This window comes from Lepidochelys kempii, chromosome 10, assembly GCF_965140285.1.
Source record: "Lepidochelys kempii isolate rLepKem1 chromosome 10, rLepKem1.hap1, whole genome shotgun sequence".
NCBI lineage: Eukaryota > Metazoa > Chordata > Testudines > Cheloniidae > Lepidochelys > Lepidochelys kempii.
The window spans coordinates 1,961,651-2,214,575 of record NC_136389.1 but is presented as its reverse complement, the minus strand read 5'-3'; the positions used below and the strand labels follow the sequence as shown (position 1 = coordinate 2,214,575).

Genomic DNA, 252,925 nt, shown 5'->3' with positions numbered 1-252,925 from the left:
CACCATGCCCCATGTGGCCCATGGGGCTGCAGCAGTCCCCTGTGCTTGGCTCCTGGCTGCCAGGGCTGATCAGCATCTCTGCTTGCACTATGAGCTGCGGGTTTGAATCCCTGCCCTACTCAAACCTAGCTCATGGCAACCCATCTGCCTCACTGCTAGCCTGAGAGATGGCAGGCCCTAGACACCAGGAGGAGAAACGCTCCAAGGTTGCTGCGAGTCCCTCACTGACCCGGCCCAGCCCCGCTGCCATCTCCCCTGAAGTGCAGCATCCCAGCCCAGTTTCACCAGCAGAGCCGTCGCCTGCCGGACGGTCAGCCCGCCAGGGTCTGGGCGGGGGTCTCTGCTGCGTGTTTGTGCAGCACCAGCATAACCGGGCACTCACGCCTGCCGGGGGGCCTCCAGGAGCTACCACAGAACAAATAAATAAGAACATGAGCCACCAGGTCCGGCCATTAGGAAGCCCCTTGCTGCCCTCCTGGTTAAGGCTGAGGTATCTGGAGCAGGCTGCCAAATGGTCCCTCCTGCTCACTATGAGCACCCAGTGCCCAGCGGGGAAATGCTGCCACGGTCACAGGGAAACACATTCCACAAGAGCAAGGGAGCAGCCGAACCAGAACTGGCCGTGGCCCGCCAGCCTAGTCCCCTCCTGTCCCTGTGACAGCCCGTGCCACGTGCTCACCACGGAGAGGCACCCGGCGCACCTGACTGCAGAGAGCTCGGCCCCCGGGGCCGGAGGCCAGGCCTTGCCCTCCATCCCCCAGGAAGCCAGAGGCTGGAGGAGTCACGGCAGAGCAGGAAGGGAAGCCAGGGCCCCAGGCATGTCTCCAACGAGCTCCGTGCAGGATGGCCCCAGGGCTCCGCGATGGCACAGTTCGTACGACCAGCTGGTCACGCCGGCCTGAGGCACAGGACGAAGGATGCTGTGGAGAAGCTCAGGGCTCTGTGGCTTTGTGACTGGCTGGGCCTGTTGCACCATACACCGCGTTACGAGGGACTGTGCCAAGGGGGCGGGGAGTGGGGACTGGACAGGAGAATGCTGGCGTTGTGCCCGTTTCCTAGAGGTTTTGTGGCCATTTACCTCGAAACAAGAGCCCTCTTTCCACCACTTCTCTCTTTCGCTCACCCCCCCCCCCAGCTTCTTCCCCCCATTTCTGGCTTCCTTCCTCTGACCTGCGCTAAAGTCATGAGCCTCCTGTGAGCCTGTCACCTTGGAAACACGGAGTGGTCTCTGATGGTGGGAGCAGGTGCCTTTCCCACCCCACCCCCAGACAGGCCTCACGTCCAGCAGGGGCCCAAAACTCGCCCCTCTTGGGCTGGACTTTGTTCAACACATGAACAACACGACGACAGGCCAGCCTGAGCCCGGCCCACCCAGGCAGGGCTGCTCCCACAGTTCCCTGCTCTGCCCCAGACCCACGTCTGTTTCTCCTTCCTTACTCCCTCCAGGCTTAACACGGCCGGCAGGTGCTGGGGAACGGGGCCAGCCTCAGCCCATCTCCAGCACAGACCATGAACCCCTTCCTGTCCTGGTCCGACCCGTCACAGATGCAGCATTACAGACGTCACATCAAGGGCCAGTGAGCTCTGGTGATGAGGGCTAGTACCGGGGAGGGGGGTGAGGTGGGACAAAATATCTCAGTGTGAGAGAGTCCCTGTACAAAGGGCTGAACACAGCTGGGAGTGGGCCAGGTCTGAGCCCCCCAGAACGACAAACTCGTGATGCCCACACACAGGAGGAACATTAAAGCGAAGCAGCCCTCACCTGGATCACAACTGAGTGGGCTGCGAATGTTCCCAGTGACACACTGCAACTGACGAGCTCAGCAGGGCTCGGGTCACTGCTGGAGCCTGTCCTGAGACACCCAGGTTCTGGCCTGCAGCAGGGCCCCGTCCCTCCCCTCTGCTGTCCCCCTGGGCCCGGCAGCATTTCTACTCTGCCACCCCTGGAAACTGAGTCACAACGCACAAGGATGCCAGGCGGCCAGTTCCTACCTGACACTCGTCTAACACAACCCTCCGTTTCCTTGGCCACAGAGGGAGGAGGCAGGCGAGGTTGCAGTCAGCTCTGGAGGCAGGGAGCCCAGATCGCTCTTCCTGGAAGAGCAGAAATAACTGACTGAATGTGAGACATTTCTGCTGAGAACAATGCTTTTGCCAGATGCACAGGTCAGTCTGCCCCAGAGACACTCCAGTGCCTGCTGTGCCCTGCACTGGAGCCGGCTGGCTGCCTTATCGCTATGTACATGGGCTCCCTGGTGCAGAAAGCTTTCCATTACATCTCAGCTGCTGTCAGTGGGCCCAGCACCTCCCCCTGAACCACAGCAGCTGCCTGGGCCCAAGAGAAGAGCCTGGAGCAGGGGCAGGGGAATGCTCCAGAAGGGCTTTGGCGTTCAGGGCCTGGAGTCCGGGACTAGCCTGTCAGGTTCTCCCCCGTGGACTATCACATTGTCACACGGTGACACCAGGAAATCCCTCAGCAGCTAATAACGACAACACCTGGCTCTTAGCCGGTGCTGCATGGCATTCATGAATGACTTTTGAATTTCTGAGACCCATCTCAGAAACCTGCATGACCCACGTTAACCCAAATGGGCCTACCCCCTCCAGGGGCTAGACCACGTAGAAGGCTGATGGGTCCGCTCATGCCTGCAGAGTAATACACCGACGCTGTAGTGAACCAGTGTTCATTATTACTGGTGTTACAGCAGCACCGGGAACCCCAGTGGAGACTGGGCCCCACTGAGCCGGGTGCTGCAGGGGCCCAGGGCGAGAGACAGGACTGCCCCAAAGAGCTGCCAGTCCAATGGGACAAGAGGCTCCTGCTCAAGATGCAGGGATGCAGAGTCCACTGTCCAACCGGCACGAGGAGTCCTCACACCTCTACTCTCCTGCGGTACCGTGCTTGGGGAGCAGGGAGGCTGGCAACGCTCGGCTGCCTCTCATCTTCCACCGAAGGAACTCCATGCACTTCCCAAACACACAGCCAAGGGAAGGGGGCCGGTGCAGTAAAAACGACCCTGTGTCCCTACTGTGCACACTACCGCTGCTGACAGGGTCAAAGGCCAGGCCTGTTCTGTGAGTGCAGGGCGCAAGATTCAGGCATGATTCAGGGATCTGACTAGGGAACCGTCAGCTGCTTCCTGCCCCCAGGCCCCACAAGAGGGGAACGTGGCCTGTATCGGTCACTCAGCTCAGGATGATAAGGCACCTGCCAGTCACAATGCAACCAGGGCAAACCGATATCTCACCTCCAACACGGGTGACGTCAACTAACTGTTTTCTTTTCTCCCACTTGAAAAGACTGAGCAGAGATCACACAGCAAACAGAACCAGCACCTCCCTGGTCATTCCATCCACAGGGCACTAAAGCGAAGCAGGCCAGACGGCGGGCAGCCTGCTCCCAGGGCACTGCCATTTCCTGGGCACTGTCACTGGAAAGGCAGGAGAAGCAGAGGTGTGAAATGCAGATTTCAGACTCTGCCACAACCCAGCCTCCCCTGGGGTCAGCATCCTCTTAGCAGACAGTAACCCTGGCACTGCCATGCAGGGTGAACAGCGAGGGGGGGTGGCACCAGGCCCCTCCCCTAGGGAAGCGCAAGTCGCTGTGACAGCCCAGGATTCGTACTTGATTTCACCATAACAGCAAATCACAGCTGCTAACAGCCCTGCATCTTGAGAAGGGGGTGAGCTGGTGGGGCGGTCCCTCCAACCTAGACAATGAACCTAGATCCCTTGGGGGCAGCACAGAAGGTAGAGACAGCCTTGGAGGGGCAGGGGCCAAGACGCACAGGTGGAAGAGGTAACTAGAGAGAAACTGGCTACCCCTGCACTGAACAGACTCCAGAATGGACTCAGAGACAGGCTCCAGGGATGCCCCCGTTGTGGGGCAGGGGGCAGTATCCAGGCACACCCAGAGGAATCATAACAGCCTGGCAGGTCTGAGCCAGGTAACGGGGAGCCCAACGGGGAGGTGTCTGACAGGTGGCGTGGGCACGAGGGGGAAGGGGAAAGTGCTCTCTAGCAGTAAGGCTGTTCCCTTCCTGGTCGTGCACAAGGGACCTGCCCAGCTCTGTGGCAGATCAGATCCATTTCTCTCCCTAGCCCGACCAGGCCTGTTTTTTCTCGGGCCACCAGGGCCTCAGCTAGGGTTGAGGTAACGTCCCTGGAGGGAAGATGACCTCTTGTAAGCAGCAGTTGCAGAGAAACCGGGAGTTACCCTGGAGCTGTGCCTAAGAAGTGAAACCCAGATATTGGATGTGGTTGGCAGGGGCACCCCAGACCTCCTTCTCCTCCCCTCTCCCCAGGAGGAGGTTTGTAATCGGAGCCCCTTTGAAGTCACAGGCTCACCCTGCTCCCAAGGTCCACCCCTAGGGATGGGAAGGGCGTAGTCAGTTGTATCTATTCAGTGGGAGCCTGCCCTTTGTTTGCCAACGTCCCCTTCATTCCTAGATGGCTGCTGGCTTAGCAGTAACACACTGACTAGCCAGCGCCTCCTCGGGGGCTGCCCTCTGCCCATGCCAGAGACCTGACTGGAGGGTTTAATTTACTTACAACTGTTAGGATATAGATATTCAGGCCTGCCTGAAAGGCCTATACTCTAAGAATGGAGGTCTATGTTTATCATTTAGCTAGTAATAGAGGTACACAAGAAAGAATCTGTGTAAGGGCCTTCTCTCCCTGTGACAGTCTGGGGCCCTGTTCTTAGGCCAAGGCCTTTGGCTAAGCAGCAGAGGCAGCCATAAGTTGGGAAGTGACCGGTCACCTCCTCACATCCCAAACTAGTCAATCTGGGGCTGTTAGGAAGGTGATCCGATCTCTCACCTCCAGAGAAAGGGAAGAGCCTAGAAGATGTAAAAGGAAATTTAGGTTGATAGTTTTCTGTCTGGTAAGAACTCACTTATCTATAGACACAGCTGGGAAACCCTTATGTCTTTATAGAGGTAGTTGTGAAATCCTCACTTCTGTATTGTTCTGTCATTATAGTTCCCACTTTGCTATTGTTTATTTGCATGGTCTCTGTCTGGTTCTGTGATTGTTTCTGTCTGCTGTATAATTAATTTTGCTGGGTGTAAACTAATTAAGGTGGTGGGATATAATTGGTTAGCTAATCACGTTACAATATGTTAGGATTGGTTAGGTAAATTTCAGTAGAATGATTCGTTAAGGTATAGCTAAGAATATTACTATATAAATTAGGGGCAAACAGGAAGTAAGTTGGGATTCAAAAATAAGGAAAAAGGAACTTGGATTTAAGCTTGCTGGAAGTTCTCCCCCATAAACAACTAATTGTTTGCACCTTTGGACTTCGGGTATTGTTGCTCTCTGTTCATGCGAGAAGGACCAGGGAAGTGGGAGAGTGAAGGAATAAGCTCTTTAACAACAACTGGCAAATATCAACCTTTTAAAAAATGGCTCTGTGTGCATCCCTGCCAAAGGCACAAACCCAGGAGACAAGTCTAATTAGTAATCAATGGGGACCCGCCACTTCAGGCCTTTCCCATGAATTGACTTGGGTGGCCAATTACAAACTGATTTAATTGGCACTGCTGATGCTTTTGATCCAGGATACCACTTATCATACATGCCCTTTCAAAGGGGGAGCCAGAGGTAGGAAGACAGAGATATGTGGAAAAAGAAAAGGAGTACTTGTGGCACCTTAGAGACTAACCAATTTATTTGAGCATGAGCTTTCGTGAGCTACAGCTCACTTCATCAGATGCATGCCGTGGAAACTGAGATATGTGGGTCACTTCTGACCTTGACCATGTCTAGTCCAGTGACTTTGAGGTTAAAGAACTCATAACTCAGTCACCTGGGGCATCCAGTGTCTGGCTCTGGGCAGGACTCGACCTTTTGAACTCAACATGAAAGATTACACACCCTATTCCCAATCCCGGAGCTGTCCGGTCCCCAGAATTTGTGGCTGGATTGGAACTAGTGCTCTGGGGTACCCATCTTTACATCACACTACCTCTAAACTGTTTTTCCAGTTCACAAAACCCTGTGTGATCTCCAATCCGTGGCTCCCTGCTTCACCTGCAAACCCCCCATCCTCTGAGCCTGCACAGACAAACACCCCTAACTGGGGTCACTGGGCTCGCAGTATCAGCATTCACACACCCTCCCTTGCAGCACCAGCGCTCTGTGACCTGAGCAGCATGGGCCTGGGAGCCAGGCATTTCCAAGACGTCTGCCACGAACCAAGTGTGTGGCCAGGGGCAAGTCCTTCCACCAGCCTGCATCACTTTCCCCATCGGCACAAGGGGATGCCTTCTGCTCTAGTCTGCAAGGCTGATGGGAGGATTCCTTGGCCTGTTATTAGCCCGGCCCTCCCACAGGAGACAGAAGCACTCCCCTGGGCTCGCTTTCCAAATTGACGTTCTTTCAAGGGGTTTCTCTGCCCTGCTCATCCTCTCTGGACAGATGGTGCCTCCTCTCCCCGAGTCAGCCCAAGCCATCGGGCTGCAAGGACAGTGTAGTGGCTGCTGGCAAGCAGCATTAGCCTCACTTAGCACAACCCCAATGGTCACTGGAAACTCGCTTAGGTAAGATGCCCAGCTCTTGGGGTCAGTTTCCGCTGCCAGAATATGGAGTTTCTGTGTGATCCAGGTTTCAGAGTAACAGCCGTGTTAGTCTGTATTCGCAAAAAGAAAAGGAGGACTTGTGGCACCTTAGAGACTAACCAATTTATTAGAGCATAAGCTTTCGTGATCCAGTAATGACTGTGCTGCCTGCAGAGCTTGTACCTGCTTGGAGAGAACCATTTATTTCTAACTTCCATAAAAGGCTTGATAAGATACCTAAAAATACCCAGCACAATAACCTCTGCCCCAATTATTCAGTGTGTCAACACTGGCTAGATAGTAAATGCTTAAATAAAACCCTGTCTGACTCGTGTATTTGCTTTACTCACTCTTTTATGGATTTTTTTGTGAAAAGGCAGAAAGGGAGATTGTTTGCAGCAAAATCAAGTTGTGTTTCCAATCAGAACAGGTTAGATTTCTGGGCCTGGGAACATTATGCCTTCCTGCAGTCCACATATGGAGCACAGCCATTTGGGAGGACAATCTACTACTGTGAGGGGAATTAATTTAGCTCATCTGTAGTGGTTTGTGGTTTTATAGCTGAAAGCACTGGGTTCACACCCCACGGACACCCCCCCCCCAGCATCTCCCCCCGACATTATACCACTATTGAAATGCAGCATTTGGTGCAGTTTAACCTCCTGGGGATGGGCAATCTGCTGTCCGCTGGGGTATTCTGCCCACTCTGGGTTCCGCTAAGACGACATTTGCTGGGCAGTTAGTATTTACTAGCCGGTATGTCCCAGCCTGGGTTGGCAGAGGTTTGCTCCATTTCCTCCTGGCTGCCTTGAACTTCCCCCAGTCTGTGAAATGCCCTGGGAAGATCCTCTCCCAGTTCTGGACCAGGACTGTGATGCTAGGAGTTGTGGCTAGTGCTGGGCAGCTGCCCAGCCCCAGGGAGAGGCTCAATGAAAGGTCCTAGTGAGCAGAGTCACAAGAAGGCAGCTCCACCTCTTTGTGCAAAGCTGGAAGCTCTCCAAGGGCAATCCCCCCAACATACACACAGCTCAGGCGTGCCCTGGCATTCACAGGCCCTGGTATAAATGCTTAGAGAGATAAAGACATGGTGGCAGGTTACACACCACCCAGGGCTCTGAAAGAGTTAAATCTTTGCACAGTGAGTCTCTGTCACCAGGGGACCTCAAAGTCCTTCCTTAAGGAAAGGGCATGTGGCCCAGGTGTGGTCTCCCTGCACTGCCATGCTCTCCTCTCCTGCAGGAGAGGTCAGATGGGTCCTCGCTCCCTGGTTTCACACTGCCGGGGAGCAGCTCGCTTCCCAGTAGCACGCTGTTAAACGCTGCCCGGAAAGCCAAAGCCAAGAGGTCTCCTCAGGGCAGGCAAGCTGTTCCAGAGCAGATGAGACCTCCCTGCCACAACGAATGAGCGGAGGAGAGATATTAACATGCATCTGTAGCCTTTACCAGCATCCACCCACAAGCGCTGGAAGCAACATGCAAACGTGCCAGCCAGCAGCCCAGAGCAACTCAGCCAGGCAGGCGGTTTGAGCCCGTGGGTCCCAGCACCCTCCCCCCGGGGCTGCAGTCAGGGGGCTTTGGCTAAGTAAAGAGGGAATTTTTCCAGGTGCATAGGGCATTCAGGCACCCATTTCCCATGGAGCGGAGATGGGAGCAGGTGCCTAGTACCCACCTGGGCCGTAGAATGGTCCTCCCTAAAATCTGATTTTTAACTGGCAGCTCTCCCATGTCTTTTAAACCCAAGCCAAAGTCTGGGCCCTCTCCTTGGAGCGCACAGGAGCAAGGCGCTGCAGAGTGAGCTCTCCCCAGGAGGGGGCTGGCCCCATTACAGGCCCCAAGCTTTGCGGTGCTTGGTGTTCACAGCCGTGGCTGAATGAACGGCAGCTGCGAGTGCTCAGAACTTCTGAAAACCAGGCGGTTGGGGCTGCAGGGAGCAGGGGCTGTGGCAATCTGGGTACAGGAGGTGAAGGCAAGTGGGTGCCTATGGAGGGGCTGGGGAAGGGGGGGCAAGGGCACAATAGGCCCTGCATGCTGCATGTAGCAAAGGCTGCACCATCACAGTCACCACCTCCCAAGCCTCGGGCTCTACAACCGTCTCTCCAACTCCACGGAGGGAGAAGGGACCCGCCGTGAGAGGCGAAACCTGAGCCCTCGTTCCCGGCCGAGGGGAATCAATATGGATAGGTGCCGCCAGCAACCCCACGTACAGGGGATTATCTGTACCTGCAGGATCCGCCAGAACAGCCCTCTGCACATTCCACAGGCCCTAGGCTCAGACACCCTAGTGGCCTAGGGTGCGTTACAGGGCTGGGAGCCTGACTCACCCCATGCCTCGGTTTCCCATCTGTACACAGTGGATAGTGACACTTGACCCCTTTAGATGCTTTGAGCTGGATGGGGAGCGCTAGGCAAGAGTTCAGCTCTTCTCTACTCCGAACACACACCGCAGTGTGTGTGATAGCTCCCACCCTGTGCCCCAGCCACACAGGACACGACTCTGGGACTCTCCCCACCCAGGGACTCGGTGTGTTAACTAGCCTAGGGCTGTACCGCCTTTAGCTCTGCAGGCCCTGGCCTCTGTCTCTGGCAGCGCCCGAGAGGACAGCAGCAGAGAGTTCAGGCAGGGATGTCTGGCAGATTCCCCTCCGTGGGAAAGGGGTATAATGGCTACAAAAAGAGTTGGATCATTTTCCTTCTTCCCCCGTGAGATGGGAACAGGGCTGGGGATAGAGCCAGACTGAGCAGGCATCTCTCGTAAAAGGAGCAACTGGAAAACCTACGGAGATGCCAGTGTGCATGCCAGGCATTCGAAGAGACTGAGTCCCCTCCGTCATCCATAGAGGGAGCAAGACTCTATGGCCCCCTTCTGCCAGACCTGGCAGAAATCAGGGATCTGACCTAGTTAGGTAGCATGGCACAGTGCAGCTGGAAGAAGGCAAACTGATGCGCGCGTGAATGCGTGAATGCGGGGGGATACTGCTGCTTGGGAGAAGACTCCCTGCAATGAAGACAGCATGAAATGGGCCCTAAAGGCCCTAGGAGAACTTTTTAATTATCCTCTAATTAAAAACAACCCCAGACTTTCCTGTCACAATGTTTTGCCCAACCCACAGCCCTGATTTGCCCTGGCAAAGTCCAGCCTGTTTGTTACTGTTTCATTCTCCAGTAATTAAAGCAGGCCCAGATGCTGCTCCCCCGACTGTCAACACCCAAAGGTAACTACAGGGCGGGGGAAATTGAAAAACCAACAAACCCCTGCTCACAACAGCCGGACTCTTGCTCTTGCTCTTGCTCTTGCTCTCTAAACACCAGCCAGGCTGGGGGTTGGGGCCCAGCAGTCAGGCCCTGCCAGGGGTCATAAAAGGGACAATAAAGCTGAGCTGAGGAGGAAATAAAGCCTCAGGTCTTTTCTCTCCTCTCCCCATGGGCAGAGATAATGATTTACTGAGACTTGAAAACAGCCAGGGACCTGGAAAACAACATGACTGGCTCAGGGGGACCCAGGGATCAGGCTGCTTAGGGCTTGGATGCCCAAACCCTGGAAACAAACAGCGCCGTCAGCTGCCACTCTGCCTGGTGATCTCTGCCGAGAGGCCAAGGAACCTGGGGGCACCTCTAAGTCAGCGCTGAGGCACCCTGGTGTGTGGGTGTCACTTGCAAGGTCACTGTCCATGCTGCTGTTGTTTTGTGTATCATAAGATGTCAGGCCCCAGAGCTGCCAATCCGGCCCCTTCCACTGTGGTGTATTGGTAAGATTATGGTAGTGCTCAACGTGCCTTGGATCGAGTGCGCCAGCCCTGGACTCCCTTTCCCCCCCGCCTCCAGGAGACTTGTTCTAACAGTGTCACTCAGCATCCCTGAGCCACTCTTGTCCTTCTCTGGCCCCATCACAGCAGTGTCGGCAGCTCGCAGGCATTCATGGACTGATCGCCAGCAAGGCAGTGACCGGCCCACACATGAAGTCTGTGGATCCCAATCCAGCGCCTGAACCCCAGGGCTGTTCTGCCTCCTGTGTGAGTGAACCTCTCCCCTGTGCTGATCACTGGGGATTAGCCACAAGCATTTTGATAGCACCCCCGATCACAGGCAGTAACGCTCCCCTCGCTGTGCGGCCGCCGCAGGGCTGAGCCGGACCCGTGGCAGCACGCCACAGGCCTGAGTCATGCTTAAGTGCCATGGGTCTGGCTGGTGCCCAGCTCACTGTAGGGGTTTCTCTGTAACGTACGCACCGTGCTCCAGATCTTCTAAGTGCTTTGCAGACATTCTGCCTGAGACACATACTCCTGCCCCAAGCAGCTTGCAAGCTAAAGGGAGCTCTGACTAGTGAAGGCAGGGAGGGAGAAGGTGGTCTAGGCTGCAGGGGTCTTGGCTGCCCGTGACATGGGGTTTCTACACCTTCTCAGGTATTACTGCAAACAGGTCCAGCTTGCCAGGGAGATCACAGAGCCTGGAGCATGTAGCTGAGCTGAGCTCTCCAGCCAGGGCTTTGTCTTGGGGCTATCCTGCCTTGCTTGGGGTTATCCCTGCCACTGTGTTTTTGACATACGCATGTACAGAACGAGCTCTGGAAAGTGCTGAGCTGTAGAACCGGCTCTGCACAAATATTATTGTCGAGAAGAGTGTGCTGCGGGGGGGCTGGGCCTTCTGGGGCTGCTCCCACTGCCACAGGCCAGCCAGAAGAAGGTTTGGAAGGGCTGAAATGTCTCATTTGCTGTTTGCTGCGGGGATCCTGACAGGGAAGGATATGGCTGAGCAGCTGAGCCCCAAGCCTGAGGTAAGGCACCCACCTTTCAATATCCTGGGACAGTAGGTAGCTGTTATATGGATCAGCTCTATACATAAACCCAGCCCTCCCCTACTGTGATCAGAACACTCCCTGCACATTCACCAATCTATCAAGGACAGTGGAATATAAACCAGAGCTTCCCCACTTGCTCTCATTTGTGGGAATGTCCGGACTTTGCTGGAGTGACCTTGTGTTCTGCAGCGGGACCAGGTCTCAGGACAGCATGCAGGACCAATAAAGTATCCCCACTTGTAATGCTACAGTGAAAAGTGATGCTGTTGGGCCAGAATGGGGAACGGTGCAATAAAATCCTGATGCAACAGCCTGAGGTCAGTGACGCAGCATCTGGGTGCACGGGCTCATTCCCTGTAGCTCCCCTTGTCCCACCGGATCCTGGGAAGCCCTAGGGCTCAGCTGGAGGCAACCCAACCATTTCCACCTCCACAGAGGCCCCTGGCTGGGAGGGAGACCCAGATGCAGCAGCAAAAGCCAATCCATTCATAGAATCCTAGAATATCAGGGTTAGAAGGGACCTTAGGAGGTCATCTAGTCCAACCCCTTGCTCAAAGCAGGACCAGTCCCCAACTAAATCATCCCAGCCAGGGCTTTGTCAAGCCTGACCTTAAAAACCTCTAAGGATGGGGATTCCACCACCTCACTAGGGAACCCATTCCAGTGCTTCACCACCTTCCTAGTGAAATAGTTTTTCCTAATATCCAACCTAGACCTCCCCCCACTGCAATCTGAGACCATTGCTCCTTGTTCTGTCATCTGCCACCACTGAGAACAGCCAAGCTCCAGCCCTCTTTGGAACCCCCTTTCAGGTAGTTGAAGGCTGCTCGCAAATCCCCCCTCACTCTTCTCTTCCGCAGACTAAACAATCCCAGTTCCCTCAGCCTCTCCTCATAAGTCATGTGCCCCAGCCCCCTAATCATTTTCGTTGCCCTCTGCTGGACTCTCTCCAATTTGTCCACATCCCTTCTGTAGTGGGGGAACCAAAACTGGATGCAATACTCCAGGTGTGGCCTCACCAACCAGTGCCAAATAGAGGGGAATAATCACTTCCCTTGATCTGCTGGCAACGCTCTTACTAATGCAGCCATTAGCCATCTTGGCAACAAGAGTACACTGTTGACTCATCCAGCTTCTCATCCACTGTAACCCCCAGGTTCTTTTCTGCAGAACTGCTGCTTAGCCAGTCAGTCCCTAGTCTGTAGCGGTGCATGGGATTCTTCCGTCCTAAGTGCAGGACTCTGCACTTGTCCTTGTTGAACCTCATCAGATTTCTTTTGGCCCAATCCTCCAATTTGTCTAGGTCACTCTGGATCCTATCCCTATTCTGCAGCGTAGCTACCTCTCCCCCCAGCTTAGTGTGATCTGCAAACTTACTGAGGGTGCAATCCACACCATCCTCCACATCATTAATGAAGATGTTGAACAAAACCGGTCCCTGGGGCACTCTGCTTGATACCGGCTGCCAACTAGACATCGAGCCATTGATCACTACCTGTTGAGCCCGACAATCTAGCCAGCTATCGGTGTGCCTTATAGTCCATTCATTCATCCATACTTCTTTAACTTGCCAGCAAGAATACTGTGGGTGACCGTGTCAAAAGCTTTGCTAAAGTCAAGGTATATCACGTCCACTGCTTTCCCCTCATCCACAGAGCCAGTTATCTCATCATGGAAGGCAATCAGGTTGGTCAGGCATGACTTGCCCTTGGTGAATCCATGCTGACTGTTCCTGATCACTTTCTTCTCCTCTAAGTGCTTCAAAATGGATTCCTTGAGGACCTGCTCCATGATTTTTCCAGAGACTGAGGTGAGGCTGACTGGGCTGTAGTTCCCCGGATCATCCTTCTTCCCTTTTTTAAAGATGGGCACTACATTAGCCTTTTTCCAGTCACCCAGGACCTCCCCCATCTCGACAATCTCATGGTCACTGCTGGCCAGGTTGCCACCCACTTCTACTTCCCCTGCCAATTCTTCCTTGTTTGTGAGCAGTAGGCCAAGAGGAGAATGGCCCCTGGTTGGTTCCTCCAGCACTTGTGCCAGGAAGTTGTCCCCAAAACTCTCCAAAAACTTCCTGGATTGTCTGTGCATTGCTGTATTGCTCTCCCAGCAGATGTCAGGGTGATTGAAGTCCCCCATGAGAACCAGGGCCTGTGATCTGGAAACTTCTGCTAGTTGTCTGAAGAAAGCCTTGTCTACCTCATCCTCCTGGTCTGGTGGTCTATAGCACATGCCCACCACGACATCACCCTTGTTGCTCTTGCCTTTAAACTTAATCCAAAGACACTCAACAGGCTTTTCTCCAGTTTCATACCGGAGCTCTGAGCAGTCATACTGCTCCCTTACATACAGTGCAACTCCCCTACCTTTCCTCCCCAGCCTGTCCTTCCTGAACAGTTTATACCCATCCATGACAGTACTCCAGTCATGTGAGTTACCCCACCAAGTCTCTGTTATTCCAATCACATCATAGTTCCTTGACTTGTACCAGGACTTCCAATTCTTCCTGCTTGTTTCCCAGGCTTCTTGCGTTCGTGTACATGAACCTAAGATAACTAGCCGATTGTCCTGCTTTCTCAGTATGAAGCAGGAGGCCTCCCCTGTAACACCCTCCTCCTTGTGTTTCCTCCTGGTATCCCACTTCCCCACCTACCTCTGGGCTTAGGTCTCCATCCCTAGGCGAACCTAGTTTAAAGCCCTCCTCACTAGGTTAGCAGCTTGCCTGTGAAGATGCTCTTCCCTCTCTTCGTTAGGTGGATCCCATCTCTTCCTAGCACTCCTTCTTCCCAGAACAACATCCCAGGGTTGAAGAATCCAAAGCCCTCTCTCCAACACCACCTCCGCAACCATGCATTTACCTCCACAGTTTGATGGTCCTACCCTGACACGGGCCTGACATGGGTGAACCCCTGGCTTGGGGAGGCTAGTTTCCCCAGCCCCGCCCCTTCTGCCTGAGGCCCCACCCCTTCTGCACCCACTGGAGCCCAGCCCCCACTGTGGCCGCTGGCCCCTGCCCAGTGCCCCCAGGCCTCCCCCCCGCCCACTGTGGCCGCTGGCCTCTGCCCCAGGCTAGTGCCCCCGGCCCTGGAGCGCCAGGCAGCACGGCCTGGGCTGCACCACCTGGCCCGACCCCCCGCCTCTGAAGGCACTCCCTGGTCAAGCTGCCAGCCCCAGCGCTGGGCGGGTGGCAGGCAGCGCAGCTGGTGTGAACCCAGCCCCAGCGCTGGGCAGGCAGCGCAGCCAGAGCACTGGGCGGGCAGCACAGCCCCAGCGCTCGGAGGACAGGTGGCGTGGCACGGCCCCGGGGCATGCCGCAGCCCTCAGCCTGCCTGCCCGCCCCAGCCTCTGGCACCAAGGGAACAGCAGGGTGGGCCCTGGGGGTGGAGCATGGGCAGGGGGCCGTCAGGCTGTTCGGGAAGGCAAAGCCTTCCCGTGCCTATGATACCTGACACCCACACACCTGGGCCTTTTCCTTCCACAGGGAGGATGGGCGAGAACACGACTTGTGCCCCAAACTCCTGTATCCTTCTTCCCAGAGCCACGTAGTCCGCAGTGACCCGCTCAAGGTCATTCTTGGCAGTATCATTGGTGCCCAGGTGGGAAAGAAGGAAGGGGTAGCGGTCCGAGGGCTGGATCAGTCTCGGCAGATGCTCCGTCACATCCTGAATTCTAGCTCCAGGCAAGCAGCACGCGTCTCGAGTCTCCCAGTCAAACAGCCTCCCGTAGAAACCCCCCTCTGCAAGCGTGTAAAGGGCACAGGCCTGGCAGGGAGCGTGCACAGAGGCCCCAGCAAATCAAGGGTCAACCTGTGGGAGGGAAGTAGTGGCACCCTCCTCAAGCTCTGCTCACAACCCCAGAGCAGCTGGGTGTTTCTGCTAAAGGTCAGCAGGGAAATAATCAACAATGTCAACATTTCAGAGTATAAGATTTTCAAAGGCCCCGACGGCAGACAGGCACCCCTACCTCCCAATCAAATTCCAGGGCAGCTAGGTGCCTGACAGCCATTTGTGTCTTGGGAAAAATCTTCCCTTGAATGGTCATCTTTAGGGCTCAGAGTTAACAGTTCACTGAGATGGCCATGGCAGTTCACATCACCTCAGCTCCAAATGCTGAACTGCTGGTGTGTAGCCTTAGCAACTGGCTTAGGAAATTGTGATGGAAAAGCAATCCTTCCCTCAAATGTGATACCTGAGTACAGGACAGCTTGCGTTGCTTTCCATGGCCACTGCTGCAGCCAGTGGGCGTACAAGCTCAGAGCCCCATCCGCCTCCTTTGCCAGGAGTTAGGCCTGGAGACCCACAAAGCGGCAGGTCTGAACACTGGCCATTACAGGGCCCTGCCCCCATCACCAAACTCCTTCACGTACAGTCCCCCCTCCATCACTGTCCCCCAGTGCAGCAGCCTCCCTGTGCTCTTAACACCTTCCATCCCGATAGGTCCATCTGTAGGCTCAGGCCCCAGTTCTCCTCTCACTCGCACCTGTGTGAACCAGCATGAGAGAGAGAGAGAGAGAAGAAGGCTCGCAGCCTGGATCCAGGTCACATTTGGGATGGATCTTCCCAACCAGGGAGGCTAAAATAGAAACCATCGCTGTGACATTTAGATTCTGAGGAAGCTGATGGACCCACTGGAGTTGGGCTGGGGCCGTGCGCCTCCAGAGATGACTCAATGTGAGCCTTGGCACAGAGGGCATCATCTGAAGTCTCCCTGGAGCAGTGGCAGGATCCAGTTGGGGTTCATTGGGCTCCATCTGCTGAGGCTGATGGATGGATACACAACTTGACCCACAGTTTGACACCTCCTTCCCTCCTGCCATTAATCAGTTAATCTCCTGCTGTGTGGGCAGCCCTGGCATTCACCTCCACTTGCTGACTAACGAAAACTGTTTCTCATTAATTCTGCAGGTAAATATTTGAGCAGGAACAGAGAGTGCTGGGAGCCTGCAGAGTGAGTTTCCTTCCAGTGAAAACCCCACAGCAAACAGCAGCTGTGAGAGAGTGTGGGGCATCTAAAGGAACCCCTGCCAGCAGAATCATCCCGAGAGCAGGGGACTCAGCAGGTCCACAGGGGAACGAGCAACAGGGACTCTCCAAACAGAGCTAGATGGGGCTTTAGAACAAGAAATACCTGCTAGGGAAACTATCAAACTCAGAGCCCCAGTGCAATGGCGACGCCCAAGGGGACCAAAACGAAACATCCCACTCTCTACAGGACAAGCATAAACATGAGGGGTAGGTTAGAAAATAAACAGTGGTGTTGTAGCTGTCTTGGTCCCAAGACATTAGAGAGACAAAGTGGATGAGGAATATCTTTCAGTGGACCTCAGAGCTCTTAATTTATGGGCAACGAGGCAAGGCCCAGAAGGAGTTTGTAAAAAAATAAATAATCATTCTGTTTGGTTTTTACATGAGAAATCCAAGTCTCCTCTGCCCTGGAAGCTCAAAGCCTGGAAGCCAAACTACCGAGAAGGAGAGAGCGTTTCAGCCAGACATATTTTTGTTTACACATCTTTACCTGCAATGCCTAGTACACTCTTGGGAGAAAGGGTGTCTTTAATCGAAGGGATGAGGTGTTAACTCTTTACAGGCATGGGAGAGCTCCCAATATACATGTTAGACTTCCACCAAGTCCTTCACCAGAACCCAGGGAGGCCAGACTTGACATTCTGGACATCCCAACTGAAAAATGAGCAGAAAAATACCTGGAGGAAGGGGTCTTTTCCAGCTTTCACCCCATTAAAAAAAACCCCCACAAACAACTAAAAAGGGCAAACACCTAATCCTTAAGTTAATTTCCTTTGCAAGTCACCTTTAAAGCATCCCCATTCTCTAAGTCGTGGCTGAGAGAGCTTTTCTCCTAATGTCAAACTAAATGAGAAATGAAATATTTTAAAAAAACTCATTTCAAATGAAGGAGGCGAGATGAGCTCAAAGGACTGGAAATGGGCTACAGAGTCTCTCCTGTCTAGGTCACCTGTCCCAACCCGTCTGGCTCAGGGGACCGGAAAGCCAAGACAGAGTTCTTCACCTCTAGGTCACCAGCTCTGACCTAGATGAAGATCACTGCCCCCTGTACACGATAGCAACACTCACGCTCCATGGCCAGTCAACTCCAACTAATCTGCGGGAAGGATGTGACCGGCTGGCATGTCATCTTCCATGGAAGCAATAAGAGCCATCAGGGTGTTAACATCTGATTGCTTTACACGCACAACACTTTATGCAAAGCAAAAAACTATCCCAAGAGGACCACACCCAGCAAGGCCAGTCAATACACACCTCAGCCAAGCCACTGGCCATGCCCTCAGATACGTTATCTGGCAAACTCACTGCAGTAGGACATCATGTTTCACTCTCAGGGAGAACAATATACAGTATACGATGAACAATAGACAAAGGGAGGAACACACAATCCATTCAGTAGTGTCTTTTCTTGGGAAGATGAATAATATTCCCGGTAAGTGTGAGATAAAATAGCCCAAGCCACCTGCAAGTTGCACACTTCTCTCAGCCTCAAAGTTCTGGGGAAGGAAAGCAATGTGGTATCAGAATGGCTGACAGCCTGTGTGCATTTACAGATCTGTATGTGACCCACACGAGGGGCTCAGCTAAAAACTGCTCATTTGTGGTGTCAGCTGGGCCATGCTGTAGGACCAGGCAGGGCCACACTCCCGAGCAGTGGTGCTCTGCCGGCGATGGTGGGGACCCATCCGGAGTCTGGGGGCAGCACCTTCCCCCTGAACATGTTCTCACAGGGCACTGTGCCCAACAGCTGGTCACGCTGGCTGTCCACAATCAGTGCAGTTACTTTTCTTCAAGGTCAGGTTTGCTTCAGCCTCCCCTTGTTTACTCTGCCCCTCAGCAATTTTCTCCCCCGCCCTTCTGTTCTGCTCTTTTCTTTCCCATCATCCTCTCTTCTCCTAAGCCCCTCACTCTTCCTTCCAAAGCTCATCCCTATTCCCTAATGGAGCACCAAGGCCACCCCTGTTTCCCCAGCTCCCTGTAGCCCAGGTGGAAAGGGGAAAGACCAACTGGATTCATTCCTCTGCCCCTTGTTCATGCCCACCATGATGTGGGAGGTGGGCGTGTTAAACCGTAACACAGCACTGGAGGTAGCTGATAACTTCATGGAAAACCTTTTCACTGGAAAATTCCCTGAATACACCAGAGGGCTCGAATGGTGCCCTGGTACACACGGGGTTGTGCACACTCGAGACCATTAGGGTGTTTGTTATATTAACATAAATTATCAGGGCCTCTGTTCTAAAAGATCTGCTCTCCTAGAAGGCACAGAGGGTATCAGACAAGTAGTCCCCTAAATCCTCCATGTTCTGTCCCATATATTACATCGTGATGTTGCATCGTTACGGGGGATGATATTTAGATTGTCACAATAAGGTCGTGTTGCAGAAACACATGTGCAAAACCAACATCAATACTGCAACCTCCCCTCGCCACAACGTGCAGAGAGCCCTCCAGCATATGCCCAAAGCACTGACGGGAGAGTCCCAGCTTGGGTCAGGGCAGAGACGCTTCCCACAGCCTTGAGGCTATTTGAGCTTATGGAGGTTCCCGCTAACCACCCCCAGACACACAAAACCACCCCAGCCCCCAACACACCCCGCTTCCCCTACCTGCTGTTGCCTTCTGGGGAGACTGGGAGACTCAGAGGCACCACAACCCCGGTGTCTTCAGGGCCAGCTGTTAAGACCTGCTGCCTACCCCCCCCCCCCCCAGCATCTGACATAGTGGATAAGAGGCCTGTTCTGCCCTGTGGCATGGGACCCCCATTTCTCTCTCTTCCCCTTAGGCTCAGACTCCCCTAGCATCACCTCCCCACAGGCGTGGAGCGTTGGGGTGCTTTGACACCCAGCTATGGCCTAGCTCTCCTGGAGAACGGGCAGCAAAGGGCAGCTCCCCTCCCTGTACCCACCCACCCAGGCTGCGGACTTCCCTACCCAGCATGGGGGTCTCACAGGTAGCCCCTGGGGGCTTCTCGCAGCCAGCCGTCTGGCAGAAGAGCACCCGGGCTCGGTCCTGTGGCTCGTGAACCGGCTACACATGGCTCCCCAAGGCATTGCCCCAGCGACCCTCCCAGCAGCCCTGCTCCCCCTTGGCTGAGGGCCGCAGTTCTCTCCAGTGCAGTTTCCCTTAGCGCCAGCCCAGGGGGCATGTGTGATGGTGGGCAGGCAGATGGGGGGCTGGCCGGTGGGACACCCCCCCGCCCCCCGCGGGCAGCGACACTCCAGGCCTTGGGATCCAATGAATCAAACTGTATATGATGGAAACCGCTTCAAGCCAGGGGGTGCGGCAGCCCCCCCAGCCCCCTTCCCCGGGACATTGACCGAAGGACCCCACCCAGTGTCCCGCAGGAAACGTCCAGCCCAGCTCCCCATGCTGGGCCCGGCTCCGTTACAACGGGGCTGGACGCGGCTTGGCTCTGGGCTCAGGCCGGCGCCACGGGAAGGGGCAGCCCCGTGTTTGCAAAGATGCCCAGGCCCGGCCCGAGCCTGCCCGGTGCAAGGGGCCCCGGGGCCCTGCAGCCCGGCCCGGGAGCGCCCCCTAGCGGCTCTGAGGGGACGCAGCCCGAGGGAACTTGGTGCTGTTCGGGGGCTGAAAGGAAACTCCCGCAAACTCCGAGGGGTGCACGGCGGAGCCCCGCTCCAGGGGCTTGGGGAAGCACCTGCGCCCCCCGTCCCATGCCCCCTACCCCGCGTCACTCCCGTCCCCCGTCCCGTGCCCCCCGTCCCCCGTCCCATGCCCCCCGCCCCGCGTCACTCCCGCCCCCCGTCCCGTGCCCCCCGTCCCCCGTCCCATGCCCCCCACCCCGCGTCACTCCCGCCCCCCGTCCCGTGCCCCCCGCCCCGCGTCACTCCCGCCCCGCGTCCCGTGCCCCCCGTCCCCCGTCCCGTGCCCCCCACCCCGCGTCACTCCCGCCCCCCGTCCCGTGCCCCCCGTCCCCCGTCACTCCCGCCCCCCGTCCCATGCCCCCCACCCCGCGTCACTCCCGCCCCCCGTCCCGTGCCCCCCGTCCCCCGTCACTCCCGCCCCATGCCCCCCACCCCGCGTCACTCCCGCCCCCCGTCCCGTGCCCCCCGTCCCCCGTCACTCCCGCCCCCCGTCCCGTGCCCCCCGTCCCCCGTCACTCCCGCCCCCCGTCCCATGCCCCCCACCCCGCGTCACTCCCGCCGCCCGGCAGCCGCTCACATTCGCCCTCGGGCGGGGCCCACAGGTGACTGTCCCCGGCCGAGTCCGGCCCGAGCGCCTCCCCTGCGGGCGGATTGGCTGCCGGCGGGAGCCCCGGGCGGGCGGCTATAAAGGGCGGGCGCGGGCGGCTCCTCGCAGGTGCCAAGCAGGGTCTGGCGGCGAGAGGGTCCCAGCGCGCTGCCCCCGGGAGGAGTCGGACGCTGCCCGGACGCCCCGCATGGCCCTGTGCCCGGCGCCCGAGGCCCGGGTGCGCCTGGTGCTCTTCGGGGCGGCGGGCGTGGGCAAGACGGCGCTGATCCGCCGCTTCCTGCAGGACACGTTCGAGGCGCGGCACCGGCGCACGGTGGAGGAGCTGCACCAGCTGGAGCTGGAGGCGGGCTCCGGGCTGCGCCTCCGCCTGGAGATCCTGGACACGAGCGGCAGCTACAGCTTCCCGGCCATGCGGCGCCTCTGCATCGGCCGCGCCGACGCCTTCGCCCTGGTCTACTCGCTGCAGGAGCCCGACTCCTTCGCCGAGGTGCAGCGGCTGCGGGACGAGATCCTGGAGGCCAAGCGGGGCGCGGTGCCCTTCGTGGTGGTGGGGAACAAGAGCGACCTGGCGCCGGGCGAGCCCGACCCGCGCATCGCCGCCGCGCAGCGGGACTGGGGCTGCCCCTGCCTGGAGGCGTCGGCCAAGCAGGGGCGCAACGTGGTCGGCCTCTTCCAGGAGCTGCTGAGCCAGGTCAACCTGCCCGGGCGGCTCAGCCCGGCCCTGCAGCGCCGCCGGCCCCAGACCTTCTCCAAGGAGCCGCCCCGCCGGAGCGGCAAGAGCCACAGCTGCGCGGTCTGCTAGGGCCCGGCGGGGCTGAGAGCGGACCCCGGGGTGCCGCGGCCGGCGGGCCCCAGAGCCGGGCGGGAGGGGGTCCCCCGGCAGCTGGAGGGAGCGGACCGGAGCTGCCTGCAGGGCGCTCCCGCTCCGCCCGCTGAGAGTGACCCGATTGGGATTGTTCCCCGCCTGCCAGCGGGGGGAGGAGCGGGCTCTGCTCCCCATGTACCCCGCCTCCAGGCGCCGGCTAGAAGAGGGGGGGTCCCCGCCGGCAGCAGCAGGCTCGGGGTGTTCCTGTGCCCCGCGTGCGCCCACGGGCGGCTCTCCAGGGCTGTGCGCTCCGGGCAGGGGGAACCCCAGCCTGGCCGAGCCGGAGAGTTTCGGGAGCAAGGTGTCGGAGCCGAGCAACGAGCCCGGCGACAGTGAGGAGGCTGTGGCTTTCTCTCTCCCTTTTGCTGGGTTCGGAGGGCAAGGGAAGCCTCAAAGGCAGCTCCCTGCCTCCTGTTAGCTTGTCCCGGACCTCTGGGGATGCCGCTCTGGGTCTCCCAATCTCGGCAGCGGTAGGATGAGCGCTCACACCTCCTCTGCCAAAGCCTGCCTTTCTCCATAACCTTCTCGGTCACTGAGGTTACAGGGCTCCTAAAGCCAGAGCTGTAAACGGGCGGGCTCAAAATCCCTTCCCTGCCCCGGCTGCAGCTGCCAGGGGCCTGACCTTGTTCCATGGGGTTTGCTGAGGGCAGCTGAGTTTCTAATATCCGAATAAAGCTGCCCAGCTGCTCCCACTCTTGTCCTGCAGTGAGTCCCACCACCCGCCTCCCTGCATAGGGACAAAGGCACCGCGTCCCCCCTTCCTTGGAGGGGCCTGCTCAGCAGCCCTGTGCTACCAGCTAGGGCGGGGCAGGGCTTCCCGTGTAGCGAAGGAGCTGCTGGGGCTCCTGCGATTTGTTTACACTCACACCTGGTGCTGCAAGCCCGGAGCGGCCGGCCGGGGCTCAAGCCTGGCACAAACTAAGCGCTGCAGCGGGCGGCCCTGGGCGGGAAGCTGCTCCGGCCGCGCGGCCAAAGGACCCCAGGCGATGTGTGACCCTGCGCCGCAGCTCCCCGGGCGCAAGGACGGAACGAAGCCCCCGCGGCCCCTGGCACCTCTTTCTCCAGGGGAGCAGCCAGAGCCGCCTAGAAATGGAGCCAGCTGGGGGTGTGTGTGAAAAGGTGAAGGGGGGCAGGGGGTGTATTGCAGAGCGCGGCCCCCGCCAAAACACGGCTCCAGGAATGACGCTGTCAGGGGACCCAGACATGTGTTAAGCTACTTGTTTCTTTGCGTTCCGTGACCACTCTAGCTGCCTGTAATAAATCACTGTGTGGACAAGTCCCTGTCTCTAAGTGCCTTGGCCCTGACCGCTGTGTCGCCGGCTGCCGTGGGCAGAGCCCTGTCCGCACGGGCCGCGGAGCGCGGTTCTCTAGCTCCCTGCTTCCCGGCCTCTTCGTGCGCAGTAGCCGCTGCTCCCTCCCCTGGGAATATGGAGCCTGAGCAAGCGAATTTACGGTCACCTCAGTCTTACTGGAAAGAATGTTTGCGGGCTTTAACTTGCACAGCTGAAGACTTAGACTTGCCCCTTTTAATGAATTTACTGGAGTTATTTAAATGTGAATTCAATCCATTTGAATAACATTTGGGTCTTGGGCGCTAACTTGTCAAATAACAAACAGGCAATTAATAGACGTTGCTGCACCATGTCAGACTATTTCATCCTTCAACAGCAGCCAATACCTCATACTTTAAAGAACGGGGGTTGGGGGACTCTGCATGCCAAGTTCCTCTGTGAATAATTTGTTGAAGTCACATCTACTAAGACTCTGCAATAAGGCCAGTTTCACAGGGGCCAGCTCAAAATCCCTTCCCTGCCCAGGCCGCAGCTGTGGCTGTGCGGACAGCTAAACACCCGACTGCAGCTTGAGGTGCCTAGAGAAGGGGTTGCTCGCCCTGCAAGATTCCTCCTGTGTTTGTTTCAAAGCCTTACCATAGGCTGTGGGGCGGTGGTAAACAGATGATGATGATCAACAAAAGTACCCAACCTCAATCTACTTGAAGCCAGGGCTGAGCTGTGGAACAGTCAATTTCCAGCAGGCCCTAGGCCACATTAGTTAAATGGCTATTTACCAAGGTAGCATTTCATTAGGGGGTGTGTTTTTTTTTTTTATCCACAGTTAGAATCTCCCTTTGAATTGTCCTCACTCTTAGAATTTCCTCCCGTGTAGGGGGCTTTTCGAGGGTCCCTAAGTAGCAAGGTATTGATAAGCTCAGTAGGCAAAGGGAAATAATAAAAGTTAAGAAAACTATTGGCTGAGAGATGTCTGTTCCCCAGTAAGGCCTGAAATGCTGGAGGAGCCTATGACAAAAAAGAGAAACCAAGTCCTGTAGCTCAGGAAAGCTCATGCTCAAATAAATGGGTCAGTCTCTAAGGTGCCCCAAGTCCTCCTTTTCTTTTTGCAAGTCCTCCTAGTGAGGTGTGTGCCGCAAGAGTGGCTCACTGAGAGGGCTCCTACTCTGCAGGAAGCACATCCTCAGTGAGCCCACAGCCTGTGACTGGCTCCTGTAACCCACCAGAAGGAAGCTGAGAAAGTTCAACGGGGGAAGGGAAGGCTGATCTCATAGCTTTGCATGTGGGAGGGGGTGCCTGGGGCTAGAGCTGCACATGGGGGGTGGCTGGATCACATGTGGGAGGGGGTGTCTGGGGCTAGAGCTGCGGGTGGGGGGGTGGCTGGATCACGTGGGGGGGGTGGGGGGGGTGGCTGGATCACATGTGGGAGGGGGTGTCTGGGGCTAGAGCTGCGGGTGGGGGGGTGGCTGGATCACGTGGGGGGGGTGGGGGGGTGGCTGGATCACATGTGGGAGGGGGTGCCTGGGGCTAGAGCTGCACATGGGGGGTGGCTGGATCACATGTGGGAGGGGGTGTCTGGGGCTAGAGCTGCGGGTGGGGGGGTGGCTGGATCACGTGGGGGGGGGTGGGGGGGTGGCTGGATCACGTGGGGGGGTGGGGGGGTGGCTGGATCACATGTGGGAGGGGGTGCCTGGGGCTAGAGCTGCACGTGGGGGGGGGCGGCTGGATCACGTGGGGGGGGTGGGGGGGTGGCTGGATCACGTGGGGGGGTGGGGGGGGTGGCTGGAGCACATGTGGGAGGGGGTGTCTGGGGCTAGAGCTGCATATTGGGGGGGGGCGGCTGGATCACATGTCGGGGGAGAGCGGCTGGGCCTAGAGCTGCACGTCTGGGGGGCGGTGGCTGGAGCACGGCTGGGGGGCAGGAGAGCTGCTTCCCGCGGGGGCGACGCCGCGGGGCGAGACCCTGCGTCCTGGAAGCGGCTCGCGGCGCCCGGGCGCGCCTGTCCCTTTAAACCGGGCGGGAGGGGGCGTTCCCATGGTGCCTAGCGGCGGGCGGCTTGGATTTTAAATCCTAGCAGCCAATGGGGAGCGCGCTGGGGGCTGGTAACGCTCCGGCTGGAGGTTTGAAATTGTTACAGTGTCGGGGCGGCGGCGGCGGCGAGAGCGGGGCCCGGAGCCGGCGGGGCGCGGAGCGGGGCGAGGTCGGCGCAGGGCCGGGCCGGGCAGCAGCCGCGCGGGGAGCCGGGCAGGGTTCGGGGAGCCGCGGGCAGGGGCAGGATCATGAGCGCGGTGGCCGGGAAGGGGGCGAAGCCGCCGGGCGCGGCGGAGCCCGGGAAGGCGGCCGGGGCCGGGGCGGCGGCCAAGGAGATCCCCAAGGTGCTGGTGGATCCCCGCACCCGCCGGAGCTACATGCGCGGCCGCTTCCTGGGCAAGGGCGGCTTCGCCAAGTGCTACGAGATCACGGAGCTGCAGAGCCAGGAGGTGTTCGCGGGCAAGATCGTGCCCAAGTCGCTGCTGGTGAAGCCGCACCAGAAGGAGAAGATGTCCATGGAGATCTCCATCCACCGCAGCCTGGCGCACCGCCACGTGGTCGGCTTCCAGGGCTTCTTCGAGGACGGCGACTTCGTCTTCGTGGTGCTGGAGCTCTGCCGCCGGAGGGTGAGGGGGCGGCGGGGGGCGCGCTCCGGGGGGCGAGCCCCGACTCCGCCAGCGCGCCGCCGGGTCCGGCCCGCGCCCGGGGCGGAGAGAGACGGCGGCTCTCGGGGCCGCTGCAGGTCCCTGGGCCCCGGCTGGCCCGGATGCCCGCTGTTCCCATGGGCCGGGGCCGAGGGGCTGGGGAAGGGGGCGGGCGGCCGGGCCGGGGCTGGGGAAGGGGGCGGGCGGCCGGGCCGGGGCTGGGGAAGGGGGCGGGCGGCCGGGGCTGGGGAAGGGGGCGGGGCGGCCGGGCCGAGGGGCCGGGGCCGGGGCCCGGTTCCACGCGGGATGCGGGCGGCGCCCGGCCGGAACTCTGAACCTGTCTCCGCGTTCCACCCTGTCTGAGCGTTCCAAGCCCTTAAAGGGCCAGTAGCCCTGAGCAGCAAGGCGCGGGGACCCTCCTAAACCTTCCCATGGCACCTCTCCCCTCAGTGGCGCGAGGGCGGGGTGATGCCCGCGGGGGCAGAGTCCCCAGCCCAGGCACCGGGGGAGAAGGGTGAGGGAGGCAGGATGGGTTGGGCCTGCCCCGGGGGCTGGATAAGCGGCTGGGAGGATACCTGGTTTTCAGGAGGGTGGGTTGGGATCTCTCACCTGGGACACAAATGGGATGGAATTGGGGGGGGGGGGGAGAGAACAACTGGCTCTCGGCTGGGGGGTGCTCATGATCCTGCCTCTCTCCTGGCCCCCAGTCCCTGTTGGAGCTGCATAAGCGGAGGAAAGCATTGACAGAGCCCGAAGCTCGGTACTATCTGCGGCAAACAATCCTGGGCTGCCAGTATCTGCATGGCAACCGGGTCATCCACAGGGACCTCAAGCTGGGCAACCTCTTCCTCAACGATGACATGGAGGTGAAAATAGGTATGGACACCTGCAGGGCACTTCCCTATCCATTTGTCTGCGCAGGGGAGAAGCATGTCCAGGAATCTGTCAGCCCAGGGAGCCTTTCTCTTCCTCTCTTGCTGCAAAGAGCCCTTGGGACATTCTCCCTTGAGCGCTGGCTCGTTTGTAGAAAGGACAGCGGAGAGAGCAGTAGCTTCTGCTGCCACAAAACCATAGGATAGCTTCTTAACTCCCCTGTCAGAATTCTTCCCCCTTTCTGAGCGGGCTACCCTGAAACCAGCCTCTCAGGCCGTTTAAGACTCAGTATTTGGAGGATGTTGCCTATAATTCTGCCAGTTGTGGCTCAGCAGCAAGGTCTGTGATCACTGAATGTCCACAAGGTACCACCTGAGAACTGCTGGTCTTCCTGGTGCATAACCCCGACTGACACCAACATTCTTTCAAGGTGACTTTGGCTTGGCAACCAAAGTAGAATATGATGGTGAGCGTAAGAAGACCCTGTGTGGGACGCCAAACTATATAGCTCCTGAAGTGCTGGGCAAGAAGGGACACAGCTTTGAAGTGGACATTTGGTCCATCGGCTGCATTATGTAAGTTTTTTATGACGCATCTTGAGTTTTTGTTTGTGTGCCCTTAAACTTGGGCCTTCAGCATGTAATGGGCTTAAGGCTGCTGAGATGAGCCAGCTCAGTCAACTAGACCGTGATCGGTTCCTGGTTTCAAGTTACTCTTAGATTGTAAGGAGCCTTTTTCTTAAAGGAGACGCTATGAAACAAACATGACCAATTCCAAGCCAGGACCTGCTTAAGTGCAGACTAAGGGCCTGTCAATGCACCAATGGCCCTGCTATGGCATTGCAGCTGAGCCACTGTGGTGTTACAGGGCAGATGCTTTCTACATTGGCTGAAGGGTTTTTCCGTCAATGGAGTTAATCCACCTCTCGGAGGAGAGGTGAATTAGCTACATCTGTGGAAGAAGTCTTCCATTGACCTAGCTGTGTCTAAACCACAGCACTGGGGCATGACAGTTTTCACAGCCCTGAGCGACGTAGCTAGGTTGATCAGATTTTTACCCGTAGACCGGGCCTGAGACACTAACTGGCCTGAGACCCAGCTGTGTGCTGTTCTCTAGCTATAATGCTGCTAACACGGTTCAAATCTCTGTCCGGACTGGGTCTTAAATGTTACAGTTTAAATTAATGGTTTGAAAATTAGGCTGCCCTAGTAGGACTACTCCCATAAAGGCAGTAATCAAGGGGTGGAGATGGTAATGATTCTCTGCTTCCTTCATGGCTCGTTTGCTTTGTGACGGGGGCTTGACTCCCTCCAGAAAATTCCTCAGATCAGACTATCACTGTGATTTTTCTGCTTAACTTGACCTGCCAGCTGTTGTGTGCGCACCCGGCCCTATGTGCACCCACTGGCATTTGCAGGCTAACTTCCTGTTATAGGGCAGGTTATTTTGAAGCTTCTCTCTTTAAAGTCCCAAGTGCCACCTACTAGCTGGAACTCCCTCCAGAGGGTGCCAAGTTCCAATCTCCTCCCTTAGGGAGCAGGGAACTGGAAACTGAACTGGCATTTCAGTTACAATTATCTGCTGCCCTTCATCTCCTGGGTGTGTGGTGATTCTCCCCCACTGCGAAAGACACCTCATGGGGGAAATCTTGCAGTCTCCTCCTTGTGACGGGCTTTTATATATCTTAAATATGCAGGTACACTCTCCTGGTAGGGAAGCCACCCTTTGAAACCTCTTGTCTAAAAGAAACATACATCCGAATTAAGAAGAATGAGTATAACATCCCCAAGGTACGGAGCCTGCTGCAGAGGGGAGGGTTCGTCCTCCTGGTCGATCTTTGTCACCTTTGTGAAAGAGCTGATATCCTGTGCAGAAGCCAAATTGCTTCTCTGGTGCCTGCTCATAACCATGGAAATGGCTTCCAGCATCCTGAGTACAGATGAGGAGACACCAAACAAAGATCTACATTTGTGTTAAGCCTTTCTAGGCTTAATGCAGGGAGTGTTAACTTGAAAGGCCAACTCCCAGGGGAAGGGAGGGGGGAGCTAGCCCCCCAAACTGGCACAGAGATGCATTACAATATTCTGTTGGGTGATATCATGGGCACATAAGGGATTCCAACTCCCTTCCTACCATTGGACTCCTTCTCCTTTGTGGCTGGACTCAGAATTTGAACTGGTCTGGGTATCAAACCCATCCCTGCTGCTGCCTGTCAGAACCTTCCGCAATCACCAATTGTACTTGCACTGTAAGCTTTCACCCTGAAATAGCCATCTAGAACTCTAATCCTCCGCAGCTCCTCCAGACTTAAGTCCTGATCTCCCAACCATGCATGACCTCTGCTTGGAGCAGGAAAGCCTCACTAGTTGTGGGGCTGACCTATCCATTGTGCACACCAGTGCTAGGTCGTGCTTATCTCCTGGCCTTCACTCATGAACCCTGCCTATCCCCTCTTTCAGCACATCAACCCCGTAGCTGCTAATCTCATCCAGAAGATGCTGAGATCTGACCCTGCCACCCGCCCTACTATTGACGAACTGTTGAATGATGAGTTCTTCACATCAGGTTACATCCCCACCCGGTTGCCCACCACCTGTCTAACCATCCCGCCTAGGTTTTCAATTGCCCCCAGTGGATTTGACCCGAGTGGACGGAAACCTCTTACCACTCTCAACAAAGGTAAGATGTGGGGAGGGGGCGGGATGTAGGTTTTAACAGTGTCTGGCAATTACAAGAGAGCCCTGGGTTATAGTGGGGAGGGGGAGAAGGCTGCTGTTGAGAGTAAATTACAGATGAAAACCCTGCTTGGCCCTTGAATCATAGAATATCAGGGTTGGAAGGGACCTCAGGAGGTCATCTAGTCCAACCCCCTGCTCAAAGCAGGACCAATCCCCAATTAAATCATCCCAGCCATGGCTTTGTCAAGCCTGACCTTAAAAACTTCTAAGGAAGGAGATTCTACCACCTCCCTAGGTAACGCATTCCAGTGTTTCACCACCCTCTTAGTGAAAAAGTTTTTCCTAATATCCAACCTAAACCTCCCCCACTGCAACTTGAGACCATTACTCCTTGTCCTGTCCTCTTCTACCACTGAGAATAGTCTAGAACCATCCTCTCTGGAACCACCTCTCAGGTAGTTGAAAGCAGCTATCAAATCCCCCCTCATTCTTCTCTTCTGCAGACTAAACAATCCCAGTTCCCTCAGTCTCTCCTCATAAGTCATGTGTTCCAGACCCCTAATCATTTTTCTTGCCCTTCACTGGACTCTCTCCAATTTATCCACATCCTTCTTGTAGTGTGGGGCCCAAAACTGGACACAGTACTCCAGATGAGGCCTCACCAATGTCGAATAGAGGGGAAAGATCACGTCCCTCGATCTGCTCGCTGTGCCCCTACTTATACATCCCAAAATGCCATTGGCCTTCTTGGCAACAAGGGCACACTGCTGACTCATATCCAGCTTCTCGTCCACTGTCACCCCTAGGTCCTTTTCCGCAGAACTGCTGCCTAGCCATTCGGTCCCTAGTCTGTAGCTGTGCATTGGGTTCTTCCGTCCTAAGTGCAGGGTCCTGCACTTATCCTTATTGTACCTCATCAGATTTCTTTTGGCCCAATCTTCCAATTTGTCTAGGTCCCTCTGTATCCTATCCCTGCCCTCCAGCGTATCTACCACTCCTCCCAGTTTAGTATCATCCGCAAATTTGCTGAGAGTGCAATCCACACCATCCTCCAGATCATTTATGAAGATATTGAACAAAACCGGCCCCAGGACCGACCCCTGGGGCACTCCACTTGATACCGGCTACCAACTAGACATGGAGCCATTGATCACTACCCGTTGAGCCCGACAATCTAGCCAACTTTCTACCCACCTTATAGTGCATTCATCCAGCCCGTACTTTAACTTGCTGACAAGAATCCTGTGGGAGACCATATCAAAAGCTTTGCTAAAGTCAAGAAACAATACATCCACTGCTTTCCCTTCATCCACAGAACCAGTAATCTCATCATAGAAGGCGATTAGATTAGTCAGGCATGACCTTCCCTTGGTGAATCCATGCTGGCTGTTCCTGATCACTGTCCTCTCATGTAAGTGCTTCAGGATTGATTCTTTGAGGACCTGCTCCATGATTTTTCCGGGGACTGAGGTGAGGCTGACTGGCCTGTAGTTCCCAGGATCCTCCTTCTTCCCTTTTTTAAAGATGGGCACTACATTAGCCTTTTTCCAGTCATCCGGGACTTCCCCCATTCGCCACGAATTTTCAAAGATAATGGCCAATGGCTCTGCAATCACAGCCGCCAATTCCTTCAGCACTCTCGGATGCAACTCGTCCGGCCCCATGGACTTGTGCACGTCCAGCTTTTCTAAATAGTCCCTAAGCACCTCTTTCTCCACAGAGGGCTGGCCATCTTCTCCCCGTGTTGTGATGTCCAGCGCAGCAGTCTGGGAGCTGACCTTGTTAGTGAAGACAGAGGCAAAAAAAGCATGGAGTACATTAGCTTTTTCCACATCCTCTGTCAGTAGGTTGCCTCCCTCATTCAGTAAGGGGCCCACGCTTTCCTTGGCTTTCTTCTTGTTGCCAACCCTTCTTGTTACTCTTGACATCTCTTGCTAGCTGCAGCTCCAGGTGTGATTTGGCCCTCCTGATTTCATTCCTACATGCCCGAGCAATATTTTTATACTCTTCCCTGGTCATATGTCCAACCTTCCACTTCTTGTGAGCTTCTTTTTTATGTTTAAGATCCGCTAGGATTTCACCATTAAGCCAAGCTGGTTGCCTGCCATATTTACTATTCTTTCGACTCATCGGGATGGTTTGTCCCTATAACCTCAACAGGGATTCCTTGAAATACAGCCAGCTCTCCTGGACTCCTTTCCCCTTCATGTTAGTCCCCCAGGGGATCCTACCCATCCGTTCCCTGAGGGAGTCGAAGTCTGCTTTCCTGAAGTCCAGGGTCCATATCCTGCTGCTTACCCTTGGTGACATACGGTTATGCCTAGTGAGCTCATGTGGGGATGTTTGTCCTGGAAATCCAGCACTGTCCCTTGCAGGAGCAGTCACTGCTTTTCTGACAGATCCCCCCACAGCATGGAGAGAGGGTTATCTTAAACATACTGCGAATGGAGCATCCTGGTCCCAGGACACGTCAGGCCTCATGTTCCTCGCCCTCCCTGCTTCTCTGTAGTGCTCTGGCTCTGGGCAGGGCCATGCTTGAGTGAGGATGGGAGCTCGCTGCTCTTCTAGCCTCACTGGGGCAGCCACTGCAGAACTGGATCCTCTTCCTCCCATTTGGCAATAACTTGGGAATGCCCGATCCAAGCTCAGGCCTTAGGCCAGTTTAATTTGCCAGGTGTCCTGCTACCACACAGGAGGCTCATGGCCTAAGGGAAGATGGTGTCCCCTGGCAGCACTTAACTCCATTCTCTTCCTTCCTGCCCCTGCCCATTAGAGGGAGTGACTAGTATCCCAAGCAGGGTAAGACCATCTCCCATGAGGCATGGACGCTGACAAGGTCGTCAGCGTTAATTGCAGTAATCCTGCTCTAATGGAGCAGGCGGCTCATCAACAGGATGAGGCTGGCAGAACTTCTGCTCATTGCAGAGATGGGTGTCTCTGCTTCCAGCCCTATGGGCCGAGTCATGCAAACTGCTGCAGCTTGGTGTGAAGGTAAATCTAACTTCTCCTGAAACTCTGCCAGCTTTAGCCTTCATGCTACTAATACAGCTGTCGCCCTGCTCTTCTCCTCCGGCTCAGGCCTGGACAGCCCTGCCTTGGATAAAACCCATGAAAAGGAAGACGAAGCAGCACTGCGGGAGCTGGGAGAGCCTGTCGACTGCCACCTAGCGGACATGTTACAGCAGCTGAGCGTGGCCAACGCAGCAAAACCCTCTGAGAGGGCAGTCGTGAGACAAGGTGAGCCACGGGGACGGGCTGCCACACACCAGGATCCCTGCACAGGATCGGATGTGCTGCTTTTTGACCTCCGAGCCTCCATGTGCTACGAGGTGCTTGGATTAAAAACTTCAAAGCAGAGGGTTGGCGGAGGAGCTCCTCGCCCTGCCCCTGGCTCCCCCTTACACCCAGCAAGTCAGCTGAGGGTTTCACATGTTGCTTTACAAATGCTATTTAACAAACCCCATTTCTGTTGCAGAGGAGGCTGAAGATCCTGCCTGCATACCCATCTTCTGGGTTAGCAAATGGGTGGACTACTCGGACAAGTACGGATTAGGTAGGGAGCGTCTTGGCATTGTCAGCTGCCGAGTTCACTTCAGCCGCTTCCCCCAGCTTCCCAGGGGAGGGTGAGATCCAAGGGCCCAGGCTGCAAATCGTCCATCTGATGTAGCTGGTTCTTTAACTGACTAACAGGGTGTATGTGCAGTGCCTCAGATGTCACCGTCCGTGAGAGCAGCACAAAATACTCAGCTGATCAAAGGAATCATTAACATCCTGCGCCAACCCCTTACAGTCTAAAGAGCATAGGATTTCAGATCCGCATCCGGGCAGGCACTGAACACTGTATGCCCCAGCGAACACCTGGTGGGGTGGGGTGCGGGGCCTGGTGTGAAGGTGCTGACCAGTGAGGCCAGCTGAGAGAGCACTGGCATTCTGAGGTGGGCAGTACAATGGAGAGGGAAGCTCACTGTGCATTCATTTGTTACACGACTAACCCTGCAGGGGACGTTTCCCCACATAGTCCTTCGAAAACAGGAGCTCTGGACCAGTGGTTCTCAATCAGGGGTACGCAAAGGTTTTCCAAGGGGTACATCAACTCCTCTAAATATGTAGCCTGTTGTAAAACTAGGCAAATAAAAAGCACTAGCAAAGTCAGGACAAACTAATGTCATACGGCCTTGTTTCTACTATTCTATATGCTAGACACAGACACGCAAGTTACAATATTGATATTCCAATTGATTGATAATTGTATGGTAAAACTGAGTCCACAAGGTTTCCGTAACACGGTGCTGAGACACTTTCCTATTCTTATGTCTGATTTTTGTAAGCAATTAGTTTTAAAGTGAGATGAAACTTGGGGTACACAAGACCAATCAGACTCCTGAAAGGGGTGCAGTCTGGAAAGGTTGAGAGGCACTGCTCAAGACACTTAGTGGCACCATGGTCAGCCAGAGTGGGAGCCTTCTGCGAAGGCGCTCTTGCAGCTTATAGTATCCCAAGCCTGGAGACCTTCAGTGTTCGGAGATCTAATGCATTCCCTTCTCTAACCAGGCTACCAGCTGTGCGATAACAGCGTTGGGGTTCTCTTCAATGACTCCACCCGTCTCATTATGTACAACGATGGGGACAGCCTACAGTACATTGAGCAAAACAGCACGGAGTCCTACTTCACTGTGAGATCCTACCCCTCTACGTTGACTAAGAAGGTCAGTCACTCTGGAGATGCAAATTTAACAGCAGCTAGGAGCTACTGTCTATTAACTGTGTCCTCCTCCTTTCCCTGTTCCCCGGCCAAACTGGGTCTGAACTGGAAACCTACCTGGGCTGTGAAGGGCTAGCTAAGCAGACCAAGCACAATCCACATATCTAGGGTCTGGCTAAAGAGGCTAAGTCTTTGCTTCCCCCCCAAAAAAGAGCGCTGGCAGCAGTTCAGGTTCAGTTTCCACTTTGTAAAAAAACCCAGTGCGAATGCAGTTTCACCGAAATATTAACAATAGTTCTCTGCAATGCCGAGAACAACCTGGACTAAAAAATAAACCCATGAAGTGAGGCCAGGTAGAACAACCAATCTAGGTTCCTTGTCCAAGTACACTGTTCTGGTTTGTTCACATCTTACAATAACCTGGCAATCTTACAATAACCAGTTGGGCCATGCAGCTATGGAAGCAGACACTGCCTTAGAAGTATGATCTTCCCCACACAGCCCAGCTCATCCTGCTAACCCATGTAGCTGTCTCTGTAGATAACACTACTGAAATACTTCCGGAATTACATGAGTGAGCACCTGCTAAAGGCTGGAGCCAACATCACGCCCCGGGAGGGGGATGAGCTGGCACGCCTCCCCTACCTCCGCACCTGGTTCCGGACTCGCAGTGCCATCATCCTGCACCTGAGCAACGGCACTGTGCAGATCAACTTCTTCCAGGTGAGACAGCTGCTTGTGTGGTAGCAGGAGCAAAACCTCCAGTGTCAGCAGCTCACCAACCACTTTGGGGGCCATCGTAACACGCAGAAAGATGGTGCTATAAGATGGTCACAATTTAGGCCAGATTTCAGAGCAGCTGACCCAGGACAGGAAGGCCTCTTAGTCCATTTTCCCAGTATCTGAGCCAGCCAGACTCCCTGGCATTGCTCACTAATCAAGGCTATTGTGCCTTATTAATCCTTAGTGCTGCTGTTTGCCCTGTAGCCTGTGCAGATCTGGCTGGCCATGTGGTGCTGGCTACCTTTGTTGTCACTTGCTGAAATCCTTTTAAAAGAACGAAATGCAGTCGGTGCTTTCCTGGTCCTGCTTCTCCACGGCAGCAGAGACAGGCGAGGTGATTCCAGCTGGGGTGCACGTGGGATGCTCACCTAGGATAGTCTGAGGACCCCTGTGGCTAGCTGTGAACCAGTGGGCTCAGCCTGCCAAGGGACCTCTCAAGCTCTATGCATTCTCTCTGCAGGACCACACTAAAATCATCCTATGCCCCTTGATGGCGGCAGTCACGTACATCGATGAGAAACGGGACTTCCGCACGTACAAGCTGAGCCTGATAGAGGAGCATGGCTGCTGCAAGGAGTTGGCCAGCCGGCTACGCTACGCCCGCACCATGGTGGAGAAGCTGCTCAGCTCCAAGTCTGGCTCTGCCCGTGTGAAGCCCTCTGCTTAGAACCCGGCTGTAATGGACTCAGTGTCTGTGCCAAACTGTTACAGCCTCGGACAGAGGGGCCTCTGCAACACCCTCCTGTCAAACTGTTACCTCCCACCAGCTGGGCCACCTCTCTGCTGCCACGTGCTGTCAGCTGCATGGGGGCCACAGAAGGGGCCACTGCTGAGGAACTAGTGCATCTTTATGCCATGGCCAGACTGGCCCCTCAGCACCCTTTAGGAAGTTGATTTTATTGAATATCTAGTTTTTCTAACTGTCAAATCCCCTCCCCCAGCCCCTGAGTTGTTTCCACAGCCTTGACACAGCCTCCTGTGGAGATCAGAGCATGGGCGGGGCAGCGTTCTGTAAGTTATTTGTATGTTTGTGATGCTCTGGGGCTCCCTTCCTCCTCCTGTAGTGCCTGTAATATATTTAATGTGCTCACATGCTGAGTCTGAGCAATCAGCCTTTTAATATTGAAACTAATCTGCACCAAATTAAACTCTTGTATATTACATAACTTGATTAAAGATTGGTCTCTGCAGTCCCCTCCCTCCCGGCATCTCTCTGGGTCCCACCTAGTCTGCAGGGGCCCCACTCTGGGTGAAGGGCTTTGCCTGGCCCATGGTGGAGACCCTATTAAGTATGAGGCAGAAGGAAGTCTTCCCACTCTGCTGTGTTCCCTCTCTAACATGAGAGGTAGGGCGGACTCGCCTGCACATGGTCTGTTCATGCTGCCCCTAAGGAATCCCCTGTTCTTCCAGCTGGCTGCTGTATAATTCTGTGATGTGCTCTCCCTACAGCTCCTGGAGCCTTCTAGCCTGCAGTGCCCAGCCAGCCTGCACGCACGCCTGCCTGCTCAGAGCAAAGCTATTAAAGGGCTGTCTGCCTTCCTTCCCCCTTCAGGGGGACTACCCCAGCATGCTGCAGCAATTCTGGGGGGTTAATACAAGCACCCTGCAGTATGTGAAAGTAGGACCAAGAAGGCCAATGGCCTTTTGGGCTGTATAAGTAGGGGCATTGCCAGCAGATGGAGGGACGTGATCGTTCCCCTCTATTCTACATTGGTGAGGCCTCAGCTGGAGTACCGTGTCCCGTTTTGGGCCCCATGCTACAAGAAGGATGTGGAAAAATTTGAGAGTCCAGCGGAGGGCAACAAAAATGATGAGGGGACTGGAACACATGAGTTATGAGGAGAGGCTGAGGGAACTGGGGATGTTTAGTCTATAGAAGAGAAGAATGAGGGGGGATTTGATAGCTGCTTTCAACTACCTGAAAGGGGGTTCCAAAGAGGATGGTTCTAGACTATTCTCAGTGGTAGAAGAGGACAGGACAAGGAGTAATGGTCTCAAGTTGCAGTGGGGGAGGTTTAGGTTGGATATTAGGAAAAACTTTTTCACTAGGAGGTGGTGAAACACTGGAATGCGTTACCTAGGGAAGTGGTGGAATCTCCTTTCTTAGGGGTTTTTAAGGTCAGGCTTGACAAAGCCCTGGCTGGGATGATTTAGTTGGGGATTGGTCCAAGTTTGAGCAGGGGGTTGGACTAGATGACCTCCTGAGGTCCCTTCCAACCCTGATATTCTATGACCAGGCTGCACAGTTTGTTTGTGAGCAGGCCTATAAGTGAGGTAGTTCTCACCCTCTATAGCCACCATGGTGGCCATTGTGTTGCTGGTGTCCCCAGGAAGAACAGGAAAAGGCCACCTCACCTCTTGTGGCTGCTTTGCAGGGTGAGTGTCCCAGTGTAAGAGACTATGATCTGTCCCCTCCTCCCTCAGTGGGTTTCAGGGAAGGAACTGAGGTGATGGGGCTCTCCCAGCCTTGCATCCCCTTGGCTTGGACTCATGCTGTGGGCTACAGGTACAGCAAAGCTTCCAGAAGCTCCACAACTCAGCTGTAGGACTAGGCCCTGATACCTCTCAAAGAACTAACCATTCCCTGCCGGTCACAGGTCCCCCAGAAACACTGCCCAGCTGGGTGCTCTGAGTCGGTAACAACTGCAGGGAGGGTTTTGATCTTCCCCCATTAAGATGCAGTATTGGGCTCTGTGGGGGGGAAAGGGCTGCACCTCAGCAGGGAGCCCCTCTGCCCATTTGGGGCCAACCTGAGTAATAGTTCCCCTGCATATGGGGGGAGAGGGGAAGAGAATGACAAGTTTTGTCTCTTTCTTACCTAACTCTGCTGTTCAGGGGTGAGGTCTGTACCCTGCTTTAGGATGAAGGCTCAGCCCTGAAGAGCCTGTGTAGGACAGTGTCCTCACTAGGAGGTCCCCCCCCCTGCTATCTCCACAGAAGAGATGGGGGAGTTCTGCCCAGAGGGAATCTGAGCTTGCCCAGAGGGAATCTGAGCTTGCCCTGAAAACAGGAGCAGTCAGGCTGCCTTGTCCCAGGGAGAATGTTTTGAGGGGCTGAGCAGAAGCCCCCTTATCTAGTCCCAAACCTCTTACCACCAGTGCTACTGCTTCCTTGCTATCAACACCTAGAGCTGGTCAAAGGATGTCCTGTCACAACAGGTTTTGATGGCAAACAGAGCATTCAATTCAATGCCAAGATAGTGGTGACAAGTGGCTGTTTTCTCTGGGAAGTTTTGGATTTCTCAGAAAAGAGAGAGATCTGAAAAAGGACATTTCAATTTGGAAATGGTGCCTTGTTCCTCTGTATGGGCTGAGCTCCCTGGCCTGACTACATCACCCATGATGCACTGCCTCCCCCTCCCAGAACAGAGACCGTGGTGGATTTTGAGAGATGCAGTCCAACCAGGCAGACATCTCCAAAGGAGAATAGGAACCTGATGCACCATAGTGATGCTTCCAAGGCTGCAGCTTTTGCCCAAAATTGTTCAATATTCAAACTTTCTGCCAAAACTATCACAATTTCCAGAGCAGACTCTTCCCCCCCCCCCCCACACACACACTTTTGATCATCTGGTCAATCACTCAAGAGGACAATAGCTACTTGGTTCAGACCCTGGTCTCAAATACCCTTACAAGGCAGTCCTAAGCAGTGTTGTGGGTGTCCCTGAGGATCCAAAAGGACTCAACTCTGGCAGGCCTGAACATGTACATTTTGGGGCCTCACTATCCCTCCCTGGCCCTTTAGTTTGGAGATGCAGCTCCTAAGCAGGGCTTTCAGCCTGCATGAATTGCTGAGTTTATTTCCAATGTTAACAAGTCCAAACTTTCAAGACAATTTTTATTTACAATATTTTGTATAAAACATTCTCTGCCCTATAAAATGTTCTGAATATACACCAGGTACAAACTGATTGTGACCAAAGGAACAGACCCCCAGCACCCACATACAAAGCTAAATCAAAACATACAAAACCCACACCCCTAGAGAGGAAAGCACTGCCCAGAGGAGAAGAGCTAGCAGGAGACATTCAGGCATGGGGCCTCCAGACCCAGCAGCAACAGTGGCATGAGTTATCTATAGGCTGCTGAATGCAGAAGGGGCTTAGAGACCCATTATCAATTCTTCCTCCCATAGGGGCTCCAGCTGGGATCAGTGGAAACTGTATGCGAGTTGAAGTCTGGCCAGGGCCATATCCCAGCAGAGTGAAAACCTGCTCCCCAGCTCTGGGGATAGAAGGTCAGACCTCAGGGACACCCCCATCCCACCTCTGCTGAAGGAGGATTTTTCTGTCCTTGCTGGGCTGGAGCATTCCTTGTTAGTGGGAAGGCTCCAGCAGTCTCCCCTCCCCCATTTCTCAACTCAGGCCCTTGAGAAGGAGTTAAAAACATCTAGTTTGTAATTCATCACTTGAGACCCCTGTCCTGCAGAGAATTCTGCTTCCACTGACTGGGTCCCAGGAGGAGGAAAAACAGGAAATGCTACCACCACCTCCGTGGCAATGTTCTCTTGGGCAAGGGTAGGATTCTGCCTCCATGGTGAAGAGATTCCAGATCAGACACTGCCAGCAGACACAAAAGGATCCTCACAACCAAGGAATTTGGAAGCGGTGGCCATTTCTCTAGATTCTTGGAGGCCCTGGGAGTGGGGGAGGCCCGGTACACCGTACGCTCCAAGAGACAGGCTCTCTGCATGGATGAGGAAGCCCCCTCTATACAGAGGGCTCCTCATGAACAGCAGCATCCTCCACAAAATAGGGGAAACAATCCCTTGGGGTTCCATAGTCTCGTGCCTCATGCAGATGTGGCATCAGGCATCTGCCCGAGATCTTCAAGCCTGCGAGCTGGGATGAAGATGAGCTGCTACAGACGGAGAAAGCTTTTTACTCAGCCAAACCGAGATACGGGGATTCTGTTGGGATGTTCCCTAGAGCAGCCTTCCCTACCTGCCTCCAGAGCTGGGCAACCCCGGCTGGGCTTGCCAGGTGGGGCAGAAAAGAGGCCACAGGAGGTGCTCCTGCACCCAGGCCCTGAGCTTGCATCCTGTAAACTGAGCTTCTGCAAATCCACTTGATCCAGCCCCAGTGACTTCTACCTGGCCACAAAACAGTGGGGAAGGGCTATGGTGAGAGACGGAGACCTCTCATTTTAGCACTGCCGGTGGCCTACATCTTCTGTAGATAGTGGACAAAAAACCCAGCCCAAATGTCAGGCAGGTATGTTGTCCAGCCAGGGCATAAGACCATATCCAGTGTCAAGACCACATCAGTCCTGCCGTTCACATTCAAGTTTTAAATAGACAAACACCCCAGCTTCCAACAGCTCAGCACGGAAAGGAATCAATGAGAGAGAAGTTTGCTGCATCAGCCTCTGCTCTAGCAGAGGCATACAGGCAACAGAGGACCTTGCTGTTTCCCAGTCTGATGCTTAAGGGCTGGCACTGGAAAGATAGGGTCTTGGAAGCAAAATATAAATAGCCTAAAACATTTTCAATTAAAAATGGTAAAGCAACTCGCTGCAGCTGTTGATGAGATGGTTGCCACACTACAGCCCTACAGGAGAAGTCTCTTCCATTCTAATGCCCCCGCTCCAATTATCTTCTGAGCTGAAATGTCTCGATGGAGCATAAACCGAACATTTATGTTTGGATAAAATCCATTCAGAGAGTCCCAAGAAAAAAGAGAGACTCTGTCTACAGGCATGCGTGTGCATGCACTTACCTACCTCTCCAGGGGTGGCTTTGCACAGCAGCCCAGGTTGGATTTAACGCTTTACATTTAGTGACCAGGCCTCAGTCAGGGCCAGGCACATGCCATGGTTGAAGGAGCAGCCCCGAAGAGACAAGCCACCGAGGAACCACCGAGAAAACTCTCTTGGGTTCCCACCACAGGCCTCTCCCTGGAAAGGTAGGCAGTGACATCCCTAGACTGCGAGTGCCAGGGAGCGTCCAGAGATGCCATCCTGTTGCTCTCCAGGGGAAGTGGAGCTCCAGAACCAGTTTAGGGTGGCAGGTGGCGTTGTGAAGCTGTGCTAGGTCCTGGTAGCTTTGCCGGGGAGATAAAATCCTTCAGAAATCTCTGCATTAAAAAAAGATAAAATTGAGGCACATGTCGGCTGAGCCCCACCTGCTGGGATCCCTGTTCCAGCAGGATTCACCGTGGCAGCACCAGAGAGCAGGCCCTCACTCTAAGTTCCCTCCCAGGTGTGGCTTCTCCACTTGTTTCCAAGGTCTCCTGGCTGCTGCTGCTGATAATAGGGGTGGAAGAGCCGCTCTGTGGCACAGATCTGCATGGCTGTGTGTGTGTGAAGCAGCAACTCGGGGAAGCGAGAAGTAAAGTACTGAACAAACTCATCAGGAACAGCCCCAAGAGTCTCCTGGACGTCTGTTGGCAGCTCATGGTAGTGATGCTTCTACATGGGAAACAGATTAAACACGATTACCAGGGTCACTGCACAGGGCAAACTGGACCCCACGCTGCTGGGGGAGTAACAGTACCTTGTTCCTCATGGCCCGCAGAAGGTCACGTACTGAACTGCCCTTGTATGTTCGGAACTTCCTCAAGTCTGGAAACAGCAAGAGACCCAAATAAGCATCAGCAATGTTGGGCCTCTGCAGTAATGTGCTAACAGGGCATCAGGGCTGGGAACATTTCCCCATGGGGGATGCAGTGGGACAATCTTCCGAGGGAGATCTGCTTGGGGCATTTAAGACTGGGCAGAACAAAGCCCTGTCGAGGGGAAGGGCTAGCTGGATTAGTCATCCATTCTGGGTCCATGGGTTTCAGTCCATTTGACTTCCAGCTGCCAGGAAGTGACTGCATGAGAACATGACACTAGCACTGGTGAGCTCCATGCAAACGCTCCACATGGCTCAGCATGAAACGGCTCCGTGAGGTTACTGCCAAGCAGTAAGCCTGGCACCTGAGCTTCACCTGTCTGCAGCGGGACAGAGATGTGAGCTCTCCAATTCAATCTCACGACCGAGCACCCCCCAGACTCCAAGGCAGTAAGAATGGGTCCCTCGGCAGGCTCCTTCTCAATACGGTCGCTTACGTCCTGAAATCCAGAGAGGGGTGGGGGGAGTCAATGGAAACTTCACTTTGTACTGGGGGAGTCCCAGTGCTGACATTTTCCAAAGGCTTATGGACACCAAGGTGACGTAGGGCTACTTCTGCTCAAACACTGGGTGCCAACGGAACTGAGCAGCACGGTCCACCTACAGGAGAGTCTGTAACCGAAGGTACGGCCTATGGGCTGGGACCTGGAGCATTCTGGGAAAGGAACCCACAGTTGGCTGCAATGAGGTCTAGCAGAAACCTGACCCCCTGACAGACCCCAGCCTCCATCACGGTGAGATGAGGTATTTGAAACTGTTTCTTCTAGTGGAGAGATGGCTCCATGCCAAGGTACTTCCCTCCGCAGGGTCACTGCCCCCAAACCCAAGAGAAAGCTTTTCACTCTCCTTGTATGAAAGTCAATGGCTCACAATTAACTCAGAGAGCCCTGCACTCTGCAGACAGCTAGTCCTACATTCTATAGCAAGGACCCTGAATTCTTTTAACTTAAAAGGGTGTGTGTGTGTGTGTTTTATTGATATAAACACACACGTGCATGATCCAATCAGCACCGCAGTCTGTGTTTATTTTTGCATTCAATTCCATCTATTTGATCCTCTCCACATTGTCAGTTTTCAGAGCGCTGTTGAGTTCTGCACTGACAATGAAGGTATTGGTGGGATGCTGGAGATTTGACAACTGGCTAGGAGACAGCTGGGGCTTTTGGCACCTTGAATTGCACAGGGAGCACCTTGGGACTGTGGGATCACTATATTAGCTGGATGTTTCTGAAAAATTGATCAGCAGCGAAATAAACTGTCATCTTTAGGTTTCAGAGCCAATACTTCACTGAGCTAAAGGGGGAAGTTCACACCTCTCAGAGCTTTTGTTTCAGGCTCGCTGCAGACTCAGGAAAACAGCACTGTTAGGTTATGCTCAGATCATCTTTTTAAGATGTTTGTAAGCAAAAGGGCTAGCAATCATGTTGGTTGCTTGTTTTAAATGAAAACTCAGAATCTGCAGCATGGAGCGGATCCCACAGCCAAAGAATCCCGGAACAGAAGAAGCCCTGCTCACAAAAAGGCAGATTCATTGCAGGGGGTGAATTTTATAACCACAGAGCACCAAACCAGCTGAGGCCAGCTGAGAATCCCAGGCTTCAGGAAAAACACCAGCTTGTTTTCTGATGTCACAGAATAGAGCTTTCATTGCTGAATTTGGAAATGGGGACAGAAGGACTGGGATGCACCCTGCTCAACCAAAGGGTTCTCACCTGGAAGAACTGCAGCTGCTTCTCACGACTCCAGAAGAAGGGATGCATGAGGACCTGCGGGGCCGATGGGCGTTCCTGGGGCTCGTTGCTGATCATCACCGAAATCAATTCCCTTGCAACAATGTTGTCTTGGATGTGAGCATGAAAGAGAGCAGGTTACTAACACCCTTGGGGTTGAAGGGAGCTGTCCACACCTCGAGCCCAGAGCTTTCGCTACAAATCACAGCTCCAATCATATTACTGACTCTCTTAGTCCTGCATACTCCCAGTAGGATTCCCAGAAAGGGAACGTGCATGTGCAGGACTGAACCCCAGATCATTGGAAGACCATGAAATACAACAAAATATGTCTGGCTCCTTCTATGCACCAGACTCACCAATATCTCCCCATAGGCAAGCTATGGGGCAAAGGAACATTTCAGACAAGTAGCTGGAAATACTAGCGAAGTCTAGTAGGCTGTGGAGTCATCTGCCAAGGAGGAACCCCACTGCTCGAGACATTTACAACTCAACTAGCTACAGCACCGCTGGGGATAATCCGCCGCTGGCCATTGGAATGGACTAGTCATGACCTAAGAGGCCTCTCCCATTGTTCTAGGGTTCCAGATCTGCTGCTGGGGACATGCAGTCTCTATCCTCTGGGCACCTAAGTGCTGGTCCTGTGGCTGCAGCATGGGACAGCGAATCAGGAAAACGGGCTCTGTCATGACTTCCTGGGTGACTTCGGGCTGGTCATTTCGTCTCTCTGTGCCTCAGGTTCCCTAGCTGTAAAACAGGGTTAGCAGTACTGACCTGCCTGCCTGCCTCACAGGGGCTAGCGAGGCTAGAATAAAGCAACATCTGCCAAGTGATTTGAAATCCTCAGATGGAAGGTGCTGCAGAGGAGCCGGGCCAGAGCAGCACTGCAGCATCCAGATTGTACAGGGCTGGGAGCTCTGTAAACATTCAGACAGCCTCAGAGAAGGGTCCTTACCATGAGTGTCTTCCAAGAGACATGCCAGCTGGTAAGAGCCCAACAATATATGAGCCTGTCGCCGTAAGCTGTCCCCGAAGGGGTGCTCCCCGCCTGACACCACGTAGTAAAACACGCAGCCAGCTGAGAAGATGTCCACTGCACACGTCTGCAAAACACAACCGGGGCCATGGGAGTGCTCAGCTTTGGTGGGAGGGCCTTTGTCTCTCTTTCTGAACACGAACACTTGATTGGCTAAAGGTTTAGCCAGGAAACCCCTTAGTTTGAGCTCCAAGAATGACCACCTAGTGGTCTCTCTTCTGATAGGCGTGAGCTGCTTGCTGGGACCAGACTCTTCTCTGCAGAAGGGAGTTTAGCAGAACTCCTGGATGTACGCAAATAGTTCTCTCTGGAAGCTCTTTGGAGCAGGGACTGTCTCTTTCTACGGTCTGTGCAGCCCCTAGCGCAACGGGAACCTGGTCCTGACTGCAGCCTTTGGCTGACACTGCAGTAGAAATACTGAGAGGAGATTTTCAAAGGCTCAGATGGGAGCTGGGCCCCTAGCTGACATTTGTGACTTTTGTGGGGCTTTTTACGTTAACAACAGCAGGTGCAGGGTTTTATGAACCATGCTTCCAGCCCGCAGAGGCACCTGTGGAATGAGAGACACCCGCATGGACCAGCAGCACGGGGGCCAACACAAGCACTTCCCAATCCCTATTGCCAAACTATCTGATTCTCTAGCAGTGACTGAGGCACCAGCTCTGAGGGCAGCTGCCTCCCTCCAGGATGCCCAGCATGGTCACTGCCTTCCGGCAAAGCAGAGAATTAGAGCCTTCGACGTGGGCAGAACGAATAATCCTCTGCAGGTGCAAGGGAGGAAGCTGCAAGGACAGAAAATGTGCACAGCAAGCAGGGCTGAGGGGACATGACAACAGCACACTCACAGGGTTCTCCTTTGGGTTCTCCCGCAGCACCTCCGGTGCGATCCAGCCCTCAGTGCCTGGGATTCCAGAGCGGAGGCTGAAGCTGTGCCGTCCCCCCTGCAGCTTCTTGCACAGGCCGAAGTCCGAGATGACAGCCCGGATCTGCCCGTGACTGTTTGGGACAGAGATGAGGATGTTGCAGGGTTTCAGGTCACGATGAACTGAAAGAAATATCCTCCGAAGTGAGCTGGAGTTACCTGCAGAAGAGGCCGTGCAGCCGGAGGCAAAGCTGGGGGCAAAGCGCTCCCTCACCTATGTTCAAGGAGTGCAGGTGTGCCAGGCTAGAGCATCACCACGGGGTAACCTGCATGCCACCAATGCTGCCACACAGCGCGGGTCAGCGAGCAGCAGTCCTGCCTCTGCAGGCTGCGGATTCAAGTTCTGCACCAGGATTTTGGGCTGGAGAATTTCCCTTCCACAGACAATTCACTAGAACTGAACCTATTGCTTTAAGGCAACAGGCATCCCAACCAAAACTGGGGGCAAAGCGCTCCCTCACCTATGTTCAAGGAGTGCAGGTGTGCCAGGCCGGATGTGGTCTGATACAGCAGGGACACTGGATCCAGGTTCCGACGATCAAAGCTGGGGCTTTCCACATACTAACAACAGATGAGAGAAAAACCAAAGAGGAAGTTCACCCAGGTCTGCATTTACCAGAGTCAGAGATTTATAAGGACTTTTCCTTCTGCGACAATAAACCACGTCTTTTCCCAGCTTAAATCCTGGGAAATAGAAGAAAAGAACCAAGCTAGAGTCCGAGGTCTGCATTCCCCAGGCAGAACCTCTCCGTTCATACGGCAGCTCCACACTTCACTGCAGGCCTTACAGAAGGGAACAGGCGCGTGCCAGATTAGCTGCCCCGGGTGCGCAGGAAGCACGATGAAGCACTAGCTGCACCTAGTGCAGAGGGGATCGAATAAGCAAGTGAATGAGGACGGGTGCCTTGCCACACGCCCGTGAGCGATGCTAGCATTATCCCATCATCAGTTCTCTCTCGTTCTGCAGGTGGGGGAACGGGTGTAAAGAGATGGAACAACCTGCCCTACGCCACACAGGAAGTTAGGAATTCCTAGGTCCCATCCCCACACGCACACCTTTGGAACCTGCTATCTCCCGTGAGAGTATGGCAGACCAGGCCATTGGTAGCCGATGACAAACCAGCGATGAAATAGTTCCACGAGGGCCCCTGGACCTGGACTGCATAGCGAACACCCAGCAGGAGCGACAGAGCTAACAGCCACCTTGCAGCAGCAGCCCAGTGGCTCACCTCCTGCAGTGTGGCAGAGCAGAGCTCAATGGCAATGTAACGGAACTGCTTGTCCTTCTCCGTACAGAAGCAGCGCACAACATTGGGGTGCTCATCTGACTCCCGAAGCAGCTGGACCTCCCGGTCGATGAGGTGAAAGCACTCGGGCAGAAGGCGCTTAACAGCCACATTCCGGCCATCAAACTGACCCCTGGGATCAGAAGAGAGCCACCATCACACCCTGCCCACAGGCCAGCCAGCCCAGACACACAGGAGACTCTCAAAGAGATCCACCCAGGTTCTGGCCTAGCCCAAGAACTAGTCCCCAAGGGCTCCCCAGTGTGACATCAGGAGACGCACCCCAAACACAAGGGCAACTGGGCCTAGGCTGAAATCTCTGCAGCCACTGGGAAAGGTCAGGTTTGGTGGAGCCTTTTCTCAGAGAAATAAAGTCCCCTCGGCCTTCAGAGTGAGTTCGGTCCTGGGGAAAGGTGCTGTAGCCACAGCCTGAGGGATTCCGCTCAGCGTCAGGCAGACCAACCAACAGAACCCTTCTGTGCACCGGAGCAGACGCAGCCCGGGCAGGGCAGGGCAGGGCAGCGCAGGCTTCCCCAGTGTGTCTACATGCCAGCCATGAGGGGAGTTCAGTCCTTGGCTGTGCTTGCCAGCTGGGGGGCCTGCTGTGCCAAGTGCAAGGGGGGCAGGACTGGTAACTTCCCGCCTTGTTTTCTACAGAGGCCACTGAATTCCAGTCCAACAGGAATCATCTGATTTGATTTAGGTGGGTGAGACAGGAAAGCTCGATACCCCATTACCAGATGGCCCCAGCCAGATCCACCCTGCAAGGGCCTTCCAAGTTACTGCCAGGCCAAGCCCCCACGGCTCCCAGCTCTGAGGAGGAAAGAAGTCGTGGCTTCTCCAAACCAGACCTCGCATTAGCAAAAAGCAGGGCATTCGGTGGGGGGATGGGACGACTACTCACCTGAATACAAAGGTTCCCCTGGCTCCATGGCCCAGCACTTCCTTGGGGTTAAAGGAAATCTTCCCAACTACAGTCAAATCAGGCTCTGCAGCTGCAGAGAGTGCAGATCGGATTAACATCACTAGCCATCCCCTCACTCACTGCCCACCTGCCCCTCTCAGGCCCCATCTCTACTTTCCTTTCCTTCCTATTTCCTATGCTTGTCCAGCACCAGCTTCCTCTGTCTCCCCACTGATGTTAGAGCCTTCCCCTCTGCATCTCTGTGCCTCCTGATCCTACTGCGGATGGCACCCTCTCTCCTGAATGCCCCGCTCTGGAAAGCCCTGGGGAAGACGTCATCCTGACCTGAGCTCTAGAACTTAGTGCTGCCTCCGAGCCTTGGCTTTTCCCTCCTAACACGGCCCCCTCTGCTCTCTGAGGAAGGGGACATGGGCAACCTGCCTCCCACAAGCTGGACCGCAGGACAGAAGGTTCCTCCCCATTCCCCACCAGCACAGACCTTCAGCAGCTCCAGGCACAGCCAGATCCTGGCCGGCCGTTCCATTAGGCAGGTCCTTCTGTGAGGAGGGCGAGCCTGAGCTCCGTGATGGCTGCGAAGATGTCCGCTGGCTCCCACTCAGCGATTCCTCAGAGCTTGGCGGGAGAATCTCCCCAGAGATCCGGCCTGGGGAAAGCAGTCCCTGCTGCGGCAGTCGCTGCTCCAGCAGTTTCTGGGGCACAAACAGCGTGGATGTCTCAGTTTCTTGGAAAAGCAGGTGATGCAGATGAACCTACCGAGGTGGCATTACCACCCTGAGGGCAGCAACGTGACAATTATCCCTCCCCCATTACAGTGAAGGAAACCAGCAAACCCCCTCCTGGGGTCAAACAGCTCCAGTGGGGGTGGGCTCTGTGTAGTAATGGGGCAACTGAGCTCGCCTCTCCTGGGCCCTTGAACCAGCAGAGTTGGGTGGGGCAGGAAGAGTCAGGGCTAAGGCAGCAGGGAGCGCTGGAGGCCATGACTCAGGACACTGGCAGAGCTGTGACACAGAAGGTTCTTAGAGGTACTTAATATGACCCTGGAGAGGCCTGCAGGGTTAATTGATGGCTGCCAATTCCTCTGGGGCAACAAGGGGAGGGCCTGGTAACAGGAACATCACAGCACCCTGTATGGCCATGCTAACCAGGACGCCGTGTGTACCAAGGAATAGGGCAAGCAGGGATCAGAGGAAACTTTTAGCCCCCATACCAGGGGGACTGCTGCGGCAATCAGTTCCTGCAGCTGCCAGCAAGGGGCACCACAGAGAGAAGAAAGACTCACCCTGAGACCGAAACTCAGGAGCAGAATGCCTCCGCCCAGTAGCACTGCAGTGACCACAAGATCCCAGCTGCCTGACTCTGGGTAGATTTCCGTTTGCTCTGCCTGGGTGGAGTCCCAACGGAACCGCCCATCGCCGCCCGTGCTGGCCTGATCCTCCAAGCCGTTTGGGGTCAGAAACTGCAACACAGAGCCAGGGTAATGGGTTACACCAATAGGGCCCCCCAGGCATCCCTTGCTGTAGACTCCATCCCCCACAGCTTCCCCCCACATGCAGGAATGCACATGGAGCATGCCTCCAATTCCTCGCTCTCCCTGCCAGACCCCACATGCCAGGACACACCAGCTTGCTTTGCACACAAGACATCTCTCCTTGTCCCTCTGGGTGCCCCCCACGTGCCACAGACCTTTGGGCAGCCCCCCAGACAGTCACACCACTCACATCATCAAACAGAGTCCTGGGAGGGGAGCTCTTGGGGATGATGGTTTCGGTAGTCTTCCGCAGGGTCTCTGGAAAGGCTCTTAGCATCGTGGTATGGACCACAGGAGGCAGCTCATGGTGCCCTGTGGGACAGAGAAAGCGCTCACCTGACCACACAGTCACACCTCAGTCTGCTCACAGCTCCAAACTGAGCCCAGCAGGGGCCCCAGCCAGACACACAGCATGGGGGGGGGGGTCTGCCAGGATGGGAAACATCTGGGCCTCACGCATTAAGAGAATCAGAGCAACATCCTGCTGGCTCAATCCCTGGGCGTGGGCAAGGATCCCTGGAAGGCCATGGCCTCAGATCCTGGAGGAGGTGTGTCCCACACCAGATCTCCTTTAGTGACAGCTTAGGCAGTGACCTCTTTAGAAACTCCTCAGCCCAAGACCTGACCCCACTCGCTCGGTGTGACCGCTTGCAGTTACCCTGCTGCAGTTTTACAACATGGGCCAAATTTTCAAACATGCCGATGCAGACCTGTTCACTTGACATCACGACTGTGCTCACAGTATTGGGGTGAGTACACGCACCTCCTGTTTGCAGCTGCTATTCCCCAGGCACAATATCTGTGCGCACACATTGGGTGCAACGATCTATTCACTTGCATGTAGGTTTGTGAGCCTCACTTTGCAGATTTTCTGCCCCCCATGCCTGCACAGGAAGCTGTCCCTGGCAAGGAGCCAGGGATGCAGTGAAACTAGCTCCCGGGAAAGTAAATCCCAGCCCTCAGTCATTGCAGCGTCTTGTGGGTGCAGATCACAGCACAGGTTTCATTTAAAGTACCAGGCAAAGCAGGTTACTCTGCCACAGTAAAGAACATCCCCATGCCTGGCTCCCCCTCACTGGGACAGTCTCCAGGAGCAACGGGACAGGGAATGCCCTGTCCAGCCCTGGAGCCCTCACCTATGAGGAGCCACTCGTTGTGCAGGGAGCTCATGCTGCCCTGCGGATACTTGACATCTGTGCTTGGTGTGATCTCACACTCGCCGGACGCTCTCACTGTCACATCATCTGTGGTGGGGCCATCGATCCTGGCCAGCGTGATCCCCTGGGGCTGGAGGAGTCAGACAGATCAGTAAGTATCAGGCAGGGCAGACGTGGCACTCACACCGACTTGCCTTGCCAGTCAAGGGCATGTAGGGGGCAGGAGGAGATATGGGACACTTACCACAAGTGCCATGCTCTCGTGGACCAAGGAGGTCAGGGCGTAGAAGCTGGCTGCATGCTTCCCCACGTAGAGTGTCGGCCTGTGGTGTAGAGACAGAGTCAGTCCCAGCCTGTGCCACCGCATGGGACAAACAGAGCAACATGAATGCAGTGAGACCTCCCAGAGAAACAGGCTTGGGGGACTCCCAGCCACACCCCCGGTTCTGAGACACAGCCAGCTCCTTCCAAGGTGGAGAGGGGCAGGAAAAGCATTTCATTTACCTTAGCTTAAATTCCAACCCTAGCATGTTCCTGGGGAGCCACTGTCCTCTCACCCAAGAGAGCATCAACTCCATCTCCAGAGCGCTCCTCAGTGCGTTGCCACCCTCATCCCCACCCCGTAGGTACCAAGGTTCACCCCCCAGCATGCTTCTGCCCTCCTGCCCCGACCTGGAAGGCCCCTGAAACACCTACAGCAGCTGGGTCTTGGTGGTGGAGAAGTCCTTCATGGACTGGTAGTTCCACTTGATGAGGCGGATGTCCTGTGAGTGGAAGGTCAGGTAGCGCAGCGTCTCCATGGCCACGTTGAGGTGGGGGGCCCGGCGCAGACTGTCTTGGTGCCACGCATACAGCCCCACCACAGGGGAGCCATAGTTCTGCATCCACAGGACATTACCACTCTCCTTGTCCACAGTCACCAGCAGGCCGTCCCCACTCGACGCAAAGTGAGCCATCTCTAGCCACAGACACAAGGCAGCTAATGCCATAGCATTTCCTGGGGAAGGTTGTCTCTCCCCCACCCCCTCTCACAGACCATTTAGTCTCCCCAGTTACAGACAGGTTGGGGATGCTGCCCACTGATGCTACTGGGGCATGTGCCATTTGCTGGGTCACTGCAAGGAGCAAACCTCCCCAGTCCTCGCCCCACGTGACTCCTCAATCCAAACCAAAGGCAGCCCAGAGGATCCTATTGCCCCAGCTCCCCCGGATCCACAGGGGCTGGGGGTGAGGGATGTCTTCCCAGACACGTGTGCCCTTTAGTCTGCCCTTCGGAAGCGTCAGTGACTCTCCCCCAGCCCAGGAGGGCTGCACACAGCTGGAGCACTGATCAGCTGGCACAGCGCTTGTGACAGACATATGCCACCTGCCCGGTCACAGCATCCGACTCTCTCCAGTCAGGCAAGTTGTAGTCCTGAAGGCTGCCCACAGCCCCGCTGCTCTCCCCCTCCCCCGCTGCCGTGCGGGAAAACGACTCTCCAATGCAGCACTGATTTCAGATCAGTCCTTCTGGAAACGGAGAGCCTCCCATGCACGGACAGCATTGCTTCAAGGCTCCATGTGCAAGCAAAGCTGGACAGGAGCTAATAACCATGGAGGTGAGGGGGACCATTCTCCCCTTGGGAAGCTGGGACTGCCTCATTGCAGCTGAGAACAGGACCCGCCTCCACACACACGCTGCAGTGCCCAGGGACTCACTGTAATCGTACGCCTCGTCGTAGAGCTCTGCTGAGTAGTCATGGTAGGTGGCATTCCAACGCAGCTCCCGGGACTTGGTGTCGTACATGGTGATGACGTATTCTGGGGATCAGAGAGGAACAGCTACGACCACTGTGCTGGAACTCAGGTGGCTACTCTACCCAGAACGAGGGGCTTTCCAACGGGACAGGCCAGAGGAACAGGATGCTGATCATTCTGTTAACTACTTCAGAAGAGAACCACACCACAATGCTGCTAGGCAACACTGAACTAATGACATAGTCAGGAGAGCCTCCCTCAGGAGAAGCCCTGCGAGGAGGTCAAGGAGCATCAGAAGAGCTATAGGGATTGTCCCTTTTCATTGGATAACCAAAGGTCTCCACTCCCCATTTGTAATGGGAAAGCAGGGCCTTTTGCTCCAGCACACCAGAGCTGGGAACCTCCTCCAACAGTAAGAATGGATGGCAGCCTGACTAGACACAGGGAACAGCCCCTCAGCCTTATGGCTCTGCGCCTGCAACCAGCAGAAAGGGGACTTGGCTTACGGGTGCGGCCGATGTAGAGGAGAGGAGTTGAAGGACACAGGCCATCCCAGGCCTCTGTCGACAGCGTCGTCTGCTTCTCTCCCGACTTGGGGTCCACGACGAACCATGTGTCCTGTTTCTTCCCTGGAAAGTCAGTAATGCCTCTCAATCTCCCATGTGCCTGGTACCCCTCTTTCAGAAGCCACCGCTTCTCCAGGTTCCTTAGGTCCTCTCCCATGCAACACCAACCCGTCTTCCCCTCAGGCCAATCTCCAGTCACTCCCACCTGCCCCCAGACTTGCTCCCACACAGGATCACCCCTACCCCCTTCCATCAAGCTCCCCTGTCCCAGAGGGTTGGCACGTTCATACTCAAATTCAGATCTTCCATAAGTCTGGCTTGGCTCCAACAGGGAGCTGGCTATGGGTCCTGCACACAGATCTGCACCCTACTAATTTAAACCCCTGCAGTGCCAGGCTGTCCCAGTGTCATCTCCATGGCAGTCTGGAGGAGGGAGCGGGAGTGGCTGCCTTATGCACAGAGAAAGCCCCTTCTCTCTCCCACAGCAGGGGGTTGCTCATACCCGTGTAGAGGACACCATCTGAACTGCGACACGGTGAGGACTGGACCAGCTCTGGGATGGTGAATGGGAGTTTCTGTAGTGAACAGAGACAGTGAAGCAGCCTGTGAGTGACAAAGAGCCAGGGGAGACAGCCACATGCACCACGGCCCGTCCCTCAAGAAGGGGGTCCTCCTCGGGTGACGCAGACACACAGGCCAGCCACAGGAGTAGTCAGGGAGGAGACCCACATAGCTTTGCTGTCTCTCCCAGAGGCCATTCCTAAGGTGGCAGGGGTTAGCGCGAAGAGCATGAGGCCCTTGCACCTTCCAGCAGAGCTGCCATCTCATGCCCTGTTTGCATGCACCACCGCCAGGAAGGATGGAGGACAGCACTCTTGAGCCACCCCTCCGCCCCAGGTACTGACCATCAGGCCTTCTTTGTTCTTGCCTCCCAGGATGTACAGGCTGCCATCATTGGGGTCCGGGAGAAATGCCGGCCTGAAAGGAAGGAGAATGAAATGCCAGCCATGTCCTGCTTCAGGGCACAAGCCAGCTACTCACAGGGGTTAGGGGAAGGATCCCCCTCCGTAGGTTATTCCATGATTGTTCGCTATGGGGGGGGGGCGGGTATGCCTTCCGGTGAATCTCCTGGCATGGGATACCAAACCAGTTGAACTACTGGTCTGTCCAATATGGCAATTCCTACACAGCCACTCCACATCTACCCCATTCTGATGTCCTGGCATATCCCAGCTGGAGTCATTCCATTTGCCTCCATTAATTCCCCCTGCAGTTTCAAATGGATGCAGAATTTTTCCTCATTTCTCATCCTAAACGTGTGTGGTGTGTTACTGTGCGCTGTTAGACAGCTGTCGTGTCCACCCTAGAGGTGGCTGCACATTCAGCAGTGGGGGAAGAAAGACCTACATTGCTGGTATTTGTAGCAGTTCAGGGCTCCTTGGGGAGGAAAGTCAAACAGGAATCATAACTGAGAATGAATGAAGCCCTGAATATCAGCTTGGGAGATTTCAGAGTAGCAGCCGTGTTAGTCTGTATTCGCAAAAAGAAAAGGAGGACTTGTGGCACCTTAGAGACTAACCAATTTCCTCAGGAGACACAAGCAGCCCAGACCAGTACTAGAGAGCCAGTGAGTGATCCATTAACAACAGGCCCCTCAGATAAACATCCCCTCCCAGAGGAGGTAAGCTCTGGCTTTGATGGCAAGCTTCTGGAGACCCTGCAGAGAATCTGCCCAGCAAATGCCTGCCTTTGCACTCACACAGGGTTTGGCTGCATTAGGGTATCTCAGTAAGTTTACGACTGTTGCTCCCACTGGTAGAAGCACAAGTTTAGACAGGGCTCAGGGGCTGCCAGCATGTTGTTTAGTGTGGTTGTGAGCAAGGTTAGATGACACAGCGGCCGGGCCTTGTCTTGCAGTGGCCAAGTGGCACCAGTGCTAGTAAAAGGGGAAAGATTTTAAGAAAAAGCTGTGGCATTGGGCAGGGTGCTCAACCTCTCTGAGCCTCCATTTCCTCATTCTGCACCTCCCTGGGGAGCAGCTCCCCAGTCAGTGTCTGCAAAGGCCTGGCAGGATGAGAAGTGGTAAGCTTTCTTGCAAAGAGAAAAGGAGGACTTGTGGCACCTTAGAGACTAACCAATTTATTTGAGCATAAGCTTTCGTGAGCTACAGCTCACTTCATCGGATGCATATGCTTATGGTCAAATAAATTGGTTAGTCTCTAAGGTGCCACAAGTACTCCTTTTCTTTTTGCGAATACGGACTAACACGGCTGTTACTCTGAAACCTTTCTTGCAAAGGACACCCTGGGGAGGGGAGGGGAGGGGAGGGGACACTTACTCTGCCACATAAACAGGCACCTGAAGAATGGGATCTGAAAGAGAGAGTGAAAGAAACACATCAGTTGTCTCCTCTAATGTCCCTGCCACAGGGGGCCACGTGGCAGCATTCACAGCAGGATTTGCAATCACATGGTTACAAGCTCAGATCATTTACCTATTTGCATTTCAGACCCAGCCGGGAGCCCCGAGCAGTCACAGCTGCTTGTATGAAGCTGCCCAATGGTGCGTGTACTCCCCTTAAAACAGCAAGACCCCTGGGACTGGGCCATGCACAAGGTGTCATTCTCCAGTGTCCCCTGCTCAGAGCAGCACAGGCAGGATCTGAACGGGAGGCAATGCCTCCAGCCCTTCTCAGGCAGGAGGAGAGCCTGACCACAGGCAATCCCTGGGGACCTGACCCCCAAATAAATACCCTCCAGAGTCATTGCTCACCATCCTTCAGGGTCCACTTGATGTCGCCTGTCTTCTTACTCACAGCATGAAGGTTCCCATCGAGGGTGGACACAAACAGCAGTGTTTCTGGGACAGTCACTGTGCTGCCAGCAAGACACTGAGGGCAGAAACATGGCAAAGATAATACAGCGCCTGACCAGGACAACCAGATCCATTTAATGGGCCTGCCAACTGCATCCCCCAGTACACCAGCTAACCACTCCACTGGGTCACTGAGGAAGTGCCCAATGGGTCAAGCAATGGGGGGAGGGAGGGTTCCCCCCTAAATTGATACCACCTTGTACTGTAATCCCATCAAGTCTCATAAGTGAAGCAGCGTCAGGATGGATCACCCCTTGGGAGGGAGACATGGAAAGAAACCCTAAATACAGGAATTGGTGCTATAGAGGGTGTTCTCCCTACGGAGTCTGTGCTGCCTTATGATAGGGTGTCTGCTGCTTTACCAGCCAGGGGCTTGGGGCCAGCCAGCTCTGTGTGGAAACAGAGCCATTTGAAGAACAGAGGGGATGATCAGACCCAGCTGAAAGGGGTCAGGGCTGAAAGAGCTCATTTGAAAACAGAGCTGCAGGAAGCAGGTTGGCTCCTATGGCAAGCCCGACAGCAGGGGGAGAGAGGCATGGGCCCCCTGCAGCCTCCTTTGGTCAGGGGAATAGGTTTGTGTTACTTTGTGAGTGTCACGTTTGACAAATAAACTGTGCCCTGAAGACAAGGTCTGAACAGACTCTAGGTGTAGCATTAGTCCTTCCTGTGCAGGGAAGGCAGGCCAGCAGCAGACTACACGTCCCCAGTAGCCCCATCCCAGTGTGACAAGGCACTGTGCGGCTGGACTATTTAACAGGGAGGCCAGCAGCAGAAGCCAAAGCTCCTGTCTCCCAGTCCCCTGCTCTGACAGCCAGCCTACCCTCCCATTCCAGAGCTGGGAACTGAACCTAGGGGTCCTGACTCTCAGTCCACTACTTCTTTAGATTTGTTGAAAATACCTATCGATAGAGCTCGGCGTGTTTACATATTTATACAGCACAAGAATCAAACACAAACTGCCCTCTCCCTTAATTCCTTAATCTGAATTTATTGGAAATCTTTTCGTTTCCCCAAGAGTCAGGATGTAGACCCGGATTTTTTTAGCCAAATTCCAGTTTGGGTATTTACATTTCAATTCCAAAATTCCCCATGCCGTTGCATTTGGATATAGGATTCCTCTCAATTTCCTTTCCTCAACTGTTGTGTAGCGTTGTGGCGCTCTGGCAATAGCTACCCCAGAGGTGGCTGCGTTTCCGCAGTGGGTGAAGCGTTTCCTGCAGACTGCCTGCTGAATTTGTAAAATGCTTTCTATTTACTCAGCCTACAAATAGTACTAATAAAAACACACAGTAGTCTGAACCAAGAGCCCCCTATTTTCTGCCCTTCCGAACAGAACATAATTTAACATGGGGCCAAGGGGCAATCGACACCAGCAGGCTCCTCCTCCTGCTGGAGATGAGCTATAGAACAGAGTGGCTGTTTCCTAAATCAGATTTCCTGGATGCTTTGCTAAAGGGTGACACGAGCTGACCCAGCCACTAGCCTCTCCCAGAAGCAAACTGGCTAGGCTGCTTTTCCTGCCAGAAATGCCAGTGTTGCTGGCTCAGGACTTTAATGCCATGGATTGTAGTGACCCTGATGTTGAGACGGTATCTTCAAATCCCCCACAGAAACAATGCTCTGTGTGCATTACTCGCAGGGCCACTGCCAGCCCACACTGCACCTTCCCAACACAAGCCAGCCACACCCATCGGCAAACAGGACCAAGGCTGAGCAAACAGCCCCAGGGCATGGTGGGGCGGGGCAGAAGGCACTCTAGGCTGAGGAGGGAAGGGAACCACCTGCTCTTTTCCTGCTCAGGAATCTGAATTAGGATTTGAATTGCTGCCAATGAGCCCACCTGCTCAGAGCACCAGACCCACATGGCTTCCAGTTCCCATACAGGCTGTAGTTAATAAGCCATTTGGCGGTCCGCTCTGCCTCCGTTGACTAAGGCAGGAACAACATCCGTACTCAGCACCACATTACAGGAAAAAGGGTGACAGTGGCCTGGGGTCTAGACGTGACCCCTGCTTGGCTCCTGGGCACTGCCAGGAGTTTACACTGGTGATGATAAAGTAGGCAGCCTTTTACCTAGTGGCTCACTAGCCCAGAGGGCTCAATGGGCCATGTATTTGCCTTGGATTCTGGATGCTGTCACTTGGTGGCCCAGCTCTCACCTCTCACTCCCTAGGGTCTGCTAAATACAACTAGATGCCAGGGTATAGCCCAGACAGGGCAGAGAAACCCAGACTGAAAAGAAACTCCAGCTCTGGGCAGGGTGAAGAGAAGAAGAGCAGGAACGAGTCCTCTGTGGGGACGGCTGTGCAGGCTATCAGTCAGGGAACCAAACCAGAGAGGGACTTGGGGGGGGGGGCACACAAAGACACACATTCTTCCCTGCAGCCATTGTTTGCTGAAACTCATGCAGCTGTAACTACATAAATAAAAGCCATCATCACCCAGCACACCTCAAAAGTAATTCGGTCACCCCACTGGTTCTCTCCCTCCTGTCCGCATTGATTACTCTCATCCAACCCACCTAGCAGAGATGCTCACCTGCTCACTCCCCTGCCAGCCATCTCTCTCTCTCTCCCACTTCTATCATTCCTTCTTGTTTAACCTTAAGTATATTTAGTGCTGGCTCGGCAGCTCTCACTTTATCAACAGGACAGAAGCAGGCATACCAGCAGGCAGAAGCAGGGCAAGCTCCCCCTCACTGCACCTCAACAATAGGCCTCCGCCGCCCCACACACTATGCTATGGGTGCCAGGGGGCAGTGGTCAGTCTTCATGGCCTGTTCAGTCCTTGCTCTCCGCTGAGACTGCAGATGAGAGCACAAAAAGGGCTAATGGAGATGGTGGCTTTTGTGGTGAAGCCACCTGTCTGATGGAAACTGGGCTGAGTCACCAAACTCATTTCACAAAGGCCCCTGAGCAGGCATCAGTCACATTCTCTGCCCCTTTCTTTCCTCCCTAGGCTCTCTGGAGTTTGTGATGTCTCCTCCAAAGCCCTTCTCTTTTCTTCTGTGAAGGATGCCCAAACTAAGGGGCTGCCCAACCCCAGCACACAGCCCCAAGCTCCTGCACAAGACTTAGAGACAGGCTCATACACCTGCAGAATCATCCAACTTGCCTGTCAGTCCAGGTAGCTGCTAAGCCCTTTAATTTCATTGTTAAATAGGGTGGTTTTCTCTTTACATTCAGCAATTCTCAGGCTGCCATACATGACTGGGAGATGTTCTGGCCAATCTTATACCAGGCACTGAAAGGCTAGACTGCCCACCAGTTACTGAACCAGATTTTATTCAGGCTCCTATTTACCCTCGGGTATAAAAGGGTTGGAGGTTTCTACCAAAGCCCTGGAGATCTATTTGTAATAGACTTTACCTTACAGCCACTACTACAGCTGAACCACAGCTTCTCAGGGAATGGGAGGAGCGAAGGCTGCACCAGGACACGTCTCTCCAGACTCTAAGGCCGGGGTGGCCAACCTGGGGCTCCGGGGCCCCACGCTGCTCTTCAGAAGTTAATCAGCGGCTCCTTGTCTAGGCACCAAGACCGGGGCTGGGGCTACAGGCGCCAACTTTCCAATGTGCCAGGGGATGCTCACTGCTCAACCCCTGGCTCTGCCCCCACTCCACCCCTTCCCACCCCCTCCCCTGAGCCTGCCATGCCCTTGCTCCTCTCCCTCCCACCCAGAGCCTCCTGCATGCCAAGAAAGAGCTGACTGGGAGGTGTAGGGGCGGAAGGGGAGGGGAAGGGAGAGGGGGAGGTGCTGATCAGTGGTGGGTGGGAGGCGCTGGGTGGGAGAGGCTGCTGACGTATTACTGTGGCTCTTTGGCAACATACATTGGTAAATTCTGGCTCCTTCTCAGGCCCAGGTTGGCCACCCCTGCTCTAAGGGTACATCTACACTGCAATAAAACACTTGCCACTGGCCCATGTCAGCTGACTGCGGCTCGCAGGACCCTCCCACCTTGCAGGGAATGAGTCTCCACATCTACACAAGCAATTTTATAGCCCCACAGCCCGAGTTCCATGAGCCTGAGGCAGGTGACCCAGGCCAGCCCCTGGTGTTTCACTGCAGTGTAGACATACCCTAACAGACCTATGGCATCAGCCCGACAGGTACCACAGGCTGGTTTCCTCTTCTTGGCAGACAGCCGATCAATGATCCATTCAAAAAGCCATCATGGCACGCAGCCCTGGAGTCTGTGGACGTGGCCATATCACTAGTGGTGGTGACAAGCTGCGAGCCTGAGTACGCTGGCAATACCTTGATCCAGTCGCCCAATCCAATCGGACAGAAAGAGGCAGCAGGTTGTGGGTTCTAATCCTGTCCCAGGGCATGGGGCCACAGTCATTGCTGAGCAGGACTCGGTGGAGAAAGGACGACAGTGTTACAGATTCCACCCACAGGGGCCAAGCTCTCTTCAGCCTGCCCCTGGCAGTAAAGGGTCATGAACAAACGGTGTTTGTCAAAACTAACTGGGGACAACTTGTATCCTGGCCATTGTGCCCCCGCAGTCAGCTTTACCACTGGAAGCTGGGTGAGCTGCCCCTGAGTGCAGAGTAGCTGTTCCTGCCCAACCAGGACTGGATCTAACACCTGAGCTTGGCAAAAGGCAAATAATCCCATTTTGACTACAGGCTATCCCCCAGCAGACAGCACTCCAGGGCACTTTGCCACCCGCCCCCCTTCCATCCACCAAGATCGTGGGATTCTATGGTGGAATATCCAGGCTGGTGCAGATTCTCCTATCGTTCACTGGGGATCAGCATCGCCCACCTGCCCTCCCTCCTGGGGGTGAAACACTAGACAGCAAACCAGGCTGCTCAAGAACATCAACCAAGAAGCTTGGTAACAATGTGTGTGCAGTGTGGGGAAACCCACAGCTTCAGCCTCCCTCAGTATGGGGCCCTAATGAGGGGCTCGGCCCCCTAGCAGGCTCAGTAGTCTCCTCACAGATGCAACGAAAAAAGAAAAGGAGTCCTTGTGGCACCTTAGAGACGAACCAATTTATTTGAGCGTGAGCTTTCGTGAGCTACAGCTCACTTCATCGGATGCATCTGCTGTAGCTCAGGAAAGCTCATGCTCAAATAAATTGGTTCGTCACTAAGGTGCCATAACTCCTCCTGTTCTTTTTGGGAACACAGACTAACACGGCTGCTCCTCTGAAACAGACACAACGATTACAGGTACCTTTACCCTGAAGCTTCCCCCCTCTCTGACCCCTCATTGACAGCCCCCTCCTGCTGGGGGTGACCCCAGAGCTCTCCCAGACCCCCAACGTTGACAGGGACCCCTCGCCTGCCGGGGGGGGGTGACCCCAGAGCCCGCCCCGCGCCCGCCGACGGGGCCCCCCGCCTGCCGGGGGGGGGTGACCCCAGAGCCCGCCCCGCGCCCGCCGACGGGGCCCCCCTTTACCTGCGCCAGGTGAGCCGCCAGTGCCCAGAGACCCAGCAGGAGCCGCCCGGGCCGGGCCGGCCGCGCTCCCCCGCCGCCCATCGCGCTGCCCGAGCTCGGCGGGGGCAGGGGCGGACATGCCGCTCGCCCGCCCCATGCCCCGGGGCCGCTAGCGCCGCCGGCCGCCCCGCATCCCGCCCGGGCGCTGCGCGGGCTCCGGCGGGCGCCGTCCGCGGGGCGGGTCTGGGCCCGGCCGCCGAGCGGCGCCTCCCCGCGGCCGCCCCGGCGGGCAGCGGCCTGCGCCAGCCCCGGGCGCGGTGCTCGGGCCGCCCGGCTGCTCGCCCGAGGCTCCGGCCGCTGGACCCGCGCCCCGCGCCCCGGCCGGTTAATGATTCACCGCGGGCCGGGCGGAACCAGGATGCGGGTTTCCTGCCCCGCCACCACGTCAGCCCCCGCCGGGCAGGAGCGGCCCGGCCCGGCCCAGCCCAGGAGCTCCCCGCCGCGGGGCCGGGCGGGGGCCGCCCCGTGGGTGCTGGGGCGGGGGCTGCCGCGGCCGCTGGCTTCAAGCCGTTTCCATGGGATCCGGCGTTCGCAGTTCGGATCAGTGGCGCTCAGCGCCCCCGGGCCGGCCGGGAGATGGGGGCCGGGACCCCTCAGCTCTCTTCGCCCCGGCTCCTGCCGACGGGGGAGGGGGCACGGGCGGCCCCCCAGGCGACTCCGGGGGGAATGCCGCGCCGCCCTGCAGCGTGCCTGTCCCCCGCAGCGTTCTTTGCTCCCCCGCAGAAAAATGACGGTGACAGGGAAGCCACAAGAGCGAGCATGGGCGCCTGCCCAGCAGCGTGGTTCAAGTGCCCAGGGCAGCGGGCTCCTACCCTGCTGGGCTGGGCAGGACAGGACTTTGTCTTCCCCTGCACAGCATCCAGGGCCAGGTCAGACACACCCCCAGGTTTCCCTCTCAGCTGCAGGAAGCTCTGCAAACTCCCCCGCCCCACTTCCTGCACCCATTGCTCCTCAGCTGCAGGGGGAAGGGCTCCTGAAAAGGGAGTTGCTCCCCCATCTGCCCAACCCCCGTGCATCCAGACCCCCTCATACCCAGACCCTCCCACGGAGCCTTACTCCCCCACCCTCAGAACCTCCCCCCCAATGTGCCTCGCTGCACCTGGACCACCCTGATGAGCCACATGAACCCAGATCCCCACCCCACTGAGCCCCAACCAGCTACCCCTGAATCCCCACCCCCCCAGCATCTGAACCCCCCCCGAACTCCCCACACACAGACCCTCCTGCCAAGCTCGATCCCCCACACACTCAACCCCCCCTGCCACTGAGCCCCAACCACCTTCACCTGGACCCCCAGCAGAGTCCCGTTATCGTTGCACCCAGAACCCTCCAACAAGCCCCTGTGCATTCAGATTCCCCCTCATCTGGGATCTCCCCATGGAGCCACCCACAGCCAGATTCCCGCACACATGGATCCCCCCCACATTAAGCCCTTCCACACTCAGAGCCTGCCAGCCCACACAGAGGGGCAGGGTCATAAGGTGTTTCTGGGGCAGGCCAGGTCCTTGCACTGTGTCAGGATTGGATGCAGCCTCATTGCTGAGTCTGTGTCCTGTGGGGGGGGGAGCTGCACAGTGATCTCCCACCTCTGTGCAGCCCAGGGGCCTGTGCTCCCCAATGCCATGCTGGAGCCTCCACATTTATTTGACAAATAAAATTTGCAGAAATTTAAAATATTGTGCACAGAATTTTAAATTTTTTGGTGCAGAATGCCCTCAGGAGTACCATGCGTCCGTCCACCTCCACGGCCCTACAGTCCAGACACGTATAAATTTCCAGCACGCTACCTTCCTATAGACTTTAACATCTTCAGAAAGTAGAGATCCCTTCCTGCATCAACCCTATTTAAATAAACTTTAGCCTCCTAAAAATAACCCCACATGGATATCCATAAACATATCTGGTAAAAAGCAACCAAGCTCAAAGCGATTTTAATGAGGTCTAGCTCACACCCAAACAATTAAACTTTTTTTTCCCAACAATTATACTTAAAAAAAAAAAAAAGCCTGCCGCTATTAGAAAGTCTGGAAATGAACGCTTAATTTGCTGGGTGGAGGTAGAGTGCACTGACCCACTGAGTTAAGGTGCAATCTAACAAAGTTTTTACTTACTGCACACAGACAGCACTTTTCAACCACAGATCTCAGAGGCCATAATCGTCTCCATTTTGCAAATGGGGAAAACTGAACTGTAGAAAAGTTATGTGACTAGCAAGTGGCACACTAGGACCCCAGAGTGTTAGAGACTGTACAAACCCAGACTGTGCAAGTCCTGTCTATTAAGTCAAACTTTTCCTCAGGGTCTCACTTCCTGTGGATTGGGAAGTTAAAGTGGGACTTTTGACTGTATTTTAGATTATACTTGTATGTGTTTACATTTTTAGGATGTGCGCACTCAACAGGCACATTCCAGCATTTAAAACAAAACCTAACCTGATTTTTAAGCATCAGTGTAGATATTCGTGTCTCATAATTCACAGCTTTTTTTTTTTTTTTTTTAAAATAATACAAGGAACAAACTACATAGCTAATTCATCCACATTTGGAAGTCAGCATCCAACACAGACACTCTAGTCTATAGAAATGCCAACAGGTAACACTGGAATCCTGACTTCCTGGGCATTAGATAAAGGAACACGGGAGCACTGGAGCAGAAACGAAACTGTGAAATGACCAGTATGCTGTGGACCACAGGCATGCCTTTGGCATCTATAAATTACCTACACCTTGATTCTTGGTACCAGGATAATTTCTCCTTCTTTGATCAACTCGGACGGGTTATGAATTTATCAGTGATTGGTAAGAATACAGTTTTATTGGTTCATTTTAATTAAATTAAAAGGGTGAGGATAGGATAAGAGAAAAAATGAAAAACAGACTGCAAGCACAAAAACCTGAACAGGGAAAACACTTAAAAGGAGAGCGCAGTAAGCAAGAGAGGGGGAAAAAGAAAAAGCACCCACACCCCAAACTACAAGGAAGGGGGAGTTCTATAGCCTGTGTTATACAGGAGGTTGGACTAGATGATAACTGTGGCCCCCTTCTGTCCTTAGTACATATGAAGTCATTCTCTAACAGGGATGATTTTTGAATTCTGTTTTCTATAGGAAATAGGGTGTGTAGAATGTAAATCACTCAAACACAGAATGCTTAATTATCAAACTTTAATAGATAAGACTAATTTTACAGAATAAAACAATAGGATAACCAGTCAAGGTTATGCTTAAAAAAATCCAGCAGTGCAAATCTAAGACTAAATATTTGTCATCTCCCCCTCCTCCAAAATAGGTAATAGATTTTAAAATACCATAAATATGGTACTTACATATTCCATTTTATAATAATTCTGCAGTGAAAACTTAAACATGGTCTTTTTTTTTTAAACATATAGAACTAAAGAATGAATTGCCTAGAATATGGGTAAGACATAGTAAACTTCATTGAGCCACACAAAGGAAATCTTTTGCTGGAAGGTAAAATGACCATGTGTTCTACATATGACTTGCTACAGCGATCTTGCCCTCCCTCAAGTATAATAAAAGTGACCCTGACAATAAACATAATAATGAATCAACTCTTATCAGACAGTGAAAGTCTAGAGTATGAATCTCCAAATGAAACAGGTGCCTTGGGAAAGCATACTGAGAGAGAGAGAGAGAGGAGTAAACAGTAAACTTGTACCACTGAGTTGGCACACCAACCAATGGGATCACAGAGTACAGAGCCTGTGCTCTGAGGAGAACATGCCAGTGCCCTGATAGCTCCATCAGCAATTATTCTGAGGGAAGCTGGAGTCTGGTAAAAGAGAAAAAGGAAGAAAACCCCACCAAAATATGGCACCTTTGATATAAATGGCATTGCAAATGAACTGTTTATCTTTGGCCCTTATCGTATGAAATGGTGGATACAATGTGTGGAAACATCTATATAATTTATCAGGCTGTGTGCATGTGCGGCAAGTTAGAGTATTGCATGTTACCGGTTTCTTAACTAATTCTTCCCCTGAACCACTTTTTCTTTTTCTCTTGTCACTTTGCCCAACTAACCACCCCAAGAGCATCCTTATCCAAGCTAGGAATACATTATCCTTGAGATGTACTTACTGGTGCTAAGAAAACCGCATGATTTATTTTAAGGTTGAACTATGGGAAACTTACAGGTATTAAAAATTCTTCATACAAAAATGACTGAGCAGAAGAGTTGGTGCAGCTGATGTTTGTGCCCAGCAAAAATTTAAAAACATTTATTGTACTGATTTGCAAATATGATAGGAAGGTGTTTACGCTTGGGATGCAGAGTGTTATGGAGTGAATACTACATTCAAAACAAGCAGAGATAAATGAGAAATGCAGGCAAGCAAAGATCAAAAGTAATACAGCGAAAGGCTTGCTACTACATCGGTAGCGGTAGCACCGGCTCCAGCACCGTGAGATGTTCGACTTCACTGAGGCTCCTCACTTACATGGGTTGGTACTACTGTACTTCAGAGAAGAAGAACTGATGCCTAGAATAGCTAAAATGGATACTTTGGCCAGACAACATACGAAAAGCATCTAGGATCTGTGTGCATGGAAATACTTTCCTCATTCCCACCAAAAATATCCTCACTTGCATTCCAAATACTTTCTTTGCTTGCCAGTAACCATAGAAGTGGGGCAAAGCACCTTCACTACTACTTAATTATGGGGTGCTACATCCCATTTAATTGGGAATTACATTCTTTTAGAATAGGGAACAGAACCCCCCATTAAAGGGTTTAATGTGAAAATAACTGAAGGTACTCAACTTCTGTATTGTTTATAAGCATAATTAAGAACTCCCCCTGGAAGGATTATATGAATGATCTTTAATCTTATTCAGCCAATTTAGAAATATTTATTTTATTAGTACTTTACTTCTAACACTTATTTTGTAATAAATGATTCTATTACTTAAGGAGATACCAATGTACTCTTTACTCCATCACTGCCCATGTGCTCCTTGGGCTCTTAGGACCAATGGATACCCTGGATCCAACAAGGAATTTCCCATGGTTACAGAAGGAGAATTCAGTGTCATGACACAGAGTAGCAAATGGCACTTGGACTCAGCAGACTATAGAACATATGCTGAAGTCACTGTGTATTCCTAGCTTTTTATGAACAAAGTGAATTAAGGCTCTTTCTACACTGAAGAACTTAGAGCGGCACTGTTGTACTGATGTACCTGCACTGCTGTAAGGACTCCCGTGTAGCTGCTTTATGCCAACCAGAGAGAACTCTCCTGTCGGCATAATTAAACCACCCCCAACGAGCGGCTGTAGCTATGCCAGCAGGAGAGCGTCTCCCGCTGATATAGCGCTGTGCACACGAGCACGTCTGTCGGTGTAACTTATGTCCGCCAGGGGCGTGTTTTTTCAGGCCCCTGACCGACAAAAGTTTTACATACAAAAGCGCCAGTGTAGACATAGCCTAAGTTACTTTTTTAGGGAATACCAGAAGACACAAAGCTTCATGTCACTCCAAATAGAGCTGAGATAACTTAAAGGGGCACTGTCAACTTTAAAATGAAATAGTTCAGGTTGAATTTAAGAATAAACTTTCATGAAACCCTAAACCAATAAACATAACCAAAAAACCCAAAGCCAACAATGAAAACGGGTTAGACACATCTCTCCTTGCTGTGTTGTAACCCAGACAACTGCCCTTAGAATCTGAAAGTGAAATTGGGTGAACAAAAATTAAACGGATTTCATGTTCTAAATCAAATGAAGGTAAAAAGGAAACAAGGTACATAAACAGGGACAAGTACATTTGAATTTAATATTTTTCTTCATTTGTAATAATATAAGATGTTTGTAACACAAGTAAAGATCTAGAATTTTTTAACTGACAGTGTCCTTTTAAATACCAGTGATCTATTTTACCAGGCACAGGATGTAGAATCAAGAAAATCCTCAGGGAAGGAGCAAACAGGAACATTAAAGGTGACACTGGATTCCGTGTCCTAGGTGCCCTTGCTCTCTTGGAAGTGGTGAGGTCACATGTACACCACTACCACAGAACTACAAGCACTGGTGGTAGAGTGTGCTCAGCCACATTATTGAGTGTGAACCCTGAATTCACTGGAGAGTTTAGAAGGGGTTGCAAAACAGAATGCAGTGGGGCCTTTCAAATGAGAAGCCAATGAAAGCGCAGGAGAGGGAACACAAGTGGATTTACGGACAAGTTCAGGGGTACGTGAGGCAATGAGTGGAAGCTGATAGTCGCTGAATCAGCAAGGTTGGGTGAAGGTGTAGGTGAATGAGTATGAGGAACAGAAAATGCTTCGTGCGTCACTGCCTCTCGCTATGCACTGACGTAGAGTGCGGTAGTGTCTGGTGTAGGTACAGTACATACACTTTCCTTCATATACTGCAGTTTTAGTCTTAATACTAAAATTGGACATTAGAAAATAAAAAGCACGATATCTGCATTTAAGTTTTACATATTGCTCAAAGGTAATGGAACTGACAGCAACTCTATTACCAGAATGAATGCACTTGCTAAGAGCTTTCAGAGGTTGTCCTAGGAAACTGACATTGTACTACTTCAAAACTACCCCTGTTACAATGTATATATTATATGGCAAGACACAATAGTACCGGTTTTCATATGAAAAGGAAGTATCTAAAGCTACAGATGTAACAAGTATGTGAAGAATTTATAAACAAGGGGAGAAGAACACCTTTAACACCGATTTATATTACAGGGATGTTCAAACTGGAAAGACAAACCAGAACCAAAATTATTTTGCCACCAATAGTCTACAGGCAGATAGAGAACCTTAATCCAAATTGACTTGCAACCACCATATTTGGGGAAGAAAAAAAAAAAAAAAAGCCCACACCATAACTGACCTCCTCCCCATCTATCTTTATAAAAATACTTATTCAGGAATTTGTATCTGCTGAGTTTCAACATGGTTATTTCAAATAAAATAAAATATAGACAAGGAATATGTTAAATTTAGCCTTTGCTAAAGAGGGATGTTTCCCTACCAATTTCACAAAATTTTGAGCTACACGTATCAAACAATACTAAGAAGTGTACAGTGTTTTTTAAAAAAAAAAAAACACAGGAGATAAAAATCAGAACAGTGATCTGTTATATGCAGGTTAAACCGATAGCAGGACTGATTCAGCCTGGCTGTGCAATACAATCCGTTAAGGGTGTGAACTTTTCCGGGACTGAAAGGGTCCACTCAGAAAACCTGAGATAAATGGCACTTTAACTTAACTGCTAAATGGACAGGCAAAATGTCATGAGCCACAGATGAGGAACATCAGAAAGAACTAGGGTAAAGAACTAGAATAATTTGTTGGAAACTTGAGGAAAGAAAAGCTGAAATGTAGCCTTACCATCTTTACCCTTTAAAGATAAAGCTCAGTGGTTGGGTGCATGTACAAAACTTTGTAAGACTCACTGACCTTATTACTAGGACTTTTCAAACCCAGATCACATAGGACTGACTATTCTACCCTATCTATGCAGTATCCAAATAAAGTGGCATCTTGGCCAGCTTATCCCAACAATTAATAGGAAGGTCTCTTTGGTTCACTTCCTTTAGCATCATCTTTGTTACAATTGCAGTGCACTGACTCCAGGAGTCCTTTGCAGAGTGCAAAAATCAATACTAACTCAGCCAACTAGGTCAGCGTTAGGACTTCGCTGCAATATGATTTTGGACCCCAACATAAAAGGTAAAGAAGATGCTCATAAAAACAGAATTCCCCTGAAAGAGACAAAGGGGCAGAGCTATGCAAGCAACAAAGAATGACTGAAATTGCATGAAATGGGATATAAGCAGCACCAAGCCATCTTGGCTACAGAAAGTCTACAGTGGTATCTTCCTGCTCCCAATATGCAACATTGCAAGCATCATCCCAGAGCTGCTGGTACAAAAAACAGAGAAACTGGGCATCTTTGGGTTTAAACAAAAAAAAAAAAAAAAAAAAAAGCTAAAATGTTGCTACTAAAAGAAGTCAAACCTGAAATAAAAGGGCCAGCGTAATATGGCTTACTAAACCCCAATTTTGCATACTGTTCAAAAATTTTTAAAAAACTGTTTTCAAACTCTCAGTCACAACCAAATAACTAAATTAAGTCTGTTTGTAACTGAAGAATTATGAAAATATTTGTCTTTTGTTCAAATCAAGTAAAAAATCCTCAGTACATTGTAATATTTTCTTCTGAAAACTAAATTGGAAGATCTACTCTCAGAAGATTTAAGTGTATTACACACAATGGTTTATGAATTAAGATTTATTGATTTCCATTGTATTTACTTTAAATATGATTGAAGCTGACTGCAGAAAAGGGATGCTGAAATTTTTAAGTTAAAAGTAAACTAATGGTGAAAGAACATCACCTCTGGCTTCCGTCAATGCCTCGTTATATCATATTTTATTAATAAAGTTCCAGGACTGTCACATCCAGGGATGTCAGAGGCCTCTCCCAGCAGTGTCCTTTGTTTTGTGTCAGCCTCCTGTGCCAGAGGTGAGTGTGCTTTCAAAAATACTGCCATTTGCCCAGTACTGTGTCTTTGATTGCATCAACATATTGAGTAGGTACCCAGTAGACCCAGTAGTAAGATGCTTCTGTAGGGCCCAGTTGAAATGCCTGCAAAATTAAAAGGACAACAGGTAGCATTTACAGATTGGAAACAAACAGAACAGGTGGTGTCAGACAATCTGGATGGTCAATTGATATTCGGAGCAGAATCTGCAGCACAACGCCTAGAAAAAAAATCTAAACCAGTTAATTCAGTGCACAGGGCTGAGACGCCAACCAAGGGCTGAGGCAGATGGCTGCATTGTAGCAGCTGAAGTTTCAGCAAGTATTCTGTATTTAAATGGTAAATACCATTGTCAAAATAAATAGACTGATGTAAACAGGAGGGAGAACTACGAAGTGGCAACAGTCTCTATCCTTGTGGTTTGAGCAATAGTTTATGCCCTAATCTGAAGAGGCTGCTCTTCCATCTGAGTGATTACAAATGGAACGTTTGGAAAAGGCATGGAACAGCTTCCTCTTGCAGATAATTTTTTCTCAGGGTATTTCCCCCTTTCCTCCCACAAAGAAAGAAGTGGAATTTCTGTCTAAGAAACTTATCTCAACATTACGAAGTTTAGTTACAGTGATATTCTTTAAAAGACAGGCCTGACTGGAAAAAAAGCAACTCTTGGACTTTAAAAAGTCCCATAGCAGAATCAACATTACCCTTGCCTGATATGTATCACTTTCCTAAACACAATACCAACCTTTCAGAGATTCAATACATTAAAATGGAGGGTGGGAAAATTCTTTACCTCCACTGAGGCAGGTAGAGAAGATGAATGGAATAGGAATTAACCTACCAAGAGCTAACCTCTTTTCTGACAAAGGATCACCACCACAAAGTGTTTATTTTGAGAAAATGATCAGATGGAAGTTCACTCTAGGACGACTAACTTTCTCCTACTGTAACTGTCAGTTAAGTTTTTACTGAGCTAAAGATTGTTCTGGCAGAGTTCTTTAGTGGAAAGTAATGCTGAAGATGTGGAATTCATATTGGCCCCAATGTTAGGGACATAAGTGTTACAAAGGAAGAAACTGAAAAGACAAATGTTAAATATGCATAAAATCAGATAGGATTATGGCCAGGTTTTCAGAAGAGTTCAGCACCCAATCTGCACCCGAAAAGTTGAGCTCTTCTGAAAGTCTGTCCCTAAGTAAAATGATACACCATTTTAGGAAATACTCCAAATTTAAACATCTGACAGTGGCTGTGCCGTCATTTCAAGCCATAGGATTTTAAATGGCTTTAAAGCTTGGGTAGAAACAGTTCAATATCCCAAAGTCATGGCAACCATTCAGCTCATATTGCTCAGAATATTTACTCTGTAATAGCAGACAATACTGAAGGGTCAACCTTTTAGAAGCATTTAAAACAAGGCTGTCAGCCTTGGCCTTATTCTAACTTAAACTTCTTGTTCAATGTATTAGCGTCAAGTTATTAGTCCATTATTACTTACCATCATGTGATAATCCTCATGTCCTTCAATAGGTTCACTCACCACATTTTTAATGGACCCCATGGGTATTTTTTCTGTTCTCTCTACATTGAAATGGATAAAAATAACATGGGATATGTCAGCAGTGCTTTGCTACAGTGCTTCATATTGACTTCAAACACCATCTCTCACACTTCTGCTGGGGGAGGGACAGGGGATAGCAGCATGCAAACAATTCCAAGTAATCCCAGTCCCTGCTACCTAAACTCTGATGACTCACTGTGCCAGGTAGCCCCTCTAAATACCAGAAAACCTAATCTTCTTCACCAACCAATATAGGATCCTGATCCTGCAAACACTTATGCATGTGCTTAGCTTTACTACTGTGATCAGTCCCATTAAAATTGATAGGACTCACAACTGTAAAGTGAAGCACTTACATATATGTATGTGGGATCAGGGTTTAAGTGTGTAAAACAATTAACTCTTTTCATCCTTCCAATTTCTGCAGAATTGAGCTATGAAAAAAGTGTACAACTCTCTATCAAGATCTACTCCTGTCTCCAGCACAAGACTGCATTTAGTGGTTATTATAAAGGTATTAAAAAAATAGGAAGGCAAATATTAATAAGAGTATAGAAGGGAGAGAAAATACAAGAGATATTGAAAAAATGACTATAACAACATTACAAAATAATGGATTTGGTAGTCAGCTGTGACCAAGAGGAATTACTAACGCATAGGACTCACGATGGATGTCTTTCATTTCTTATCTATGACTTATGTCGTCACTTCTTCCTTTAGACTTTTAACTAAAATCTTTCCTTTTAACTCCTACTTCCATCACCCACGTCAGTCTGACACTCTAAGTTCATCTTTTTGAGAACAAGAGACAGACAAAAACAAGCTCTAATTATAGAAGATAAGCCAAGCAATGCACACCTTAAATGAGGAGCACCCTTTGAAGCGCAATGCAGAAAGCAGCAACTGCTCGGAAAAGACACATAAGGAAATGCAGCTGCACAGAGGCACTTTGTTGTTACACCATAGAGAAGACAAAAATGTAAAAATGTAAACCAATATTCTCCATTTTAATGCAATAATTACCCTGACCCTATAGCTGTCACAGATCAATTCCAATCAAATTGATGGAAGGATGATCATTTACTGAGCAAATTACTTGGCACTTATTCTGCATCCTCCAAACATTAACTGATTACTTCTCAAAACATCTCTGAAATGGACAGGTCAGCGTTACTTTACGGATAAGGAAAGTGAGGCACAGCCAGGGGAAGTTGCTTGCCCTAGGATCAAAAGGTGCTTTAGAAATATTAATCCTCAAAATCTGTAGCAGAGGGAAAGGTAAGCAATTATTCAAACACTAATTAGCCAATAGAACACACCTATCAATAATGAAATGGAGAGCAACTCTGACTTGACTGCACCAACACTCAACACCATGCTGTAAAAGGACTAGTTCTCCATCAGTCATTTACCCCAACACAAATGAAGTCGCCGTATTGGGTGTTGCCACAGGATTGGCGCCAAAAATTCATAGATTTTAAGTCCATAAGGGACCATTATGGTAATCTAGTCTGACCTCCTGGACATCACAGGCCCACAGAACCCAGCCAGTGATTTCTGCTGGGCTTTGGAAGAAGACCTACGCTGTATGGGAGTTAATGTTTGCAAAGCTCAATATAAGTGTCTATTATTATTATTTTGCAACAGGAAATTGTTATCCAAGCTAACATAACAGTACAGTTAAGCTCTATTACTCAGACAACAAGTCCCTCCCATTCCTCTCCCCATTTTTGCAGCATCATCCCGTTCTGGCCAAAGAGCAAGGCATGGGTTCCTTTAGTTATCTGGAAGCAAGGGATTATTTGAGAGTGATGTCCTCCGCACACTGTGCTATCTCCACAGCACTTTCAGCTCCTGCTAGCCTGTCTTCAAGATTGTAAATTGAATTCCCTGCAGCTGCACATGCTGTCATCTCTAAACTAGATTCAGGGCTGTGCAATTGCAAACAAGTCACCCAACTCATTTCAGTTCCTAGAACAGATAATGAAAGCAGTGCCAGTGTTCCTAGCAGTATTCCAGCTCTAAGAGAGACCCTCTGTGGCTTTAGACAAGTCACTTAGCCTCCCTGTGCTGTGGGGATTAAATTGCTTATGCAGTGCTCTGAAAATAAGAAATGTTATGAATGCTAAGTATCATAATCCACAATTGAGAGTTATGGCTAAGAATAAGATTATGTCACAGAGGTTGTGGATCTCCCAGGTGCCAGCCCTGGAGTACCAAGCTGCTGCGGGTGGCCCTGGAGCTCCGAACCCCCGTGGGTGCTGCCCCCCCGGCAACTTTTACTAAAAATAACCATGACAAAATCTTAACCTTATTTATGGCATAGTAACACAAATAAATTCAAGCTTTTCAAGTACAAATACGTAAAATATTTTGTAATATTCAGCTGCCTGAAGAAAGCCTATCTGGGAAAGAAACAGAGTGAACATTTGATTTTGACAGGTTTCAGAGTAACAGCCGTGTTAGTCTGTATTCGCAAAAAGAAAAGCAGTACTTGTGGCACCTTAGAGACTAACCAATTTATTTGAGCATGAGCTTTCGTGAGCTACAGCTTACTTCGAAGTGGTTAGTCTCTAAGGTGCCACAAGTACTCCTTTTCTATTTGATTTTGAATGATTAATATACAAAGAGCTGGAGCTATTCCTTTAATAAAGTTTATTCTGGACTGAAACTGATCTTTATGATGGGACTGCCAACAATGCCATGTACCTGATCTGTGATTGCTAGCAGCAAATATCTCCAACAGACGGAGATGTGATGCTAGATGAGGAAGGCTCTGAGTTACAACAGAGAATTCTTTCCCAGGTGTCTGGCTGGTGGGCCTTGCGCACATGCTCAGGGACTAACTAATCGCCATATTTGGGGTCAGGAAGGAATTTTCCCCCAGGTCAAATTGGCAGAGACCCTGGGGTTTTTTCTCCTTCCTCCGCAGCATGGGGGACGGATCACTTGCAGATTTGAACAAGTGTAAATGGTGGCTTCTCCATAACTTGAAGTCTTTAAATCATGATATGAGGACTTTCGTAACTCAGCCAGAGTGATGGGTCTATTACAGCAGTGGACGGGCGAGGTTCTGTGACCAGCAATGTGCAGGAGGTCAGACTAGATAATCATGATAGACTTTAAGGTCAGAAGGGACTACAAGTCTAGTCTGTACATACTCCAGGTATTGACTAGCTGTGTAATAGTCTTAGTCACTTACCTTTAGTGCCTATCCACAGCTGATCTTGCTCTAGTTTAAAAGTCAGCCTCACTTTCCCCCCTGTTTTGTTGTACATGCCGGATAAGGGCACTGTTGGCAGGCGTTCCTAAAAATACACAATACGAAGAGTGAAAATGCAAGACTTAAAATGCACAAGAAAAAGCTGTAGAGTACAAGGGATATCTATGTTATTCTACTAAGATAGCAGGAGGAAACAAATCTGGAAAAAGTCTCAGGGAGCATGAACAATGGGCTGGTAGTGTATTTCCTGATCAGGACAGTGGTCCAAGTGGTTATTTAACTTACCTGAACACCCTTAACAGAAGGCATCACGTCTTCAGGTTTTCCTTTATCCAATACTTTTCTGTGTTGCTATAACAAAAACCAGAAGTTAGACTACTGAAACGTGACACAAAGCTTTTAATTTACTCCTGACCACTTCCTGAAATACCGTGCAATAGGTCTATGTAACATTTTTTTAAAAATATGGTAAAAGTCATTTATCATACAGAAACTGGTTAGTTTTAAAAGTTAGTTAACCAAAGGGATTTTTTTTATGACTGACTAAAGAATACTGTGAGAATCAAAACCCAAAGAAGATGCAAAAAAGGAAAACGTCTTCTATTGTGTGCAAAAGCCAGGGATCAGTTTAATATCACAGAGGAGTTATCCCTTAGTAAGACAATTGTAATAATCAGGCGTTATATTCAATGATTGTCAGAAATACAATCCCTAGATTTAATAAAGTAACACAGCAACAAAACCAGAATAGATTAGAGCACTACTAATAAGGAAAAACATGCTTGCAACTGACAAGTTTGCTGAGTACCTTTGAACAATGATGAAATTTACAGTAAATGCGAACTATGATAGATTATAAAAAGACAAAAGGACATTTCATAAAAGAGTTGCAGACCAACAGGGGATCTTAACTTTTAATGGAATTTGTTGCTGATGAAAGATATGCGGCTGAAAACAACTAGAATTAAAAGCCCTTTATTTAGCCCTACCACAGATGCAGCACAGCCATGAGAGCATGCTTTCTCACACTGTAGCTGAACTTTCTTTGGGGGGGGGACGGACGACACTTTTAGATGTGAGAGAGTTCAGTGTTCTCTGTGCTGATGAAGCTGCCAAAAAAGAGACCACTAGGTACCAACTATGAAGATGGTTTTGGAGACATAGAAACTAGACTGCTAGAAATGGGACTAAGATCATTAAGTTGTTTCACATTGGTGACTGAACAGCCACCAATTTTTGCTCACCTGACCTAAAAGAGGAGACTAAAAATGGAATATGAAGCCTGTCTCTTGTGAATCCTTGCTGCTAACATTTGTCTTACTGAGTTGCTGAGCTCCATCAGCCAGCAGTGCAGCACTGAACTTGCGAATCTATGGCTTCCACTGGACTAGACACCAATATTTCCGGTTAGAACTCATCTATGGTGGTCCCTTCTTGTAATACTGATTGTAAGTAAGAAATAGTCTACTTCATAGTGGAATGGAACCCAAGGGTTAGAACACAACGTTACACAAGAACTGTACTAGCCCCGCTTTCCTTGTCCTATGCCAACAGTTATTGAGACATCACTTACCTTTTGTCTACAAAGCGGCTCTTTTTTATTTTCTTCAGCTTTCACCTCTTGTTGACCAGCTTCTTTGGGAGTATTTACTGCTAGCACATCATTGATAGTGGAACCAACCACCATTATTTTTGCACCATTTGTTACTTTGATTTCCCGTAACGTTTTCTCCTCTGGTAGAAGTCCCTTAAACATGACTTTCTGCATAGTGGGTGGAAGGCCTACCAGGCAAGAATTAAAGAGCATTTTAAACCCCCATGAGTATATTTTTGGTCAGAAGAGAAACAAGCTTATATGGCAAGTAGTTACCTCCGCATGCTCAACATTTTACCTGTGAGTGAGTGGATTTTCTCTTTCAGATCAGCCCCTGTGCTGTCAAGCAAGAACTTCACATCGTATTTGTTTTTGTTCCAAATGATTTTTAATTCTACGAGATCCTTCCCAGTCTCGGAATCGCCGCCGTTGCTGACTGAGGCCTGTGAAATGGCTGAATCCTCTTGCAGCGGGTCCATTTCCAGGGCTTTTCCAGCAGCAGAGGCATGGCTTTCCCCAGCATCTCCACAGCTAAGCTGCAGGTCCTGAGCTTCTGTGTCCATGCCGGGCTCATCAGCGTCTGAGGGAACAAACAGACCCGGAAAGCCCCGGGAGAGGCAGGTCGGGCGATTAACGCCGCGGAGGTCCCCCGCCGGCGGCTCCGCTCGCCCCCGGCCCCGCGCTCCCCCGGGCGGGAGGCCCCGGCACCAGGGCAGCCGCTTCGCTCCGCAGCCGGGCCCCGGCTGCCGGGGGAGGGACACGCCACCCGCCGGCTGCCGCGAGACTCGGGCACCCCCCCCCCCACGGCGCGGGGCAGCTGCTAGGGCCCGCCCGGGGCCCTGTCCTCCCAGGGCAGCTCCGGGGCAGCCCTCCGACCCCGGCGCCAGGCCCCGCCCCCGCACGGTCCCTGCCCCGGCGGCCACCCGCTCTCACCGTCAGGGGAGGCAGAGGCCGCGGCCATGATGATTGTGTACAATCCGCCCGCGGGGGGTGCTGGGAAACGCCGCGCGCCGGGATTGGCCCCCACGGCGCCCCGTACCCCGCCCCCGCCGGCCCCGGATTGGCCCCTACTGGCCCCCGTAGCCCGCCTCCCCCACCAGAGGAGGCGAGGCTGGAGCCCTCCCGCCGCGCTCGCTGCGCCCCAGCCCGGTCCCGCCACGTCCCCTCGCCCGGCTGGGCCCGCTCCCCTCGGCCTGGTGCGGCGCCCCGAGACGAGCCGGGCGCCTGACAGGCCCCGCGCCCATCCCAGCTCGCCGCCCCGGGCCCCCGCCGGTCCCCGGCCCCGCGCGGAGCTGCCCGTGGCGCGGGGACCCCCTGCCGGGATCCCCCCGGGTGTCGCTGGCGCTGCGGGGAAGATGCCACCTCTCCCGCGCCGCCCCGGAGAGGACCCAGGAGGAGTTGTTGTTCGGGGTGTGGGGATAGGCTTGGCCAATGCGGAGTGACTTATAGCTCGCCCCCCCCCCCCCGTTTAGACACAGCGAAGCGCCCGGCAACCGTGCCCGGACCGGAGGCGTGAGATAAAGGGGACGTGGCTCCTTTAAGGGACGCCCCGCCCTGTGGTGTGGGGGCGAAGTTGATTGGCTGGCTGTGCAAAGCCGGAAGCCGTTCGGCGCACCCACGTGCGCGGGGAGCTCCGTGCCGGAACGGGCGCTTCCATGGCGCCTGCGCTGCGCGGGGCCGGGCCCCTTCTGCGCGGGGCGCCGTCTCGGGCGGGGGTCGTGCCCTGCGGAGCCGGAGCCGGGGCGAGGGTGCGGTTCGCGCCCAGCCCCACAGGTAAAGGGTCCCCAGTCCCAGCCGCACAGGGCCGCGGCAGCAGCTGGGGTTCGAGTTCCTGTCCTCGCCCGCACCTGAAGTTACCCACGCTGGGGCAAAGAACGGGGGGGGACCAGGTTATCTGAGCGTGAGCTTCCCGGAGCTACAGCCCGCTGCATCGGGCGCAGCTGCTGCAGCCCACGGAAGCTCACGCTCAAATAAACTGGTTCGTCTCTAAGGTGCCACGAGTCCCCCTGTTCTTTTTGCGGATACAGACTGACCCGGCTGCTCCTCTGAAACCATACTGGGATGGCACGCTACTGGCCGGGGGGGGGGGTGGTTCTGCCCTACTGGAAGGGACACCGGAGGGGGGGGGTGGTGGTGGTGTGTGGGGGGGTAATTTGCATGAGAATTGTAAATGTGTCCTTGAAACACCCATGGAGACTTTAAAAAAGTGCCTGAAAACTAAACCAAAACTACCGAAATGTAGCTAATATCCGAGAGGATAAACTTGGTGTGAGTTAAAAATGAGCCCAATTTGTTGTGATTCAGGAGTGGGGATGTAAATGGAATGGTGAAACTCCTTTAGAATCTAAACGTCGACTTAAAATATAAAAATCATTCATCTAGTACAGGGCCAGAAATAATAATAATAATAATAAAAAAAAAAGTGGCTGTTTAATAACCCTTCCCCACCCGGTTTTTGTATTTTTTTCATAATTTGCACTTTTGGAGAAACTTTCATTTAAAAGTTTTCAAAGCACGTCACAATGTCCCTGTGAGAGCGATGTGTATTATATCACTCTTCTGAGTTTAAAGGCTCAGGGTCACACGCAAAGGCTCTGTATACATACTAAAGTTGCATCAGTTGAGCTAGAATAAATGTCTTAAATCGATTTGGATAAACTCATGCAAATGGCTCTATGGGCTCTTTTAAATCTGTTTACACCTGGGTTGTGTCAATATAGTTTTAAGCTGATTCCTTCTCAATTTAAGTTATAATACATATAAGCAACAGAAAATTGATTTAAGAGTATCCACACAGAGGTTTGCAGTGGTTTAAGTAAATAGATATGTTTTAAAAAATTAAACTGATACAAGTTTTGTATCTAAACAAGGCCTGTGCCTGTGACGGATCTGAGAATGGAACTCCATCTATCAGCTGGCACTTCCGTGTCACAGGAATAGGTGCCTTAAAAATAATGGACACAATCTGACAAATTTGGGCCCCTCAGCCTGTACAGAGCCCCATGAACTTCAGTGTGTCAATGCGGAGTGGTTTGTAATAATGGAACCTAAAATGGCTAGTTCTGTATGCTCAGAACTAGCATTCTCTCCCAGTGAAAATATACTGGTCTGTTTTTAGTCCTTTTTGTTTTCAGGTTCTCTTTTGTAGCTTGCTACAAGGGTCTGTTTAATGTGGGTTGCAGGGGAAACCCTCTCAACTGAAACTGAACATTCATAAAAACACTTCTGTTATAGGTGATACCTGACATTTACATCCTTTCATCTGTGAAGGCTCCCAAAACATTTTAAATACCTCTTTTAAAAAAGTACGTTTTACACCAAACTGTGACATTGTCCCTTAATAGATCTGTCTTGTCACACTTTGAAATTAGTTGCATTAGTGATCAGTTAAACTGCATATGGGTATGTTGTATGCCAAGTCAGGAGCAGATCTTGCAGTGTTCTGCTCCAGCCGTACAGGTCTCCCAGATAAATAAGATAAAGGGCAATTTCCTCTGCTGCAATGAGAAGCACTGATTAATGGCCTCAGCTCCGAGAGGGTAGGATCATTACAAACTGGCAAATGCTTGGGCCGAGTTGGCAATCTGTGCAGGCTCTTGTGATCACACAGTCCATCCTGCCTTTACTAGGCCATTGCTGTTGACCCTCAGGTTGCATATTTACTCTTTAAAGACTTGTCTAGTAGGACATTGAACAGCTGCTGCTAATTTTCAATATTAGATCCCCTAACCAGTACTGAAACCTGTGTAAGTGAGAGTGCAGACCACACAAAACTCTTCAGTGTTTTGGAGAGGAAGACAGAAGCTAATCGTGCCATCTGAAAGAGTTTTGAGAATGGCTTTCTCCAGTGGATACTGTCATTTAAATCATATTCTGCACCAGCTCAAGGAAGCCATTTCTGAAAACCAGTCATCGGTGCTTCAGTTTCCTAGTGTAGACAGAGCTTTAATGGTCTGCATAGCCGTTTGGTGTTTCTCTGTGCTGTTCAGGTGTAATAATGTGTGAAATGCCATCATAAACAATAGTTTACAGCTCCTGTTGAAAAACTTCTTTTGTCGATTGTATCTAATTTGACCTGACTTGCTCTGCTTTTGCTCTTATAACCCAGGCTTTCTGCACTTGGGCGGCCTTCGCACTGCTTTGTACAATTACATTTTTGCTAGAAAAAACCAAGGGGCTTTTATCTTGAGACTGGAAGATACGGATCAAAGTCGCATTGTGCCTGGGGCTGCGGAAGGAATAGAGGATATGCTGGATTGGGCAGGTAACTTCCAAGTCTATACACTTCACTTCTTAACTACTGAAACAATCTACACCATGAAGAGTTTTACTACTAAAAAGAACCTCACTAAAATTCAAAATCCCGTCAGCACTCTTCCTTGCTATTCAATATATTGAGTGGTTATCACAAAGGGCTAGGAGCCAGAAGGGTCCTATTGTAGTAAGACTTTAGCTAATGATTAGGTGAGTGTCCTTTGGTTATCCTGTGCAGAAGGACCATGGATGTTTATCTGGAAAGAGATGCATCCCTACCAAAGAGGTGTGTAGGAGGTTGGCAAAAAGACCAGGAGTTGGAACTGAGAGAACTCAGCATGAGTTAATAAATTGTGTGCGTGCATGTAATTTGCAAAAAAGGGTTCTGTGACATGTCTTATAAGATTCAGAGATGGTTGTTCATCTGTGTACACACCAGTCTCCGGGCTGCATCCTTTGCCTCTTTTTGTGCTTGGATGAGTGTTAAAGATATTGCATTGATGGTGAACGTTTGAGAAGACGGTGTTACTGTTAATTCTGTTTCGCATGTTTAGAATTCCGAGTACTCTGGTAATTGAATCACTTTACAGTAGAGAAAATAATGGGTCCTAAAATCTCAGCTGCATTTCTGTGAAGATAGTGTAACTTACCAGAGGAAGGTGAGTGCGGGCAGCCACACTTACATACTTCACACTCGGCTACTTGAAATGGATTGGACCTGCTCAAGTATTTGCCAGTTTGTCATGGTCTGACCTACCAGAGGCTGGAAACCTGAAAGAGACCATAAACCACGGGTGGCCAAACTTACTGACCTTCCGAGCCGAATCTGACAATCTTCAGAAGTTCAAGAGCCAGGGTGGGTCTGCCGGGGCTCAGGGCTTCTGCCCTGCGGGAGGCACCGGCCAGGGCTCAGGGCATCAGTCCCGCTACTGCTGAAGCCCTGAGCCCCAGAAGGCATGCTTCGCAGGACTGAATTCCTGAGACCCCCTTCCCCACTGGGCAGAAGCCGCTACTCCACCACCTTCCTGCAAGACAGAGGTCCCAAGCTCTCTCATCCACCCCAAGTCCAGTAGGTGGAGAATGGGGTGGGACTCCGCGATCTGCATTTTAACTGTAAAAGAGCTTTATGTGGCTTGCGAGCCACAGTTTGGCCACCCCTGCTATAAACGCTAACACTGTTGATGGCTCTGGAAGATTCCTCTACAGTTCACCAGGTAGAGTCCCAGGCTGTGAGTGAGCAGTGTGCTCTGTGGACACACTACAAACTCCTGCCTTCTGATCCCTGTTGAATGCTCTATCATCAGACTTTACCTTGGACTGAGAGCTTGTTAAATCCCATAAATCTGGCATTCCAGGTATCCCACCTGATGAAAGCCCTCGCAAAGGAGGCCCGGTCGGGCCCTACCAGCAGTCTCTCAGACTTGAGCTGTATAAGAAAGCCAGCAAGTTTCTTCTGGAGAATGGAGCTGCCTACCGCTGCTTTTGCACCCCTCAGCGCCTGGAACTGCTGAAGAAGGATGCGCTACGCAATCGTCAGACACCACGGTAGGGGGGCTTCCTGTGGAGTGTGTGCATGCAGAACCAGTGAAGAAGTCTCTGGCATTGGGATCCAAGACACCAGCTGCCCAGCTACAGGGGCACTGAAGGCATTAACAGCTCAGAATAATCAGAGCTCTTACTTGTCACTTTGGCTTTAGCTCCAAATGTATCTTGTTGTTGAAGGGAAAGTCCCAGTCTCTAGCCTAAATGACCATGTTTAACATTTATATATCACCTACTGTCTCTAAAGAGCATTACACACATTAACTGATCAAGCTTCTCAATCCCCCACCCTCCTAGTGAGGCGTGTAAGTAGATAAACATTATCCCCACCTTACAGAACGAGGGGCTGAGGCATAGAGGTGAGACTTGACCCAGCCCTGAGTGAATTGTTGCCAGAGCTGAGATTAGAACTCAGGATCCAGACTAGAATAGAAAAAGCTGACCTTTTGCCAGTGGTACTGAACCAAGACCATTGCTCTCCTGTCCCAAAAGGTATGACAACAGGTGCCGACACTTGAGCTCAGAGCGAGTGGCTGAGAAGTTGTCGCAGCGTTCTGACTACGTGGTCCGCTTCCGTTTGAAGGAAGGTGTGGAGCCCTTTCATGATCTGGTCTATGGATGGAGCAAGCATGAAGTGGCTACGGTGGAAGGTGACCCGGTGATCTTAAAAGGGGATGGCTTCCCCACATACCACCTGGCAAATGTGGTGGATGACCATCACATGGGAATTAGCCACGTTCTCCGTGGAACTGAGTGGCTTACTTCAACATCCAAGCACCTTCTTATCTACAGAGCCTTTGGCTGGGACCCTCCTCGGTTTGGCCACCTTCCGTTGCTCTTGAACAAAGATGGCAGTAAACTGTCCAAAAGGCAGGGAGACATTTTTCTAGAACATTTTGTTCAAGATGGCTGCTTGCCGGAAGCTCTACTGGACATCGTCACCAACTGCGGCTCTGGATTTGCAGGTACTTGGGGACAGGCGTGATTCACTGGGAGCTGCCCCAAGGTCTGGTTACTTGACACGTTTACTGCTTGTGGAAAGATTTGGTGTATTAATGTTTCAGCACTCTCTGAGCTCTCTTTGGAGGGGGTCAAAAAGGAAGGTCTCAGAAGGGGTCTCTACAATCAAAATGCTGCCAGCTCCTCTAAAGTTCCCCCAAGAGTGACGAGGGTCAGGATACCTCTGGGGAGCTGTTTAAAATTCAGTCCAGTTCCTAGTGGGCAGAGGTCCAGATCTTAACGGCCACCTGGTGACAGTCTCAGCAGAGAGGGAATGGGTTATGGAGGTGGTCCCTCCAAAGCATGGGTGGGGTGGATTGGGGAAAGCTTGCCCTTCTGCTCCCCACACTAGAGGATTTCAGTCCCCAAGACTGTCCATTCAGCACCAGCTTCATTGTAAAATGAAAAGAGCTGGAGGTGGGGTGTCAGGAGAGCAGCAGCTGCTCTGGGGACTGTTGGGGACACTTCTGCTCTCTGATTAGTAGTTAAGACACTACATTAAAGATTTTTCCCTGCCTGTTTAACCTGAAAGTCCATGGGAAGCTGGGCCAGTCACTCCCTTTCAGATTCTCATTTTGCAGGAGTCACAAACAGTCTCATGTCTCAGCAAGACAGCGCTTCCTATGTGTGGCTTAGGAACCCCACTGCAAATTAACCCCTTCCCAGGGGATGAAACTTTCTGCCTCTGAACACTTTTGCTGCTGGGTTGAGCAACGTGAGGATGATTTCTCTTTAAGAACTGAATCAGAGCAGCAAAAAGCCAGAGGGAAAAGTCCCTGGTTCCAACCGCTCACAGGGCCTCTCCAGGCTGTCTGGTGCATGTGGGATGCAGTATTGTTCTATGAAGCTCCGCAGTAATGCTCTGAATCAGTGTTCCCCGCACCCTCCCCCCCACCTTCGTAACAATTCAGTGCTGCTGTTAAATGGCCCGGGTACCCTGCACTGTCACTTCCAGGCCGACTGCTGCATGGGCAGGTGTTAGAGATACAGGGGAAATTATTAGTCAGGTAATGGCACGTCTACTGAAATACTTCATTCAGTGTCACCCCTTTAAAACAGCAGGAACTCCCTGGGCACTGCCTGTAGCTGGGACTTGGTAGAAAAGTTGGCAGAGTCTGTTCTCAGGACGAGACGGGCATCGCGCAAAATCTTGCCGTGAGGGCTCTGCCTTTCTCTTAAGAAAGTTCCCTGCTCTGTGTTGGCACTGAGCCGGTGCAGCGAGACCCTCCAGTGTCACTGTTTCCTTGGTTACGATGAGCAGCAGTGATACTAGCTGTCCATGGGAGTGAATGCATGATGCCATTGTTGCGTTATTTTGCAGGCAATCAGATGGGCAGGACGCTGGAGGAGCTGATCTTGGAGTTTGATGTGGGCAGAATTACCACCCACTCAGCCCTGCTGGATCTTGACAAACTCCTAGAATTCAACAGGTATGACAATTGGGTGTAGCACCTTATTCATTTCCAACCAACTCTAAAAATTGCCCTCCATGGACTTAGCTTCACCTAATGACTCTGTCCACCTGCTCCCCTGGCCTGCTGTTCCAGTCATGACCTCTTCTCTGTATTCTCCACTGTTGGGGTTCCTTTCTCCCTTGAGCCCCACTCCATCTACTGTAAAGCAAATAGTTTTTCAGCAGCTCCATATAAGCGTCCTGCCCATTGCACCCACTGGAAGGTTCAGTGCAGTGGCTCCCTTCCTCTTTAACCTGATGGCGCAAGGCTCTGAAATCCGCCATTCTGCAAATAGATACCAAATGGGGGGAATTGAGCCAACCTCCTAAATAACACTAGCATTCATGTGCCAGGAGCTTGTATACTTTGGTGGTGGTCATGGTAGGAAGGCCTAGCTAGATGGGCCATGTTGTGAGAGGAATGCAAGGACTTAAGTCTGGGTGAGAAACTACTTTTTAAAAATCATCATTATTAATGGTGTACCTCTGTGAAGTGCCCCACCTTCTCCCAGAGCCATGTGTTAAGGATTGTTGAATATTTACACTCACTGTAATGTTGATTTTTCTAAATGATTCTATGGGTTTATTTTGTAAACACTGTATAATGACGTTCATAAGTCTGAGTCTAAGCCAAAGAGGTCTGTAACCATTCGGATGGTTCTGTCTTCTGTGCAGGATTCACCTGGTCCAGCAGATTGGAGATGAGAGGCTACGACGAAAGCTGGTGACGGAGCTGCAGATGAAGGTGGAGCAGGTCTATGGTGATCGGCTTGTGGACAGAGAGGTTTTAGAGAAGGATTATGTGGAGCGAGTCCTCCTACTGAGAAAAGTATGACCAGCATTAAAGCTATGGTGCCCTTTGGGAGGGGAGTAGAGAGTTGGGAGGGCAGAAGCTCTGCAGGTGACCCAGTTGGGTTCTGGGCAATGCTAGAACTTGAGAGCTAAAGCTCCAAGGCCTCACAAACAGTGAGAGGTCCCATCCTGCCAGGCACCTGCATCCCTGCTTAATACCAAAATATGGAGCTGTGGAGTCAGTCCAAGTTGCAGGTATGACACTCCAAGCATCTCCACTATCTTTGCAGACCTGCGTGTCTATCCAAAATGACCTTGCTGGGTAGTGAGCAGCCATTTCTATCACCAAGCCCCCGTCACAGATGGTGGTCTCAGCAGAGAGACCAAGGACTGAATGGGCCTTCTCTTGCCCCAGGAGATTGGTTATCTTCAGGGCTCGTTGGCTAGGCAGTTGGGGAAGCTTGCCTACCTTCTGCCTGTTCTGGGGCTAAATGGAGAGAGCACGTCTCCAGCTATGTCAGTGTGGGACTTTGTGGTTAAATCAAGAGCGTTCCTTAATCCAGAGCCCTGGTCTAAAAGGAGGTGGCAAAGCAAGGCTTGAGGTGGGAGCAGAGGAGATGATGGCCCTGCCTATTGCTACATGAGCAAGGCCGCATGGTTCCTACACTCCAGCCCCATGAGATCACTGCAGGTTTGGGGGTCACTGCACACTCTTGCTTTAATAAAGGCAGGAAATACTGTGGCTCTTGAAAATGTGGTTTCACTATGGCAGCAAATATAAAATTACTCATGTGACTTCCTGCTTCTGCCCTCAGTGAATCAGCGAGTTAATGTCAGGGGGAGTCATTTGCAGAGTGCTGCTCTGACTCAGCCTGCTTGCTCCACCGCTGGCCTGTTACGGAGGCTTGTTGTCCCTGACTCATTGTTGCCCAGCACTTGCATCGTCATTTATGCCAGTGGCAAGTGGGTGTAAAATGCTACACAAGCCAAGTGTCAGCATTCCGCCCTCTGAACTGGTGAGAGTGCAGAACAGTGGTGAATGACCCCTTTGTCACCCTGACATCTAGCTGGAAATAGACTTCATCTTTTCTCTTCCTGAGCTGCCCGATCTTGACAGACCTTCTTTCCATCCCGCAGGGTCACATAAGCCGCCTGAAGAACTTGGTGGCGCCTGAGTATTCTTACTTATGGGTCAGGCCCTCAGTGTCCCGAGAGCAGCTGCAAACCATTTCAGCAGAAGTAGATGAGATAGGAAAGCTAGTCATAGGGTAAGTGTCTCTTCCCTGCTCTCTTCTCTCCCGCCTGCCCCCTCCAGCTGGTCTTGCTGCTCATTCTGCACTGGCATCAGACACAAACTCTTGAAAACATGCTGTAGTTAGTGTGCATCAAGAGGCTAAACGCATTCACATTCAGTCCTCACCCTCCCTATCCTCTCTCGGCCGCACTTGATGCTCACCTCCAGTCAGCCCATGAAACCAGCCTCTATCACCCACTTGTTACATTTTCAAACAAGCACCTTTGTGCTTTCTCCCACGCTGCCCCAGGTGCATGGGGGGCACTCTCTGTAAACATCCACAAAGCTACCTCCATGCCACTTTCCAGTCTCCTTAAAACTCTCCTCTGCCGAGATGCCAACAAACCCTGTTAGGCAGCTGGTGTTCAGAGATCACTGCCTCTCATGCTGACTGGTAGGGTCTCATTGTTTACTCGTCCCCCTGCAGCAGTCTGTCTGTCTGTCCATCTCTTCTCTTGTACGGAGGGTTTATGTATATGAACAGTTAGCGCACAGCAAGCTGGGGTGTAAGTCTACCTCACAGTAGCCTGTGCACACTAGCTGTCCATGTGGACCCTGCTTCTGCGCTCTAAAAGTTCCCTAGTGCACTCTGATTTACTCCAGTTTCACAGTGGGGTGTATCAAAGCGTGTTGCAATTACCTGTGGTGCAATTCACCAACTGTAGTCTCTAACTTTCAAGAATCCAGGAAGGTTTGGCTCAAACTTTCACGTGCAGGAGGATGTTCAAAACAATTCTGATTATTAACAAAATGACCAGGGTGTTTGTCTGGAATTAATCTGGGATCTTGTGGCCTGCAGAATGCAAGAGACCAGTGTGATAAACTGTAAACTTCTACATGAATTCTCAGCTAATCTGAATAATTGTCACCTCTGGAGTTCCTGGAGGGGACCTCTGCTGTTTCCATGTCTGCATTTCCGCCTAGTGCGCCACAGTCCTCTGTTCAGAAACAGTGCTGCGATGGAGGACAGGCCATACCGCTTCTGCTGTGCACTATCTCCTTTACTTTATGCCTCTGGCCTTCACACAGCTCTGCCAGTGCATTTCAGCCCTGACCTGTACCACCCTCTCTTCCACTCCTAAATCTCCTTCTCCCAGCTCTGCTAAGCCATCATAATATGGACCTGCACAGTCATCTGCAATTCGGATCCTAGATTCCCCAGAACTCAGTTCCAACCTTCAGCAAACCCTGCTACTCTGGACCAAGGGCCTCTTCTGAGCTGAGACTAGCAGTTGTGCTGAAAGCTAAATTTTGACCGGTTTCAGAGTAGCAGGACCATAACTGATGCAGTGATTTTGACCGTAACTGATGCAGTGATGTCTGCAGACCCTTGACAGACAGCTGGAAACAGGACCTCTGAGAGGTGCAAGCTGCCTGTTCATTGTAGTGGGACAGTAACTGAACCTTAACAATGGCAATGCAAATGTCAGGAGAAACATCCAGCTAACATGCAGAGCACACTGGGCCTGCTCTTATAGTTGGGGTAACATTAGTAACAGGTCCTGTCCCTGACTCCTCGAGAGATCATGTCCGTGTAAAAAATGTCTGATCAGCCATGTGGTTTTCCAGATCTCTGGCATCATTTTATAATCCGTTGCCTATCTGAGCTAACTGTTTTCCTGGTGCTGCTGAGGTAGTGCTTAGCTTCCTAAAAGCAATAGTTTGCTTGTGTGCAAAAGGGTCATTTGTGGCAGCTCCTACTGTCAGCGGGAATTCCTCACTTCCACGTGTCACTGGACTGAGAGGGCTTCTTCTCTCCCAAAGGCTGATGGAAGGGCAGACTGCTGCCCTGACTACAGAAGGGTTGAATGAAGACCTGAGAGGCCTACAGGAGCAAACAAGAGGGACCAAATACAGCAGCATGATGAAACTCCTCCGCTTGGCCCTCAGTGGACAGCAGGTAAAAGCCATTTGAAGTTGAGACCTTCCCATCCAGTAATAACAGCCTGCTCTCTGGTCACAAGACAGGCTTTTGGGTGCTAAACCTTGTGTGTGTTTTCCTCAGTTTCTGTAATAAGTGAATGTGCTAATGTGAAAAAGCTCCTTGGCAGAGAGGGATGCTAAGAGAGGCAAGAAGTACCAAGCCATCCCCCCAGAGCTGCAAACCTGTGGTTGGAAAGGCAGCTGGCTTGTTCGTAAGGGGCATTGTCAGCTTTTGGGTGTGTCATGGTTCATAATGTAACCAAGAATAAATTCCTCATTTGGTCCAAAATGATGGTTAAAAAGCAGGGCGAGTTCTCTCATGGCATAACTCCTTTGAGTTTGATGGCGCTACCCCAGCAGAGAAGTTGGCCTGATGTTGGGGACTTTTCTTCCAAGATGACAGAACCAGAGTCTTGTATTAGAAATTTCAGCATATTTTAATCGCAGGTGACTAACAACTCATCATTCAGTCATCTCCAGTATAGAGTGATACAGACTTGTACCCACTGGATGTTACCAAGGGAAAAATATAAAAAACTCCAAGTTCTGATAGTGTTGTGATGAGCGCAGTGTGGGAATGGGAGTAGAACAACAGAGTGTTTGCTTTCACTTGTGCAGTGTCTTTTGTGTGTGTTTTCAGCATGGACCAAGCGTGGCTGAGATGATGGTTTCCTTGGGACCTAGAGAAGTGTGTGAACGGATAAAGAAGGTGCTTTCCAACTAGCAAGAAGCTTCCTAGAAGGAATGGCTCCAGCAGACAGCACTCCCCTTCCGAGCCCTATGTGTTCTTCAGTACTGCAGCCTAAATTCTGAGGCCACAGTATTTCACAGGAACTGGGCCTTATACCATGCTGAATTTGTGAGAGTGCTATCAGCACACTTGAAGATCTCTGTGTCTTCATGAGGCATAACCTAGTTCATATAAGGGGTGCAACTGAATTCTGATTCAGATCTGCTTCATTGTCTTCGTCTTGTGGGACCAGGCTGACATTCAGATTGGGATATGGAGTACTTCATCTTAACTGTATGTTCAAGTCCAGCCTAGCTTGGCAGTGACTGAAAGTGGTTACTTCTGATGGCTGTTTGATTTCCCATAAGCCACAGCATGGTGATCTCTTTTTGAAGCTGTGTCCACATGATCCAGAAACCATCACAACTGATGCTAATTAGCCCCCAGTTGGCAATCTGAGCAGAGAGGTCACATGTAAATGGGCAATGTAGATTTGATCCCTTCAGCCATACAAAGTGCCCTTCCAGGTCTGGCTTGGTGCATGTTGGTGGGGACTGTTGTGTGAGAGAAGTGTACACTTTTCACTGTCTCTGTTCTGTGGGTGATGCAAGGACTTTTCTTTCCAGCACTGTAACCCACATTTTTCATGAATACTTAATTCTACTTTTTAAAAAGTCCCTGATATTTTTGTTTTTGAACTGGACCCAGGAAAAGATAACAAACAGCAGTTTCTGTGCTAGAGTATTACAGTGCACATCGTCATGTCCAGTTAGCAATTTGGTTTTTAAAGCCCCTTTTTTGGATAAAAGCACTTTCATCCTGACATGAAATTGGGGATGCTGGATCCTTTCCTTGCAGGTCATCCTACCTGCCTTCCCACCCCATTAACGCAGCAGAGAAAACATGTACATTTGTACAGCTGTGTCTAAATGTGACGTGAGTGTGTAACTCTTTCCTATCATAAAAATCTGTAACTGTTTTACTGTGGCCTTCTTTCAGCAGTGTCTTTCAGTGCATCTAAGGTGGGGAAGTGTCTAGGTCTTTCAAGAACTGTACATTGGGAACATTAAGTTACTGTGTGCTCCCCCTCGATGGCCAAATGTTGCATTTTAAACATATGCGAGTCTACTCCTTGTGGATAAATAATGATGGGCCCCATTTTGTTCTGAAGTCAACACAAGTGTAAGTGCGACAAATTGAATATAGGTTTCAGAGGAGCAGCCGTGTTAGTCTGTATCCGTAAAAAGAAAAGGAGGACTTGTGGCACCTTAGAGACTAACAAATTTATTAGAGCATAAGCTTTCATGAGCTACAGCTCACTTCCTCAGATGCAACTTCGTGAGCTGTCGCTCACGAATGCTTACGCTCTCATAAATTTGTCAGTGTCTAAGGTGCCACAAGTCCTCCTTTTCTTTTTAAATTGAATGTAGTTACTCTGAAAAGCCTGGAACTAAGTTGAGTGTATCTCACAGATTTAATACTTGCTCCTTAGAGCAGGGACGGCCACTCAAACATGTTCCAAAAATATGCTGAGATCTGAGCTGTATGTTCAGGGTTAAGCCTTGGGAGAAGTGCACTTTTAGCCCGTCAGGAAAGGGGGCTCATGGAGTCGAGCGGGTTGGGAATGTTCCATGTTCAAAGTGTGGGGCTCTCGGCTGGGGGAGGCCTGCTGTGTGTGCTGTCACTGACAGATGTTGTGGTTTGCGAATCATTAGAGCGGGGTGGGGGGTGTTGCAAATTTCCTTGTGCCCTCCCTGCTGTGATGCGGGGGTGACTGAAGCGCAGACCCAAGCTGAGGTGCGGCTGGAGCCTTCCTTGCGGAGCCCGCGGGTCCCAGCCCAGGCCGGCCAGCAGCGGGCCCGAGGACCGAGGTCAAGCCCTGCCGTGGGGGGCTGTACTTCACGGACTGCCCCTGTCGGCCGGAGCCCGCGGGTCCCAGCCCAGGCCGGCCAGCAGCGGGCCCGAGGACCGAGGTCAAGCCCTGCCGTGGGGGGCTGTACTTCACGGACTGCCCCTGTCGGCCGGAGCCCGCGGGCGACGGAGGCTCCTCCAGTGTGTACGCGGCGGCCGCTGGCGGGTCGCTAGCAGGGGCTGTGCGGGGCTGGACGTGCGGGGCGCCCGCATTGCCGCGGGCAGGTGCCAGTCTCCGCCCCGCAGCAGGGCCTGGCACCTCCGGCCGGCCGCGTCCTGGACCCCGCAGCGTGCCCCGCCCCAGCGGCGGCTGCAGGTGGGGCGCGGACCCCGCGGCTCTGGGCGGGGCAGGGGGCCGGGCCCGTCGGGCGCCGCCTCCCTGCGCGGCGGCTGCGTCGGGGGCCGGGGCCGGGGCCGGGCGAGTCTCCATGGCTGGGGCGGCGCTGGGGGCGCTGGAGCTCTGGCTCCGTGAGTAGCGGGCCGGGGCGGGTCGGACAGACGGCCTGGGGGCCCCGCGTGGGGGGGGTCGGACAGACGGCCTGGGGGCCCCGCGTGGGGGGGGGTCGGACAGACGGCCTGGGGGCCCCGCGTGGGGGGGGGTCGGACAGACGGCCTGGGGGCCCCGCGTGGGGGGGGGGTCGGACAGACGGCCTGGGGGCCCCGCGTGGGGGGGGTCGGACAGACGGCCTGGGGGCCCCGCGTGGGGGGGGGTCGGACAGACGGCCTGGGGGCCCCGCGTGGGGGGGGTCGGACAGACGGCCTGGGGGCCCCGCGGGCAGGGGCGGGTCGGACAGACGGCCTGGGGGCCCCGCGGGGAGGGGGGGGGGCGGGTCGGACAGACGGCCTGGGGGCCCCGCGTGGGGGGGGGTCGGACAGACGGCCTGGGGGCCCCGCGTGGGGGGGGTCGGACAGACGGCCTGGGGGCCCCGGGGGCGGGGCGGGTCGGACAGACGGCCTGGGGGCCCCGCGTGGGGGGGGGTCGGACAGACGGCCTGGGGGCCCCGCGTGGGGGGGGGGTCGGACAGACGGCCTGGGGGCCCCGGGGGCGGGGCGGGTCGGACAGACGGCCTGGGGGCCCCGCGGGCAGGGGCGGGTCGGACAGACGGCCTGGGGGCCCCGCGGGCAGGGCGGGGCGGGTCGGACAGACGGCCTGGGGGCCCCGGGGGCGGGGCGGGGCGGGTCGGACAGACGGCCTGGGGGCCCCGCGGGGAGGGGGGGGGCGGGTCGGACAGACGGCCTGGGGGCCCCGCGGGGAGGGGGGGGGGGGCGGGTCGGACAGACGGCCTGGGGGCCCCGCGGGGAGGGGGGGGGGCGGGTCGGACAGACGGCCTGGGGGCCCCGCGGGGAGGGGGGGGGGCGGGTCGGACAGACGGCCTGGGGGCCCCGCGGGGAGGGGGGGGGGCGGGTCGGACAGACGGCCTGGGGGCCCCGCAGGGGGGGGTCGGACAGACGGCCTGGGGGCCCCGGGGTCGGGGCAGGGCGGGTCGGACAGACGGCCTGGGGGCCCCGTGGGGAGGGGGGGGTCGGACAGACGGCCTGGGGGCCCCGCGGGGAGGGGGGGGGCGGGTCGGACAGACGGCCTGGGGGCCCCGCGGGGAGGGGGGGGTCGGACAGATGGCCTGGGGGCCCCGGGGTCGGGGCGGGTCGGACAGAAGGCCTGGGTGCCCCGCAGGGGGGGGTCGGACAGACAGACTGGGTGCCCCCGGGGAGTGGGCGGGGTGGGTCGGACAGACGGACTGGGTGCCCTGGGGAGTGGGCAGGTCGGACAGACGGACAATGGATGTCCCAGGGTTGCAGGTTCCCTACGGAATTGGTTGCTTGCCTGGTTTTCCATTGCCCCCTAGGTCCCTTGCTGCAGGCCCGGAGCAGGAGACAGGGAGGCCTGGGTAAAACGGGCTTGGCAAAGGGGTTCACAGTCGCTGCCCTGCAGGGGGTAGAGCTCCAAGTATGTCTCACCGAGAAGGGGCTGGGCAGAGCCGCCTCCTGAGGAGCAGGCCCTGAGGGTCCCTCCTGGGCAAACCCTTCTGGCTTCACTGGAGTTATGGTAGGATAAAGTTAGCCTAGTTCGCACCCCCTTTGCTCAACCCCCTAGCAGGAGACAAAAAGCAGCATTCTCTCTTTTGTGTCGGTCTGGGAGAGCGGGCACAGTCTCGGGCTTGTCTACATTACCGCTTACGTCGATGTAACTTACGTCGCGCAGGGGTGGGAAAAAGACACCCCCTGAGCGACACAAGTTACAGCGACCTAAGTGCCGCCCACATTGGCACTATGTTGCTGGGAGACGCGCTCCGCTGACATAGCTTCCACCTCTGTCATCTCGCACCAGTGCAGCTGCCCTGAGCAGCAGGCCGTGTAGCCTAGCTCTCAGCTAGGCGCTGAGTGCAGTGCTCCCTGGAAGGGTCACCATTTCCAAACAAGTAACTGCTCAGGCAAAGACCATCTGAGCAGGCCGCCCAGAGCAGAATGAGGAAGTAGCACCTCATCTTGGTGACAGGGGAACAGCTCAGTAATGGGAAAGGAGTTCTTAGACTTTCCACCCTAGGGCCAGGAATTAAATACTAGGACAGGGGAGAGAAGGGGGAGAAATAGTGAGCTAATGATGTATCAATTTTGGGCTTTTTGAATAGCTTAGAATGAGGTGGAAGCTGCTGCACAGCCCACGACACAGCGGACCGTCAAACAGCAGCTACCTGAATATTTGATTTTAAAATTCCATTTAGTTGTTTGTGGGGCTAGTTTTCAAAGCTGTCTAAGTTTTCCTGTAACACCTATCACAGACCTTGGAGGTGCAAGGCCAGCATTTTAAACTACTGCTAGAGCGAGACCTATGGGTATAAGTTTTGTTCAAGCAATTCCTGATCAAAGTGTAGTCACAGTGGTGTTATCCAAAGGCTGTGGCATTCGGCATATATTGCCTGTCTCACTAAGTGTCAGGTTGTAAAATGCAGCCTTGTGCTAAGGCATTTAGCGACAATGGCCATTCTGCAAATACCTGGCTCCCTGGGACTGGGGCTGTAATGAAGGGGCAACATGTGTTTGCTTGATCATCTTAAGCCGTTTCGTTTTCACATACATCCCCCGGAAACCTGAGGCAACCCCACAGTTATTGTAAATCTGAGTCACCCATGAGCCCTGCAAAGTGTAGCTGTGAACAGTCTGCACTGGAAACAATTGTGAGGAGACGTAACAAATGAAAAGGCCTCACACCTGGTTGTTTATGTAGGCTGAGCTGTATGCCTGTTTTGGCCCCAGGGGGCGGTCAGACCGGAGTGCGGGGAAAGGGCTCGCCGGAGGGGGCTGCCTGGTTAGGGTGACCAGATGTCCTGATTTTATAGGGACAGTCCCAATTTTTGGGTCTTTTTCTTATATAGGTTCCTATTAGCCCTACCCCCGTCCCGATTTTTCACACTTGCTGACTGGTCACCATATGCCTGGTGGAGGGATGCAAGAGGCTTTCAGCAGCCTGCTGTCCACTAGAATCAGGCTCATAGAATACCTGTGTTTTGCTGCAGGCCGAGGAGTCTGGTGCCCTAGCCCTAAACCTAACCCTGAGGTCACTGCTTCACGCCCGGATCCAGGCGAAATCAAAACAGTTTGATTAGTGGAAATCAGGCTTTTCTGGCTTTCAGATTTTCACCAGAATTTATAGGGTTCTGACCATTGATACTTTGAGTATTCTCTGAAATGTTTTAATACATCAGATGTGGTTTTCAAAAGTTGCTGCATTACAGACAGAGAAGGGCCATTGAGTTGAGTGTACAGTCCGGCTTTTCTGGGCCAAATGCAAAGGATGGCATCATGATTAGCCAGGGAATGTTCCTCAGCGTAGGGATCTATCCTCTGTCTTTGGTTTACATCTGTTGCACTGAAGGGGAGAGATAGCTCAGTGGTTTGAGCATTGGCCTGCTAAACCCAGGGTTGTGAAGTCAATCCTTGAGGGGGCCATTTAGGGATCTGGGGAAAAAATTGGGGATTGGCCCTGCTTTGAGCAGGGGGTGGGACTAGAGGACCTGATCTTCTATGATTTTGGAACTTTAATTAAAGCAAACTTCATCTCCCAGAAATGTGGTACTGCTGGAATCCAGCTGCTGTCACATTCCCCTAAACGATGGGGGCCAAATTAATCACTGGTTTAAGTAGGTGTGACCTGGTTGACATCTCTGGGTGGCACCCACTCACGCCAGAAGGAAATCAGGCAGTGAGAGAAAGGAGAACAGTCTGGATGAGCTTGGAAGGTGCCTAGACTGCCCTGAGGGCACATAGCTGAATGTAATGTAACTGTCCATAGATGGGCCCTAGGTAGGGGGCAGAAGCCTGTCCAACACCTCTGGGAGTTTAATAGCCCCCACCTCTTTCTGCAAAGGGTAATATCACGACTTTAACATCTGCCTCATAGTTAATGATCGTCTGAGACTTGTATGTGTTAGTCCCAGTGATGCTGTGAGTCCAGCCCTGTATTAACCAGCAGTTCTGCCTGTTTGATAACAGTCCTGGAGCAGCTGGTCCAGTGGGAGTGAGTATGGAGCCTGGAGGAATTGCAGTGGGGAAGAATGTATTTTGAACTGTCTCATCAGTCAGTCACTTGTATTCATCTCACACTGAGATGATCTTTTGTTCTGTTCCCTGTAAGATAAAGCCACGGACCCAAGCATCTCTGAAGAAAACTGGGAATGTATCCAGCGGTTCTGTGACCAGGTGAATGCAGACCCGGAAGGGTAAGCTGGACAGAAAGGCTCTTTGTATTCTCTCTGCACTGTGCATCTGGCTCTGAGCTTTTCTGATCTCAGAGGTGAAAGGATAATCTGTAAATTGCAGTTTTGTAAAACCTTAGGAGGAATGGCAGGGAGTGGCTAATTTTGGTGACTCCTGGAGATGCCTGTGCAAGAAGTGGGTAGATAAAGAGTGGCCAGATTATTGCGACATTGTGGTAACATGGCAGATCTAGAGGAAAGGACTTTTCGTTTAGCACGAGCCTGCACCTTCTCCCCCTCACGGTCTCAGAGGTGGTCAGATCCCATCCCTGTGCCATGAGTGGGATGCTGAATTCTTCTGGGCTGTGTTTCAGAGAAGACCTGAGCGTCCGTAGCTATTGATGTGGCTTTAGCTGCTGTTCTCTGGGAGGTGAGGTCTCCACCCGGGCTTTCCCCACCCCTGCAGCTCATGGGATTGTCTCCAATACGCAGCAAAGCGTACGCACTGGTAAAGTGAAAGCAGGGCCGCCCTTTCCTATAAAAAGGATGCAGCTGCGTAGGGCACCAGGAAATTGGGGGCACCAAATTTCCTGGTGCCCTGCGCAGCTGCGTGCTGCTCCAGCCCCTGCTCTGGCTCTTCACCAGGGCCCCTGCTCTGCCCCGCCCCTACTCCCCTGAGCTCTGCAGTGGGGCTGGGCCCACAGCCCTCCCGCTCTCCCCCCCACCCGCCGGCGGAGGCTGTGTAGGGCCCCAGAATAGCCAGGGACGGCCCTGAGTAAAAGGGCTGATAAAGGTCCCTGAGCTAGCATTTCTGTCGAGCAGATGCTCACAATTTCTGTCTGTAGAACTTGCACTTGTTGTCTAATGAACATTCCTGCTGTGGGAGACTTTGAGCCAAAGGGCCAGCCGTGATGAACAGCAAAGTGGAGCACTTCTGCTAAATGCTGAGTGACCCAGTTGGTGTGATGCTTCTGCAATGAATACACCGCTCCCTCTCTCCCTCCCCCCCTTTTCCATTGCAGGGGACAGCTGCTAGAGCAGCAGTAATCAGCACTTGCGGGACACTTCTGGCTTCCTGGCCTGCATTAATCTCTTCCTTACTTCTTGGGTGTATAATCCCAGCATTGTGCCAAGGGGAGGGTTGCTGTGATGCAGTCATAGAATCCTAGGATATCAGGGTTGGAAGGGACCTCAGGAGGTCACCTAGTCCAACCCCCGATTTGTGTGTCTGTGAACATGGTAACTGCCCTTTTCTTTGCATGAAAAGTTGCCGTGTTTGCTTTTCCTGAGACTTCCTGCCTGGTCTGACTTGCTGCTTCTTCTCCCTAGCCCGTCCATTGCACCCAGACTGCTAGCGCATAAGATACAGTCGCCTCAGGAGATGGAAGCTCTTCATGCCTTAACAGTGAGTGCTTTCATCAGCACACAGACATGGGCTGGGATAAGCTGGAAATGTATCTCTTGTGGTAGATTTTTGTGTCTACCGCTTTTTAAAAAAATTAGTGTTTCTCGCTTTTAACCCTTCACTGCGTTCAAATTTGTAACGCTGTTCCTGTCACTCATCTTGGTCACCGGGATTCCTTGTGCATTCACAGCCGTAAGGTTCCCGTCACCCATCCCAGTGATTCCCTATGCCTCGATAATCCCCTTCATATCTAATGACAGGTTTCAGAGTAACAGCCTTGTTAGTCTGTATTTGCAAAAAGAAAAGGAGTACTTGTGGCACCTTAGAGACTAACCAATTTATTTGAGCATAAGCTTTCGTGAGCTACAGCTCATGAAAACTTATGCTCAAATAAATTGGTTAGTCTCTAAGGTGCCACAAGTACTCCTTTTCTTTTTTCATATCTAATATAATTTCCCAAATTACTATCTGATCTGTCCCAGCTCCTCCCACCCCTCGTTCCTGACTTACAGCACCCCTTGCTATTCCAGTCCTAGGCCCCTCTTGAGCGGAGATTTCTGGTTCTGCCAGAATGTCTTTTGCTTTTCCTCATGTGAACAAATGTTTGACAGGGACTAGACTGAGGCTCTGCCCTCCTTTCCTACCGGTGGCCAAGCACAGATTTGGAGCCTTGCTCCTGGAAGTTAGAAGCCATCACACATCAGCTCCCTTTGCCACTCAGTCCCTGAAGCTTACAGCCTGAATGTTGTGTGTGGTGATTATGACAGGGAATGTCTTAGCCATTGTCAATGTCTGTATTTATACCTATGAAGCTCTGCCAGTTCACTCTTGCTCATTTGTTTTAAACGGGTGAAAATGAATGATGGATGTGGGTAAAAATGACACGTGTTGCCTAATTAGCAGTTTCACCTAGGGTACTATCCGTTATCTGTGTCCATGCCGCTAACAGGTTCTTAGATCTTTGTCTTGATGGAAGAGGTTTTAAAATTGCCTGGAAAGTTTGTTTTATGTCTCATGCTTTCCCACCTCGTCCCAGGTGCTGGAGACATGTGTGAATAACTGTGGAGAAAGGTTTCACAATGAAGTGGCAAAATTCAGATTTCTGAATGAACTGATTAAAGTGCTGTCCCCGAAGGTAAGTGCCCAGCCACCCCGATCTAGCAGGCAGATGAGAAAATGCAAACTTCATACCAATTCCACATAGGAACTGAGTGTGACTGTTTTGCTGTGGTTCCCTGGGACAATGAATGGCGGGGACAGGCTATGAATTTCCCAGCAACAAGGATAATAATTGAAACGTCTCTTTAGAATTCAAAGGGGGAAGGGAGATGGGTACAGAGTAGGGGTGAAAGCATTGAACAACTTGGCAGACTTCACCAGAAGGCCAGTGTGAGGAAGGTGTTTGGTGTGCTAGGGCCCAGGTCCTGTGTTGGTAAATACAGAAGGTTTTATTCCTAGTTGCCTCTTTCTGGGGGACCTTTCCTCCTTTTTACTGCTCTGAACTCCACCACAATGTGGCAGTGACCCTCGAAGAGCCAATCTGCTCTTGTCATTCACCAGCTTGCGCTTCGCTGGGTTGGACCCTTTGCCCCGCACAGTAAGAGGGAGGAGTGGCTCATGGGCCACATTTTGGCCTTGTATCATAGGCCCTTCCCCCACCTTCCTGCTCTCGCTTCAAATTCCAGCCTTTGGAACTGTTCTTCTTAGGCTTTTGTCGTCAGTGCCTACACACAGCACAAGCCCATGAGAGCCCCACAGGTACCTCTCCCTGGGAACATCCCAAAAGCCCAGATAGGGAACTGTGAACTCTCAGGAGGCACCTGGGGAAGAATGTGGCACTGGAGACTCTGCCCTGACTTGCTTCAAGTGAGAGATTGGGGGGACCTAATTTGAGTTCTGCAGTATGCTATCTCTGCTGCTCATCTCTCTTTTTGGGGTGTGCGCTACACCCTGCTCCCACTCAGCTTCCTGGGGTTCGTCTCCTTGGAAAAGTAACCGATAGGAATAGGAATTTTAGCTTGAAATGCTAAACAAGCTCAATATGCAGAGAGAATAACCTCTCCAGTGCACTGACACCTGGTGCAATAGTGGGAAATAGAGAGCAATTTACATCACTTACTGTGCATGATTGCCACATTTCTCTCCGTCCTTTGGATCAACTAGTAAAACTGGGACCTTTTTCTCAGCCTGATGATTTATTTAATAATTACAGGGACACAGCCAGGTTAAATATCATGGGCTTGGTTTGCTCTGCATCACCCCAACTCTGTGGCAGAGGATGACCTCCATTGGTTTCATGGGAATGTTTAAATCTAATGAAGCTGTTTTCATTGTAGTTAAAAACCAAATAGGTTAAAGCAAATGCTTTTGTTGAGTTTGGATTTAGGAAAGCCTGGCTTTAGTGGTGCTATCCCAGTTCACAGCTGGGGTAAAGTCATGAAGAATCAAGCCTCGTATTTTAAACACCAGGTGTCTGTCTCTGGGTTCATAGTAATGTCCAAGATTATTAAAACTAAAAGAATTTTAAAACTCACATTTACCTTTCACCATTCATCCTGGTTGGTTTTGCATTTTATTCAGCAAGATGTTCAGATACTATGGTGATCGGGACCTACAAGTGTGTAGAAAGATAAAACTTGAGCGCTGAAAACATACTATGTAGTTTCACTTTTCTATATGGTCAGTTTTCAGTTTGTTTCGCTCTGGTTCTGGCTAGGTTGTAATGGAGAAGGGGGATGTTTAAATCCAAGCAGGAAACTATTTTCAGTGTAATTAAAAACAAATTAGAAAGAATACTTTATATTGATCCTGGATTTAGTAAAACCTGACCAAAGCAGCACTGAATGGGCCATTATTTTTGTAGTGACAGATTATTTATATGAAATTCTACACATTTAATAATGTAGCACTTACAATTCCACATAAATTATAGTGCTATATATGTATCTTCTGTAAGGTGTACAGTTGACAGCACTCTGAATAATGCATTGAGAACCCATTTTCACCCCAGTCTTTCAGCATGAACGTTCTGGGCAGAATCCCTGACTCCTAACTGACAGTAACTTGCTGGTTGTAATCACTTTTTTTTTCCCCAGTATCTTGGAACCTGGTCTGCAGAAAAGGTCAAATCGAGAGTCATAGAAATAATGTTCAGTTGGACCGTTTGGTTTCCTCAGGAAGTTAAAATCCGGGACGCTTATCAGATGCTGAAGAAACAAGGTTTAGTTCTGTTATTTCAGTTTCCTTTTGTCACATCAAAGTCATGTGGATTCAAACCACGAATAGCTGAGTAGTTGTTTTAAAGTTCATTCCATGTGATTTGACTTTTCCAAAAATGATTATTTGTACAAGATGAAGGTTTAAAGGTCAGATTTACAGAGGGATGTAGGCACCTAAAGATGACAATAAACGACAATAAAAGCACCTCAGGAGGTTAAATCCTATTAGATGCCTACCTGCAAACTTATAATAATAATAATTAATAAATCTGTAGCTCTTACATAGTGACTTTTCATCAGTTGATCTTAAAGCACATCAAAGCCTTTTAATGTATTTATCTTCACAACACCCCTGGGAGGCAGTGCAGGGCTGTTATGCCCATTGTACAGATGGGAAACTGAGGCACAGAGAGGCTCAATGACTTGCCCAAGGGCACACAGGAAGTCTGTGGCAGAGCAGGAAATCAAAGTGAAGTTCTCATCTCCCAAATATTAGCCTAGTATCATATCCATGCCCATCCTTCCTCCGTGTCTGAATACCATCCTAAATAAATAGCTTCCTAAAGACCATTGTGCCTACACAGGTCTGTAAATCTGGCCCTGACTCCTGCTACAAGAAGCTTCTGCTTTAGTTGTAAATATTTGGCTACTGGTTGGCCCTGTGCTCTGGCAACAAACATCTTTTGTATGCTTGACAGGAACATTAAAATGCTTTCCTGTTGTGAAGTCATTTGTGTGATTTTGTCATGTGCTAGATACCCTTGCTCTCTTTCAGTGAACGGCACACTACAACGCTGTCAGAGGAAAGCATGTATATTAATGAGATGAGGAGGGTGTGGAAATGTCCAGGGATTGGATGGCTGGAATAGGAGAACCCACCACTGTTAGCTATTTGGTAGGGGTAGAGAGAAGTAGGTTAGTATAGAACGTGCTGCAAGACTAGGTGGGGGTAAAAAAAGTGCTACCTTATTGGATGGATGGGAAGCATAGGACAGACAAGGTGTCTGTCCACAGAGCTTCAGTGGGGAGATCAGAGGAACTGCACCCAGCCCTGAGAATAAGAATAACCCAGACCTGCCAGTGGCAACCAAAGCCTCTTTCAGATGGGGACGTGCGCAGCCAGGAGCTTGGGTTTGTCTGTCCCAGTGCAGGGCTAGCACTGATGGATATGGCAGCTGCCCAGACGGGCTGGTTATACCAAGCTGGCATGGACCACTTTGTCGAATCCTGACTTGTTCGGAGGCCAGGGCTAGTGTTTGATGGGGAAGGTTTAGATTTGTTAGGAAGCCAGCCCCCTGGGCAGGGCCTGGAGGTACCAGACTGGGTGCCCCGCAGAGGTCAGGTGGGCAGTAAATCAGACAGTTGGCTGGACAGCACAGATCTTCACAAAACCAGTCAGCAGCCTTGTGTGTGACTGGCTGCAGTCTCTCCTGCACGCAGCAGTGGTAAGAGGAGGCCCTGAAACGTAAGCGCTTGTATCAGAGGCCTGGTGTGAGGCCTAAGGCCTGAACTAAAGGAATGGTCAAGATTTTGCTAACGTAAAGCAAAGTTAAGCTGTGAGCCAGAGGCAGGCCCTGCTCACAGGAGCTGGCAAGAAGAAGGCTGATGTTGCAAAAATACACCTTCCTAACAGGTACTAAGCACTGGTAATATAAACACATGCCAGGATGGTACCAGAACATTCCGGTACTAGCACGTTCCACATAGATAACAAGGAACAGGCTGACCCATCCTAAAGACAGGGCAGGAGGGTAATATGATGGGTAGAGTTGTTTTGTTCAAACCAACATGTACAAGGTGAGAGGCGGCACCCTAATACGTAGAGGGGTTGTACCTCTGTACGTCAGGAGTGATGTGTAACTTGTTTGTACCTGTGTATAGAAGTGTACCTCTGAGGGGTTGTCTTTGTGTGGCCTGTGGGCAGTGGAGAATCCTGCCACTTACTGACCTGGTCCATTGTCAGGGGCACATATTCGTAGTATGTCCTGTAGAGTCTGCAGGAAACTATTACTGTGCTTCATTTGACAATAAACCTGGCCAGGTGCCTTCGTACCTTATCGGAGCCTGTGGTCATTGGGCGTTCTCTCGGGGTCTGCTGTGTCAGCGATCTGCAGAGCCAGGGCAGTACACAGAGGAAACATATGCACGCAGCCGACTGTTATCAACATTGAACAGAGCAGACCACCACTCTGGTGACATCTGAAGACGACAGCCTGTCACGCATGCAGAGGCAGTGTGTCTAGGAAGGAGCGAAGGAGAATTTCACAGAAGCTCTGAGGCTGCCTCTGCTGTGTGTTCATGTTAGTGAGCTGCCTGTGTTTTATGGCTCTGGGCACTGGCAGATGACCCTGCAGGGCTAAGCAGCCTCAGAAAGGATTTCTGACCTGCCTAACTATGAACTAATGGAGAACAGAGTCCTTTCTGGGAGATGGTGCCACAAATTCCCCTCTAGGGAAACTGCCAGGCTTTTATTCCTCATCTTCCTGTCCTGAAAACCTCCCCCACCCTTTTGCTTGATCTCAGACAGCCAGTTGAGTCGTGTATTTCTCATCTTAGCATGTACCTGCTTTTGGGGTACATGCTAAGCCCACTGGTTCCTTCTTCCCCTCATTCCTTAAAATTGTGTTGGGGGTACTCAATTGCCAGCAGACGTGGTAGAGGTCAGCAGGGTTCGGTACCCGGCTGAGCATTGTGCAAAGCTGCATGGGGGCTGGTAGAATCTCTCTCTCTCTGTTACTCATTTCAGGAGTCATAAAACAAGACCCCAAACTCCTAGAAGACAAAATTTTACCACCTCCTTCTCCGAGACCTAAGAATTCTATTTTTGATGTTGATGAAGAGAAATCCAAGGTAAATCTCATGTTTTCAAATCTGTGTCCTCCTCTGATTAGGTTGTATTGTCAGGAGAGTGTGTGTGGTCGTATTTTGGGCCTTTATGGTTCCAGGGAGAAGATCTCCTTAGAATAATGCTAATACTTATCACATTCCATGCTGCACAAAGGCTAGCTAATAAGTAACCCTATCGCCTCCTAGTCAGACAGGTGAGTATCATTATCTCTGTTTGGAGATGGGGAAACAGAGGCACCGAGGATAATGTAACTTGCCCTATGCCACAGAGAGAGTCTGTTTCAGAACCAGGATTCATTTTTCTAACATCTGGCTTGTATTTGTCACCTATTTTCCTTCCGCACTGTTGACTACAGTTTCCTTCTGTCCTCTTGCTGACACATGCAGGCAGCATTACAAGCTCAGTGAGGCTGGCAGCCTGTGTGGCAGCAGTGTGACCCTGATCAGATTGTGAGACGTGAGTCCACATGTCCATAGAGCTATAGCCCAGCTATGGCAGTAGGGCCCTGGACACATCTGCATTTATTGGGTGAGTGGCTGCATTATGGTGCCTGGGGCTGTTGCTCATGCTGTCTGTCTTCTAATGGTCTCCACTCAACAGCTCTTAGCAAGACTTCTAAAGAGCAACCACCCTGAGGACCTGCAGGCAGCCAACAGGCTGATCAAGAGCATGATTAAAGAGGTAGGCATCATGAGAAGCTCACAGCTCTGAGTGTCAAAGAAGCTGCTGCTGGCAGTTGGCGGGAGAGGCGGGAGGGGAGTGGGGCAGGGGAGGCAGTTTCACAGTTTGGTTTCAACAGTGATCCTCTGAAGCACGGAATGCATAATGTCTGCCACTGCTCAGAGCGAGGCAGAGCTTGGCTGGACTTGCCGTTGGCAGCTCACGGGTTTGCAACTTGTTTAGCTGTAACGGAGATGAGAGTTTGGAGACTCTGCAGCACAAGCTGGTGCAGCTGGGGTGAAATTCGCCCCGTGCAGGGGACCAGCGCAAGGCCCATGCGTTCTGGGGAGTCTGGCTCAGTCCTTGGCACTTCAGGAAGGCGCGAGCCTTGTGCTGCACTCCGATGGGGTGAATTTCACCCCAGCTTCTAGCACTGAGGTGCATTGTGTGTCCTTTCTAGCATTGTTTTCTGTTTTATGGAATACAAGTAGAAATTACTGGCCAGGCAGTGGGATATTGCAGAAGTCCAAGCTATCAGCATAATGTGTGATGAGGTTATTGGCTAAATCAGGGATTTCATCCCCTTCGCCCTTTGTTTTATTTTGTCTCAAAGGAACAAGAAAAATCTGCCAAGGTGTCCAAAAGACTGAATGCAATTGATGAGGTTCACAACAGCGTTAAGCTTCTGGGTGAAATGCTGACCAGCTACAAGAGGCAGGAGTTACCCAAATCTGACCTACAGATTCTGCAGGTGAATGACACCTCCTGCCTTGAGACTCATTGATTTGGTATCACTGATGGCGTCTAGCAGTGACGGGATGTGAAAACTGGGGGCAGAGCTGCCTATTAATCTGTATATGTGAGTGTTGTGACTGGTGGGGGGGATCCCCCCCGCTCAGGGGGTGGATCTCCCCTCCCCCCCAACCTGGCAGCAGCTGCGGGGCCCCAGGCCACCCCCCTTCAGCAGCAGCAGCGACCCCTGGAAAACACCCCTCCCTCCCCCCCAGAGCAGCAGCATCCATGGGAACGCCTGCCCCACCCCAGCACCTAAGATTTAGTGAGGGATATTTTTAGTAAATGTCTCAGACAGGTCACAGGCCGTGGCTTTTTGGTTATTGCCCGTGACCTGTCCATGACTTTTACTAAAAATACCTGTGACTAAATCCAGGTTTCAGAGTAACAGCCATGTTAGCCTGTATTCGCAAAAAGAAAAGGAGGACTTGTGGCACCTTAGAGACTAACCAATTTATTTGAGCATAAGCTTTCGTGAGCTACAGCTTACTTCATCGGATGCATATTCCGATGAAGTGAGCTGTAGCTCACGAAAGCTTATGCTCAAATAAATTGGTTAGTCTCTAAGGTGCCACAAGTACTCATTTTCTTTTTGTGACTAAATCATGGCCTTACTTATTGCACATTTGAAAGGGGAAGTAACGCGCTGAACTGTCTTCTCTGGCTTTGACAAAGCCAGCGTCTGGAACTGAGCAGAAAGCGTGGCTGCATTTTACCAGGGCTGCCTGTATAGCTAACTTCCTTTCCTCTCTGGGTTTTATGGCCCCAGAGGCTGGGCCGGGGTTCTGAGGACCTGTGATCTAACAAGCAAATAGCCTGACTCTCTTGTTCTCTTCTCCAGAGCCTGTTTGAACGCTGTGAGAAGCTCAGGCCGCTGCTCTTCCGCCTTGCCAGCGAGACTACTGAAGATGACGAGGCTTTGGGTATCTAACAAAATATGCTGTTGCTGCTCTTTCCTCACCTCTCTCACTCCCCGTCCTACTGTCTGAACTCCTGGGTTTTAGTGCAAGCAGGGACTGTGGGACTCTCCTGATGTTACTGGAGTGGCCCACCCGTTCCTAACCAGCAGCATCCCTGCTGTTACGCTTCAGAGCCCACCAGCTTTGGAAATGTACCTCCTTCCTCACCTGCCGCACCAGCCCCTGCTGTTCAGCCCCCTGAGCCTGGGAGCAAACATATCAAAGGCTGCGATTTGGGTGAAGTGTAAACTAATCCCCCCAGCAACTAGATCAAGAGCCCCAAACTCCCTGGGCTTTTGAGGACAGGATCTAACCAAGAGCCATCTCTATCCTGAGGGGTTCCATTTAATGTCTCTCATCTTCGTTTTGGGTCGTGGGGATGGCACTGCTGGAGTCGGGAGGAGAGTAGGCCCTTTGCTCCGTCCATCAGGACTCTACCTTCCCACCTAAGGATATCTGACTCCCTGCCCCCATGTCTCAGACAGGCGCTGTATCCCTGTGTCCCACGCACCCAGCACTTCAGTCAGGCTCAGATCTAAGCAAACCAGATAGTAACAAAGAAAGTGGCAGTTTAAGGGAACATGCAACAAAATACAGTGTCTAGAGCCCACTAAATCCCCATTCAGATACATAAGTCAAAGCCATTTTCTTATTGTCCACTTTGCTGTCCCAGTCCCTAGGCCTGAGATAACACTACTTTGCATCTCTCTAGCACTTCCCTCTGAGGTAACAGACTGAATGTCACTTCATGCTCTTCCTGGGAGATAGGCTGCTATTGGTATCCCTGTTTTACAAGTGACAGGCCTAAACATAAGAACGTCCACACTGGGTCAGACCAAAGGTCCATCCAGACCAGTATCCTGTGTTCTGACAGTGGCCAATGCCAGGTGCCCCAGAGGGAATGAACAGAACAGTAATCAGCAAGTGATGTATCCCCTGTCACCCATTCCCAGCTTCTGGCAAACAGAGGCCAGGGACACCACCCCTGCCCATCCTGGCTAATAGCCATTGATGGACCTATCCTTCATGAACTTAGCTCATTCTTTTTTGAACCCTGTTATAGTCTTGGCCTTCACAACTTCCTCTGGCAAGGAGTTTCACAGATTGACTGTGCGTTGTCCCTTTTGTTTGTTTTAAACAGTGGCAAAGCTGAGAGTCCCAGCTCCAGGCTGCAGCCTCTAGGCAGGGCTCACGAGGCATGTGTGTGACATCACAGCATCTCAGCTGTGTGTGTGACATCACAGCATCTCAGCTAGATACACATGGGTCAGTCTGAGAAGGAAGCTGGTATTCAATGGACCTATCCTCAACCCCTGCAACAAAAGCCGAGTGGCCAGCTGGGCTTGGACCGGCGTGTGGCGGGTTCCCAGACACAGACTGGCTCTGTCGTGACCAGCACGGAGTGTGGCCCTCCATTGCCCTCCTGTTGGAGTATAATTAATTTGTTTGTCTTCCTCTTTCTCCAGCAGAGATTCTCCAGGCCAATGACAAACTCACCCAGGCGCTCGACTTGTACAGGCAGGTTGGAGTGGGCTGTGACCAGGGCAGGAGGAGTTCGGTGACCATCTCCACGGATGCCTCAGGTAGAAAGGGTCCTCCACAGCCGCAAAGGAACCTGCTTCCTTGCTGGTTTACGGTGTCTGAATGGGGCTTGGAAGGAAGGCGGGGTGGGGCCTGGAGACCAAACGTGGGGAAGGCCCTGAAATGCCCAGAACAGCACACGGGATTCCCACTGCCAGGCCTTTCAGTGAGTTCGCTGGGGGCCAGGGAGGGTACTGGAGTGTGGCTGTATTAGGCCTCCCCCTTGCCTCAGACTAAGCAGTTATGTGGGAAGGTGGCTACTCGAGCTCTTTGTGTATTTACAAGGAGACCTGCAAAGGAAAACAAAAATGGGTTTGTGCCTCCTTCTGCTTCTTTCTGCTGTATCCAAGTGGCCTGAAGCGTTATGTGTGTTACAGTAGAAATTCCAGGCTGGCAGACTCCGTGGTGGCTGGAGACATAGTCAGATGGTGACATCACCATTGCCCAGAGAGTGAAGACTGTGCCCTTGAGAGGGGAAAGGGTCGCTAGTTAGACTCGAACAGAGTTTGGTTTGCTAATATCTCTTTAACGTCAAAGACTAACCCAGGAGAAAGGAAGTGTTTGTTAAAGAGCTATCCTTCTATTAAGGTGAGAGTACACAAGTAACCTGCTCTGCGTCCTCCAGCAAAACCAGGGGGAACTCGACTTGATATTCCCGATATTTCTAAGGTATAAAACAATCAGGAAACCCTTTTAGGTTTCTTTCTACGCCAGAAAGAAGCAGAAAAGGGCCCAATCCCAATTCTTACAAAATCTTTTGCAGGACGCTGCCCTTAAACAGCTACGCCCGACCTGGGAAACGACCCCTGACACTGTAGAGAAGTGGCACCATGTGGCCCCCCATTCTCTCTGACTTGTTATGGTGCTGCACAGGTCACTTATGTCCGTTCTCGACCATGAGGCGGGCTGCACGTAGCTGGAGCGGTGTTAAGACAGCTGGTTAACGGCACTCAGGAGTGTCACTGGCTCATGCCTGGCTCTTGTGAAGAGTTTGAAATAGGTTTGCTCCATCGACCCTGGTCAGCCCAGTCCCTTGTGAAAGCATGCTAACCTGAGCCATGTTTTAACCATGTTCAAATCCTGCTTTCAGATACGATTCAAAGCCCAGTATTGATGGAGCCTAAGAGCTGAAAGAGGCCTTGTGCTCCTAGGAAAATGCTGGTCCAGTTAAGATTTTCTAGGGTTTTTCCAGCTGTAGGATTTTCAATAAATGTGTTTAAAAAAATGTTCAGGAAAGCCCTCCCCTCTCACTGTGGATCAGCTCACAGGGGTTCTCAAACGGGGGGTTGTGATCCCTCAGGGGGTCACAAGGTGGTTACGTGGGGGTCGTGAGTGGTCAGCTCCATGGGACTGACAGCCCCAAGCCCCCATTAAATTAAATTAACCCCCTTGTTTTTGATTTATAAGGGGGGAATCGCACTCAGAGGCTTGCTGTGTGAAAGGGGTCACTAAACCAAAAAGTCCGAACACCACTGAGCTAGTGGCTGGGTCAGAGCGGCCGGGGCGTAGCACACGAGATGGCAGCTCTTTAACGCTTTCTCTCACTCCCAAAGCACCTCGGTCCCCGCTGGGCAGTACGAAGAGTTACACACTGATCGACTTCTCCAAGCTGGGTTCCACGTTCGAGTCTCTCTCGGAGCAGAGCGTGAACGCGACAGCTGCCGCTCAGCACAGCAGCACCTCCGCCTGCCTGCTCGACGAGGAACTAATGTCATTAGGTCTGTCCTTGGGGCGCAGGGATGGGGCTGTCCTTGATCCTTAGGGATGACTGTGTATATTGCAGGTTCGGTAGCTTTCTTTTTAACCAGAGCCCTCTGAGCCAGGGCAAATGCTGGGAGTTTTCAGGGAGTCCAATCACAGTCCAGCTCTGCTATTAGACCTCATAGGTACTTGGCAAATGGGAGTGCCCAACCTGCTCTGATTGGTCTGTACTTTGGTTCCCTACCGCAGGTCTCAATGATTCCCCTGTTGGACAGAGGCCGTCACCTGATTTCAGCTCAGTACAGGTGAGTGGTCCCCTGGTAGCGTAGTCCTCCATATACCATTTACAGTTTTCTGCTGACCTAGCCTGCCCCAACGTGCATTAGCTGCAGGTTCCATTGCTCCCCCACATGCACATTTTTGGGGGGCTTAGAATTACAAATACTAATGGCTGCCCCCCATTCCCCCAATGGCTCTAGACTGTTCTCAATGGTAGCAGATGACAGAACGAGGAGTAATGGTCTCAAGTTGCAGTGGGGGAGGTTTAGGTTGGATATTAGGAAAAACTTTTTCACTAAGAGGGTGGTGAAACACTGGAATGCGTTACCTAGGGAGGTGGTAGAATCTCCTTCCTTAGAGGTTTTTAAGGTCAGGCTTGACAAAGCCCTGGCTGGGATGATTTAACTGGGAATTGGTCCTGCTTCGAGCAGGGGGTTGGACTAGATGACCTTCTGGGGTCCCTTCCAACCCTGATATTCTATGATTCAATGAGAGGTTGGCAATAATGTGTTGATCAATATTTGTGGAAGTCCATCCACTGGGAGAGTTGATTGGTGCGTGCACCACTGACCCCTATTGGAAAGAATCAGATCTGCAAGTGCTCTGATCTTCCTGCAAGGGTTGGAGAGATTAGAAGATGCTCTGAGCCCTAATACTGTAGGCAGCTATGGGAGATTCTCCTTCAGCTTAGGTAGTAAAGGCCTCTGTTTCTGTAGCAGAAGGCTGTGCAATGTGGTCCCTGTGCCTTGTAACACAGGAGGTCAGGGGACACTCCTGGGGTTTGTAGGTATCTGCGGATGCAGAGCCACCAGGATGCAGGCTGGGGAGGCAGGAGCACTCATTTTTGTCCCAGCCCTAGTCTGAGAGTGGCAGTGTTGTTGGGGTGGGACTTGCCACTAGGTTGTCTATAATCGTCCCATTTCAGCCTGTGTTTAAAAACAGGTTGTTTCAGCAGGATGTGTGTGGCTTCTGCGGGTGTTCTGTAGCTGCTTGGTGAATCAGAACCTCTTTATTTGGCAGAGTGCTGGGCACAATGGATATAATCAAACCGGAAATGCCGATACCCATCAAACCATGGTGCTGGGGGATAGATGGCAGGGTGGCTCACCAGAGAGGAGTGCGCTTCAGGATTTGGCAGGGCAGCTGTCTCCACCTCCTGTGACCAGGCCATTTCCAATGTAAGCAGACTGTACAGCACACTGGTTTGGAAAAGGGGAGTCCTCTGCTCTGGCACTGAAGTACGGAAAACCCCTTATCATCTGTTAAACTGCAACCTGCCAGTAAAGGGCAAGCTGCTCGATGGCTCACTGTAACTTCTTATAGTTGGTTACAACAGTCATTTCTAGCTTTGCTGAATGGCAAGCCAGGGTCTTCAGATACAGCCAGCACTACGTTTTCAAGGAGTTCTTAACTTGAAGGACAATCCCAAGAGTTGGTAGCAAGCAATTAAAAAGAGACGGGGGACGGTTCAACTTAGAAAAGAGACAACTCGGGGGAGATGATTAAAGTCTGTAAAATCATGAGGGGTGTGGAGAGCATGAATCAGGAAGTGTCATTTACCCCTTCACACAACACAGGAACCAGGGGTCACCCAATGAAATCAATGGGCAGCCAGTTTAGAACAAACAAAAGGAAGTGCTTCTTCACACAGCTCACCGTCAACCCGTGGCGAGTAGCCAAGATGGTCAGGGATGTAACTTTGTGCTCTGGGCGTCCCTAAACCTCCAGCTGCCAGAAGCTGGGACTGGATGACTGGGGATGGATCACTCAAAATTGCCCTGTTCTGTTCATTCCCTTTGAAGCATTGGGCACTGTCTGCTGTTGGAAGACAGAATACTGGACTAGATGGACCAGTGGTGGTTCGGTCGGTCCCACACACGCACACAATTTATAAATTGGGTCTTTTTATAACACTGTAACTCAAATAACACTTGGAGCAGTTTTCTTCAAATTTTGCCAACATGTTCTCCAAGGCCTTTGGAGAAAATGTCACAATTGTTGGGCTAAATTAATCTTCCATCGATTTTAAGCCCCAAAGGGCCCATTGTAATGATCTAGCCTGACCCCTGGCCAAGGGATTTCACACAGTGATTCCTGCCTCAACTCCTTACTTTGTGGCTGAGCGGGAGCGTACTTTAATCTTGCTCCAGCATTACAGGGAGACTGAGAGCAGGGTTTGTATTAGAGCCTGGCTGCAGCTGTCATGGAGAGCAACTGCCAGCACCTTGTAACAAAATCTACTCACTGCAACAGAGACAAAAGTTCAGCCTAAAGAACACAGAAGCAGCAGCATCTTCAGTGTAACATAGAGCCTGCCTCCAAACTTGATAACTCCCTTAAGTCTTCGGACAGTAGGTTCTTTGTACCCTAAAGGGGGTGGATGATTCTGAGGGCAGGGCAGATGCTGGAGAGGACGGGATGAGATCCCATATGTGATCTCTTCAGTTAATGTCAGTTATCTGAATGTTTTTCCTTCCAGGAACTTACCACCAGTGCAACTGTCCCCGGCAGGCCTTCCGAGCAGCTTAGCTGCAGACGCTTTGTTCTCTGACCCAGCCTATGAGTTGAAACCTGCTGCTCCTTCGCAGCCAGCTGCCCACGATGCTGCTTTGGCAAACCTTTTTGTCCCACTCACTTCAATTACACCGAGTAAGTGCACTGATCTCTGTGTTCCAGCTCTGCTCAGTGCAGCTTCTTTATGGCATTGAAGGCTGGGATTTTTCATGGGGCGGGGAAGCTGGACAGATTTTAGGGTAACTCTGCCTAGTACTTACTATGTCTGAACTCCGGGAGCCCGGCCATGGAGATGTACTTAGCCCTCCCTACCCATGGCCAGGTTGCCTCCCACTCTCATGATACATATATGTGAACTGTACAGTGGGCTTCGAAACCTACAGGTAGTATCATCCCCCGCATAGCTCTGAGCAGCTCTGCCGGGCCTGGGCACCAGCTATGCCAGAGTCTGCCTTAACTGGTCATCGGCAGGTTATCTCTCTTCCCTAAACAGAACTGTGCTCCTTTCCCTCTGCCTTTTCCCTGTGTTACTGGGCCCAGCAAAGCAAGGTACGGCTGAAGCATGTCAATGTTGTGTTAAAGTCCCAGCCTGTTACTGCTCCTTGAGCTATAAAGATAGACTCAAAGACTTCATTACCTCCTTGTCTGCCTTCCCTCTTTTACGTGAGGGACTTCAGCAGACTTCGGAGGGCCTGGACAGAGCTGTCCCAGCTGGATGGTAAAATTGGAGCTGCTGCTCTCCCAGCCCTAACTTTAGGCAGGCTCAGGTTCCCTGTGCTCTGTCACAAAGGAGCAGGACAGGTGCACACAGACACCTTTGGGCTTTGCACTGACCTCTGATGTTACTGAGGAAGACGACAGTTTGTGAGAGCGTTTCCCTTTCTTTGTTCCTCATTCTGTCTCTCTCCTGTTCTCTCTCAGAAGGAAGGGGCGGTTCCTGTTCCCAGGTGGCCTTTGCATCCTCTCCTGACTCTGTTTTGTCTCTGACAGGCCATATCCCTCCAGTTACAGTGTATGATCAAGATGGTTTCAAGGTCATGATCCATTTCTCCAGAGACCTAGCCCCTGGGCGACCAGATGTACTGGTGATGGTGCTCTCCATGCTGAGCACATCCACTCAGCCAATTAAGGACATTGTGTTCCAGGCTGCGGTCCCAAAGGTGAGAACGTGGGAGTGGGACCTGGGAAAATTATCCTGAATGAAAGCACTGCTGTTTCTGGCTTAGGGGTTTCCTCGAATACTTGAAATAACAAAGTAACCAAGCTGCTCGTTTCTAGTAATGTATTCACTGGCTGCTTAATATACAGCCCTGCCCCCTGCTTCGCAGGAGACCTGGCCTGAGGGCTAGCCTGGGTGCATTACTTAACTGGAGGATAATAACTTCACGAGGAAGCCACATGTCCTGTCTTTGTACCTGTGCTCAATTAAAAGCCTTTCATTAAAATCCTACTGAAGGGGCATGCATTTGCTTAGAGCCTCTGCATGCCCCCCTCACTGGACTAGGCTTTGGGGAAAGCCCAGGCATGTTATACACCTGTGTGAACAGAGCAGTGTAACCGAGAATCCAGGGGTTTGACACACTGGGTCTGTGCTCAGTTACACCCGGTTTATGCATGTACCAAACCCCAACTACCTTTGTCCCCTGGAGCTCTCTGCATCATGGTGCCCTCCCAGTATCACCGGGATGTCCCTGTCCTTGAACTCCTGTAGCTTTTTGCTCACACGTACAGCCAGCCCCTTGCACTGACCACGCCCTCCAGAGACCATGAGCAAGCCTCTGTCCTGAGCCTGTGTGCCAGCATCAGGCACCCAGGCACAGAACCAGGACTCCCCTGCCCCCTGGGTTTTATGGCGATAGTAGCAGCTTTCCTTCCTCCGGACACAGAAGGTGGTTTGCATTGTAAGGATCCATTGCATGCTCCTCTCAGCACTTACTCTTCGCTCGTGGTGCACTAGTCTTGTGGATGACAAGGCGTGGCTGGCATATATATACCCAGGACTGGCTCTGGGGCTCTGAGTGCTCCCAGCCCATCTCCAGTGGTGATTAGAACATGTGTCTTGTGATCTCTCTCTCATGGCAGGTTATGAGAGTAAAGTTGCAGCCGGCGAGTGGTTCTGAGCTTCCTGCCTTCAGCCCTTTGCTCCCTCCAGCTGTGATATCCCAGGTTCTGCTGCTCACCAACCCACACAAAGTACGTGGCAGTGACCCTGCTAAGCGCTCGCCTTTGACGTGTGTATGGGGAGCTGATGCTAGGAGAGGCAGGGCCATCTGGGTTCTGCCAGCAAGGCAGCAGCATTGGGGAGCTCTCCTGGCAGGGCAGAGCTCTGAATCCTGTGGGAAATCCGCGATAGCTGAAGCTGCAGTAAGGGTGGAGCTTTCGGGCGGGCGGGGGGGGGGGGTGAGCCAGAGGAGAGAGACTCCAGCTGATGGGCTTGGTGATCTTGAGGTGTGCGTGGCCGTTGCGGGCTGCAGCTTTAACCCCTTCACTGCCTTACCCCACCGCAGCCTGTATGCAGTGGTGGGACCTGGAGGGCTCTCTGGTGCTGACATGCCATGGGAACACTGATGGCTATTCCTGCTGGAACATGAGGCACCCTAGATGTGTTCTTCAAGCTGGCCAGGCCCTGGAGGGTGACTCTGCGGTTAATGGTTATGGGGTAGACTGTGGGTTCCTCAGAGAGGGAATGTGGCCAGGCACAGCTGTCTGGGAACTCCCTTGGGTGGCCTGTGGGACAGCTCCCCCGCTTCCCAACCCCCATAGCGTTACAACTGCTGTGTCCATTGCTTCAGGGTGTTGCCCTCCCCTTGCAGGACCCATCAGCCCCTCGGCATTAGCAGAGGTGGGGTGGAGGGGAGCAGGCCACGTAACCTGCCTGTGTAACGTTCCTCTCGCCCCTGTCCAGGACCCCATCCGATTACGGTACAAGCTCATGTTCACGCAGGGCGAGCGGCCCTTCAGCGAAGTGGGGGAGGTGACTGGCTTCCCGGAGGCCGAGCTGTGGGGCCAGAGCTGAACTGCTGCTTTGATGGAACGTGGACATTGCCGCATCGCCTTAGCACCGCTCTGTGGGGAGTCGCCTGTGAAGGGCAGCGAGAGCCTCTGCCCTGTGTGTGTGGCTGGGGGAGGCGCCCAGCACCCAGAAAGCCAGGGTGGGCTCCAGGCTGGCTGCTCTCCCCGGGGCCCAGTCTTCCACTCCTGCTCGGGTTTTCCTTGTGGGCACCTGGTAGGAGGGAGTGCAAACCAGCTGCTCCTGCTCTTTGCCTTACTTCAGCGTTCATCCCTCCAGTGGCTGGATGCTCCTTTCCTACCAGCATTTCTGCTTTCTCCTGCTTGTTGAGCCATTTCACCCTCTGACCTCTTTGAAAACAATTCCCTAATTCAGGCCCGGTTTGCTCCCAGGGCGGAGCAGCTCTTGATGCTGGTGTCCGCAGTATCTGGGGATCAATGCTCTGACCTCGCAGTGATGGGCGTGGTGTGAACCACTGGGTATAGAACGGAACGACTGTGGCTTGAAAGGGGGTGGATCCATAAGCCAAACCTCTTGGGTGTTACCACAGCCTCTGCACTGCAAGGCGCTGTGTCCTCGCTCCTTCCCTGGGACCCTTAGTGTCTTCTCAGCCTCACCGTGATTCCTGAGGCAGCCTCCATGCTGGGGAGCATCCTGTGGGGAGCTCTCATGGGCAGGGCCCACTGCAGCATGTGGGTTTGTGTCTATGCAAAGCTTACGTTTCCTTCCTGGTCACTCAAAACTTAAGGGGGGAAATGTATAAAGAATTTCACTGCTGCACAAGTGGAAATGTGGATCAAGTCCTAAGGCACCTGAGCTGCTCCACGGGGAGAGCGTGTCTGGAGAAATCACTTTGTACATCCATGTCTAGACAAACCTCTGCTTAGGCCAGCTCTCCCCTTGTTCCCCCTGTGCTGGGAAGCAGAGGAGAAAGGACCCCCTGCGCTGTTATTAGTGGAATGTGCCCAGCCAGCCAGCAAACCCAGCGTCCTGAGCGTCAGGTTTTATATGATGCTGGACTTGCGCATTTTTAAATCAAAGTATTTTTGACTCCTGGTTGTCATTGTTGCTACTGGTGCCTGAAATGCCAGAGCGTTATTCATCCCCAGCTCGGTGGAGTCTGGCCACGTAGGGCGCTCGCTTTCTGAGCTTTTTTTTCCTGTACAGAGCACTGGGTTCCCAGGCACAACCCGAATAAACAGCGTTTGCTTTGACTGGGGCTGCTTGCTGGTGGTTCCTGGGTGTGCATGCAAGGTCCCTCTGCTGCTCAGGAGAATGGCTGAGGGAGGGGGATGAGGGGCACTTGGGCTTTAGCCTCCGCATTTTATTCAAACCTGTTCAATGGCACTTCACAGCCAGAAGTGAAGGCAAGGCTCCTGCTGCAAGGATCGTCTGCCGTAGCTAGGAACGGGCGGAGGAGAGAGAGCTGGAAGCAGACAGCAGATGTCTGGTTCATGACAGGATCTGTGTCTGCACGGTGGTTGTCAGGTACGGAGCTTGTTAGCCATCCCCAGGGGCTGGAAGAGGGACAGACTCTCCCCTGCTCTGTGTGGCATATCCCTCCTGTCCTCTGTCTTGCCATCTCCCTCATGGCCCTGTGCCTCTTTCACACCCTTGCTCTTCACCAAAGTAGCCTGGGATCTGTCTCAGGTCTCACCCAGACCATCCCTGGGGCATCCAAGCTCCTCCCTCTGTGCCACTCCCCTGCCCCACCTTGCAAGGCCCTTCCTTTTCAGAGGTCAGTGTTAGCGAGCTGTAGCTCATGAAAGCTTATGCTTAAATAAATGTGTTAGTCTCTAAGGTGCCGCAAGTCCTCCTGTTCTTTTTGCGGATACAGACTAACACGGCTGCTCCTCTGAGACCAGTGTCAATATTGTCACTGAAGCGCCCATCAAACCTCCGTGGAAGGTGCGGTTGTCCCAGAGCACTGGGTCAGGCCCTGCCCAGCCAACCTCTGGCCTGGCCAACAGCTTCAGGCTTCAGCCACCACCTGTAGGGGTCTAGAAGAGGTTCCTCCCCCTGTTTTGGGTTGGTTGTGGGGTTTTGTCATCACCTTCCTCTGATGGCTCTAGCTGGAGATGGGAGGTTGGACAGGGCCAGGGCTCCGAGGTGGCTCTGAGCAAGCTCTCTCTCAGGTGCTGGGCTGCCTGGTTCTTGCTCCCATGCTCAGGGTCTAACTGATCACCATGTGTAGGGGCAGGAAGGAATTGGGGGTGACCTTGGGGGGTTTTGCTTTCCTGTGCAGCGTTGGGGTGTGGATCACTTGTCAGGATTATCTGGGTCTATCTCAATCACTTCCCTGCCATTTGCAGGGACCCGGTGCCCAGGGGTACCTGGGCCCCTCCTGCTCTCTGCTTGTGGCACATCATAGTCTCATTCCTTGTGGGCTGTCATAGTTTGGTGTGACTTTGGTTGTTGGGTTGCAGGTGGTGGGTGCTGCTGGTGGCCTGGGCTATGCAGGAGGTCTGACTGGATGATCTGGTTCCTTCTGGCCTGAAACGCTATGCTCCTCCCCTGACTTACTAGCATGTTTTTCCACCTGACTCTTCCTCTGTCCCCAAATTCTTTAAGGCACAAACACTTCACAACTCAACACTGTCTTTGCCTTTCGTTTCCGGCCTGTAGATGTTACTGCTCTTTACAGAGCAAATAACTCTGGGCAGGCGCCCAGCTAGGAAGAGAGGTCCCAGAACTTGGCGCTTGTGCCAGTTACTGGGCATGGACTTGCAGGTGCCGTTTTTTCTTTTGGTGCCATGATGCGGGGAGGGGAAGCTGAGTCACTGGAATTCAGAGCAGAACTGTGCGGCTGGGCAGCCAGGGTTCAGGAATTGCTCTCATTGTCGCTGTTGAAGAGCAGTAAACGGGCATCTTTATGAAAACCTGACGCCCGCTTCTAAGTTCACCCTGACTGGAACTGTCTTACACACGGCTTTTAGAACTGGCATCAGTTACACTCCTTGGCAGCACGTGGCTCCAGAAGATAGAAGACGATGCAAAAAAGGGGGGATGTCCTGTCCATATGTTTGTAGTTGTTTATATTACGGTGGCACCTGGGAATCCCAATCAAGGATCAGGGCCCTGCTAAGCCAGGTGCTGCACAGAGAAGTAACAGCTAAGGCAGTCCTGCCTCAGCATCCTCATAGTCTTGGGCATCAGGGTGCAACAGGTGGATGAAAAAGACAATAAATTGGGGTGGTTTGGAAGAATAAAATGACCAGAGGTAGGAGAAGACCAGACTTCCTGGCTAGTCTCTTGGCTGGCCACTGGCAGGCAGGAGGGAATGGCGGGGATCACAGCACGGGTAGGTTTTAAGGTGGGGTTCTGTAGAGGGTAAAGGAGAATGGAAATCATCACGGTGAATATCCTCTCGATGCGAGTTTTGTACCAATACATTCCATGGCCAACTCCAGCGAAACAGAAGGCAATCGCTGATCAGTGTCATCACTGGGTTCACACAGAACTGGAGTAAACCAAGAGTAGCAGAGAAATCATTACAGCCCTTGGAAGAAACGGAGATTGAGCTTTGCCAGCTGGATGGGTGTTGCCCTGTGCAGGCTGGTCAGAAGGTATGTTGGGCTGGTCCGCAGCTCAAGATTAAACAGTTTCATAGTGAGAAATGTGCTACCTAATGCCCTGAAAGGAGCTATTGTCACAGACTAGTCCCAGGAGCTAGTCCAAGGACTCCCACGGTGCTGAAAATGTGGGAAGGGATAACACCCACCACTGCCCCGCCCTCAGCTCTTGAGCTGCTGCAGGGACCCCTGAAATAGGATCCACTGCAGGTTATTTCAATAAGGCATAAATAGAGCCCCTGGCTGGGATTCAGGAGACCAAGGGCCTGTTCCCAGCTGTGCAATTCTGCCTCTCCAGTGCCCAGGAATGAGGGAGAGCAGCTCAGAGCTGGGTGGGGCTGCTGCCTGTGGGCTTAGGAACCATCATAAAGTTAATGTATAGCGAGGCCAGGAGGCCGCGCCTGGCCACTGGGTAGGAAGGGCTAAGTCCATCTCTCTCTCTCTCTCACACACACAATTTAAAATTGGGTCTTTTTCTAACAACATAACTCAAATAACACTTAGAGTAGCTTTCTTCAAATTCTACCAACATGTTCTCCAAGGCTGTTGGAGAAAATGTAACAATTGTCGGGCTAAATTAATCTTCCATTGATTTTAAGACCCAAAGGGCCCATTGTAATGATCTAGCCTGACCCCAGACTCTTACCATTTATCCAGCTACGTTTTAAGTGTGAGTGTACAGCACAGACCCTTCCTACTCCACTGTCCAATAGACAAGTGTGAGAAAGGTATTTCCTCCACTCAGGGCCAGATTAACTCTTCTGCGGGCCTAGGGCTATTAGATTTTGTGGGGCCCCTGTATCCAAGTCTTTTTCCTAATTTAAAACAAAATGATCACAATTATGGCATCGAGGCTATTAACACTATACTAAACTTGCCTCTTATTTAACATAAAGCCATTCTGTGGTTACATTTGAGTTTTAAAACATGTAGAATATAGTTAATTCAAAATAGCCTACTACTTACTTGAGAACAGCTGTTATATTAGTTTCTTTCTGGGAGGGAGTTTGGGTGCAGGAGGGGGCTCCAGGCTGGGATTCAGGAGACCAAGAACCTCCTCCCCACCCTACTTGCCAGAGGCCGCAGAGACGTGCCAGCAGCTGGCCCCTTCTGGGAGCGGCGTGGGGCCACCGCATGCGGACAGCCTACCTGAGCCCCGCTGCACCAGGGCCACCAGAGCCCGAGGCCGTGGCCTGCCACCCCTAAAGCCCTGGCATTAATCCAGATTGGCCTCCAGTTACCAGGGCTCAGGAAAACAAGCTACGAGGGACAATAGGGCCTGCCCAGGCCAGAGGAAAGAGATGGCATGGTGCTGTGGAGCCACCAGATTGGGAATGGGCCGGGGGGACCAACCCCCAGACATGCTGCAGCCCTCGCCTGGACGGGCCGGGGGGACCAGCCCCCAGATACGCTGCAGCCCTCGCCTGGACGGGCCGGGGGGACCAGCCCCCAGATACGCTGCAGCCCTCGCCTGGACGGGCCGGGGGGACCAGCCCCCAGACACGCTGCAGCCCTCGCCTGGACGGGCCGGGGGGACCAGCCCCCAGATACGCTGCAGCCCTCGCCTGGACGGGCCGGGGGGACCAGCCCCCAGATACGCTGCAGCCCTCGCCTGGACGGGCCGGGGGGACCAGCCCCCAGACATGCTGCAGCCCTCGCCTGGACGGGCCGGGGGGACCAGCCCCCAGACATGCTGCAGCCCTCGCCTGGACGGGCCGGGGGGACCAGCCCCCAGACAGGCTGCAGCCCTCGCCTGGACGGGCCGGGGGGACCAGCCCCCAGAGACGCTGCAGCCCTCGCCTGGACGGGCCGGGGGGACCAGCCCCCAGACAGGCTGCAGCCCTCGCCTGGACGGGCCGGGGGGACCAGCCCCCAGACAGGCTGTAGCCCTCGCCTGGACGGGCCGGGGGGACCAGCCCCCAGACCTCACAGGCCTGCCTCTTTCTTTCATTTTAGCAACCCTGCTCTGGTAGCTTGTCAGGCCAATACACTCAATTGAATTAAACTGAATGGAATCCTCCCCATTTCATCGCCTGACGGCATATCGGAAACACCAGGCTGAGCTTGCTGCGTGCTGGGTTTAGGAGCCAGGCGTTTGCTGCTCTTATGTTACCTGAAGGAGCAGCAATGCTTAACAGAGCAGCCACTCCCGCCCTGCAGCCGCTCTGCCGTGCACACAGCTCACAGCCCTACCTGTGCTGTACAACAGGTGAACTATATTGACCATAAAACCCTGGCCCCAAACAGCTTGTACCGCGCAGCCAGGTGCAGGACACTGAAGCACAGAGTCAGCAGCCAGAGTGGGGTGGACGAGGATCCTGGGATTTTCATCCAAAAGTGAGAGAGAGAGACTAACCCCCACCTTCCCTCGCCCCAAGTCAGCAGCGGCCTGACGCCAGCTGGGAGGCCTGACGTGAGTACCAGTGTCTCATGGCACTGAAGGGTGCAATGCTCAGGCTTTCGAGAGGATGGCTAGAAGGTACTCAAGGCTCATGGGCACCAAGAGCAGTGCTGGCATCTGACTTCCAGGAACATGCAGACAGGTTTGGGGTAGGTGGGTGGGGTAGCTGGAGCTCTGGGATGCAGTGAGACTTGCGGGGGGTGGGGGGGAGTGCTGGAGCCCTGGGATGCAGTGAGAGGGGTGGGGGGTGGCTGGGGATCTGTGACACAGTGAGAGGTTTGGGGCAGGTGTGTGGGGTGGCCAGGGCTCTGTGATGCAGTGCGGTTTGGGGCTGGGGCCCTGGGATGCAGTGAGAGGGCTGGGGTGGAGGTGTATGGGAGGGTGTCAAGGGCTCTGAGACAGAGTGAGAGGTTCGGGGGAAGCAGGCATGACCGGGGCTCTCGGATCACAGTGAGAGGTTTGGTGGCCAGGGCTCTGGGATCACAGTGAGAGGTTTTGGGGGCCAGGGCTCTGGGATCACAGTGAGAGGTTTTGGGGGCCAGGGCTCTGGGGTCACAGAGGTTTTGGGGGCAGGGTTCTGGGATCACAGTGAGAGGTTTGGGGGGGCAGGCTCTGGGATCACAGTGAGAGGTTTGGGGGGGGCAGGGCTCTAGAATCACAGTGACAGTGAGAGGTTTGGTGGAGCCCTGAGTTATTTTCTGTGTTCTTCCCCATGTTTAGTCTCCTAGCTCCATCCACAACTCCCCACTCCCCAGTTAGACACACAATAAACAAGCCATTTTCACAGGAAGCAGGTCCCTTTGCAGCTGGCAGGCCCCCAGAGGATTCTCCCGAGCTGGGATGCATTTAGGAGGTGCCTGACATTATGGGATCCAAACCTTTGTGAGTTGCCCAGGTCAAGGTCCACGCACTCACCTTGTCTGGGAACTGCCTCACCCATTGTGCGTGCTACCGGTGTAAATCCCAGCAAACAAAGGAGGTTCCAATGTCCCACCAGTATGTCCCATTCACCCACCCAAGCTCAGGGAGGGGAGCTCCGTTCTCGAGGAAGAGTCCTCTTGGGGATGTTGTGAAATCACGTTTACACTAAAATGTCAGTAATGTTCCATGTGTCCTGTAGCTCATCTGTCCAGTGGAACTGAAGCTTGAGGGCCAGAAGTTTCAAAGGCACCTGTTAGGTGCCCAGCTCCCTCTGAATTTCAGGGGGAGTTGGGAACCTTGTTCCTTTTGTCTCTCTGGAAAATCCCATCCTGGCTGCCCGGGATGCTCCTGCTCTGAATTGTTTCCTGTCTCTTTAGCAGGCAGTGCAATGCCCTTGAAGCAGTATTTCATTGGTGTGCTGCACCGTCTCCAGAAGGGGCCGGGATACACATACAAAGAGCTGCTGGTCTGGTACTGCGATAACACCAACACGCATGGACCCAAGCGCATCATCCGAGAGGGGCCGAAGAAAAGAGTGTTCTGGTTCTTCCTGGTGCTGCTCTCAGTGTCGCTGCTTATTCTGCACTGGGGGACAGTTGTGCAGGGATATTTCTCCTATGGTGTCACTCCATCGCTCTCGGTGGGATTTAAAGCCATGGCATTCCCAGCGGTCACAGTCTGCAATGCCAGCCCCTTCAAGTGAGCTCCTTAGGGCCTCTGCACTCGACAAGTCCGGGGGAGTGGCTGCTGCCCCTTTGGGACTCTGCCACCGGGCCTAGTTATAACAAATATGTTTGCATTTTGTCCATGCAGCAGATTTTGTCACAGTGCAACCGGGTGTCCATAGGTGCTGGAGCTCGGGGTGCTGAGGGGGCAGTTGCACCCCCTGGTGTGAAGTGGTTTCCATCTTATCCAGGGTTTGCACCCCCACTGTACAAAGTGTTCCAGCCCCCTCGTTGGGTCACCCAAGTTGACGCAAAGGGGCTGCCTAGTTTTGTTTGTATGAGAAAATCTTGGGAAAATCTGCACAACTCTATCCTGCCAATAACTCAGCAGGGAACATAGTGCCCAGCAGCCCCACACACAGAGCAGCCGCGGGCCGTGCCTGACGGGAGTCTGCTATACGGGCACGCTCAGTGCGCCCTGTTCACGCCGCAAAACAACTGGGGTATGAATCATGTACAGGAAGAAAACTATAGGCTCCCATTTAGGCCACTGGCGGGGGTGAAACACTGCCAGCAGTAACACTGTTCCTAAGCATGGGTTTGGGTACGCACGGCATGTTAGGAGCCAGCCATGCCAGCTGCTGCTGATAAATGCAGGTAAAGTTACGAGGGAGATGGGCCCTTCTTACGCTGACAAAGCTGGCTGTTCAAACCTATGTTGGGTGCCAGTTTCCCCCCAGGCTGTTCTGGCACCTGTGGCTTGCCATGGCCCACTAGGCACGCCCTCTTTCTCCAGGAAAGTTCTCTGGATCAGGGCAGAGAAAGAAGTGGGGTAGTACCAGGGGTGCTGACCGATTTTGGTGCATCTCTTCCTTCCACAGCAGCTCCTATGTATTGAGCAGGATCCCAGAAAATCACCTGAAAGACAGTGGCCATAACTGAGAGCACATTCATCAGTAGAACACAGCTGGCTTCGTTCTCTGAATCCTGGCACCTTGTGAAGTTATTTACACCAGCACAAAGATCATGTAAACTGCTGATTAAACCAGAGTGGGACCATTTTATGCCCACTGTGCAATGGTGAAAATGACTGCCCAGGTACAGGGCTCCTGGCTAATTTTATATCTGGTTCTTGCTCCAGGATACACATTCTAGCCTAGATCACACTTTGTACATGGACTGCATTCATTTTTCAGTAACTCTTTATGAAGCTACCTAAGGCCCGTGTTCCCTATAGACATTCAATCTACTGCAAGCCACTGCCACCTTCCCAGCACCTGCTAACTGCTCTTTGTCCTTCAGATACTCCAAGGTGAGGCATCTATTGAAAGAGTTGGATGCGCTCACCGAGGCAGCCCTGGAAAGGATCCTGCAGTCCAAGCATGGGGACGCAATCTCAGCTCCCCCACTAAGCTCCAGTGAGACTGTTTCTCAGAGGTTAGACCTCAAGCTCTGGAACCAAATCCCCTTGGTTCTGATGGACGAGAGTGACCCAGACCATCCCATCATTATCGATCTCTTTGAGACCGACCAAAGCGGCTCAGGAACCCGACCCAACAGTTCCTCTCCCACCCTGTCCAACGTGACATCAGAAGCAAAGAAACACAAAGTGGCAGTGAAGCTGGTAAGTGTAGGTTTATGGCTCCATGCAGACGTGCTCTGCACTTCGTTCAAGGACACAAATGGGAGTTACACAAACATTTGGGGAGGAGAGTTAAGCCGTGGGAGTAAGGCAGATAGGGCTGTATCCATTGACATAGCCTCTGCTAGAACATAAAGCACAAATGGGGCCTCTGGATTTTGTTTCTCCACCAGGTTTCTCTCTTGAAAAGCTGTATCGTGTGGTCCATGCTGGCTCATAAAGGGGCCCTGGCACAGCTCTGTGCATCATTTCCAGTCATTTTCTCTCAGTTTAGAGCTGGTTGGAACTGAGCATGGATCCCATGTCAAATGATTTCCCGCACAGTGACACACTGGGTGTATGGCTGGGGGCTGCTCCATCAGGCTGGTGCATCTCTGGAGGGTTGTTCCATAGGACTTGCCGGTAACACTGGTGTAGTGGGGGGCTGCTGGGTTTGAGATTTTCTAATCACACCAACACAGAAAGTTCATTTAACAGAAACACTTCCAATCCTTTTGGCCTGATCCTGCCCTGGGTGACACACCTGGGGCTCTGGCTGCAGTCATGAGGGATTCTCAGTGCCCACACCAGGATCAGGCCCACATTGCAATTCCCGGAGAGGAGCCAGGCTGAGTTATTCCCTCCAGAACCCAGCTAGCTGCAATGAAGACGGAGCGTTTCCCCTGGTGTCAGCAGTCCCAGGACAGTGTCCTGTGTTTGTGTAGGGTAGTGCGGCCTGTATGCGTCTGTGCTGGGCCTGCTCCCCCAGCGAGGGCTATTGGGAGCACTCCGGCGAGAGGCGGTTCAGCTCCTGGCAGGGGGAGACCCTCGGAGTGCTCTGCAGGGATGCACGGTAACTGAATGAGGTGACGTGTACAGCAGGGGGGTTTCCAGGTGACATTCACCTGTGCTCAGAGGCCAGTGTCAGATGCCCCACTCCACTGAAGCCCTGTCCTGCGGCTGTACTGGGAGCCATGGGCGAAGCTGCACTTACAGGCATCCTTGCTCTGCAGAAAGTGTCTCTGTGTGCAGGCTGTTGTGGGCAGTGGTGAGGAGGGTGGGCTAGGACGGACCACAGGATTCAGGTTCATAGATGCCAAGCCAGAAGGGCCCACTGTCGTCATCTCATCTGCTCTCCTGTATAATTCAGACCAGAGAACGGCCCCACAATCATTCCTACAGCAAAGCTTCTAGAAAAACACCCACATTTGATTTAAAAATTGCCGATGACAGAGAATCCACCACAACCCTTGGTAAATTGCTCCCGTAGTTAATTACCCTCTCTGTTAAAAATCTCCACCTGATCTTGTGGCCCCAGTCCCTTCCGAATACAGCAGCTACCCAGCCCTTAGGCTGCCAGAGCAGCTGTCGTGGAGCTTCTGAGCAGTCTTTGGCCCCGTGCTGCAGTACAGGTTTCCCTTCCCTACCCAGCCACACTTCACCCACAACCAGCCCAGTGATGGGGTTTTACTGGCTGATGTGAATTGCTCCTTGAAGAAATTCCCCCCAGGGTGCCTTGGTCCAGGCAGACTGAGGCATGGCAGGATCCTGGGTGGGGGGTTGTGACGAAGTGGGACTGTTCTTAATGTTTCCTCTGAATAGTGTGGGGGTGCCTCAGTTTCCCCTAGGCAGTTCTTAAGTCTCTAGGGGGTGGGGTAAGGGTGTATGATCATTGCAGAGCCCTAGAGGGCCGGTGTGTGCAGGGGTCTGGACACAGAGAATGGCCGACACCCTGTTTCCTGGCAACTGATGCCCTGGGCCCTTCCCCCCTGCCAGGTGAGAGCTGAAGGGCTGGAGAACAAAGGAATCAGGTGACCACCTGGCCCGGGGAAAGGAACAAAGCCCAGAGGAGGAGGGGCTGGAGGGAGTTTCAGTTTGGGGCTGGCTGGGACATGGAGTGAAGTGCAGACGTGGTTGTCTGGCTCACTGCCCCGCAAAATGGACCCAGCTGAGGGGTCCCGTTCTCTGCACCTGCAAGCTCTGTGTTAGACCATGTTCCTGTCGTCTAATAAACCTTCTGTTTTACTGGCTGGCTGAGAGTCCCGTCTGACTGCGAAGTTGGGGTGCAAGACCCTCTGGCTTCCCCAGGAGCCCCGCCTGAGCGGACTCGCTGGGGGGAAGCGCACGGAGGGGCAGAGGATGCTGAATGCTCTGAGGTCAGACCCAGGAAGGTGGAAGTTGTGTGAGCTGTGTGTCCTGAAGACAGGCTGCTCACAGAAAGGCGACTGCCCCAGAGTCCTGACTGGCTTCATGGGGAGCAGTTCCAGAGCATCGCCCAGGGACTCCGTGACAGGGGTATACAGGAATAGGGAATGAACATTCCATAGGCATCTTGGGCCATCCCACAGGATGAACAGAGAATTCTGTCCTTATTACAGAAGTCATTAGGATGCTTCAAAATCCCAGTAGAAAGGGGATCATTCTCTATTAAATTCTTTAGGATTTTAGAGTCATGAGAACATAAGAACGGCCATACTGGGTCAGACCAAAGGTCAATCTAGCCCAGTATCTTGTCTTCCAACAGTGGCCAATGCCAAGTGCCCCGCGGGGGATGAACAGAACAGGGAATCATCAAGTGATCTATCCCCTGTCACCCATTCCCAGCTTCTGGGAAACAGGGGCTAGAGACACCATTCCTGCTCATCCTAGCTAATAGCCATCGATGGACCTATCCTCCATGTATTTACCTAGTTCTTTTTTGAACCCTGTTATTGTCTTGGCCTTCACAACATCCTCTGGCAAAGAGTTCCACAGGTTGACTGTGCGTTGCATGAAGAAATACTTCCTTTGTTTGTTTTAAACCTGCTACCTGTTAATTTCATTTGCTGACCCCTAGTTTTTGTGTTATGAGAAGTAAATAACACTTCCTTGTTTACTTTCTCCACACCAGTCATGATTTTATAGACCTCTATCATCTCCTGCCTTAGTCGTCTCTTTTCCAAGCTGAAAAGTCCCAGTCTTATTAATCTCTCCTCATATGGAAGCTGTTCTATACCCCTAATCATTTTTGTTACCCTTTTCTGAACCTTTTCCAATTCTAATATCTTTTTTGAAATGGGGCGATCACATTTGCATGCAGTATTCAAGATGGGGGCGTACCATGGATTTATATAGAGGCATTATGATATTTTCTGTCTCATTATCTATCCCTTTCTTATTGATTCCCAACATTCTGTTAGCCTTTTTGTCTGCTGCTGCACATTGAGGGGATGTTTTCAGAGAACTATCCACAGTGATGCCAAGATCTCTTTCCTGAGTGCTAACAGCCAATTTACACCCCATCATTTTGCTTGTATAGTTGAGATTATGTTTTCCAATGTGCATTACTTTGCATTTATCAACACTGAATTTCATCTGCCATTTTGTTGCCCAGTTACGTAGTTTTGAGAGATCCTTTTGTAGCTCTTCGCAGTCAGCCTGGGACTTAACTATCTTGAGTAGTTTTGTATCATCTGCAAATTTTGCCACCTCACTGTTTACCCCTTTTTCCAGATCATTCATTTCTACAGGCCACTCCTGGCTTTATCTCTGTTCACCTTTATAGGAATAAGCAGAGAGGGCTGGCATCGGATCAGAGGGAGAAGAGAAAAGAAGATGACCCTCTGTGTGTTCACTGAAGGGAACAGATCATTCTCCCCACACCCTCACCATCAGGATGGCCTAGTCTCAGGTTGTCTGTTAGTTACACATTAATATCTAACTCCATGTGTCTTCAGTGCAGCCACAAGGACACCCCCCAGTGCATCTACAGGAACTTCACCAGCGCAGCCCAAGCAGTGACAGAATGGTACGTTCTACAGTCCACTAGCATCCTCTCGAAAGTCCCGCTGCAAGAGAGGATCAGGATGGGCTACCAGCCAGAGGACATGATCCTAGCATGTCTGTATGGGGCAGAGCCCTGCAGCTACAGGTATGTGGAACCCACTGAACTTCTACTTATTCTCAGTGTCACTTGAAACTATATTGGCACAGAGGGCTTCGCAGTGCCACATGGTCCCCACGTTATTGTGTATGAGACATGCTGTGATCCTGCATTGTCACCTGCCAGTTTTGTCCTTCTAATTGACTGCTAAAGAAAAGCATTTGTAGGGATCTATAATAGTGTCATGTGAATGTACTTTTTGGGGTTTTTTACTAAATAAAATAGGCAGGTAAGTGTGTAGCCAATGGGAACCTAAGAATTGCCAATTTGGCTCAGACCCGAGGTCCATCTAGCTCAGTATCCTGCCTCTGACAGTGTACGGCACCAGATGCTTCAAACGAAGCTGTCAGAACCCCCAACTAGCAGATGTGGAATAATCTGCCCCCATGTTAGGACTTATCCTGCTATCTAATAGTCAGAGATTGGCTTACACCATGAAGCAGGAGGACCAAGTATTAACTGCAGGATAACAAAACATATGATCAATTAGCCTACCACCCTTTAGCTCTCCCTGGAGGGTCACGGCTTGTACGTGATTCTTTCAGAAATTTCACCCAGATCTATCATCCTGACCATGGCAACTGCTACATCTTTAACTGGGGCATGGATGAGGAAGCCCTGATTTCTTCCAAGCCTCGAGCAAAGTTTGGTAAGTACTAAAACCCCTCCTAAAAGAGACAGAACAAAGGAACTGGGAAGGCTGGGAAATGTTCCTTCTGCAGACAGCAAGTTCTACTGCACATCATACAGAGACTGTTGATTTATGTTCCTCTGTAGGGCTATGATTGAGTTCTTAGAGGTGCAGGATTAGAAAGGGGGGTAAACCCCCAAAAGGGACATGGATTACATATGCAATGGCAAAGGGTATAACACAGAATAATGGGATGACTTTAAGAAAAGTGCATCTCATCTGAATACCTGGGAAAACACCCACAGAATCAGGTTTTTCCTTTCCACACATTGGCTGAGTGTAAGAGTCCTTTTCAAAGCATTAACAGGTGTAACAATGGTCAATCTAAGGATGAAGGGTCTGTTCTCCTCTCTCAGTGGAGAGGGATTTCCCTGCAGAGTAAGAGAGTTCATCTAAACATTGCATCTGAAGAAGTGAGTTTTTTACCCATTAAAGCTTATGCCAAAATAAATCTGTTAGTCTTTAAGGTGCCACCGGACTCCCTGTTGTTCCTCTAAACACTCACGTTTATATATAAACCCTGCACTTCATGTTGTGGGTTTTTGAATATTGTGTTTGGTGCCCACAGGGCTGCAGTTAATTCTGGACATTGGCCAACAAGACTACATTCCCTACCTCACATCTACTGCTGGGGCAAGGCTTATGCTGCATAAGCAGAAGAGTTTCCCGTTTCTTAAAGACCAGGGCATCTATGCCATGTCTGGGACAGAAACCTCTATCAGCGTATTAGTGGTATGTGTGACATCTCATCAGAACAAATCATTGGAAAGTAAGACCCTCTGATGGGACAGCAGCCAAGTTTGTCTTGGCCAATCTGAATGAACTGAGTTACACACTTCATAGAATCCTAGAATCATAGAATATCAGGGTTGGAAGGGACCTCAGGAGGTCATCTAGTCCAACCCCCTGCTCAAAGCAGGACCAATCCCCAACTAAAACAGCCCAGCCAGGGCTTTGTCAAGCCTGACCTTAAAAACCCCTAAGGAAGGAGATTCCACCACCTCACTAGGTAACGCATTCCAGTGCTTCACCACCCTCCTAGTGAAAAAGTTTTTCCTAATATCCAACCTAAACCTCCCCCACTTCAACTTGAGACCATTACTCCTTGTTCTGTCATCTGCTACCACTGAGAACAGACTAGATCCATCCTCTTTGGAACCCTCTTTCAGGTAGTTGAAAGCAGCTATCAAATCCCCCCTCATTCTTCTCTTCTGCAGGCTAAACAATCCCAGCTCCCTCAGCCTCTCCTCATAAGTCATATGTTCCAGTCCCCTCATCATTTTTGTTGCCCTCTGCTGGACTCTCTCCAATTTGTCCACATCCTTCTTGTAGTGTGGGGCCCAAAACTGGACACAGTACTCCAGCTGAGGCCTCACCAATGTCGAATAGAGGGGGACGATCACGTCCCTCGATCTGCTCGCTATGCCCCTACTTATACATCCCAAAATGCCATTGGCCTTCTTGGCAACAAGGGCACACTGCTGACTCATATCCAGCTTCTCGTCCACTGTCACCCCTAGGTCCTTTTCCGCAGAACTGCTGCCTAGCCATTCGGACCCTAGTCTGTAGCTGTGCATTGGGTTCTTCAGTCCTAAGTGCAGGACCCTTCACTTATCCTTATTGAACCTCATCAGATTTCTTTTGGCCCAATCCTCCAATTTGTCTAGGGCCCTCTGTATCCTATCCCTGCCCTCCAGCGTATCTACCACTCCTCCCAGTTTAGTATCATCTGCAAATTTGCTGAGAGTGCAATCCACACCATCCTCCAGATCATTTATGAAGATATTGAACAAAACCGGCCCCAGGACCGACCCCTGGGGCACTCCACTTGACACCGGCTGCCAATTAGACATGGAGCCATTGATCACTACCTGTTGAGCCCGACAATCTAGCCAACTTTCTACCCATCTTATAGTGCATTCATCCAGCCCATACTTCTTTAACTTGCTGACAAGAATACTGTGGGAAACCGTGTCAAAAGTTTTGCTAAAGTCAAGAAACAATACATCCACTGCTTTCCCTTCATCCACAGAACCAGTAATCTCATCATAGAAGGCGATTAGATTAGTCAGGCATGACCTTCCCTTGGTGAATCCATGCTCGCTGTTCCTGATCACTTTCCTCTCATGCAAGTGCTTCAGGATTGATTCTTTGAGGACCTGCTCCATGATTTTTCCGGGGACTGAGGTGAGGCTGACTGGCCAGTAGTTCCCAGGATCCTCCTTCTTCCTTTTTTTAAAGATGGGCACTACATTAGCCTTTTTCCAGTTATCCGGGACTTCCCCCGTTCGCCACGAGTTTTCAAAGATAACGGCCAATGGCTCTGCAATCACAGCCGCCAATTCCTTTAGCACTCTCGGATGCAACTCGTCTGGCCCCATGGACTTGTGCACGTCCAGCTTTTCTAAATAGTCCCTAAGCACCTCTTTCTCCACAGAGGGCTGGCCATCTATTCCCCATGTTGTGATGCCCAGGGCAGCAGTCTGGGAGCTGACCTTGTTAGTGAAGACAGAGGCAAAAAAAGCATTGAGTACATTAGCTTTTTCCACATCCTCTGTCACTAGGTTGCCTCCCTCATTCATTAAGGGGCCCACACTTTCCTTGGCTTTCTTCTTGTTGCCAACATACCTGAAGTAACCCTTCTTGTTACTCTTGACATCTCTTGCTAGCTGCAGCTCCAGGTGCGATTTGGCCCTCCTGATTTCATTCCTACATGCCCGAGCAATATTTTTATACTCTTCCCTGGTCATATGTCCAACCTTCCACTTCTTGTAAGCTTCTTTTTTATGTTTAAGATCCGCTAGGATTTCACCGTTAAGCCAAGCTGGTCGCCTGCCATATTTACTATTCTTTCGACTCATCGGGATGGTTTGTCCCTGTAACCTCAACAGGGATTCCTTGAAATACAGCCAGCTCTCCTGGACTCCTTTCCCCTTCATGTTAGTCCCCCAGGGGATCCTACCCATCCGTTCCCTGAGGGAGTCGAAGTCTGCTTTCCTGAAGTCCAGGGTCCGTATCCTGCTGCTTACCTTTCTTCCCTGTGTCAGGATCCTGAAATCAACCAACTCATGGTCACTGCCTCCCAGATTCCCATCCACTTTTGCTTCCCCTACTAATTCTTCCTGGTTTGTGAGCAGCAGGTCAAGAAAAGCTCCCCCCCCAGTTGGCTCCTCTAGCACTTGCACCAGGAAATTGTCCCCTACGCTTTCCAAAAACTTCCGCCAACTCCTTTAGCACTCTCGGATGTAGCGCATCCAGCCCCATGGACTTGTGCTCGTCCAGCTTTTCTAAATAGTCCTGAACCACTTCTTTCTCCACAGAGGGTTGGTCACCTCCTCCCCATGGTGTGCTGCCCAGTGCCGCAGTCTGGGAGCTGACCTTGTTCGTGAAGACAGAGGCGAAAAAAGTACATTAGCTTTTTCCACATCCTCTGACACTAGGTTAAAAGAAAAGGAGTACTAGTGGCACCTTAGAGACTAACCAATTTATTTGAGCATAAGCTTTCGTGAGCTACAGCTCACTTCATCGGATGTCACTAGGTTGCCTCCCTCATTCAGTAAGGGGCCCACACTTTCCTTGACTTTCTTCTTGTTGATAACATACCTGAAGAAACCCTTCTGGTTACTCTTACCATCTCTTGCTAGCTGCAACTCCAGGTGTGATTTGGCCTTCCTGATTTCACTCCTGAATGCCTGAGCAATATTTTTATACTCCTCCCTGGTCATTTGTCCAATCTTCCACTTCTTGTAAGCTTCTTTTTTGTGTTTAAGATCAGCAAGGATTTCACTGTTAAGCCAAGCTGGTCGCTTGCCATATTTACTATTCTTTCTACACATCGGAATGGTTTGCCCCTGTAATCTCAATAAGGATTCTTTAAAATACAGCCAGCTCTCCTGGACTCCTTTCCCCGTCATGTTGTTCTCCCAGGGAATCCTGCCCATCAGTTCCCTGAGGGAGTCAAAGTCTGCTTTTCTGAAGTCCAGGGTCCGTATTCTGCTGCTCTCCTTTCTTCCTTGTGTCAGGATCCTGAACTCGACCATCTCATGGTCACTGTCTCCCAGGTTCCCATCCACTTTTGCTTCCCCATTTGTGAGCAGCAGGTCAAGAAGAGCTCTGCCCCTAGTTGGTTCCTCCAGCACTTGCACCAGGAAATTGTCCCCTACATTTTCCAAAAACTTCCTGGATTGTCTGTGCACCGCTGTATTGCTCTCCCAGCAGATATCAGGGTGATTGAAGTCTCCCATGAGAACCAGGGCCTGCGATCTAGTAACTTCTGTGAGTTGCCGGAAGAAAGCCTCGTCCACCTCATCCCCCCAGTCCGGTGGTCTATAGCAGACTCCCACCACGACATCACCCTTGTTGCTCACACTTCCAAACTTAATCTAGAGACACTCAGGTTTTTCTGCAGTTTCATACTTGAGCTCTGAGCAGTCATACTGCTCCCTTACATACAATGCAACTCCCCCACCTTTTCTGCCCTGCCTGTCCTTCCTGAACCATTTATATCCACCCATGACAGTACTCCAGTCATGTGAGTTATCCCACCAAGTCTCTGTTATTCCAATCACATCATAATTCCTTGACTGTGCCAGGACTTCCAGTTCTCCCTGCTTGTTTCCCAGGCTTCTTGCAGTTGTGTCTAGGCACTTAAGATATCTCACTGATTGTCCTGCTTTCTTAGTATGAGGCAGGAGCCCTCCCCTCGCGCGCTCTCCTGCTTGTGCTTCCTCCCGGTATCCCACTTCCCGACTTACGTCAGGGCTTTTGTCTCCTTCCCCCTGTGAACCTAGTTTAAAGCCCTCCTCACAAGGTTAGCCAGCCTGCTTGCGAAGATGCTCTTCCCTCTCTTCATTAGGTGGAGCCCGTCTCCGCCTAGCACTCCTCCTTCTTGGAACACCATCCCATGGTCAAAGAATCCAAAGCCTTCTCTCCGACACCACATGTGTAGCCATTCGTTGACTTCCACCATTCGACGGTCCCTACCCAGGCCTTTTCCTTCCACGGGGAGGATGGACGAGAACGCCACTTGCGCCTCAAACTCCTTTATCCTTCTTCCCAGAGCCACGTAGTCCGCAGTGATCCACTCAAGGTCATTCTTGGCAGTATCATTGGTGCCCACGTGGAGAAGCAGGAAGGGGTAGCGATCCGAGGGCTTGATGAGTCTCGGCAGTCTCTCCGTCACATCGTGAATCCTAGCTCCTGGCAAGCAGCAGACTTCTAGGTTTTCCCGGTTGGGGCGGCAGATAGATGACTCAGTCCTCTTGAGGAGGGAATCCCCGACCACCACCACCTGCCTCCTTCACTTGGGAGCGGTGGTCGTGGAACCACATCCCTAGGACAGGGCATCTCATGCCTTCCAATCGGCGGAGTCTCCTTCTGCTCCCTTCCCTCAGATGTATCATCTAGTCCACTCTCTGCATTAGTACCTGTGGAGAGAACATGAAAATGGTTGCTTACCTGTATCTGCATTGCTGGTACATAGACGCTCCCCTTTCTTCTTCTGGAGGCCACATGCTGCCAAATTTCTTCACCATCCTCCTGTCCCCGCTGCGCAGCCTGCTCTGAATCTTCAGACCGTTGTGCCCGTAGAAGCATATCCTGACGTCTGTCTAGGAAATTTTCAGTTTCTCTTGTGCAATGCAGGGTTGATACCTGTTTCTCCAGACCTTGAACCTTCTCTTCCAATGTGGAGACCAGCTTGCACTTTGTACAGACAAAGTTGCTTTTGTCCTGTGGAAGAAAAACAACATGGCACATGCTGTGCAGGTAACAACAGCTGAACACCCCCCATCCATATCACCTTCCTTCTACGAGCTTCCTCAGGAGCTGTAGGTTTCAGAGTAGCAGCCATGTTAGTCTGTATTCGCAAAAAGAAAAGGAGTACTTGTGGCACCTTAGAGACTAACCGATTTATTTGAACATAAGCTTTCGTGAGCTACAGCTCACTTCATCGGATGCATTCCACTGAATGCATCCGATGAAGTGAGCTGTAGCTCACGAAAGCTTATGCTCAAATAAATCGGTTAGTCTCTAAGGTGCCAATAGTACTCCTTTTCTTTTCAGGAGCTGTAGTAATTACTCAGAGAAGCCGGCAAGATGAAAGCCTCAGTGGGTTGTCCCCAGGCGAACTCCCACTGTTAGCCTCTCCGCTGTTTGCTGTTCACTTTCCGTCTTAGCTGAGCTAACTCTTCACAAGATTTGCTTTAATAAAATAACAGAACTTGCGTTGGCTGCATGCATGCGTGCTCATTTGGGTACACCTTCTGCATGTACACTGGCCAATCTTGGCAGGAGTGCTTGCACACACTAAGACCTTTATGTGGCACTTAGGGACTATTAATAGAAAGCAAATTGTGCACTTCCAACATAAGCATTCACATAGCAACTCTGATTTTAAGTTAAATTGCTTTATTAAATCCAAATAACTCCCTCTGCATGGGCAAGTGTTGCCTCTGCACTCCAGGTGCCAGAGCTGCAGTGAGAAGGGATTCCATTTATATATAAACTAGAAGCCAAGATACATGTGGATTCTTACTGCAACATACAAGTGTTGGATTTTTCAGGATGAATTGGTGCAGCTGGGTTACCCTTACAACAACTGCACGACAGATGGCTCTGATGTCCCTGTGAAAAATCTATATAACAAGTACAACACTTCCTATTCCATACAGGTAATTTAAAAAATCGAATGTTTTTTTTTAAAAATCCTCCATTTGGATTCTTTTTCTGCACTCTTTCTGGACAGTCTGAATATTGGTGTGTGACAGACCAGGGGCTTAGCACTAATTATCATGCAATAAATACTTCTTCTTCGAGTGATTGCTCATGTGCATTCCAATAGGTGTGTGCACATGTCACGTGCACGATCGCTGGAAGCTTTTCCCTAGCGGTACCCATCGGGTCGGCTGTGGAGACCCCTAGAGTGGCGCCTTCATGGTGGCATATGTATGTCCCTGCCAACCCGCCGCCTGCTCGGTTCCTTCTTACCTGTTGGAACAGCTTAGTCTCTTGCTTTGCAAGTGCCTTATCGAGTGGTTCTAGTGTACAGAGTTGTTAGTTAGTTGTTAATAGTTGTAGATTAGGTTAGTTTAGCGTACTTTGGGGGGGTTTCCCCTGTTTTACTCTCCCCAGCACTGGGGCATGCCTCGGTCGCGTGTGAGAGGTGTGCAAAACCTATGCCAACAAGTGATCTGCACGCCGCCTGTCTCAAGTGCCTTGGGGAGGGCCATCAGACAGATAAGTGCCCTATTTGCACGAGCTTCAGACCCAGGATTTAGAGGGAGTGGGACTATCTCCTGAAGCTCCTCTTGATGGAGTCGGCCCTTCAGCCACAGCCTGAGCCGATGCCGGCACCCTCGGTGCACAGCACACCAGCCTCAGGGTGGGATGTCCCGGCACCGAGGAAAGACTCCACCAGGGAGCACCGGTACCTCTCCCTGGCCCTCAAGGCCAGTGCCTCACGGCGGCACTGTTCACAGCCTCCAGTGCCGCATGAGAAAAAGAAACCAGACAGGGGTCGTTCCCCTGTCAGGAAGCTGAGGGGGTTTCCAGTGGGCTGCATCCTCTGGTGGGACACCCTCGGTCTGGCCCCCAAGAACCGGCGCTCTTGACTCCGGCAAGAACGGACTCTCCTACCCGCGATGATTTGGAGGAAGAGCTTGATCTCCCCTCCACTCCAGACACACATGAGGCGGCTCGAGACCTCATTGATATGGCGGCGCAGTACCCGGCCTCGCAAACTCAGGCACGGCCAGTAGTACCGGCGATGGCACCGACTGCCGCGTCACGCCTGGCACCGCGGGTGATTACAGCCCCGGTCGTGACACCGATGGCCGCACCGGCACTGATGGCGGCACCGCCGTTGACTCATCATTGGGGAAGGCCCATGATGCTGCGGCACCAATCGCCGTCTCCCCGGCACCACTCCCCAGCACCATCGGGCTCCGCTCCCCCATGGTCCGGTACAGAATACTCGTCAGAGTCCGACACGGAATCGTCTGTGTCCCGATGCATCCACTACTGCTCCCGGTCCTGGCCCCGATCCCGGCACTGAAGGTCGGCGGAACAACCAGCACCAGTCGCCACTTGGCCACCCCAGTGGCAGGTCCAATGCAATGGCCTTTTTGGACCCCCTGGGCCTACCACCAGGCTCAAGGTCAGGGATCTAGGCTGGTGTCGGTGGTATCGGCCCCCCATGCCCCTCCATCAGCGATGTCGATGGCACGCTATACCCCTAGGGACCCGGAGGATCCCTTATGGGACAGGGCTGTTGAGCGGCCACGGACAAGCACGGCCCCTCCTCCACCGACGTCGGTGGCACCTGAACCTCCAGTCGCGGGGTGCTCCGAGGTAGCTGACCCAGCGTCCAGAGAACCCGAGGGTCAGGAAGACCCTGTCCCAGGAACCTCTTCCTCCTCTTTGCCGGATGAGGCAGTGGTGGGCACCTCCACCACTCTACCACCAATGGATACCAAAGGGCACCAGGACCTGCTTAGGAGGGTAGCAGTTAACCTCAACCTCCAGGCAGAGGAGGTTATGGAGGACTCAGATCCGATGGTGGATGTCCTCACCCCCGAGGGTCCTTCCAGAGTAGCTTTGCCCCTCATAAGGACAATTCAGAACACCACGAAGGTGCTTTGGCAAACCCCGGCCTCCAAACCACCAACGGCGAAAGGGGTCGAGAGACGTTACTTTGTGCCGCAAAAGGGCTATAAGCACCTGTTTACGCACCCCCAACCGGGGACTCTGGTGGTTGACGAGGCAAACCACAAGGAGTGGCAGGGTCAACCCGGCCCCACGCTTAAGTCACATGACGCCAAGAAGCTGGATCTCTTTGGCCATAAAGTCGGGTAGAGAATCAGCAGGCGGTGCTTAGCCGATACGCTTTCAATTCCTGGAGCTCGTTGGCTAAGTTCCAGGAGTTAATCCCAGCTGATTCTTGCAGGGAGTTCAGTGCGCTCCTTGAGGAGCGTAGAGTGGTCTCTAAGACTGACCTCCAAGCAGCCCTGGATGCAGCGGACTCTGCGGCTGGAACCATGGCCACCACCATCGCTATGAGGTGCAGTGCATGGCTTCAGGTTTCGGGGATCCCACCTGAGGTCCAAAATACAATTCAGGACCTCCCCTTTGACTGTGAGGGCCTGTTTGCTCAAAATATGGACACACATCTACATATCCTGAAGGACTGGCGGGCGACTCAGAAGTCTCTGGGGCTACACACCCCAGCGCCTCAGAGAAAGGCCTTTAGACCTCAGCCCCCAACCCGTTTCTACTCGGGGACCCCAAGGTGGGATCCACCTAGGAGGAGGGGCAGAAATAACAGGAGGCACCCACCGCAATCCTCCTCAGGCCAAGGCCAGGGTTCGACCAAACAGCCCCCCGGCCCCAAGCCAAACTTTTGAAGATGCACACGAGGACAGCGCACCAGTCGCCTTCTTGGATCCTTCCCCCACTCTGTGAATCGACTCTTCTGCTTCTACCGTGCTTGGTCTCAGATCGCATCAGACCGCTGGGCCCTCAGCACGGTGGGGGTGGGATATTCAATCCAATTCTGTTCCCTCCCGCCCTCCCACGCCCCTTCCCCGTCCCTCTTCAGGGACCCCTCTCACGAGCAACTCCTTGTACAACAGGTACAATCACTCCTAGCTCTAGGGGCAATAGAGGAGGTTCCTCAGGAATTCAGGGGCAAGGGGTCCTACTCCCACTATTTCCTCATCCCCAAGGCCAGGGGCGGGCTTCGGCCTATGCTGGACCTACGAGAGCTCAACACATACATAAAAAAGGTGAAGTTCCGCATGGTCTCTCTGGCCGCCATCATTCCCGCCCTGGATCCGGGAGACTGGTACACTGTCTTCGACTTGAAGGACGTGTACTGTCACATTGCTATTATTCCATTGCTATACACCTATTGGAGTGCACATGAGCAACCACTCGAAGAAGAAAAAACGGTTACTTACCCCTCGTAACTTGTTCTTCGAGATGTGTTACTCACGTCCATTCCAAATCCCTCCCGCCGCCCCACTGTCGGCGTGTCCAGCAAGAAGGAACCGAGCAGGCGGCGGGTCGGCAGGGACATACATACCCCGCCATGAAGGCGCCACTCTAGGGGTCTCCACAGCCGACCCGACGGGTTCCGCTAGGGCACGCGCACAGACCTATTGGAATGGACGTGAGCAACACATCTCGAAGAACAACAGTTACGAGAGGTAAGTAACCGTTTTTTTCTCAGACTAAGGAACCAAGTGACCCCTCTGTTCCTGAAAGCGGAGGACGATGGATCCCAGTGCAGGGTGTGGAAGTGGGGAGGAGCTGACTGTGCTGCATGCTCCTCCCTGACCTTAGAAGAGCCCCTTGAGGGGGCTCCGCAGCTGCTAGGTCTGTAGGTTGGAAGGGGGTCAGGTGATGCAGGTTGGGCTCTGACAGATTCTCTTCCCCATAGAAACAAATTGGTGGGCCAGAGCCCAGCACCTTGTTACAAACAAGCCAGGTGAAGTTGCCTGTCTTCCGCTCTTCACCACGAACCACCCTAGGTTCCTGGGCCATCAAACAGTGAGAGGGGAGCCCTGGGCAAGTAGATGGGAGATGCTAAGTCCTGGTTCTCCTTGTCCCCACCCCCACATTGATTTCAGGGGAGAATCTGGCCCTGACTGAGCACTTAGTATCATGTCATTAATCCTGCGCCATGCAGATGCACCCAGGTAAGAACTCACTGGCCAGAAGAAAACCAAACAAATGTGTTTTAAGAACCAGAGAGCTGGAGAAAAAACAGGGAGGGCCTCGGAAAGCAGAGAACCACAAGGGACAAGTGATTCTGCAGAAATCCAGAGGCCAAAGCTCCATCCAGGCAGCACTTGTGAACTTTGTCTGGTTTTGGTTATTGCTCTGCATGCTGTTACCCTCTCTCTGCTTCAGAGCTGAGCATCCCCCTTCGGCCTGGTCTACGCTTGGCTTTTTGTCTGACATCTTTCCCGTTGTTGCTAAGCCCAGGGCAGCTCTGCTGTGGGCAGCGGGTGGGAATGCTAGTGGAGAGAAAGTACTGGCTGTTGGTGGCATTTTTACCATTGTGACATGAACACCTGTTCTCAGCTGGGTGAGGTTACAGTGTAAAACACCAGCAACCAGTGTTGAAGGAGTCGGCCCTTTGGGAGCCTGGTAGGAAGGCATCTGGGAGCAGTCTCTGCACTCTTTGATGCACTGATCAGCGTGAGAGCATGTCCCAGTTCTAAATGGCTCCTTGTCCCCTTTTTGCAGGCTTGTCTGCGCTCCTGTTTCCAAGCTCAGATGTTCGAAAATTGTGGGTGTGGTCACTATCTGTTTCCTTTACCTGAAGGGGTAAATTATTGCAACAGTGAAGATGATCCAGACTGGGGTAAGAACACGAACAGAGTGTGAAATAGCAAGGCCCCATAATACGTATGGGAAGGGGTTGGAAACATAAGGGCTTTGTCAGGGGCACTTTAAGTAGCTGGGAGTTAAACGTTTTTGCAGCAGGGGCTCTGTTTGCTAACAAGGTGGAGAGTGAGGAGGGAGGCAGAGCTCTCAGCTCTGGCCTAAGGCTAAGGAATATCAGCTGCCATAACAGCTTAGCTGAATGAAGGCTTCTCACAGAGGAATGGCCAGCTGGTAACACCAACACCATATGGGATGACAAGGTTTTCTACTCTGGGTTATGGAGTAAACAGAAACCACCAGCCTCAGCATTTCAGGTGTCCTAGCACGGAAAGGTCAGCACTTCTCCACAGGTTTGTACAGATCCCCAGATAAATTCCCCCCCTTCAGTACAAGGTGGCACAGACCTGATGCAATCCTCAGCACACTTATGTCTGCTCTGAACGTTTCTGAGTGCTGCAGTTCTCTTGCAACAAATGTTTTAGAAGTCACCCTGTATTCATCGGCGGGTGCATCACTGACAAGATTCTGCACTGCTCAAGCATCCAGCTGAATGTTTCCTGCAGAAGGGACTGCAGTAAGTGAGGTGTAGGACCATCGACAGCCCACCACACGTGTCAGTGTTGATGAAAGCCAGTCCACTAGGCCCTGCAAAAGGTGTTACATCGTCTAAGAGTTTGATTGTTTTTATCAATGGATTGTCAAAGCTTCAGAAGGTTATGGGGGAAGCAAATCTGCAGCAGTAAAGTTCTCATCTGACTGGATTGTTTGCTTTTTGTTTTCACCAAACAGCATATTGCTATTCTTCACTGAGGTCAAGTATAGGACACAGGCAGTCTTGTATTGACTCTTGTAAGGACACATGCAAGTAAGTAAATAAACTCTCTCTGGCAGCTCTCAAGGTGGAGGGAATCCTGCGTTTTATCCCTCACTGAACACTGATCTTAAAATCTGAACAGACCTTTATGGGGGGTTGAAATTGAGCTAAAGTTCTGGTGATTTAAGAGCAGTGGAAAGCTCCATGAATTAATGTTCTTGTGTCTTCTTTCCAGCAACACTCAGTTCAAAACGACCATCTCTGTGGCAGGCTGGCCATCTGAGGCGTCAGAGGTAAAATCAGTTCCTGTCTGTCTAGGGAAGATTCCCTGCTTATCGCTATTGTATGCACTTTTGTTGTAGCCATGTTTGTCCCAAGATATTAGAGAGACAAGGGGTGGTGGTGAGGTAATATCTTTTATTGGACCAACTTCTGTTGGTGAGAGAGAGCAGCTTTTGAGTTTACATTTTCCAACAGAAGTTGGTCTGATAACATATTACCACACCTTACCATTACATTACCTTGTTACCATTACATTACCTTGTTTCTGCTTCTCACTGGTATTTAAGTGCCTTACAGATGTTAAAAATAAACACTATAAATGGCCATTCTCTCTCCAGCCCCTATTCAGTACAGGCTGTTGGTTTTTTGTGACCTGTACAGCCACAGTAACAGGGTTTCAATTTTGATCTGAAAGTGCTGGGTGATGATTCCAGTGTCTTCCAGTCTGAGATACTCAGTCATGGGACAGTATTGAGGAAGTTCTGTCTCCTGTACACATAATTCTCACTCTGAAAGCTGACTCACTGTTTCTATGGAATGTCACTCTCACAGGAGTCAGAAACTTGGAGTGGGACATGGTCCCTTGCATGATATGGGCTATTCCACAGGGGCCCTTTGAGGAGAATAACTGAAATACTGAACTTCTCTTTAAAAACCAAGTAAAGAGCACAGAGCAGAGAAGGTGGTATGCTCGTAGTGGTCTATGTGGCTCAGTAAGCAGGCTGCTGCATTTTTAACCAAATGAAGCATTTTTAAGCCTGGTAGCAGAGCTGGATGGAGGCCAACTTTTGGGACAACTTTTGAGGTTTCATCATTTATTTTTGTTCCACATTGGAATGAACTCTGCTTCCGGTCTGATTCCATTTTCCCAAACTCTCCCTAAGTCATCTCACCACATTCTCTCATCATCAGTTGAGAACAGTGAAGCTAAAACATCAGGGCCTGTAATATGGATTGATAGAAAATTGGAAGCTCTGTAAAATTACCCCTTTTACCATTTCAGCAGGAATTTTCCTGTTGATTTGCTTCTCTGGGCCCTGGTTCTATGGCCTGGAGGAAAGTCACCTGTCTGCAAGTGCTATTGACCGAATCACAAATTCCTTTATGTAGTGTAACATCAACTGTTATTTAGCATGGGCAGGTGCCAGAGATTCCAGCTTTCTGTGTACAGTTTGTGGACCTTGTAGGTGGTATTTTACCTCCCCCATAGCATACGTGGCTCAGAGAGAACATTTCCCATTTCAGTTATGAATCAATTTTCTTTTACTAGGACTGGATTTTCCATATTTTGTCCTATGAAAGAAATCTGTCGACAAATGTGACTCTGGACAGGTGAGTAAAAGAATAGACCATTTTCTCTCTGATCCAAGGGGCCTGTTAATGTTAGATTAGCACAAAACCTGACCATCATCCCAAACGTGTGCCTGTGGGACAGAACAAATCTACTGATGCCGGGGTGCTTGTCTATCAAGCTAGTTGATCACAAAAGCAGCTTATACAGATACCACTTTCTTAAGTAAATGCACAGGGTATACAGGGCTAGAAATGAGTTTTAACTGATCCTTGTGTCCTACAGCAATGGGATCGTCAAGCTAAATATTTACTTTGAAGAGTATAACTACAGAACCACCTCGGAATCTGCGGCTACAACTGTAAGTGCAGTATCAGGCTCCTGCTTCTAACACACGTGCCAGAGCATATTTCCATAGCCTTTTCCAGAAGCCAAATACCTGCAGACTCTGTCACTCAGTCTCTGAGCAGCGTCCATGCTGCTCCCAAGAGGTTAATCTGAAGTATTTAGACCTACCCCCATCACCCGGAGAATGTTAAATGTATCTGTAGTCTGGGACAGAACTCCTACTTCTTGTCAGCACCAGCCTTTACTGGCTGCCTCTCCCTTCCAGCCTCCAAAGCCTGCCACTGCTGCTTGTGGCTCAATGGGAGGGTGGCTGGGTTGTTCAAGGAGGAGGGTGCCTGGGTTGTTCAAGAGCAGCACACAACCTCTCCTTACTCCAGGGGTTGGGGGGTGACATTCTATGCTGCAGCTCTAAGGGTATGTCTACACTACGGAATAAGGTCGAATTTATAGAAGTCGGTTTTTTAGAAATCGGTTTTATATATTCGAGTGTGTGTGTCCCCACAGAAAATGCTCTAAGTGCATTAAGTGCATTAACTCGGCGGAGCACTTCCACAGTACCGAGGCTAGAGTCGACTTCCGGAGCGTTGCACTGTGGGTAGCTATCCCACAGTTCCCGCAGTCTCCGCTGCCCATTGGAATTCTGGGTTGAGATCCCAATGCCTGATGGGGCTAAAACATTGTCGTGGGTGGTTCTGGGTACATATCGTCAGGCCCCCGTTCCCTCCCTCCCTCCGTGAAAGCAAGGGCAGACAATCATTTCGCGCCTTTTTTCCTGAGTTACCTGTGCAGAAGCCATACCACGGCAAGCATGGAGCCCGCTCAGGTAACTGTCACCCTATGTCTCCTGGGTGCTGGCAGACGCGGTACGGCATTACTACACAGTAGCAGCAACCCCTTGCCTTGTGGCAGCAGACGGTACAGTACGACTGGTAGCCGTCATCGTCATGTCCGAGGTGCTCCTGGCCATGTCGGCTGGGAGCGCCTGGGCAGACATGGGCGCAGGGACTAAATTTGGAGTGACTTGACCAGGTCATTCTCTTTAGTCCTGCAGTCAGTCCTATTGAACCGTCTTATAGTGAGCGGGCAGGCGATATGGACTGCTAGCAGTCGTACTGTACCATCTTCTGCCAAGCAGCCATGAGATGTGGATGGCATGCAGTCCTTCTGCACCGTCTGCTGCCAGCCAAAGATGTAAAAGATAGATGGAGTGTATCAAAACAAGAAATAGACCAGATTTGTTTTGTACTCATTTGCTTCCCCCTCTCCCCTGTCTAGGGGACTCATTCTTCTAGATCACACTGCAGTCACTCACAGAGAAGGTGCAGCGAGGTAAATCTAGCCATGTATCAATCAGAGGCCAGGCTAACCTTCTTGTTCCAATAAGGACAATAACTTAGGTGCACCATTTCTTATTGGAACCCTCCGTGAAGTCCTGCCTGAAATACTCCTTGATGTACAGGCACCCCCTTTGTTGATTTTAGCTCCCTGAAGCCAACCCTGTAAGCCGTGTCGTCAGTCGCCCCTCCCTCCGTCAGAGCAACGGCAGACAATCGTTCCGCGCCTTTTTTCTGTGCGGACGCCATACCAAGGCAAGCATGGAGGCCGCTGAGCTCATTTTGGGAATTAGGAGCACATCAACCACCACACGCATTATCCAGCAGTATATGCAACACCAGAACCTGGCAACGCGATACCGGGTGAGGAGGCGACATCAGCGCGGTCCCGTGAGTGATCAGGACATGGACACAGATTTCTCTGAAAGCATGGGCCCTGCCAATGCATGCATCATGGTGCTAATGGGGCAGGTTCATGCTGTGGAACGCCGATTCTGGGCTCGGGAAACAAGCACAGACTGGTGGGACCGCATAGTGTTGCGGGTCTGGGACGATTCCCAGTGGCTGCAAAACTTTCGCATGCGTAAGGGCACTTTCATGGAACTTTGTGACTTGCTTTCCCCTGCCCTGAAGCGCATGAATACCAGGATGAGAGCAGCCCTCACAGTTGAGAAGCGAGTGGCGATAGCCCTGTGGAAGCTTGCAACGCCAGACAGCTACCGGTCAGTTGGGAATCAATTTGGAGTGGGCAAATCTACTGTGGGGGCTGCTGTGATGCAAGTAGCCCACGCAATCAAAGATCTGCTGATATCAAGGGTAGTGACCCTGGGAAATGTGCAGGTCATAGTGGATGGCTTTGCTGCAATGGGATTCCCTAACTGTGGTGGGGCTATAGACGGAACCCATATCCCTATCTTGGCACCGGAGCACCAAGCTGCCGAGTACATAAACCGCAAGGGGTACTTTTCGATAGTGCTGCAAGCTCTGGTGGATCACAAGGGACGTTTCACCAACATCAACGTGGGATGGCCGGGAAAGGTGCATGATGCTCGCATCTTCAGGAACTCTGGTCTGTTTCAAAAGCTGCAGGAAGGGACTTTCTTCCCAGACCAGAAAATAACTGTTGGGGATGTTGAAATGCCTATATGTATCCTTGGGGACCCAGCCTACCCCTTAATCCCATGGCTCATGAAGCCGTACACAGGCAGCCTGGACAGTAGTCAGGAGCTGTTCAACTACAGGCTGAGCAAGTGCAGAATGGTGGTAGAATGTGCATTTGGACGTTTAAAGGCGCGCTGGCGCAGTTTACTGACTCGCTTAGACCTCAGCGAAACCAATATTCCCACTGTTATTACTGCTTGCTGTGTGCTCCACAATATCTGTGAGAGTAAGGGGGAGACGTTTATGGCGGGGTGGGAGGTTGAGGCAAATCGCCTGGCTGCTGGTTACGCGCAGCCAGACACCAGGGTGGTTAGAAGAGCACAGGAGGGCGCGGTACGCATCAGAGAAGCTTTGAAAACCAGTTTCATGACTGGGCAGGCTACAGTGTGAAAGTTCTGTTTGTTTCTCCTTGTTGAAACCCCCCGCCCCTTGGTTCACTCTACTTCCCTGTAAGCTAACCACCCGCCCCTCCTCCCTTCAATCACCGCTTGCAGAGGCAATAAAGTCATTGTTGCTTCACATTCATGCATTCTTTATTCATTCATCACACAAATAGGGGGATGACTACCAAGGTAGCCCAGGAGGGGTGGTGGAGGAGGGAAGGAAAATGCCGCACAGCACTTTAAAAGTTTACAACTTTAAAATTTATTGAATGATAGCCTTCTTTTTTTTGGGCAATCCTCTGTGGTGGAGTGGCTGGTTGGCCGGAGGCCCCCCCACCGCGTTCTTGGGCGTCTGGGTGTGGAGGCTATGGAACTTGGGGAGGAGGGCGGTTGGTTACAGAGGGGCTGCAGTGGCAGTCTGTGCTCCAGCTGCCTTTGCTGCAGCTCAACCATACACTGGAGCATACTGGTTTGGTCCTGCAGCAGCCTCAGCATTGAATCCTGCCTCCTCTCATCACGCTGCCGCCACATTTGAGCTTCAGCCCTGTCTTCAGCCCGCCACTTACTCTCTTCAGCCCGCCACTTACTCTCTTCAGCCCTCCACCTCTCCTCCCGGTCATTTTGTGCTTTCCTGCACTCTGACATTATTTGCCTCCACGCATTCGTCTGTGCTCTGTCAGTGTGGGAGGACAGCATGAGCTCGGAGAACATTTCATCGCGAGTGCGTTTTTTTTTCTTTCTAAGCTTCACTAGCCTCTGGGAAGGAGAAGATCCTGTGATCATTGAAACACATGCAGCTGGTGGAGAAAAAAAAAGGGACAGCGGTATTTAAAAAGACACATTTTATAAAACAGTGGCTACACTCTTTCAGGGTAAACCTTGCTGTTAACATTACATACATAGCACATGTGCTTTCGTTACAAGGTCGCATTTTGCCTCCTCCCACTGCGTGACTAACCCCTCAACCTTCCCCCCTCCCTGTGGCTAACAGCAGGGAACATTTCTGTTTAGCCACAGGCAAACAGCCCAGCAGGAATGGGCTCCTCTGAGTGTCCCCTGAAGAAAAGCCCTCTATTTCAACCAGGTGACCATGAATTATATCTCACTCTCCTGAGGATAACACAGAGAGATAAAGAACGGATTTTGGTTGAATGCCAGCAAACATACACTGCAATGCTTTGTTCTACAGTGATTCCCGAGTACGTGTTACTGGCCTGGAGTGGTAAAGTGTCCTACCATGAAGGACGCAATAAGGCTGCCCTCCCCAGAAACCTTTTGCAAAGGCTTTAGGACTACATCTAGGAGAACCGCAAATGCCAGGGCAAAGTAATCCTTTCACATGCTTGCTTTTAAACCATGTATAGCATTTTAAAAGGTACACTCACCAGAGGTCCCTTCTCCGCCTGCTGGGTCTAGGAGGCAGCCTTGGGTGGGTTCGGGGGGTACTGGCTCCAGGTCTAGGGTGAGAAACAGTTCCTGGCTGTCGGGAAAACCGGTTTCTCCGCTTGCTTGCTGTGAGCTATCATCTTCTTCGTCCCCAAAACCTGCTTCCGTATTGCCTCCATCTCCATTGAAGGAGTCAAACAACACGGCTGGGGTAGTGGTGGCTGAACCCCCTAAAATGGCATGCAGCTCATCATAGAAGCGGCATGTTTGCAGCTCTGACTCAGAGCGGCTGTTCGCCTCTCTGGTTTTCTGGTAGGCTTGCATCAGCTCCTTCAGTTTCACGCGGCACTGCTTCGGGTCCCTGTTATGGCCTCTGTCCTTCATGCCCTGGGAGATTTTCACAAAGGTTTTGGCATTTCGAAAACTGGAACGGAGTTCTGATAGCACGGATTCCTCTCCCCAAACAGCGATCAGATCCCGTACCTCCCGTTCGGTCCATGCTGGAGCTCTTTTGCGATTCTGGGACTCCATCACCGTCACCTGTGCTGATGAGCTCTGCATGGTCACCTGCAGCTTGCCACGCTGGCCAAACAGGAAATGAGATTCAAAAGTTTGCGGTTGTTTTCCTGTCTACCTGGCCAGTGCATCTGAGTTGAGAGTGCTGTCCAGAGCGGTCAGAATGGAGCACTCTGGGATAGCTCCCGGAGGCCAATACCATCGAATTGTGTCCACAGTACCCCAAATTCGAGCCGGCAACATCGATTTAAGTGCTAATCCACCTGTCAGGGGTGGAGTAAGGAAATCGATTTTAAGAGCCCTTTAAGTCGAAATAAAGGGCTTCACTGTGTGGACGGGTGCAGGTTTACATCGATTTAACGCTGCTAAATTCGACCTAAAGTCCTAGTGTAGACCAGGGCTATGACTTTAGGTCGAATTTAGCAGCGTTAAATCGATTTAAACCTGCACCCGTCCACACAGTGAAGCCCTTTATTTCGACTTAAAGGGCTCTTAAAATCGATTTCCTTACTCCACCCCTGACAAGTGGATTAGCGCTTAAATCGACGTTCCCGGCTCGAATTTGGGGTACTGTGGACACAATTCGATGGTATTGGCCTCCGGGAGCTATCCCAGAGTGCTCCATTCTGACCGCTCTGGACAGCACTCTCAACTCAGATGCACTGGCCAGGTAGACAGGAAAACAACCGCAAACTTTTGAATCTCATTTCCTGTTTGGCCAGCGTGGCAAGCTGCAGGTGACCATGCAGAGCTCATCAGCACAGGTGACCGTGATGGAGTCCCAGAATCGCAAAAGAGCTCCAGCATGGACCGAATGGGAGGTACGGGATCTGATCGCTGTTTGGGGAGAGGAATCCGTGCTATCAGAACTCCGTTCCAGTTTTCGAAATGCCAAAACCTTTGTGAAAATCTCCCAGGGCATGAAGGACAGAGGCCATAACAGGGACCCGAAGCAGTGCCGCGTGAAACTGAAGGAGCTGATGCAAGCCTACCGGAAAACCAGAGAGGCGAACAGCCGCTCTGGGTCAGAGCCCCAAACATGCCGCTTCTATGATGAGCTGCATGCCATTTTAGGGGGTTCAGCCACCACTACCCCAGCCGTGTTGTTTGACTCCTTCAATGGAGATGGAGGCAATACGGAAGCAGGTTTTGGGGACGAAGAAGATGATAGCTCACAGCAAGCAAGCGGAGAAACCGGTTTTCCCGACAGCCAGGAACTGTTTCTCACCCTAGACCTGGAGCCAGTACCCCCCGAGCCCACCCAAGGCTGCCTCCTAGACCCAGCAGGCGGAGAAGGGACCTCTGGTGAGTGTACCTTTTAAAATGCTATACATGGTTTAAAAGCAAGCATGTGAAAGGATTACTTTGCCCTGGCATTTGCGGTTCTCCTAGATGTAGTCCTAAAGCCTTTGCAAAAGGTTTCTGGGGAGGGCAGCCTTATTGCATCCTTCATGGTAGGACACTTTACCACTCCAGGCCAGTAACACGTACTCGGGAATCACTGTAGAACAAAGCATTGCAGTGTATGTTTGCTGGCATTCAACCAAAATCCGTTCTTTATCTCTCTGTGTTATCCTCAGGAGAGTGAGATATAATTCATGGTCACCTGGTTGAAATAGAGGGCTTTTCTTCAGGGACACTCAGAGGTGCCCGTTCCTGCTGGGCTGTTTGCCTGTGGCTAAACAGAAATGTTCCCCGCTGTTAGCCACAGGGAGGGGGGAAGGTTGAGGGGGTAGTCACGCGGTGGGAGGAGGCAAAATGCGACCTTGTAACGAAAGCACATGTGCTATGTATGTAATGTTAACAGCAAGGTTTACCCTGAAAGAGTGTAGCCACTGTTTTATAAAATGTGTCTTTTTAAATACCGCTGTCCCTTTTTTTTTCTCCACCAGCTGCATGTGTTTCAATGATCACAGGATCTTCTCCTTCCCAGAGGCTAGTGAAGCTTAGAAAGAAAAAAAAACGCACTCGCGATGAAATGTTCTCCGAGCTCATGCTGTCCTCCCACACTGACAGAGCACAGACGAATGCGTGGAGGCAAATAATGTCAGAGTGCAGGAAAGCACAAAATGACCGGGAGGAGAGGTGGCGGGCTGAAGAGAGTAAGTGGCGGGCTGAAGAGAGTAAGTGGCGGGCTGAAGACAGGGCTGAAGCTCAAATGTGGCGGCAGCGTGATGAGAGGAGGCAGGATTCAATGCTGAGGCTGCTGCAGGACCAAACCAGTATGCTCCAGTGTATGGTTGAGCTGCAGCAAAGGCAGCTGGAGCACAGACTGCCACTGCTGCCCCTCTGTAACCAACCGCCCTCCTCCCCAAGTTCCATAGCCTCCACACCCAGACGCCCAAGAACGCGGTGGGGGGGCCTCTGGCCAACCAGCCACTCCACCACAGAGGATTGCCCAAAAAGAAAGAAGGCTGTCATTCAATAAATTTTAAAGTTGTAAACTTTTAAAGTGCTGTGCTTAAAGTGCTGTGTGGCATTTTCCTTCCCTCCTCCATCACCCCTCCTGGGATACCTTGGTAGTCATCTCCCTACTTGTGTGATGAATGAATAACGAATGCATGACTGTGAAGCAGCAATGACTTTATTGCCTCTGCAAGCGTGATTGAAGGGAGGAGGGGCGGGTGGTTAGCTTACAGGGAAGTAGAGTGAACCAAGGGGTGGGGGGTTTCATCAAGGAGAAACAAACAGAACTTTCACACCGTAGCCTGCCCAGTCATGAAACTGGTTTTCAAAGCTTCTCTGATGCGTACCGCGCCCTCCTGTGCTCTTCTAACCACCCTGGTGTCTGGCTGCGCGTAACCAGCAGCTAGGCGATTTGCCTCAGCCTCCCACCCCGCCATAAACGTCTCCCCCTTACTCTCACAGATATTGTGGAGCACACAGCAAGCAGTAATAATAGTGGGAATATTGGTTTCGCTGAGGTCTAAGCGAGCCAGTAAACTGCGCCAGCGCGCCTTTAAACGTCCAAATGCACATTCTACCAACATTCTGCACTTGCTCAGCCTGTAGTTGAACAGCTCCTGACTACTGTCCAGGCTGCCTGTGTACGGCTTCATGAGCCATGACATTAAGGGGTAGACTGGGTCCCCAAGGATACATATAGGCATTTCAACATCCCCAACAGTTATTTTCTGGTCTGGGAATAAAGTCCCTTCCTGTAGCTTTTGAAACAGACCAGAGTTCCTGAAGATGCGAGCATCATGCACCTTTCCCGGCCATCCCACGTTGATGTTGGTGAAACGTCCCTTGTGATCCACCAGAGCTTGCAGCACTATTGAAAAGTACCCCTTGCGGTTTATGTACTCGGCGGCTTGGTGCTCCGGTGCCAAGATAGGGATATGGGTTCCGTCTATAGCCCCACCACAGTTAGGGAATCCCATTGCAGCAAAGCCATCCACTATGACCTGCACATTTCCCAGGGTCACTACCCTTGATATCAGCAGATCTTTGATTGCGTGAGCTACTTGCATAACAGCAGCCCCCACAGTAGATTTGCCCACTCCAAATTGATTCCCAACTGACCGGTAGCTGTCTGGTGTTGCAAGCTTCCACAGGGCTATCGCCACTCGCTTCTCAACTGTGAGGGCTGCTCTCATCCTGGTATTCATGCGCTTCAGGGCAGGGGAAAGCAAGTCACAAAGTTCCATGAAAGTGCCCTTACGCATGCGAAAGTTTCGCAGCCACTGGGAATCGTCCCAGACCTGCAACACTGTGCGGTCCCACCAGTCTGTGCTTGTTTCCCGAGCCCAGAATCGGCGTTCCACAGCATGAACCTGCCCCATTAGCACCATGATGCATGCATTGGCAGGGCCCATGCTTTCAGAGAAATCTGTGTCCATGTCCTGATCACTCACGGGACCGCGCTGACGTCGCCTCCTCGCCCGGTATCGCGTTGCCATGTTCTGGTGTTGCATATACTGCTGGATAATGCGTGTGGTGGTTGATGTGCTCCTAATTCCCAAAATGAGCTCAGCGGCCTCCATGCTTGCCTTGGTATGGCGTCCGCACAGAAAAAAGGCGCGGAACGATTGTCTGCCGTTGCTCTGACGGAGGGAGGGGCGACTGACGACACGGCTTACAGGGTTGGCTTCAGGGAGCTAAAATCAACAAAGGGGGTGCCTGTACATCAAGGAGTATTTCAGGCAGGACTGCACGGAGGGTTCCAATAAGAAATGGTGCACCTAAGTTATCGTTGTTATTGGAACAAGGAGGTTAGCCTGGCCTCTGATTGATACATGGCTAGATTTACCTCGCTGCACCTTCTCTGTGAGTGACTGCAGTGTGATCTAGACAGGGGAGGAGGAAAATGAGTACAAAACAAATCTGGTCTATTTCTTGTTTTGATACACTCCATCTATCTTTTACATCTTTGGCTGGCAGCAGACGGTGCAGAAGGACTGCATGCCATCCACATCTCATGGCTGCTTGGCAGAAGATGGTACAGTACGACTGCTAGCCATCTTCATCTCTTGCCTGCCTGGCATAAGATGGTACAATACGACTGCTAGCAATCCTCATCTCTTGCCTGCCTGGCAGAAGATGGTACAGTACGACTGCTAGCAGTCCGTATCGCCTGCCCGCTCACCATAAGACGGTTCAATAGGACTGCAGGACTAAAGAGAATGACCTGGTCAAGTCACTCCAAATTTAGTCCCTGCGCCCATGTCTGCCCAGGCGCTCCTGATCGACCTCACAGAGGCGACCAGGAGCACCTCAGACATGACTATGACGGCTACCAGTCGTACTGTTCCGTCTGCTGCCACAAGGCAAGGGGTTGCTGCTACTGTGTAGCAATGCCGTACCGCGTCTGCCAGCACCCAGGAGACATAGGGTGACGGTTACCTGAGCGGGCTCCATGCTTGCCGTGGTATGGCGTCTGCACAGGTAACTCAGGAAAAAAGGCGCGAAATGATTGTCTGCCCTTGCTTTCACGGGGGGAGGGAGGGAACGGGGGCCTGACGATATGTACCCAGAACCACCCGCGACAATGTTTTAGCCCCATCAGGCATTGGGATATCAACCCAGAATTCCAATGGGCAGCGGAGACTGCGGGAACTGTGGGATAGCTACCCACAGTGCAACGCTCCGGAAGTCGACGCTTGCCTCGGTACTGTGGAAGCGCTCCGCCGAGTTAATGCACTTAATGCACTTAGAGCATTTTCTGTGGGGACGCACACACTCGAATATATAAAACCGATTTCTAAAAAAACGACTTCTATAAATTCGACCTAATTTCGTAGTGTAGACATACCCCTAGTGTAGACCAGGGCTAAGAGGTGCAGCAGGAACTCACAGGCAGGGGAGGCATTATGCCACATTTGTACCCTCCCCAGCCTGGGCTATTTCAGGGCCTAGACTAGGCTCCTGTTATAACATAGAGTCGTGGGGGCCCTAAGTTATGGCAGCTGCCATGTGGCCCACAGAATTTTCTGGAACCTCCACAGTGCTGCATCCCTGGGCTCCATCCCTGACTTGATCCTCAGAACCCCAGCCCTAGGGCTTGTGAGGGGGCACTCTAGAGGCAAATTTACAGCTGCCTTCTGCCGTTCCTGCAATGGGTTAACCCTGCCCCAATCAGATATGGGCCTTTATGCCATTCCAGCACTTCTTCGTAGTGTAAAGAGGTGTGGGTGGGGGGCGATCATCTCACTCTCTACCTTAACTGCACTCCTTGGCAGCAAATTGAGGGGCTGAGCTAAATGTTGCCGGTGTTAGGCTCTGACCACTTATAGTCACCTGCTTAAATATTTTAAGAAATCCTCAGTGAACAGCTGCTCAATGGCATCTTGGGCTGACTGCAGACTAGGATCCTGCCCGGAACTCCCCTCACTTTCCTGATTTCCTGTTACAGCTCTTTCTGCTTGTGAGGGAATTGGAAGGCCTGTTCTCATTCTGGATGGGCGGCTCGGTGCTGTGCCTCATTGAATTTGGAGAAATCATCATTGACTTTCTGTGGGTCACCATAATTAATATCATCAGTTGGTGCAAAGGCCTGAAGCAGAAGCGAGCCCTGGCCCAGTACCCAGATACACCTCCGACAGTGTCAGAGCTGTCACAGGCTCATGTCAATTTTGGGTTCCAACATGAAAAATCCCATTTCAACCCCAATAATGAAACTTATCCCAATGAAGAAATCCCACCAGAACCCGGCACTCCGCCCCCGCACTACGATTCACTGCGCATTCAGCCCCTGGATTTCACAGAATCAGACAGCGATGGAGGGGGCCAGATCAACACTGAATGCAATTTATCACCTTAATCTAACTGTCCCAACGAAGAGCCTGGTCTGCCGGGGCTCTGCGATTCACTCTGAACACTTTGTTCTTAAAACTCCAAAATATAAACCCACTGAAGAAGCCCAGTCTTGCAAGGTGAACTCTTGGAGAAATTCTGCACCAAAAAATTAAATATTCTGCAACAAAAAAATATAAAATTCTGTGCACAATATTTTAAAATTCTTCAAAATTCAGCATATTTTGTCAAAATAACACAATATAATCACACGGGTTTCAATTATTTGTGGTCATTTATTTCAAAATAACTGTCAGCAAGTATGTAACAATTCAGACAACAAAAAAGAACCAGGAAATGTTTTCTGACAAATAGATTCCTTACTAGGCATATTAATACAGAACTCTGAGATTCATTTAAACTACACTACAGAACTGCATTTCCTGCACCCCTCAGAAGCAGTGCAAAGGTTTGGGGGAGTCAGGGGTAACGGAGGAGCTGAGGGAGAGGGAAGTGAATTGCTGGAAAGGAGCCCGGGTGTGAACTTGGAAGGTTGTTGGGTATAAGTGGGAAAAGTATGGAACAGGGTTTTTTGGGGGGTGAGGAGGGGTTGTTAGGGAGCTTCCCCCATGCAGAGCCTGGCTCCTAGCCTCTCCCCTTCAGTCAGGCACATCCGCCCCCTCCCACGTATTCCTGCACCCCCATGTGTCCCTCCACCCCCACTCAGACACCCACTCCCCCATCCCCATGTGTCTCTGTGCCCTCACCCAGCCACTCCCTGTCCCTATGTAGCTCTGCACCCCTCCCCCATCACTATGTGGCCCTATGCCTCCACTCTCATTTAGCCCCGTCCTCCACCACTGGCCCTTATGAGTCCCTGTCTGACCCCACCCAGCACTGCGTGCTGTCTGTCTCCCAATAGCACCTGTCTCTTGACCTGGCCTGACAGGCTCTTTCTCTTCCCTTGCTGGCCAGGAGCTGCTGCTGTGTTCTAGCGCCAGGCTGCCCTCTGGTGCGCAAAAGGCGGAACTCAGAAGTTAGTTTCTGCTCAGCGCCGCAGCTGTTCTTGTGCCACAGCACTGTCTGGTGGGAAAATGGCAGAACTGCAGCAGCATTTTGGCAGAAACTTGTGATAATACGCACAGCTCATTGATTACGCGCGCCTGCAGCAGTGCAGAATTCCCCCGGGGTAAAAGTGCAAGTGTCTGGCCCCAGCCCAGCTTGTCGGCACACGGGTAAATGAGCCCCCAGAAAGGCAAAGTGCCAGCAAATACATTCAGCTTCCCCCCTATTTCTCAGCCAGTGGTCTCTGGCAGTGCGAATTACCTAGTGTCTTTGCGAGCCAGCATTGGGCGGATTCAGTCAAAGCCTTTGCCCACCACGGGCCAAGCGCGCAGCCCGCCGAGACAAGGAGGGCGAGGGACTCGCTTTGCTGGGACCAGGGCGGCCAACGTCCTTCTCGCACAGAACCGGACACCCGGGTCCTGCCCCTCCCCCGAGGCCCCCGGCATGCTGGGCGGGCTGGGGGCTCTGGGGTGGGGAGGGGGCGCTGGGGGGCAGGGGCTCCGGGAGGGGAGTTTGGGGGGTGGGGGGCGCTGGGGGCGGGGGCTCCAGGAGGGGAGTTTAGGGGTGGGGGGGACGGCAGGGGCTCCGGGAGGGGAGTTTGGCGGTGCGGGAGGTGGTTGCACTCTGGGTGGGGAGGGGGTGCTGGGGGCGGGGGCTCTGGGAGGGGAGTTTGGGGGTGGGTGGGTGGGTGCTGGGGGGCAGGGGCTCTGGGAGGGGAGTTGGGGGTGCGGGGGGTGGTTGCACTCTGGGTGGGGAGGGGGTGCTGGGGGCAGGGGCTCCAGGAGGGAAGTTTAGGGGTGGGGGGGATAGTGGGGGCGGGGGCTCCGGGAGGGGAGATTGGGGGTGCGGGGGGTGGTGGCACTCTGGGTGGGGAGGGGGTGCTGGGGGCAGGGGTGGGGGCTCCGGGAGGGGAGTTTGGGGGTGGGTGGGGGGGACGATGGGGGCGGGGGCTCTGGGAGGGGAGTTTGGGGGTGCGGGGGGTGGTTGCACTCTGGGTGGGGAGGGGGTGCTGGGGGCAGGGGCTCCGGGAGGGGAGTTTGGGGGTAGGGGGGCGCTGGGGGCAGGGGCTCCAGGAGGGGAGCTTAGGGGTGGGGGGGACGGCAGGGGCTCCGGGAGGGGAGTTTGGGGGTGCGGGAGGTGGTTGCACTCTGGGTGGGGAGGGGGTGCTGGGGGCGGGGGCTCCGGGAGGGGAGTTTAGGGGTGGGGGGGACGGCGGGGGCTCCGGGAGGGGAGTTTGGGGGTGGGGGGGCGCTGGGGGCGGGGGCTCCAGGAGGGGAGTTTAGGGGTGGGGGGGACGGCGGGGGCTCCGGGAGGGGAGTTTGGGGGTGGGGGGGCGCTGGGGGCGGGGGCTCCAGGAGGGGAGTTTAGGGGTTCGGGGGGTGGTGGCACTCTGGGTGTGGGGGGGTGCTGGGGGCAGGGGCGGGGGCTCCGGGAGGGGAGTTTAGGGGTGGGGGGGACGGCGGGGGCTCCGGGAGGGGAGTTTGGGGGTGGGGGTGGGGCGCTGGGGGCGGGGGCTCCGGGAGGGGAGTTTAGGGGTGGGGGGGGACGGCGGGGGCTCCGGGAGGGGAGTTTGGGGGTGGGGGGGCGCTGGGGGCGGGGGCTCCAGGAGGGGAGTTTAGGGGTGGGGGGGACGGCGGGGGCTCCAGGAGGGGAGTTTGGGGGTGGGGGTGGGGCGCTGGGGGCGGGGGCTCCAGGAGGGGAGTTTAGGGGTTCGGGGGGTGGTGGCACTCTGGGTGTGGGGGGGTGCTGGGGGCAGGGGCGGGGGCTCCGGGAGGGGAGTTTAGGGGTGGGGGGGACGGCGGGGGCTCCGGGAGGGGAGTTTGGGGGTGGGGGTGGGGCGCTGGGGGCGGGGGCTCCGGGAGGGGAGTTTGGGGGTGGGGGTGGGGCGCTGGGGACGGGGGCTCCGGGAGGGGAGTTTAGGGGTGGGGGGGCGGGGGCTCCAGGAGGGGAGTTTAGGGGTGGGGGACGGCGGGGGGTGCGGGAGGGGGTGCTGGGGGCAGGGGCGGGGGCTCCGGGAGGGGAGTTTGGGGGGGGCGCTGGGGGCGGGGGCTCCAGGAGGGGAGTTTGGGGGGGGCGCTGGGGGCGGGGGCTCCAGGAGGGGAGTTTAGGGGTTCGGGGGGTGGTGGGGGCAGGGGCAGGGGCTCCAGGAGGGGAGTTTAGGGGTGGGGGGGATAGTGGGGGCGGGGGCTCCGGGAGGGGAGTTTAGGGGTGGGGGGGATAGTGGGGGCGGGGGCTCCGGGAGGGGAGTTTAGGGGTGGGGGACGGCGGGGGGTGCGGGAGGGGGTGCTGGGGGCAGGGGCGGGGGCTCCGGGAGGGGAGTTTGGGGGGGGGCGCTGGGGGCGGGGGCTCCAGGAGGGGAGTTTGGGGGGGGCGCTGGGGGCAGGGGCTCCAGGAGGGGAGTTTAGGGGTTCGGGGGGTGGTGGGGGCAGGGGCGGGGGCTCCAGGAGGGGAGTTTAGGGGTGGGGGGGATAGTGGGGGCGGGGGCTCCGGGAGGGGAGTTTAGGGGTGGGGGGGATAGTGGGGGCGGGGGCTCCGGGAGGGGAGTTTAGGGGTGGGGGACGGCGGGGGGTGCGGGAGGGGGTGCTGGGGGCAGGGGCGGGGGCTCCGGGAGGGGAGTTTGGGGGGGGGCGCTGGGGCTCCAGGAGGGGAGTTTGGGGGGGGCGCTGGGGGCGGGGGCTCCAGGAGGGGAGTTTAGGGGTTCGGGGGGTGGTGGGGGCAGGGGCGGGGGCTCCAGGAGGGGAGTTTAGGGGTGGGGGGGATAGTGGGGGCGGGGGCTCCAGGAGGGGAGTTTAGGGGTGGGGGACGGCGGGGGGTGCGGGAGGGGGTGCTGGGGGCAGGGGCGGGGGCTCCGGGAGGGGAGTTTGGGGGGGGGCGCTGGCTCCAGGAGGGGAGTTTGGGGGGGGCGCTGGGGGCGGGGGCTCCAGGAGGGGAGTTTAGGGGTTCGGGGGGTGGTGGGGGCAGGGGCGGGGGCTCCAGGAGGGGAGTTTAGGGGTGGGGGGGATAGTGGGGGCGGGGGCTCCGGGAGGGGAGTTTAGGGGTGGGGGGGATAGTGGGGGCGGGGGCTCCGGGAGGGGAGATTGGGGGTGCGGGGGGTGGTGGCACTCTGGGTGGGGAGGGGGTGCTGGGGGCAGGGGTGGGGGCTCCGGGAGGGGAGTTTGGGGGTGGGTGGGGGGGACGATGGGGGCGGGGGCTCTGGGAGGGGAGTTTGGGGGTGCGGGGGGTGGTTGCACTCTGGGTGGGGAGGGGGTGCTGGGGGCAGGGGCTCCGGGAGGGGAGTTTGGGGGTAGGGGGGCGCTGGGGGCAGGGGCTCCAGGAGGGGAGCTTAGGGGTGGGGGGGACGGCAGGGGCTCCGGGAGGGGAGTTTGGGGGTGCGGGAGGTGGTTGCACTCTGGGTGGGGAGGGGGTGCTGGGGGCGGGGGCTCCGGGAGGGGAGTTTAGGGGTGGGGGGGACGGCGGGGGCTCCGGGAGGGGAGTTTGGGGGTGGGGGGGCGCTGGGGGCGGGGGCTCCAGGAGGGGAGTTTAGGGGTGGGGGGGACGGCGGGGGCTCCGGGAGGGGAGTTTGGGGGTGGGGGGGCGCTGGGGGCGGGGGCTCCAGGAGGGGAGTTTAGGGGTTCGGGGGGTGGTGGCACTCTGGGTGTGGGGGGGTGCTGGGGGCAGGGGCGGGGGCTCCGGGAGGGGAGTTTAGGGGTGGGGGGGACGGCGGGGGCTCCGGGAGGGGAGTTTGGGGGTGGGGGTGGGGCGCTGGGGGCGGGGGCTCCGGGAGGGGAGTTTAGGGGTGGGGGGGACGGCGGGGGCTCCGGGAGGGGAGTTTGGGGGTGGGGGGGCGCTGGGGGCGGGGGCTCCAGGAGGGGAGTTTAGGGGTGGGGGGGACGGCGGGGGCTCCAGGAGGGGAGTTTGGGGGTGGGGGTGGGGCGCTGGGGGCGGGGGCTCCAGGAGGGGAGTTTAGGGGTTCGGGGGGTGGTGGCACTCTGGGTGTGGGGGGGTGCTGGGGGCAGGGGCGGGGGCTCCGGGAGGGGAGTTTAGGGGTGGGGGGGACGGCGGGGGCTCCGGGAGGGGAGTTTGGGGGTGGGGGTGGGGCGCTGGGGGCGGGGGCTCCGGGAGGGGAGTTTGGGGGTGGGGGTGGGGCGCTGGGGACGGGGGCTCCGGGAGGGGAGTTTGGGGGTGGGGGGGCGGGGGCTCCGGGAGGGGAGTTTAGGGGTGGGGGACGGCGGGGGGTGCGGGAGGGGGTGCTGGGGGCAGGGGCGGGGGCTCCGGGAGGGGAGTTTGGGGGGGGCGCTGGGGGTGGGGGCTCCAGGAGGGGAGTTTGGGGGGGGCGCTGGGGGCGGGGGCTCCAGGAGGGGAGTTTAGGGGTTCGGGGGGTGGTGGGGGCAGGGGCAGGGGCTCCAGGAGGGGAGTTTAGGGGTGGGGGGGATAGTGGGGGCGGGGGCTCCGGGAGGGGAGTTTAGGGGTGGGGGGGATAGTGGGGGCGGGGGCTCCGGGAGGGGAGTTTAGGGGTGGGGGACGGCGGGGGGTGCGGGAGGGGGTGCTGGGGGCAGGGGCGGGGGCTCCGGGAGGGGAGTTTGGGGGGGGGCGCTGGGGGCGGGGGCTCCAGGAGGGGAGTTTAGGGGTTCGGGGGGTGGTGGGGGCAGGGGCGGGGGCTCCAGGAGGGGAGTTTAGGGGTGGGGGGGATAGTGGGGGCGGGGGCTCCGGGAGGGGAGTTTAGGGGTGGGGGGGATAGTGGGGGCGGGGGCTCCGGGAGGGGAGTTTAGGGGTGGGGGACGGCGGGGGGTGCGGGAGGGGGTGCTGGGGGCAGGGGCGGGGGCTCCGGGAGGGGAGTTTGGGGGGGGGCGCTGGGGCTCCAGGAGGGGAGTTTGGGGGGGGCGCTGGGGGCGGGGGCTCCAGGAGGGGAGTTTAGGGGTTCGGGGGGTGGTGGGGGCAGGGGCGGGGGCTCCAGGAGGGGAGTTTAGGGGTGGGGGGGATAGTGGGGGCGGGGGCTCCAGGAGGGGAGTTTAGGGGTGGGGGACGGCGGGGGGTGCGGGAGGGGGTGCTGGGGGCAGGGGCGGGGGCTCCGGGAGGGGAGTTTGGGGGGGGGCGCTGGCTCCAGGAGGGGAGTTTGGGGGGGGCGCTGGGGGCGGGGGCTCCAGGAGGGGAGTTTAGGGGTTCGGGGGGTGGTGGGGGCAGGGGCGGGGGCTCCAGGAGGGGAGTTTAGGGGTGGGGGGGATAGTGGGGGCGGGGGCTCCGGGAGGGGAGTTTAGGGGTGGGGGGGATAGTGGGGGCGGGGGCTCCGGGAGGGGAGTTTAGGGGTGGGGGACGGCGGGGGGTGCGGGAGGGGGTGCTGGGGGCAGGGGCGGGGGCTCCGGGAGGGGAGTTTGGGGGGGGGCGCTGGGGGCGGGGGCTCCAGGAGGGGAGTTTGGGGGGGGCGCTGGGGGCGGGGGCTCCAGGAGGGGAGTTTGGGGGGGGCGCTGGGGGCGGGGGCTCCAGGAGGGGAGTTTAGGGGTTCGGGGGGTGGTGGGGGCAGGGGCGGGGGCTCCAGGAGGGGAGTTTAGGGGTGGGGGGGATAGTGGGGGCGGGGGCTCCAGGAGGGGAGTTTAGGGGTGGGGGACGGCGGGGGGTGCGGGAGGGGGTGCTGGGGGCAGGGGCGGGGGCTCCGGGAGGGGAGTTTGGGGGGGGGCGCTGGGGGCGGGGGCTCCAGGAGGGGAGTTTGGGGGGGGCGCTGGGGGCGGGGGCTCCAGGAGGGGAGTTTAGGGGTTCGGGGGGTGGTGGGGGCAGGGGCGGGGGCTCCGGGAGGGGAGTTTAGGGGTGGGGGACGGCGGGGGGTGCGGGAGGGGGTGCTGGGGGCAGGGGCGGGGGCTCCGGGAGGGGAGTTTGGGGGTGGGGGGGATAGTGGGGGCGGGGGCTCTGGGAGGGGAGTTTAGGGGTGGGGGACGGCGGGGGGTGCGGGAGGGGAGTTTGGGGGGGGCGCTGGGGGCGGGGGCTCCAGGAGGGGAGTTTGGGGGGGGCGCTGGGGGCGGGGGCTCCAGGAGGGGAGTTTGGGGGTGGGGGACGGCGGGGGGTGCGGGAGGGGGTGCTGGGGGCAGGGGCGGGGGCTCCGGGAGGGGAGTTTGGGGGGGGGCGCTGGGGGCGGGGGCTCCAGGAGGGGAGTTTAGGGGTGGGGGGGATAGTGGGGGCGGGGGCTCCGGGAGGGGAGTTTGGGGGGGGGCGCTGGGGGCGGGGGCTCCGGGAGGGGAGTTTGGGGGGGGCGCTGGGGGCGGGGGCTCCGGGAGGGGAGTTGGGGGGGGCGGTTGCCATGGCTCCCAGGAAGCAGCCCCCAGGTCCCTGCAGCCCCGCGGCGCCCGGCCCGCCAGGGAGGCTCCTCGCGCCGCACCCGGCGCCCGCTGGCTCCGCCCCTACAGCTCCCATTGGTCCTGGCCCCTGGCCAATGGGCGCGGCGGAGCCGGAGCCGGAGCCGCCCCGGCCCCGGCCCCGGCCCCGGCCGCGCCGCCAGCGCTGGTTGCTGAGCCGGGGGCGGGCCCCGGCGCTGGGCCGCGACGGTGGCCGGGCGGGGCCGATCGCAGGGCCGCTGGGTACGGTGGCCGGCGGGGACCGGCACCTGGCGTTTCCCGGCAACCTCTGCGCCCTGCGTTGTTCATGACCCAACCAAGATGGCCGCCGCCGCCGCCGCCGCCTGGGGAGACGGTGAGTCTGGGGCGTCCCCTCCCCCAGAGCCGGCCTCCTGCCCCTCGGGGCCTTGCGTGGGCCGGGGGCGTCTGTCCCGGGTGGGGCCGCGCCGCGCCGCCGTGACTCCAGCGCCCCCTCCCAGTTAGCCGGCCCAGGCGGGGCAGCGCGGGGCTCGGGAGGGGGGCGGCGAGACCAGGGGGCCGCTGGGGGAGGGGCGGCGAGAGCGGGGGGCTGTTGGGGGAGTGGGGGGGCAACGAGACCAGGGGGTCGCGGGGCTCGGGCCGGGGGCGGCGAGACCAGGGGGCCGCTGGGGGAGGGGCGGGGGGGTGGCGAGACCACGGGGCCGTTGGGGGAGGGGGGCAACGAGACCAGGGGGTCGCGGGGCTCGGGCCGGGGGCGGGGGGGCGGTGAGACCAAGGGGCCGCTGGGGGAGGGGCGGGGGGGTGGCGAGACCAGGGGGCCGTTGGGGGAGGGGGGCAACGAGACCAGGGGGTCGCGGGGCTCGGGCCGGGGGCGGGGGGGCGGTGAGACCAAGGGGCCGCTGGGGGAGGGGCGGGGGGGCGGCGAGAGCGGGGGGCTGTTGGGGGAGGGGCGGGGGGCGGTGAGACCAAGGGGCCGCTGGGGGAGGGGCGGGGGGGTGGCGAGACCAGGGGGCCGTTGGGGGAGGGGGGCAACGAGACCAGGGGGTTGCGGGGCTCGGGCCGGGGGCGGGGGGGGCGGTGAGACCAAGGGGCCGCTGGGGGAGGGGCGGGGGGGTGGCGAGATCAGGGGGCCACGGGGGGGGGGCAGCGTGTTGTGCGGCGCTGGCCCCGGACGGAGCGGGGGCTGGCGAGAAGAGGGGGCCCCCGAGGTTGCGACCAGCCCCGCTGAGCGCTGCCCCCGTCCCGCCCGCCCGTGGGTAGGAGCCCGGCTCTGAGCTTGGTGGCGGAGCGGCCCCGGCGCCCGGGATGGATTTCTCCAAGTTCCTGGCTGATGACTTCGAGGTGAAGCGCTGGGTGAACGGAGCCTTCCGGGCCGTGCAGCAGCAGGATGCCCCTGGCAAAGTGGACGCCCACGCAGCGACCTTGGTGATGAAGTTACAGCTCTTCATCCAGGAGGTCAACAATGCCGTGGAAGGTGCCGCCTTGTGTCTCCTTGCGCTTGGGAGCGGATGTCGTGACCGTGTGGGCAGGGGATGGCGCTCGCTGCAGCCAGGGCTGGTCCCGGTGTAGTGCAGCAAAGTGCTCTCCGTGGTAATGTGCTACTTGCAGTGTACGGAGCATGCAAAAAACCAGAACATCACGCTGGGATGTCCGCTCTGCGCTGCGCTGACATTGCTACGCGTGGAATTGCACGTATACTGTGGTGCAAGTAACTGCTACCCGTAGGCATTTGCTACATCAGGTAGCAGCTTACTACAATAGCAGTTTCCTACAATCCATCACGTATCAGTAACTGCTACCAGTAGCACATTCCTGCGGAGCAGTTTAATACAGTACACCGGCACCTGCTTTGCAAGCTTCCTCCTGGAGCGCTGCCAGCAGGCACCCAGTGCTGAGTCGAACTGGTTGCCAATTTTCCCACCATTTTTCTCTCTCAAAAAACATTGATTCATGGAACCCACAATTGCTTGTGAGACGGGGTCGGTTTTGACAAATCTCCCAATTTGAAAAATTGTAAATTATCTTTTGAAATTGTTGAAACATTCCATTTTGATATTTTTGAAACCAAAAAGTTTTGTTTTTAAATTTGAAACAACTTTTCATTTTAAAATGTTAATTTATACTAAAAAGAAGTTTTTCTTAAAAAAAAAAAAAAAGTCAATATTGAAATGAAATGTTTTGATTGACCTGACCCATTTTTGTGTGTGTTGGGTTTTTTTTAGATTATTAGTTTGAGGATTTTGACTTTTTGTGCTTGATTTGGAGAAGGAAAAAAAATTGAAGTTTTGAAAACTCTTGCAGAATGAGAGAACTTTTTCCCGCTCATTTCTGTCCTGACCTGCAGCATCTTCTGGTATTCCAGCCCAGTTGTTCTTCTCTCTTCTGCTCTCCTACCAATCCCCCCACCAGCATTGCTTTACATGCTTTGTCCTTAGTATTATTTCATAGAATATCAGGGTTGGAAGGGACCTCAGGAGGTCATCTAGTCCAACCCCCTGCTCAAAGCAGGACCAATCCCCAATTAAATCATCCCAGCCAGGGCTTTGTCAAGCCTGATCTTAAAAACTTCTAAGGAAGGAGATTCCACCACCTCCCTAGGTAACCCATTCCAGTGTTTCACCACCCTCCTAGTGAAAAAGTTTTTCCTAATATCCAACCTAAACCTCCCCCACTTCAACTTGAGACCATTACTCCTTGTCCTGTCCTCTTCTACCACTGAGAATAGTCTAGAACCATCCTCTCTGGAACCACCTCTCAGGTAGTTGAAAACAGCTATCAAATCCCCCCTCATTCTTCTCTTCTGCAGACTAAACAATCCCAGTTCCCTCAGCCTCTCCTCATAAGTTACGTGTTCCAGACCCCTAATCATTTTTGTTGCCCTTCGCTGGACTCTCTCCAATTTCTCCACATCCTTCTTGTAGTGTGGGACCCAAAACTGGACACAGTACTCCAGATGAGGCCTCACCAATGTTGAATAGAGGGGAATGATCAAGTCCCTCGATCTGCTCGTTATGCCCCTACTTATACATCCCAAAATGCCATTGGCCTTCTTGGCAACAAGGGCACACTGCTGACTCATATCCTGCTTCTCGTCCACTGTCACCCCTAGGTCCTTTTCCGCAGAACTGCTGCCTAGCCATTCGGTCCCTAGTCTGTAGCTGTGCATTGGGTTCTTCCATCCTAAGTGCAGGACCCTTCACTTATCCTTATTGAACCTCATCAGATTTCTTTTGGCCCAATCCTCCAATTTGTCTAGGTCCCTCTGTATCCTATCCCTGCCCTCCAGCGCATCTACCACTCCTCCTAGTTTAGTATCATCCGCAAATTTGCTGAGAGTGCAATCCACACCATCCTCCAGATCATTTATGAAGATATTGAACAAAACCGGCCCCAGGACTGACCCCTGGGGCACTCCACTTGACACCAGCTGCCAACTAGACATGGAGCCATTGATCACTACCCGTTGAGCCCGACAATCTAGCCAGCTTTCTACCCACCTTATAGTGCATTCATCCAGCCCATACTTCTTTAACTTGCTGACAAGAATATTGTGGGAGACCGTGTCAAAAGTTTTGCTAAAGTCAAGAAACAATACGTCCACTGCTTTCCCTTCATCCACAGAACCAGTAATCTCATCATAGAAGGCGATTAGATTAGTCAGGCATGACCTTCCCTTGGTGAATCCATGCTGACTGTTCCTGATCACTTTCCTCTCATGTAAGTGCTTCAGGATTGATTCTTTGAGGACCTGCTCCATGATTTTTCCGGGGACTGAGGTGAGGCTGACTGGCCAGTAGTTCCCAGGATCCTCCTTCTTCCTTTTTTTAAAGATGGGCACTACATTAGACTTTTTCCAGTTATCCGGGACTTCCCCCGTTCGCCACGAGTTTTCAAAGATAATGGCCAATGGCTCTGCAATCACAGCCGCCAATTCCTTTAGCACTCTCGGATGCAACTCGTCCGGCCCCATGCCTTGTGCATGTCCAGCTTTTCTAGATAGTCCCTAACCACCTCTTTCTCCACAGAGGGCTGGCCATCTATTCCCCATGTTGTGATGCCTAGCACAGCAGTCTGGGAGCTGACCTTGTTAGTGAAGACAGAGGCAAAAAAAGCATGGAGTACATTAGCTTTTTCCACATCCTCTGTCACTAGGTTGCCTCCCTCATTCATTAAGGGGCCCACACTTTCCTTGGCTTTCTTCTTGTTGCCAACATACCTGAAGAAACCCTTCTTGTTACTCTTGACATCTCTTGCTAGCTGCAGCTCCAGGTGCGATTTGGCCCTCTTGATTTCATTCCTACATGCCCGAGCAATATTTTTATACTCTTCCCTGGTCATATGTCCAACCTTCCACTTCTTGTAAGCTTCTTTTTTATGTTTAAGATCCGCTAGGATTTCACCGTTAAGCCAAGCTGGTCGCCTGCCATATTTACTATTCTTTCGACTCATCGGGATGGTTTGTCCCTGTAACCTCAACAGGGATTCCTTGAAATACAGCCAGCTCTCCTGGACTCCTTTCCCCTTCATGTTAGTCCCCCAGGGGATCCTACCCATCCGTTCCCTGAGGGAGTCGAAGTCTGCTTTCCTGAAGTCCAGGGTCCGTATCCTGCTGCTTACTTTACTTCCCTGTGTCAGGATCCTGAACTCAACCAACTCATGGTCACTGCCTCCCAGATTCCCATCCAGTTTTGCTTCCCCCACTAATTCTTCCCGGTTTGTGAGCAGCAGGTCAAGAAAAGCTCCCCCCCAGTTGGCTCCTCTAGCACTTGCACCAGGAAATTGTCCCCTACGCTTTCCAACAACTTCCTGGATTGTCTATGCACTGCTGTATTGCTCTCCCAGCAGATATCAGGAAAATTAAAGTCACCCATGAGAACCAGGACGTGCGATCTAGTAGCTTCTGCGAGTTGCCGGAAGAAAGCCTCATCCACCTCATCCCCTTGGTCCGGTGGTCTATAGCAGACTCCCACCACTACATCACTCTTGTTGCTCACACTTCTAAACTTAATCCAGAGACACTCAGGTTTTTCTGCAGTTTCGTACCGGAGATCTAAGCAGTCATACTACTCCCTTACATACAGTGCTACTCCCCCACCTTTCCTGCCCTGCCTGTCCTTCCTGAACAGTTTATAACCATGCATGACAGTACTCCAGTCATGTGAGTTATCCCACCAAGTCTCTGTTATTCCAATCATGTCCTAATTCCTTGACATCACCAGGACCTCCAGTTCTCTCACATTTATATGTGGTGATAGGCACTTGCCAAACTCTTGGAGGATTGTCCCTAATATGCAGCATGCCCTGCTATTTCAGATCTGGAAGATCTTATTAAATATACAGTAGAACCTCAGAGTTATGAACTGACCAGTCCACCACAAACTTCATTTGGAACCAGAAGTATGCAATCAGGCAGCAGCAGAGACACCCCCCCACCATCCCCCCCCCAAAAAAACCCCAACCAAAAGCCAGTACAGTGCTGTGTTAAATGTAAACTTGTAAAAAACAAAAAAGGAAAGCAGCTTTTTTCTTCTGCATAGGAAAGTTTGAAAGCTGTATTAAGTCAATGTTCAGTTGTAAACTTTTGAAAGAACAACCCTAACGCTTTGTTCTGAGTTCTGAACATTTCAGAGTTACGAAGAGCCTCCATTCCCGAGGTTTTTGTAACTCTGAGGTTCTGCTGTAGCTTGAATGCAGCAATGAAGACTTGTTGGACACCATGCTCCTTGCCAAGTTTCTTCTTCTGTGTGAGGGTTGAGTCCCTTGTCGTTCCATTGCTCTGCAGAATTCCATTGCTCTGTCGTTCTGCAGAAACAAGCCACCAGGCGCTTCAGAACATGCCCAGAGTCCTGCGGGATGTGGAAGCCTTGAAACAGGAGGCAACTTTCCTGAAGGAACAAATGGTCCTTGTTAAGGAGGACATTAAGAAATTTGAAGAGGACACAGCTCAGTCAATGCAGGTAACTTCTCTCATCACTAAATATTTGACTCTGATTTCCAGATTTGCTGTAGTTGCCAAAGTTACTGATGTTGAGTGAACTTGAAGACTGTTTCGGTTTGTGCAATTCCAGGGCGGCTCTGTTAGCTCTCTGCAGCAGCTTGAGCTCTGGTAGATGCTGACAGGTAAGGGAGCCTGATTTCCTGCTCTGATGTTGTGTCCTTTTAAAATTGCTACTGTGATCCTGTTACACTTCAGCAAGTTCTGAGGCTATGAGATCCTAGATGCAAGGAATCTCTATGCTTTTTTCAAGCAGAACAGTCACTGAAAACTCCTACAGTCTGGTAGCTTCTCTGAACTACAGTCTGATTGTACTAGGGTTCAGCAATTTGATACCCTGTGGGCTGCTTCAGATTTCTGGTACTTTTGTGAGTAAGTAAAAAGTTCTGGAGATGCTGACTTTCCTTATTGTGAATGAATGATCGCACTTATTGAATTGAAGAACTAATAGAAGTGTCTAGAGCAGGACGTAGCAAGAGCAGGCACAATGCAAACTTCCCTACAGATTGTACCGTGGTTCTGGGCTGCAGCACCCCTGATATTAGAGTCCAAAGCCTCTTTTAAGCAGAGAATGATGCTGTATGGTGGTTTTGTGTGTGGACAGATGGGAGACTAGGTTGACATCCCCAAAAGCATTTTCCTTGTTAACTCAGCCATGCATTGTGTGCTCAGAAGTGAAAAGCTTGTGCAGTACCCCCACCTCACCACCAAGGCATAGATGTTCACAACCCAGACTAGAGCTAGCTCTGATCAGACCTGTCAAGAGCTGATAACTCTCCTCATGTGAGTGATCCAGTTTTCATGACAGGCAGCAAGATGCAAAAGCCTTGATTGTGTGAGCTTATTGGTGGTGGTGTTGTGTTAATACCATGCTATAGAGTTGCTTTGCATTTTCCAGACAAAATAGACGCTGATTATATTGAATCCCGAATCCAAACCAGTTTATAGGTGTGTTTGTTTTCTTGTGAAATTTCAGGAGTGAGCTGCTCAAGCAGAGGGGTTGATGGTTTACCCACATTACTGCAGATCTTTGGTGAACTGTTTTGCAAGTTGTTCCTGCAGCTTTGGCTGTCATCAGAGCCCAGCCCCCTTCCCCTCGGATCACATAGCCATATTATTGTTTAGAGTTGGGTGTTGACCCTGAATAAAAGCAACATTCCTCATTATGTACTCAAATTTCTACTGATGATGCTCATCAGCTGGTTCAACTTTAAAATTGATTTAAATTTCTTCAGCTCTTTGGAGAGATTATCCACTTCTGTGTAAACCCCTAAAATTGATTTTAGCCAACTTCCTCCTGAAATTGTTATCACCCAGTTTCTTAAATGCAAATATAACAGAAATAACCCTCTCCTCCCCATCCCACCTTACTCCCCACCAAGTGAAGCAACTTGCACATTTGTCCCCAATTCTGATGGGCAGCAGTTTCATCTCTCTTTCAGGTTCTGGTGGAACTTGATCGAGTGAAATCCAGAATGCAGCTGGCTGCTGAGTCCCTCCAGGAAGCAGACAAGTGGAGCACACTGAGTGCAGATATTGAGGAAACTTTTAAAACACAAGTAGGTACCTGCTTGAAAAAGACAAAGGCATGAAAAACTGTCAATTATAAAGAAACCAAATTTAAATAAGAGTCCTTTCAGATCACTTTTCAAAAGGAAATATGCCTGTGCTTCCCAGATGTCACTGTGGAGCTTAGGACTTGGCATTTTTGATATTGTGTTAACAAACCCCTAACTTCCTTTGGTGGCAGGATGTGTCTGTGATCTCTGCCAAGTTAACAGGTATGCAGAACAGCCTGGCGATGCTTGTGGACACTCCGGACTACTCTGAGAAATGTGTGCACCTAGAGGCTCTGAAGAACCGGCTAGAGGCCATGGCCAGCCCCCAGATTGTGGCCACCTTCAATGCTCAGTCCGTAGGTCAGTACGGCTCTGTTTCCCTTGTCTTCAGCATAGATGTATTTATATGTTGGTGCTGCCTTCATCAGGAGCGTGAGGCATGGTGCTCTGAATAGCATGCTTTCAGCCTCCTAGCTGTTGTTGGAGCCGCCTTTGCAGTGAACTGGCAGGTGGGGCAAGGTAGGGAGCAGGAGCACCATTCTGCCAAGCCTTGTACACCTACCACCATCTCTCCTATTTAATTTGTCCTTTCTTCATTTCTGTCTCTGTTCTTTTTTTCTTTCTTGTCTTTTGCCCTCTGTTTCTGTTTGTGTTTTGGGGTTTGCTCACCAGAAAGCTAAATGCTGCCTGAGGTTGGGTGTGTATCCATTGGGTCTCTCTGGGGCTGGGTTACGTGCCCTTTCTTGGCAGAACCAAACAAAAAGAGATGGATGGGACAGCAGCCTGCAGCCCAGTATGTGTTGGGTGCTCCGAAAGCCTGCAACCCTACTTTCCACCCCTGGATTTTTGGGTTTTTGGTCTGACCTTGCTCCCTTTCCCTACCATTACACAGTTTATTAGTATTTCAGTAGCACCTAGAGGCAGTCCATGCCCCAACGAGCTTATTTTCTAATTTAAGACAAGATGCAGTGAGTGAGACAAGCAGAGGGAGGAAGGAAAAGGTTAATATGAACGATTTATGTTTGTGTTCTCTTTCACACTCTTCCTCCTTTACTCCTCTCTTTGCTTTTCTCTTCTCATTTCCCTTCACTCTCTTTCTGGTCTTCCAGTCTATCATACTGACTCTGCACCCATCTGTCTCAGTATGTGTGTCTATCTTGTTGCTGCTCTTGGGCTGTATGGCCCTTTTGCAGGCAGATGCAGGGGACACAGTGATGTTTGAGAATGTTTTCTCCCACCTACCAGGAGAGAGCCTCGTGGAAGTTGCAGGATACTGTGATGAGTTCTTTAGGAATGCCATGTAGCTGTGGTAGGAAACTGACAGCAGGTGGCGCTTCTGTACTGGACATGGGTCCATTGCTTCGCTTAGTTATTCAAGATGTTCTGGCTCACTTTGCGATAAATGCAGCCCTGAGTCTATTCTCCTTTTAATATTTCCTCCGGAGCAGCTGTCAAACACACTTTTTCTTTCTGTTGATAGTATGTCACATGTTCTTCTGAGTTCTTGCTTAGATCTGACCCTGTAGATAGGAACACAGGACAACAAACTTCAGAGTAGCAGCCGTGTTAGTCTGTATTCGCAAAAAGAAAAGGAGGACTTGTGGCACCTTAGAGACTAACCAATTTATCTGAGCATAAACTTTCGTGAGCTACAGCTCACTTCATCGGATGCATCCTTCATTTCATCCGATGAAGTGAGCTGTAGCTCATGAAAGCTTATGCTCAAATAAATTTGTTAGTCTCTAAGGTGCCACAAGTCCTCCTTTTATTTTTTTAGGACAACAAATGTGTCCCTGGGGTGGGGTGGTGGTGGTGGGAGGCACTGTTCTCTCCCTTGTACTGCTCTAGAGCAACCCTAGTTAATTGCTGTGTGTCAGATTTACAGGAAGCCACTTGTGCCCTGCCAGCAAACCAGAAACAAGTTCCTAAATACGTCATTACTAACATCTCTGAACCCAGGTGTGTTTTGTAGACAAAGCCTTCCCCACTGCTCCAGTAATGCAAAGGGAGCAGGGAGACTTTCAGGTTGTGAGTAAGCGGTAGCTGGGTCATTTAGTCAAGGTGAAGAAACAGCTGGTTGTGGTCCTAGCACCTGGGGGTGAGGAAGGCAAAACTGAGGAGTGCAGTTTGGATCTACTGACACGTTCTCTGGTCTGGAGGGCACTAGCTCTGTCTGAAAAAAGCATCATGTCCTTAGGGGACTCAGTACTGTTACAGGGGGTCTGGAGTTAGAAATGTTTTCCCAAGGGAAGTTAAAAACTCTTCCATCATCACTTTACTCTACCCACTCTGGAATTTCTGTGGCCATGGATTCAGGGGCACCTGCCCTCCTAAGTGAAGGGAAAGGAACACAGGGAGGTCTTGTCACTTTCTTGACATATTGTGGTTCTACATCCCATACACACTGTATCCAGGCTCTTCTCCAAACTGAAGAGGATGGATTTTCCTGCTTAGTCCAGAAGACTTGTTTTGCTCAGGGCAGTACCTCTGTCACACAAGTTAGGAGGGTGACCTGTTAACTAATGTTCTGTGTTGTTGTATTTAGACCAGGCAAAAGTGTTTGTGAAAGTCTTCACTGAAATTGATCGGATGCCCCAGCTCCTGGCTTATTACTACAAATGTCACAAGGTATCTAGTCTCTGTCATGGTCACATTTTAATTTGGGGGAGAGAAATGTGGAGTAGTTCCTTGGTTTAGCCTGTAGGGGGGGCTGCCACTCTGGTCATCTCACTTGTCCAATTTAAACTGAGGATGGCGCTTGTTCTCTTCCACATTTCATCCGCTTGAATCTTTTCCTGGCTGTGATTACTCCGCACATGGGGGTTTGGGGAATAACTCTCCACAGGAGTCTTCCTGTGCCTTCCTACAGCAGCTAGTAGGCCAAATGAAAAATGTAGTTGTGCATCCCAAAGGGTTTCCCTCTGTGCCCTGAGAAGGTGTTCGGTTGTTGCTTTTTCCTTCCTTTATGATCTCTGGTTGTTATTAAACTTTATTATATCTTGCTGCTGCTGAATTATGGAAACTCTCTTCAGATGGGATTGGAATTCTGGATGGTTCATTGACCTTAACCTGATCCTCCAAAGCCCTATTAGTAGTGGGCCTTGTGAGGATTAGCTTCAGAGCTGGGGCCTGCCAAATATTTCAACTGTTATGGGGTGGTATTGGTTTCAGTCTCATTTATGAGCAAAATACCAAGGTTAATTAAATCTTTGTATAAGCCAAGAAGCCTTTAGCTTAACGTTTTAAAGTCTGAGTCCTCTTGGGTGCTGAATGATTGCATGGTGGTACATTCAAATCTGAGGGGTGCTGCCTTTGTGTAGAAGCAGTTTCCCTAGGACATGTCTCTGAGTTAACAAGGCCCAATTCTGTAGCATGAGTGACTTTTATTACCCCTGCAGGTGCAGCTGGTGACAGTCTGGCAGGATCTTTGTCAAAGTGACTTAAGTTTAAATCGGCAGCTGACTGAACTGTATGATACTCTGCTTGGAACATGGCACTCGCAACTCCAGTGGCTCATGCAGGTACTGTTACTGTCAGTTAACAACATCAGTGCAATGCATGGGAACAAAGACTGCAAATTCCCATAAGGCTCAGAATAATTGATCAGCTCATGGTCTCATTTTGTGCCTCTTCACTAACGTCTTGGAGCTTGCTTTAGGGATCTAGCTCATCTGCTGCCACAGAAAGATTAAATGTTTGACTCAAGACCAATGGCAGTATCGCTGCATCGCTGCTGTTCAAACTGCTCTCTCTTTCATCTGTATCATACATGAAATCTAATTTGTCAGTGTTGCATTTTGTTCTGTTGTAAAACATTTGAAATACCTGAATTTCATTACCGCCTGACCTAGAGGAGGCCCTGGAGGGATTGCTTGACTGATTTGTGTGTGAATTCTTGGGGAACTTCTGCTGGAACCCCTCAGGACTGTGCAGTACCAAGAAAAGCATTTGAATTTGTAAATGCAGAGCTTACCATACTTATACCTGATCCCAAAAGGAGTTAACCTCTCTTCATTTAGCTTAACAAATTGTGTTGGACATTGTTGAGCCTGTCAGAGTTTTCACCCGTGAAGGGTAAGGGAGATTGTTATCTCATGGGTATGAAGCTTGTAACAAGGGCTGAGTCCTTTTCTGCAAGGATACCCAGCCTTACCTTGAAATAATAGCTTTGGGTTTTTTTCCTGCATAACAATTAGTTGTGAATCACAGTTCAGATGCTGGCTTATTCACTAACATGTGCTCTAGGACCTGGTTATTGTGAGGGGCCTTGCCATGTGGACCAAAGCTCATGTCATCCAGGGCTTTTCTCCCTAGTCCTCCTGCACTGCTTGTGTTAGGAAAACCATTTTTTCCCCCCCTGTTCTACTTGCTGTTCATGGTCTTACTGCTGCGAGTTGGATACTGGGGGTGTATGTTCTGGTACTGCAGTGGTGGGGGCTGTATAAATACCTAGAGAGAATAGCTGACCAGTCAGTCAAAAGTGGTGATGATAAAAGCTACTGCAAACCAAGATGAGGGTGATGGATATGAATGTGAAGCTGGTGTTATGCTGATCTAAGGATAGCATTTGCCGGCTGGTTATATTCTCGTTGGCGCTAGAATGTAGTACTTCCCAACTCTCTCCTCAGTCCATCCTGACCCCATCACCTAGCTGCTTATTCGTGGGATTCTTTATCCCTTTCCTCGTGTCTTTCAAAGGTACCTGTTTAAATTCTGTTTGAAGACACAGCAGGCTCTCTACCTTGTTGTTACTCTACTCCGTTGCCCACTATTTGCCTGTCCTCCTTCGGATCCAGCCTCTGCTCAACCTCATAAATTCTCTGCTGCCTTAGATAAAGTGCGCTCCTCGGCTGGGCTCTTAAAGTGACAATGATTAACTCTGCTTTCATATCCTGAGTCAGCCTTTCCTGCATGCTCAGTCAGCAAGGTTCCAGAAATCTTACCTGGCTCTGCTTTTAGTCTGGTAACATTTGTGAGTTTTCAAATGCTGGGCTCCTGTTCGTGTTAGTTGGGATTGCACATGCCCAGAGAGGATCCAGCGATCTGGCAGTTCCCTGAGTACAGTGTTCTCGATGTGCATACAATTGCCTCTTAATGAACATAATTTAAATTTCATCTTTGAGGCAGTTTAGTCTCTTCTTCTTTATGCATTGCTTCTGGGGGCTTCTATATGGCTTCTGTTGACTAGGTCATTGTGCTGATTCCCTTGCTAAAGTGGTGGAGTGGGGGGCTCAGTTTATGCAGAAGCAGTGGCCTGCTCCTGCTCACATGCTCCTGCTAACAGCTTCCTTGTTCGTGCAGGTTTTTAAGAACCCCCATGAAATTGTGACTGTGCTGCTGATCCAAACACTCGGTGCCTTGGTGCCTTCAATCCCAGTCTGCCTCAGCACTGCAATGGAGAGGGCCAGCCAGGAAACCAGACTGAATAAGTTGCTGGAGCTGCATGACACCACAGCCCACTTTGCAAGAGGCTTGGAAGTAGCAATGCTGTCTAACTTAAGTAGGGACTGTTGTTTCAAATATTCCCAGACTTTATGGTATATTTTGGTGTAACTCTCTGTACAGCCTTTGGGTTCTGTGGTTTGCGTTTTGTTTTTCATGGAAACTGCTACAACAATGTAAGGGATCTGGATTTCATCCGCAGTATTTGCTGTTTACATAATGTTTGTACTAAAATGTATGTTTAACTTATCCCAAATATATTGACACAGTCCTGGCTGTGTTTACTGAAGCAGAGCTATGTTGATGCTACCTTGTGTAGAGAATACTTAGCACTTTCCTTTTACAACATTTGGGTGGGTGAATTGCAACATCCCTGTAAGGTGGATCAGTTTTATTCCTGTCTCATAAATGGGGAAATGGAGTCAGAGGATACTTGACTTGTCTGAGATCGCATGGCAATAAAAGCTCAGGAGTTCTTGATTTAGACCGCGCCTCTCTTAACAAGTTCTCCTGATCGTTTGCTTTCTCAAACATTGCAAGGGAAAGTTTGCCAAAATGGTTTTCACTGGAATGTAAAAAAAATTGTGGAAACCGTTCTGTTGGTCTTAGGTTTTATGAAAACCATGTTTTAACCAAATTAAATTGGTGGGTCAAATTTTATTATTTAAGTATGCTTTTGTTTAGTGCCTAAAGTGTGCTGTTCAGAACAAAGTAAAGACCTCTCCCTTCCCTAAAGCATTTGCAGTTCAATTTTAGACAGAAATCCATGAGCAGTTGATGTGAACCGTTGGAGGTAAGGGAGGGAGGAAGGTGAGTTAACAGTAATGAGACCATCTGATTATATAGGCTCAGCAGTTTTAATTTATGAACCTTATAGGTTTATCTTAATTTGTCACCGTGTCCCTTCAAAGAGAGCGTTCAGGAAAATCACACCTTAAGGTTGATGGGTTATCTTTAACGCTGCATTTCCTGCCTGTGTTTGCTTTGCGTCATACCCCTCAGTTATTTAAACCCAGTTTTAGTAGATTACATTTAATGACTGTGCCATTCTAGGAAGCATGGCTATTGTCCTGTGCTTGTGTTCTGCTTTTCATTGGAAGTCCTCGTGCACTCTTAGCAAACACTTGCCACATACTGGTCTGGCTTAATTGGGGTAGGTAATAAATACCATAGACCCTGTATAGAAGGAACTTGGAGAGAAGAGGCCGAAGTTTGTAAGATGAGAGAATAGGAAACCAGTTACTGAACAGTTGGGAATAAAAGTTGCATTCTTTATTTGCATATTACCCTGCAACAAGGTGGCGTGCTCTAAAAGCAACATGCAAAAGCAGAAGCATCCCAGGAATGCGGGAGCTGGGTGACTAAGCAGATTGTCAGTGGGGCATTAGGTCAACTGGTTCACTTTCAGGCCAGGTTGGGAGTGACTGTGGCTGTGTAGTAGTCTACATGAAATGAGTTGGCATCATTTATTTTAGGTATGGATGAAGACTGTGTAATTTCCTTTTAGAATCTTTGATGGGACATAAAATGAGACTATACTCTCTTTAGGCAGGCACAGTTCAGACAGATTCCTTACTTCGTCTTTGATTGTGCAGGCTGGGGATGGGTGATAGATAGCTGGCTGGAAGACTTGTGGCCCCAGATTGTTCTCGAGCAGCCAGGAATATTCTTAATAATTTCCTGCTGTGCTTGTTGAAATAGAATACCTGGGTATTAAGGAGCCAATAGTGATGATGTTCCCATTTGTTTAAAAAGTCTGCAGCTCAGCTTTAAAGGTGCTAGGCAAAGTCCCAAGGTATATGCGCACGTGATAGTGGCTGTCAATAGGCACAACTCTTTGAAAGAGCCTAACATGCTGCTTTAAGGCCACCTTTTAGCAGTTCATTTATTTCTTTGTACACTCACTTCTGATTCCTTATAGATGAGCATAACCTGGTAAAAGTGATGGAACTGGTGGAAGTAGTGTATGGTCCATATAAGCCCTACCAGCTGCGGTATGGAGACCTGGAAGAAGAAAACCTCCTCATCCAGATCAGTGCAGTGCCCTTGGTAATGTCATGTATTCTGCTCCATCTGTACAGTAGTAGTCAGCAGGTGATTGGAGGCTGATATTTACGAGTAGTTTAAAGCATCTTTGTCAGGGTGGTTGGAGCCTAGATTTTGGCTCGCATTTTCCATTTGCCTTTGATTTTTCTTTTTAATTAAATATTGCTTTTTTCACTTAAGTTGCTGGAATTAATTTTATAACTTTGCCTGCTCCTGGGCAATCAGTAACTGGTGCTTCATGCATCTAATGTAGGGGAAAACCTTTGGGATAAGCAGACAACCTCTTGGACGCTTAAGCAGACTGTTAGAAGCAAGGAAGAAAACCTCTGAGTTTGCCTTGTGTCTTTTAACCTTTTGCAAATGTGTCCTTCAGTCAGAATGAGTGGAGGTGGAGTATTGTGCTAGGCACTGTACAGACTAGAAGACAGTCCCTGCCCCAGATTCTTGTGCTGCAAGTGGCTATACCAAACCACTGCAGGGAGGATGGCGTAACAATGACAAATGGTTACATAGACTAGCTATGTGCGTTCCTGCCTCCTCTGTTGTTTTCTTACCATAGACTGAGTGGGTGGGGGAGGGAATTTCCTGTAGAAGAATCTCCTATAGCAGTGTTTCTCAACCTGGGGGTTGCAAGTGCTGGGCCGGCGTTAGGAGGTGGCAAGTAGGGCGGTTGCCTGGAGCCCTATGCCACAGAGGGCTCTGCAAAGCCAAGTTACGTGCTTCAGCCCAGGGTAGTGGGGTTCGGACTCCAGCTTAGTAGGGGGCTCAGCGTTTTTTTTTTTTTTTTTTTAAAGTCCAAAGGGGGTCGCCAGCAAAAAAAAAAAAAGGTCGAGGAACACTGTCCTATAGGAAGGTTAGGTCAGTGTATCTTGTCTAGAGGCAGTGATGAGATAGGAGAGGGAAATCTGAATTTTATGTGCTATCACTGTGTAGGACAGAGGTGGGCAAACTACGGCACGTGGGCCACATCCGGCCCACGGGACCATCCTGCCCGGCCCCTGAGCTCCCGGCTGGGGAGGCTAGTCCCTGGCCCCTCTCCCAGCAGAGACGCCACTGCGCTGCCAGCACTCTGGCCCGTCGCTCCTGCTGGGCAGGGCGGGCGGCGTGGCTGGCTCTGGCGGGGCTGCAAGCTCCGGCTGCTCTGAGCAGCATGGTAAGGGGGCAGGGGGTCCCGGAGGGCAGTCAGGGGACAGGGAGCAGGGGGTGGTTGGATGGGGCGGAGGTTCTGGAGGGGGCTGTCAGGGGATGGGGAGCAGGGGGGTTGGATAGGGGATGGGGTCTCGGGGGACCTGTCAGGGGGTGGGGGGTGGATAGGGGTCCGGGGGCACTCGGGGGATGGGGAGCAGGGGGCGTTGGATGCGGGTGAGGTCTCGGAGGGGTGGTTAGGGGGGGCCCAGGAGGGGGCGGTCAGGGGACAAGGAGCAGGGGGGGTTGGATGGGTTGGAGGTTCTGAGGGGGGCAGTCAGGGTGCGGGAAGTGGGAGGGGGTGGATGGGGGTGGGGGCCAGGCTGTTTCGGGAGGCACAGTCTTCCCTACCTGGCCCTTCATACAGTTTGGCAACCCCGATGTGGCCCTCGGGCCAAAAAGTTTTCCCACCCCTGGTGTAGGAGGATGAAAACAAAGGAGACTGTTAGCCCTCAGTGCACTCCACAAGACAATTAGATGTTGACGGGAAGGTATGCCTGTTGGGTTAAACATCCTCCTTCCCCATCTGAGCGTTACAGCAACTACAGTGTTAGCTACAGAAAGACCTGGTACAATGTGGTTACTGCAGGGACACTTGCTGAAGGAGGATTGGGATCAACCAGTGTATTTTTTGTTCTCCAGGAGCATTGGGAAGTAATTGACTGTGTCCAGGAGCTGAACCACTCAGTGAACAAACTCTTCAGTCTGGCTGCTGGAGCCATTGACAACTGCGTTAAACTCACCGATGGGCTGGGGGTGTGCGGGCTGCTCAAGGCACTGAAAGCTCTGTTCAAAAAGTAAAGCATTTTCTGTCTTTCTAATACACTTATCCCAGGCGAGTGAGCAAGTGTCCAATAGGTGGCTCTGAATGCAGTGCGGGGGGAGACCTGAGGACATTGTGGTTTGTGATATTGTCACGTTTCTATAGACACAGCTAGTGTTTAGCATAATCCCTTCCCTTGTGATCTGCCACTCAGCTCATCTATAAAGATCCCTCAACTTGTGGCTTTTCATGAAAAGTGGAAGTTAAACATGATTGGAGGTAAAGCTCCTCATAGTCACAGTATGCCTGAATTTTCATTGATAAAGTGCCTAAAAGCACTTCTGGGAAAGAACCACTTCTGAGAGGGCCTAATAGAAGAGAGGCATGGTAGGCTGGTGAACATAACCCTCAGTGGGAAACATGTACGGTGCACAAGTGACCTCCCCCTTACAGTATTTGCTGCATAGCTTCCCTGTAGAATAACGAGGGACACTAATCAGAGGCAATGTATTTTTTCCCCTATTAAATCTATCACATACTCCCATTTAAGACAGCATTCCAGTACTGATTTCCCCTACTTATCCTTTTTTCCCTGGGCCAAGGCAGCTGCTAACCCTGCATAAACGAAGTCTTAGCATCAGTGCACTATTGGCTCTGTGGGGAGAGGCCTGTTCCGTGAGTAGGTGGAAGCAGAGCACTGCTCTTTGGTGAGGGAACAAGAGGTGTGAGAGGAGCAGTAGCCTCTGACTTTGGCTCGTCTGCTCGAGGAGAGAGCAGTGATGCTAGTGACAACAAAGTGCTCTGCTCCTACCTGCGTGATGACGGTGGGTTCCAGTCACTCAGCTACTCCTTCAGGCTACTGTGACTGGTGCTCTGGGCACCACCCAAACCCCTCATCCTCCAGGGTGGGTCTGGACCTGCCACTGCTGACCACCTCTAGCCTGCAAATGTCAGGGCTTGGGCTGGAGCCAGGAATACTTCCTTTGTGCTCCTCTTCTTGTTCAGGTGCTTCTGGCTCTTTGCCTGAGATGAAGTGAACTGCTCATAGCAAGTGCCATTGCTGTAGTCTGAGGTCTTATTCCGTTGCCTGTCTTTGCTCCGTCTCTTTACACAGGTATGTGTCTGACTTCACTACTACTTTGCAGTCCATAAGAAAGAAGTGCAAACTGGATGATATCCCCTCGGATTCCCTCTTCCAGGAAGACTGGACTGCATTCCAAAACTCTATCCGGTAACTTGATAGCATGAGCCAGGCTTCCGGTGCAGCAAACACTGGAAACAGGGCTCTTGAGAAATGGCACATGGTATTTGGTCCTGAGGTCAAGCTGGTTTTTACGTGAGAACGGAAGGGGGAGAAGGTCTTTATTATTTTTTTCAGCCTGGGTATTTTAGCTCCCTTTTTCTCTATTGCTTGAGACTCCCTTCTGGAAGTATGAAGAGTCCCCACTCCCATTTGCCATTTTTAGAACTTGTTCTTTTTGTACCTTTGGCTAATTCTGAGTCTCTTTGCTCACCCATACTCTGTCAGTTTTGAGCAGAGGTGAAATTAACTAGTGGATTTCTTTGTGGCAACAATTTAGTAAAAGCTCTCTGACCATGCGAACAAGCCTGTGTCGTAGTGTGGTCACTACTGTGGGAAACTGTTTCTAATTTGACTGCTGCTTCAGAGCCAGGCTGCTTGGGAAGAGGGGGAAGGCAGGACACTCTGTGGTGGTAGTGGCTGCAAAACTAGAGGAATTTTTGTTTGTAATTTTTATAAACATCTGCTTAGTGGGATGGAGAAGCAATGATTTCTGAAAACCCTAACAAACCCCAAGACAGTTGGAACCCTGGAGCCTGTGTCTCTCAGGCCATAACCATCTGAATGCTCAAGAAAGGGACACTCCATAATCTAGGCCTCCAGTATGATCTACTTTAAAGTTGGTTTGATATCAAACAAATGTGGCTCTGATGAGGCCCTGCTAGTTCAGATTCACATAGGGCAGAAGTGGGCAAACTACGGCCCGTGGTCCACATCCAGCCCGCAGAACCCTCCTGTCCGGCTCCTGAGCTCCTGGCCCAGGGGGCTCGCCCCCAGCCCCTCCCCCGCTGTCTCCCCTCCCCTGCAGCCTCAGCGTGCTGCACCCCCGTACACTGCTCGTGGTGGGGGCTGCGGGCTCCTGGGGCAGCGCCGCGGCAGAGCCCCCCCACCCGGTGCCCTGTGCTGCGCAGCCCGGCCGTAGTGCTGCCAGCCACCAGTACTCCAGGCAGCGTGGTAAGGGGGCAGGGAGCAGGGGCGGCTGGATAGAGGGCAAGGGAGTTCGGGGGGGCGGGAGGGGGGTCAGGGGTCTGGGGTGTGGATAGGGGTTGGGGCAGTCAGAGGGCAGGGATCAGGGGGGTTGAATGGGGGCAGGGGTCCCGGGAGGGCAGTCAGGAAGGAGAGGAGGGGTTGGATGGGGCGGCGGGGGGCAGTCAAGGGACCGGGAGAAAGGGTGGTTGGATGGGGCAGGGGTCCCGGGGGGGCACTCAGGAAGGAGAGGGGGGAGTTGGATGGGGCAGCGGGGGCAGTCAGAGCAGGGGGTCTGGGGGCGGACAGGGAACGAGGGGGTTGGATGGTATAGGAGTCCCGGGGGCCGGGGGGGGCATCAGGGGGCAAGAAGCGGGGGGGGTCGGTTGGGGGCCGGGCCACATCTGGCTGTTTGGGGAGGCACAGCCTCCCGTAACTGGCCCGCCATACAATTTTGGAAACCCGATGTGGCCCTCAGGCCAAAAAGTTTGCCCTCCCCTGACATAGGGCTATGTCTACATGGCATCTAAATTAGTGGAAGCGTTAGTGGAGATTGAGCATTAGGTGGCTGTTGGCATTTTAAGCAGTATGTTTACTGATTCTGCTCAGAGCAGGATACATCACTTAAAATAGCTACTGGAGCTGAGCTGGTGTTAGCCATGGTGGGAAGTATTTCAGAGATGTGTAGTGCAGACCTGGCTACGGTGTGACATCAGCAGGAGAGAGTGAGGATATGAGCATCATGTTAACTGCCAAGCTGAAAAAGTGATTCCTACCATGGGGAGAGCTCCCTCTAATCATCCAGTGATGAACTTTATTCCCAGAGACTTGCATACTAAGGCTAGATGGCGTGAGGGAGAGTCTGGGAACCTGTGTGCTGACTCCCCCAGGTTCACAGCATGGTGTGTTTTGTTCTGTTCCCTCCCAGGATAATAGCTACCTGTGGTGAACTCCTTCAGCAGTGCGGGGACTTTGAGCAGCAGCTAGCAAACAGGTAGGAAATGCTGGGGTTAGCATGCAATCTGTATACGGGTCTATGCAGTTAAAAGGAACCAAACCCCAAGGTGCTCCGTCTGTATGGAGGCTGCAGAAGGAACGCAAGAGCCAATGAACTTTGCTAACGGCAGTGGAAAAGTAGTGACTTTGTGTACACCGCCAATCCACCTAGGTCTCCCTGGTCAAGACCCAAATGTGTAACAATGGCCTATAAAATTGCGGGGGCGGGAATAAGGGAGGCAATAGCTTCAGACATTATGGTGTCACAAAATGAAGCTGGGCTTTCTAATGAGGGATGGTTAGAGATAGAGAGAAGAGCATGCACTGGCAGAGTGAAACAATTTAGATGCTTTGCTGTGTGGAACTGAGGTACTCGCATCTGTTCCTGGGAAGGCAGGAAATGCAGCCAGTAAAGTTTCCACTTGCTGCTGCTGTTGGGAAGCTCTGATGAGCAGCTTATTGACAAAGCCCACGTGCAGCATCTCTCTTATCAGGAGCCATCTTAGTGACTTCCAGGAGATTCAGGAGCTAGGTAAATAACCAGGCCAGACAAAAGGAGCATGTCCTGTGCTGCTGAGGCTTCTGCTTATCCTTTGAGGGTTCTGTAAATCACCAGCTAATGGGAACTTCATTTGCAGTGTACAAAGAGTGGCTTTTGGGGGTGACTGGGAGAGCAGGTAAGGGGACAGTTTACAGAAGATGCCCCAACTCTTAACCCCTTCAACCTAGGACTGGTTTTGTGGTTGGGTTGTCTCCCATCCTGATTTTGGGGGTGAGATTCTGGCATGCTGCAAGCTTGTTAGAGTCCCTACAGATATCTGAAGCTGCAGTGCCGCTCTCACATTGCCACATGGGAGCAAGTTTCTGCTGCCGATAGATCTGTGGAATGGCTACCTTATGTCTTAGCCCTGGTCTACACTGGGGATGCGGGGGGGATCGATCTAAGTTACGCAACTTCAGCTACATGAATAACGTAGCTGAAGTCGCCGTACTTAGATCGACTTACCGTGATGTCTCCACCGCAGTGAGTCCACTCTGCCTGCGCCACTTGCGGCGCTGGAGTACAGGAGTCGAGGGGACAGCGCTCGGGGGTCGATTTATCGTGTCTAGATGCGATAAATCGATCCCCGCCAATTCGGCGGGTAGTGAAGACATACCCTTAGAGACGTTCATTTGGCCCTGGAGGGCTCCCTCTGGGACTTATGCGCCAAGATTGGCTGCTGGGGTGAGGTGGAGGTCACCACAGAGCAACACATGGCACGATTTCTGCCAACTGTGGTAGGGAGGGTGTGAAACATGATAGGGCAGAGTGGACTAACCTCAGGGCCCGGTAGAGGCTGCTTAACTTGTTTGTCAAAGTTTAAAAAAACATGTGGAGGGCAGGGGCACATTAGCTCTGTTCTTTGCTTTATTTCTCAAGCTGGAGCCTTGTGTGTCAGTAAAGCTGGTGATGCTGAGATGGGGCCTCCCAGAAGGACCATGGGGGAAACTCCATGCAGGGCTGGGGCAGGGGCCGTGGGAGAAACTCAGGAATTCTCTTGGAGCAACCCAGTGCCAACTTCAGTGGAGTTTGCTTGTAACTTTGTTAGTTGTGTTGGTTGGTTTCAGGGTTTTATCCACTGCTGGGAAGTACCTGTTGGACTCCTACAGCCCTTGTAGTCTGTCTGGCTTTCAGGATGCCAGCTCTGCAGAGAAGAAGAGCTTAGTTAAGAACCCCTGGCAGGAATACAATTCCCTCCTGAAGGAGACTCCGTCTGAGTATGCCAGCCTCATGGAAACACTCCATACCCTAAAGGTAGGACTGCTGTGCTGCTTGGGACACATCTGGCAGTTGGGGCCACTCCCTGGTCACATGCCTCCATAACAGCAGCCTGTTGATTGGGAGGGGCATTCCAAAATCTCCAGACACCCCAGTCCCAAAAGAACGAAATGTCCAGAGCTGTGAGGCTCTGGGCTCACTCCCTCTCTCTGAAGTACAGAGCTCTGGGTGTGTGCAGTTCAGATGAGATATCCCAAGGCAAGAGGCAAGGGATAGTTTGTATTTGAGGGCCACCTTGAGCTCCAAGTCTGGTCATTGTCTTTCCAAGATTTTCTCAGCAAGTTACACTCTGCTGGTGTACCCATCCTGAACTGTGTGTAATTCTGCCTGTGCATTCATGTGTGCATCTGCGAACAGGGTAAAGCAACTCCAGTTATCTTCAGGACTGATCTAATTTATGTTTGTTTGTCTTCCTTAGATCGTTTGTAATAATAAAGCTAAGTTATTTGTTCTGTCTTCCTTATTTTCCCAGGGTGTTGAATTTTTTGGTACTTAAATTACACATAACTCATGCATCAGTACCCTCAATATTACACATTTGATTTGTGTAGAAATAACATAGTCATATTTCTGTATTCAGCCTTCTCTGTACCAACTTTTTGTGCAAAGCTATTCCTTGATTCCACACAGCAGGCCAGTTGCTTGTGCCCTCTGTCCATGGTCATCTAAAGGTCATGTTTGTATTCCTCCTCCTCATTTCTGTAACTTCATAATAGCTTTAGTGAGCAAATGGATTATATTATCTAAGGTTTCTTTTAGTGATTGCTTGGCAGAGTGCAATAAAATCTCTGTGCTGTTGCCAGCCCCTCCTGCAACTGGCCAAAGGAGTTATACGGAACCAGGGAAAATCTTTCGGTTGGATTGTGACTGTTAAGCCCTGGTTTGTACTGGATGGGGTGTGGAGAGGGCGTGCTGCTGTGTGGGGAGTGCATACTGCAGTGGCATCTCTTCCACTTCCACCCTTTCAGCAGCTACAGGTGTGCTCCCCTCTGTGCCTGACCAGGTCTGCTGGCTGGTGTGGAGGGGATGTGGTGGTGGAGGGTGCCACCCTTTCCTGCCTCCTTTCAGGGACCTCGCTCCCTAGGGGCCTTGAGTAGGAAGGAGAGGTAGTGCTCTCCATTGGTAATGTGTGTGGCCCTTGCGGGACGAGGATCCTTTGTGCTGAGCCCAATCAAAACCTTTCTTTCTGATATTTTAACCTAGGCCTCCTATGATCAGCTTAGTGGCATCTGTATGTAACTGTTCCTTTCTGTGTTAGGAGAAAGGGACGAGTAACCACAACCTGTTGTCTGCATCTCGATCTGCCCTTACCCACCTCAACCAGCTAGCTCACCAGCTGGCATTTGACTCTGTTTTTCTTCGCATCAAACAGCAGCTCTTACTGATTTCCAGGATGGAGGTAAGTTCCCTGGATGGTTCCACTGATCCAGTATAGCTAGTGGGAAAACCTAGCATGGATCTCTCCCCACGCTTTTTGGGAGCTTGAGACTAGTAAACCCTCATTGCCTCTCATATTGGATGCCCTCACAGCTACCAGGATTTCTGTTTTCTCGGGTGTAAACTCCCTTCTTGGAACTGTGCTCTTGCTTCAAAGGAGAGCCCCACAGGCCCCCACCACTGCATCGTCCGCTGGGATTTGTGGCTCCAGCGTTCCGACATTTCTGTGAAAATAATTAATTTCAACCTATGTACAAGGTTTTAGAGAAGTGTTTTAGAGGAGGGGTTTTTCCACAGTCCTTGGTTTCTTTAGGAGTCCACTGGCAATCCCGATCCTTGTTAGCATATGACCCCACTCCCTTTCTTGGGGGCTGCTACTCATGCTGGCTGAAGAGAGTGTTGACTGGTTCTCTGCTTTACTCCTTCCTAGGGCTGGAGCTCAGGTGGCATTGGGGAGACACTAACAGATGACCTGCCAAACTTCAGTCTGACTCCTCTTGAGTACATCAGCAACGTAAGAGCACATGGGGATAGTTTCTAGAAATGGCCAAATCTCGGGGGACTCTGTAATTTGGCTGTCAGAGTATTTTTGTTCATTGTATAAGGGCAGGAGTTGCTGTTTTGTTGGTCCAGGTTCCTACCCCTAGGATTTCTGAACACCACTCTATGAGGATTTTAGGCAGTTGTTGGAGAGGGACCTCTTGTAAAGGGTGCCAGGAAAGCACCAAGGTTTCTGGAGAGCCCAGGAAAGGTGGTGGAAAATTACTTCTCTATTGAGTTGTGTTAACACTTGTACTGGGGTGGGTTACTCTGCTGCAGTCCTTGGCACCCCCTGCTTCCTAGTTGTAACTATGGAAAAGTGGCGTCTTTCAGTATCTCTTCAGTCACGCAGCTCTTGGAGAGGCTAGCTCAGCAGAGTAATCACACTGAGCACATAGGGCTGGAGTCCCTGCCGTTTGCTGGGATGACTTAGTGTCATTATTGGCTTGAAAAGAGCTTGATCTCTTTTCCCCTCAATACATGGGAGCCTCTCCCATCTCCCTTTCTGCTGCAGCGATAATCTTCTGGTGCTGGGATGCCAAGAGTGAACAGGGGCCATCAGTCTCACTGGTTGGTCTTGCTGGCTATATACTGTTTAATCCTTACTCACCAGCAGAGGCTTGAGGACTGCTCCTGAACTTCTTCCACGTGCTGCTTCTCATTATCGTCTCTCTCTCTAAATGGGCCAAGGGCAGTAATTCTGAAGCCTGTGCCAGTGAGCAAAGATCAGTCCGATACTCAAGAGAATTGTACTGACCTGCTGGATGCTCACTCCACCCCCCAGTGTAATTTGACAAACAGGAGGATGTCTGCTCTTCACTGTGATGTGCCCCGGGCAGCACTGCTCTCATTCTGCATGTCTCATTCTCAGACATGCACAAGGAAGAGACCCTGAGGGGGTATGCCCCAGCTGAGCAGCTGAAGGGAGGACCTGAGGCCGTAGGATGCGGTCAGTTCATTTCTGGTGTTGGCATTCTGAAACTTGCCTCTTCCCATCGCATGCAGATACCAAGAGTTGGTCACCTGCTGAGGTGTGGGGTAATTTCCCCACTTATTTCTAACTTCAGCCACCTGGGAGGGTTCTGTTACAACACAAGGTTCGTGGGCAGTGTCGCAGGAAGAAAAGAGAGGGGACACCCCGCCACCAAATTCGTGTAACCAAGCTGCTGATGCAGACTGCCTGAGAGAGGCCCTGGTGGGATTGGTGAGACTGATGGATACATTTGGCAGCAGTTGAGTGCAATTTTAAACCAAGCACGTCATGGCATCAGTTAGGGTCTCGTTCTGTAAGGATTCAAAGGGAATTTGAGCCTTTCTGGGCCCAGGAGGGGCTTCTGGGACTTGTTCAGATGTAGAAAGTCTGCTTTCTTTCCCAAGCCACTCTTTAACCTGTGATTGAGATGGGAGCGTGATTTATGGATTGAGACCAAGTGAGACTCTCCTTGGGTGGCCCCAAAACCAAGCTGCTGCATGGCCAAAAAGCTACAAGTGCCGTTTAAACTCAAATCCACAAAACTGGACTTTCTATGTAGAAGAGAGAGCGCAACGTGAGCTCAGTAAAAGAGATGTTAATGAGACTCGATCTGCTCTCCAGAGCACCAGTGGATGAAGGCAGAGTGCTCTGAGCTATGCCCCTGCCCAGAGTACAATGCAATTATAGCTGGGAATCTGTGTATCAGTCTTTCTTGCCATGGTTGCTCCTGTAACTGGGCCTTGACCTCTTGGAAAATAAACTTGTGTTTGTACAAAGGGAATTAATGGTCAGCGAGAGATGGACGTCACTTCCTGGCGTAGTGTGGGTTGGTGAGCTGCTGTCACGCTCTGTGTTCAGACCTTGTAGGTGGGGGGTCCTCTCTCATTGGCGTCTCATTCAGTGAAGTGCCCACTTAATGCACAAACCTTAATAATTCAGTGTCACGCTTACGGTTTTCATTTTTTTTAATCCTAGATTGGACAATATATTATGTCCCTCCCACTTCATCTCGAGCCATTTGTTACTCAGGAAGATTCTGCTCTGGAACTAGCTTTACATGCTGGTAAACTGCCGTATCCACCAGAGCAAGGTAGGACAAGACCGATTCACTGAGGTGTCTGGAGGAAAGCGTGTATTTTTAGCATTGCAGAGATATGAGTTGTGGGGATGAGGTTGATTTCCCTGCTGATGTGGTACCTTACTGTATAACCATATAGTGCCTTCCGGTTGTCCCTCCCTAATACTCACAATGAGACCCTAGTTAATGAGGAAAACTTCAGCACCTTCACTGAAACTAGAAGCTTTAGGTCGAGCTGTGTTGATGTCTGTATTGAGGGAAGTTGCCCTGAAGAGGGGATGAGCCCACATGGGGGCTATGTGTGAGAGTGAAGAGATGAGTTCGTTAACGTGCCAATGCCAGGGCATTATTTGGTTCGCTAGGATCTGTCTCACGGTCAGTGTGAGTTCCTGGGAAATGCTGTGTGGTTCCCTTTGGGTGTCGAGTTGAATCACAATTGTAGCCGCACTTGATGCGTTCACTTATTTCTAGCTCTAAATCTTCGTTATTTGTGACAATGCCCCGGAAACCCCTCTGAGCTGTCCGTGTTGAAATGTCCATCATGAGCACTGCTCTTTGGCTGGCACCAAACCGCTGATGTTTGAGAGAAACACTGTCCACAGAGAAGCTGTTTGGATAATTTGTCTAGCTAATAAAAGATCACATGATCTGAGCACTATAACAAGCCCTACCTAGGTAGCACAAAGCGACACACAAGCGGAGAGAGAGTGCTGAGGGAAGCAGGAGATCTGTGTTCCATTCCTGGCTCAGCCACTAACTCATTGTACACCCTGGGCAAATCGCTTCACGTCTGTCTGTTTCAGTCACTGCATCTGTAAAATGGGGAAAACACTACTTCCTCCTCAGCTTTGTGAAGTGCTCTGAGCTGCCTGGGTGAACAGCACTACACGAGTGCCAAGCCTGAGGATTAATTAAAGTATTAAATGAGGGAGGGTCACACTTAAGCAAATTCACCACTTTGGTGGAGTCTCTTCTGAATAACATCAATGCATAGCCTGGCAGAGACCATCCCTGTTTCTTGCCCTCTGGCCCCATAACCCTGCTCTGGGGCTGACTGTTAAATAAGCTTGTGGCATCCTGTCAAATCCTAGGCTCCCCTTCTCCCTACTGTCCTCCCTTCTCCTGTTCCTGAGACTCCCTGTGCTCCCCTGGCTTTTGTGCATCAACACAGCCATAAGCTGTTGGTATGTGACTGGCTGAAGCAGATGGGCACTGCCCTGAGTGTGATGAAGGTGGGTGGTGGTTTCAAGGAAAACACTTCAGTCACTACAGCATCAGTAGTCCTCTTCAAACTCTTGTAGCTGGCAGGAGTGAGGCTCCTGTGAGCTCTACATTTTGGCCCGCCTTCGTGTTTCTCAAAGACCTCTCAAATGAGGCTTTTGGCTTCAATGCTCCCCACTGACCTGTCCCTCAATTCTGTTACCTCTGTGCTTGTATCCTGACATGGCATGGAAAGCTGGCCTGAATAGCTGCTCATCTGACATAGATGCCTGTGCAGATATGTGCATTCCCACCTGTGATACACGGGGTGGCGGGGAGGGAATATTGTGGGGGTGAGCTGGGTCCTGAGCAGTTTACTAGACATACTATAAAGAACAATAATTATACACAATGTTCATGTTTCCAACCTGCCATTTTACCCAGATTGGCGTAAATAAGGATTATCAAGGGCTCTTCCTTCTGCTGTTGCTGATCAGATCACCCAGACCTCCGTGAGAGCTGAAGGAAAGCACCTGTAACTTGAATTCCTCATTCCATCCCCTTAGTGTTAAATTGTAAAGTGGCTTGGTCTGCGGTGTTTAATCTCTTATGGACATTTGTTTTCACTGCCAGTTGAAGCAGTGTATGGCTTGATGCTTTGCGTTCTTCATAAGAACGGCCATACTGGATCAGACCCATGGTCTGTCTAGCCCAGTATCCTGTCTTCCGACAGTGGCCAATGCCAGGTGCCCCAGAGGAAGTGAACAGAACAGAGCAATCGTCAAGTGATCCATCTCCCGTCGTCCACTCTTAGTTTCTGGCAGTCAGAGGTTTAGGGACCCCAGCGCATGGGATTACATCCCTGCCCATCCTGGCTAATAGCCATGGATGGACTTATGCTTCATGGATTTATCTAATTCTTTTTTGAACCCTGTTATAGTCTTGGCAATGAGTTCCACAGCTTGTCTGTGCATTATGTGAAGAAGTACTTCCTTTTGTTTGTTTTAAACCTGCTGCCTATTGATTTCATTGGGTGACCCCTGGTTGTCTGAAGGGGTAAATGACACGCCCCTGTTCACCGTCTCCACCCCAGTCATGATTTTATAAAGTCTGTCAGATCCCCCTTAGTCGCCTCTTTTCCAAGATGAACAGCCCCAGTCTTTTTAGTCTCTCCTCACGTGGAACCTGGTCCATCCCCCTGTTCATTTTGTTGCCCATCTCTGGACCTTTTCCATTTCTAATAGATCTTTTTTGAAATGGGGCAACCAGAGCTGCATGTAGTATTCAGGGTGTTGGTGTACCATGGATTTATATAGTGGCGTTATCTCTCCCTTTCCTAATGGTTCCTAATGTTCTTTGCTTTCTTGACTGCCGCTGCACATTGAGCGGGAGTTTTCAGAGAACTATCCACTGTGACTCCAAGATCTTCCTTGAGTGGTAACAACCAATTTAGACCCCATCATTTTGTATGTATAGTTGGGATTATGTTTTCCAATGTGCATTACTTTACATTTATCAGTACTGAATTTCATCTGCCATTTTGTTACCCAGTCACCCAGTTTGTGAGAGCCCTTTGTAACTTTTCACAATCTGCTTTAGACTTAACTATCTTGAGTAATTTTGTATAATCTGCAAACTTTGCCACCTCACTGTTTACCCCTTTTTCCCGATAATTTATGTACACAATGAACAGCCCTGGTCCTATACAGATCTCTGGGGGACAGTTATTTATCTCTCTCCACTGTGAAAAGTGACCATTTATTCCTACCCTTTATTGCCTGTCTTTTTAACTAGTTACTGATCCATGAGATGACCTTCCCTTTATCCTATGACTGCTCACTTTGCTTAAGAGCCTTTGATGGTGGACCTTATTAAAGTCTTCCTGAAAGTCCAATTACACTATATCCACTGGATCGCCTTGTCCACGTGTTTGTTGACCCTCCTCAAAGAATTCTAGTAGATTGGTGAGGCGTGATGTCCCTTTACAAAAGTAATGTTGACTCTTCCCCAACAAATCATGTTCATCTCTGTCTGATAATTCTGTTCTTTACCTTTTTCCTCCTGTAGCTTGCTAAAAATACGATGTGTGGTTTAGCTTGTGGTGTGCATGATTTTCTTTCGTTAAAGTATTTTCATATTTAAAAGGGTTTCATTAGCTTTCGAAACACCTCGCATGTCGCCGTGAACAGAGGACGCCTTGCATGTATCCGTTCTGCAGGGACCTTTGTTGCTTACTGGAGGGCTTCTCCATGTCTGAATTAGAGAAGAAGTGCTAGCCGGAACCCAGCCCACTGCTGTGCATGGTTGCCTCATATCTCTGTGGAAATGACTTAATGAGGATGAGTAACATGAAGAAAGAGTGTTGTGTATTTAGCTACCTTTTAATGTGAGATAGCAGCTGATAACAACTAAAAGAGCTAGCACCAGTCACCACCCCCACTCTCCATAGACCAGTCTGAGAACCGCTTTCTGTCTAAGTTCCAGTACCTTAAAGTTTTTCAGATTAAACTGACTTTTTCTTTTACCTAGCACAGAATTCACCCCCAGCTACAGACTGAGTAAGCGCAGGCGAGTAGGGGTTCTGATGGCTAATGAGAACTTTCTGTTCAGGTGACGAGTTACCTGAGCTGGACAACATGGCTGACTACTGGCTAGGTTCCGTCGCCAGAGCTACAATGCAAACCTACTGTGAAGTTATCCTGCAGATTCCAGAGCTCACCCTTCACTCAGCGAAGCAGCTAGCCACAGACATTGGTGAGCGCAGAACATACATTGTCTAGTGAGCTGCTTCTCTCTAGCAGGCCTTACTCTCCTAGACCCCAATCCTGTAGTGTGCCAGTAAGCTCCCAAGCAGTGCGGTTTGCTGTCCTTTCCTAGTGGGCTCTTTGGGGGATAAGAGCTCCTAAAGGAGCTGCTCGATATCTTGCATCTCAAGGCTTTTGATGATGTTGCAGCTAACAGCTGAGATGGCCGGTTAGTGGTTCAATTTCAGAGCCCATTGTTCCCCACTGTTGGTACTAAGGGCATGTGCCAGACTGCAGCCCAAGTCACTCTCTGAGTGACATGTCAACTAGTAAAGCTGTAGAAATAAACCAAGTGGTCAGAGTTGAAACCCGACAGCTTTGTTTTTGGCAAGACTTGTCTCCTGGACACTTGGAGAAGCTGGGCCTTTCCAACAGGTGTTGAGAGGATAGGGAGAGAAGAAGTGATTGAATCCTCTCCTGTTAGTTTGTGCAGTTATTGAAATGTACCCCATTCCTCTGACCAAAACCACGGATCACGTAAAGCAGTAACCGAAGATCCAAAATGTAAGATGGGAGCGTAACTAAATTCCAGCCGCTTTTCAGGTGCTGTGAGTTAGTCTGAACTAGTGCTGATGGACAGAGGACATCTGGTGTAGTGCTTTGGGGGCAGAATTGCCATGGAGGCTTCTCTATTACATGGCTCTACTTTGGGGAGTGTTTGACATAGTAACCATTGCCTGTTTAAATACATTTTGTCCTTCAATCTTGTAGATTATCTGATAAATGTGATGGATGCCCTCGGACTTCAGCCTTCAAAGACACTACAAAACATTGTAACACTGTTGAAGACCAAACCAGAAGACTACAGGCAAACAGCCAAAAGCTTGCCCCGCAGGTTAGCAAGCAACATCGCCACCATGAGAAGTGTGGACTATTAACTCCAGGCCCTCGAGAAACACCAGCAGGGGAGCTCTTGGCTAAAGGCTAAATTTCCTAAATTGAATTTTTTCTCCAGTAAACTTTCCAAGGATGATGGGAATGTCGTTGGGGAAAAGAGGAATTTATTTGTGACTCATTTAATACATTTCTTCATTTGGAAATGTTGAGAGAGCTCTCTAGGTGTTTTGAACTATGAAATGGAAAAGAAAAATATCTTAATGACCACATTTCCCTATGGCCATCTGGGTGACCTGGGTGAGTTAGAGCTGTCTTGTGACAAGTGTGACACTAGCTGGAGAGTACATGCCGCATGACAATGAAATGACTGGCTTTTTTAGTGCAGTCTAACCAATGCTGACTGAAATTACAGGGTATGTGCAGCGTGGATCAACTGAAATGAGGACTCTACTACCTGCAGGCAATGCCCATTGCTCAAGTCGTTCATTATCCACAATCTCATGAAGGTAGCGTCTCAGCAATTTGCAGAAAAGGCAGGACCAAACTAAGCCCTGACAACAAAACCAGTTTAGCAGGTTGTCTCTCAGGAGACTTTCTTCCTTCTGAAGCTCTTGGGAAGCTTCTAAGGAATTGGATGTAGCAGTGTTGTAGTCTTCTTGTGAAATGGATGGAAGTGGTGTGTGGGTTTTTGCGAAAAGGCTTCTCTAATCTAGGAACGCTTCCCAGGGTATAGGCTTGGGGAAAGTATAAACTGATCCCACTGTTCGGATTTTGGCTGTGTGGAATCATGGTTGATACAAATGCAGTTGGGGGAAATTCTGCAAGGCTCAGCTTATGGGAACCTTTTTTGGGTGAATCAAGTCTTAGAAATTTTAAAATGTCTGATTTTGGGGGTGGGGGTGGGGGGGCACTAGAAGAATTTCCCTGGAACATCTGCTCCATGTAGTGTCAGTCTGAACTGTTTTTCCAAGCTACCTATAGAATTTGACACTTCATCTGCAACATTACTGTAACCAGTTTTTTTGGCAAGAGAGGAATCCTGATCTGGAATGCAAACCAACACAAATATTCAGGTGTGTCTTGATTCTAAGCACAGGCTGTACCTGAAAGGGATTACGACTCTCTTGGTTGCTGGCAGCAGTAGCCCTGAGGTTTTATTGCTCTCCTATCAGAATGGAATAGTCTATTTAACAGTGAACTGCCCTCCTCTGAATTGCAGAGTGAACTCTTTATCTGGTGTGTACTTAAGAAACGTGCAGTTACAGCCCATTTAACCAAATAAAAATAAAACCTTTCTACTGCAGAGTTGATTTTCTTCTCTTTTGCTCCAGCACTTTGTCCTTTCTCCCTCTTCTTCCAGCTAGAACAGAGGCATTTTCCTGATCTCAGCCGATCCTCTCTGGATTTGCTGACATGCTCTGCCAAAGAGGCACCCATTCATCATGGATCATCTTCACAGATATCTCCTTGTCTTGAGTTTTGGAGGTTCTGTGCCAAACTCCTTCATGCAGATGAGGACATTTGCTTAATCCCCATTGGACTATGTGTATGCAGCAGTGACCTGATCTTCAGCCATGTGTCTGTTGTTCCTCTGCACCAGTCATTCCCCATGCAGTTTTCAGTAGCAGTAAAGAGTATGCAGCAGACCTATAAACCTCTCTCAAGATGGGGGGAAATCAGAAGACACATAAAGGAGTCAAGTGGCTTTCAAGGATATTGGTCTCTAAACAATATTTCACACTGCTTCCTTTTTGCGGCTACGTGGCTCCTGTCACTGTAGTTCGGGGGGGTGTGGTGGGGGGGTGCTGTGTCCTTCCAGAGGAGATGCCAGTTCTCAAGGTGAGTTGCACAGGGAAGGGTGCTCTAGGTCAGAAGTGCTCGGTTTCAGCAGCCCCCAGCTGCTGAGACTCTAATAATGTAATTTATACACCCGGCGCTGACTTTCTCTGAGCACCTCAACAAAAACACCCCATTAGTTTATGTAATAAGGCAACACATTCAGGGGTGTCACAGAGCAGAAACAAAACCTCAGCATGCTCCCGCAACTGTGCAAGGGGAAACAAGTCTTGAAGCGCTTTGGTGTATGGGGGGAGGAGGGAATTCTAGTGTTGCAAACCTTGGTTGACCCTATCTCGTACTTTGAGGTTCTCGTCAGGCAGATCGGCCCTTCATTATTCACTTAAGGCCCATCTAATGGGTAAGGCCTCAAAGCATAGTTGCTCCTGGGCCTGTATGTTGTAAATGGCCGAAGGCCTTGCTGATTGGCAACATCTGCAGAAGGGTGAAGATGACTTGAGTAGCACAGTAGGAATTGGGCATCAGGCATGTGTATGGGACTTGTTTTATGGTGCAGCCTCTCCTTTGAGCTGGAAGAAAGAAGCTGTTTGTGGAGCGCACTGGAGAATCTCCAGTCTCTGGGGAGCTTTGAACTCGTTTGTTCTTCGTAGCCTGCCCAAGAGCAGGGATGTGCAAATTTTTGTTCTAAACTCTCTGAGGCCATTGAGCTGCTAGTAATGACCTCCTGGTCGGTTCATTCTCTTTTGGAGGATCACGTTGGTTTTCCTACCTGTAGCATGTGCACATCAGGGTTTGACCTCCAGACTCCTTGGGGCAGTTGTCCATCCCCCTTGCCTCCATCTTCTCTATTCCTGTTCTATTGTTAACTCACTTCCATCTGGTTTCTGCCCTCTCTAGTCACAACTGGATATCTAGGCAAGTCAGCATATTGTTCCATTCTCTTTAGCTCACAGACCATCCTCGTCTCAGGTTTCGCTGCCTCCTGGGCTTCCCTGATGTTCCTTTCTTACTGCCCCTGAACTGTTGCGTTTTGTGACTCCTCTTCTTCCCCTCTCAGGGCTCTGTCCTCTGCCACTTTCTCTCTTCCCTCTGCACTCCTTGGCGACCGTACATGTTTCCAGTGTTTTGGTCTCTATCTCTAAGCTGGTGACTGTCAAATCACCCTCTGATCTCTCTCCTCCTCTGCAGTCCCACATCTGCCTTTCTCCCCAGCACCATCTCCTGCAGGTCCTGCTGCTTTCATAAAATGTAAATATGTCTTTGTTTCCACACGCTATATGCTTTTTGTGGTAGGGTAGAGGCTTGTTCCTCCACCCCTCCTAGCTGCTGGCAGTATGTGACTGTCTGTTGTCAGCTTATATCCTTCCATGGGGCCCAGACTCTTCCGCTCACTGAGCCAGCAGAGCACCCCATTAGCAAGGGGCAGTCACACCTACGTGTTCGGCGTTCTCATTGATCACTTTGGGAGAAATAACCAAGTAAGTAAACACCCTGACTCAAGTACCTAAGGCACATTTTTCATTTTATTAGTTTGTCAAACACCCTCTATAAACCAGCAATGCCTAGAATAGTAAATTTTCCACCTGCTGCCAGAGAACATGCTGTTCCAATTGATTGTGTGAGGGGCTGAAACTCTCACGATTTGAGCCTCTCCTATCCTTTCTCTGCTTTGTAACTCAAAATTGAGGAGTGTGGTGGCTCCTTTATGTCTTTTGTTTCCAGGCTGTAGCTGCTGTCGCAGTTCACAGAGTGAATAACCCTTGCAGGTACCCAGCTAGGAATAAAGGTCTGAGAATGTGGCAGATGCTTACTCCTCGGCAGGATCTTAGACATAATGGTGCATTTTCTTTTATTTCTGTTGTAGTAGTGCCCAGAGGCCCCCCTTCTGGGCCAGGCCTTGTTGAGCTAGAGGATGCTATATTGGAGGGGACCGATTCATCAACAGTTTTGGTGAGGGCTGGATTGGGAACAGACTCTGTCTCCTCTCTTTGCAGCTGGCCTCCCAGGGTTAAGCACTCTGGCTTGCTGCCGTGTAAAGCATGGGCTTGGGACAATAGTGAGGCCAAATGAGATTTCTACACATGCTTCTAAATCCGCCCTGGCTCTGGGCTGGAACAGCTGTTGTGCTCTAATGAAATAGGAGCTGTTACAAGTGATTAAGACGGCATTGTCCAGGGGCTAGGACACCAGATTTGGAATCAGGAGACCGGGATTTATTCTCAGCTCCCTGTTGTGTTGCTCGGTGCCTTAAGCAAATAGCTTCTCTGTGGCTAGACGAACTCCTCTGTGAAATGGGGAGAGCAATGCGTGCCCACTGCTGCATGCAGCTGCGGAGGTCTGTGGCTGAGAAGCTCCTGAGTGTTACTACCAGCGTGCTAGAATGCACTGACCCAAAACCAGAGGTTAGTTCCTTTACCCAGTCCTCATGCAGTGGCCACATGGGCTGCACAGTGAAGGGCTCTAGGATAGAGGTGGACAAACTACAGCCCGCGGGACCCTCCTGCCCGGCCCCTCAGCTCCTGGCCCGGGAGGCTCGCCCCTGGCCCCTCCCCCGCTGATCCCCCTGCCCCGCAGCCTCACCTTGCTCTGGGCAGGGCGAGGGCTGCAAGCTTCTGGGGCAGTGCAGCGACAGAGCCTGGCTGACCCGGTCTCTGTGGTGCGTGGCTGGCTCCAGCCGGGCGCCGTGGCTGCCTGTCCTGGTGCAGCCGTGCCACCAGTGTTCCAGGCAGCGCAGTCAGGGGGCAGGGGAGTTCAAGGGGGTGGTCGGGGCCAGGGTGTGGATAGGGGTCAGGATGGTCAGAGTGGGAAATGGGGGTTGAATGGGGGCAGGGGTCCTGGGGTGGGCAGTCAGGAAGGAGGGGGGGTTGGATGGGGCGGCAAGGGGCAGTCAGGGGCAGGGGTTCTGGGGGCGGTCAGGGGACAGGGAGCAGGGGGTGGTGGATGAGGCAGGAGTCCTGGGGGGGCTGTCGGGGCAGGAGTCCTGGGGGGGCTGTCAGGGGCTGGGTCATGCCTGGCTGTTTGGGGAGGCATAGCCTCCCCTAACTGGCCCTCCATACAATTTTGGAAGCCCAATGTGGCCCTCAGCCCAAAAAGTTTGCCCGCCCCTGCTCTAGGGAAACTATTTGTGAAGGCAGGTGCAATATAGAGTCATCCTCTGCTTTATGAAGGAAGTTACCCATTTATTGGGTAGGAGGGTAATGAAGAGTTGAACAGTAAAGGGCTAGGATAGGTCTTGTAAGAACTGGATCTTGCTGTCCTGAGCAGGTTTCCTAACTGCATTTCATCTGCCCTGTCACCAGTTCTGGTTATTTTTACTTGTTCATGGTTTTGCTTTTGATGCACCCAGGGCCAGGCGATCTCTTCCTCACAACACCATCTGTGCAGATAACATAATTGGCTGTCTGGAATAGGCTGGTCTCCATCTGCTGTTAGCTTCTGTCTTCTACAAACACTAAACAACCTGGTGAATAAGAAGCATGAGAACTGGAAACAGCAACAGAACTTAAATGAGAAGCTGGTTCACAAGTGTGTCTGTTCATTGCACAGGACAACAGACTCCCCTTTTATTAACCCTAAAAGCATCTGCTGCAGATACTGGGGACCTAAAGTGCCTCAATCCCTCTTGAGTGCTGGGGTAGGTGTGTTCCCTCACTGACTGCTGTGAGCTCATCCCTGCATGGTGAGAGTTTTGGGGTATGGTCCTGTCTGGTGTTGAGTTGGCTCAGCAGTAAGTGTTCACACACGATAAGAAAAGGAGTACTTGTGGCACCTTAGAGACTAACAAATGTATTTGAGCAGAAGCTTTCGTGAGCTACAGCTCACTTCATCGGATGCAGCTTGCAGATGTAGCTCACAGCTTATGCACAAGTACATTCGTTAGTCTCTAAAGTGCCACAAGTCCTCCTTTTTGCGGATACAGACTAACACGGCTGTTACTCTGAAACACACAATAAGGAATCTGATCCTTGGAAGTGTGGTGTAGTCTCACTCCTTTACTCAGGGCTTGGCTACACTTGTGAGTTACAGTGCAGTAAAGGAGCCCAGGGTGCACTAACGCACGACGTGTCCACGCTGGCCAGGCACGTAGAGCGCTCTGATCGGCCTCCTGACGTGTCCCACAATGCCTGTGCTAGCCACTCTGGTCATCACTTTGAACTCTACTGCCCTGCCCTCAGGTGACCAACCGTCAGACCCGCCCGTTAAATCATCTGGGAATTCTGAAAATCCCCTTCCTGTTTGCTCAGCCAGGCGTGGAGTGCTCTCTGCAAATCTTTCCAGATGACCATGCCTCCACGCACCAGGCGATCCCCAGTATGGAGCAATGGCGCAGTGCTGGACCTCATCAGTGTTAGGGGGGAGGAAACTGACCAGTCCCAGCTGCGCTCCAGCCCTAGGAATTACAGTATCTTCGGGCAGATATCAAGGGCCATGATGGAAAGGAGCCATGGCCGAGATGCCCTGCAGTGCAGGGTTAAAGTGAAGGAGCTGCGGAATGCCTATCGCAAAGCCCGCGAGGCAAACAGCCGCCCTGGTGCTACCCCTGCGACCTGCCGTATTTACAAAGAGCTGGACAGAATACTTGGGGGCAACCCCACCACCACTCCGGGGGCTACCCTGGATACTTCAGAGCCCAGTCCAACAAGACAGGAGGAGGAGGAGCAAAGCGGGAGCGAGGGTGCTCCGGAAGAGGAAGATGCCCCGGCATCCCTAGATGCATGCAGCCAGGAGCTGTTCTCAAGCCAGGAGGAAGGTAGCCAGTTATGGTGGCCGGTGCTTGGGGAAGGATAAACATCAGAGGAGGTTCCCAGTAAGCGGCTTTTATTTTGGGAAGGAAGTTATTCGGTGCAGGCTGTTGGGGCGAGGAGGGTTAGGGCCGCATGCATGCCTCGATGTGGAATAGGGCTTTGATGTGCTCTCACATCGTGGTAATCGGCCTCAGTGATCTCTTCAAAGGTCTCATCCAGCACTTGGGCAATGCGCTCGCACAAGTTTCATGGGAGAGCCACTGTGGTCCTTGTCCCAGTCAGGCTAACATGTCCCCGCCACTATGCTGTGAGGGGCGGGGGGACCATTGCTGCACACAGGCAAGCTGCATATGGGCCAGGGCAGAAGCCACATTGCAGTAGAAGACCCTCCGTTGCTTCCCAGGTCACCCTCAACAGTGAAATATCTTTCAGGATGAACTCCTGTGGAAAATGTGGGGACAGTGTTCAGTACAGGGGCCCCCTGCCGCTGTTGGCTTTCCCCAAGGCACAGAAACCCAGAGGACAGTACAGCCATGAAAGAATCAGTCCCCCTTGACCCTGTGTTTACTCACCATTTTGGGGCTCCTGGGGGTTATGTGCACTCGCTTTGGGACGGGCAAATTATGCTATTGTGTAGACTATGCTTGCCCTTAATAAAAACCACATAATTGCTCTGTCTGGTGTGAACAATGCTGCCTCTGTCAAGTGTTGCATTTTGCCTTTACAGATGCAACTTTGAGATCTCAGCCATCCATGTTATCACCAGCCAAGAGGCTGCAAAGAATCAGGAAGAGGCCACGTAGAAGCAAAGAGGACATGCTGAATGAAGTCATGCAGCACTCCCTTAATAAAAATCAAAAAGTGCAGGAGTGGTGGGAAAATGAAAGGAGGGTCCACCAGCAGAATGCGGATCACCAGCACCAAAGCACAGAGTTGCTACTAAGCATTGTGGAGCGCCTGGATCGAGTCTGCTTGGCGCTCATAGCCATGCAGATGGAGCACTACTACGCCCGCCCCCCCCGCCCGCAGCCCTTGTCCCTTGTCCCAAAACTCTTTCCCTTGTGCCCCCATGTCACCTCCAACCCACTTTCCCTAACATCCGGGTTCTTATCGCCAGCCACCAGCTGCCTCCAACACCTGTAGCTTCACCACCCAGCCCTGAAAACTACGACTCTGACACACCGCACTCAACCCCCATCACCATGCAGTATAGCCATCCTGAAGAGCAGCACTCATTGCACAGCACTCCAGACAGAAAGGCTGCGTATGAGAATAGGACATACACAAACCTGTGATTGTACCGTTCCCCACCCCACCCCCTTGCCCTTTCTGTTTCCCAAGCAGTTATTTCTTTTCAATACATGGATATTTTTGCTTTGAAAACATTCTTTATTATTGCATAAAGTAAAAGATACCTTAGCCCAGGAAAGCAACAGGCACCGCAAGTCAGTATATCATACGTAGCAAACACAGATTCCTACTAATATTGGAACCACTGCACGCCCGTGCAGGGCACCAGACGTTACTGGTGGCTTTCAGCCTCAAGTTGCTCTCTCAAGGCATCCCTAATCCTTGCAGCCCCGTGCTGGGCCCCTCTAATAGCTCTGCTCTCTGGCTGTTCAAATTCAGCCTCCAGGTGTTAAACCTCCAAGTTCCATGCCTGAGTAAATCGTTCATCCTTCCCTTCACAAATGTTATGGAGGGTACAGCTCGCGGATATAACCGCGGGGATGCTGATATCAGCCAGGTCCAGCTTCCCATACAGAGAGCGCCAACGGCCCTTTAAACGGCCAAAAGCACACTCCACAGTCATTCTGCACTGGCTCAGCCTGTTGTTGAACTGCTCCTTGCTACTGTCAAGGCTCCCTGTGTAGGGTTTCATGAGCCATGGCATTAAAGGGTAAGCGGGGTCTCCAAGGATCACAATGGGCATTTCGACTTCCCCAATGGTGATCTTCTGGTCTAGGGAAAAAGTCCTGGCTTGCAGCTTCCTGAACAGGCCAGTGTTCCAAAAGATGCGTATGTCATGCACCTTTCCGGGCCAGCCTGCGTTAATGTCAGTGAAACACTCACGGTGATCCACAAGTGCCTGGAGAACCATAGAGAAATAGCCCTTCCGATTAACATACTTGGAGGCTGGTGTCAGAATTGGAATGTGCGTGCCATCTAACGCCCCTCTGCAGTTAGAGAAACCTATTTGTGCAAAGCCAGCCACAATGTCATGCATGTTACCCAGAGTCACGGTTCTTCTGAGCAGGATGTGATTAATGGCTCTGCAAACTTGCATCAACACGATTCCAACGGTTAACTTCCCCTCTCCAAACTGGTTAGTGACCGATAGGTAGCTGTCTGGAGTTGCCAGCTTCCAGATTGAAATAGCCACCCGCTTCTCCACCAGCAGGGCAGCTCTCAATCTTGTGCCGCAGGGTGGGGGCGAGCTCCTCACACAGTCCCATGAAAGTGGCTTTTCTCATCCCAAAGTTCTGCAGCCACTGCTCGTCATCGCAGACGTGCATGACAATGTGATCCCACCACTCAGTGCTTGTTTCCCGAGCCCAAAAGTGCCGTTCCACGGTGGTGAGCATATCCGTGAAAGCCACAAGCAATGTCATGTCGTATGCATTACTCGCATCTATCATCATCGGAGTCCTCACTGTCACTTTGGATCATAAGGAATAACTTGACTGCCAAACACAATGTGCTGGCGTGAATCGTCTGCATATTCCTCAGCACTTCGGGATCTATTCCTGCAGACCGAAAGGGAAGACAGAGCGCGCCATACAAAAACTGTTGAAAGATGGTGCCAATTGTGGACAGAAGCAGAGGGATTGCTGGGATGTGAACCAATGCATCACAGGGCATTGGGACAGGACCCGGAATTCCCCGAGTGCTCCCCCCACTTTCCACAAGCCACAGCGCCAGATTAGAAAGAGGTGCTCTGTGGGATAGCTGCCCACAATGCACCACTCCCAGTGCAGCTGCAAATGTGGACATGCCAGTGCGCTTGCAGCTTGCAGTGTGGACAGACTGCAGCGCTTTCCCTACTGCGCTGTCCGAAGGCGGGTTTAACTGAAAGCGCTCTACATCTGCCAAGTGTAGCCACGCCCTCAGTAAAGTGTAGTCGGTAGCTGTGCTCATCCCCTTGTGTATGGAAAGCGAAAATACCACATTTTCAAGGCAAACGTTTGACAGAATGGCTCCATTTACTGACCTAAAGAAGCTTCCTTTTGAAATGTAGTGATTAGATGAGAGACACAAATAGAAGTTACAGGAATGCTAGACCAGTATTTGGAAAATTAGAGTCTACTACTTAATCTAGTTATCTTCCGGTTTTAAAACTGTTAGAAGGTTATAATGGATACATCTTAGATCCTGCCCTTTTTTCCTAGACCTGAAAAATGAACGCTGTCTCCCTGAGTGAGCTTCCAGTGTTTTGAACAAGATTAAAATATTGATTAGGTGGCATTAGTGGCAACATGCAGGTTTTGTATTGTTTGCAGATCTGCTGGTAATATGTGGCACTGGTTATTTATTTGTTTCTGTGTATTTGTAGAAATCTCTCTAGTGCCCAGAGTATAGGATCAGCCTAGCTCACAAATGAAAACACAATACGAAGGACTGCCAGTAATATCTGCCCAACTCCCCCAGCCCGCTCCTCCTCAGTAGCCCAAGAAACAGTCTTTCACCAATAATTAAAATTATTTGAAGATGTCAAAACCATAAGTATTCCTAGTATAGAAGGAAAGGGTGGTAATGGGGAAGGATAACAGAGATGGTTTGTTCTGCATATTTAATGAATGGGCGGTACAAGGGTTGTTCTTGTAAATAAAAGCTTCCTTTGGAGTAAATGGAACAAATCAAAATATGGGTTGATAGAATAAGGGAATTTGGTTTCACTCCTATGATGCTGGGAACTGCAGCTATAGGACTGTAGTAAATGTTCATTTATGTAGGGAAAAAGATATAAAAATTCTTAAGAACCTAGTTCATGATGTTGCTTTGTTTGCTATAGATAATCTCTGCAGATTTTAGAGCATTTGCTTAAATAAACACATTGTGTGGCTAATTTAGATAACTTTCTTTAACAAAAGGAGGGAAAGGGCACTGTAAATGGTAAGACCAGGAAAGGATGATAAAGTGTAGCTCACATTCATTTTTAGGAGACTTCTCCCTGCAGTCTGTGAAATTAGAGATTTCTGTCTATCCAGCTCTCTAGTAATGGTTTAATAGAGGGATGTAATAGAGATTTGGTCGTAATGCGAATTCTCAAATATTTAACAAATTGAGATTATGGATACAGTAAAAGGCTTTTGGTGGAGGTGGTTTTGAAACTAGAAATCTGCCCAAAATTATTATGTGAATTAATCAAAATCAGGGCTGGTATGTCCTAATGAGGGGAAGGTGTTATCAATGTTCTGGGCTATGTTGTTGTATTCTTCCCCTCTCAGTGAGCGCACTCAGAAAGTTTCTACTTCTCTGAAAACTGTTGTTGGTTTTTACCCATGTTCCCCATTGTAGGTGCAGGAAATAAAATTTTTAAAATGTAGACTGCAAGTGGCTCCATCGAGAAACAGGAATGGGGAGAGACCCCACAGCTGCCTATTTCCCAGCTGTGGAAAGAGAGCCATTCACTTTTATCTTAGAATCCCATCCTGTAATCAGTTCTGAGGGCGTGATGCTTGCACTGAGCCCCTGGGGCTCCGTGTGGGGACAGGGGTCTGCCCAGCTGGAGTTCACGGCAGGTTTGGGGCTTTAGCGAATGAGTCACTTATCCCTAACTTTATCCCACTTACAGGTTTCAGAGTAACAGCCGTGTTAGTCTGTATTCGCAAAAAGAAAAGGAGTACTTGTGGCACCTTAGAGACTAACCAATTTATTTGAGCATAAGCTTTCATGAGCTACAGCTCACTTCATCGGATGCATACTGTGGAAAGTGTAGAAGACGCTTTCCACAGTATGCATCTGATGAAGTGAGCTGTAGCTCACGAAAGCTTATGCTCAGATAAATTGGTTAGTCTCTAAGGTGCCACAAGTATTCCTTTTCTTTATCCCACTTACAGTAATTCACACTGAATCCTGTTTCATACTGAAAGGAAAACCAATTCAGTGTATGCTCTCAGGAGCCGTGCCCTCGGCTAATGACAAAGCTGTACTGGGCTCCCCTGCCTGGGGCAGAATGGCAGGCATTCAGTGGTTTTTGTGACTTGTCAGTCCTGGTTTACGCTGTGGAGCCTATGGCCTAATACTTTATCCAAAAGGGTTCCTGTGACTGGGAGGAGACAGGCCTGTGCAGAATGCAGCTCCTTATCGTTGTGTGTGAGTGGTATTGCGTGATCGTCAAAGCGTGCAAGGGTTGGTACTTTGAACATCACGGGAAGTATCCAAAATTCCCAGCCAAGGCCGCCTTACAATAAAATCCCACTGCAGAGCCATCGGCGTAATATGGGGACCCACAAATGTGCTGGGCACTGCAGCCACCAGGGCCTGCTGCGCTAGCAAGTGATTGTGTGATTGTCAGTGTGTGTCTTGCTAGAATTTTGTTACATCAGTTGTGCTGCTATGTGTGAGGCTGATCACTTCTGTGGCTGTGTGAAGGAGGAACGGAGAGACTCCAGCCAGCCTGGGCTGTGAGAATTGTGTGTGTAATTAATAGCACTGCACTTTGATAGCAGTTTTCAGCTGTGGATCTCAAGAGGATTTATAAAAACTAGCATGGAGCCTCACCACCCCTTTGATGTGTGAGAATGTATTAGCCCCGTTCTACAGGTCGGGGGCTGGGAGATGATAACTCACCCATGGCCACACAGCTGGGAACTGCTGAGCTGGGGCTAAGCCCCAGGACTCCATGTTCCCACTCTTGTGACTTGACCACACAATCTTGTTTCTTCCTGAAGTTCTGAAAACTATTTCTATAAACTAGATCTGCAGCGTGGTGGAGAGGTAGTGGGACAGCAGCCTTGGCACGGAGCTGCTCCCTCCTCACAAAGACATGGTTCATGTTGGCCATAAGAGCAAGGTGCTACGCTCCCTTGCCAAGTGCCCGGTGGAGATTTGACTATATAACAGCAACCCCAGCTCCCCAAGGCAGCCTGCAAGATGGAATTGCAGGGCTAGTGCTGTTGCATTAGGAGAGCTGGCTGCCTAGGGAAGCTTGACCCAAATCTGCACCATACCTAGTCCTGTCCTGGACTAGCAGCGTCTCTTTTTATAAGCACTAAACTTCACCTGCTCTGCCACCAGGAAACTCAGCCATGATAGCTGGTGGTTTTTTTGCCAAGAATGATACTGTTAGGTGACCTGCCACTCCACCCATGGTAGGTGTGCTTGTATCTTTATTGGAATCTGAACTGTTTACCTCTAACATATATTAACAAATGTGCCCATCTGCAGGAAACTAATTACAAAAATCAGAGCAGTGAGCATAGGAACACAAACAAAAAGCATAAGGGCTCCAGCAAGCAGCCGACACACCTTGTCTGGAGTAGGTCACTGTTTATACTCCTGGTTATTTGGAGGCAGAAATATTGGGAGTTGAAGACCTTAGAACAAGATAAAAAGGGTGGGTCACTTCAATTCTGTGACTTGCCGGCTAGCTGTACAGGAACAGAAGTGTGTAGAACAGGCTCTAGTTTCTACTTTTCAGTTTCTAAAACTCTACCTTGAGCTGTAGCTCACAAAAGCTCATGCTCAAATAAATTGGTTAGTCTCTAAGGTACCACTAGTACTCCTTTTCTTATCAAAGCCACTATCAGATTCTCATGCCATGGACATCCCAGTCTCTCCCTACCACAAGCCAGCCTCAGTCTTTCCTTTGTGACTTTTCTCCCATTTTAATAAATTTCCTGTTGTCATTGTGACAGCCTTTATTCTGCTATCATGCTTGTATACCTAGTAGTATGATTAGTTTATCACAATCATTCTGTGAGAAGCTACTGATCACAGAAACTGTGTGCAAAGATAATGACAGGTTTCAGAGTAACAGCTGTGTTAGTCTGTATTCGCAAAAAGAAAAGGAGTACTTGTGGCACCTTAGAGACTAACCAATGTATTTGAGCATAAGCATTTGTGAGCTACAGCTCACTTCATCGGATGCATACTGTGGAAAATACAGCAGATGTTTGTTTTTATACACACAAACCATGAAAAAATGGGTGTTTACCACTACAAAAGGTTTTCTCTCCCCCACAGGAGAGTGGGATGGGGGGAGAGAAAACCTTTTGCAGTGATAAACACCCATTTTTTTATGGTTTGTGTGTATAAAAAGATCTTCTATGCTTTCCACAGTATGCATCCGATGAAGTGAGCTGTAGCTCACGAAAGCTCACGCTCAAATAAATTGGTTAGTCTCTAAGGTGCCACAAGTACTCCTTTTCTTTTTGCGAATACAGACTAACACGGCTGTTACTCTGAAACCTCTCCTTTACAATGTGTATGATAATCAAGGTGGGCCATTTCCAGCACAAATCCAGGGTTTAACAAGAACGTCTGAGGAAGAGGGGGCGGGGGTTAGGAAAACAAGGGGAAATAGGTTACCTTGCATAATGACTTAGCCACTCCCAGTCTCTATTCAAGCCTAAGTTAATTGTATCCAATTTGCAAATGAATTCCAATTCAGCAGTCTCTTGCTGGAGTCTGGATTTGAAGTTTTTCTGTTGTAATATCGCAACTTTCATGTCTGTAATCGCGTGACCAGAGATTGAAGTGTTCTCGGACTGGTTTATGAATGTTATAATTCTTGACATCTGATTTGTGTCCATTTATTCTTTTACGTAGAGACTGTCCAGTTTGACCAATGTACATGGCAGAGTATCCCCTGCAGCTTTCCTAAAGAGCAGAGCATGGTGCAGAGTGAATTACAGGGTCATGTCAAGCCAGAGCAGGCCCCTCCTCAGAGGCCAAGTGCAGTGCGATATTCTGTGCTGCTTAACTGGCCTCTGCATCACTGTCCGAGTCAATGACAGCAAGTGGGTTTACACGCAGTGAGTCGTAGTTGGGTGGTGGGGTGCCTGGCTCTGGTGGGAGTGCTCCAGGGGGAGGAACTTCATCATGGGAGTGGGTGATGATGTCCTCATGTTGGAACCCAAGATTGGTGTGAGCCTCCACCAGCTCTGACACGGTTGGAGGTGCGTCTGGGTACTGGGCCCAGGCTCGTTTCTGCTTCAGGCCTTTGCCCCAGCTGATGATGTTAATTATGGTGATCCACAGAAAGTCAATGATGATTTCTCCAAATTCAATGAGGCACAGCACCGAGCCCCCCATCCAGAACCCAAACTGGCCTCCCAGGCTTGACAGGAGCCACACAATCTGAAATAGGAAAATGAAGTCAGGACCCACCTACCCTCAGCCCCAGGAGCAATTGGGCAGCTGTGTACTCGGGGTGTGTGTGTGTTAAGTTTAACTAGGTGACTATCCACACCTAGATCACACCTGTAACGTTTCGCTGAGTCCCTCATGTCGCAGGCACAGAGGCATGTGAAGGCAGCGGCTCACCCCAAAGGAGATTTCACAGCACTCCTTAGCATCACTTTCCCCCGCCCCAACCAAGGATAAAGGAAGAAATGGGGCAGCGGCAGGAATGTAGACGGGATTGTGAACCAGCCTGTGGAGAGTGGTTCTGACCCACCAGGAGTGTCTGAACTCCACAGGAGTTCAATCCCACGGAGCAGAACAGCAGGTGCATTTACCACCCAGTCCAGGGGATGGGGACACCTCTAAATACTTCAGATTAATCTCTATGGGGAGCTGCAGGGACGCTGCTCAGAGGCCGAGATTGGCAGAGTCATTTCAGTGGGAACTCTGCAGGTATTTGGCTTCTGGAAAAGGCTATGGAAATATGCTCTGGCACGGGTTTAGAAGCAGGAGCCTGATACTGCACTTACGGTTGTAGCCGCAGATTCCGAGATGGTTCTGTAGTTATACTCTTGAAAGTAAATATTTAGCTTGATGATCCCATTTCTGTAGGACACAAGAATTAGTTCAGACTAAATTCTAGCCCTGTACACCCTGTGCATTTACTCAGGTGTGGTTCCAGCTCGTCTCTTTTGCTCCCTGGGAGGGGCTGGGCTTGCATTTGGGATCAGGCTTCCCAAAGCAGTGCTAAGGGTGACATTTATAATATTCTTTCTGTTAACCACACAGTCTGGAATGTAGAGGAGGTAGAAATGGTAAGACTGGTTGCTGGGGGAGAGATCTTGTTCTCAGGCACCTTATAAACTGAATCCCTTAAGGGGTCAAAGGTGCATTAAAAACACAGAGCAGCCTAGTGACTGTATTGGAAGTGCTTTGAGACTCTTGGGGGAACTTGCCAGGAGCAAATTTCTGGGAGCCAATTAGCAACCTTTCATCTGACTGACTCATCTGAATAACCCATGAGGTCTGTTCTGGAGGCAGCCAAGGGATGGGCATAAACTGTGTGCTAGGGAGGCATTTGGTTTTGCCTGTGTTAGCATTTTCTGATGGTTTTTAGAGCTGTTCACGAGGAAAGTACTGGAGCTTAGTTTTGTAGCCATTTGACCCCATTTAAAAAGAGACGTGGTAAAGTTAGGCTTCTAAATTCATAATCAAGCACCTAAATAGGAGCTGACTTTTCAGAGAGGCAAAGCAGCCTCTCTCCCACTGAAGCCAATGGAGGCTCTCGCCACTTCTAGAAGTGCCTAACATTGAAGTATGAAAATTTTGGCCGCCATCTTTACTTACTCGTTTCTGCCAACTCTCTGTCATGGTGGTGTTGGGAACACTGGGGCATGGTCACTAGGTAACTCGAGGGGATGGTCAGCAGTAAAAACATTAAATAAAGAGGTACAGCAGCTCAGGACGTTTTCCCTCCAAAACAGGCTGGCTTTGGACTATCTCTTGGCATCCCAAGGAGGGGTTTGTGCCCTTATCGGGCCCCGATGTTGTGTATATGTAAATGATAGCAGTTATGAAATCTATGAAAAGGTGGTACAGGCTGAGGCCCATGCCCGAGCCGGAGCACAGGTTGCCTATACTGCCCCAGAGAACGATTGGTTGCAAACCTTGTTTTCAGGCTGGGGTTTGTCGTCTTGGCTTGGTGGTTTATTTAGCCTGCTATTAAAATTTCTCTTTCCTGTATTGCTTGTATTATTGGTATTATGCTGTGCGGTATCATGTGTCAGGGCCCTTTTGCAAAAGTTAATAAGTCATTCTCTTCAGGGCTATCACAAAGTGCTTATGCAAAGTCATATTGTAAAGAAATAAGTAGCCCAAGTGAGAAAACTCAGAGCCAAGGCTGTTGAGTGTTCTCAAAGGGGGGAGTTGTTGGGAACACTGGGGCATGGCCACTAGGTAACTCGAGGGGATGGAAGACCACGAGTGTCGATGAAGCCCCCTTGCACTAGGCCCCGGTGTCCTTGGCCCCCCCCCCCCTGCCTGGAGGCACTCGCAGCAGCTCTGTGTGCTAGGCCCAAGTGTCCTTGGCCCCCCCGCCTGGAGGCACATACAGCAGTTATGCTGAGAATCTGCAACAGTATGTTGCAGAGTCAGACTGCCTGAAACTAAGCAAGGCCAAACAGGGGAGATATGGAAGAACAATGCTGAATAAAGCAGCTTTATGTGTAGTTTAACAAATGATACAGAGAATCAGGAAACTAGCTGGGAACTGGATTGGCTGGCTATATGAATACTTGGAGCAGCTTGCTATTGGATAAGTATGCTGGGAAAAAGGATGTATAAAAGCCTGTGTAACTTCCTGCTCTGTTGTGCAGGATTTGAGATTTTATTCTCCCTGTACCTTTTTGCAGCTGCAAATAAACTTTTCTGCTTCTCCACCCCGTTGTGATTATTGGGTGTAGCACACCGGGTAACGAACCACTCAAGCTGTTGTTCAGCCTCTCGGCACTAGGTGCCGGCAACAGTGGCACTTCCTGTTTTCTTCTGCCTCAGTCTCTTAAATCTATTTTATGACTGTAATATTATTATAGAATTAGGGTAACTCCAGTGAAGGCCTTGTTAATGTTCCTCTGCTTTTTGCCACAGAACTTGGTCTCTCGCACATCACCAAACCTCCTGGTAGCTAGCTGGTTTTACTTTCATGTTCCGCCAAGCATTATTATTATGCTACTTCTGTCCATTTTTGCCAGACCTTTTATGGCCAGCCTTGCATTCATTCTCTAATTCAGCACAGGACCTGCAACTTTATCTGTATTCATCCCTTGGGCAAATGGACTTCAGTTGCAGCAAACCTCCCTGTCCTGCCTCAGTTTAAAACACCCAAGTCTGCAAATAACCCCAGGGTAACAGCACCTAATACTCTGACTCCACAGGGGAAGAGTCAGGGTCACAGATCTGCTCCAGGTGGTTGCCTCTAGTTAATTTCTCCCTCAGAACCTAATCACATGGTCTCACTCTGCACAATGACATGATTTCAGGTCCACTGTAATCTGGACATAGCAGCATCCTCCACATTATGCAGACTGGATGGGAATATGGAACCAGTTTCTCTATTTAACATTGTTAGTTCGGGATCCTTTACGCTGCTTAGGAGTTGGAGCTGGAATTCTGTATAAACAAGGAATGCAACTGCTACCCCTAGGACAGGGTCTCAGGACAAATGTTTTGGTGGCCTCAGAGTGCGGCCACCAACTCTTGCTGAAAGAAAAGGAGTAATACAGACTAACACGGCTGCTACTCTGAAACGACTCTTGCTGGTGGCCACTCTCACACTTTTCCTAAGATACTTAATTAGCTGTAGGAAAACCAAATAAATATGCATGTAGACACGGCCAAATTATTGTAATTTATTTATTGCTAGCTAGCAAGTCTGTTGTGAAAAGTGGTATTAACAAACATACAAGTATCACTTTTCACAGTAGACTTCATCAGCCCTGGCAAGCCTGGGGACAAATTAAGCCCTAGATGGAGGGTTGGGGGAGGCAGTGGGGGTCTGGAGCCTGAAGCCAGGATGAAGCTTGAAGCCGTGTGGCCAGAGCCTGGGGCCTGCCACGGTGCAGCCAGAGCCCAGGGCTGGAGCCCACAGCTGGAGCCTGAGCCCCACAGCCCTGGGAAGGTGGGGAACTCATCGGCTGCCTGCTCCACCAGCGTTGTGCCCCAGGTGACTCTAAGGGGGGCAGGGCCCAACCCCCTGCTGGTAGCCCCAGCAACCAACACCAGGGCGGTGCATCCAGGAGCAACAGGGAGGGAGAGGAGGCTCTACTTTGCCCTCTCCCCCACATCACACTCAGGAGGCTGTGGCCACAAGAAAAGCTGCTGGTTGCCGCATATGGCCATGGTGGCCGCCTTTGAGAAACGCTGCACTAGAAACAACGACGACAAGTGTCAGGCACATGGAAATCCATGGGTCAGCATCGCACGTGCTCTACACCCCGGTAAAATGGTGATGCCAGAGTAGCCTGGGTGTGGCTATGAAATCCAAGGCATTGGTTTTCTGCATGAGGAGAAGTGACTGTTCCCGAGCACAGACTTAAAACCAGTTTCCTTGTGCCTTCCTGTGAGGGTAGAACTAGTTGCATTGAGGTCTGTTTCACCTGGGTTTAGGGCTTGATATGCAAGACACAGGGCTGATACAATACCAGTGTCAGTCCTATTTTAGGGAGCTTAATGTTCACACAGTTTGGTTGCAATGTGACCTGTTTCTATCTGATTTTTTTTAAGCCCACCTCTAGCACTGCATTCGGGGCTCTGCCTTTATGTCCAGCCTCCGCTTTCACGTGACTTGTTTGCTGCATGTGTGCACGCATCCAAAAAAGTCAGGAATTTTCAAAACAAAGCTATAGTTTGGGTTTGGAGTCAGATTATTTCTGCACCACAAAGGCAGAGTTCAGATTTCCCACTTGTCCGAGGCCTCAGTTCAGATTATCAAATAGTAACAGCCATCTCCATCCAACCTGGTGCACTGGATTGGCTCCTTCTGGGGGCAGGCGCCAATCCAGTGTTTTCAGGTGGGAAACCCTGCCTCCCACACACGAGAGTAGGGGGTGGGGGGTGTTTGTTTGTGTGTGTGTGTGCTCTCACATGCACATACAGGTGCTGAACTTTGGAAACCTGTGGCATTTTTAGCCCTGGTCTCTGTTAAAACTTATTTGGAGCTGAAAAGAACCTGCTGTGTTCAATATGCTTTTTAGCTTAAACTCTGGTTGCAGGTTTTTGATTTGCCTAGTTTGGAGCTATGAAGAGCATGGTATCTGCATGTGCTTCTTCTGTGATTGTCTGCCTACATGGACAGACAAGCACCATGTCCAAGAATTTGCTCTCCTCCCACATGCTTGGGTTGATCGTCAAGGTCTGAGCTAACCTAATGTCAACAGGCACCTCTGTTTTTACTCACCTGTCCAGAGTCACATTTGTCGACAGATCTCTTTCATAGGACAAAATATGGAAAATCCAGTCCTAGAAAAAGAAAAATTGATTCATAACTGAAAAGGGAAATATTCTCTCTGAGCCACGTGTGCTCTGGGGGAGGTAAAATACCACCTACACGGTCCACAAGAAAGCTGGAACCTCTGGCACCTGCCTATGCTAAATAACGATTGATATTACACTACATAAAGGAATTTGTGATTCAGTCAATAGCAGTTGCAGACAGGTGACTTTCCTCCAGGCCAGAGAACCAGGGTCCAGAGAAGCAAATCAACAGGAAAATTCCTGTTGAAATGGTAAAAGGGGTAATTTTACAGAGCTTCCAATTTTCTATCAGTCCATGTTACAGGCCCTGATATTTTAGCTTCACTGTTCTCAACTGATGATGAGAGAATGTGGTGAGGTGACTTCGGGAGAGTTTGGGAAAATGGGATCAGACCAGAAACAGAGTCAAATTTCCATCATTGGAAGGATTTGGGATCTGAACTCAAGTAAATGAAACCTTCCAAAAGGCCAGTTTGATGAAGTGAGTTGCCTATTATGGGATAGGGAGTGGCAGTGTTTCTTAGCAAGTGGAGTGGTAGATGAGACCTGTCTAGAGTTTGAAGAGGTGGAGGACTTAGCCCAGGGGAAGCATATCCCTTCACAGAACCCTCAACCTAAAACTTTATACCCAGTGGGGATGAGTGACAAGTTAACTGCAAATAAAACTAGAGCTCTAAAAATACATGGAGGATAATCTGCATCAGTGTTAGAGAAGAGCATTTAAAGAGAAAATAAAGTCCAAATACAGTAGGGAAGAAGAAACAACAGGAGTATCTTTAAGTATGCTGGAAGTCAGCAAAATTAGAGAACAGGAGGCAGGGGTGTTCTGAAGAGTAGAACTGGGTAATTATAAATACTGTTCCCATGTCTGATTAGAAAGATGTCATAGAACCTGTATCTGTTCTGAATAAATCACTTTTATTACCCAGATGTTCTATCTAGAAAAATGGAGAAAAGTGTTGAATAATGTATTCAACAACTATTATCTTCACAGCTCTAGTAGATCTGCTGTCAATCTGGCTCCTGCCTTTTTAGTCTCCAGGTAATTCCCTGGTTGCTCGGAGCACTGTTCATTGTTGCAACATCGGCTCTGTACTGTGCCGATCCAGAGTGAGCCGACATAGTTAGTGGCTCTTACCAGTGATAACACCAAGACAAGTGTCGCTTCTACAGAAGCATTCACCAACTATGGAATGAGTCCCTGAGTCGTTCTCTCAGGTTTGCATAATTGTTCTAACCTGTTCTTAGATAAGCAGAAGCTGTTAACATGGGTTTGTACCAGAGGAGGTGACATTTCCCCATGTTTATTCCCCCCCCCCCCATGTTCCTCAGACGTTCTTGTCAACTGCTGGAAATGGCCCACCTTGATTATCTCTACAAAAGTTTTTGCCCCGCCCTCCTGCTGGTATTAGCTCATCTTAAGTGATCGCTCTCCTTACAGTGTGTATGATAACACCCATTGTTTCCTGTTCTCTGTGTATATAAATCTCCCCACTGTATTTTCCACTGAATGCATCCGATGAAGCGAGCGGTAGCTCACGAAAGCTCATGCTCAGATAAATGGGTTCGTCTCTCAGGTGCCACAAGTCCTCCTGTTCTTTTTGGGAATACAGACTGACACGGCTGCTCCTCTGAAACCAGAGGATGTGACTCCCATCTAAAATCTTGTTGAAAATATTGTATGATGATGTATTAAACATATAGAATGTGGTCATACAATTAAAGACTTGTCATGTATATGTAGAGCCCTGCACGGATGCAAAATTTGTATCCGCATCTGATCTGCGATCAGCAAACATAGTCCACAGATTTGCAGATCTATATATATACATAAAGAGGCAGAGTTAAGGCTTTGTGTGCAACCTTAATTTTGACATTTCCTGACCTTTGGCTGCTTAAGTATGCAACCTGAACATTTAATGAATATATTTATGGAATGTTGAACTTTCACACTGGCTATTCTATGAGATCTTATCACACTTTTCTACTTCAGACAACACTTTCATCTAGTACAAAGGTGGATGGTTTTTGTTGTTCTCTGCTATTGAGAGAGGGTAAAATCCAACAGGATTTTAGAGTTGCTTCTCTAGCAGGCTCTAGCTGTTCTTGGGTAAGTGAAATATGCAGATCATAGTGAGGTGTGTAAGCTAGACAGGAAGTTTATGGTGAAATGGCCAAGCCCAAACACAGTAGCCTTCTGTTATGCCTGAGAGTCCTGTACCATGTTTCTATTGTATAGCTTTGGATGGGCAGCTGTCCGTGGCGCAGTGAGTTACAAAGGCGAGTGCGGTATTTATTTGAAAGAGGAGGCCATTGTTCTCATTATAGTTAAAGAACATCTAAAATAATGAATAATTAAGGGCCGGATTCTGCTCTCACTGACACCAATTTTACATGGTTCTAACTATCAGCTATTCCTGATTTTCATCTAAGTGAAAGAACGGAGGCCTTATCTGCTTTTTAAAACCAGATACAATATTCCTGGCTCCAATTCTGTTAAATAAAAAGCTCTCCTTCCCTGTTTGTATTTCACAGCCTGGAGAGTCTGTCCTCTGCTGTATGCTGACAAAAGTGTCAATTAGCAGAGAGGGAGGTTGCCTCGCTGAACACGTTAACCTCACACATGGAGGGAGTCACTTGGGTAAAAACATTTCATTATCAATCTACATTTTAAAAGTTAGAAATTGGCTTTACCTCGGAAGCCTCAGACGGCCAGTCTGCCATTGATATGGTCATCTTGTACTGAGTGTCACTGGAAAGAAGACATAAGAACATTAATACACAGAATTTCTCACTTTTCTTAAATTATCAGAACTTTAGTTTGATTTCAAACACCCCAAAAAGGATTTTAGATTTTAAGATCATCACTGTTCAGTGAGGAATGAAACGCAGGATTCCCTCCACCTTGAGAACTGCCAGAGAGAGTTTATTTACTTACTTGCATGTTTCCTTACAAGAGTCAATACAAAACTGCCTGTGTCCTATACTTGCTCTCAGTGAAGAATAGCAATATGCTGTTTGGTGAAAACAAAAAGCAAACAATCCTTTCAGATGAGAACTTTGCTGCTGCACAAATTTGCATCCCCTTTAACCTTCTGGTTTTTTGGAAAACCATTTAAGCAAAAACAGTTAAACTCTTAGACGACGTAACACTTTTTGCAGATAGCTATTATTAAGGGCTTAGCAGATTGATTATGCAGCACTGTACTACATAAGATAGATCTTCATCACTCCAGTAGGTATCATGGGCTGTCACTTGAAATAGAAACTCATTGAATGTAGTAATGCACCTTGTTTTACTACAATCCCTTTTCTGTGAATGTCTGTCACAAGAGAACTGCAGCACTCAGAAACATTCAGAGCAGACACAGTTGTGTGCTGAGGATTACATCTATTCTGTGTCACCTTGTATTGAAGGGGCAAATTCATCTGGGGTCTGTACAAACCTGTGGAGAAGTGCTGACCTTTCTGTGCTAAGAGACCTGAAATGCAACAAGGCCGGTGCGGTGCTTTCTGTTCACTTCATAGCAGAAATCCCTGTTGTCTCATACCATGTTGGTGTTACCAGCTGGTCATCTCTGTGTGAGCAGCCTTCAGCTAAACTGCTATGGAACTTGAGGTTTCTTAATCTGATGCCAGAGCTAAGAACTCTGCCACGCTACTCACTATCCATCTGGTTAGCAAACAGCGCCACTGCTGAACTCATACAAGGAAAGTGTTTAATTCAGTTACTTAAAATGTTCCTGACGGAGCCCTGTATGTTTCTGATCCCTTTCCTGATGCATTATGGGGCCTTGTTACTTCATGTTCTTACCCCAGTCTGGATCAACTTCACTGTTGCAATAATTTACCCCTTCAGGTAAAGGAAACAGATAGTGACCACACCCACAGTTTTCGAACATCTGAGCTTGGAAACAGGAGCGCAGACAAGCCTGCAAAAAGGGGACAAGGAGCCATTTAGAACTGGGACATGCTCTCACGCTGATCAGTGCATCAAAGAGTGCAGAGACCGCTCCCAGATGCCTTCCTACCAGGGCCTATTCCTCCCACAATGAATGGAAGATTTTGGAGACTTATGTTAGGAAAAGCTAATTTTGCACAGGGAGCCAGTTTTGCTGGTTTAACAAGCTGAACTGCATGGTGTGACTTGAGGCTGATGGTTCTTACAGGTGGAGTGATAAGCATGTACAAATCAGAATGCACTGGCAGACTATGGAACTCAGTAGTAGCGAATGGTTTGGTTTACAATTCCCAGCTGTTAAATCTTTGCTTTAGAACTCCAGCTGGCTTTGCTTTGCACTTTTACTGCTTTGATATCTAGTGATCTCAAAGCTCTTTACCATGGTGAGTAAATGGTAGTAACCCCATTTAACAGATGGAATAATGGAGTCTCAGAGAGCTTAAGCAGCTTACCTCTAGTCACACACAAAACTGATTATTTAGGGTTGCTGGGGAGTTATATGAGGTTTCCAAACTGAAATAAAAAGTAAGTTAAACTAAACCTATGGACCTTGACATTATTTCTTGGCCTTATATGGCATATTCTTTATTTTCCTTTGATTTATGAACATTGATGGATAGTATCCCTGACTAGGTGGTGGACTCCATTTTTCAAAATCCTTCTAACTTCTATTAAAATGTGAAACATTGGAAAGTTCTTATTACAGAGAGCAGCTCTCTGAAAGCTGAATTTTCTTCTCCACCCATCCACATCCTTCCCATGAGACAGTCATGGCTGCAGCTTACCCTATGATCGAGGCTGCACGTTCTGATTAGCCTTTCAGTCTCGGGCCATTGTGAAGCAGGATGATACCCCTAAGACATTGGACTGGGATATTTGATGAAGGAGTGAGAGAAGAAATTGGAGACTAAGAAAAGAGAAAAACCCAACACCTCCAGCTGAATGAAGGGAAATGTCTAAGTATTTTACTATAATTAGTCATAGAGCAATGAAAAAGTTCCATTTTGATGACAAGTCTTTAAATGTCCCTTGGGAGATATGCATTACATATGGACTGAGGCAAAATTTAGAAACCGTTAAGCTAAGTATTATTTATTAAGTACTGATAGTGTCATTTCAAGTGTCCGCTTCATTAAATATTTTAAAATTAATGTAAAGGGGTCTAATGAAAACATGTATATTGTTAGATATGTGAAATACCTACTACTCCATAGAGCCCATCCCCAGGCTTGGGAGGGGTGTGTTAATCTCCAAGCCAGCTGTAAATGACTCAAGCAAAAGGGCTTCTGCTGTTCCACAGCAGTCTGACATTTGTCATGATTAGGAAATATGTTCTGCTTAAATATCCCTCAGTTCTCTTGTATTCCATTAGGCCTAGTTACAGCCTTGTGAGTTTAGAAACAAACGCTATGAAAAGCGCAATATAAATGCTAAGCAAACATATCTGGTTTCTCTCCCGTCTTTGATTCTGAAGAAGAAGAAAGGCCTGGGGTGAATTTGCATTTCCATCTAGTGAAAACCAAACTTCTGTTTTCAGTCTCAAGTGAAATAAATTCTTTAAGGAAAACAAGATAATGAAAGAACAAAAGTGAAGTCTCCATGAGAGAGCCACGTTTGTGTGCTTAGTTCCTGTCACAGGCATCAGCCTTTGTGCCTGCCTGTCTCTGCAGAAGGCAGAGTTGTTAGCAGTTTAAAGTTGTAGCACACCTAAGTCAAAAGATAATATTTATACAGCTACGTAGACCAGAGATACCTTTAACTTCCCAATGCCTATGAAACAGCAGTAATCATGCTGTTTCCCAAAATAACTGAATATTACAGTCTGAAGGAAAAGTAGATAATCTTGAATGGCTTCCTATCCAGAATTGTGGTAGCTGTTTATGTTGCAATCCACCCAAGACTGTAGTAGTTATTCTAGACTGATTTTACCCTCCAATATTCTAACCGAAGTAGCCTGGGAAGTATACACTGATTGTTCAATAATCCCTTCTGAGTCCAAAGCACATCCCTAGTGCACAGGTGTAACGATTACATTACAACTCCAGGCCCATTGGCTAGTTAACTCACTGTTCTATAATAAAAGGATTGCAGTCAATCATCAGACACACACAAATCAAACATTATCCTCTCACGACCAACAATGAAATTCTTTCCTTATTGACACTGTGTAAATATCACAGTACTTCTTTACAGGAGACCTGCAAAGGCAAAAATTGGTTTGTGCCTTTTGCTGCTTTATGATGACAAAGGGTCAGTAAGGTGTGAGATTAACAAGCTATATATTGTCCTGTTGGTGATTTAGCTGAGAAATATCAGGAATGTAGAGGCTTGTCAGCGCTTTTTCTGCTGGCGGACTCTAGAGAGGCCCCAGCTGTGGACTGGGAGCCTTCTCAGCCCTTGCTTAAGTTGTGGAAGAAACAGATGTTATCCAACAAAAGTAGAAATTTCAAACTGTCCAAATAAAAATTCTCTTCTCACCCCCTCAGGCAGATACCTTCTGGGTATCTGTGGGGCCATAATGCTTGTCAATAGTGTCTTGTAAGAAGAACAGAGCAGAGAAGACCTGAATGTGGGATGTGCTCAAGCTGGATAATTTCTCTTTAAGAAGTGTTTCAAGCCCCCTTTATCCTTCATAAAGAAGCAAAAAAGGGGGTCACACCCATTTTCCCCCTTTGTGAGTCACCTTTAACACACTAGCCATACCCCATGGCAATTCGCACCGTGCCCCGCCTCCAAAGGGATAGCCCCCAGACAATCTGCTAAAGCAGGTGCAGGCCCAATCCTCCTCAGCTGCTCCCTGCCCGCTGAGTCTTTACTGTTGGCTCCTTTCTATTGTCTGACAAGGACGTTTGCAACACAGGAGGCAGAACGGTCATTCAGCAGCTCATCCTCTAGCAAACCCGTTTGTTGTCCTGTGCACTGCTCTGCCAGGAGGGGTGTCCCCTAATTAAGTCTGACTTTGGGATCACTGGACGACAAGCCCCTTTCACTCTCTCTCTGTAGATAAGGCACAAGGACTTTCAGTTCCTTGAAAGAATCATCAGTTTTCCTATAGGCAGTAGGAGCCCCGGCTAGGATGCCTCCATTCCTCCCCCTCTCCTCCCCGCCAACAGCTCCATTTCATGGGAGAGGTCTGATTTCACAGTCTGTGACCTGTTTTTCACAGCTGTGAATTGGGTAGGGTCATATGGTAGCTTCAGGGGTAATTTATAGCTACAGAGATTCTGGGCCATTTCTGCTCGGCTTTTGTTATGCCCTGCTAGAGTCCTGCTAAGTGCCGCAGGCGGTGGAAACCCAAGTGGCCTTAGAGGTGGGTGAATTGCAGACACAGCATTTAGGACGGGAACAGGAGGGGACATTTTGAACATTGTGGTTGGAGTCACCCTATTGCTGCCTTTGCTCTGATTTCAGGATGGATGGGGGCCTCCAGCCATGGGGCTTCAGAGGGAACTCTATTCTGGGACGCTCAGCCCCGAGACAGAAACTGGGCAGCAGTGTAGAGGCAATGAACAAAACCAGACAAAGCTCACAAGTGCTGCCCGGCTGGACCAAGGAGGTAAATCACCCTGCTCTCCACCAGCACTATTGTCCTGAGTTTGTTCTCTGATGTTTTGCAGGGACACTTGTCCCTTAGGGCTCCCAGCCTTTCTAAAGCCCTAGGACATCCTTCAAACAAAACAGCTCTCTGGTACTTTCACCACATTCATTTTGGTTTTGTTCTGGCCAACAAGTTCTCACTGGGTGAGAACATCTCACTTGGAGTCCTTGTCCATCTTGGCATTTCTCTGGGCCCCATGTGCAGGCTCCACCTTTGCTTTATTCATTGTTGAGTTTTCCCATTACTTTACTGCTAATGCACTTATTTTGGTACATCACATTTTGTTGCACCCTGCAATTTATGTGGGAACTTTTGTCATTTCCCCTTTATGGTCTGACCCTTTAATCCATTCAAGTTTGCCCAACAGTTTGCCTGTTCTTCTAAAATACACTCTACTGGAAATCAATTTACGTTCTGTACTCCTTTTCTGTTCTCTCCAATCTTCTTAACAGTTTTTATCTGGCAGAGACAGACAAGCAAGCCTTTGGATGCTTGTCTGAAGGTAAGTAAAAGGGAGGAAAATTGGGAGGGATCCAATGAGAATGTATAATATATTGGAGGATGCACAGATATTCTAGATTCTGACTGCTTTGACTTGTGTATAATAATCATCCATGTCACCTGAGCTCCCACAGTCTCTTCCAGGGACCAAAAGCACAACAAAAACATTTTGCTTTTTCGGTTTACAAATAGCTGTTTTGCTTGTAAGTTGCACTTATTGGAATTCTGTGCAACCATAGGGAATGTTGCAAGGCAAACTTGCTAGGCTACCGCTTTGCAGAAAGCTACAGAACAGCAAAAAAATAAAGCTTCCAACTGGACAGAGTGAAAAGAACTATTTTCCACCATGTCTTCACTCTGCTCAGCAATCTGTGTAGTAAGATTGAGAGACAGAGAATTACATTGAACTGGATTCTCTGTCTAAGCAATTTAAAAATTCCTAGTGGCTTAATATAACTTGGAATAGATAAATTGTTAAGCTTTGATCCTGCAAACATGCACACCAATTTTCCAACTGAACTCATTGGGAACATTCATATGTATGAAGTTATGGACATGCATAATCGTTTGCAAGATTAGGGCTCTCATTTGTGTTTGTTTCTTGTGCTTCATGCTTAATGGTTATTTTAGAGATTCTGATCTATTACGTTTAACTTATTCTCTAGAATCGTTCATATAAATTAAGAATTTAAATTGCTTAAAAGATTTATTTTTAAATTGTTTTAATTAATAATGCTTTTTACCTGTATGGAGTAGGAGGTGTTATATTCATTATAAAGATTTTTTACGGGGACATCTGACCCATTCATAGTGCAGTCGCTGTAGGGATAACCCATCCGCTCAAGTTCATCCTGAAAGAAAACCAAACCCACCAAATATCTGTATGTTGTAGTCATAGTTCCTTTCTGTCACATTTCAGAGTAGCAGCTGTGTTAGTCTGTATTCGCAAAAAGAAAAGGAGTACTTGTGGCACCTTAGAGACTAACCCATTTATTTGAGCATAAGCTTTCGTGAGCTACAGCTCACTTCATCGGATGCAGTGAGCTGTAGCTCATGAAAGCTTATGCTCAAATAAATGGGTTAGTCTCTAAGGTGCCACAAGTACTCCTTTTCTTTCTGTCACATTTGTTTGGTGCGAGACCATTTCAGACACGCAGATCCTGCAGTTTCCCTGAAATGTACAGTCCTGGAGAGGCTATAACATCCACAGGTTGCAATATTCAAGGAACATCATCTTTGGGAAATGCATGGCGCTGAACTGGAATTCTTTGGTGCTCAGGAGGAGCATGGGGCTTCCTGGATTACACAGCGAGGACCTCCTCAGACCCCACTGCTCTGTGACCCCATCTGATTGTCTCTGGGGGAGGATTAATGGCAGATCCATGGGTTCCACCCTGTCCCAAACCCCAGGTTATACGTTCCAGTGACAACTGCATTATAGCCCATAGAAGGGAAGGGGAGGATTGAGTGAGAAGCTGGGATCTATGATGAGGGGGTTGTCTTAGCCACATTCAATGCATGGTAAAGGCTGACAGAGGCACAGCCAGCAAGACCAGTAGTAACCAAGCAAAACACCTAGTACCTTATTCACTGAACGTACAGAAAGAAACATGACACCTGTTGTCTGTAGAATTCTAGGAAGATTATGATGTTAATGACAATTATAAGTATGCTCTGAAGACTAACGACAAGGTCAGTCAGGGAGTGTAACATTCAGGTAACTGCACCTTAGTGAGAAGCAGGGGGCAAGGAAGAGGTGCCCTGCCCCGAAGACTCCATCCAGTTACTTTAGCTGCAGTGTTAAATGTAACTGGACTCGCTTAGCACTGCAGCTCCTGACACATGGAGTGAAGAGGCAACAATTACCTAGGCTGCGGCTTTTGGCTTCAATAAATCAGTTTACCAGATAAGTTGCATTCAATCTTTCATAAACAATGTTCCAAGCCGTAGCTCGAATATAACTTGGCTGTTTTGGACTGAGCCAGTTCAGTTAAGATTGAAAACAAACTTGGCTGCTGCCCCATCAGAGAGTCTTACTTTCTCCGACAATTTGTTCTGATGAAATGTCACACATACCACTAATATGCCAATAGAAGTTTCTGTCCCAGACATGGCATAGATGCCCTGGTCTTTAAGAAACGGGAAACTCTTCTGCTCATGCAGCATAAGCCTGGCCCCAGCAGTAGATGTGAGGTAGGGAATGTAGTCTTGTTGGCTGATGTCCAGAATTAACTTCAGTCCTGTGGGCACCAAACACAACATTCAAAAACCCACAACATGAAGTGCAGCATTTATATATAAACATGACTGTTTAGAGGAACTCTCTTACTATGCAGGGAAATCCCTCTCCCACTAAGAGAGGAGAACAGACCCTTCATCCTTAGATTGACCATTGTTACACTTGTTAATGCTTTGAAAAGGACTCTTTCCTTCCCACACATTGGCTGAGTGTAACACCTGATTCTGTCAGTGTTTTCCCAGGTATTCAGCTGAGATGCACTTTTCTTAAAGTCATCCCATTATTCTGTGTTATACCCTTTGCCATTCCATATATAATCCATGTCCTTCTTTGGGATTTAGCCCCTTTCTAATCCTGGCAGACAGTTATCGTTTTCCTATCCATTCCCTGTAGCTCCAAGAACTCATTCAAAAGAACATAACGGCCATACAGGGTCAGACAAAAAGGTCCATCTCGTCCAGTATTCTGTCTGCTGACAGTGGCCAATGCCAGGTGCTTCAGAGGGAATGAACAGAATAGACAATCGTCAAATGATCTATCCCCTGTCGTAGCCCTATATGATACCATAAATCGGCCTCTTCAAAACATGTAACATCTTGCTTTCTGCAGATGAAACATTTCCCAGCTGTCCTGTTTCCTTTGTTCCTTGGGGGTTTAGTACTTACCAAACTCTGCTCCTGGGTTGGAAGAAATCAGGGCTTCCTCATCCATGCCCCAGTTAAAGATGTAGCAGTTGCCATGGTCAGGATGATAGATCTGGGTGAAATTTCTGTAAGAATCATGCATAGTAAGGTGTGACCCTCTAAGGTGGTAAAAGAATGGGACTAATTGATCCTATGTTTTGATATCTTGTAGTTGTGCCTGGGATGTACAGGTAGCTTGTTTATTTGCTGCACACACAAATACAACAGTTTATTCTGGTAGACGATGCTCAGTTCCTAAGTGGTGTAGTTTCAACCAAATTGCTCTACTGAAAAATAGCAGCAGCAGCTCTTTGTGGGACTTCAGAGAGACTCGTTTGAAGTTTTTCTTTTATTAATTTCCGTGGCAAGATTTCATTTTTTCCTATTGAATTTGACAGTGTCGCGGGCTCGTTGTCCCATAGAAATCCTTCCTGCTTCTGAGACAAGCATGGTGCTGGTTGGCAAAGGGAGCAATACACTAGGAGCTAGATCAGAGCTTCAGGTCGGTGGAGGTGCAGTGCTAACAAGTGTCTTTAATGGTGTGAATTATTTCAGGGCTCCTCACTTACAGGACCCTAAAGCACTGGGAGGAGGCTTAAATTGTGCCATCGATATGTTGTACTTAGCCAAAAACCCAAACAGAATTTAGAATATGGTATTTAAGGACCTTGTAAATAAAGTATTTTCCAGTATCAGTGGAGGCAGACTGGGGGAAGGGGATGTTCCACATTTAAACACAGAACTAACACGCAAGCGTTCCTTCTGGGAATGGAACAAAGTGCACAGGAGACGCTGTGACTTGAGCCTCAGTTGTGCCTACGGTGCGTCCTAGAACGGAGAAGTGCAGAGCTTCCCTGCCCCACAGTTGCTCTGGAAAGCCTCATGCCTCACGCAGGCCCAGTACCTCTAGAAGCACAGCCATTGTGATACCCACAGCACGGGGCTAGCCAGGGCTCATCTCCTCGGGGAGGTCACTGGCACTGCTTGGCTCAGGGGAGCACCAGGCCTGACCTTGCGCCGAGAGAGGGAAAAAGGTTCCTTGTAGCACCTACCCCTCGGCCCTCTTGCTCACCTGTGCAGGGTATAGACACAGTCTTGCCCACAGAGCCAGCATCTCAGAGGTACGTGCCGTCCCGTGACAGAAAGGAGCCTGCCTGGGATTTTCTATTGAATGCTACAGTGTGACATAAGTGTGGCACACCCAAATAAGTGCCTGGCTTAGGGCTGTGATAACTGACTTGCCCTAGGGCTGTAATAATTGACTTGCCAAGTTTAGATAACTACCCAACTATTTGTTTGTTGATAATTCTTGTAATATCCTGTACAGAGCAGTACTGTGGGAAGGGCTCGTTACAGCCCAGGTTGGAATCATACACTCAGTTCTGCAGAACTGCAGATACAAAGGGTTTGTCAATCACAAGGCATGTTGAGGGAAGAAGTGTACACTGGGCCAAATGCTGTGCTCTAGGGTTAGTTATTCAGACAAACTCTCACAGGAGCCATTTGAGCTCTGAAGGTGCTCGTCCCCTCTGAAAATCAGGCCACTTATTTATGTACTCGACTTTAGGGTGTGAAGTTTAAAGATTGGCCTTAGTTCCTTTTCTGGGGTCATGAGGAGTCGGTGACAGAGCTGGGATTGGGACTCTTCTGATTCCCTGTCCTGTGCTCACATCACCAGACCCACCAGCAGCGGGTCAGAGAGAAGGGATGACTGGATGATTAACAGTTGCTGAGCTGAGCAGAGCACCTCTCCGAGGTCTCCTGGCACCAAGGGAAGTTCGTACATTCTCAAACACAGATGGGCAAATACATCTGTTATGAGCATTGGCTCACAGTCTCTCCTCTGTTAGCAGGTAGAGCCCCCACTCTTGTCAATATAGGTTCCACTCTGAGAGCATGTGGAGGGTACAACCCTTCATAATAACGAGCGAACCCATCAACTTGTGTTGGAAGACTGCAGAGCGGACATTGGGTGTCCAGGCGCCCTGCAGAGTAACGGCTCTCACTCCATGCATGGAACTCCACTGATATCCAAATGGTAATCAGCAACCTTGGGAATATGCCCAGGGCAATTGGCTTTGTTGCTGACAGGAATAAAACATGCACAGACTCTCCACCTGGTACACAGACACACTGGCATTGTTCTGTGTTGGGACACTTGGTACAAATAAGACCGTGATAGAAGAGTAATTAAGTCTCTGTGCTTATGTTAGTTCCAAATCATCCACCAGTGACCGCAGGGTGTTAATCAGCAGGCGCATTTTCAATTACTCAGTCTGTACAAATGGAAGAAGGAAGATGAGAAAGATTAAGGGTCTAATCCTGCAGCTGTGAAGAGCACATAATTCCCACTGATTTGGAGGGGAGCTTGGAGTAGTGTTGATATTAACCAATCCATAATCACCCTGCAGCCCATGTACATGTCTGCTCTTTTGCTCCTTAGGGTCATTTCTATTGATTGACATGAATATTATACATAATGTAAATATTATAATTAATATTCACCAGCAAATTCCTTTGCAATGCTCCTATGCAGAATTAAATTGATCTCAGTTACCCAGACTTTACCAGCTAAGCCTTAAGTGTTGGCTTCTCAGTATGCCAATCTGTACATGTAATTAAAGTAAGAACACTATCAGATTTCACCAGTAGGGTTTTTCAAGTTGTGTGTTGGAGCCTGTGGACAAGAATGAGATACTATAAGCAGGGAAAGTGAACAAACTCAGATCAAATAAAGACCAACCTGCACCTGCTTCTAAAACTCAAACCAACCCCAGCCTGAGAATATTTTACTCTGCCCCTGCATGTCCACTGCAGCTGGGATCTTGACCTGCTGCTCACAAACCGGGAAGAATTAGTGGGGAAAGCAAAAGTGGATGGAAATCTGGGAGGCAGTGACCATGAGTTGGTTGAGTTCAGGATCCTGACGCAGGGAAGAAAGGTAAGCAGCAGGATATGGACCCTGGACTTCAGGAAAGCAGACTTCGACTCCCTCAGGGAACGGATGGGTAGGATGCCCTGGGGGACTAACATGAAGGGGAAAGGAGTCCAGGAGAGCTGGCTGTATTTCAAGGAATCCCTGTTGAGGTTACAGGGACAAACCATCCCGATGTGTCGAAAGAATAGTAAATATGGCAGGCGACCAGCTTGGCTTAACAGTGAAATCCTTGCTGATCTTAAACACAAAAAAGAAGCTTACAAGAAGTGGAAGGTTGGACATATGACCAGGGAAGAGTATAAAAATATTGCTCGGGCATGTAGGAATGAAATCAGGAGGGCCAAATCGCACCTGGAGCTGCAGCTAGCGAGAGATGTCAAGAGTAACAAGAAGGGTTTCTTCAGGTATGTTGGCAACAAGAAGAAAGCCAAGGAAAGTGTGGGCCCCTTAATAAATGAGGGAGGCAACCTAGTGACAGAGGATGTGGAAAAAGCTAATGTACTCAATGCTTTTTTTGCCTCTGTCTTCACTAACAAGGTCAGCTCCCAGACTGCTGTGCTGGGCATCACAACATGGGGAATAGGTGGCCAGCCCTCTGTGGAGATAGAGGTGGTTAGAGACTATTTAGAAAAGCTGGACGTGCACAAGTCCTTGGGGCTGGACGAGTTGCATCCGAGAGTGCTAAAGGAATTGGCGGCTGTGATTGCAGAGCCATTGGCCATTATCTTTGAAAACTCGTGACGAATGGGGGAAGGCCCGGATGACTGGAAAAAGGCTAATGTAGTGCCAATCTTTAAAAAAGGGAAGAAGGAGGATCCTCGGAACTACAGGCCAGTCAGCCTCACCTCAGTCCCCGGAAAAATCATGGAGCAGGTCCTCAAAGAATCAATCCTGAAGCACTTACATGAGAGGAAAGTGATCAGGAACAGCCAGCATGGATTCACCAAGGGAAGGTCATGCCTGACTAATCTAATCGCCTTCTATGATGAGATTACTGGTTCTGTGGATGAAGGGAAAGCAGTGGATGTATTGTTTCTTGACTTTAGCAAAGCTTTTGACACGGTCTCCCACAGTATTCTTGTCAGCAAGTTAAAGAAGTATGGGCTGGATGAATGCACTATAAGGTGGGTAGAAAGTTGGCTAGATTGTCTGGCTCAACGGGTAGTGATCAATGGCTCCATGTCTAGTTGGCAGCCGGTGTCAAGTGGAGTGCCCCAGGGGTCGGTCCTGGGGCTGGTTTTGTTCAATATCTTCATAAATGATCTGGAGGATGGTGTGGATTGTACTCTCAGCAAATTTGCGGATGATACTAAACTGGGAGGAGTGGTAGATACGCTGGAGGGCAGGGATAGGATACAGAGGGACCTAGACAAATTGGAGGATTGGGCCAAAAGAAATCTGATGAGGTTCAATAAGGATAAGTGCAGGGTCCTGCACTTAGGACGGAAGAACCCAATGCACAGCTACAGACTAGGGACCGAATGGCTCGGCAGCAGTTCTGCGGAAAAGGACCTAGGGGTGACAGTGGACGAGAAGCAGGATATGAGTCAGCAGTGTGCCCTTGTTGCCAAGAAGGCCAATGGCATTTTGGGATGTATAAGTAGGGGCATAACGAGCAGATCGAGGGACGTGATCATTCCTCTCTATTCGACATTGGTGAGGCCTCATCTGGAGTACTGTGTCCAGTTTTGGGCCCCACACTACAAGAAGGATGTGGATAAATTGGAGAGAGTCCAGCGAAGGGCAACAAAAATGATTAGGGGTCTGGAACACATGACTTATGAGGAGAGGCTGAGGGAACTGGGATTGTTTAGTCTGCAGAAGAGAAGAATGAGGGGGGATTTGATAGCTACTTTCAACTACCTCAGAGGTGGTTCCAGAGAGGATGGTTCTAGACTATTCTCAGTGGTAGAAGATGACAGGACAAGGAGTAATGGTCTCAAGTTGCAGTGGGGGAGGTTTAGGTTGGATATTAGGAAAAACTTTTTCACTAGGAGGGTGGTGAAACACTGGAATGCGTTACCTAGGGAGGTGGTAGAATCTCCTTCCTTAGAAGTTTTTAAGGTCAGGCTTGACAAAGCCCTGGCTGGGATGATTTAATTGGGGATTGGTCCTGCTTTGAGCAGGGGGTTGGACTAGATGACCTCCTGAGGTCCCTTCCAACCCTGATATTCTATGATTCTATGATCAAAACCAGAAATCCTGTGGGATATGTGGCTCTCGTATTAACTAGGGAGCATTGGAAATCTCTTGATTCACTGAGGTAAGCTTAAGAAAAGCAGCGACCCCCGGAGCTGCTGAAGCCTATTGCAGTAGCTTTGTCCATCACTAATTACAGGTCAGGCGCATGGTCTTCGAGGTTGAAGTTTTTGAATTGAGGTTTTCTTTTTAAAATTAAAAAATATTCTGCCATAAACCTGACTATGTGGGTTGTTTCCCCTGCTGCACTCCGCTCTCCCTGTGAAATAGACTCAAGTGTAGGCTCTGTACTGGCTGGAACCGCAGAGACAGAGCTGCAGCATGAACGGAGGTGTCTTTTCCCTTTTTTTAAATAACTGACTATTTAAGAAGTTACCTTAAATTTTGGTTGGAGGCTTTAACAGAAGCGAGCATCCAGTAACACTCCAAATGGGGAAGCTGTGATGGGAATACCCAGTTCAAGTTTAGGCCATTTAATAATTTGATTTGAGATTCTGTTATAAGATCCCTGCTCCATTCAGGCTAATGAGCACCCAGCAACACTGGATGGATAAAAGCCAAATTGCAATTCATTGCTGTAAGGAGTGAGACTTGTGTGCTGTTTCTATTACAAATTAATACAGACTTCTAGATAAACATTTTTCTTTGCCTTTTAAGGACTTGATTCTGTACAATGAAAATATTTAGAAAGACAATAAAAGGAGCAGGAATCACACATCAGTGTGAGGCCCTGGCTCGTACATGATTTAATAATTCATAGTAGTAGTAATTATTCATATTTCCAAAGCGTCTAGGAGCCTCTGTCATGGACCAGGACCCCATTGTGCTCAGCATTCTACAGACACAGAAGAAAGTGGTCCCTGCTCCGAAGAGCTTCATACTCATTTTGCCCAGTATAGTTTCAAGTGACACAGAGTAAGTAGAAGTTCAGTGGGTTCCACATACCTGTAGCTGCAGGGCTCTGCCCCATACAGACATGCTAGGATCATGTCCTCTGGCTGGTAGCCCATCCTGATCCTCTCTTGCAGCGGGACTTTCGAGAGGATGCTAGTAGACTGTAGAACGTACCATTCTGTCACTGCTTGGGCTGCGCTGGTGAAGTTCCTGTAGATGCACTGGGGGGTGTCCTTGTGGTGGCACTGAAGACACATGGAGTTAGATATTAATGTGTAACTAACAAACAACCAGCAGGCGGCTGGCCTTGTGTTCAGAGGGATGGGATAACCTATGGGCTGGAGTAGTGGCTGTGGCCCTCTGTAGCATTCACAGGGTATTGGGGTCACAGCATACAGGAATGTAAATCCTGTGGCCACCTCCCAGCCCACTCCATCACCACTACCCATATGGGTATTTGCATGGCTGGCATGGATGCCCTTTCTGCAGAGCAAGGACATCTAAGTGCAGCTCTGCCCATGGTCCCCAGGGCAGGGCTTCAGTGGACTGGTGCATCTAACACGGGCCTTCATACCACAGGTGAATTTCACCTTGGAACCCATCTGCTGTCGGTTGCACCTAGCTCAGTTACCAGACGACCCTGCTACTGTGCACTAGAAGATCCCTAGTGTGCTACTCCCATGGAGTGGATAGCAATGTACTAAGGAGCTTTCCGGGTGTGGGAGCAGAGTCCATGCAGACCGTCAGTGTGCAATACATTAGCATGAGAGAGATTTACACACCAGCTTGCTGGGCACTAACTTTTCATCCACACAAGCCCTGAGTGTTTGATCCTGGTGGGGGCCCTCAGAATCCCTAATGAATGACTGCAGCCAGAGTCTCGGGTGTGTCACCTGGGGGCAGGATCAGGCCCAAAAGATTAGAAGTGAAACAAACTGGTTCTAGGCTGGTGTGATTAGAAAAATCTCAAACCCAGCAGCCCCCCAGTACGCCAGTGTTACCAGCGAGTCCTATGGAACAACCTTCCAGAGATGCACCAGCCTGATGGAGCAGCCCCCAGCCATACACCCAGTGTGTCACTCTGCGGGAAATCATTTGATATGGGATCCTTGCTCAGTTCCAACCAGCTCTAAACTGAGAGAAAATGACTGGAAATGATGCACAGAACTGTGCCAGGGCCCCTTTATGAGCCAGCATGGACCACATGATGCAGCTTTTCAAGAGAGAAACCTGGTGGAGAAACAAAATCCAGAGGCCCCATTTGTGCTTTACGTTCTAGCAGAGGCTATGTCTCATAGACTCATAGGTATTAAGGTCAGAAGGGACCATTATGATCATCTAGTCTGACCTTCACAATGCAGGCCACAGAATCTCACCCACCCACTCCTGCAGTAAACCTCTCACCTATGTCTGACCTATTGAAGTCCTCAAATCATGGTTTAAAGACTTCAAGGTGCAGAGAATCCTCCAGCAAGTGACCCATGCCCCATGCTACAGAGGAAGGTGAAAAACCCCCCAGGGCCTCTTCCAATCTGCCCTGGAGGAAAATTCCTTCCAGACCCCAAATATGGCGATCAGCTGAACCCTGAGCATGTGGGCAAGATTCACCAGCCAGATACCCAGGAAAGAATTCTCTGTAGTAACTCAGATCCCACCCCATCTAACATCCCATCACAGGCCACTGGGCCTATTTACCATGAATAGTTAAAGATCAGTTAATTGCCAAAATCATGTTATCCCATCATACCATCTCCTCCATAAACTTATTGAGTTTAATCTTGAAGCCAGATAGGTCTTTTGCCCCCAATGCTTCCCTTGGAAGGCTATTCCAGAACTTCACTCCTCTTATGGTTAGAAACCTTCGTCCAATTTCAAGTCTAAATTTCCCAATGGCCAGTTTATATCCATTTGTTCTTGTGTCCACATTGGTACTGAGCTTAAATAATTCCTCTCCCTCTCCGGTATTTATCCCTCTGATATATTTATAGAGAGCAATCATATCTCCCCTCAACCTTCTTTTGGTTAGGCTAAACAAGCCAAGCTCCTTGAGTCTCCTTTCATAAGACAGGTTTTCCATTCCTCAGATCATCCTAGTACCTCTTCTCTGTACCTGTTCAAGTTTGAATTCATCCTTAAACATGGGAGACCAGAACTGCACACAGTATTCCAGGTGAAGTCTCACCAGTGCCTTGTATAACGGTACTAACACCTCCTTATCTCTACTGGAAATACATCGCCTGATGCATCCCAAGACCGCATTAGCTTTTTTCACGGCCATAGTCATCCTGTGTCAATGGATACAGCCCTATCTGCCTTACTCCCACGGCTTAACTCTCCTCCCCAAATGTTTGTGTAACTCCCATTTGTGTCCTCGAGCGAAGTGCAGAGCACATCTGCATGGAGCCACAAACCTACACTTACCAGCTTCACTGCCACTTTGTGTTTCTGTGCTTCTGATGTCACGTTGGACAGGGTGGGAGAGGAACTGTTGGGTCGGGTTCCTGAGCCGCTTTGGTCGGTCTCAAAGAGATCGATAATGACGGGATGGTCTGGGTCACTCTCATCAATCAGAACCAAGGGGATTTGGTTCCAGAGCTTCAGGTCTAACCTCTGAGAAACAGTCTCACTGGAGTTTAGTGGGGGAGCTGAGATTGCGTCCCCATGCTTGGACTGCAGGATCCTTTCCAGGGCTGCCTCGGTGAGCGCATCCAACTCTTTCAATAGATGCCTCACCTTGGAGTATCTGAAGGACAAAGAGCAGTTAGCAGGTGCTGGGAAGGTGGCAGTGGCTTGCAGTAGATTGAATGTCTATAGGGAACATGGGCCTTAGGTAGCTTCATAAAGAGTTACTGAAAAATGAATGCAGTCCATGTACAAAGTGTGATCTAGGCTAGAATGTGTATCCTGGCGGCCAGACCCTGGAGCAAGAACCAGATATAAAATTAGCGAGGCGATAAACCATCAGTGTTTTACTGATGACTTGTGTTTACAGAAATAATGTCATTATCTTTCAAATAACTCATGTTCCTGGGTCAGCAGAGGGCTAACATACCCAGGAGCCACTCTAGAAGGAGAAGACACAAAAATCAACCTACTTGTGGATCTGCTCTAAGTTTTGGGATGTACTTTACACTACTGACTGGGATGTACTTTACACTTTGGGCCACACCTCTGCTCTGTCATATTGATGTAAATTTAAAGTACCTCCAGTGAAGTTGTTGGACTGCCTGATTTCATAGGAGTTACTCTGAATTTACATTGAAGTAACTGAGAGCAGATATTAGCCTTTTGTGGCACCCAGATAATGGGGTTGGGTTGCGGAAAGTGTTTTCATTCATTCTTTTGTTTTCATTTGTTTACAGCAGTGGTTCCCAGACTTGTTCCGCCGCTTGTGCAAGGAAAGCCCCTGGAGGGCTGGGCCGGTTTGTTTACCTGCCGTGTCCGCAGGTTCGGCCGATCGCGGCTCCCAGTGGCCACGGTTCACTGCTCCAGGCCAATGGGATCTGCTGGAAGCGGCAGCTAGTACGTCCCTCAGCCCGCGCCGCTTCCCGCAGCCCCCATTGGCCTGGAGCAGCAAACCGCGGCCACTGGGAGCCACGATCGGCCGACCCTGCGGATGCGGCAGGTAAACATACCGGCCGGCCCGCCAGGGGCTTTCCCTGCACAAGCGGCGGAACAAGTTTGGGAACCACTGGTTTAAAGGGCTTGCTGAATGACAATGGCCACTTTCAGAAAGCCCATATCTTTGCAATTTGAGATGGAAAAGATTTATAGTGCTATGCTCTGGAAATGTCACTGAGAAAGTCAGCTTCACAGCTGATGCTGTATCACTTGGTGCAGATAGGCAACTCACTTGTAGGGGCTGGCATTACAGACTGTGACTGCTGGGAACTTCATGGTCTTAAACCCTATAGAGAGAGATGAACTGACACTGTAGGAGAGGTATGTGCCAATGAGGATCCCCCATTGCCAGAAGACGAGAGATGCGAAGAGCAGAGTCAGGAAAAACCAGATGACTTTTTTCTTTGGCCCCTCTCGGATGATGCGCTTGGGTCCATGCGTGTTGGTGTTATCGCAGTACCAGACCAGCAGCTCTTTGTATGTGTATCCTGGCCCCTTCTGGAGACGGTGCAGCACTCTAATGAAATACCTTTTAAAGTTCATTGTAATGCCTGTGAACATGGGGGGGAAAACAGGTTAGTCTTAGGCAGCGGGATTTAAATTACTTGCCATATTCTGCTTCTAGGAGTCCTTCAGATGGGAGGCTAACCAGCAGGTGCCTTCAGCCTGTCTCTGGTAGCTCTACAGGTGGATTTCACAGATCACAGGGTAGCGATCTCACCTATGCCCTAATGGTTGTGGTCTGTGTTGCCACGAGGGAAATGTGAATGAGATTCTCAGCGTCTCACTACCCGTGTTGAAAGAGTTCTGGAGACCTCTCAACCTCCCCCTGTACCACCACCCCAGAGCTGGGCTTCCTACGGCAATACTGGAAATCCTTCCCACCTAGACGTGGGGAACAGAAAACATGCAGTTATTGGAAGGCAAGTCATACTTGCAAACCCATTCTGAGCCTATTACAGCCTAAACTGTGTAAGATCCTTGGAGAAGGGACCCCTATTTTGTCTCAAAGAACCATCATTCATGGCACTGTATGAACATTAATGTATGCTACTACTGTAGACCAGTCTTAGTCTTAAATCTTTATCTGCTCTAGGTCTGTTTAAACTGCATGACTCTGAACTGGTTTAGAACAGCAATTAGGCTAACTCAGCTCAACTCTCAGTGTAGAAGGGACCTAAAGGGATTTGACTTAAAATGACTGGGGAAGAAGTATTACCAACTCCTTGGGCATCAGATGTATCCACCTCCCGAAAGGGGAGTAGGAAAGAGGGATTTGGGCACAAGTGTCCATTTTCAAGACTAAAAATGTCAAAGGGCTGAGGGTGCCTGCCAGAGAAAGGACAATAGATTGTTTTTTTTTCTCCAGATTCCTTTGTTTTGAGATAATATCAGTACATTTTGTGCTGCTGATGTGAGGGATGCTGCATATTTTGCATTGGTATTGTGAGTACATGGTACATTTTATGCTGCTATTGTGAGTTGAGAATGCGTGTTACTAAATCTTTATATCCCGGAGCAGAATTTCACAACAAAAGAGAGATCTAGCTAAGTTGAAAATCGTTCAGAGGTTTAAAATGTAGAATGTCAGGATTGAGGACCCATGTTAAATATGGTATTAAGCACAGAGGGAGCAGTAATACTGAAAGTGTAGAACTAGAAACGTTTCAATAATCAGCAATATTCAGAAGAAAGAACAAATTCTGCTTTTATGCAATGTTACTCTCACTAACTTTAATCCCATGTAGATAAAATATAAAAGGAAAGTTGCTGTACAGGTTGCTGGGGTATAGGCCATGCACACTCGAAGGATCTCTTTACTCCTCTAGAATTGGAAGACAATGTAGGCTGATTTCATTTGGTTAGATGGTCTTTTTCTCTTGGGCCTGTTTGGTGAGATGACTGCATCAGTTTGAAACCTTACCTATCCGAGCAGAGGAACTGGATAGTAACTGAGTACTCACACAGGCTCAGCTGTTTATGGGGAGTGGGTGAGGACACCTTCCACATCTGGCCAAGACTGCGAGTGCAATGAGTTTGATAAAGATTGAAAACGATTCACTGACTTTGTGGTGTCTCACAACTTCATGCTGAGCTGGAGTCAAACTCCATCTGTCTCCAGTTACTCACAGCCCTATGATCCTGTGCCATGCCCCAACAGAGCCTCATCACCCAAGATCAAATGTCATGAGACCCAGATTACCTCTTCCCTAAGCAAAACCCATGGTAAGGAGCTCTGGAGGGGAGGAACTCCCCCGCCCCCTAGCACTATCCCATTCCAGAGATTTCCTAGGATTGTTGTGTCAGGGACAGGGCTTAGACTCCTTCCTCCTGGGAACAGGAAGCAGTTTTGTCCCCAAACCCAGCAGATTTCATGGAACCTGCAAAGGGGACCTGGGGCCCCCAGCCCTCCGCCTCCCTGACAGCATTGCTCCAATGAAGTCACAATACCAAGGAAGGACTCTCCAAGCCCCCTGCTCGCAAGAGTTTCTTCAGCATGAAGGGGGCCTTTAGGTTCGATTAACTTTCCACTGGCTTTTGTGCAGGTCTGTGGTGGGGATGAGGGCAGGCAATATGCACTTTTCCTGCCCATCTCTTCTACTTTCCAGTCATGGATGCCTGACCCTGCAGAAGCTCTCTGCAGGGGCTGGGGTACTGCAGAAGCAATGGCTCTTCGCTGCATCCCAACTCACCACCGTGCAAGACAGGAGTGGTCCAAGCAGTAGATACCCTCTGAGTAGGCAATTCCAGAGGAATAAGCAAACCTGCGGCATAAAGAAAGGCTGGAGGTTTATTACATGTGGTCTTTTCACCTCAGCTGTCCTGTCACCAGTTAGACATCTGCTTGCTAAATCCCAGATCAGGAAACCTCAAGGACAACCCTTGTTTCATAAACTGGCATAACCAAAATACACTGGAAGCCAGAGAGATTGGCAAAAGCAAACTAGTAAATATTTCTCCCTCTTTTAAAAAAAAACATTAAAAGATTTAGATTAGATTAAAATTAAAACACACCCAAACTCCACTGGGCAACATCCAGCTTTGATCATAGAATAGGGTTGGAAGAGACCTCAGGAGGTCATCTAGTCCAACTCCCTGCTCAAAACAGGACCAATCCCCAACTAAATCATCGCAGACAGGGCTTTGTCAAGCTGGGCCTTAAAAACCTCTAAGGATCACCGGGGGACGGGGACGCGGGGCAGATAGCTCAGTGCTTTGAGCATTGGCCTGCTAAACCCAGGGTTGTGAGTTCAATCCTTGAGGGGGTCATTTAGGGATCTGGGGCAAAAATTGGGGATTGGTCCTGCTTTGAGCATGGGGTTGGAGTAGATGACCTCCTGAGGTCCCTTCCAACCCTGGTATTCTATGATGATTCAACCACCTCCCTAGGTAACGCTTTCCAGTGCTTCACCTCTCTGCTAGTGAAATAGTGTTTCCTAATATCCATCCTAGACTTCCCCTACTGCAACTTGAGACCATTGCTTCTTGTTCTGTCATCTGCCACCACTGAGATCAGCCGAGCTTCATCCTCTTTGGAACCCCCCTTCTGGTAATTAAAGGGGTGCTATCAAATCGCCCCTCACTCTTCTCTTATGCAGACTAAATAAGCCCAGTTCCCTCAGCCTCTCCTCATAAGTCATGTGCCCCAGCCCCCTAATCATTTTCATTGCCCTCCGCTGGACTCTCTCCAATTTGTCCACATCCCTTCTGTAGTGGGGGAACCAAAACTGGATGCAATACTCCAGGTGTGGCCTCACTAGTGCTGAATAGAGGGGAATAATCACTTCCCTCGATCTGCTGGCAATGCTCCTACTAATACAGCCCAATACGCCATTGGCCTTCTTGGCAACAAGGGCACACTGCTGACTCATATCCAGCTTCTCGTCCACTGTAATCCCTAGGTCTTTTTCTGCAGGACTGCCGCTTAGCCATTCGGTCCCTAGTCTGTAGTGGTGCATGGGATTCTTGTGTCCTAAGTGCAGGACTCTGCACTTGTCCTTGTTGAACCTCATCAGATTTCTTTTGGCCCTATCCTCCGATTTGTCTAGGTCACTCTGGACTCTATCTGTACCCTCCAGCATACCTACCTCTCCCCTCAGCTTAATGTCATCCGCGAACTTGCTGAGGGTGCAAGGGTCCATCCCATCATCCAGATCATTAATGAAGATGTTGAACAAAACCAGTCCCAGGACAGATCCCTGGGGCACTCCACTCGATACCGGCTGGCAACTATAGACATCAAGCCATTGATCACTACCCACTGAGCCCGATGATCTAGCCAGCTTTCTGTCCACCTTATAGTACATTCATCCAATCCATACTTGATAGACCAGACTACCTGGATTCCCTGGGATCTGGGTTCGCTCTGCTGCTTATTCACTCTTCCCACTGACCAAATAAGAATTTGAAATTGAGAGGTACAAAGTCTGGTCTTGTTTCAGTTCTAAAAATCTCCCACCGAAGGGGATCCTGAGTTCACGCAGACATGTGTATCAATGGCTCATATACTTGAAAGGCTTGAAGGAAGAGTTGGCTTATTTTAATAAAAAAAAGGAGTACTTGTGGCACCTTAGAGACTCACGAAAGCTCATGCTCAAATAAATTGGTTAGTCTCTAAGGTGCCACAAGTCCTCCTTTTCTTTTTGCGAATATAGACTAACACGGCTGTTACTCTGAAACCTGTCTTTATTTTAATAGTACATCTCCCAAGTCTGAATTTTAACGCTCTTAAAACAAAATTCACAACCAATCAGAATCTCTTCAGTGTAGCCCCTCCTCCCCCCCCCCCAGCATTCAGAATGATGCCCCGGGCTCCTAAGTCAGGGGATTGCTTTTAAAAATCTCATTCTTGTCAAGCCAGCCTCTTGCTTTGAGCTGTGATCTATGGCTTTAGGGGGAAGATGCCGACTCCAATTGTGTTTGATAATTTGAGATTCAAACACTACCCTGAAATGAGCATACACATAATCATCCTCCCTGCCGGCTTCTTGATGGGAGATTCCCCTTATCCTCCGTCCACCCCCACATTCACTGTCCTTTCTCCCTCCTGATCTCTGTCCAACTCACATTCTCCTCTGTGCTCCACCAGAGTCTCCTACCTGCCCCCCTTCACTTCCCACCCTTCAAATTCTTCTTTGCCCCCTATTCCTTGCTGCACCTTATTGCATCGTACCCCCATGGGTTCCTCTGCCTCCTTCAGTCTTCCCTGGTGCCCCATTCCTCTCTCCTACAGCTGCCCTCCTTACTCTTCTAGATTGTGCTGGCCCCCTTCATTTGCCCTTTACAGCACCCTCCCTGCCCCCCCCGGTGACCTGCTTCCCCCACTGTCCCTCCTTGTCCCACTGCTGTTCACCAGCTCCTTACAGCATCCCTCTCGCTGCCTCCTGACAGCACAAAGGAGGGGCCGTTTTCATTAAGCCCAATCTAGCATTAGTCCAATTGGAAACAACGGGAGGTCATGTCCATCTTTGCCAAGGGCAGCCTCATTGCTGCCTGCACAGGCTATTTTAATTGAGGACAGTTTTGTGGCTTCACCTAATTAAGAACAATGGAGTTGGCAATCATTTTGAAAAAGGGCAAAGCTTTGCAAGTTTGCTCCTAATTATCCTGAGAAGCTTTAAAAAAGAAAAACCCACATGGCAACTCCACTACTTTCTCGTGTGCGTGCACAGATGGGAAATGCATTCTGCTGGCCACCAATGCTATTTGGAATAGCTCACTGAGATAGCCGTTACTGTAGGAGGTGTCATGGATTCCTTTCAATGCATTCTCCCTGTTCCAAGTAACTTGTACATTCCTGGCCACATATTTTCACTCCCTTTGCTGCCTTGATTAAAATGTACCACGACCCTTCACCTAACCCTCCTCCCCCATAGCCCCTCAAACCAGCGGTGAGGCTATCATAAAGTTATTGCAGCCTGAGCTGAACATTTTAGCAAGTCCTTTTTGTGCGAGGGAACTTTCCTCTTTAAGGTCTTCGTGGAAGAAGCTGGTTGGAGTCCTGTCACCTCAACTACAGCAGAGCTATGCAACCAGAGAGAACAAGAGGAGTTAGTGTGGAGGAGTCTCTGTGCAGATGGCTCTGGCCTCCAATGTATCCCCAGAGAGCAGCTCTGTGGGGCTATGGGGCTAAACCTTCTGCTTTGGTGTTGGGTCCATGTGGGGACAAATATCTTCCCATCCCCAACACATACTTCTCAAGTGAAAAACTTGGGAGGACACACAATAGATTTTCTTCTCCCCAAACGCCTCCTGTGGGTATTTCCTGGGAGGGTGCAATCAGACACACTAAACTAAGACCCATGATTCAGACAGTTCCATCTAGAAAGGAATAATGCTCTGAACTCTGAAAATAAATGGTAAAGAGGTCTCTAAGAACAGATCAAATTACAACTCAACCCCTTGTTAGCTCACTTAGACTAGAACGTGAGCTACCCCATTCATGCTGGACACACAATGATCGCCCATCACATGGATAATGTGTTCACAGCTCTGCAGGATATGGGAATAATAAAAGTTTCAAATTAGGGAAGCAAATTACAGTTTATATAAACCAGAAAGCTCTGAGCAACAAGTGGGAACGGTTTCAGGGTTTCACAGAATCATTTACCCAATCAGGTGGCTAAAAGTTTGGTCTAAATGCCCATGGCTTGACCAAACTATATTCAAATGTTCATTCTCCCTCACATCTTTGGTTTGGAGATTTTGTTGTTCACTTTGTGTTTGAACTTGTTCTCACCTTGTTCTTTCCATTAACAACATGAGATTGGTGAGCTGATGGGTAGTGATGGAGAAGCACTCACTAAAATAGTCTGTGAAAGCTAATGTTCCCCTCAGAAAGTACAATCTAGAGCTTTGTTCCAGCTGAAGAAAGAGGGTCTGTAGAGAGGTATTTACTACGACAGATTTAAGACCAGAGGCAGCCTTAATGATCACGTTAAACTGCAGTGTGCCACACTGTTTCCCAGCCACCGTCACAGTTGCAGTGGTTGGAGGGGATAGTTTACAGTTTCTGAAAACAATTCCATTTCCCTTGTACAACTCACTCTGGCTGTAGCATGTACTTTTCTGACTGAAACTGTGAGTGTAACTATGACTGAATTGTAACTGGGCAGTGCTTTCTGGCTCCTACATAGTTTTAAATCAATAGACCGTAGTTGCCAACACTTGCTTCCCAGGAGCTGGTAGAATGCTCTGACTGTGTGGGACCTATCCCTGACAGAGATACTAGCCGTAATCTGGAAGAGAAGCTGTGTGACCTTTCAAAGATTTCCACCAATTCAGGAGTGGGAACTTTCTGCAGCCTCCTTCACCATCACAGCATTTCCTGAATTAGCTCCTCACATACAGCAGAGGAAGGACTAACACTCTCATCTGCACTGTGCTGCAGTGTGGACTCCGGGGGCAAGAACCGCAGAATGCACCATGCTGGACTATGTTAATGTGAACTGGGTACCTTTTAGTTTGTGCCAGCAGCGTCCATATGGGGCAATGAGGCTGCAAAACTTTGGTGCGCTCTGCAGTTCCCACCCCCATAGTCTGCATCGTGGCATAGTGTAGACATAACCCAGATCTGCCTTGCTACTGGCAATAGAGTGTGAAGTGAGTTTATCTGCAGGCTGAAGGGACCAGTTAAGAGAGGGAAATATATACGACCACACAGAAAACGACAAGGATAGTGCCTCCCCCCACTGCCCACACCAACAGTTGCCGCTCTCCAGGCACCCAGCTCTGCAGGCAGCACAGAAGTAAGAGAGGCAATACTGCAACCCCCTAAAATAACCTTGTGACGCCCCCCCTGCAGCTCCCTTTTGGCTCAGGACCCCCAGTTTGAGAAACACTGGTCTCCCCTGTGAAATCTGTATAGTGTAAAAGCACCAGATTTCACAGGAGACCAGATTTCACGCTCCATGAAATGCTTTTCATGGCCGTGAATTTGGATGGCCCTACTAATAAGTCATTAAGCCCTCATGGTTATGAGGGATGTGCTGCTTTTGCAGTTGTCATGCAGCTGATGCAAATTGGGTACCAGATTTTGTGGAGCTTTCTTTGGAAAGGGTGTGGTCAAGTGATGCCAAGACATTCAGATATATTCCAACGCATCTCAAAGAAGAGGATTTCTTTGAGCCTCTGAAAGATAACACTTCAAAATTCTCTCTCCCTCAGTTTCCTACTCTCTTTGCCACAGGGTTTTCCAGTGATTATTAAAACCAGATGATGAGCATTACTATCATCACCAGCAATCCAGAACTGCTCTTCTCCATACCAAGTAACAGGCTGACAGTTGAACAATCCCCTCCGGATGACTGGCTTCTATAGATAACTTTGAATTTCAGTTCCTTATATTTCCCTTCCATTACATCATCTTTCATAAACGATTTGTAAATGTTAAGGAGATGTTCTCCTACATGTGACTGTGTTGACAGTGGAGTTATGGCATCAGGGCACAGTGTCAAACATACTGTAGGGGAAAAAAAACAGGAAGTTGTCATGAATACTCCCACTGGATAAACTGCTTAGTTTTTCCCTTCTAATCAAGCTGGTGACCACTGAATGGTTCCTCAAACTGCCACGACATGAGCATCACACTTCCACTCTCTGAATTCAGTGCTGAGAAGGTGCCAGAACAGCAGTTCTGGGAAGACCTCCAGACAAAGATCTGGGATGGGATGGGTGGCAGCAGTGGAAAGTTCTTCCAAATTACCATGTCAATCTACCATGAGCCTTTACAAGAAACAGAACCTCTGGTGGCAAGAGGGGTGTTCCCTCTCCAAGTCCAGCGAGTCCTTGGTCTGTCAGACACACACATACTTTCTTTCTATTCTGAAAGTTAGGTCAACATCTGTTGACTGGGAACTGTCAGAGACCCCACCTCCTTCCACTAAGGCACTCGCGATTTTTGGTTGCTACTGAACAGGACTCGATCAAGAACCAGTGACCTGAGTGACCAGCTGGTTCCTTTTTGCCAATTACCCTAGTCAGCCAGGATCACAGCACAGACTTCTGTGCTACAGGTGCTTTTCAAAAATGTTCTGAGTAATCTGAAATTGCAGATAGACTCAAGAAAATCACTATTCATTAATTAGCCTTTCACTTTACTGCCCAGACAGCCAACACTCATAATTCATAAAGCATGCATAAATTCTGATATTACAATACTGTAAAATGTATATCTCTTCTACCCAGGATTGAAGGGTTTCCTCTTGTTTCTCTTCAAGCAAATGCTCCCCAGAAGTTTCCATAACAAACATTGTATTCTCTTTAGAATAAACCACAACGTTTCTATAGTCTTCTGAATATTTAAACCTTTTCATTTACACAATTACAATCAGTTATAATGCAGCATATGTACACCATTGTATCCTTATCTTTTTATCTATATAAAATTAAAAACCTTGAAGTGTTTACTTATATTTCTTTTCATGTACTGTGTATATATACCTGCTACTGTATTTTTTACTCCATGCATCTGAGGAAGTGGGTTTTAGCCCAAGAAAGCTTATGCCCAAAGAAAGTTGTTAGTCTCTAAGGTGCCACAAGGACTCCTCATTGTTTTTGCTGATACAGACTAACATGACTACCACTATGAAACTTATATTTCTTTGTTCATAATTTTGTAGCAGTCATTACACCCACATGCACTATCTTGAATGTATTTACATTTATCCATCTAACAAATGGCCCTTTTAAAAGTTACTTTGTAGCTCATATTTCCAGTACTTTCAGCACCCTTTTGTATTCTCTTGCAACTAGTTGTTTTCACAGAATTAGCCATCATAAACTAGATTCAGATTACTTATTTTATGTTTTCTTGTAATTTAAAACAGTGTCAAGTAGTTCAAACACAACATCTAATTGTTTATTTACTTATCCTAATGTTTCAATTATTTTCTAAACACTCAATTAAAACTTTCTTTGGGATTCATTCCCATTATACTACACTGGTTACAACCCCACAAGAAGTGGAAAAATAACTACTAGTATAAACAAAACCAGCTAATCTGACCAGCTTTGTGTTATTGCTTAACTTAAGGATGCTATCTTGCAACTCCTACTCACACGAGACATCCCACTGATGTCAAATGATGTGCTTGCCTGAGAGGGAATTATTCATGTGAGTAAACTTTTGCAGCGTTGGATCATCCGTGAAGAGAAAAAACAAACAGCATAAAAGGTGAAAATGAAATGAGAATTCTTTATTCATAATTTGAGACATTATTAATAGAGGATTTTTAATTATGACTAATCTTGACCATGGCCCTTTAAAGATTTTAACACAATTGATATTTCTAAATCCATCTGTGGAAACGTGTCCTAGTTCTGGACCTGGGAAGTGCCCTGAATTGGCTCCAGGCTGCAGTTAGGCTCTGCCCACATCTGCTGTGACTTCAATAACAATTTTGAGAAAATCTACCCATCTTTGCAGAACCACTGGTACACCTCTACTGGTGACAGACATGGTGGGAGAGCGACTGGAGGCAAGCCAAAGGCATTTTAACCTCCTACCATCGAGACCTGCTGTGAGCTGACTTAGATAGCATGTTGGTAAAAGGACTCTGCCCTGTTGAGCAGGAAGTCCTAATTCCCAGCTTGAGTAGCCATAAATAGAAGTGCAGCTGGAGGAGGGCTAGCTGGCCAAGTACACACCTACCATCTCAGATGGGATCATAGGGAAGCTAGATCATCCTGCCGCTTGCACTGCTATTTTTAGCATGCTTGCACCAACGCTGATCAAGCTGGCATGTCTACTTGAGCAGGAAAGTACATCTTCCGGTTTCAGTGTAGACATAATCTCCTCTCTAACCCCACCAAAAATGCTGTGGAGGCTCCAGGCTGCTGGAGATTACTGTTTATCCAAATAATTTTTAGAAACTATTTACTTAGGAGGTTAAATCCTTGTCATGTAAATATCCGAAACAAAATAATCACAACAGCTGTTATTTCAAGAGACTTTATACAGGAATATAGTCATCAGATCTTTCTATCATCAAATCAGTCTGAATCACAATTTACCACCCATTCAAGCGGACGTGGTTTATGTATTTATGGGTTTATGACTAGGCCTAAACACTGTTCTACAGTAGCTTTTTAAACACTATTGTGAAATAAGAAAAGGAGTACTTGTGGCACCTTAGAGACTAACCAATTATGAAGTGAGCTGTAGCTCACGAAAGCTCATGCTCAAATAAATTGGTTAGTCTCTAAGGTGCCACAAGTACTCCTTTTCTTTTTGCGAATACAGACTAACACGGCTGTTACTCTGAAACCTGTTATTGTGAAATAGTTAACCCCTGCCCATGTTGACCAGACAAATCCAATTAGCCCAAACTGGTTTTGAACTGTGCTTAAAACTGTTCATAAAAAGTTTTATCCCCAGTGCAGAGGGAGTCAATCCTTACCTGCATGAGTTTAACATAACCTGCCTTCACTTTATCGCTTACACACAGTAGATAACACAGTAGTGGGGACTCATATTCTAAGAGCCAAATCCCACAGGAGGCAAACTGGCTTTTTACCCTGTGCACACTGATTTCAATGACCCTGCTCAAAGATTTAAAGTTAAACGTGTATCTAAAAGCTTTGCTGGATCAGGGCTAAAGTGGTCAGTATCTTACAGGACTGAGCACTAAACTGGCTGCCAGGTTAGCAAACTGACCATAAAATGATTTAAAATTACTTTTCCCAGCCCTGAAGAAGAGCTCAGTGTGGCCTGAAAGCTTGTCTCTCTCACCACCAGAAGCTGGTCTAATAAAAGATATTACCTCCCCCACCTCGTCTCTAAAAAAAACCCTGACACATTTTAACAATGTTCTGTCCAATGCTGGTAGCACAATAGACTGGTTAACAAACACCATTTTAAAGGGATTTTCTAATGTTGCAGGAGGCCAAGAGCCAAGCTCACTCCCTCTGGCCGGAGTAAGCGTTGCTTTCAAAGGGCAAAGCTGGTTCAGAAAAGAAAAAGTTGCACTTTCACACACACAAATGGTCATTTTTCCAGAAGGGAAGTAACCCTACGTTTGTTTTTAACCTTTCCAACATTTCCTTACCTTAATTTCTACAATCTTTTTTTCTAAGACAAAATCTTACTCTTTCTTTATTCCTGCAGCTGGCTCTTGCTTGGTTCTGTAGCCACACCTGCAATCCTGAGACAGCTCCTTGTACTCACTTGAGCTTAATGTCAGAGGAGTTCAAGTGGCCCATGTTTTCTAAAGGGATACTTCAACAGCTTCTCTATGAACCCTTCAGGCTGCCCGGCTCTTCCATTAGCTGGGATGTACCATGTAGTGTAAAGCACACAGGTGATAAGTGAGAAACTGGCACTCACACACCCACCCACCCACCACTATTGCTAACCCCTCCCTATCCCACCCTGAATCAGGGAACACAGCAGCACAATACTCTTCCCCTCCCCTGCCCCACATCCAAATGGAGAACTTGGCTGAGAACTTGGAAGGTTGCAGGAGCCAGACAGAACTCCACCGCACAGTCAGGCTACTGCAGTAGCAGATGAACCCAGGGCAATGTATGTATTTGTTGCTTCCCCTAGATCGCACTGTTTACAAAATTGAAGTATGCAGCAATAACTGCAGCCATGGGGGAAACTTTATGATGCCCCATTGCTGCTTCCAGAAGCTTCTCATTTTACTGTTTTACCTTCCCCTCCCCTGATTTGGGCACTGCTGGGTAAAGCATCTACCAGCTACCTGTCTCTTCCTCTTCTGATGATCTTCACTTTGCCCCTACACACTACTCGGGTTGTAAGGATTCTTCTCTAATAAGTAAATAAGAAATTAGTTGCATTTTTCTTCAACAATATACTGTAGTAATACTCTGCCCTTTTATAGTTATCTGAGGATCTCAAAGCACTTTACAAACTTTAATCGACACCTCCAGTCAACAATGGAGCAGTTGTCTACACCAGATGATACCTCCACCATTGTCTGGACACAGTTAAAGTTTGGCTCTTGCTGGCATCTGCTACCATAATTGTGTGATCTGAAATAATGTTCAATAACTGATCGTGAAAATCAGTTCTGGATGCAGGGCTTCTGTAGCACAAAAGGAGCCATATGCATTTCACACTCACGGAGGCCCTATCCACACAGTGGTTGAAATAATGCTAGCAACAAATGTGTGTATGGTCCTAGCATGGTTTGCCTCAGCATTGTGGAGAGGCTACTCCCATCACACCCTGAGACCCATAAATCCAATCCTGCTCCTGTTGAAATCCAAGGGGACACTCCTGTGCCTGATGATGCCTATAGGATCAGACTTCATGTTATAAAATCATGCTATAGACTACCTATTAGTCTGTAATAGGGTTTGGCGAGCATAGTTCTCATTTTTAAAAAATCCCAGTCCACGTTGATTAGGGAGGCTACACAAAAAGTTTGTTGGTCATGACTCTGTTTAATAACCAGTTGCTAACATGATTCCGATACTAGGACAGGCCCATAATATCTGCTATTAGTTTCCTTGCTGAAATGCACAACAATAATTCCTCTCCAATCTTCATTTGGTCACATGCCACCTTTTCCACAGCCTGAACCAAAGACTGGGGCAAAGTGTACATAGAAATCACCTGCCGCCTTGTTTTCCTACAGAAAGGATTTTACTCTGTTCTGATTTAACTGTTGCAATTTAGGGGTAGAAATATTCTTATTTTAGTACCAGTTTTCAGACTAACAGGCAGTGTAACAAAAATGGAACCAGTAGTGTACATACTCTTATCAAGTCGGAAAATCATTTACTGAACCTGTGTGATGTTAACTTGATCAGCAAAGGTTTTGCTTCCATTATTGTGTATATCTTGGCTAATTCTGAATGAGATCCAACCTCCCTGTAGGGTCTACTCTCCTAGACACAACGCTTAGTACTAGCGTGGGATGGAGTATGTGTGTTACATGTCATTAGAAGACTTTTTAAAAGGATTAAGTTTTTAAAAATAACAGTCTATTTCCAACACGAAAAATTACAGTACTTTTGGGGCCAGAACCACACAAGGACTTAGGCACTTAAAGCCCAGATTTAAGCACTACTGCAATCCAGAACCCCCTCCTCAGCTGCCACCTGACACTGTAGGTGCCATAGGACCTACATTTTTTCCATAAAAGTTCCCTAGGCACCTAAGTTTCTACCTATGGGCCTGCACGCACTACCTCAAGCCGGCACATGGATGCCTCTCTCTTGTCTAAGTCCCAACTCATAATATTCAAACTAGGGCAAGACAGGAATTCCCCTGCTTATCTTGCCTTAAACGGCAGGGGAGCGCCCTGGCCTTTCTTCTTCAAATATTGGAAACCTCTCCTTGACATACATTCCAAGTCCTGTGTTTCTCCTGTAAGAGTCAGTGGCCTTTCAGTCACTTAGAACAAGCCAAGGAACCACGTTCTTTGTTGGTTTTTAGTGAGGATGATGATGTTGAGAATTACATTTATGTATTATACATATCAACAGAAATGTACATGTGTGAAGAGAAGCCTTGTAACTGGTGCAGCAAGAGCTCTAACCAGCAGTTCCCTCATAAGTTTGGATTTCTTAGTGCTTTACAATAACACTATATCAGGAATAGATCAGGTAACACATCATACATCCCCAAGAGGGACAGTTCTCTGATGAGAAATCCAAGTGACAGCTGTTTGGGGATGCATGGGACATCTGGAACAAAGGACATGGCCACTGATATATTTGGAAAATCAAAACTCTAACTTCATTCATTTAGTCACAGAGATTTAAATATAAAAAACTGAGAAGTTAATACAAATTAAATAGGAAACATGATACCTGACTGCACTATACACACATTCAGTATACTCTACTGGCTTGACTGCCTGTACAAGTGTTGCCAAAGTGTAAAAGAACTGAAAGACCTCTAGCCCCCATCAGCAGATCAAACACTAAAAAGCACAGTTCCAGGCAGTGTAACAAAAATGGAACCAGTAGTGCACATACTCTTATCAGGTAGGAAAAACATTTACTGAACCTATGTGATGTTTGAGTGACAAGTTTCCATTCCAAAAACATTGACATATGTCATATACATATTACAGAAGGAGGTAAAATAAGTGATTCTTCCTTGTTATGTTAGTGAAGCAAATCATTTGCTGACAGAGGCAGAAACAAAACACACTTATCTTATTTGTTCAAACTAGTCCACTGAGCTTCCTGAACTTTGATTCCTCCTGTGAAATTCATTTGTCTTATAATAAAATAAAATCCATTAGGGACATATTAAGGATGTTGTGAACACCTGAGTTAAGGGTTTATTGACTTATGTAGAGCACTGAAAACTTGTATTTTGAATTAGTATTTCCAGAATGTTTGCACAAATTGAGGGTTTTCTATTGCCAATTTAATGATATCTATCTCATGCCTTTTGTATGACTTTTTAAAATGTATTCCTCTTATTTATATAGGTTTTTCACCATGGCCTGTGGCAAGTTTCCATACTGAGAGTTTCTTCTAGTAATACCAATCAATTTTAGGACTAGTTCCTTGCCCTAGAATTGATGATTCCTCTCTGTATGCTACGTCCCTACTCTGCCCTCATTTATACATGGAGCTAATAAGTTTTTCATCTTAATTCAGCAAGACACACACAAATCCTCACTCATGCTTAATCATTAGACAGCTGCCCAGTGTTAGGGAGGTCACACCTGCTTTGCTCCTGAACAGATCTCATACATCCTGTCATTCCAATAAGGGTCTCCTCCTTCCTGCCTCACATTATACAAAGCTATCTGCTCAGAATACTCTATTTTGCAAAACATGGAGCTTAAAGCCTTTACTGAAGTGCAAATTAATTTCCTGTGTTGTAAGAAAGGAATGACAGGTTCCTGCGACATCACAAACACACCAAATGAAAAATGAATTAAACGAATGAAATACCTATTTCCTATTCTTACAATCTAAAACCAACCATTTAAATCCCCAAAGCTTTCTGATTGGCCTCCTCAGTATGTGTTTTAGGATAACAAGTAAAATCCATTCTTGGCTATTGATAGTCAATATTACCATGTGAATTTTAAGCATACTGCACAATTTTAACCACAAAGCAACCCATTAAAACTAATAGAAATTCGGTGGCTGCTTCTCTGGCACTGCACAAACTCCAACCCATAATGGAAAATATCTATTTTATAACTCAAGTATCAGAGGAGTAGCCATGTTAATCTGGAACTGTAAAAGCAGCAAAGAGTCCTGTGGCACCTTACAGACTAACAGGCGTATTGGATTGTGAGCCTTTGTGCGTGAATATCCGACAAAGTGAATAAGATATTCACTCACGAAAGCTTATGCTCCAATACGTCTGTTAGTCTATTTTATAACTGTCACTTATCCTTTAATGCAGCCTTGTGTGTCAATACAGGTAATAAGGTGTTGCTGTTTTTATTAAGTGAATTTTAGTGCTCGTGAAAGGTGCCAGATTAACAGCACTGAACACTGAATTGTCTTCTGTCACCCCAGAACAGGTACAGCCTCCCCCCTTGCTGATGTCTCCCTTTGACCCATTCATTCCTCTGCTAAGGCTGCCAGCAAGGGACCCAAATAGAGCTTGTTACTATAGCAGGTTTTGTGATATGGGCACGTATCCACTAGGAACGTGACCGAGACTCAAACGTCGTGTTGCCAACTCTCATCACATTTGGTGTTTTTCTTAAAGACCCAGCTGCTGGAATTAAGTTATCAGCTCGGAATCTCTGCTTTTTTTAGTAAGTTTCTAGCCCTCATTTCTGGGGAGAAAATCTTGAAAATGTGACCCCTGAACATTCCAACATCAGGAGGTAAGTAAAAAGAACCACAGATGCATTCTTCTTTTTAAAAAGCTTGTGATTTTTAACTCAGTCTCATTGACCTGGGGGGCCTGAGACATGATTTTTGAATGCTTGGGGTTGGCAATAGCCACTACTAACGGGAGCTGAAACTGTTGTTAGAGAGAAAGCAGGACAGCTCTATTCTACAGGCAGAACAGCATGGGGCCATCTGAGGCAAGGTGTTCTGTAACTGTTTGTGTAAGTGATGGTGGGCTGGGCAGCCATTTGCCTGAACTTGGCCCAGGGTGAACGGTTCTTTGCCTAGGATCAACTTGTCCCATTAATGACAGGTTTCAGAGTAACATTAACAATCCCATAAACATTCCAGCCCCTCTTCGTTCTTTCAGAAATGCTGTTGAATGCATTTTAATGTGAGTCACAGAACATTATTCCATATGTCCAAAATTTACAATAGACAAAGGGAGGAGATGAGAAAAGCTACAAATGTTTTGAACGTGTAAAGACTACAAGATTGGGTCCGTCTTGATGAAGTGTCATGAATCCCTAGGCAAACAGAGAGGAAAACAAGTTCTGATCACTTCTCTGTCCCTTCAGCATGTAAGATGCACAGGGTAACATTTTTGTGCAGAATGGATTTTGATGAGTATGAATTCTCCTGGAAGATGTGGGCTGGAGACAGGGTAGCATCTCTTATTCACTCAGTGCGGTACAGGCACAAAGTCATAGACCTCACCCTATTGAATACAAAGTAGTTAGGGAAAAGACTTCAGAGCCAGTATCGCCTGCATAGGCTCTGCACGAGAGGCCTCAATGTATGCAGGAATAGAACACCCCCGGAAGACCCAGGGTACCATCTGTCAGAGAGACATTGCCTGGTGAAACACCGGGCTATGTCAGTCTGTTTGAGGAGTTCAGCTTGCTGCACATTTTACCAGAAAACCCAATAGGGAGACCATCCCCTATCATTCATGCCTGACAGACCTAGCCAGAAAAATAATAGAAAATTCCAGTGTTTATCGAATACAAACTGCAAGGTGGCTATTCCCTCCAAGCCATGCTTTCTGTAATAGTGCTGACAAGAGTTTTGTCCTGTTTACAGTAGCAAACTGTCTCCAACCCTGGTTCAAGTGCTGACAGCTCACGTCAATCACGGCTCAATTTCCGACTTATCATAGAATCACAGAATATCAGGGTTGGAAGGGACCCCAGAAGGTCATCTAGTCCAACCCCCTGCTCAAAGCAGGACCAATTCCCAGTTAAATCATCCCAGCCAGGGCTTTGTCAAGCCTGACCTTAAAAACCTCTAAGGAAGGAGATTCTACCACCTCCCTAGGTAACGCATTCCAGTGTTTCACCACCCTCCTAGTGAAAAAGTTTTTCCTAATATCCAATCTAAACCTCCCCCACTGCAACTTGCTATCTCCGAGCTCTCCCGAAGGTGCGCACTCCCCCAGCTACAGCTGAGCTAGTGACGTGTAAAGAACAACCATTCATTCTGCAAATTTCATCTGTGCAAATTTTCCAAGAGCAGATAAAAAAAATTCTTGCATGTATTTGTCATTTGGGGGATTATTCACCCATGTCTTCAGCGAGCACTTTTTGCCTGCAAATTGTTGGGAGCCAGGGCATTGCCACCTTCGCAATCCAGGCCGGGCTGGCTAGACGGCCCTGCCTGGGGAGAGCTGGTTGCAAACATTTTTGGTTACTTTTAATCCAACTTTTTTTATCCAGGAGGCATTACGGAAAATGCCCAGCTGGAAGGATCCCACGGGAGGGTGGGGGCAGCATGGCCCCTGCCCAGGCTATGGGGCTGGGATGGGGGTATCTTGAGCTGAAGACTGGCCCTGAGCTTGTTCCCCGGCCGTGGGTCTCGGCTTCGCAGACACCGACAGAGGCGCCCTCGCAGCCCCTGCGAGCTGGAGCAGGGCGAGGAAACTGAGGCACGGCAGCGACTGCCCCCGGTCCCGCGGGCCGGCCGTAGAACTCAGGCGCCCTGAGCGCCCCTGCTCGGGGCTCGGGGGGTCCCGCGGGCAAGTGTCGCCCCGCTCCCGGCCCCCAGCGCCCCGCCCGGCGGAGCTTACCTGGCTGCGGGGAGGATGCGGGCGGCGCGGCTCTCGCGGCTGATGCGGCTCAGCTCCCGCCAGGCGCGGGCACGAGCCGGAGCGCGCGCCGGACGCGGATTCGGGGCGCGAGCCGCCCGCCCGCGTCACACCCCAACCCCTCCCCTCCCCCCCCGCCACCTCTTCCCGCCTCCCCCCAACTCCTCCCCTCCCCCCCCACCTCTTCCCGCCTCACCCCAACCCCTCCCCTCCCCCCCCACCTCTTCCCGCCTCACCCCAACCCCTCCCCTCCCCCCCACCTCTTCCCGCCTCACCCCCCACCCCCAACCTCTTCCCGTATCACCCCGCCCCTCCCCCCCAACTCCTCCCCTCCCCCCGCCCCAACCTCTTCCCAACTCCCCCCAACTCCTCCCCTCCCCCCACCTCTTCCCGCCTCACCCCCCAACCCCAACCTCTTCCCGTATCACCCCGCCCCTCACCCCCAACTCCTCCCCTTCCCCCACCCCAACCTCTTCCCAACTCCCCCCAACTCCTCCCCTCCCCCCACCTCTTCCCGCCTCACCCCCCAACCCCAACCTCTTCCCGTATCACCCCGCCCCTCCCCCCCAACTCCTCCCCTCCCCCCGCCCCAACCTCTTCCCAACTCCCCCCAACTCCTCCCCTCCCCCCACCTCTTCCCGCCTCACCCCCCAACCCCAACCTCTTCCCGTATCACCCCGCCCCTCACCCCCAACTCCTCCCCTTCCCCCACCCCAACCTCTTCCCAACTCCCCCCCAACCCCTCCCCCTACCTCTTCCCGTATCACCCCGCCCCTCACCCCCAACTCCTCCCCTCCCACCCCCCCAACCTCTTCCCGCCTCACCCCCAACTCCTCCCCTCCCCCCACCTCTTCCCGCCTCCCCCCAACCCTCACCCCTCCCCCAACTTCTTCCTGCCTCCCTCCTCCCCCTGCCCCTCACCCCCAACTCTCACCCCAACCTCTTCCTGCCTCACCCCCAACTCCTCCCCTCCCCCCACCCACCCCAACCTCTTCCTGCTTCACCGCTCCCCTCACCCCCAACCTCCTCCCCTCACACCCCGCCCCCTCACCCCCCAACCTCCTCCCCCTGTCACCCCCCACACACCCCACCTCCTCCCCTCTTCCTCCCAGAGACCCCCAACCTCCTCCCCCTCTCACCCCACCCCCTAATACCGCAAGCTCCTCCCTTCACCCCCTCCCCCCGGAGGCTCCAACCTCCTTTCCTTGCCCTCCCAAGCCTGTACCACCAGAGACCCCAACCTCCTCCCCCTCACCCCGTCCTCACCAATTTGATAAAAATCCTCACCAATTTGCATAGGTGAACACAGACCCAAACCTTTGGATCTTAAGAACAATGAAAAAGCAATCAGGTTCTTAAAAGAAGAATTTGAATTGAAGAAAAAGTAAAAGAATCACCTCTGTAAAATCAGGATGGTAAACACCTTACTGGGTAATCAGATTCAAAATATAGAGAATCCCTCTAGGCAAAACCTTAAGTTACAAAAAGACACAAAAACAGGAATATACATTCCATTCAGCACAAATTATTTTATCAGCCATTTAAACAAAACAGAATCTAACACATATCTAACTAGATTGCTTACTAACTCTTTCCAGGAGTTCTGACTTGCGTTCCTGCTCTGGTCCTGGCAAAAGCATCACACAGACCGAGAGAACCTTTGTCCCCCACAGCTTTGAAAGTATCTTGTCTCCTCATTGGTCATTTTGGTCAGGTGCCAGCGAGGTTATCTTAACTCTGTTTGCAGATGACACTAACCTGGGAGGAGAGGTAGATACACTGGAGGGCAGGGATAGGATACAGAGGGCCCTAGACAAATTGGAGGATTGGGCCAAAAGAAATCTGATGAGGTTCAACAAGGACAAGTGCAGAGTCCTGCACTTAGGACGGAAGAATCCCATGCACCGCTACAGACTAGGGACCGAATGGCTCGGCAGCAGTTCTGCAGAAAAGGACCTAGGGGTGACAGTGGACGAGAAGCTGGATATGAGTCAACAGTGTGCCCTTGTTGCCAAGAAGGCCAATGGCATTTTGGGATGTATAAGTAGGGGCATTGCCAGCAGATCGAGGGACGTGATCGTTCCCCTCTATTCAACATTGGTGAGGCCTCAGCTGGAGTACTGTGTCCAGTTTTGAGTCCCACACTACAAGAAGGATGTGGAAAAATTGGAAAACATCCAGCGGAGGGCAACAAAAATGCTGAGGGGACTGGAACACATGAGTTATGAGGAGAGGCTGAGGGAACTGAGATTGTTTAGTCTGCGGAAGAGAAGAATGAGGGGGGATTTGATAGCTGCTTTCAACTACCTGAAAGGGGGTTCCAAAGAGGATGGTTCTAGTCTGTTCTCAGTGGTAGCAGATGACAGAACAAAGAGTAATGGTCTCAAGTTGTAGTGGGGGAGTTTTAGGTTGGATATTAGGAAAAACTTTTTCACTAGGAGGGTGGTGAAGCGCTGGAATGGGTTACCTAGGGAGGTGGTGGAATCTCCTTCCTTAGAAGTTTTTAAGGTCAGGCTTGACAAAGCCCTGGG

The 252,925-nt window shown here is 50.7% G+C and overlaps 9 protein-coding genes and 1 long non-coding RNA gene across 26 annotated transcripts; 6 read left to right on the top strand and 4 right to left on the bottom strand.

The window, feature by feature from the left end:
* The first annotated feature begins 20,661 nt into the window (after nucleotides 1–20,661).
* LOC140918045 (ras-related protein Rap-2c) lies at nucleotides 20,662–22,735 on the top strand. The gene has a single exon (XM_073361627.2). It carries the CDS (start codon nucleotides 20,781–20,783, stop codon nucleotides 21,393–21,395), a length of 615 nt encoding a protein of 204 aa, XP_073217728.1. The 5' UTR covers nucleotides 20,662–20,780; the 3' UTR covers nucleotides 21,396–22,735.
* A 2,039-nt stretch (nucleotides 22,736–24,774) lies between these two features.
* PLK1 (polo like kinase 1) lies at nucleotides 24,775–35,603 on the top strand. The gene is made up of 10 exons (XM_073361626.2): nucleotides 24,775–25,405; nucleotides 26,131–26,299; nucleotides 26,727–26,871; nucleotides 27,993–28,086; nucleotides 28,756–28,975; nucleotides 32,053–32,211; nucleotides 32,450–32,527; nucleotides 33,526–33,680; nucleotides 34,217–34,399; nucleotides 34,920–35,603. Exons 1-10 carry the CDS (start codon nucleotides 25,028–25,030, stop codon nucleotides 35,124–35,126), a joined length of 1,788 nt encoding a protein of 595 aa, XP_073217727.2. The 5' UTR covers nucleotides 24,775–25,027; the 3' UTR covers nucleotides 35,127–35,603.
* A 2,676-nt stretch (nucleotides 35,604–38,279) lies between these two features.
* Nucleotides 38,280–60,414, bottom strand: ERN2 (endoplasmic reticulum to nucleus signaling 2). 2 transcript variants are annotated; one of them, XM_073361624.2, is made up of 22 exons: nucleotides 60,242–60,414; nucleotides 54,731–54,848; nucleotides 54,297–54,330; nucleotides 52,864–52,936; nucleotides 52,461–52,533; nucleotides 51,899–52,021; nucleotides 51,354–51,455; nucleotides 50,352–50,613; nucleotides 49,900–49,978; nucleotides 49,635–49,785; nucleotides 48,689–48,810; nucleotides 48,250–48,426; nucleotides 47,449–47,659; nucleotides 46,950–47,040; nucleotides 45,989–46,178; nucleotides 45,221–45,320; nucleotides 44,683–44,882; nucleotides 43,757–43,904; nucleotides 42,784–42,911; nucleotides 41,388–41,511; nucleotides 40,952–41,019; nucleotides 38,280–40,866 (listed from the first exon to the last, which is right to left on the bottom strand). In XM_073361624.2, exons 1-22 carry the CDS (start codon nucleotides 60,320–60,322, stop codon nucleotides 40,642–40,644), a joined length of 2,880 nt encoding a protein of 959 aa, XP_073217725.2. In that variant the 5' UTR covers nucleotides 60,323–60,414; the 3' UTR covers nucleotides 38,280–40,641. The 2 variants fall into 2 exon arrangements, with proteins under 2 accessions (XP_073217725.2, XP_073217726.2); XM_073361625.2 differs by having other exon boundaries at nucleotides 46,950–47,034.
* A 6,948-nt stretch (nucleotides 60,415–67,362) lies between these two features.
* On the bottom strand, nucleotides 67,363–76,198 carry UBFD1 (ubiquitin family domain containing 1). Its single transcript, XM_073361623.1, has 7 exons — nucleotides 76,126–76,198; nucleotides 75,491–75,772; nucleotides 75,172–75,380; nucleotides 73,884–73,949; nucleotides 73,578–73,683; nucleotides 70,313–70,395; nucleotides 67,363–68,918 (listed from the first exon to the last, which is right to left on the bottom strand). Exons 1-7 carry the CDS (start codon nucleotides 76,151–76,153, stop codon nucleotides 68,808–68,810), a joined length of 885 nt encoding a protein of 294 aa, XP_073217724.1. The 5' UTR covers nucleotides 76,154–76,198; the 3' UTR covers nucleotides 67,363–68,807.
* A 65-nt stretch (nucleotides 76,199–76,263) lies between these two features.
* EARS2 (glutamyl-tRNA synthetase 2, mitochondrial) lies at nucleotides 76,264–89,158 on the top strand. Of its 3 annotated transcripts, none has more exons than XM_073361621.2 (9): nucleotides 76,267–76,965; nucleotides 79,301–79,456; nucleotides 80,802–80,991; nucleotides 81,481–81,953; nucleotides 83,309–83,417; nucleotides 84,116–84,269; nucleotides 85,370–85,500; nucleotides 87,291–87,426; nucleotides 88,068–89,158. In XM_073361621.2, the coding sequence occupies exons 1-9, from the start codon at nucleotides 76,848–76,850 to the stop codon at nucleotides 88,107–88,109; spliced, it is 1,509 nt and encodes a 502-aa protein (XP_073217722.1). In that variant the 5' UTR covers nucleotides 76,267–76,847; the 3' UTR covers nucleotides 88,110–89,158. The 3 variants fall into 3 exon arrangements, with proteins under 3 accessions (XP_073217723.1, XP_073217722.1, XP_073217721.1); XM_073361620.2 differs by having other exon boundaries at nucleotides 76,270–76,965; nucleotides 88,090–89,158; XM_073361622.2 differs by lacking the exons at nucleotides 85,370–85,500; nucleotides 88,068–89,158 and having other exon boundaries at nucleotides 76,264–76,965; nucleotides 87,291–87,420.
* Nucleotides 89,159–90,462: 1,304 nt separating this feature from the next.
* GGA2 (golgi associated, gamma adaptin ear containing, ARF binding protein 2) lies at nucleotides 90,463–114,962 on the top strand. Of its 5 annotated transcripts, none has more exons than XM_073361615.2 (17): nucleotides 90,463–90,558; nucleotides 94,721–94,805; nucleotides 96,111–96,186; nucleotides 97,223–97,321; nucleotides 99,282–99,405; nucleotides 102,151–102,254; nucleotides 102,853–102,933; nucleotides 103,526–103,663; nucleotides 104,546–104,627; nucleotides 106,133–106,246; nucleotides 107,798–107,962; nucleotides 108,195–108,250; nucleotides 109,245–109,402; nucleotides 110,704–110,873; nucleotides 111,729–111,898; nucleotides 112,821–112,931; nucleotides 113,644–114,962. In XM_073361615.2, exons 1-17 carry the CDS (start codon nucleotides 90,519–90,521, stop codon nucleotides 113,752–113,754), a joined length of 1,884 nt encoding a protein of 627 aa, XP_073217716.1. In that variant the 5' UTR covers nucleotides 90,463–90,518; the 3' UTR covers nucleotides 113,755–114,962. The 5 variants fall into 5 exon arrangements, with proteins under 5 accessions (XP_073217716.1, XP_073217715.1, XP_073217718.1 ...); XM_073361614.2 differs by having other exon boundaries at nucleotides 106,130–106,246; XM_073361618.2 differs by having other exon boundaries at nucleotides 90,542–90,558; nucleotides 94,721–94,785; nucleotides 106,130–106,246.
* Nucleotides 98,692–154,259, bottom strand: LOC140918040 (uncharacterized). Of its 2 annotated transcripts, XR_012161062.2 has the most exons (5): nucleotides 154,008–154,259; nucleotides 152,705–152,862; nucleotides 132,999–133,271; nucleotides 120,637–122,225; nucleotides 98,692–99,578 (listed from the first exon to the last, which is right to left on the bottom strand). It is a non-coding gene; the product is annotated as an uncharacterized LOC140918040 (long non-coding RNA). The 2 variants fall into 2 exon arrangements; XR_012161061.2 differs by lacking the exon at nucleotides 98,692–99,578 and having other exon boundaries at nucleotides 118,812–122,225.
* On the top strand, nucleotides 115,052–153,236 carry LOC140918038 (epithelial sodium channel subunit beta). 2 transcript variants are annotated; one of them, XM_073361613.2, is made up of 14 exons: nucleotides 115,052–117,314; nucleotides 118,558–119,733; nucleotides 121,023–121,341; nucleotides 122,610–122,931; nucleotides 126,645–126,838; nucleotides 127,396–127,499; nucleotides 128,110–128,273; nucleotides 134,105–134,212; nucleotides 138,792–138,909; nucleotides 139,722–139,797; nucleotides 139,982–140,039; nucleotides 141,299–141,360; nucleotides 141,605–141,680; nucleotides 152,302–153,236. In XM_073361613.2, exons 3-14 carry the CDS (start codon nucleotides 121,031–121,033, stop codon nucleotides 152,707–152,709), a joined length of 2,001 nt encoding a protein of 666 aa, XP_073217714.2. In that variant the 5' UTR covers nucleotides 115,052–117,314; nucleotides 118,558–119,733; nucleotides 121,023–121,030; the 3' UTR covers nucleotides 152,710–153,236. The 2 variants fall into 2 exon arrangements, with proteins under 2 accessions (XP_073217714.2, XP_078710622.1); XM_078854496.1 differs by lacking the exon at nucleotides 152,302–153,236 and adding an exon at nucleotides 142,943–143,736 and having other exon boundaries at nucleotides 115,052–119,733.
* A 5,993-nt stretch (nucleotides 154,260–160,252) lies between the features above and the next one.
* COG7 (component of oligomeric golgi complex 7) lies at nucleotides 160,253–192,267 on the top strand. Of its 4 annotated transcripts, none has more exons than XR_012161059.2 (18): nucleotides 160,254–160,400; nucleotides 161,285–161,498; nucleotides 165,833–165,981; nucleotides 167,462–167,578; nucleotides 167,770–167,938; nucleotides 170,124–170,206; nucleotides 170,977–171,099; nucleotides 172,880–173,078; nucleotides 174,942–175,069; nucleotides 176,894–177,048; nucleotides 178,129–178,245; nucleotides 180,209–180,274; nucleotides 181,885–182,071; nucleotides 183,354–183,494; nucleotides 183,963–184,046; nucleotides 186,021–186,135; nucleotides 189,118–189,287; nucleotides 189,934–190,014. XR_012161059.2 is itself a non-coding variant. In XM_073361601.2 (18 exons), the coding sequence occupies exons 1-18, from the start codon at nucleotides 160,353–160,355 to the stop codon at nucleotides 191,003–191,005; spliced, it is 2,406 nt and encodes an 801-aa protein (XP_073217702.2). In that variant the 5' UTR covers nucleotides 160,257–160,352; the 3' UTR covers nucleotides 191,006–192,267. The 4 variants fall into 4 exon arrangements, 3 of the variants coding, with proteins under 3 accessions (XP_073217704.2, XP_073217702.2, XP_073217705.1); XM_073361601.2 differs by lacking the exon at nucleotides 189,118–189,287 and adding an exon at nucleotides 190,839–192,267 and having other exon boundaries at nucleotides 160,257–160,400; nucleotides 189,934–190,077; XM_073361603.2 differs by lacking the exons at nucleotides 186,021–186,135; nucleotides 189,118–189,287; nucleotides 189,934–190,014 and adding an exon at nucleotides 184,944–186,014 and having other exon boundaries at nucleotides 160,253–160,400.
* A 6,607-nt stretch (nucleotides 192,268–198,874) lies between these two features.
* LOC140918037 (epithelial sodium channel subunit beta) lies at nucleotides 198,875–250,484 on the bottom strand. 5 transcript variants are annotated; one of them, XM_073361606.1, is made up of 14 exons: nucleotides 250,377–250,484; nucleotides 234,214–234,285; nucleotides 231,753–232,071; nucleotides 230,321–230,642; nucleotides 227,951–228,144; nucleotides 221,851–221,954; nucleotides 221,023–221,186; nucleotides 219,690–219,797; nucleotides 214,701–214,818; nucleotides 213,825–213,900; nucleotides 213,581–213,638; nucleotides 210,810–210,871; nucleotides 206,386–206,461; nucleotides 204,888–205,810 (listed from the first exon to the last, which is right to left on the bottom strand). In XM_073361606.1, exons 3-14 carry the CDS (start codon nucleotides 232,061–232,063, stop codon nucleotides 205,430–205,432), a joined length of 1,974 nt encoding a protein of 657 aa, XP_073217707.1. In that variant the 5' UTR covers nucleotides 232,064–232,071; nucleotides 234,214–234,285; nucleotides 250,377–250,484; the 3' UTR covers nucleotides 204,888–205,429. The 5 variants fall into 5 exon arrangements, 4 of the variants coding, with proteins under 4 accessions (XP_073217710.1, XP_073217707.1, XP_073217709.1 ...); XM_073361609.2 differs by lacking the exons at nucleotides 204,888–205,810; nucleotides 206,386–206,461 and adding an exon at nucleotides 198,875–200,253; XR_012161060.1 differs by lacking the exons at nucleotides 234,214–234,285; nucleotides 250,377–250,484 and adding an exon at nucleotides 200,181–200,253 and having other exon boundaries at nucleotides 205,040–205,810; nucleotides 231,753–232,081.
* Between the last annotated feature and the right edge of the window lie 2,441 nt (nucleotides 250,485–252,925).

What these genes read in the sequence shown, in the direction of transcription:
- PLK1 (XM_073361626.2), top strand. Translation starts at nt 25,028, where the DNA reads ATGAGCGCGGTGGCCGGGAAGGGGGCGAAGCCGCCGGGCGCGGCGGAG. An exon ending in TCTTACCACTCTCAACAAAG is followed by an intron (nt 28,976 to 32,052) that starts GTAAGATGTGGG and finishes CCTCCGGCTCAG; the next exon opens with GCCTGGACAGCCCTGCCTTG. An exon ending in TGCAGATCAACTTCTTCCAG is followed by an intron (nt 34,400 to 34,919) that starts GTGAGACAGCTG and finishes TTCTCTCTGCAG; the next exon opens with GACCACACTAAAATCATCCT.
- LOC140918038 (XM_073361613.2), top strand. Translation starts at nt 121,031, where the DNA reads ATGCCCTTGAAGCAGTATTTCATTGGTGTGCTGCACCGTCTCCAGAAG. An exon ending in TGCAATGCCAGCCCCTTCAA is followed by an intron (nt 121,342 to 122,609) that starts GTGAGCTCCTTA and finishes TTTGTCCTTCAG; the next exon opens with ATACTCCAAGGTGAGGCATC. An exon ending in CAAGCCTCGAGCAAAGTTTG is followed by an intron (nt 127,500 to 128,109) that starts GTAAGTACTAAA and finishes TGGTGCCCACAG; the next exon opens with GGCTGCAGTTAATTCTGGAC.
- UBFD1 (XM_073361623.1), bottom strand. Translation starts at nt 76,153, where the DNA reads ATGGCCGCGGCCTCTGCCTCCCCTGACG. An exon ending in GCTGTGGATAGGCACTAAAG is followed by an intron (nt 70,396 to 73,577) that starts GTAAGTGACTAA and finishes ATTTCAATGTAG; the next exon opens with AGAGAACAGAAAAAATACCC. An exon ending in ATGAGGATTATCACATGATG is followed by an intron (nt 68,919 to 70,312) that starts GTAAGTAATAAT and finishes TTAATTTTGCAG; the next exon opens with GCATTTCAACTGGGCCCTAC.
- GGA2 (XM_073361614.2), top strand. Translation starts at nt 90,519, where the DNA reads ATGGCTGGGGCGGCGCTGGGGGCGCTGGAGCTCTGGCTCC. An exon ending in TCAGATGCTGAAGAAACAAG is followed by an intron (nt 99,406 to 102,150) that starts GTTTAGTTCTGT and finishes TACTCATTTCAG; the next exon opens with GAGTCATAAAACAAGACCCC. An exon ending in ACTCACTTCAATTACACCGA is followed by an intron (nt 110,874 to 111,728) that starts GTAAGTGCACTG and finishes TGTCTCTGACAG; the next exon opens with GCCATATCCCTCCAGTTACA.
- ERN2 (XM_073361624.2), bottom strand. Translation starts at nt 60,322, where the DNA reads ATGGGCGGCGGGGGAGCGCGGCCGGCCCGGCCCGGGCGGCTCCTGCTG. An exon ending in ACGAGAGCATGGCACTTGTG is followed by an intron (nt 49,786 to 49,899) that starts GTAAGTGTCCCA and finishes TGACTCCTCCAG; the next exon opens with CCCCAGGGGATCACGCTGGC. An exon ending in CAACGAGTGGCTCCTCATAG is followed by an intron (nt 48,811 to 49,634) that starts GTGAGGGCTCCA and finishes TCTGTCCCACAG; the next exon opens with GGCACCATGAGCTGCCTCCT.
- COG7 (XM_073361601.2), top strand. Translation starts at nt 160,353, where the DNA reads ATGACCCAACCAAGATGGCCGCCGCCGCCGCCGCCGCCTGGGGAGACG. An exon ending in GGTCAACAATGCCGTGGAAG is followed by an intron (nt 161,499 to 165,832) that starts GTGCCGCCTTGT and finishes GTCGTTCTGCAG; the next exon opens with AAACAAGCCACCAGGCGCTT. An exon ending in AGCAATGCTGTCTAACTTAA is followed by an intron (nt 173,079 to 174,941) that starts GTAGGGACTGTT and finishes GATTCCTTATAG; the next exon opens with ATGAGCATAACCTGGTAAAA.
- LOC140918045 (XM_073361627.2), top strand. Translation starts at nt 20,781, where the DNA reads ATGGCCCTGTGCCCGGCGCCCGAGGCCCGGGTGCGCCTGGTGCTCTTC.
- LOC140918037 (XM_073361605.1), bottom strand. Translation starts at nt 232,081, where the DNA reads ATGTTCACAGGCATTACAATGAACTTTAAAAGGTATTTCATTAGAGTG. An exon ending in TGTAATGCCAGCCCCTACAA is followed by an intron (nt 230,643 to 231,752) that starts GTGAGTTGCCTA and finishes TTTGTCCTTCAG; the next exon opens with ATACTCCAAGGTGAGGCATC. An exon ending in TCTTGTAAGGAAACATGCAA is followed by an intron (nt 213,639 to 213,824) that starts GTAAGTAAATAA and finishes TCTTCTTTCCAG; the next exon opens with TGACACTCAGTACAAGATGA.
- EARS2 (XM_073361620.2), top strand. Translation starts at nt 76,848, where the DNA reads ATGGCGCCTGCGCTGCGCGGGGCCGGGCCCCTTCTGCGCGGGGCGCCG. An exon ending in GGATATGCTGGATTGGGCAG is followed by an intron (nt 79,457 to 80,801) that starts GTAACTTCCAAG and finishes CTGGCATTCCAG; the next exon opens with GTATCCCACCTGATGAAAGC. An exon ending in CTGCGGCTCTGGATTTGCAG is followed by an intron (nt 81,954 to 83,308) that starts GTACTTGGGGAC and finishes GTTATTTTGCAG; the next exon opens with GCAATCAGATGGGCAGGACG.